The sequence below is a fragment of the Nyctibius grandis genome, chromosome 4 (assembly GCF_013368605.1).
Source record: "Nyctibius grandis isolate bNycGra1 chromosome 4, bNycGra1.pri, whole genome shotgun sequence".
In the NCBI taxonomy this organism is placed as follows: Eukaryota; Metazoa; Chordata; class Aves; order Nyctibiiformes; family Nyctibiidae; genus Nyctibius; species Nyctibius grandis.
In genome coordinates, this window is record NC_090661.1 from 101,416,629 (window position 1) to 101,704,986 (window position 288,358).

General features: G+C 45.8%; 2 protein-coding genes across 3 annotated transcripts; one reads left to right on the plus strand and one right to left on the minus strand.

The window, feature by feature from the left end:
- Window positions 1–2,839: 2,839 nt before the first annotated feature.
- ZRANB1 (zinc finger RANBP2-type containing 1) lies at window positions 2,840–49,717 on the plus strand. The gene is made up of 11 exons (XM_068400169.1): window positions 2,840–2,940; window positions 15,760–15,857; window positions 16,611–17,461; window positions 29,729–29,916; window positions 31,551–31,704; window positions 34,099–34,170; window positions 34,743–34,941; window positions 38,290–38,410; window positions 39,252–39,381; window positions 45,391–45,620; window positions 46,544–49,717. Exons 3-11 carry the CDS (start codon window positions 16,648–16,650, stop codon window positions 46,760–46,762), a joined length of 2,127 nt encoding a protein of 708 aa, XP_068256270.1. The 5' UTR covers window positions 2,840–2,940; window positions 15,760–15,857; window positions 16,611–16,647; the 3' UTR covers window positions 46,763–49,717.
- A 1,546-nt stretch (window positions 49,718–51,263) lies between these two features.
- On the minus strand, window positions 51,264–193,043 carry CTBP2 (C-terminal binding protein 2). 2 transcript variants are annotated; one of them, XM_068400168.1, is made up of 10 exons: window positions 192,894–193,043; window positions 113,469–113,628; window positions 62,995–63,149; window positions 61,526–61,670; window positions 57,820–58,026; window positions 56,821–57,035; window positions 56,258–56,388; window positions 55,323–55,450; window positions 54,488–54,605; window positions 51,264–52,785 (listed from the first exon to the last, which is right to left on the minus strand). In XM_068400168.1, exons 2-10 carry the CDS (start codon window positions 113,524–113,526, stop codon window positions 52,605–52,607), a joined length of 1,338 nt encoding a protein of 445 aa, XP_068256269.1. In that variant the 5' UTR covers window positions 113,527–113,628; window positions 192,894–193,043; the 3' UTR covers window positions 51,264–52,604. The 2 variants fall into 2 exon arrangements, with proteins under 2 accessions (XP_068256269.1, XP_068256268.1); XM_068400167.1 differs by lacking the exons at window positions 113,469–113,628; window positions 192,894–193,043 and adding an exon at window positions 95,388–97,074.
- Between the last annotated feature and the right edge of the window lie 95,315 nt (window positions 193,044–288,358).

A 288,358-nucleotide genomic window follows, 5' to 3' on the forward strand; every position in this document is an offset into this window, starting at 1 on the left:
AGATAAAGCCAAAGACACGGCCTTAGGAATAATGTTGCCAACATCAAAAACGTCCGGTAATTCGGCGATGCAGCCAGGATTCGCTTTTGAAACTAACAGCTCTAGTAACTACGTTCAAATCCGATTCTATATTTGCCTTTATATACTACACAGGTACCTGTTTTGTTACTTGCAATGCTCCTGTTCTGTGGAACCACTATGCAGATATGAAAACCACTTGCCTCTAGAATTGTTTGAAAATCTTTTTTTTCAGTTGGTCATAATTTTTTCTTACCTGTGCAACAAAAGTCTTTGACATGATACGAGTCTAGCTTCATTAAAGCTCTTTTCTGTGTTGTGAAAGTACATTACATGCTCCTGATGCGCTGCAGTGCACGGTGTTTTGTTTAAAATACGTTTCCATGATCACCAAATGGTTTTCTAACAGGTTTAGGAAATATTCTAGAAGAATTTGAAGTGATGTTTTCCCCAAAATTATATATTCCTTTGATTTCCATATCTTTTTACACAGTCTAATCTATAACAATTATTTCTGGAAATTTCCCATTGTTGTACATTTGTGGCAGGTTTTACCCTGCTACTTCTTGTTCCCTCGCCAAGAGCAAGGGATACATTTTCTGAATTATTTCTAGGCACAGAGATGGCACGATTCCTTAAGATAAGGAATATTTCTTTTACATGACTTATCCAAGTTCATCTGGATCTTATATGTGGGTGTGGGAAAGAAAATACAGTTGTTCCCATCTTTTCTATAGCTAAATATACGTAACTGTTGGTATGTTTCCCAAAATGCAGACTGGGGCCCAGCTTGTTCAGTGGAGTCAGAAAGACAGTTTAGTAAATAACGAGTCTGGGAGAGACAAATCACATTACTCTCCCCCCCAACAGTTTTTGATGTTTATAGGGAACTAATTTAATTGCAAATGGAGACAAATTTCTATTTCAGTCTCCACAAGTAATTACATTTTACTTGTCCTGACTCCAGTTCTAGTTGTTTGTCTGCTGAACAAAGGGATTTTCTCTAGCGCAAGGCACCGCTGCTCTGCTCGAACATCTTTTATGCTGATTGAGCAAGAAGGGATGGATCCAGCTGGTCAGGAGAGGACGAGTTTCCCAATGCAACACCCATCCCGAGGCATTAGCCGACGGAGTCCCCTCTATCGCCTCAGCTGGGAACAGGGAATGAAACCACGGGAATAAAAAGTGCTGGAACATCTGAGAAAGCCTGAAATAAAAAGAAGGAACTGCGGTGGTGTCTTCGTTTAGACCGCACCCAGGGCTAAACAATAAGCAGTTGTTCTCTCACCACTTGCCCCTTGACTGACTAAGAAAGGGAATCGGGAAAAGGAGGGAGACTCGTGGGTTGAAATTTAAACAGATTTAATAAAATAAGGAAACCAATATCAATGCTAATACAAAAGACACAGAATTATACTCAGCCCACAGAGTGGTGGCAAGTCACTCCAGGGATAGCAATTGTTGAGAAGGGGGGAGGAGGAGGATGAGAAAAGGGAGGGGAGAAGAGAGCAGAGCAAAGAGCCCCCCATCCCCAGCTGCTTTTCCATTTACAGTGACCCTGAGGTTAATGTTACAGGACACACCTGTGGGCCAGCCTGGGGCAGCTGCCCTGGATTTCACTGCTCATGGCCTTGATCACCAGCCCACAGCTGGCCACAGACTGAAACAACATGGAACAGAAAAGTGATTCTATAAATTTTATCCCTGCAAAACCAGGACAGGTGGAAAAAAAAAGTCAGGTATCAAATGATGTCAGACCCGTGACGGAAGAGCGAAGATGTGGCCAAATACGCTTCTGTCAGTGAGCCTACGAGAGCAGCTTAAGGAAGATGCAGACTCGCCATTTTTGAGTAGAAAGCAAAAAAAACGATTGCGTAGCCAGCGCGAGGACTGACCCCACAGGCTGGTGACGGCTGTTACCAGCCTTTTCCCCCCAGCAGAGGAACGGGCTTTGCACTGCACGACCTGCTTGGCTGCGGAGTCCTCCGGGCCAGGGGGAACGTCCCCAGCGCTGAGATGGGAATGGCTGGAATCTGTATGTGGAGGGGACATGGAGAGTTTATTTCTTAGGAGCGCTCAGGGAAATGTTTTGCTGTGGAAGAACCGACAGAATTAACGCCGATCTACCCGAGGTCAGGGGCTTGGGCACGAGACCCTCCCTCGCCATTTCCCCTGTATCTATTGCACACGGATGTTCCCCATCGGGACCCTGCGGGGATCAGCGGCCACAGAAGCGATTTTCGACGGCTGCCGCCCGGCCACGTGCCTTCGCAGGGGGTGTTGTGAGGGGTGATTTCCACAGGACAAGGCCTTGTCCCCCACCACCGCCGCTGACCACGGCGGGCCCCGCGCACAGATGTGCGGGGAGGGCCCTGGGTGCCCCGGGCGGTGCGTGAGGGAGGACACCCGGGGGGGGCCCGGGGGCCGCGGGGACCGGGGCTGAGGGGCCGCGGTGCCGCCAGGGGGCGGGGCTCCCCGGCGGGGCGGGGCCAACCGCAGCACCCCCGCAGTGAGGCGCCCCCGCGGCACGGATGACATCACCCGTTCTTCCCAAAGAGGCGCGCGACGATTGGCGGAGGGGAAGGCGCAGGCTCCGCCAATGGGCGCCGGGCAGGGCGGCAGGCCGGGCTGACGTGCGGGCCCCTGGCCGTATGGGGGTTTATTTTGCTTTGGGCCGCTCCAGCCGCCGCCATTAGAGGAACCCGGGGAGCGGGGCGACAGGTTCCCCCCCGCTACGCCGAGTGGGAGCGTCCGCGGTCGCGGCAGCCCGCCGCGCTGGGAGAGACCATGTCCTGAGCGGGGAGGGGACGCCGCAGCCAGTGGGCCGGGGAGGGGAGGGGGGGGGGGGGGTGGCGGTGCGGGGCGCAGGCGGCTTCCAGCGCCCAAGCGTGTGCCTGAGGGACGGCTCCGGGCGGCGGCGAGGTAAAACCCCTCTCCCCTCCCCAGGCAGCGCGGGGGGGAGCGGCCGGCGGCGGGGGCGAGCCGGGCTGGGCCGCGGCGGTTCCCTCGCCGGTGACCCACCGGAGCGGGGCCGGGGGCGGCCCGAGCGAGGGGCGGTATGGGGAGTCGGCTCCTCCGTGGCCCGGTGACCGGCTCGGGCCGCGGTGGGGTCACCGTCCGGCGTGGAAAGGGAGGGGTTTGCCTCGGCGGTGAGCGCTGGCCGGAGGGCAGCCGGCTGGGCAGCCGCGGGATGCGGCGCTTCTCCCTCGGTCGTAGCCCCGCCGTGTGTAACGCGGCTGCTGGGAAGCTGTTACAGCGCCGGGAGCCTGGGTACAAAGGCAGGAAACTCCGATTTGTGTCTGTTGGGGCTGGTTCTCCGGGTGCTGGGCTGAGATCACGCCGCTGCTGCCCCCGGTTCTTCCCCCCCTCCTTATTTTCCTTCTCGGAGGTGCCCGTCGTGAGCCGTGGCCGCGGTGGGGTCGGGGGTGGGAGCTGCGCGCTTGTGTCCGTGTGTTTTGGGTAGCAGAACTTCCGTGGTGTTGCCTATAGTACAGTATCGCGTCGATGGTTTATCAGAAATAAAGTACAGCGTGGGGAGGATTTCAAAATCGAGCTTGTTTTTTGTGAAGTGTAAAAAAAATAATGAGAAAAGTTTAATTAGTGAGCGAGGCGAGCCTTGGTAACCCACGCCTCCAGCGCCTTTCTGGCTCTACCTTCCCAGTCCCACACTGGGGCAGCTCCTGCCAGGAGAGGGTAAAACTTCTCTGCGGAGGTCACGGAGGTGCCTGCGAGTCCTTCCCTGGGGGTGACAGCGGGCATTCCCTCCAGCCCTCACCCCACGGCTCCAGCCCTCCGTCCCCAGAGCACCCACCGCTCTCTGAGGAGCAGCCGGTGGGAGAAAGGATGGGAGCAAATTAATCCTGGTCCCCTGCGTGGCAGGCACAGCACGGCTGCTGAGAACTTTTTTGCTGCCATGGTGACTTTCAGGGATGCCAATAATGACAACTTTTTCTAGAATTCTTGGGGAGTCGATGTAGTCAACAAATGTTGTTTGACGGGCTTTGTGCTGTGCTTGAACAGTCTCTGTTCACTGGCTACCTACTGTGTCGTAGGTGGTGGAACTGGCATGTGAGTTTAACGTGTTGATACGTTTGTTGATGCAAAAACAGGTGAGATGTCTTCTGTGTAATACCTTAACTTCTTCCCTTCTCTAACCCATACTGTGTTAAAGCTCATTCTGGTGTGAGAAGGACCTCGTAACAGTAGATCAGAAGAGATTTGTTGTACTTAGTTTTGCTTTTCCTTCTGCTCACAGAATGGTTTGGGTTGGAGGGGACCTTAAAGATCATCTAGTTCCAACCCCCTGCCACAGACAGGGACACCTTTTCACTAGACCAGGTTGCTCCAAGCCTCATCCAGCCTGGCCTTAAACACTGCCAGGGAGGGGGCTGCCACAGCTTCATCTAGCGTTTTATATTTGGTGACTGCAGAAGAGATTTGTGAAACTGCTTTCTTTTTTTTTATTTATTTTTTTTCCCCTCCTTTTTCAGTGGTTACTCAGAGAGGGGGAAACAGGTAAGCAGCAGGAAGTGCTCTGGAACTCTTTTATTGCCTCCTTCCAAAGGCCAAGTTGAATTGGTGTCTCAGCATGCAGAGTCTAGCATTTCATATGTAGAAGATCACCTCTGATTTAAGTCTGTCAAAGCAGAAAAGGCTTTTGGATGTGTTGCATTTGTAGGATTTGTGAAACACTAATTATGTGATTAGTTCTCCTGAAGAAAAAAGAAATTATTACCTTTGCTTTTCTTACGCCGCTTAAGTAAGGACAGGCAGATGGGGATGACTGATGAGGCCATAATCTGTTATTGTGGAATTGTATCCATTAGCATTTTCTCAGAAGTATAATTAAAAATATTAATTTAATTGGAATGCTGAGTGGCATAAAAGCATCAACGGGATTCATCACAGAAGCATGACTTAAATTGGAGACTAGTTGAAACGCAGAATTGGTCAAGGTAACATTTTCAGTCTTAGCCTGTGTGTGGCCATTCTAATGGTCCTTCATTTGATATGTAAATTCCTTGGGGAACCATCCATCTTTGGTGTTCTTTTGCAAGATGTATCTGTAAATAAGTCAGAAGTGTAAGTAGAAAATACTTCACTGATTGTATGGGAGGTTATTTTTAATACAGACAATCAAATAGTCAAATGTACTCTTAGGCACTTTAATGTGAGATTTACTGGCTCCTTCATATGGTATTAACTTAGGTGTTAACGATTTGCTTTCCAGCTTCTCTTTGCCATATCAGTTTTGCACCAAGTTGAGATTGTGCAGCACTTTAGATCAATACATTCTTTATTGTGATACACCATCTATTAATTGCAGCAAAGCATTTAAACTGTTGCTGCTGGTTCTGTTGGTAATCTCATGCCCCTTCCTTCCCCCAAAAATTTGAAGACTGGGTTATTTTGAGTCATTCAAAATTTATGTCAACAAGTAATCCTCATTTTAACTGCATGAATTATGCTCCACAGTTTCCTGGTACTAAAATGGAACTAAACTTTAGTTTGGCAGCTGAAAGTGGCTGGCTTAGCTGTAAGAGAGTTCTTAATTTTTAAAGAATTGAGGTAAAGTTGAAATGAGAATTTTTTTTCAGCACAGCTGATGAAGAGCTTACCACTTCACTTATCACATTACCACTACACTTATCAATGTAAAAATGAGTTAAATAACAGATAATTATAACTTCATAATGTCAGTTGAATGGAATTTGTTATACGTTAAAAAGAAAGCTTCTGTCTTCTAATGAAGATTGCAAATATCAGGAATTCAGACACTTTCCTGGTACTTACTCTTTTTTGTAGCACTTCTTGCATAGCTGACACTGCTTTAACTTGCACAGAATCGGATCGATTTTGTGACCGTTCATTTTTGCATCATCGTTGCTGAACCACACCTTCTCATATGTTTGTAGTTAATTCTTTTGGACCTTTCTTGAAATACAAGATTAATAATAGGACTATTACCTCTTTAGTGTCTAACAGTTGACGTTGAAAAGAAGAACTTTAGTACTTCAACATCAATTCTGAGAACACGTTAGTCTATAAAAATACAGATGATTTAGTATTCCCTTCTTTTGTGGCATGGGCAGGTTTTCAGCAGCTCTGTAGTCAGACTGGAGTGCTATCCACCTGGCATTCTTCAAAAGAACTTTTTTCCCCCCCCGTGCTGCTGTCCCATTTATACAAAAACTCATTTTGGTGAAGACTGGAGAGAGGAGAGGTGTGGAGGGGCTGGAGTTGGGAATGAGTGCAGTGACGTTTGAAGAAGGAACAGTCTTCAAGGGGGAGCTGATGTGGAGACCTTGGTTCAAGAAAACAGACGGAATGGTAGATTTTTTAATGAGGAACACGGTAGGGTAATACACTGGGAAGAGTGGTGGTTGCTGGTGTGTGCAGAGCATCTTGCCTACAAAGCAGCCAAGTTTGCAGCCCTTTTGCATCTTCTGCTGTACAGCAGATATAATTAAGTTGGCATTTTTCCCTTTGGTTATTTGCATTTATCCTGATATAATCTGTTCTGCTCGTTCTTAAAACAAGGACACCATTGCATCATTTAGTAAGGTGGAAATTTTTTTTTTTTTGCTGAGAATGGCTGCTAATTTTGCTTGTATCCACATGTGCATTACAAATTAACGACAGTTTGTACTTCTAAGACAAATGCAGGAGAAGGCATAGAATTTACATCTGTCTTCTAAGCTTGAGCTCAGAATTGAGCTGAAAATACCAGTGAGAGCTAGGTACAAAAGGAATACCAGGCGTGCAGTCTGCTGTCCAGGGCATGGCGGGGCTGGAAGGACGGACCTGTGTCTATTTAGGTAGGTGTAAATAGGACTTCTTTCTGAAGCTCTTACTTGTGAGCAAGGAGGTTGCAGTCTGTCTTCTTTTTTTTTTTCCTTCTCCTTCTTCCCACTGTGCCAGAAACCAATACATGGTGATGTTTTATTTGGGTTATGTTTGCTGTATTTTTTGTAAACAAATGTTAAGGTTTAAAAATCCTCCGTGTGATTCTTTGACTTCAATTTGGTTTAGCATGTAGTCTCGAGTAGCTGTTTTTAATGAAACAGAAAAAGTCTGAGTTACTGGGGAGTGCACAGACATTAAGAAACTTTTGTAAGTTATGTTGGTGTTCTGCCGTCTTCCACGTACTCAGGAGTTAGCTTTCCTGAGCTGAAGAAAATTGTCAGAACCATGGTTTATGTGACTCTGGAAAGAAAAACAAACTCGAGTGGTCTGTTTTGTTTTCGGTAGATAGAACTATTATGATCAGGTAATCTTTTAGCGGCTTTGAAGTTGCACACGCTTTTGTAGGTCCATTCATTTGAAAACCATGTGTCTGATGGTGCAAAGTCAGTTGATTACCTGGGAAGGAAAATGGCTATCATAAATATAATAAATGTGGATAATTCTAGGAAAAAATAGGAAATTTGCCTTGTGAAGGTGATTGTCAGTTTATGAGAGAATCCTATTTCTTGTGGTTGTAAAGTTGCATTGTGTCGTGTTGGCTTGTACTTCTTTCAGGCTGATGGGCTTGTAAGTATTTCTTCTGTCTCCATTCATCTTCCCAGTATCTAAGCAGGGATTCAGTAGAGACAGCTGGCATATTTATTAGTTGCTGCTATCTGAATACTCCCCTGAAACAGCTTCAGTCTGCAGGTCCGAGTCTGAAGTCTGCAGTTTCAAGACGTGTTGAGTATATACTTGTTTTCACGCTAGGCCTGTGGGTTTAGGTTTTGGCTACAAAGGCTTCCCCTTACTGTGTGCTTGTTGAGAGGCTAATTTTTATCTTGCTGAAGGGTTGGGATGGTCTGCTCGAGTATTTATGTTATTTGACCTCCACATTACTGTTTAGCTTGGCAGGAAGAAAAGTAATTGTCACCTCATGGCTTTTAGATGGTTTATTTAAAGAAGGTTGTTCAGTGTTGTCTCTAGGAGATAGTTAATTCCCACTCCCCAAAAGCAGAAGGTTTACTGTTTTAGAGCTGTTACTCTGAAACTTTCTAGCAGCTCAGGGTACCTTGCAGTGATTAATCTCGAGTTGTTGGATATGTGTTACGAGCAAAATACAGATTACTAATCATAAGGTTAAAAAAAACCCCAAAAAAGTGATTTTTCTAAAAAAAAAAAGAACGGATATCAGTCCTTCTCTAGAAGGAGTTTGAATTTTTCCCTGTGATATTTGGTACTAGTTCTTTGCACTGTTAAGCAGTGACATACACAGTAGTGGTTTTTGTGTGTGCTGTGATAATAACATTTTTGCTTCTATATTTTTTTTTCCCATTTTTTTGATACTTTGCTGTCTAGCCGGTATCTTAAGAAGAGCTGGATAAAATGAGCGTAGCTTGTATGGCTTACTCGAACTAGAACTAGTCTTAAATGTAGCCCCATTGCAAATGTGCATACCAAAGACGGTCCTTACCTGTATCTGAAAGTGGCTTGCCATTAATGAGGAGGAAACTACACGATAGTTGACGTTGAGTGTGTGTTTCCTTGTTTCATTTGGAGGCAGGTGGTTTTTCTCCACCGAATGGTGACTATGTCTGCATGGGGCCATGGTCTAATTTATGGTCAGCCAGTATTGAGGAGGTCTGGAGGATAATGACTAGAACTGCATGTCAAACATACAAGTCTTACTATAATGTTCCCTGGTTGTTGGACAGGTTTAAGTGTTTTGAAGTTTTGATGTCTGACTCCACAGTGTGTTTTTGTTCAGAGCGTGACATCTGGTTTTCCTCATCTTGTGTGAGGACGGCTGAGATCTAAACAAAAATGAGTCTCATGTTTTAGGCGTATAGTCTAAACACAGATAAACTATGGTTTTGTATTTGACCTCACTTTTTATAAAGAATCCTCTTGTTCAACTTCTGTACTTTGTCCAGTGTAAATGTCTTAAAAATGAAGTTTTAACAATTCTGTTGTGTTTTATTACGTTTGTTACTGTATTGTACGTCTTCTCTTGAGTCAGTATTCATCTGTTGCTGACTGTTCACGATGATCAGATTAATTACATGTTTCTGGGTGTATTTATGCGAATATTCTATCATAGCTCATTATTTTGAGTCACTTTGCTTGGTTTTTGATTAGTATTGTGTGGGAGATGCTGTGTGTTATGTAACTGATGATCTGCTTACTCTCACTTTCCCAAATGGTATTGGTTTCTAAGTACACAGTCGTATTTAGTCCATCCTAATGTGTAGTGACATCTCATCTAAATAGTTGTTCACTTCTAATTGAGTTTAAAACAAAACCAAAAAAAACCCTGAAAAATGTAACTCTCTTGTGAAATAAGAAAGAGGGACTGAACTGCAAGCCGCTGCGATTGTTTTTTATAGGTTGTTTTCAACAGTTAAGGTTTTCCTAGCTTTTAGTCAGAAATTTAACGGAGCTGTATGTAGTTTGACCCTTTTGAGATGAGTAACAAATAAAATGGAAACTTGCATTTTGCAAGTTACATGCCACGATTAACCATCGTGGTTAAGAGCACAAAAATGCTTCAAGGGTTAAACATCAAAATAAAAAAAGACAGCAGAAAGAGTGAATGTTTAGTATTGTCAAATACCTGTTAATTCTGTGATGAGTTTTAAGCTTTTGCAGAAGAGTTTATTATAGTTAGTTCTACATCCTCACCTGAAGTTCATTGCCAATCCTTGTATTTCACGTCTCCAAAGATCTGTAACCTCCCGAATGTTTGACTTCTTACTGCGTAGAACGTTCGCAAAATTAGGCATCATCTCGCATTGAAACTGCGTATAAATTATCTTGCTTATGCAAAGTCAGGCTTTAAGGTTTATTTGAAATGATAGCAGTTGGATTAGAAGTGTGAATAGAATATTGAAAAGAAAGCTGAAGCAAAATCAGCGTAATTTTTCCTGAATACCATCAGTACCTAATGAAGTGGACATGAGATGCTTTGAAATGATATGAATCCATAAATCAAAATGAAAGCAATTTTTTATTAATTGTATGTAAATAAAGCCTGTCAGAATTCACCCAATGAACAGACTTCCAAATGTTTTAAAAATTTACTATTTCCTTCTCAATTTTTTTTTCTTTTGGCTAAGAGAACTGCATTTCTTGCAGCATGTTTCTTAGTGAAAGATCGAGTCTGCTGGATTTTTAACTAATTGCCTGCTTATAAGAGTAGATGAAAAGTTGTACTTAATGAAGGTCATACCTAAAAATCTGCAGTACAGAGTATTTGTGGACAGCCTAGACTATCAAAACCGAAGAAAAATGTTAAAACTTATTTAACGTACTAGATTGTAAATAGTTACTCAGTTACAACTAAAATATTTTCAATTTTTCATATGCACCATTAATGTTGTTTGTAGATTGTGTTGTGATTTACATCGCAATGATTTTCTTTAATAGAGCTGAGATTTGTGATGATGTTAACTTGATGATGCCTCTCAAGACAGCAACATTCTTCCCATTATCCATGTTTTTGGGAGCCAAGGAAGAGCTCTGCTCCTCAGGAGAGGTGGTCCTTGTGTGTTTCGAGAGCAGTGCTCTTACTGGCGTGAGGATGGGAAGGATAATGCTGTTTGATAAAAGCTTCTGTCTTCCAACACAGTTCTTGCTTTATATCTGTATTGTATAATAAAGGGATTTCTGTGTTCTGGAACCATCTGAGACCAGTTCCCACCGTCTGTACTGCAGGTAGCCAGGTAGTGTTCTTTAAAGAAATAAAAAGTTCGTAAGCAGAAAACCCCACCTCACAGAGCAGCTTGCAGAACGTGATTTCAGTGCTCTTCTCCTGAGATGACAGAATATTTTCTTCTTTTTGCTGATCTGTTTGGGACAGTATCCTTTCATTTTTGAAGAACTGTCCTAACAACCAAAGCAAAGTGCTTGCTTTGGTGTATTCAGGCTAATACAGAAAATGCTTCTACATTTGTGACTTTGCAGTAATCTTTCCATTCTTTATTATACTACGTAGTTATTGCCCTTACTGCAAAGCATCCAGATTCAGTGCTGATCTGATTTGGTTGTCCCATTGACAAGGTCAATGTTCTTTTTTTTTTTTTTTTTTTTTTTAAACTACACTGCAGAGATGACAATGGAACTTACTGTTAGTTCCCTTCAAACTACAGCAGCCTGGGTTTTAATATAGTGACCTGTTGAGGCTTATGCTGAACTCTTGAGAAAGCAGTCGTGCAAGAATAGCAAACTGTTGAAGGTGGAGTAAGTAAGTTTAGTTTAGAGAAGAAAGTGTCAGTAAAATTCCACCTTAGAAAACCAGGCAAATTTCTTATGAAAATCTATTCTTAGTACTTGGCAATAAATTTCAAATAGGTTATTTAAAAATGTAAGTTGTTTTTGTTGAAGTGTATGGACAGCGTGATACTTCACAAGGATTCTTGGGCACAGATACCAAAAGTGAGTTTGAGCCAGTTAAATAGCAATGTCTTTTATGTAGGAAATCATTGAGGAGATTTTCAGAGAGCTTACAAGTTTGTAAGAAGCAAATTGGCCTTTTTTTCATTTAAGCTTGTGTACAGCTGTGTTATCCATTAGACCTTCCTACTGGCTGTATTTAAAAATTGGCAAAATTCTTGTTTGAAGAAATGTGTTTGTTGAAGCCTTGGTACAGCTTATATGAGCTTTAAAAAGATGCCGTGGTTAGGGTCAGCAGCAAAGTGTTCATGTTTATAAATGTATTTGTTTGGAAACAGTGAAATCAAACTATGGCTTTGTTTCCTACTGTGAACAGTTGACTGGGATTTATCTTACGCATCTTTTAAAAACGTTTTGCAGTTTTACAGAACAAAAGCAGCTACAACTACCTGAATTCAGACTAGTGCATATTTTATCATAACCGTTTAAGGTGGTAACCCAGATGTGTGATTTTAACAGGTTTTCCTTTTACAGCTTTAATTAGAAAGCTTATTTATGTATAAATGAACTTCAGTTTTCTATGAAGTACACTAATTTTTTCATGGGTAATTGGAAGAGAACTTGAGGTAGTGACGTACAAGTGGGGATGCTTCTGAAAATGTGTCAAATTATGCGGGGTTAATCACAGGCGGTTTTTCTTAAAAAGCTGTTTGTCCATCGTGTGTGTATATAAACTTCACAGCAACATTATCCAGCTGTTAGTGAGCAATTACAGCTGTCGGATTGAGACCCTTTCGTGGTGATGTACATCTAAATACACTGTGTTTCATAATACATAAAGAACACAGTCAGTGAAAGTGCTGCTGTTTGATTTTTTGCTTTGACTCGCAGTCCTGTTCCTCTCTGCTCCTTTTTGTGGTTGGATGTGTGAAAGGTGTTACTTCTACACTCAGGAACTGTTGAGTTAATAGGTTCTGCGTTTGGTTAAGAGACACCTCTCTCTCTTTCAGAACAAGGCGCTTCTGCTTATTTTGTTCCTCTGACAAGTCGCTTCAGTGTTTTAAAATAAAAATAAACAAACCAGCCTGCCTTACTTCTTGGAGCAGCCTAAGAGAGGCAGCTACATCAGGGGGAAGGAGGGTGGATCTCTTCTGCCTCGCAAGCCTTGCTGAAGGCTTAAGTTGATCCCTAAGCTCCCTTTTCCCTGTAAGTACAGAAGCAGTTGGCTTTGTTCGAAACTCCGCATACGTGAGCAAAACGAGTTAAGGTGGGAACACTGATTTGATCAGTATGGTTACGTAAGGCTTCTGCTAGCACAGATGCCAGCACCATCCCAGCAAAAAATCTGTAGTGTAGATGGTCTAAATCAGCCTCTGGCCTGTTTACCGGGAAGGGCTTGATCATTTAATGAAATGGAGCTCCATATTGTTCCTTGTTTGAGCCAAAGGGAAAACAACTTCTGGACACAGTGACTAATTAAATCGAGGAGAGTATAATATATCCTGTCATAAAAATGTTATTTGAGGACTTCATTGTTTCTTCCCAATTTCTGTGTGCCATTGTGTGTTTTCCCATGCACCTAAAAAGCAGAATATTCTTAAAAGTTGAAGCAAAGCAAAAGAAAAATTTGTGACTGTTCTAGGTGACCTTTTCTGACTGACTTTATTTCGTAAAAAGGTAATCTGGTAATGTTTTGATTTATCAGAATTTAATATATTCCTTTAATGTACTGAGTTACTCTACTAGTCTGTGCAGAAGGCATTTAGCACACTGTATAAACTGATCAATTGGAACTTGATTGGAGTTCTGTGGGTTTTAATTTGTCTGCTCATGCTTTTTGGATGTTAAGGCATGCACCTGCACTTCATAGTCATTGTTGTGCTATTTCTCTGTGAGAGAGGAGGTACTACGTGATTCAGCGTCTCCTCTGTGAAGAGTCTAAAATAACAAGGTCACTTGAAGACAGAGCAGCAAAGAAGTAATTCTGAAAAAATGTAACAAGCTTCAGACTGCTCAGTGGCTGGATGATGGTCCTGTATCACCTGTGAATCGGGTGGTTCTGGTGTCTCTGGGGTGGGGTGCAGCTGGGGTCAGACCAAGACCTGAAAGTAAAAAAAACCCTGATATGTGAAAATGCTAAATTTCCTCCTCTAGCTGTGCCGTAGTGGGTGTTGGCAGAGCTATCAAAGAAGAGAAATTGCATTGCTCCACTGAGCCTTTCTGTATTCTTTACTTCATAGTAACCTGAGGCCTCTTGTTTGGAGGCAGCGAGCTCGTATCTCAGAGGCTTTTGAAGCTGCAGATACTCAGCCTCTCTAAGAATGACATCTGAGAGCATCTAGCTTTTTCAGGGGCGCAGAGAATAACTGCAGCTAAAAACCTGATCTCATGATGTATATGAAAGCTCTTCTGTAACACAGTATGTACTGTGCTAGTTTCATAAATAGTATCTCAGCATTTGTTTAGATCATAGTTGTAACCAGCTGCTTTTTCGAGCTGCAGCAATCTCCTTTCCCAGACTTAATGTCAGTAAAACAGATGATGCTTTGTTTTCTTGCCCCATCCCAAATGGGGGTTGGGGTTTGTTTGCAATGGGAACTGCTGGGTTTAAGGCTTTAGAAAGTAGGGCAGGTAAGAGACCGTTTACAGTTACAGATCCCTCCTGGGCTTCATCTCGCAATGTATGCAGATCTGGCTCTTGTTTGGAAGCGTTACCTACTCAAAACATACCAGCTTTTGCTCAGGTGGAAATTATTCTCAAGCTTGTATTGGGCACTGAAGTACTGGGACAGCCGCTTTCTGGTTGTCCTTGGTAGCAGAACTGAAACTGCTCTTGGCGGTTCTGTTGGTGGCAGTTGGCAGGTGCACGGGCAGCGTGTTGCTTCCTTCTCTTTTCTGAAAACCATGTTCAACTGTGTGACAGTCCTAACTAGAGAACATTAATATCTCAGAAAACTACTGCTGTAGAGAGAATAAGCTTATTAAGAAATGTTAGAGACGTTAAAAAAACTTATTTTGGGAATTGGGGGGAAAAAGCCTTGACCAAGTGGAATAGATCAATCTAGCACGTAGTGTACTCACATAGGAGGTGTTTTGCCAAACCTTTAGTTTGTTTATGGAGTAGAGAAACTGTTTTGCCTCCAAGCTTCTGAAAAGTCTTCTTTGTGAAGTCAACTTTAGTAAAAGCAAGTTGACTTTGTATTCTTGTGTGTATGTATGTATTTTTCACTTATTTTATTACAGATATGGGGACCGTAGTATGATCTCCCTCCTTTTTTTCCCCACTGTACATGGACATTTATGAGGAACGGTGGAGGGGAAGCTGTAGGAAGTCTTAATTGCCTTCTCAGCACATTCCTTAGTCTGATACAGTTTTATAACGTATAGGTGGGAGTGAAGTGCTCTGCAGGCTGTTCAAACAAATCATATTAGAACCCGAGCTTTATGAGAAAGCTTTATGTGTTCCTGATTGCTCATCGGCTTTCACGCAGCATAAATACAGATCGCTGCTGAAAAGGATAGTCCTGCCCTCTCCTCTGTCCTGGCCATGCGATAGCCCCTCATTCATGCAGCCACCTGATCTGGTGAATAGATCAGAGTCGAGCTGTTGGAAAAAACCTGTGCTGCCTGCTGGAGTCTACAGAAGGGAGATAGTAGCAGTGAGGGTGACAAATTTAAGTGGATATTTAGCTATGCCTTGGTAGGGCAAGGTGTGTATGTGAAGGTATTTCAGTGAAGAATGTACTAACTCATAAAACATTTCCTAATCGGAGAACAGGTATAAACTGATTTTTAGTTTGATGTATCTAGTTTTGAATTTAATCCTGTTGTGTAACTTCTCTTTTGAGCTTTTTGTTTACGAGACTCTGGGTGTTTTTGTTAGCCAAGAGAGTTGCAGTATGATGAATGAGAATTGTCAGTCAACTGATACGAGGACTTTGTATTTTAAATAGTTCTGCATGCTTAAAAATAGCACATAGTCAAGTCTTATATGTTGGGTAACTATTCTGTGGTAAGGGAGGAAATACTGTACAGATTTTTCTGTTTGTCCTTTATCTACCTGCCTCACCCTTTCCCTCTGTTATGCCCTCTACACAAAGCTTTTTTTCCTTCCCCATCCTAAGTTTCACATTGCAATAAGAGTGTTTATAGATGTTTTGATGTGAATTTGACGTTGTTTGGATCTAGTTCTTTTACTTCAGCAGATTGATCACTTGTGTGGGGACTGGTTCTTTATAGATACTGGTTTATTTTAACCAGTCTATATGTTAGTCTCAGCAGGTCACGACTGAGTTTAAACAAGTAAATTGGGATCAGAATAGGTGTGGCGTTTAATAATTAACTTTCTGGTTACTCAGGTCCAGTAGGAAACCTATAATGAGTCTGTTTTCATTTTGTTTACAGGAATAGTTATCTGCTTAGTCTCATCCTTCATATTTGGCAATCTGAGGAAAAGGTCTGAGCCAGCATGAAGACAGAATCCCCTCTTCATTAGAGAAAAAGTGAGTTGGAATTGGATTGAAATCTGGATTTGTAGAATGAAAATACTATGTTAGCTTGTCAACAAAAACACAGCTTGTGCTTGCCTTCAAGTGGTATTTTAACTTTGTTATGAGTGATGTCCAATCAAGCCCTAGTTTTGGTTGAGCACATGTATAAAACTTTCAAATATATGCATTTTGTGTAAACTCCTACACCCTACTTTTCCAAAAGAATTGCTTACTCACCGTATAACTGCCCACCTGATGCACTCCCTCCTTCCAAATCCTGCGAGGTCTTGTAATAGACCTTGCAGGATCTAGACTTTGTGTTCCTTTTCTTGTACTGCTGTATTCATATTGAGTTTTATTTTAATAATTTAGTATTTGTGTCTTGTTTCTGTAGCCGTATGGTCTCTTCTCCAGTATTCTCAGTGCTTAATGTGTATCTGTTTTCTGAATTGTTTGGGAAGCTTCTGTGCAAATTTTAAGAAATTCCAGAAATGCAGGACTGAGTTTTCTTGTCATTTCTGCATTTAAAATCCCGAATTCTGCATTTAAAATGCTGTTAGCTCAAGCCTTATCCTTTTCATAGTGTTTTTTCTCCCCTAAATGTTCTAACAGTATCAAGAAAAAAAGATAGCGCATTTGCCCAGCCTGATTTTCGTATTTGGTGCAGTATACATCAACTGGGTTAAATCTCATTTACTTTTTCTCTTTTTGAAACAGAGCTCCTGTGCAACTATTGTGTACTAATGATGTATTCTGATTACTTAGCTTTCTGCCTGACGCAGTTCATTTCAAGAAGTGCACGATGACAGAGCGTGGAATTAAATGGGCTTGTGAGTATTGTACATATGAAAATTGGCCGTCTGCAATCAAATGTACCATGTGTCGTGCTCAGAGACCTAGTGGAACAATTATCACAGAAGATCCATTTAAAAGTGGTTCAAGCGATATTGGTAGAGACTGGGATCCTACAAGCACTGAAGGAGGGAGTAGTCCTTTGATATGTCCAGACTCTAGTGCAAGACCAAGGGTTAAATCATCTTACAGTATGGAAAGTGCAAATAAATGGTCGTGCCACATGTGCACATACTTGAACTGGCCACGAGCGATAAGGTGTACTCAGTGCTTGTCTCAACGTAGGACCAGGAGTCCCACAGAGTCTCCTCAGTCGTCAGGTTCTGGTTCAAGACCAGCCCCTCTTTCTGTTGATCCGTGTGAGGAATATAATGACAGAAATAAACTAAACACAAGGGCTCAGCACTGGACTTGTTCTGTTTGTACATATGAAAACTGGGCGAAGGCCAGGAAATGTGTTGTATGTGATCATCCCAGACCTAACAACATAGAAGCAATAGAACTGGCAGAGACGGAAGAGGCTTCGTCAATCATAAACGAGCAAGACAGAGCTCGATGGAGAGGAAGCTGTAGTAGTGGTAATAGCCAAAGAAGATCTCCACCTACAACCAAACGTGAATCCGATGTGAAAATGGACTTCCAAAGAATTGAATTGGCTGGAGCTGTTGGCAGCAAGGAAGAACTTGAAGTTGACTTCAAAAAACTAAAGCAGATAAAAAATAGAATGAAAAAGACTGACTGGCTGTTTCTAAATGCTTGTGTTGGTAAGTTGTTTGCTGCTACCTTATACTATTATGCCTGTGGTTACGTATTCTGGGAGAATGAAGAATTAAAACATAAACTGGACGTTTGATTTCGAAACAACTTTTTTTCAATCTCTGTGTTTTAATTTTAAAAAGTGAACCAAATGTAGAAGTTCCTGAAATAGCACCTGCTAAGAGAGGGTGCAGAGTTCATCCATAACCTGAACAGGGTTAGACATGTTTCCCATCTATGCTTGGACTGTTTTGACCTTTTGTAGAAATGGATATCCTTGTAACCAAATCCTGTTGTTCTATGTAGTCATTGAAAGGTGGAAAAATTACAAAACCAGTCTACAGAACAATGTGATGCCTATAATACTGTAAAAAAAATGCCATTACTGGATAATTAAAATCACTTTTCTTTTTGCTGTGGCAAGATATGCCAGTAGAATCAGCAGCTGCAGCTTGGGAGTATTTGTAAACAGTGTAGAGCTCGCAACAGTACAAGATGCTCTGTCAGATGTTAAAAATAACACCAGAATATGTAGCTCCAAGAAACTGCATGTGTAATACTGACCTTGAAAGTAATAATGTTGTATTAATACAGATGCTGTGTTGTAAATGTTTACAGGCTTTCTGAAAGTATTTCTGTAGTCAGCTGCTTCGAAGAATTCAAATACCAATTTTGTTTTGTGTTTTAGTGCTTTCCTAACAAAATTCTGGATAATGCTCCCAATGCTGTTAAGGAACAGAGACATGTGAGAGCAGGGTTTTCTTCAGTAATTGACCTTGTGAGTTAACTTTTGTGCTGTAACTTCCCAGAAGCAGATATCTTGTGCCCTAGCATACCAGCAGGTTAAACGCTTGAAATACGCAACTATTTTTAGAGTAAAACACTTCATTTGAAACTTCGGTGCTACTAGTATGTCTCGTACTGTTCCTTCATGTTTCATGAAGTCACTTTGTGGTTGTTATAATTGAGAAACTAATTTGTGGAGCTGCTTTATCTGATATATTTGATCAGGTGTAAATGTTTTTATGGGTATCATGGGTTTGGTTTCTCTGAGCTAATAAATATTCCAGCTTGGTTTTGTGTTGCGTAAATAGTTGGACAAGCACATTTCCTTTTGAAAATAGCTAGATGCCTTCAGCTCCTTACGTGCTAGCAGACGCGCAGTGCTTTTTCCTTGTGAAATGAAGCAATTTAAATTTGGTGTGGTATTTTGTAAGTTACCGAATACCCAAGGTCAATTATTGGAGGTTGTTCACGTGCCTTATAAGAGTCTATTTTGCATTCTGATAGCAATTGTATTAAATATTAGGGTTTTTTTTTCCCTCTGCTTTTTGAAAAGTGAATTTTTTTGGACTATTCCAGTGTTACTTGAAATATTTCACACTTTCATATTTCATCTGTGTGGGAATGGTTGTGTTTATATTTAAGAACATGAGTTTTGCAAGTATTTAGTGTTGCTTGTGACTATGCAATTGTATGTGAAACTCAAAATTATGTTCACAGAGATTTTGTAAGGCAATAATGATTTGGTTCTTTTAAAATGAAAATAGTTTGCAGGTATCTTGAACACATCTTGCTGAGAAAGCCAGAATGCGGATGGAGTTGTGTGCTGATTTTTCCTGCTGTTCTGCTGAAAGATTTCATGGTTTCCTTTTTGTAACTTAAACAACTTACTCTACTTCTGCTCTTTAACTGAGAGGAAAAAGCAGTAACCAAAGCTGTTAATTCTGAAATGAAGGATTGATAATTTTGAATTTCATTTTGCATATCACAGATGTGATTTTTTTTTTTCCAAATACTCCTTGTAGCAGGAATAACCTTAGGAAGTTTGAGGAAAGCCTCACAGATTCTTTTGTGGTTGTCTCTGGATGTTTTGCAGAGCGTATCTATATTGGAAAGGTATACCAGTTTAACCAGTAGTTTTAAAAGCAATAAGCCACATTTGTGCTGGTTGTTTTGTCTTAGCGTGACATACTTAAAACAATTTAACTGTCAGTTGAACAATTTTGTCTGAAGCATATGTTCTTACCATGGGAATCAACTGAGTTAGAGTGACTTAGCGAGTTACTGTTTGTTAGCCAGCTGGAGCTCGTGTGAATTTTCAGCTGAGCTGAACACTGTCAGTCCTTAGCCAAAAACAATTATAAAACAGGACAAGTTCATGTTGAATGTCAAGTGAGTTTGTGAAAATGGATGGAGTAAGAGTTGGTACACAACCTGTTGCCGTAGTCCAGGTGACAAGTGGTGGCTTGGTAGGATTCAGTCACTTCAGACTGTGCACCTCCACGTTTAAACTCAGTCATTTGTGGAGGGTCCATTTGCTTTGAGTCTGTCTTACGTGGGAGAGATGTATCAGTTTAAAGTTTTTGGATGCACAAAGTGTAGCTTTCCCTGAAGTTAAAAATAAAGATTAGAGGAGCAGGAGTAGGAGTAGTTCTTGACAGACTGGTTATTTTCTTTTTCTCTTAGAAGATACTGTCTTTCTGAAGGTACCAAGGAAAATGTTTGATACTTCAGAACAGCTGTTTAGTTGAACTCCCTCTTTGCATCTCAACTCTAGTACAAAATTCTTTTTACTAGATTTTAAATTTAATGTCAAGTTTCGTTAAAAACATATATCAGGCTACTTTTTTTCCACATCTGTTCTTTTTTAGCTGAAACATCAAGATAGATGTGTATCTTGTGTGGATTTATAAAGTACCTCTGTGTGCATTTGTGTTTTTTCTTGTTTTGTTGGAGACATTCATTAATGCTCTGCCCAGCTCGGTACATAAACATGCCATCAAGGCTTCCATTCCTTGCAAATCTAGGCTATACAAAATGTGATGAGTGCAACTCTCGTTTCAGCATGAATAGTTTCCTTGATGAAGGGTATTCTTTCCGAATCAGAAGGATTAGTGGCATTCCGCCTTTCAAACTCTGCAAGTAAATGTACTTGAATGTTATTTTTGTTATTGACTGGGTTTTTGCAGCAGTGGATGTATCCGTCAAATGATTCTTTCTCAAAAGGATGAGATCTTTAGAACTGATTCATTTGGTTAAAATTTATTAAAGTCAAAGCAGAACATCTAGTAAGCGTGGCTGTTGAATAACGTGACTTGCTACAAATGCCAGTTTGAATTACAATGAGAAATTACAAATGGCTTCGGCAAGGACGCCAGTGCTTTCTGCTGTACTGACCGAGTACAAGGTTGGTGTGAAGTACAAGGTGGCTGTCCGTTCTTGGGGGGGTTGGGAAGGGAAGCTAATGTGTATTTGTAATTAAGCTCCATTGTCTTTTGTATAACTCATGGTGTCTATGCCAAAGAGACTGTAAGAGAGGTTTGGTGGCCTGTGGGGCTTAGGGAATGTGATGTATAAGAGGAGCAGTATTGCCATGGGGCCTGGTGAAGCTGGTCACAGCTGGCTGTGGATTTAAGTAGTACAAATGGATGAAGATGGGGATGACTGTAGAACCTTTCTAGCGTTCAGAGTTTGCTTGGGGCTTACACTTCAGTACTTGCTGGAGCTTCCCCTCTCCAGGCACTTCAGGGCTGGGTTTTACAGTGGTGCTAGCAGAGTGTGGGTGCTGCAGGGCGCTGCTGGGGATTCTTGGGTTCTGTGTTTAACCCCTGAGCTTGAACTGTAGCCCGCAGTTTAAAAGTAAGCTGCATTTCTTCTCCTTTTCCTTTCTCCTCCAATCCTGCTTATTAACTGTTGCAAGAGAGTATGCTCTTCCCTTTTGGTTCAGGTCAGTAAAGTAGCTGGTACCATCATGGGCCGGCCTTCCCCTTGCTGGGGATGGTGGCTCCGAAACCAAGCAGACATGCATTCCTCTTAGCTGTGTGAAAGAAACAACTGAGAGTGTGTTTCTTAAACAAATCCAAAATATTTAGAGCACTCTGTAAGGAGTCTTGTTTTGCAGTACAGCCTTAAAAGGACTGTTAGTTCATTCCTAGTATTCCTACATATGTGTCTGCTTAGTTTTTCCTTTGTTGATTATGTTCTCTCTCTTACAGGTTTTTTTTCCTCTGTCCTTTTCTCCCTTCAGTTTTCTGAAATAGAGCCCAATGCGTTACCCAAGCATCCACAAACCCTGTGGGAAAGGAGAGTCGTTCTGTCCAGGTGTAGGGATGAAGCTGGCGGGGCAGTGCCCCAGGAGAGACAGAGGCCACCTCCTGATCTGTGTCTTGCAGAGCAAAGGCAGTCTGCAGGAACTGGCTTACCAAGGTGCTTTCAGCTGGCCCTGCCACCCAAAGTAGCCCTCCTAGCCGCTTGTTCCTGCCCTCCTCCTGGCACATTTGCATGCCAGCGTACAACGAAGTGCATCTGGAAACTAATCGTGCTAAAAATGAAGCTTCGTGAGCTTGATTAGGGGATATTTTTGTGGGGGGTGTGGTGGTTGTTTTGTTTGTTTGTTTTGGTAAACCCAGACTGGTTTCCTCATCCCATCTGTGGTACGGCTAAACCTCGCTGGGGTTGTTTATGCTGTGTTAAGGGAGTGGGAAGGGTACGGGTGGGAACAAGGCGCTGGAGGCGGGGAAGGGTGTATTTAATGCAACAAGGGGTGTGGATACCTCTTACAGATAGGAGAGGGGGCTAAGGACATCTTTCAACAGTTCTTCTTACATATGTGCTGCTTTGCCTTGTAAGGATATGTTAGAAACATACTACGTGGACTGTATGTAGGGGTAAGAGCTGTTTGCGTGCAAAAAAGAATAGGCTATAGTCCTTCTCTCATGCATAGGATGGCTTCAGGTTCAAGGTACATGTCTTCTTGGAAGTTATTTACTTATTTTTAAGCTGATGCAAGTTGCTGAGCTTGAGGAATTAAAAAAAATTAGTATACAGAAGGTTCTGTCTCAAGCTGTTATTACCTAGAGAGTGATCTGCTGTTGATTGCTTGCTAATACTAAGAAGGGAGGTCCTGGAAATGAAGAAAGAGGAGAATGAATTGAAGGTCCATAAAGGTTTTTCAGATGATCACTCTTTTGTATTAATTGATGTGTCATATTTGCTTGCCAACGAGTTCTTCCTATAAGATGATAAATTTTTCTCAGAATGTTTTTGGTGCTCAAAATGTTGAAATGGAGTAGTTATCAATAATAAAACTTTCTTTGTGGCCAGCTGATGTGCCACTGGTCAATAGTTGGAAGAGAGTGAGGGCTGAGCTCCAGAGAACACTACAGCTTGTGTGGTCAAACCTCTGCTCCTCCGCACTCTCAGTGCTAGAGGAGCAGTAAGGTTTGTAACAAGTGTCAGAGTTGGGTTTTAATGTGTCAATTGACCAGCCACTGCTTGCTGGAACGTCACCTTGGCACTTAAACCAGCCTTAGGATTGGTGTGTAGGTGGGTGAATGAGAACACATGTATGATGTAGACCACTTGTAATTGTATCTGTAGCAGAAGAGAAGCAGCACAGGGCTCCATGTTTCTGATCTGGTGGATGTTACTGAGGGATCTGCTTCTACTTTGACTTTTAAAATGTGTAATTTGGTTGTTTGAGAAACTTGTTGTTATTACCACGCAGTTCCAGGAATAGTGAAGTTGATTACAATTGTCCCACATATTCTGTGATACGAGGCACAATGACCTCCTTAAGATGAAGTGTTTCCTTTTGCAGTCCACTCAAATGTGAGAACACGTCGTTTACCGTAGCACTGCTACCTCCTTGAATCAAAGAAATCTTGAGTCTTTGGGTTGTTCTTTAGATATTTTATCTAAACAGAGTAATCGTCACACTCTTCCAGTAATTTAGCAAAAAATGTTGTATTTATTTTAACAGGTATGTTATAGAAATTAATTCTCTTTGGTTTTGCTTGTTTCATGTCAGCTTAATCCTGTTCAGCCTTTTTGAAGACTGAGAATGCCTTCCCTGTAGCATATGCGTGGCTGTGTATGTACCTCCTGAGCAGTGATGAGCCAGCAATGAGCCCTTGTGGCCAGGAAGGCCAATGGTATCCTGGGGTGCATTAGGAAGAGTGTGGCCAACACGTCAAGGGAGATTATCCTGCCCCTATACACGGCCCTGGTGAGGCCACATCTGGAGTAACTGTGTGCAGTTCTGGGCGCCTCAGTTCAAGAAAGATAAGGAATTACTGGAAAGAGTCCAGCGAAGGGCTACAAAGATGGTCAAAGGACTGGAGGACCTCTCTTATGAGGAGAGGCTGAGAGAGCTGGGTCTGTTCAGCTTGGAGAAGAGAAGACTGAGAGGGGATCTTATCTACACTTACAAATACCTTAGGCGTGGGTGTCCAGAGGAGGGGGCCAGACTCTTCTCAGTGGTGCCCCGTGACAGGACAAGGGGCAATGGGCACAAGCTGAAACATGGGAAGCTCCATCTGAATATGAGGAGGAACTTCTTTACTTTGAGGGTGGCAGAGCACTGGAACAGGCTGCCCAGGGAGGCTGTGGAGTCTCCTTCTCTGGAGACATTCAAAACCCGCCTGGACGCGTTCCTGTGTGATATGGTCTAGGCAATCCTGCCCCGGCAGGGGGATTGGACTAGATGATCTTTCGAGGTCCCTTCCAATCCCAAACATTCTGTGATTCTGTGAACCTGCCTGGACGCGACCCTGTGCAACATGCTCTGGGTGACCCTGCTTTGACAGCGGGTTGGACTAGATGATCTCCAGAGGTGCCTTCCAACCCTTAACCATTCTGTGATGCTCATGCAGTTTTTGAGGGTCAGGAGTCTCCTGCGGCATCAGCTGCTGTAGGCTGGCTGACCCACTGCTTTTTGCTGCTCTGCGGTTGCTGTTTGCCTCCCTGGCAGTTCAGCTGAGGTGTCGTTGAGGAACCTTCAACTAAATTAACAGCAAATGTGGTTGAAGTCAGGGTTACTGTTCTCTGTGCTGACTTGCTTTTAGTCTCTCTCACGGCATGTTTAAACCTTTCTGCTGTTGGGAACTTCTTTCTGTTGGTGGGCTCCTTTCCTGACCGGCCAAGGCAGTGCTGCTGCCCAGGTCTGTCTCCCCCAGCCTCTCTGCTGCCCTGTAGATAAATGGCAGAACTGCATCAGTCTGTTTGAAAGAATTCCCCTATTTCATTTGCAAGTTGTGGCAGTCAGTGCGCTCCAAAAGTATCAGATAGTGAAGTAAATAACTTCTGCTATAGCATTTTCTCTGGAAACTTCCACCTGGCTGTTCTGAAGTCATCAGAACTGTGCAGTTAGGGCAAACAGGAGTTAGTTTTCTAGATGTGCTTGTAAGCTCTCGCGTATTTTCCAAGTTCGCTTAACTGTACCAAACCTATGAATGTTCTAATAATAGAACAATAATTAATATTGTTCTAAAGAATAACTTTAATAGCATCTTAGCTGAAGTAGTTTGCTTTTAGTAGGTAGGCTAATTACAGGCTTGTTAAATATGAGCAAAGGTAATGTCTGATACCTGATGAGGAAGATGGTTCTAACGGGTGTAGCAGAAAAAAAGCAGGATCGAGATGGTGCAAGTAGTTATTATTGGGTCATTAATATTTTTAAAATTTAGTCTGTTCAAATAACCTTGTGAATCTCTATCGTGTGTCTTCTCATGTATACTGAGATTGCATATTCCCGATCTGTGCTACCTCTGAGAGTCAGGGCTTTACTAGAAGAAGAAAAAAACTTGGCTCCTGGCTCTGTGAAAGAGCGTTCCGATAAGAGGAAATGCCTGAATTGCAGATGGGAACACAGTTGAACCTCTAAACACAGAATACTGACTTGCACTTGCGTTTTCTCATGGCTTGAGTGCAGCACTTGGCGTTCTGTCTTGTCGCTGAGGACGTTGGGCTATAGCCATGTGCTTGTGCATTAAGCAAAGCACAACTTTGGAGGTGGAGGGGAGCGGGGGGCACAGCCTGGTGTCTTCAGTTGCAGTAATACCAGACTAATGTTTCTGGAGTCCACTTAAAAGCTATTCTTGCTGTGGATCTGAAGTAGACGTTGAGTCACAGGGATCCGTTTGTGTTTTGTGTAGCTCTTGTCACTAATCAGAGCTACGTCCTCACAAGAGGTCTCGCTGCTGGAGCGCTCCCAGGTGCTGTGTGAACAATCTTCGGGCAAATGCCGCTCTTCCTTTTGACATTTTAACAGTCTGAGGAATGCAGTGGGTGTCGGTGGGGAATAATCCAACTGGCACGGCGTTGCATCTGAACACGATTCAGAGGCTGCTTGTGTAAGCAATCAGGCACTTGTGTGTTATGAAATGCAGTGAATTATAACGTCAGTAAATATTTCTGTAATATTTCTTGTAAATAGTGTTTTGTTAAGCTTTATTTAAATAGACTTAATGAATTGGAGGCTCTTATTCATCTGACAGAAATCAAAGCCATTGTAGGAATGTGCCTCCTATTGTCAATAAAAGCATATTAAGACCTCATTTTGGAGGGGTGATACTGAATTTAGGAATTGCAGGCAGTTCTTATGAATGTTGCGTGTAGTTACCCCCATAGTTTTGGGGCAAGATGTGTGTTTTCTGGTTCAGATTTCTGACAATCTGCCTGTTATTACTATATTTTTGCTCAGTGTTCACTGCAGCCTTGGATTGTACTGACTGGCACTGTGAGCAGGGTGACACCTGACGAGCTGCCAGGAATTCTCCCTGTTCTTTTGAAGTGGCTAAAATAGAGTAGGTATTTGGTAGAATGGGTAAAGAAAAACTTGGACTTTTCTTGCTGTGGCTAAGAGGGGCCAAAGAGGTTTGTAATGACCGTAGGATATAGGCCCTGCCGTAGTGATGCTCTGGGTAGTTGGGTCACAGTATTTCAGTGCAGGTTAGTACCAGACAGGAGAGCATGCAGCAGGTTTGCAAGAGGAAGCTTCTTATAAGGGAAAAGACTTGTAATGGGCTTTGTGGCCAAAAATTACGCAGAATGAGCTGTGTATGGTTTGATTTTTCTGTGCCATGTTTATCTGTTGAGGCTCAGTTACAAAATCGTTAGTGCATCCAGAAGTGAGTTTGTCTGGACTTGATCTAAAAATTTCGTGACGCTTTTCTTCCCTTCCCTCCCATAAACAGCCACTTGTCTGTTGGGTTTAAGGATTAGAGGGTGACCAGATACAATACATGCACACGGTCACATCAGCATCCCTCCATGAGCTGTAACTGCACTAGTCGGTGTCATTTAGCACACCATCACTGTTCTTCACTGCTAGATAAATCATTGCCAACCCTATACTCAAAACACATTTACAATCTCTGTGTTTTTTTTAAATAAGGCCTAGAAGGCATATACAGTTTGCCTGGTTTTGATGTGTGCATTGATCTTTAGCTTAAGCTTCATCAGCAAGCTTTAGAAATGTACTTTTGAAATGACAGCGCTTATAACAATTTTAGTAATTAATTCTAGGACATGGGGCTTCTAGGAATGTCAAGTATTGCAAGACGTGGGAATGAACTGCAAGAACTGGCAGTGCTGCACGCAGCACGTGTCACTTGATTTGGATCCTTATTGCAGCAACAACCTCAGTTGTCGCTGAGGTTTGCTGAAGAGTGGGGTGGTAGTGAGTTGCCTGAGCAGCTGAGGGTGGGGAATTAAAAGAATAAAGACAAATATGAGTTGACAAGACACCGACTTCAGGGTGTAGTAGCGTGTACTGCTGTGTAGTGTGTACTTGGCAGGCTGGCCGACTGGAACTGATATGGTGTTTTGGGTCTGATTATCTGTTTGAAAGATCATTTTGGGGATTTTTGATTGTTTGAGTTTTGAAATTAGTCTGGGATATTTGTGTTGGCAGGATTGCTACCTACCAGTCTTGGATGGGCTTTGGTGTGTTTGTCATTGGGTGGTGTTGTGGAAGGTGCAGATATGGTAACTGGAATCTTTCCCCTGTCAATAGAAGTGGTTAAAATGTAAAAGGGTATAAAGTGGCTGTTAGTCTTCAACAAAATGTCTTTCCTAAATTAATATAATAATAAATTAAGGTTGTCATAAGGTAGCAGAGAATCTGCTCCTCCATAAAGATTCTTCTTTCTACTGGATTCTTGGGTGTTTGCTAATAGGTGATCTTGTGCCAGAGCTGTAGTAGAATTTGTTTTAAGGGGGCAGGTCTTGAGAAATTGTCTGACTTTGGTATCTATGTATACATCTATATCTACAAAAAAAAACCCACCAACCAACATGTCAGTTTGCTGCATTCGTTTGGAATCCTATTGTGGGCAGCCTTGGTATTGCCTTATCAGCGGCATAAATGTGATTGCATGGAAATAAAATGCTACACTTGGCATTCTTGTTATGGATACAACATATATTGACAACACCGTACCTTTTGCTCCGCTATGTTTTGGTTTCAGCCAGAATGGAAGTGTTGCAACAGGAGCACGGCTGTGTTGGTCACAGCCCATATTGCATTCTCTTGATGCACGTTTGGGCGAAGGTCTTGAAAGGCTGACTGATGAATTGTCAGTGTTCGTTTCCCTTCGCTGAAGTAGCTTTTCTCCATCAGTAGCAGCTCCTTTCTTTAAAATAAATGTTTTTTTCATCATCAAAATTCTAACTCTTAACTATGGAATAAGAACTAAAATGGACAGACATAACTCTTTTCTAACTAGTTCTTTAACTCATCTGGGGTGAATACATGGGCAGGCAGTTAAGCAGAACGAGACATTAATGCTGGAGTGAAACAGGAATGTCTTCTTGTACAGGTAGAGCAAAAACATGCATCAGAAAACTTAAGAAACTGTTGTCCTGTGTTGTTTTCATTCTGCCCTGGCCTGTTAGGGCTTTGGAGTCCTTGATGAATGGGTAGATGTTGTATGACTGACATTCACGGTTGAGTTTGCATTCTGGAACTTCTCTGCGTTAGACCACAGTTGAAATGGATAATCTAACGTTTATCTGTAGAGGCTTACTAAGCAGAGCTGATAACTTTGTAGAGAAATGTCTTGCAATGATAATCCATTTTCCCTCTGCGTTTCTTCTGAAAGCTTTATAATCTCAGTATTGAAAATGACAGGCTTCCTGGCCGAGCTGGAATGCTTTCCCAAACCCTGGATTAACCAGCAGCCCAGCGGTTCGCATGCTTCTCTGCTAGTAGGCAGTATGGTTTGTTTTGGCATTTTTTGTTTGTTTGTTTGAGGGGTTTTGTTTGGTTGGTTTTGGGTTGTTTGTTTGTTGTTTTTTTTCTGGTCTGGTGTTTGCATCTTGGTCCTGAACAGAAGTGAGAGCCATTGAGACTCTTTCCCTTCTGATCAAGTTTTGAGTCTCAGTGAGCAAATTGAGTCAGGGATGGACTTGAGGCTCCATTTCCAGCATCATGGCGTCTGCTCAACTGTTGATTCTTATAGTTGGCAAGGAGATTTAGCTACAGAAAATAGGGGAGAGAGTTCTTGTGTCTGTGATCTGTGCTGTTACTGTTCTCATTTACTCTCCTATTAAAGATGGCTTTAAGATGACTTTTCTGTTTCCTTGACTCACCATTACACAGTTCTGTTACAAAGCATATATCTCAAATAGGATCTTTTATAATTGAAGGAATTTCTAAATTTAGGAAGTCTTACACTGGAACTCATACTGTTAAAGATAACACCTCCACACCTTGTTGATGGTGTATTCTGATAATTGCAGCTAAAGAATGCATTCAGCGTGAATGGTCTTGGTTTGAAGCATGGTGCAGAATTTAGATATTCCCAGGGACTCTAGAAGACATCAGGGTTGTGTCCCCCACCCCATCTTGCTTTAGGAAGTAAAGCAACACAAAGCTGATGCAGTATGTGTGTGTAATTTCTCTTTAATTAAGTTTTAATAGACTACCCTGAATGATAACTGTGTAAATTCAGTTAGTAACGGAGATGGTGAGCTGAAGAGAAACTTTGTGCTCTGTACCCTCTTCCAACACTATTTTAAATGATATTTGGGGAAACAAAAAGACTTTCATTCAAAAAACCTTTTAATGGATCTATTTCTTAGATCCAGTTTGTTTTTAAGATAAGCTTTAAGGGAAGATATAATCAAACTAATCTCTCTACTATGAGTGAATGTTTTTACTTCAGTACTGCTGATCAAATGAAACGCTAGTGAGTATGCTATGCTAGGTACTTCATCAAGGGTCCTCAGCACCACTTTGTCGTGTGCTTTTGATCTGCCGTATCTTCTAGATAGTTTGGATAGTGGAAATGGTCTAGGAGGTGAGGTAAGTGTAAATATTTTTGTAGTCTTCTGTTTTTAAAAAAAAAAAAGAAATAAAAATTTGCACAAAAATCTTTGTCTGTTACGTCTGTATCAGAATAAATAGAAGGAAACTGTTCAGTAAGGTGGTTTGATCCAGAGTGGCTAATTCGCTAGCTAAAATGAGCTGTGTTTCTTTTTTTCTTCAGGAGTTGTAGAAGGGGATTTAGCTGCTGTTGAAGCTTACAAGTCATCAGGAGGAGATATTGCCCGCCAGCTTACTGCAGATGAAGTACGCCTGCTAAATCGCCCCTCTGCTTTTGACGTTGGGTACACGCTTGTCCATCTGGCGATACGCTTTCAGAGACAAGACATGCTAGCAATTTTGCTTACGGAGGTGAGTTACTTTGGCCCTTGCACAGACTGAATAGGAGCCTTATGTAACTGTGCCATTGTTTGCAGCCAGTGGCATGTAACCTTATTTGCTAGAAGATGGAGACTAATATTGTTAGAATATGTCAGTTGATGCTTTGTGCCTTTGTTGATGTTTCTCCTGAAGAAGCGAGTTTAAGCCTGTGTGTATGTGGTGGTCTTGAGGACGTTCAGTCTTCTCATTAATGAGCAGTCTTGGCCCACGTTCTGACCTTACTGGTGGTGGAAGTGAGCTATTGTGAGGCTTCCTGTGCTGTGGGTGGGGGAGAGGAAATGCCCTGACAGCAAAGCACTGAGATCAAGGACAGCGTAGCTTTTTCTGAGTTTTCTTAATGAATAAGTCTACCTGGTCTTTCTTCCCTGGTTTTCTTGGGAGCTTCTCTTCTAGAGAAAGGCAAATTTCTCGCTTGGCAAAATTGCTGCATTTTTTCTGCTCTTTACCCATTTTATAGAGTGGTTGTTTCCTCTCTGGGGTCTCCTTGCTCTTGCATGTTCCATTTCCTTGTATATTTTTGTACGGTGCACCTCAATTCTTGTCATCTTTGCCCTCCTCCATCTTTGCCCTCTTACTAAGCCCATAACTAATTCTATTATCTCTTTTTGTCTGTTTTCTTCATCTCAGACTTCTGGTTCCTCACCTTATCAGAGCTGAATTTTTATTTTACCTCTGCCCCTCCTTCATTCTGCCTCCTTCACTCTTCTGATGCTTAATGCAATTTTGAAAGTGTGTGTTCCTGAGGAGCACGGCATGCCTGAGAAGTGCATAAGGATGATGGAGTGCATGGAGTTGAGTAATTAAACAGAGCAGATGAAGCAAGACAAATGTAGCTAAAGCCTTGGGAAGAGTATATATTTATGTATGGCTAATATCAGTAGCTGCTTACATAGCTATCTGGCTGGCTGGAGTTACACGTTTAAAAATAAGTTAATTTGCTAAAATACTGTCTTAAAAATGTTTCTGTTTGGTTTTGTTTCAGTTTCTAGGAATACTTAACATATCACTTGTGAAAATGCTTAGTAGTGTTTGAGCCACAGTGATACTTTGCCAGGATATTAACGAGTGAAAATGTGTGTCTTAAAGCTTTTCTTTATATATCCAGTGTCGTCCCTGCATCACTTGCCCTGTATCATTGATTGAGTTCCTTCTGCCAGTGATAATTAGAATCTGGAGGAGTTTTAAGTATCTTAGCTTAATAGTTTTTGATAAGATTCTTTGTAGGAAGCTGTCTGTTGTGCTGTGGTGATGATGTTCTTCGTTAAATGTAGACTGGGCTCATGCATAACTTTTGAGGTATATTTCCTATTGTTATCTGTTATATATATATTTTTGCTTTCTTTTTACTACTGGAAGTGGTCACCTGTTAATTCACTTATTTCATTTAAAGAGGTTTTTAACCAGCTTTATGTTATCAGCTACATGACAAATGAGAGGCATTAATTCATTGAGAGTCACTAAACATTTGACCTTTCAGCGTACTAGTGTTTATACTTCTGTTGCATTACTCGCTAACAAAATACTATCTGCTGTTGGTTATCACTCCCAAGACTTCATATTTGACTAGAAATAATACTGAGTGCAGTATCTCTGTTATGTTACAGGTATCACAACATGCAGCAAAGTGCATTCCTGCCATGGTGTGTCCAGAGGTCACAGAACAAATTCGTCGTGAAATTGCTGCATCTCTTCATCAACGAAAGGGAGACTTTGCTTGCTATTTTCTGACTGACCTCGTAACGTTTACGTTACCTGCAGGTAGTTACAAAAGTCTTTTTGCTAAAGGAAGATTTTTCTCTTGTCACCTAGTTGAGAATTGCTGACTTTCTGGTGGTGGAGTGTGTATAGGTTGTATTTATTTATTAAGTTTTAATAGCTTAGGTAAGATCTAGTAATTGAATTTGCTTATTCATATTCAGTTTTTGCACACTTCAACCCATACATTGTTCCTGTGAAGTGAACATCTGTTGTCCTCTTTAGACATGAGGAAATTGAAGAAAAGTGGTGTATTCTAAGGAAAGGCTGTGTTTAAAGTTAAGATTGGAGTCCAGACATTTCTGGGCTTAATATGACTTTTCACATAGCTGTATGTCAGCTTTCAGGCCGTTCCGTTAAGGCCCAGAGCTATTCTTTGCGTTTGTACCTGGTTACAGCAATAGCATTTCTTGAATACTTCTGAGGTAGTCCGCGATTAAGAGAATGTTTGTCTATTGACAAAAAGTAGTTAGAAGACTTTTAATCTTCAGTAGCTATTTCCTTTAATAGAAATGCTACCAGAGGTAAGAAGATATGTAGATGGAAACTGTACTAATCAGCAGATCAATTAGTCTTTTTTATAAAGCAGTAGCATTGTAAGAATTGTATTGGAACCTCTTTGAGTGTTACTTCACCTCCTTCTCCTCAAAAAGTCTGGATAATATTTACCACTTGTCTGCAACTATCTGCTTGAGGTGCTGTATTCATTCTTATTCTGTGGGTCACGTATGAGAGGCAGATGGTGTGGGTGTACAAAGTGTCTAGAGACTAACACTTCATTGCTGTTTGGGGGAGAGAAGGGAAAGAGGGGGAACAGAACGATTTCATAACACACACGAGAAATGTTACTCTTGCCAGAACTGGGGAAGTTGTTCAGTATTTTCAAGAGACCCGTCTTAAACCACTGTGCAGCTTTTTGACACGTGTAATAGCCATTAAATAATTAAGGAATAAGAATGTTCAAAAGCTTCTGTACGTCAAAACTGCCAGTGTATTTCCACTTCCATCACACTTAGCCAGCTGAACATCTTTTGTAGCCAACAGTTAGCAGCTGGCCTCAAGACAGCATTTCCAAGGACAGTGGTATAAGTCACACAATCCTGTTCAGACACTACTTATATGATGTAGCTTAGGAACCAGTTTCCACTCAATCTTTCAAATAAATGGATAGGATCCTCCCGAAGACCCCATGCACAGACATTAGAGTGCAAAACTTAAGTTGATTGCTGGCCACTGTAAGCCGGTTCTAGCTTAAAAGGAAAAATCATACACAAAAAAGACCACCCCACAACACCCTGCCTGCACCAAACAATAATATGCTTCAGTAACAACTCACGTGCTGAAACGTGGACTACACTTGTAAAGCCGTAGGGTATTGGACATCCGAGCAGGTCTGGCAGATCCGACACTGCAATTAAGAGAGATCTTCGTGCCCTTGAAATACCACTTTGAGCCCAGTCATTATCCCCTGGACTGTCTGAGGGGATACTAGATGTTTCTGATTAACTGTTTGATTTATTCCCTTATTTAAGTTTCACAATTGTGCTGAAGCTAGCAAAGCTTTTCTGGTTGCTGATCTGCCTAGCAACCCTTTACTCCTTATACTGTACTGAAGTGCAGGCCATGAGCAAGTCTTTAGGGTATAGCAAATGGTTGAGTTTTAGAATGTGTGTTTATTTTATGTGATACAGGAATCACAAGAGTTTTGCCCATTACACAATTTTCTGCCCCCTCCCCCCCTTTTTTAAATAACAGTAGGTCCCCAGTTGCAGATCCTGTCTGTAAAGCTCTCGGAACAGTTGTCAGTAGTGGCATTTTCAATGTCATAGCTCAATAGTTTTCCCATTTCTTGTTTTCTGACCTGCAAACTGTGGCCTGCAGACCATTGGGGTTCTCTAAACTATTTTGTTGAAGTCTGCGTGAAATGACTAAGAAAGTGGGTGTTGTGTACAAGAACAAGTCTTTTGGCAAACTGTACTTGTCTGTTGGGGGAGACTGGGGGGGGAATCATTCACATGGGTGGAAAACTACTGCTTAGGATTGAAGCTGACCTAAATATAGTAGGGTTGAAAATACTCTCTTTTTTTCCACACCTCAAAGTGGTTCTCTACTTCACTTTCTCCCTCAGAGAAATCCATTCTTACCCTACGTGTGCTGTGGCGATCCTTTCTGCATAAAAGGTATGACAGTCAGTCTGAGATGCACATCTACTTCAGCGTGCTCTGAGAAGCCTGTGGTCACAAATGACAGATCTGAAAATAATAGCAGCTTTTCAGAGGAGACCTTAGGGTTGATAGGGCGAAAGCTGTTGCTTAAGTTCTCCTGAGCATCAGCTGGTAACGTGTCTCTTTTACAGTAACATTAAGTGACTTTTGTATTTGCTTTTTGTTTTTCCAGATATTGAAGACTTGCCACCCACAGTCCAAGAAAAGTTATTTGATGAAGTACTTGACAGAGATGTTCAAAAAGGTAAATGCTCTGAGAAGGGCTAGAATCTCTCCTTGCTTTTAATTAGAGAATACTTCTGTTTTTAAAAAAGTGTGTGTGTGTGTATATGTGGTTTTGTTGCCTGAATTTGTTTTAAATATTTGATGCTTTCAAGTTAATCTTCATGCTGGAATTACTTCAATTTTAACATTTACATTCTATTTATGAGGCAGAGAGAGAATAGAGTCTGTAGAAATCATGTTTGTAATGTATCTTTGAATTTTAAAGATTTTTAAATCTTTACAGTTTTAAGTCATAAGCTCCTTAAAGAAAACTGAACAGTCTTTCCACTTCAGTAATAATCCTCAAAGAAATGATGTGATTCTTTCTTTAAGGCTATTATTTGTTTTGTTTTTGTTGTTTTTTTCTTCTTGACAGTATTCTTGACAGAATTCTTGACAGTAGTTCGCGTTATTTTTATAGTATGTAGGAAAACTTAGTTTTATTCATGAAAATGGGTAAATTGTTGAGATTATGCATTATAATGTGCTATTTGGATTCTTTGAGACTTCAAATGAAGACAGGTTTTAAAAGAGGTTATTGTCATGTTGCAGAGCTAGAAGAGGAATCTCCCATCATTAATTGGTCACTGGAACTGGGTACGCGCTTGGACAGCAGATTATATGCACTTTGGAATCGGACTGCAGGGGACTGCCTGCTTGATTCAGTACTACAAGCCACTTGGGGCATTTACGACAAGGATTCAGTGCTGCGGAAAGCTCTTCATGACAGTTTACATGACTGCTCGCATTGGTAAGGTAGTTTTTATGTCCACTTTAAAGATAGCTTTCCACGTAGCGTAGCAGCTGATAGCAGCATAGTATTAAAACGAAGCACAACCACCGCTCCCCAGGTTACTGTGGATTGTGTGCCTCAAAGATGTTCATTCACAGCGTGATTCACGTAGTAGTCTAGATCTAGTGTATTTTAAGTGCGAGCACTGGAAACTAGGACATTCTGAACTCAGGGATGGTATGTGATATTCAGCAAATAGCATTTAAAAGAGAGTAAAATATTTTACACTGTGTGCTTGTCAAGAGTGCACTAACCACAGCGAAGGCTGGAATTTACTTGCAATGTAAATCACGCACATGCCATGCCTCGCTGCTGTTGGTGGAAGCTTTGCAGAAGATCGTTGATAGAAGATAGCCTTTTATTCCTGCATAAACTTTTCAGTATTTTCATTCCATCTGCTTAGTTACAGCTTTATTCAGTATTGCTCTTTCTGTGCCTGTTCTGTCTCCTAAAATAATGGCAGTAAAGCAGAGTGTTGACATTTAACTAGCGCTGTCATTTGGCTGTAGAATTAACTTATCACTCTGTAAAACTTTTGTTGTTTTACGCTGGCAGCCTTCTTTAGTCCGATACCGTGGCTTGCCTCTGCTAGAGGAAAAATTCTTACAGTTGGACCCCCAGTGGGGTCCACCAGCTCTGAAGTGTGTAACGGGACTAAGGGAAGATGCTGATACAGACTAATAATATAAGACACAGGTGATTTGGATTTCAACAACAGAGGTTAATTTTAGGGGTACCTATAACTAGCTTTTATGATTACTGTCCCCAGCTGCCTGCTCTTTGGAGAAAACTCCCCAAATGAGCATCCAGAACTGGATTCAGTAAAGTGGTGCTTCAGTAACGATCCTCCCTAGAACCTGTCTCCGAACGGACCTGCGACTACTTTAGAGTTGTTTATAATGGGAGCGTGCATCTCGACCACGCAGGAATGTCCCTGGCATCACAAGCAGTTCCCCTGAGGCCAGAAGAGAAATTTATGATGGATCATAAATAGATAGATTATGATGGTATCCAAAAACATGCTGGAAACTATTGAGGCTTAAACCAGTCTTTCACAATATTAGTGTGAACTGCTGTTGATTTACTGTTGTATCTAACGTAACACTCATTGTTTAGAGCGTATTAAATCTGGTTAAGCTTTTTAGTTCATGTTTTAGACAGAATTTGCATTTTACTCTGAATTTACTTTATCCTTATTGGAAGCACATTTTTTTTTTTTAACTGATTCATGTGTTCCTTTGTAGTTGTTTGAATACAGTTGCCTAACTTCAGTCTGGGTAATCTTATTTGCTAGTTTGTCATTGAAAAAATTAGTAGAAGTCTTAAGTTCTGTTATAAATTGATCACCCTGTACATCCTGTACTTGCTGTATAGATTTTGTGTTGGCCAAGATAACATTTACTTTTAATTTTGTTGACTAAGATGTGTAGCAGATAGGAAGTGACACTGTTGTCACTTGCTTTAATGATAGTTGCTGAAGGAAGAGGCTCTTAAATGCAATCACTAGTCTCAACAACAGTACGCTTAAACTTTTATCTAGTGGAATTGATCTTCAAAGCCTTCACAAAGACACTTAAAACTGGGTATTTTTATAGTCAGACACAGAACACTCATGTCACTCATTTGGCCTCATTTTGTTATCTTTGTTTAGATGCTGAACAAAGAAGAATCTATTTACTAGAGTCAGTCTAGTGTCTGGTACTCAGAAAAAGCTCAATAGTGAAGTTGCCAGAGGCTCTGACCTGTGGAGTCTTCTCCACTAGCCTTTTAAATGACTATTTTTTTAGCTTTCTGATTTGTCCCTTTTTGTAGTCCACCGTTAGCTTTTGATGGAGAACGGGCATATGCCCTAAGTTGGCTTTTGGAATTTTTTTTCCACGGGTGTGTTCAGTTCTCTTGTGTTAAACTGACAAGTTTGTTTTAAAGGAGATCTAAATCCTAGGCCTTGACTTCTGTCTACAAGGCTGCCTCCTGTGAACATCTGCAGGTAACTGGGTCTATGGCTGACTAACTCAAGGAACTTCTTTAGGAACACACTTCCACAGCAGAGCTCTTGTGGGGTAGTTTGTTTTTTATTTTGACCTAGCAATTAATTCATTTAGCACAAGGTGTTTGGTTAGACATTTCTGGGGGGAAAACAGGCACAATATCAGCTGCAAAGATGGAAGCAGTTGATGTATTTGGCTAGGAACTGGAATGTAGATAGATCCAGAAGATTCCCTGGAGATGTATTGCTGTAAGTAAGCACATAGACCGATCAGAATATCTTACTAACGGGCTTTTGAGCCATGCAAAGGTTTTAGCTGTACGTGGGAAAGCCAGCCTGGTTGATGACAGCTGTTAGACACCAAGGTTTTAGGATGAAAGCATAGGAAAGTTTCTTCCACACACACTCACTCTCTGTTAATTTTCTTAGATTTTAATTAAATGAGTTCATTTCAATGATTTTTTTGATAAGCTGAACTTCAGAATGGTTTCTTTGTGTTCACAGTAAAGGCCATTGTTTAAAAGTTGGCTTAGCACTCTTCACGAAACCCGTGTCCCTAATGTGAAGCTGTGGCCTTTCCATAGTGTGGTGATTGGACTGAGTCTAAAATTTTAAAAAGCCAGCACCTGCTTTTTAATGTGTAGGTCACTTTTCTTTGTAATTGATTAAGGAAGATAAAACCTTAGGGCTGAACTATTGTACAAAAATGCTAATTTTAATTTAAACAGAGAAATAGAAATCCTCTGACTTTAAAACTTCCAGTGTAAATCGGATTAATCCCACTTTCTGTGTGAAGTTACCAGACTCTTTGCTCCAAAAAGTGATACAAGCCAAATTCTGCCTCTTAACCACTGTCTATTTGAAGTTGATACACAAGTACTTTGGAGTTAATTGGCTCATGTTATGATCAACAATAGAGAATACCTGTATTGTTTATATGAGAAGAATGAGCAGCTCCCCTGATGTGAAATGGAATGCCTTTGTTTTAAAATAAATAAGCCTAAATAAGGCTTCAAAAAAAACTATTACAACAGGTATCAAACTAGCCAGGAGCCTGCTAGGAATCTGCATCTATTACAGCATGTTTGCTGTAGGCATTGTGATCCCAAGTGATTTCTTAAATGAGATTAGCAAATGGAGTCTCCTGAAGATTAAAAACCCAAAATAAATACAGTTTTTATTGATGTATGCTCTCTTTCTTCCCTCTTCTATACAGAGCTAGGATTAAAGAATTACACGAGTTGAATATTGCTGTCAGGTGTATGGTGGTTGAGTAAATACTTTTATCTTTACCACTCTTTATCTCTCTAACATTTTAGGTTCTATACACGCTGGAAAGAGTGGGAATCGTGGTATTCCCAAAGCTTTGGTTTACATTTCTCTTTGCGAGAGGAACAGTGGCAGGAAGATTGGGCATTCATACTCTCTCTTGCAAGCCAGGTAAGAAAGCTTCTTTGTAAGATGGCTGTTAAAAGGGGTATTTTAATCTTTCTGAAATGAAATTTCAAAAACTCAGTGTTCTGTAGGAATACGAATTTTCATATATAAAGGAAAACATTCCTCTTAAGCCAGCAATCTTGAAGGTTCACTGGCTGGACTCTTCCTGCCAAGATGGAAAAGTTCTTTTAAAATTCTAATTTTTGAGCTTACTGTTAAGCAGTGCAGTACTGGTGTCAGAGTGAAGTCTGTACAATTAACTAAGATGCAATCAGCTAATGTCCTGCCTCCTAGCTCCTGCAACACTTACCTCCTAGAGTACACCTAAGATCTGTAAGCTTACACTACTAAAACTTCACCAAGCTGATATAACTCCCCTCCAAAATGAGATTTACGTTCCTATAAGCTTCCAACTATAGGAATATTTTTTAACTCATCTTTTAAAGTGTAAACATGATTTTGGTACTATTTTCTTGTGATTTGGTTTGGATGCACTCTTTTCCTGTCATCAAAAGGTGCTTACCTTAACCTTTCCTCAGATGGGTGAATTATTTTTAGACTAAACTTTATGCAGAGTTTCAGTTCTAACAGGGGAATGTAATATGTTAGAATGAATATGGGCAATAGGACAAAGACTTATTACTGATGGATTAAGTTCTTGTGCAAGCTGAAATGTTTTTGCTTATTTCCAACTGATATGTAATAGTCTTCCAGTCTTTCATTTTTCCTGTCAAAGCTAGATCACTCTTACAGGATTTTCTGTCTCAATTTGGAGACTCTTTCAAATTTCAAAGTAGAGAATGATAAGTTTTGTTTCAAGTGTTGTCTTTTTTGTTTGATTCAGCCTGGAGCGAGTTTGGAGCAGACACACATTTTTGTACTTGCACATATTCTTAGAAGACCAATTATAGTTTATGGAGTAAAATATTATAAGAGTTTCCGAGGAGAAACATTAGGATATACCCGCTTTCAAGGTAAGCCTTTGGTCTTTCAAATTTAATTTTCGAAAAGGTTCAGCTATAAGTCATAAACATAAAGGAAGTTGAAAGGAGAGTGACATTAAGCTACTAGCTGGAACAGGGTGGAATTATGTTGTAGGTAAATTTTCATTAGCTATTAAAAAGAACAAAAAAATCCCCTCAAAACTTGCGGTTTTTCATTGTATGTGGGCGTGGTGCCTTAGTCACAGTAAAGATGTGTTTTGACCTCCACTCAACACGCCTTTAGTCTATAATTTATACAAATTATTCTGATTGTGAAAATTTATCACAAGTTGTGTGGTTTGTACTGCTGTAAGACACGAGGTTTAATAAACAGGATTTGAAATTCCGTTCGCTCGTGGTACTAATGGCTGTAAATGTTCCTTTTAGGAACTAAGCTGTATTTAGCAATTCCTGAAGGAGGCTCGTAAAGCTGGGGGCGAGGCAGGCAGGTGGTGTTTGCACTGGCCTGGTTTCTCACCAGAGCGACGGCCGTATCTGCTGGGTGCTCTTTGGGGACGAAGGGGCATGTCGCACCGCAGAGGAGGAGGCGATTGGTGAAGCAGCCCTTCAGAGCAGTGAAGAGGAGTCGCCCTTAAAGCAAGAGGCAAGGGTGTACAAAGAAGGGTCGAGAAATTAAAGTAGGGTGGAGAATAATAAACTACAAAAAAAAAAGCTCAACTTTATCAAAGTAAAAGGTGGCAACTTGAATGTATGGCGTGGAGGCTGAAAAGGAAGGAATTATGTTCATAAATGCTCTACTAACAGTTAATACGTGGGGTATTAGTTACGATTACAAAATATTGGTTGACTGATAATGTAAATCTCACTTTCTGTAAAAGCGAATTCCCTTATGTAGTTAAAAAGAAGTTTCTAAAATTCATCTGTGTTTCAGTAATTCACACTTTACAGCAAGTGTGGTGTAAATACTGACCTAGTTCTCAAGTAGTACTAGAACTTTGCATCACTTGATCAGGTTCTTTGTTTCTCCTCCTGGTCTTCTGGGCAAACAACCTGGCTAGCCTTAAGTATGAAGATGTTTAGCTGACTCAGTCCAGTTTTGCTTAGACATATGTTTGTAGATCTCTAAAGATGTGTATTCTATTTTGCAGGCCAAATACGAGTTTTGAGAGGCTTTCCTCTGTATTAGATGCTACCACTTTAATATTTGCCTGTCTACAGGAATAAAAACTTGAGAGGGGATTGGGAGCATCTGTACGTGCTCAGCAGTAAACAAAACTGATGTGGAAAGAACTGTTTGATCGGGTGCTGTGGCTGCGTTACAGGGTGTGAGGGCGTTTGTTTTGCCCATGGTTCATCTTCCTGGCCTCAAGTATATCTGCTTGACTACTACTGTACAGTTGTTTTGACCAGTACATCAGTCTTTAAATATACCTTAGTAGAGGACTTCCTGAAACATCACTTAACGTGATTTTTAGAAGTAGTACCCTAGCTTTGGAAGATGGCAAACCTTAAGTAGAAGAGCTCCAGGCTATGGAGTTAATGTCAAATGTGTAACCTGTCGGAACGATTTAGTGTCTTTAGAAAACCTGGGAAGCTGTTTGGCTTGTGAGTTTGGGGCAGTGCCAAAACTTCTTTATGTGAGGATGTAAAATTCTTTTTTGAAGAGTGTAAAAATTCGGTTCTCTTTGTAGTTACACTTTATTTTTTATTTGAGATGATGAATGGATAGACTGGAAAAGAACAGTTATTCATGTGATACAGATCTGACACTTCAGGTTTGTGTGGCTTTTAACTCAAAGGCTGAGTGGTTTGCAGAATGTTTTTGGATATTGAGGCAGACAAGTGTTACATGGCCTAAATATGCTGAAACTGTTTTCTTGCTCTGTGAACCAGAAGGTAACTGGGTGTCTGGGACAACCTTTTACTAGACACGCGTTTCCAGGGATTTAGTCAGACAAATATTTATGACTTGTGATCTGCTTGCCACAAGCTGCATCCATCCATCCATAGAAACGTGCAACACTGAACAGGTGAACTTAGGAGTCCTGTGTCAGATTATCTGGAGTTACTTCTATCCCTGTCCAGCCACATTTCCGTGGTTAATGTGTGCTAATTAAATGCTAGCAGCACAGCTGAAACCAGACAGCCGTCGGACTCGGAGCAGTGTGGGCTGCCAAGTCTCCTGTGAATGGTATAACTTAGCACGTGCCCCTTCAGTGGAGTTTTGAGGAGTGCTCGGACTGCTCTGACTTGCTGTATAGCACCCTGCCTGTGTTTGAGATCACATCCACCAAAAAAAGAAAGAGGAAAGAAAGATTGCAGGTTATAATAGAGATGGGGAAATATCTTTTTTTAATGCTTAACATCATGGTTCAGTTCATTGCACCTTGGAAGGTACTGTGAACCCCCTGTCTGCCCCTAAAACCTTCTCCCTGATCAGAATTTTTTTCTCCATGGATTCCTTGTTCCAACATGGCATCCTGCTGTGAATCCCATAACTGACAGCCTCCTTGTTTCTTAGACTGTCATGGACTGTTAATGCTGCTTTAAATATTAAGGCTTCGATGTGAAGGATTCATTTACTCAGCCTTAAGTATGCACCTGGTCTAGCTGCAGGTATTTGGTAGCATGAATATAGAGTTTTTGAACTTAAACAGGAAGAAAGGTGACTGAAATTGTCATCAGATCAGGCTGGAGAAACTTAAGTCCTGCATGGATGGCTTCCAGGATGTGTTAGCCCATACTCTTCACTTTCTGTGGCTTGTGTCCATGTCATCAGGATTGTCACACTGCCTTGTCCATTTGTATCAGATGGACTTTATAAATCTTCAGAGCAGTAGATATTCTCTGTGGTAATGCCTGAAATTCTGTTCTTGTGCAGCTCATCACATAATGTTGAGGAGGAAGGGAAAGTGTAACACAGCCTTCTGACTTGGGGAAGTCATTAGTGTGGCATTTTTACTGAGATAAAACAACAGTGAGAAGACTTTCTAAAAAGTTGCAGAATTTCAATGTAGAGATTCTGTTGAAGTACACAGATCAGTTCCACTCCTGAACAGGTCACGTTCAGGACCTGACTCAGGAGTTCCTGAACAGGTCACAGGCCTGACACAGGAGTTCTGTGTTATTAGATGAGACATGAGATGCTCATAGAGATGAGACTCTCTGCTTACCAGTGATTTCTGCAGCCCTGACAACATTGAGTAGTTCTTGGGGCCAAAATCTACCAGTTTGGGACAGCAGGGAATTAACTGTCTGTATTAATTGGCAATAAATTAAATTAATCTTCCCCAAATTGACTGTTTTGCCCGTGATGGTATCTGGTGAGTGATCTCCCTGTCCTTACATCAGCCCACAAGCTTTTCATTGTATTTTCTCCCCTGCTTTGCTGAGGAGGGGGAATGAGAGAGTGGCTGGGTGGGTACCCAGCAGCCAGCCAAGGTCAGCCCACCATCCTGAGGAGCTGACACAGTTTGTGAGCGGAAGGAGGGGACCTTTTGATACAGCTCTATGATCATAACTTGTGGAAGAAAAGAGGGAAATGGTCACCCTGAGGCTGCTTTCAGTTCTGAAAGGCCTCAGTGATGTAACCGACGTGTATATAGATAGCACCATGATATTTAAATGAAGCGTACAATATTAATGAATCAGTTTCCAGCCCTCGATACTTGATTTGCTGATGCTTCAAAGTAAAGCTTGGAAAAAAGTTTATGAAGTTATTTCTCCATGTATACATGAAGAATGAATTTCCAGGAATTGAATCATAGAATCACAGACTGGTTTGGGTTGGAAGGGACCTTAAAGATCATCCAGTTCCAACCCCCCTGCCACAGGCAGGGACACCTTCCACTAGACCAGGTTGCTCCAAGCCCCATCCAGCCTGGCCTTGAACACAGCCAGGGAGGGGGCAGCCACAGCTTCTCTGGGCAACCTGGGCCAGGGTCTCACCATCCTCACAGTAAAGAATTTCTTCCAAATATCTAATCTCAATCTCCCCTCTTTCAGTTTAAAACAATTCCCCCTTGTCCTGTCACTACTTGACTGTCCTCATTACATTTGACTGTTGGTATGTTATTTTCAATGTAACTTTGATTTTTGACCAGATGTTTGGTTCTTTCCCTAAATGTAAAGGCTTGAAACTTTTTAGTTAACACTTAACCCGTGTTCTGCATCTTTTGTGTTTAGGATTGCATTACAGTGAGACTTCATTGTAACAGGGGTGGGAGGAGGGGAGTGCTAAGAAGGTATTAAATGGATTTCTCCTTAGATCTAAATGTAAAAACTTGTGTGAATCTTAATCTAAAAGAAATGGAAAGACTTTTAGGTATTTCTTGGTTGCTAATTCAAGAATGGGGAAAAAGAGACAGAATCACAGAATCAATCAGGTTGGAAGAGCCCTCTGGGATCGAGCCCAACCATTGCCCTGACACCACCATGTCAACTAGACCATGGCACTAAGTGCCATGTCCAGTCTTTTCTTAAACCCCTCCAGAGATGGTGACTCCACCACCTCCCTGGGCAGCCCCTTCCAATGGCTAATGACCCCTGCTGAGAAGAAATGCTTCCTAATGTCCAACCTGAACCTCCCCTGGCAAAGCCTGAGGCTGTGTCCTCTTGTCCTATCGCTAGTTGCCTGGGAGAAGAGGCCGACTCCCACTTCACTACAACCTCCCTTCAGGTAGTTGTAGACTGCACTAAGGTCACCTCTGAGCCTCCTCTTCTCCAGGCTAAACACCCCCAGCTCCCTCAGCCGTTCCTCGTAGGTCAGACCCTCCAGACCCTTCACCAGCTTGGTCGCCCTCCTCTGGACTCGCTCCAACACCTCAACATCTCTCTTGAAGTGCGGGGCCCAGAACTGGACACAGGATTCAAGGTGCCAAGTATAGAGGGACGATCACTTCCCTAGACTGGCTGGCTACACTATTCCTAATAAAATATTTACCTGTAGCCCCCGCTAATTTTGGTTGCAGCAAAGAAAGATGAGTTCTAAACTTGAGTAAAACCTCCAAACCCACCCCCTGCCCCAGATTTCCATGTCGCGTTGCCCTTCCATCTCCACGGCTGTTGGAGGAGAAGTGAAGTGCCTTGTTTTGCTGCAGCCTCTGTTCCTCACTTCCCGGCAGCAGCTGCACTATGAAAGGTTGCTACGCTACGTGTGCACTTAAGTTTTATGCGTGGCTATTTTTAAACTGTCACAAGGTAGGCCTGCTTTTGCTTCAGTTGTCTTGCAGCAGTACACACCAAGAATTATTTATGTTCCTAGAAGAAAGGACTTCTAGTTTTATTTGCACCTCAAGCAAGTTACTGTTGTTATTGCTAAAATGGTGGGGAGAAAAAGTGCAGTTTCTTTCAGAATCTGTGACATCAGTAATTTGTTGTATCTGAGCAAAATAGTATCAGCTTTTTGGTGGGGGTTCGGATTTTTTTTTTTGGACGCTAAATATGCATAGCTGATGTGGGTTAATTTAATCTATTAATACAATGTTTATGAGAAGTCCCATTGTCTCCGGGATGGGCTACATACTTCAGCGCTGAATAACGTTTAGTGCAGTAAGTTCTTTCAATAATAAGTTTTGTAAGCAGATGGTGGAATTTTTGTTCTGGTAAAAATAGACAGCTGACTGTAGCTTTTATTTCTGTGATGCAGAATCTGATTTTTTTTTTTTCCTTTACAATTTTTTTTTTTTTTAAGAAGAGTTACCAAACATAAAAGACTGCTTTTCTAACCTTGTTGGTTTTTTTTTTGTTCATTGCTACACTATAAACCGCAGATTTTAGGGGAATGGTAATGTGGTATTGGTTGTAATTGTGATGGTTTTTATGTCTAAACTCGTACAGTTGCAGAGATACTTGACTAATCTCACATTAACCTCACAATAACCAGCTGCACTGAAAAGTGTGACCTATATTAGCGTAGACCAAACCAAGTACGTTTTCAGTGCTTGCAGTGTGCTGCTGTTACTGTGCTCAGCCAAAAGCAAAAGGCTTGTATCAGAATTCTTCGTTCCGAGTCTCACCCTTTGTTTTAATTTGTCCTAGGTGTGTATTTGCCTTTGTTATGGGAACAGAGTTTTTGTTGGAAAAGTCCTATTGCTCTGGGCTACACAAGGGGCCATTTCTCTGCTCTGGTTGCCATGGAGAACGATGGCTACGGCAATCGAGGTGCTGGTGCTAACTTGAACACTGACGACGACGTTACTGTTACTTTCCTACCGTTGGTGGATAGTGAGAGGAAATTATTGCACATTCACTTCCTTTCTGCTCAAGAGGTAAGAAACGGGTGTGTAGCTGGTAGCCGTGTCACAGCTGTTTATGTAAGCCGTGGCCTCAGCAATCTCTGTAGCCCCGTATGTTTTTGCAGTTCAAAGAATTATAGGGAATATGCTGTTCTGTTTAATTAATACTGCTCCCTTCATTGTCACTTGAGGTGATTCTGAAACATACATTCCCATGAATGTGATGTGTATTGATAGCTCTGTAAATCGAATGTAACTTCACTGTGCATGTAAGGATGCCAACGCTAATGTGAGACTGAAGTATGCCTTCTTTTTTTAAAGGATGCAACATAAATATTGGCCAGTCCTTACAGCATGCTCTACCTCTATTTCTAATGAAACTCAACTCGTTTCTTCTTTAATAACTATGATAAAGATGGGGAACCACTTCAGTGAAGTGTGTACATAGGGGAAGGGAGGGTTGGAAAACCTGAAGTAATTGCCAAAAGTGGGCATCCCATAGATAGAGGAGAAATAGTATGGGCTTTAAGTGTAGAGAGGGATATTTTTTCAGCAAGCCACAACATTTGTTATGTCTTAGAAGAGAAAGTGTTTCATGTCAAGAACTGCCAGCCTCCTAAAAACTGCTTTGTAAAGCCAGAAGGCTTTTTTTTAGGACTTATCCTCCTTACGTACGGTGCGTACCATAAGTAATTGAAATATAGGAAATATACATCTGAAAAACTTAAAAGGGAAGAATATCCAGAGAGTATTTCCAGAGCCTTCAAACTTTGGTTGACAATGCAGTGTGCATCAGTTTGGCTTTCAGAGACTCCCAGTACAGTAACTCTGTCAGCTTTGAAAAGGAACCGTGCTGCTCCCCGAGCCTGGGTCTTTCAGGGTGTCCCAGGTGGCTTGCTTCAAGTGGCTGGTAATGTTTCAAGCCTCCCTCTCTATCTCTTTTCTCTCCCCCAAAGATAGGTAACGAGGAGCAGCAGGAAAAGCTGCTCCGGGAGTGGCTGGACTGCTGTGTGACAGAAGGAGGGGTCCTCGTTGCGATGCAGAAAAGCTCTCGCAGGCGCAACCATCCGCTCGTCACCCAGATGGTGGAGAAGTGGCTCGATCGCTACCGACAGATCCGCCCTTGTACGTCCCTGTCCGATGGTGAGGAAGATGAGGATGATGATGACGAATGATGATGAAGAAATTGAAAAGAAAACGACCCAGCGCAGAGTGTCTGGCGCGGAGTTAGCGTTGTGCTCTAGCAGTTCGTTGTGGAACGACACGATTCTCGGGGAACCACGCTGTAAAGGATTTCACTGGCAGCGTGGAGAGAGTCTAGAAGCTCATCTGCTGCGTGGAGAGAGCGAAATGGGCTGGACTACATGTATAAAAACAAAGAAAAACAAAAAACAGCTAATTTTATTATCAAGACAGAAAAAAACGCCCATTTTTCTTTCTGATTGTAAATCTGTCTATAAACGTACCGCATGTGGTTGTGTAAGAGGTTGTGTAATAGGAAAAGTATACCAGCATCTTAATTATTGCAAAGAATTGTTTCAAATAAGGGCACTTATGAAGGCAAGCATTAGGTGGATCTCTCTTCCCTCCCAGATTCTTTTACAGTAGAACCTGGTATTCTACATCACCTTTTGGATACTCTGACACATTTCCGTGACAGGCCCTTTCCTGTGAAATCTCACTAGTGCCCAGGTCAGATTGTGAGGGTTTTTTTTGTTTGCACAAAATATCCCACAGCAAGTCAGAAGCAAAAATACATTCATTGTTTTACTAGTGTTTTAGTTACTGCTGTGCCCGTACAATAAAATCTAAGCTCTACGGAACAAACTGGAAGAGAAGCTAAATTTTTCATTGAGTGAAATGATTTGTTTCCTGAAAAAGTTGTTTTTTTCTTTTTTTTTCTTCTAATAGTTAATAGATTTGTTTCAGTATACATAAGAATATTTATTCAGAGAAGTGACCTAAAATATAGGGATTTTATTCCAGTGAGCATATACTAAACAAAACTGTGTGAAATTTGAGAACTTGGACATGATTGAGAATTTCATATTGTCCCAACTCCGTCTTGCTGTGATACAAACCATGGATCATTTTATCATTTATCCTTTCCTCAACTGAAATGTTTCTGCAAATGAAAAAACACCTTTTTAAAGGGTTATTCCTCGGTCGTTAAATCTAGTGAGAACACACTTGGCAGTTCTAATTAAAAAGAAGAATCTATGCTAAAGTTGTTTTAAAAGCACTGTGTTATATATTTCTCAGTATGTAAACCTGGGAATTTCTTGCATGTCGATTGATGTGGCCATACTTAAACTTCTGTAAGTTCCTAAGATTGTAAGTTCAGAGTATATTCTCCAGTAGAAATTTTATTATATTTGATAACTTTAGCCATGTAACCTGTAATGGATAAAGTTTATCTAAAAATCACCCTCGAACACTAAAGGTTAATGCCAGTTTTTACATATTCAGTGCAATTCAGGTTGTCTTGAAAAGCACTTTTGGTGGTGTGGTGGTTGAGTAAGGAAATTTGCAGTAGGTGAAATTGTTTTAATTACAATTTGGAAAGAAGCCCCATAGCACCTATTTTTCTGTAGTTCAGAGCTATGGAAACCCTGAGGAACTTGCTGCTTTTTCTTCCAAATGCTGCTTAGATGGTGTTGAAATGTGCACAGCTCCTACGTAAACTTGGTGACGACACCAAAAGTAATAGAGATAATGAAGTACTGTATTAACTTAGCAATTTGCCCGTCGCAGATTCCATTGGGGTTTATGATGAGATGTCTTTTTTTTTGGCCCTTAGATCTCCTCCGATGGGTGCATGTGCAAATTTTCAGGTAGAAGGATGCATGCTGATCTGCCATGTGCGTGTTACCTGAACTGAGCAGGCAAACCGCAGATACTAAAGAGGCTCTTCACAAGCATCTGGTCCTGTTTCAAGTTTGCTTTCTAAATTGGTATTTTTTTTTGTCCTTTTTCTTACCTTGCAGTGACATCCTTTTATACCTTGTCTAGCTGAGGACTTAAAGCTTTTCTGTCAGGGGAAGGGAATGTGGAGTAAGCTGGGATGAGAATTTCCGTGGTCCGAGCTGGTCTGCACCGTGTGCTTGGTGGCATTGTTTTATTTGTCGTGGTGTAACCCAGTACACTGCTGGAGGTCCTTCTAGTTCAGGACTAAGCATGCCAGCACCAGAAGGTCTCGTTCAGTAAGCGGATCGCTGTAAATTCAGATCCTGGCTTACCCAGGGCTAGCTTCCCAGCGCAGACCACCATGTGAATGGACACAAGGAGCAGCTCCTGCCTTCAGTGGGCTACTTCAAGGGGTGTGCAGAATTTTCACCCCCCCCTTGGCTTTCTGCAGTACTGTTCCGTTTAAGGAAGTAAAGCTTCCTTGTAACATGGGGAGAATAACCAGTGTGAAAGTCTACCTTGAGCCAAATCCGACGAGCACGCCTTTCCCTCCGCTCCCGTTGCTGTACGTGGGCAGCGCTGTGGCCTGCCGACCCCCGCCCCAGCCAGCGCGTCACCACAGCCAGCGGCAGTTCCCCGTGCAGTGAGCTCAGCTGTTTCTCAAAAGCATGCACCGTGCTCTCCAGTATTTATCTAGTTCTGGTGTGAGAGGACGGTCCTGGTACTTCAGAGCTCTTGGCTTTCTTGATCATTATTGTTCTGTTCCGATGTGCTGTAAAATGGTATGTTCAGGTTAACGCGCTTCCCAGGTCGTTTCGGAACTGGTGAAGTATCTTTTTTTCCAAATCAAAGTAACCCAAACCTCATGTACCTGTAGATTAAAGAGATGCAAACCCCTGCTTTGTGCTAGCACGGTAGTCAGTGTACGTTAATGGGGACTCTCCTTCAGTGACATCCTTGATGAGATGACTTTGCAAACGCTCCCTTGCAGCTTGTCGGCAAGTTCGGCTCTTTCAGCCAAGTCTATCTATAAAATCGGGTTTCTCAATGTTATTTTCCTCATATTATTGCTCGCAGTAGCACACGCTTTCCTAGCACAGAACTTGGCTTTTCATTGCTACCTCCTTGACATCTGGTCGGGTTTTTTTTCTGGTTTTATTTATGAATTCCTCAGTGAAAAATCCCTGTATTTCTTTTGTTTTTAATATATTAAAATTTAGTAATTCTGGATTCTTCCAAAGTTCTGCTGCATGGCTTATGGCAAATATTACTAGACTGTGTTTACTCCATTAACAGAATCTGTTTGTGTCCATGTAGAGACCCTTATTTAATTGCTGCTTTTCCTTTTTCCCCCCTTTTGCTCAGTAACTTCCCTTAACCCCCCTTTTTTTTAGGTTTTATTTAGCGTCTGTCACCTTCAAGCTGCTTGTTTGACATCCGTCATGGATGGAGAGCCTCCCCGCCTGCCCTCCTGGAGCCTGACCACAGCAGCGTGGCTCTGTCAGCAAAGTAACGGCACGAATCTGCAGCAGCGACTTTATCTCACATTTCTTTGCCCAATAATTTGCCGTTTGAGGGTTGCAGCGTGCCGCTTGCCGGTGCTTTGGCGTATCTTAGTTGTGACGATACTCTTCCCTCTCCGCCTCCACGGCTCTTTGCGTGTGTTGCTGGTGCTGGCGCCGCAGGCACTTGAAGCCCAGCAGCGGAGGGGAACTTCCGAAGCTGCAGTGCGTTACCAAAAGGTGCCCTTCAGCTCGTAACCATGGGGATCTCGTCATTTTTCTTCTTGTGAGCTTCTAGCGCTTCAGTAGAAGCTGTCTGCCTGCGTTTGCGTCTGTCCTTGGGTTTGGTTGAGGGAGGTTGGGTGTTGGATGAAGAACGCAGCGTTTGCTGTTCTCTGGGGGGTTGGAGCTAAGCCTCCTGCTGTCCCGCTGCGGATCCGCTGCTGGCGGCGATGCCCGAGGAGCCACCGGTGCACGAGATCCTGCGACGCCCCCGTTGGGGATGCAACTGCTGCTTTAAAAACACATGGAAGTACCAGAGGTAGTTTATTTTTAAAACAACTCTAAACCTTAATACCAATTAAGTGTTTTCCTCTTGGTTTTTACCATCATTTCAGTATTTCCCAAACACTTTCTCTGTTACGAACCTGTTTTTATCCTCCTGGTTTCTCGTGGTGTTCATGGATGATCACTGGTGTGCTGTGTTAATCACTGACAAGAGTGGTCACTCATCTATGAAAGGTGACCTCTTTTTTTTAATGTGTTTGGAGCTGGTAACTAGTTTTCAGTTTAATTTAAAGCAAACAAAATACAGAGTTTTGTAACCTAGAGACTTCTTGGTTTCAGCTTTTTTTAGTCCCTTTCCAGACCAGGCTCTGAGGCCGCTGTGTGCTGGCACTCTGCAGCGTGCAGGGCAGGGTGGAAAGGACGCGCCTTGGGTCTAGCGAGCCTTGACGCTGCTCCCACCTCTCAGGCATGTTTTAATTTTTGTTCCCTGGCCGTTTCTTAATGCTTGAGCACGTACAACAAACATCGTGTGAGGTGTGAGCCGCCTTCGTAGCGTAATGGAAACCATAGTGATCATTTTCTACCCAGGCTGCATGTACTGTCCTACTTGATTTTAAATATTCACTAATTACTGTCCCAGCTGCTGCTCAAGCGCCAGAGGTACTGAAGTCAGAAGAGGAAAACTTACCTCCTCTCCCTTCTCCGTGTCTTCACCTCGAAGCGTCAGATCGCAGCGAGAGCTCTTACCTTGCAGCAACTGTAGAAATTTTATCACTTTTTATTGAAAACTGCACTGAACGCTAAATGTCCACCTTTACAATAAACAAATACAGTAACGGTAACACACTAAAACAAAACATACTTCTGATAGCCATTGGTTTGTGTTTTTTTTTGTTTGGGACAGCTTAAGATTTTTTTGTCACAGAAACAGGAATGTACCCATACAAAGGCTCAAAACAGGCCATCTTTTTAAAAACAAAAAGGTGATGATTCACAAAAGACTATGAATATAACATGTAACTAGTTGATACAAATCTAATAGGATTTGTTAAAATCAGTCACATCTAATAACACATTTTTGAAGTGTTCTTGTATAAAATAGCACGTGAAGAAAAGACGACTTTTATCCATGTCTAAAAAAGTGGGTTTTGTTCATAGACAGTCTGACAAGTTACCATAAAAAGTGTTTCCTGAGACATAAGGAAATGCAACATTATTCTTGAACCCTTTCCAGCTCAAGACTTTTTTCCACTTGATAAAATAGCTGCAGATTTAAAACTGAGAAAATATATTTGAGTACAAATAGTGTGTGAAACTTAATACTTTCTTCTTTTTTCTTTTTTTTTCTTTTTTTTTTTTTAATTTTTTCTTGCATCATTGCAGGGCAGAGGTGAATGCACAGCTACTTTATTCAGTGTATGGGGCAGAGGCGAGACTGGCGGGTTGTTTTGTCGGTGGCCGGGGAGGGCAGCGGCCGTGGCCAGGAGCCCTTTCCACCCTCCCCGGCTGGAATGGCCAGAACTTAAGCCTGGCAGGAGAACTTCTGTCACACGTCACTGGCCCTGGGAGACTGCAAAAAAAGGATTATTATTTTTTTTTTCTCTTCCACTTCTAAGCCAGTCCTGATGCCTCCCGTGAGAAGAGGTAACCAGATGTAAGAGTAAGGAAAGGGCTGAAGCCACATAATGGTTTCCTCTCACATTTCTACGTTAACTCTGTAAGGATTGCTTAATGCAGTGGTTTGAAAACAGGTGCAGAAGCCCTGTTCTTCCCAAGGAATTGAGGGGGGAAAAAAAAAAAAAAATCTATTTTTATTCATGTGATTGATGCACAGATGAAGGAAACTTAACACACACTAACAGAAGTTGATCATTAATGTATCACAGCCTAGTTTTCAGCGCTTCAGTAAGCAGGTGACTTCTTCAGGGCTTCTCCCCAGTCTTGACTGCTATCACTTTGTCGGTAACACTGGAACATCAATGATGCGTCTGTCCAAAATCAACATTACAAATTTCGTATCAAATTCTTTTTCAGTTCATGTATAACTTCTTTTCCAATGTCTCTTGGTCCCAAGTTTATTGAATGATTTTTAAATTATCTGCTATTGCTCGTTGGGATGTTCCCTGTTGTCCCCGTGTTTTGTGGGCTGGTTGGGAGATGGAGCTTGGGAAGGGTGTGCCACTGTGGGAAGGTTGTGAGTGACAGGGATGCCGCCGGGAATGATGCCCTCCATAGCTGCCGGTATTCCTCCCGGTGCGACACTGACCATGCCAGGTGGATACCTGGGAGAGGGGACAGAGAGAGGCAGGTTTGTCACGTCAGAGCTCGCCACAGAGAGCGCGAATCTCCCAACCATTGCAGAGGCTGTGGGGAAAAGGAGCAGCAAAGAGATGCTGCGTCTCTCTCAGAGCTGAGTTTGGTTTTTCTTTTAAATGACAAGGAAGAACATTAAACATTAATGCTGCTGTGTCTTGAGTGAGCGTCCTCCACTACGATACCGGGGCTGCGTCTCGTCTGTATGTCCTAACAGGTTGTTGGACATAAGGAAGCTTTTCTCTTCTGAAAAATTGGGTAAGGAATCATGAACACTCTGCAACGCCAGATGCTGACTTACATCGCCCCTGCGTGTGAACGCCTTTGAACAGCTCTACCCACTTTGTAAGTTTTCCCTCTGCAGAAGGTGAGCTGCATCTTCCTTGTGTAACCAGAGAGCGCAGCTGCAAAAGGGGGTTGGATCTCGTCCATCTTCCTTTCTAGGAGCAGGGGGGGATAATACGTATTCTCAAGAAATGACACAGAGTTTGAGAAAGGAGAAGAAAGGAGAACTGAGCTGTCCCCAGGGCAGATGGGATGTGGGGGGCAATGAGGCCAAAACCCTCTGGAGGGCTGTTGGACGTGGGAGACTGAGGGCCACAGTCACCAGTGCCTCCCTGCTGCTGCCATCGCCTCAGGGAGAGGTGGAGGGGGAGGATGGGGCAGGGAAGGGAGGTTCTGCCTGCCCAGGATGGTGCTGAGCTGACCCCAGCTGCCCCTCACAGGGACACCAGCTCCCCAGGAGCTCAGCAAGGATGAAGCACCCTGCGGAGGCAGAGGTTAAGCCGGGAGGCCAAGGCTTGTCCCCAGGGCACGGGCATTGCCCATGTGCTTTGGAGCAGGACCCAGGGGATGCTGTCACCAGGCTTCGATGTTTCAGTCCACATGTTCTGCTGGGCAAAGTGAGCAATCCCTGCCCCTGACCTGCAGGCAGTTGGGAGCGTGTGGCGCCATGGCACATGTGTTGCTCGGGGCCCTGCCCTCTTGTGGGTTCTGCTACTGGAATCACTCCTGCCTGCCTCTGCCCTGTGACACGGCCTGATGGGCCCCGCAGGGTTTGTTTTTGTTTTGTTTTTTTTTTTTAAAATCCCAGAGTACTTTTGGTAACGGGGATATGCTGAAGGCTGCCCATGCTCCAGCCGAGTCCTTGTGCCTAAAGTCGCCTATCAGTGTGCTTTGAGCTGTCAGAAGTGGAGCAATAAATAACTCCAGTCTCGGGGATTTACGTGGAAATTAAGCCACCTGACTGTGGACCTTTCTGTGGAGTTTTTACCCTGGCTCATTACCCCACAAGCTGGGCCAGGCTCACAGCCCAAGCGGTCAGTGCAGGACCAGAAGGGCAGAGCAAAGCTGCAATTGAGTCTTCACTTTAGAAGTTATGTCCTGCTTGTTTACAGGGAGGGGAGTGGGGGCTGCCACGTGAGGAGATGCCACACAAGTGATGGCTGGCCCACCAGAAAGCAAGCTTTATAAGTGGGAGGCTTTGTAAACCTGTGGTTAAATCAAGCAGCATTAGTAATCCCAGCGACGTGACTGCTGGTCCCCAAGGAAGGGGATTGCACAGACACAGAAGTTGCTGCTTGGGCCTCCCTGCTCCCTCTGCAGATGGGCCCCTGAGCCCCGGCTCTGCAGGGGCCCCGCTGCCAGGGCGGGCCCTGTTCTCCAGCTCACCTGTACGTGGCACCATTGAGCTCGGGATGAATCGCTTGCTGGTCTATTACTGACCACGGAGCCGTCGTGACAAAGAATTCCTTATTCACGCAGTTTCTTAGGCTTTCTGGGATGCGCCCTGGAGGTGGGAATAGAAGTACATGTCAAGCTAAATAATAATAAGCTCTAATAGTAATCTACAATTTTTCCACTTCACTGTATTTGTTAGTATAAAGGTGGTGGTGGGGGAGGCACGGAAATCCCATATCTCTTGTTTCAGGAGGGCGTTTTGGGTGGCTGGAGGTGCAGGGTGGGAGACCAGTTTCCTACCCTCAGTCCCAACTCCCTGCTTTCAAAGCAGGGGCTACCCAGACATGAAGCTATGCCATCCAGGTTAACGAGGGGGAGGGCAATTTTCAGGACAAGAGAACCCCTCATTTGCTGGAGTATTGTGCTCACCATCTTGGAGCAAGCTCAGTTGCAGCAAGAGCTGGACAGAGGTGCCCTCACTGCTTTGGGATGTGGTTTTGGCATGGAGTCGGCTGTGGTCTGCACCATCTTTTGGGTTAGCACCATTACAAGGGGCAGCAGTTATTGCTTCACTGTCCTTTTCTTCCCAGTCACGGACAGCAGCCTTTGCCACATTGATTTAAAGAAAACCAACAAGCCACCCTCACCCAAACACAAACATACCCAAATAACAGAAAAGTGAAGTTTGGTTTCTCAGCTCTTTTCCTGGGAAGAGTAGCAGGGTTAGTCCCCTTTCCCACACTCCTCCTGACTCCACCCCTGCCCCTCCTGGCTCACACCCTGGGCACACGTGAGCGAACCCCAGCGTCTCTGTGGGGCCGGGTACCTGTGATCGCTCGCCGTATTTCAGTAGCAGCAGCTTCTCTCATCTCTAGCGACGCCTGCTCGCTGTACCAAGCAGTGTGAGGGGTACAGATTAAATTAGGAGCGTCTTTCAACGGGCCTTGAGCAAAACTGGGAGCAGGCAGAAAAGAAAGATTAATCAATGTTTAAAGAGAGAATAAAAGATGTTATGATCAGCAAAACCATCTGGCTTGCCCTCTGTGTATGCAAGCTGCCTTCCTTAGCCCCTCACCTGTGGCATCTGGGCTGGAGGCAGCCTGGCAGGGTCCTGCCAGCCCCAAACAGCCACAGAAACACTGGGAAGGGAGCATGGCTCCTGTGCAGGGCACAAACTGAAAATGCACCAAAAAAAAGAGCCAACAGGGCTGAAAACCCAACCTGCTGGGTGGTTGGTCTTAATGCCTCCCCGGGCATAAATGCCTGAGGGTGTCTGCAGCAGCGTGGGGATGCGGGGACAGGCTGTGGGTCACCCAGCACAGGGTGTGTGGGGGAGATGGAGGTTCTCCCTTTGTTGGAGCACACTTTTTAAAAAAAATTGTCTGAAAACACAGGCAAACCACTAGTACTACCCCCAGCCCCAGCCTGCAGCAAGAGGCGCTGCACTCCCACCTCTAACCGATCCCTTCCCAGCCAGCAGCAGCCTGCAGGCAAAAATCCCCAACATGCCACGCAGTAAACTTGTTCTCATGGACTACTGAGCGCTTGTTTTTTTTAAAACCACGGGCTGATTTGTTGTTTTAAGCTCCCAGTGAACCTTTGAACACCTGTAACCCCCCGGCCAGCCCCTGCCCCATGGATGCTGCAAGGTGCTGCTGCCTCTTCTCACCTCAGGAGGACTGTCCCCGTGTGAGAAGGCACAGGACGCGGGGGGGGGGGGTCGTGTACGGATGGTAACCCAAGAAAAAGCCAGAGCTTTACCTAAATGGTTCAGACTCGTGCACGTCAAGCGCAGCCCCTCGTATCCGTCCCTCCTTCAGGGCTTGAGTTAAGGCCTTTTCGTCCACCAGCCCCCCGCGCGCCGTGTTCACCAGGAACGCGCCCTGCCTCATCTGCCGGGGAGAGAGAGATGAGGATGAGCTTGGTGCAGTGACCCGGTCCTACCCCTGCCCCGATGCAGCAGCGGGTGCCCTGGGGTGCCTCCAGCAGGGACTGGGCCCTGCTTTTCGTGCAAGGCACCTGCCCCAGAGCAATCCCCATCCCGGTGCACGTGGGTTTGCTAAGGGAAGTCCAGCTCTGGCTGATATCAGCAAACAAAACCAGAGCAGAGGGCTGGCTTACCTGGTAGCCCACTACCCCGCAGTAAACACTGTGGGGAGATGGATGGGCTGTTGGGTGCAACCAGCTACTTCAGCGGTAGCCCGTAGGCACTAAGGCACCAGCTTGCTGTGACCATGACCACAGAGGGACCCATGGCCAGCACCAGCGCTTGGGGTTTGCCCACTGAAGGGCAGAGAGCTCTCCTCAGTCGCGAGGTGAATTACCTGTTTAATCGTGAAGTCGTTGATAAGGTGGTGGTTATGTTCGTTAAGGTTACAGTGCAACGAGACACAGTCGCTCTGATAGAGCAGGTCCTGGAGCGTGTAGACCCGCTGGACTCCCAGGGACCTCTCGATCCCGTCCTGCAGGTACGGGTCATAAAATATCACGTTGAAGCCGAACGCCTTGGCTCGGACCGCGACCGCCTGCGCAGTGCGACCTGCATGCGAAGGAAAGAGGGAGTAATGAACTGATTCCCACCGCCATGGCTCTACGCAGCTGAGCTGCCCCATGGCCTGGTCCCCCCCCCAGCTTGGCCTGGGGACTGCCATGGGGGTCCCCTGGGACCTCCTGGGCTCCCCCGACAGCCCCTGAAGGGGTGCTGGCTAGAGCGTAAACCCAGGCCACCTTCCACAGGGAGGGCTGTGCTTGGCTCTAGCAAATACAGAATCACAGAATCAGAATCAATCAGGTTGGAAGAGCCCTCTGGGATCATTGAGTCCAACCATTGCCCTGACGCCACCATGTCAACTAGACCATGGCACTAAGTGCCATGTCCAGGCTTTTCTTAAACACCTCCAGAGATGGTGACTCCACCACCTCCCTGGGCAGCCCCTTCCAATGTCTAATGACCCATTCTGAAAAGAAATGCTTCCTAATGTCCAACCTGAACCTCCCCTGGTGAAGCTTGAGGCTGTGTCCTCTTGTCCTATTGCTAGCTGCCTGGGAGAAGAGGCTGACTCCCACTTCACTACAACCTCCCTTCAGGTAGTTGCAGACTGCAGGTATGGGTGAACTGAAGACAAACTGTTTTACACAGCCCTGCCACCGTGCAGGGCAGAATGGCTCAGAAAGAGTTGGGTTGGTGGAGCTGTGGCTCAGGGATGGGGTTTTTCGGGAGAGGATGGCAGCACTACCAGGTGAGATCCCTCCTGGGGCACTGCTCCTCCAAGGACTCAGCCAAGGCTCACAAACTACTCCACGCCTGCTCCTCACCAACATACCGAAGCCGATGAGGCCGAGCGTCTCCCCCCTGATGCGGGCGGCACCGGAGGCCACCTCCCGGATCTGCTCCACGCTCTGCACCCGCGTGCCTTCCCGCAGCGCCTGGTAGAGCCACGTGTTTCGTCGGTAGAGGTTGAGGACGTGGCAGACGGTGGAGTCGGCCGTCTCCTCCACGGCGGCCGAGGGGATGTTGCAGACGGCGATCCCTGCAGAGGAAACACCACAAAGCTAAGGATGTGCATGGTTTAAGTACAGCAGCCTGAAATCTCTGCAAAAGCCAATGTGGCTGGTAAGGCTCGGGGGCCCCTATGCCTTGGCATCTCTCTGGAGTAAGGACAAGTGCAGATTTCAAGTGTGATAGCTACGCAGGAGTAACTCCAGGAGCAAAGGCTGACTTTGCAACAGAAAGTCTTATTCTTGTTTAGTTTAATCTACCTTCAAAGCGAATTAAATCGCACTGGCACAAGTCACTCCGTCTCCACAATGAGCCTATTCAACCCTTAAATTATTTAGGGACCCGTAATTCGGTGCCTTCGAGCAGGATGGTGCCCCAGGTCGGTGTGGCAGGGCCAGCTTCCCCTCCCACCAACAAGCACCACAACAGTCGACTCAACCAGGTGACTGGAATGGTTAACTCCAACAGTCGAGACCCCCCGCTGGAGCAGCCCTCCCACCATGGCACCACCACACGCCCCTGCCTGCCCCGGCGCGGGGTCTCGATAACAGATCTATTGTTCCTTTGCCACAAAAGGGTCATTTTAAACTCTTGCGTCCCCACTTGGAGCTGCAAGTATTAAAATGCCTCCCCGACCATTGCCCTGTCCGGGCTCTGGCTCGGTGACGTGCGTAAGGGTGTGCTTCATTTCACGGCTGTTCAGCAGAGCAGTGAAGTGCATGTTTACAACCCACCGGATTCAATGCGACTTAAACACACATTTAAAGAGGGATGTGTATTTGAGTGCTTTACTGGACTAGGGCCTTGGAGTAGAAACCATGAAAAAGCAGGAGATAAAGACAAGATAAGATACTCAGAAAATCCTCTGCCGCTGTAAGGGGCACTGATTCAAAACTGAACATCTGTCTCCCACCCCCCTGCCAATGTCCCTGCTCCCAGGAACCTGCTTTGCTGTTTCTAGAACTGTTTTCTGCCCTGTGGCTGTTTGAAAGACCTACAGAAACTGGGAGAAAACTGGGAAAAAATCCCACTGCCAACCAACCCCCAAGGACACTGTCTGCCTCCTCTCCCTTTCGGGTGACAGGGACACGATGCTCTGGTCCCCACGAGCTCTCAAAGCCAACGCTGTCTCATTTTACATTCCCCATCTCTTCCACAGAGGGAACTTCTCATTTACCTCAGGGACTCGGGGGCAGCCCAGACACCACGCTGACCGCCTGCCCGAGTGCCTAACGCAGCAGAAGGGAGGGTTTCCCAAGAAGACCACATGTCTGAGTATCAGGCAACTAACTGCTCCTGCCCATTGGTAGGCAGAGGCCGTGGTTGCTGATTGGGGGGAGAGAAGAGACAAGAAGGCTGGAGGGCGATGGGTGGCCCCGGCAGCATTCCCCATCGGCCTGCAGCTCTGCCGAGGGTCCCCATCACCAAACCTGTCGGCACTCAGCCCCTTTCTGAGGGACCGCTTGCTTATAGAGCTGGAGGACACTGGGCTGCCTTTCCCATGAGCTTCTTACGCCGGTATTTACTCTTGTGCCCCCAGGAGCACTGTGCTGCTGGTGCCGGGGGTTAAATAACCATGGCGGATGGTTCAACACCACCACCTTGTTTTGAGGGTGTCTTCTAGTGGGTCAGAACGAGTCACAGAATCACAGAAACAATCAGGTTGGAAGAGACATCTGGGATCATCGAGTCCAACCATTGCCCTGACACCACCATGGCAACTAGACCAGGGCACTAAGTGCCATGTCCAGGCTTTTTTTAAACACCTCCAGAGATGGTGACTCCACCACCTCCCTGGGCAGCCCCTTCCAATGTCCAATGACCCTTTCTGAGAGGAAATGCTTCCTAATGTCCAACCTGAACCTCCCCTGGCGAAGCCTGAGGCTGTGTCCTCTTGTCCTATCGCTAGTTGCCTGGGAGAAGAGGCCAACTCCCACTCCACTACAACCTCCCTTCAGGTAGTTGTAGACTGCAATAAGGTCACCTCTGAGCCTCCTCTTCTCCAGGCTAAACAACCCCAGCTCCCTCAGCCGTTCCTCGTAGGTCAGACCCTCCAGACCCTTCACCAGCTTGGTTGCCCTCCTCTGGACTCGCTCCAACACCTCAGCATCTTTCTTGAAGTGTGGGGCCCACCAGCCAGGCCAGCAAGGCACAGGCGGTGACCACAGCGCAGCCAGGCACCGTGTTTAGACAGTGGTCATTTATTGACTGCACAGTTTAAAAACTACCTTATGGAAAGCAATACCAATTAAACTTTACGCTACATTTGTGGGTAGTCATTACATTTTCTACTTGAAACCACATCGTTTGGCCACCCAATTTGCCAAGTGTAAAAAGAAGGATTATACTGCAGTATCCCATTACTTTATTCATTCTATTTTTTCCTTTCTTGATGTTCAAAGCCTCAGAACATTGTTATAATGGATAATAACAATAAGAGTTAAAAACATGTAGAAACCATTACATTGAGAAGACACTTCTCTTGAAAAAAAATAATTCACTATATTGAGAATTGCTTTTTTAGGAATGACTATTTGAAACTCTCTTATCGCAATTATCCTTGTAAAACAGCTCACGTGAAATGGCTGTTGTTATTCTTCACTTCCCCAGAGATAACCTTTAACACAAGATATCCTCAACACTGCTGTAGGGCTGCTTGATAGACTGAATCTTGGGATCGGATGATCAAAGTGGTTGTAACTCAGCTGCTAAAATCACAGATACAATTAAGCTCTCGCAGTTGAGGGTGTGCAGACTGCCAAAGGTCTCCGTGACCATCCAAACCACTACAGAAATTGGGTGGCCCCAGCACTGACAGCCATGCAAGGCAGCCTGCACGCACCCCCCCGACCCTGGGTGTGCAGAAAAATCCCACAGCTGGACGTAGGGGCTCCTTTTTGACAACGCAACCCTCTGTATTTTGGCAGCCCATGTAACACGACCCCACAGTAAATGTCTTTTTCAAGTTCCTGAGGCACCTCTGATGAGATGGCAAAGAAGCCAGGTACATCCTAACATGCACTTGCTGCTCCACCGTCCGACACGTTGCCCTCCCAGCGGTGTGGACATGACTCCGAGAACCAGATCAGATCAAGAGACTAATCTTGCTTAACAAAATATAAAAAAACTACCCTCCCTCCAATTTTTCTAAAGCTAGATCAGCTCTCCTGTGCCAGAATAGAACAGCCACACAAATACCAGTTGGTACAAGGGGTACCTGGAATAGGGACAGCGTAGGAACGAGGGACGCAGATGGGGCAGTTTTAACACTGTATGAGCCTAAAAGCTGCCTTCTAAAACTGCCCCACTTTGGTTACTTCATGGTCAAGTTTTCCTGTCATAATAGTCTCTATACGCAAAAAACGTAGCCTGCACCTGTAATTTCAGGGGCTGAATGAAGCCCCTTTGGGAGGTCCTGCCTGCAACTCCACTTGGCCAGCACGCTCCCTGGGGAAGCGGTAGGTACTTGTGCTTATTTTAATCATTCAGAGGGATGTGGGAGGGAATTGGGGTGCAGAGCTGAGACCTACCAAGTTCCCCCGCAGCTTTGATGTCAACGTTGTCGTAGCCACTGCCTATTCGAACAATGACCCGTAAGGCCTTGAACTTCTCTAGATCTTCTCGAGTCAGCGTGATGGTGTGGTACATCATCGCCCCGACAGCTTCGTTTAATACCTGGAACAGAACAGAGATGTCAGGAGCCACCAGGACGCCCGGAGGTATGTCTGCAGCTCCTGAATCAGGAATATTACACAGTCAATTGCTCATTTTTAGCGCTGACCTACTGCCTGACCCAGGCACGGTGCAAGCCAACACCTCCAGGTGTCACCAAAACCTTCAGGGTGTGACCCACCGACACCGAGGCTGTTCCCTTGGGAACAGACTGGATGAATATCTGAAAATTATGCTGTTACGTCTGGTGAGACAAGGCAGAGGAAAACCGAGCCTGTCGCTCACCCAGACTCTTTTCCAGGTGGGTATCTACTAATCCCTCCGCTTCCAACCAGCAGTAATTCTGCTTTTAAAAAGGAATTAGGTTTTATGGCAGTATTTGTTGGTTTTGAACATGACTGTGTGTCACTCATAACTCCTCGACCTTCTTTTGCATGTTGGAAGTTCAAATACCTGTCACACCATTCACATTAAACTTTCCTGTATGTCTTCAAGAGTATCTAGAAAGATCTGCATGAGGCTGCACAGTCACATAAGGCTGTACTTCATCCTCTTCAATGAAGATTCAAACCTCCATTGGTGCTCACCATAAGCTACCTCTGTGCTCTGGAAACCCAAAACCTACCCAAATTCTCCAAGACTGGCTCATCTATCATCTATCAATGATGTCACATGAAACACTCCGTCCTCCTTCGCCCGCATTTAATATTTGAAGCACTGCAAAGATCAGCACTGATGCTATTTGCAGTTCTCTTTCCCAGATCCTGGAAGTGATGTCTGATCCCTTCAAACCTCATTTGAGTTATCTACACGTGCACAAAGAATACTTTTAGAACAAGTACGTACAAGTAGTTGAGCTTCTAAGAAACACCCATCCACACTGGGGGTACCCACCTGCACGCTGCCCAAACCTCACCCACCCCCTGCTGGGGAGAGGTGGGCTGCTGAGGTGCAGCCAGCATCTGAGGAGACCCCTCAGCTGCAGCGTTAGCAAAGCCAGAGTGACTGCGTCGCACCCCAGGGAGGTGCAGAGCGCTCTTACTGCTGCGCCGAGCAAGCAGACTTCAAAAAAAATCCGAAACATTAATAATATTGATGTAAAAACCCTGATGCTAAGAGATAAGGGGACTTTTTTTTTTTTTTCCAAAACAACATCTGGCTTTTAAAACCGCCTCGCTGAATTTTAATCTACAGTGACTTCTGTTGATGTTATCTGCTGCTCGACTCAAAGTGCAGCTTTGGACACTTCTTGCTCAAGAAGAACTGGAAGAGGAAGGCCAAAGCACAGCGTCCCCCGGCCCGCCCGCGCCCTCGCAGCTCCCGTTACCTTCTCGTGAATCTCCTGAGTTGATTGTGCATCACAGAACGCAACCGTCGCCAAGTCCTTCAGAATGGGCATCTCCACCGTGCAGTCCCTCCCGTCCAGCAGTGCCACCAGGGGCCGGGGGTGCATGGGGCCGTTCATGATCTGAGGGCGGATACCTGCAAGCAGAAGGAGCGTGGCTTTTACACCGGTGGCAGCGGGAAGGTCCCCGGGGCAGCAGCGGCACCTGCGCACGGTTCCTGTGTTGGGTGAGGGAGAGCGGCACACGGTTTCACCTTGCACAACAAATTTTGGGGGGGTGAGAGCAATGCAACGCAGAGTTTAGCACAAGGTCCAGATTTCCTTCTGGGAGTATGGCTGCGGTTTTTGCTCAGCTGGAGGGGAAACGCAGCGAGGCTTGCTCCCAGGACAGGGGTGGACAACCCCATTTCAGCCACCCGTAACTTCATGGGGGTATCTCCACTGTGCCGATCCTCACCCACACAGGCCCCGTTTCAACCAAACCACGTAAGCCAGTGCTGCCGGCCTCTTCAACCCTTTTCTTTCACATCTCAGGAGCAAACCCCAAGCCAGCAGTAATTTTTTCCCCCTGCCTGCAGGAGGGCTGGGATTTCGTTCCGCAGACGTATTCTGGCACTTGGTCTGTTTTTTTAAGCAATGACTTTACCCTTTTGACCACCTCTGAAAGACAAGTCCAGACAGACATCCACTAAAGAAAAAGGATTATGGGAAAATCACAGAAAGAGCAGAACCCTGATGACCTCTTTAGCAGACAGGCCTGCATTCTGTCATGTTACCAACGACCTGGGCAGAGAGGAACCTCATGAAGTTCAACAAAGGCAAGTGTAGAGTCCTGCACCTTGGGAGGAATAACCCCATGCACTGGTACAGGTTGGGGGCTGATCTACTGGAGAGCAGCTCTGCAGAGAAGGACCTGGGTGTTCTGGTGGACAACAAGTTCACCATGAGCCAGCAGTGTGCCCTTGTGGCCAGGAAGGCCAATGGTATCCTGGGGTGCATCAGGAAGAGTGTGGCCAACAGGTCAAGGGAGGTTATCCTGCCCCTCTACACGGCCCTGGTGAGGCCACATCTGGAGTAGTGTGTGCAGTTCTGGGCCTCCCAGTTCAAGAAAGATAAGGAATTACTGGAAAGAGTCCAGCGAAGGGCTACAAAGATGATCAGAAGGCTGGAGCATCTCTCTTATGAGGAGAGGCTGAGAGAGCTGGGTCTGTTCAGCTGGAGAAGAGAAGACTGAGAGGGGATCTTATCAACACTTACAAATACCTTAGGGGTGGGTGTCCAGAGGAGGGGACCAGACTCTTCTCAGTGGTGCCCCGTGACAGGACAAGGGGCAATGGGCACAGCTGAAACATGTGAAGTTCCATCTGAATATGAGGAGGAACTTCTTTACTTTGAGGGTGGCAGAGCCCTGGAACAGGCTGCCCAGGGAAGTTGTGGAGTCTCCTTCTCCGGAGATATTCAAAACCCACCTGGACACGACCCTGTGCAACATGCTCTAGGTGAACCTGCTTTGGCAGGGGGTTGGACCAGATGATCTCCAGAGGTCCCTTCCAACCCCAACCATTCTGTGATTCTGTGACCTTCACGGTGGGAACGGTGAAGCCGTTGTAAAACCAAACCCGGTCTATGCCCACATCCCAGAGGATGCTCTGGGATGTGTGGCTGGAGCCAGCGTGAAGGACCTGCGTGTACGGCACGAACTGGCTGCAGACCCCGCTCCGCCGCCGCAGCGAGTGCCCTTGTGCCGGTGCAGGACACCGCTCACCCTGGCACACACGTCACCATGGGCTGCTCCCTCAGAAACGTGTCTTCAGGGCTCTGTTTGGTTGTGCTGCATTTTTCTTGTTTCACATGTTCTCCAGGAGGAGGTGAGGAAAGGAACAATCATCACCACCAAGGGCCGCAGAAGCCCCATTTTTATATCCTATTTATTACTCTGCTGGGGATTAACTGGTTCATTTTTGGACAAGTCACTTAGAAATTTCTACACCTCCATTTACCACTCAGTAAGGGCACTTATTACATTAAGATGGTACAAAATATCTCAGCTATCTTTTTCAGCTACCCAGGCGGTTTCTGGGACAAGCAGAGGTGAGGGGAGCGGGTGCTCAGGGCACGAAGTGGTGTTTGATTTCTGCTGCCGCCCCATGAGACAGCCAGGCCTGGAGGCTTTGGGTCTGAACCTTCAAACCCCTGCACAAGCAGCCCCAGCAAAGCCCCGCTCCTTACCAAAACCTCCTTGCTGCACAAGAACCTTCCAGAGCTACCAGCCAATATCTGCCTCGCCTTAAAGCACAGCGGGTGTGCGAACCTTTTATGGAGGGGCTGCCAGACACCGTAAATGCCTTCACTACACCTGGCTCAGAGGGTTCTCCCCTGCCACGCTGCATCACAGCTGTCACTAGGCACTCGCAGTGAAATTACTGCTGCTGGTGATCTGGACAAGCACAGGGCTTGGCTGAGGGAACTCCATGGAGTTGTTTTTGGGTATTTTGCAGGTCAAACATCTCCCATGGAGTATCACAGAACACATGCTACTGTCTGTGGCACTGAGTACATCAGACTAAAGCTGAGAGCAGAAGGCTCCTGCGCTGGCCCTCGGGCTGGGGGTGATACCCAGGAACAGTGTCACTGCCAGGAATAGTGTCAATACCAGGGACGGTGTCACTGCAGCCCCACGTGCCAGAAAACGACAGTGAGGGAAGGAAGCTGATGAGAAGAGCAACGCACTGATTTTTTGGGTTTTGTTCGTTTTTTTTTTTTTTTCCAGGGAAAATTAAATGTGCCTTCTTGTCCAGACTGCTGTTGGGTAAAGCATTAGCAAGATCTCTACCAGCTGATGCGTATGTGACAGATGCAGGCACTGTGGGCCAGAGTGATGCCTCCCAGACCACGCCGGCGCCAAAAGCATCGCCCTGGGGAGGGACCTACGCTGCTGCCGCTGAAAGGCAGGCTAGCACGCAGTTACGTTTATTTCACGTGGGACAAATTAACCCCAGGGAAGCAGGCAGGTTTAACAGAGGGGGTTTAATGGCTCTGCATTCCTGTTTTATTGAATCCGCTTTAAGAAATAAAGAACCAACTAACCCAGTAGACCCAACTGAAGGTTTTCAGCATTACACATGAACTTTTTTGGGGTAGGCCCTTCTCTGTCTTTCCTATCGAGATCTCCATTAGCACATACTGGAAGTAATACATTATGTTTACATGCATTTCATCCAGATGGAGGTGCAACCGTGTCAGTAGGCAGGGTAGAGTGCCGAGACGATCTGGATAACCGAAAGAAGCTTGCCATAAGCAGATCAGCAAGAATAAAAACATGCACAGATCTCAGAGCGCTTACACAATCCTTACATGAAGCACTATACCGCAGCTAGATTATTTTCTCAGGTTAACAAGAGAGTGAATTATAACACTGACTTAAACACTTACTACGGTGTATGATCTCCAAGGCTTAGAGCATCACCTACCAGCCTCACACCACAACCGTAAATAAAAAGGAATCTGCTGCAGGGGCAAGGTGGCTGTGGTGGTCCCAGCCCCGGTGGCCACCGTCTCCATCCCCACACTGTGCAGCTGTACACCTCTGTCTGGGCAAGCTGAGCTCAGAGCTCGGTGCCCACCGGGGACCAGGACCATCCTTGGGCAGGGCAGTGGGCAAACAGCGGCTGGTGGTGGCTTCCTGCGAGCACAGCACAGGGAAGATGAAACCACGGGTTATCTGAGACCTTGACATTTAATCCGAGCCCCAAAATAACACTTTTATTATGCTGCCATTACATAAGCTTCTTTGAAAGTCAAACGAAACACAGCTTTTTTTTTTTTGAAACAGCATCTGTGTCTTTGCTCGGGATTAGGGATGTAATTGTGCATGATGACACAGGCTTCTTAGGCATGTCACCCTCGCCCGCACACAGAAGTGCAGACCTTGAGGATGAATGCTGGCTGGAAACTGCGAGGTATTCAGACAAACGTCTCTCATTTCTCCTACTTCAATGAGGGAATTTACTTCAGCCTGACAAGGAAAGTTTTGAAGCAAATCGATCCGAGATAAAGTGCATAATGTATGGAAATTACATTTTAATAAAACCCATTGGCAGGTTTGTAACTTAGACCGCAGTATATTTTCCTTGCCTGCCTCTCTCGTTGCCTCTCCACCACCCCGCGCCTATTCTTCACCATCCTGGTTCCTACCTCCTGCACAAACACATTCAAACCAAAACATCTGGGCTGACAAACCCCAGCTAAACTCGGTACGCTTCTCCTTTTACCCGAGCTCATGCAGCACGTTTGTTCTGCGTGTGACTGCTTCATTAAGAACGAGGTATGCCATGGATCAGAAAGTAATTAAACAGCCAGACACTCCCCCCCAAAAAATCCTGATCAAACGTCGCAGCTGTTAACCCTTTCGCTCTGCCACGCGTTGCAAACACCACGGGGCTCGCCCCGCCGAGGCAGCGGAGTAGCTCTCCTTGGGGTGGGGTGGGATCAGCTCTCCTTCCCCAGAGCCGCACAAATTCGGCGCCTTCCCCACCATCTGACGCTGATTTTGCCAATAAAGCCCCGGCCGTTCCTGCAAAGTTGTGGCAAATATTGTTCAATATGTGGGGGTTTTTTTTAGGCATTTTTCATCCGCCTGCAAAGCCTGGCCAGCATTGCAGGGAGAGCTTGGTGAGGAAGAGGGAGAGGAGGAAGGGATTATGGAGAAAAAAAATAGTAAAAAAAAGAAAGGTTTTGCAGTCACAGTGAGAACTCAAACTCCACCCCGGCTCACAGGCTTGTTGCACGCAGCCCCGCGTATAAAGTGCTTTTGTTTCATTTTTAATACACAAAGCCTTCTTGTCCTCTCCTGCCGCTCCTCCCCTTTGCCACCCACTTGTATCCGATCCCAATGGCACCCCTGCCAAGAGAATTAGGGAGTGCTCCCTGCTAAATGGCAGCCTTTGTGTGACCGCAAGACGGCTGGTACTATCTCACAGAAACAAAAGCAGAAGCCATTTGCCTAATTCTTATTAATCTCAGTTGCCTACGCCACGCAGCATTAAAAAAAAAAAAAGAAAAAGGAAAAAGAAAAAAGGCTTTAAACATGTTCACTTGCAGTATATAAAAGTGCATCAAGAAGCGATCCTGCCACTCGCCTGAATTACCCGTTCACAGCAAAGTAGCTACAGTTTTACAGTCAACTACACACTTTATTAAACAAATAGAAAAGAAACAGGAAATTTCCCCTTGCCTGGAAAATGTTGCCTCCACATTCTTCTTCTTATTAAAAACCACACATGGCAGTGGAGGAGGAGGGAGGGAGGAGGAGGGGGGGGAACCCACACACGAGAAAATACTACCACTTTTCAGTGCGTTGCCTCTCCTTTCGTCTACGAGGGGGTATCTTCAAACAAGCAATCCCGCGGCCCACAGCTGCAACATCTCAAGACAAACGTCTCTTTGAACACGGAGGGAAAAGAAAAGGCTTTTGTCCTGAGCCACAGAAGAACAGTCTGAAATAGCGAGAGGAGTTACAGTCACCTCTGCGCGGCTCCCAACTCTTCCGAGCACTCCCTCCAGACTTTGCCGAAGCTTTTAACTAATCGTAGTTCTTTCCCAGCCCTTGAATAAAATCATGTGAGTGCCAGCCAAAAAATCTTATGCTATGCACACTAAAGGGTTTGTATATGTCACAGTTGCTTTTTCCCCCCTTCCACTCCCCTCCTCCTATTGACTCGCACATACGGCGGGGCTTTTTCGAGTTGTCTCAAATGGATTTAATCTGTGCCACGCTGCGTTTTATGTTTGTTTGGGTTTTTTTTTGTGTGTGTGCGCTTTTTTTTTTAAAACATAAAATTAAACATGCCTTTCCATGCAGAGTAGATTGAACGAGGCTCCAGAAACAGGCTGATAGGCTTTAGCAGCAGCAGCAGCACCACGAAAACAAACACAAAGCACTGTGGGGAAAACAAGGCTGTGCTGAGCTCATCCAGCACCCAGAAACGAAGGGCCAAATTCTTTCTTGATGTGTAAATCAACTGGTTTTCAGCATCAGAAATGACACTTGCCTGCTGGCAGGATTCACATCTTCTTGGAGACGCCCATCTCCTGGTCCTGCCCAGTTTGTCCCACCTAGGTAAAAGCGGCCCCGTATCATCGTCGTCCCAATCCCACTGTCCTGCTGCGGGACCTGGTGAAGGAGGGCAGGCTGTACCTGTGCAATGCCCCATCTCCAGAGCACACAGCAGCTCACGGCTTGGAGCAGTTGTTGTTTTCTCTTTCCAGTCACCACCCATCACTGCCAGCAGCAGCAACAACTAGAGACAATCCTCATCCAAGAAATAAGAAAAAAAATCTGCATCTCACTCCCATTTACTACTGTTAGCACTGCATCGTACTGTTTGCCATTCCCTGGCCGGAGGGCGGTGCAAGTTAGTTAACAGAGGGATTTGGATGGCCTTTGTGCAAGCTACCTTGGGTCCATCAAACCAATTTTCAGCCATGGATGCCAAAACCGAACCAGAGCGCTGCTGCTGCACCACTGGTACTGGCTACTCTCACCCGGGAGAAACGCAGTACACGGGGTATCTGCTAGCCACAAGGCCAGCCTGTGCAGACCTGTGTTTCTCCATCACCGGTTTATCACCATCCTGCTGGTTCCAACAGCATGATCCCTCCCCTCCGCAGACTGGGGGGTCTGAACCACCCAGAGCCGGTCCAAGGGCAACACCCAGGAGAAGCGGGCAGCAATTCCTCGGCACAGGCAGCCCTCTAACAGACAAGCGTCCTGCTGACCCTCTTGGATGCTGCTGGATGCCCAGGAGAGTCCTGGAATCAGAGGACGGGGTCAGGGATAAGAAGAACAAAGGTTTATAACCCAAAGCTGGTACCGACTTGTAACATAAGCATCAAAAGACCCATCAGCCTCCCTAAAATCCAGTCTCCTCGTACAAGACAAGGGGATTGAGCACATCTTTCTCTTGAACTTGCACTGTCGTTGCTTGAGCACTTCAAATTTTCCACAGCTTTACTGTCCCAGCCATCACTCCTGCGTTACGAGCCAGAACATTGCGGTCCCACAGTGCCCTTCCGAGGTGGCTCAGGGGTCCCCACTCCCCGGTGGCCCTGGGTCACCCTTTCCATGGGCTGTAAACCAGCACTGATCCTGCCTCAGGGGTGCACGGAGGGGAAGCCTCTGGGAAGGCGCCTCTGTGGGTCACAGATGAGACATGGGGTGGTGGTTTCCAGCTGTAGCAGTATCACTTGCAAGCAGAAAGGTATAAGCCAGCTGGGAAGATGCCATAGAACAAGTGCTGAAGGAAGGTTTCTGTGAGGACGGGGATGTTTTTGGAAAGCACTGCGGGTGCTGCGGGACCGAGAGGACCACCCTCCTCCGCCGCAGCATACTTACAAGTGATGCTCTTCCTTTCACTTAATTTTTCCTGTTAATAAATGCTTCTCATAATAAATGCATAGGCAAAAATGAAATAAGACACAGTCTTTATCTCGCAGTCAGGGGAAAACGGATATTTACTGTTATTTCTAATTTTAAATACTCTGGAGGCACTTGGTAGTGTACAGACAGAAGCCACACAAATACACAGCTGGTTTACGAAGTGACATCAAATCTCTTCTTTGTAAATAATCATGGTGTGTTTTTTTTTAAAGCAAAGCATCTTTGAGACTACCAGCATCCTACCGGGAAGAGACTCTGAAATCTCGTTTGGAGGAGATGTGGGTGTTTGAACCGGTCTGTAACGCAGCTGGAGCTGACGGGCTCCACGCTCGCAGCCAGGGCTGCCACGGGGACGGGGGACGATGGCAAAGCAGAGGTGACTTTCAGCCCACTGGGAAACCCACAGGTCCATGGCAGTTCCCTCTGGGGAGGGAAATCACGCTTCAGAGAAACTCCCAAGCTCCAGACAGATGGGGAAAGAGGCAGCAAGGGGCAGCGTCCCTGAGGGAAAGGAAAAAAGTCGTACCTGCCGTCGGGAAGAGCCTGTGCAAACTCCTGACCTCTCCAGCACATTTCCTCTTGTCAGCACATAAGAGCTGGCTTTTTGCCAGGGCCCTTTTCGGATAACTTTTCAGGGCTTCCTTTAAGAATGCATTTTTAAAAAAATCAGAGGAAATTCCCATATAAAACAATATCCTTATTAGCTGATACGAACGCTGTGATTACAGTCCCCAGCTGAACTGCAGAAGCAGACAGCAACCACAAAGAAATGCTCACTAAAAATACAGGGAGTATATATACATGATATTTTCTTACTCTTATTTGAATTCCTGTAGGTGCACACACCAGAAACAGATTCACCTCTTCGCCTCTTTTTGTGTACCCCCATTAAAGCACCGAGATACGCGTAATCCACTGCCAATGCCATGGGGATGCCGTCTCGGGGCAGGAAAGTAAAGCACAAGCTTTGCAAAACTCTAGAGCACTCTTCTATGAAGTTATCTCTGGACTGAACTAAATCTCATCCAAGAACACTCTAGGTACAGCTGCAAGTATATAAACTGGTGTAATACAATAAAAAGTAATATAAAAGTAGCGTGTAGCCTCTGTTGTATACCTTCCATATCAAATTGTCGGTCTTTTGGTGTTGTGGTTATGATTCAGACACCACACGGGCTCTCAAACTGTCCCACCGCCCAGGGGCTGAGCTTTGCAGCTCCTATTAAAGACAATATGAAGAAGGTAGCAAAAAACCCTATAAATTCTCCTCAAAGGTGCTCCATTACCAAGGCAAGCGCTGAAAGCAGATTGTATTTGTAGCGCTTAGCGGATGGCTTTCTTGATATTACCCAGAAACCTGAGAAAATACTTTCTCTCCAGTGCTGCCACTGCAGCTGCAGGATATATTCTTTACCTTCTGTACATGTGACATTCACCTCTGAGACACACAATCCAGCCATAAAGCATCACACAGGAGGGACGACATCGATGCCAGCTCTCCTTCAGGTCCCTCCCCATCCTCTTTATCCATTTACCGTTTCACAGCAGAATCACAGAATCACAGCATCAATCAGGTTGGAAGAGCCCTCTGGGATCATCAAGTCCAACCATTGCCCTGACACCACCATGTCAACTAGACCATGGCACTAAGTGCCATGTCCAGGCTTTTCTGAAACACCTCCAGAGATGGTGACTCCACCACCTCCCTGGGCAGCCCCTTCCAATGGCTAATGACCCTTGCTGAGAAGAAATGCTTCCTAATGTCCAACCTGAACCTCCCCTGGCGAAGCTTGAGGCTGTGTCCTCTTGTCCTAGCGCTAGTTGCCTGGGAGAAGAGGCCGACTCCCACTCCGCTACAACCTCCCTTCAGGTAGTTGTAGGCTGCAACAAGGTCACCTCTGAGCCTCCTCTTCTCCAGGCTAAACAACCCCAGCTCCCTCAGCCGTTCCTCGTAGCATCCCCGGGGCAGGGGTCCTTACAGGTTTCCCTTCAATCCAAGTGGAAACAAACTACAGCAGTAAAAAACGAATGAGCTGCTTGAGGAAACGGACAGCTTTTGTTGTTTTTTTTTTTTTTTTAAATGAATCAATCCAAGGAGAACGATGGTGATGGTTTACAGGAGGGCGCAGGGGAAAGCTGCTGCTATTAGCCATCTGGGCAGGAGGCTGCTCGGACTTCAAACCACCCCGAGGGATTCAGAGGCTGTAAAGACGTTTTGGAAAATGAGATGTAAAAATCAAGGCTAAAGATGAGCCTGCTGATGCAGTGACAGCCCTGGCATGGGGACAGCCTGAAACACCACTGCCTGAGACCACCATGAGACCAGCAGCGGGGCTGCCGACAATGTACCAGCGTTGCAGGGAGGAAACTTGGTTTTATCGCACAGACGGACAACTGACAGCCCTATGGCTTAGACTGGAAACTTCCTGCAAATGAAAAAATAAAGGTAATCCATCACTTGGACTCAGCTTTCGGGCAGCAAGAGGGGTTCCATCGGACTAGCTGTCTGTGTGCCACCGGCACCTTCTAAACTTGCATTTGCACATTGATAAGGAGCGATTCTGAGCAGAAAACAAAACGTCAAGTTGTGAGATACCTGTAGGAATTAAATTATGCTGGCGTTAACCACTGGCCTTAGTCCTTCCCATTATGCTGGACAGAAAGTGCTATCAATCTTTCAAGCAAGATATACATAGGCCTTTCTATATGCTGCTCTGCTTTGCTGCTGGCATTTCTGAGACCTGCTGGAGGTTTTCTGTAGATCCCAGAGGTGGGTTGAGATGGTGTTGGAAGAGTTTCTGTGCTGGGGAGGACAGCGGTTGCCATTCACTGTTGGCTTACAGCGTTCCCTGTATGGTGATGCTCCTACTGCTCTGATGAGCAAGCTGGGGACACAGGACCGTTTTGCCGTGGTGGGAGCCTGGGCAGCCTTCTGGAAGACAAATCCTCCTCTCTGCGTCCACCTGTAGCTGTTGTCATCTCAAGTCACTCATTTACAGCAAGAAAGGAGAACAACTCATCAAGGACCCAGCCCAGGCTTTACCTAACACTCTTTCCACGAGGGCAGTGTGGGAGCTTTCAGGGAGAGCCCGGCTTAACTTTAAGAGCCTCCCCAAAGCAACCTCTGGCCAAGTGCAAAGTGCCAAAAAGCGCTGGCAGTTGCCTCGGTTCCTCCTGCAAATGCCGCAGATGGGCCGTGGGCTGCGACGGGAGCTGTGACCAACCAAGGAGCACCCGAAGCCCTGGCCTGGGGCGAGGGATGGTTTCAACCCCTGAAGCCTACCTGGGCATCTCCAGTGTCTTCATTCAAAGAGGTAAATGGCACAAAACTTTCAAGCCATGGGCAGTGAGTGATGCCTTTCCCAGTGATGCACGCCAGCAGGAAGAGAAGCACGAGGGTTGTCCCTGTGCCCTGTGAGACACACTGTGTGTGCTCCAGGGGGGCTCTTCCACAGCTTGCTAGCCACTTCTTCCACGCTTGCTAGCTACTAAAGGAGAAAAGATGGTGAGCTCAATCCAAAACCCACAGGTCTTGCCAAGGCCTCATCCCTTGTAAGACCTATTAAAATAGCTCCTGGGCACTTGCCAAGTGCACAAGCCCAGCTGGAACTGTCTGCTCAGAGACCCTGTTGCAAGGTCATGCCTTCTGGAGACCAAAAACAGCCACTCTTCGACCTACGGACATGAAATGTTTCTGCCGAGGGCACTGGGCCTTTGATAACTTTCTCCCTTCCTATTGCTGCTCCCAGCCGTGTCCCTGCTCTCAGATCCCCACCCCTCTTCCACAGCGGAGATCAAACAAAGGAAACCTCGGCGTGGAGAGGAAGCCCAACCACCACCATGTTTCCAGCTTTTCTGCACCACATTCACAGCCCGTACAGGGCTCCTGCTTTTGCCATCCTAGTTTCTTGCTTCATTTTTTTTCCCACTTTTTATCCTGTCCCAGTCTGTACCTGGAGCCTCCCGTACTCTCCCATTGCTCTTTGAGGAATTTGAGACCAATTCTTAGTGCAGAAAGGGTAGCAAAATGGAAATACATGAGTGAGGCAATAACCCTGGAGGTCCTGGGAGGTGCTGAATGCCTGCAAATCCCACTCATTTCCCTAACACAAACACCCTCACTTCCTCGCAGCACTGGATCTTAATTATGCACAAAAAAGCCCTAAATACTAACACTCAAAAACACTTGACTACAACCCTACTTGCTATTAAAGTTGATTTACCTTTACAACTCATGCTTTATAAGTTTATCATACGATTTTATCACAGTTACACTGAAAAAAAAAGGGCACATGTTGAATTCCTGTTGACATTTAAAACAGCCCAGAACCGTAAAAACGCAGCAAACAAAACTCTGGGCTTGGCAGAGACCACCAAAACCCACCTGCTCCCCATGGGTCAGCAAACACAATCGGCACTCCACTACTTCTGCGGCCCCCAAGCGCAGCCCCAGCTTGGGCAGGAGGTTCCCTGAAGGCAGGGGGCCCATCCCCGAGCTCCCCGGCTCCTGGCCCTTCTGCTCTCACCCAAGGAAGTCATTGAGGCCACCAGGAATCCCACCGTGGTGGAGGACAACCCTCAAGCGCATACTTAGCTCAGCACGTACTTCAGCGCGTGCTGTCCTTAACAGAAACGCTTTCTTGGATCAGGCTGATATCCCCTCGAGGCGCATTATCAAATCCTTGCCAGGCGAGAAGGCGCATTGTCACAGGAGATAAAGAACATGATTGCACCACGCAGCACAGGAAAGAGGCACGTGAGAACTGATTTTATCCTTTGAAGGAATGGTTTTCGGAGGGAGGCTGTTCGCCCTGTGGGTCTCCCCAGCTACGGAGGGTGAGCAAAGCAGCTCATCTGGGAGCATCGTCCCCTGGACAGCCCAGCCCAGCAGCTGTGTGGGCATGGCCCTGAGGCAACAGCAGAGCTGGGGGAACAACCAGCTCGCTCTGACCTTCCCCTTGGGTTATACTTCATGAATATTACAGAACCCCCATATTTTCTAATTTTTTTTTACTACATATTGGAAAAAACTGGTTCTACCTCAGGCAGGATTTACTGGTCATGACTGCATTGAGAAGCCAGAGCTCTATATGTAATGTCCTAAGAAAAGTATTGAAAAGAATCTCACTCCTGCTTTGACCCATGTTCCTTGACTAATATATTTTATTATTTTTAATATCGTTGTAAAGCTGTCTGCCCAGATACAGCAGTAAAGTGAAGAAGGATCCCACACTGTGCTTCCCAGAGGAGCACGCTCTGCCAGAGAGGTCAACAGGAATGGGGCGACACGGAGCCCAGCAGCATCTCCCGCCCTGACATCCTCTTCTGAGTCACCTGCAAGGCTGCTCACTCAGCTGGAAAAAAAATAACCCACAAAACTCCCCCAAGAAACCTCAAATCTCTTTAACCGACTTCTCCGAAAAAAAGATTTTAGAGATGCCACACAGTACAGCCCTTTTTAGCTACTTGTGCCCTCGAGCTATGCATTAATACAGCTGAGACTAAACTGATAGAGGGAATTTTAAATTGATGTATTGGATAATGCAGAAGCTATAAAAAAAAAAAATCTAAAAAAAAAAAGGAAAAACTCAAGACAAAACTGGATTATAAGCTGAAGATTTCACAAGGTCAGGGTGAGCGTACAAAACCTCTCACTGGAAATGCCATTAATAATTGCATCTTCTCTCCTGTGACACAGGAAGTACATTGATTAATAACAATACACCGATTAGAAGCAAACTCCCAAATCTTAGAATATTATAATTTAATCACGTGTTTTGTAGACTGATGGAAAGAAGTGGTGGTCAGGGCAGAGAACTCCCTGTATTTTAAACTCACCCTTTTTAAACCTTCCAACTTTGCACCCTTGTAGAGCCTTACTAGCCACTCACTAATAATTGCTGTATGCTGAGAGCATCTTGAAGTTGCAAAAGGGCTTTGTAAGTACTTCAGGAAGAACTAAGAGCGTGTCCATACACTTACGAAGACTTCCCAGGCACACAAAAGAACATGCTTCTGAGGCTCCATGTAGAAGCTTTGACTCCACGTATACAGATGTCAGGTTTCCACTAGTAAACTTCAAGCCAGAAAAAAGTCTTTTGTAATTCAGTGGTATTAAATCTTTCTTTAATGTCCAAATCAAATTAAACTAAATGAGATATTTCTTGTGAGTTGCCTTTACATTCAGTTCTTTCAAATATCCACCAAACCTTCTGAAAATTAAATTAATTTTATTTTTAATGTAACATGCAATTGTGGAGCTCTGAAGAAAAGCATGTGGTCCCAAAAGCACGTGTGTTTTTCTAACCATACAAGTTGGTCTAATAAAGATATTATCTCTCCCTGCAAACCTTGCCTAGCTTCAGTTTTCCTGGCTGAATAAAGATAACAGAAAAAGTTTAATGATTAACTTTCACGTTCTCTATTTTCCCCCTTTATCAGGCTTTTCCCGGCCACTGGCATTCCTGCTGGGGGCTGGGGGCTGCATGCACCCACCTGCGGGCAGCGCCGGGGACCTCAGCCCCTGTCTCCACCCACCTCCTCCTGATACATCACCACCTCGACAGCCTCTGGACCTGAACGTGGCTGGAACAACCCAAAACTCTTCAGAAAGATCTAAAATCGCATCAGAGATGTGATTTCTTTTGCTACAGTGGAAGGAGGCTCTAAGGAAAGACTGGGGCAGAAACCGTGGTGCCTCCAGCCACCCCACCTCACCTCCCCAGCCCTCTCAAGGCTTTCAGAGGCTGAAACAAACTCCTCCAGAGCTTCCCAGCCAGGTTATTCTGGGGCCCTGGATGACCAACACACACTAGAATGGGCGAGAACGTAACCTAAGATTTTTTCTCATCCCTGACCCTAAAACCGTTCTCCTCTGATAAGTGATAACCCAAGGCCACACTCTCTGTCTTAAGTCAAGGCAGTGGACCAAGAATTGCCTGCTAAACACCATCACTAACACTGATACCAAAAGTACCTACTCACCCCGAGACACCGTATCTGTCAATACGAGTGATGATCACCCCTTCGAGGGTTGCCACATGGGGTTTTCCTGTGCACCCAGGGTGGGCTTGAGTCAAGGCTAGGTTAAACTCTCATCATTTTCCAAATCCTACCCTTGTAGCTGTTTCATCTCCATCTCTCCTGCACCAGCTGCAGGGCGCTCAGCCCGGTCAGCCACACGTAAGCGTCTTCTGGTTTATGGAAACCATGTTCAATGTCCAAATATTGCACAGTTACTTGAATAATAGAGCTTACAACCTCCATAATTTATCATCTGTGTTTAAATTAGTATCAAAAACCCTCACAAGCAATGACAGATGAAAAATTTATCTTCAAACAGAGCTATTTAAGATATGATAATCTAGAAAAAATCTTTGCTAATCCGCTACATCTTTGACTAAAAGAAACACACGCTCCCTGGGTTTCATAATAAAACAAAAATGAACGTTGGCAGAGCAAGCAAAATGATCTACAAATACAAATCAACCTTTTCTCCTTGCGAGCCAGAGTAGCCCAAGGGATAACGGCACAGTCGTGCTTCTGATGTATTTATACAGCACATTTCATCTTCATTAATCTAGATAACACACTGGCAGATTCTTATTTTTCGATTCCAAGAATGACGAGCTATTCCTGTGCTATGGTAGTTCAACACCCACCTCTCCCCCAACCATGCGCGGCCCCATGGAGGTCTCCACCCACCACCCCAGAGCACCATGGGTGCCTCCTTCCTACCCTCCCACCGCCTTGGCATGGGGCTGTAGCGCTGCAGCCCCAGCTTGTCCCAGGGCTTGTCCCAGCTCCAGCCTATGTCCCAGCAGCCCCTGAAGTTCACCACACTCATTTGGTCACAGTGTGGGGCATGAAGGACCTCACACAAGCATGGGGCAGCTTCCCCCGGCTCTGACGCATGGCTTTTCTCACAGGGGCAACCTCAGCAACGCAACAAAAACTAAAGGAGGGAGATCAGGCTGTTGGAATAAAGTGCTCCTGCAAGGATCTGTATTTTCTCTCTGTTTTTTAGGAGCTGACATTTTGGCCAATAACCTTCATAGTTAAGGTGTCTTGTTTTCTTCTGCATGCAAAGGATAGCTACACTGCAACTCCTGTGGCCGCTGGGAGGCATTTCCTACAGACATCCTCAGTGCTCTACGCGACAAATAAAATCCAAACTGGAGAGAAACTGACTGCTCTTGAAACCACGTTAAACCCTAATGGGCTGAAAATCTCTTCATTTTTATGTCTCTTCACTATCACAGAGAAGAAAGTCAATGCTGATATAGGTAAGCACAGGCTATAGGTTTATCTAATAATGTATACTGAAGATAGTGACAAATATTTCAAATTTGCCTACAGTTATAAAACTGTAAATCACACTGAATGATATACCTGCAGTAAGCTGTCTTCCTCTAACTGTTTTCTATATTTTGTCAGTTCAATAAAACCCATCACCTATCAACCTAAAAGCTCTAGTTATATACCCTATGGTTATTCTCATTTAATTGACTTTTTAATTTTAAAATTATGTCACAAACCCACCAGACAAGCGAGGTAAGGCCGAACGAACTAATCAGGTTTCACTTCTTTCTTGGGGAGGAGGTAGGGAGGGGGGGTAAAGGGAGAGTCTTGCACTGAAGTTTCAGAAAGTTGACAAAAAGTTTCCTGCCTTGCAGTAGAAAGCAGTTGGCAAAGATGGATGCTGATGTGTCATACCCCTGCCTACAAATTTATACACTTGATTACATCATACAGATTACAAAACATATCAAATGAACCGAGCGGGCTGAGAAAACAACCTGGGATCTTGAAAAAGAAGGTTCCTGCAGCAGCAACGACCTTACGTAGTGCTTGTGTCCTAGGGGATCCCAAAGCCCCTCGCACATTAGCTGCCACTGACATGAAACCACCCCGCTGGCTGTAATCAAGAGGTACAGACCACGTGGCAAAGAGGGGAAGTAAGACATGGTGCTCATCAAGAAACCCAGCTGAACGAGCATTTCACAATTTCACATACAAATATGTCTGAGTTTTCATGGTTCATTCCACAAATACCCAAGAGGTAAACTGTACAGTACCCGGTGTAATCTATTCCTCTAATTAATACCTTTGATAGTACAAGGAAAAACTCAATATTGCAAAAAAACCTATAACACATAGCCAGCTGATTTCTTAAGAATACTTAAGAATACAGAGGTAGCTTCATAATTACCCCCAAATTTCCACTGAGTGGCATTACTTTCAGGAGGAGTTTTCCCAAACCTCTCCCTGGTTCTCAGCCCAACAAAATGGGTCACTTTCCTTGACCTGTTGTCCTCTCTCTGCAAGCAGATAAATTCTGTGCCCATTTGTTTCCCTGATACCCTCTTCCTTCCAAAGGAAAACGGGAGGTGATTCTTCTGCAGAAACTTGTTACAAGTTGGTCACAATGGAGAGATCACCCAAAAGGGGATAACGGATCTCAAGTCCCAAGGTCTGGAAATGACTGTGTTTTTTCTAAAACAAGCTGTTTTGTTGTTCCTTGGAAGAAGTAGACCTTGAGAGAGGTGCATTGAAGCAGATCCCTCTCAATGCCTTGTTCAAGATCTAGCCAACTGACATTGATGGGTTTCAAGATTTTGCCTTGTATGTAATGCAAGGGTCACAATTCTTGAAGGACTCCTCCTCAAGCTCGCATCGAATGAGCATGATGGATCCCCTGTACCAAACGCAGCCATGCTGTTGTGCTCTCCAGGGGCCTCGCAGGAAGCACGGGAGAGGACATTGCACAGACACCCATGACAGAAACACTTCTCACCCTCTTCTTCCTCCTTACTCTGGACTAAGCTGGTGAACCACACTTGCTGCCAGCATGAGGTACAGAGCACCCACCAGAACTCCTCCCTGGCATGTGCCTGGATTCAAACATTCAGTCCATTTGAGACTGCTGTGCTGTTTCTGCCCCTGTCAGGCACATAAACAAAAATACAGTTGCTTCCCTGCGATTCACACGAGGAGTGCCTGGAGTCAATGGGGATCATTCAAACCAGCTGCGGCCAGTGAAAAGAATCCATTCTTCATTCCTGCGACCAGGCTTGCTAGAAAGTAGGGAGCAAATGTTCCACCCAAAATAGTTTTGGTCTGAGCACAAGAGAAGCTATTGGCAACAGCAACATTGAAAGAAAGAATGTCTTAGTATCAGGCTCAGATGCCTTGCAAATGTATTTTGTATCCTCTACCCCAAATCGTATTTCTTCCTGCCTGTGAGAGACTACATGCTTTAACCAGCTCTGGCAGATTGCTGAGTGTCTTTATTTTGGCTAGTAGAGAGCTCCCTTCCATATGGGACCTATCTAGGATGGAAAGCAGACCTACCAGGGTGGAGAGCCCAACCCCAGCTGCGCACTGGGCCACCACGGCCCTCCACAGTGAAGCCAAGTCGTGCAAGAGTCCTGGGAAAGGGTGCACATTGGGCAGCTCCTTGGCTGCTCACCTTTCCCCGGAGCCACACGGCCAGGCAGGGTGTATTCCCCCGCACCGGCCACACAGTGCGGTACCTACACAATGCGTGCATCTGCTGGGTGTGCTCTCCTGCCCCAGCTGCCCAGTCCACCCTGGACTGACGGTGCAGAGCAAGCTCTGGCCAAATCCTCTTCTGCGCAGTACGCTCCCCTCACCACCCCTCCATGCTCCCAGTTTTACCACGAAGATGCTCCGATAGTATTGCAAAAACACTGCTTTCATCGAAGTGCTGTAAACCGCCACAGTGACCAGCTGTGAAGGGGCAGGTCTTTGCGGTTTATTTTTCACCTTCAATGAATTTGAAAAGCAGAAGGCACTGCTGTCGCTAGGGATGCAAAGGTAGAGTAGCAGACACGAGTTCCCTCTGGGTGAGCAACCAGGCCTGATCTGAGTGTTTTCTGCGGGTTGACTGGCACGAGCCATTAATCCTGGCGCGGTGCATATGTTCCGAATTTTGTGTACTTCAGAAACGAAACGAGAAAAAAAGTTATTGTGCTTCGCTGTGAAACATCAAAAGCACTGGACTGTGATGCATTAACATGGCATTGTCTTCAGGGCTCTCGCCCAACTCAAGGCTGACAAGAGGAGCTGGCACACAGACCTTATGAAGTGCACGTATTCTTTCCTCGCACACCCAGGTACTTTTGCACGGCACAACACCACATGCGAATATGTCTCTCTCCTCTTCACACAGTTATCAGTGCAGCATAAAGGACGGATAATGCCCGTTAATGAAGGACACAAGAAAGGATAACAACTAAGATAAAAAATATTTGCATTTATAAATGTCACAATATCAGGGAAATGATAAACCCCTGCAAGCCGAGTTTCTAATTCGGTCTGAGTCTCCCTGGGCGTAGCCACGCCAGCGCTGGCTGCCTCTCCATCTTCTTTCCATTGGTCAGGACAAGCCTTTTCCCAAATCACAACAGCTGGCTGGAACAACCCTCCGCCTCCCTTTTCTCACTGCAACTTTCCCTTAGAGCACGATGACTTTTAAATCCTTTCAGGCTCAAAGCCCAGTAAGCAGTAAAGCCCAGCACAAAGTGGTATTTATTTCTCATAACTCTTTTTTTTATATATAAGAAACCAACAGAAAAATAACCTCAGCAGTATCTGTCATAGCCAGAGGTGGATTTGAAGCTCTGATGAAGTGAATGTGCTGCACATGGCGGTGCTTGGTGCAGCACGCCTGTTTCTTAACAGAGTTAAAGGAAAAGCCTGCCCTAAGCCAAAGCTCCTGTCTCCCTTCAGCTGTGGGAAGGAGTGACTTAAAAACTGTTGGGGAGCTGGAAACTTTGGTATGGACAAAGAACTCAAATGAACAGCCACAATGGCTGCAGAGTGATTTCCTTAATTAGAAAGTTGGCTGCGTTCGTAAGGAGGAAAACAATGCTACAGACAGCCAAGGCAAAGAGCAAGTAAAAACTGTAGCACATGCAGCTCTGGAGGAAACAGAAACCGGCTCTATCAGCCCCCCAGATCATCCAAAACCACTTGTAATTATTAGGCTGAAAATCAAGCGTGGTCCTGCTGCTGAATCAGAGCAGTACAAGCTTGTAAATATGACTTGGCCTTAATTAATACATTTTGACAAGGCTCAAAACACTCCCCAGGCGATTTAAGACACCGTAAAATATCAAGGAACTGACAGTTTTTGACCTCAAGATGTCAAATACAGAACTGCTGTCTAGCTTTGATGAGCTGTCACTCTGTCCCCCAGACATCCCTACTGCAGCTAAGTGTTTCATGTCATGGGCTGCAACCACACAACGTGGTCCACGAGATCACTGGCACATTCTCAGAGCATCAGTCAACCCAGCTTCAACAGCATCCAAGAATCGCTGTCGATACAGCGGTAGCGGTGGTCTTCTCAGCCCTCTGCCCTGCTCTGGCGCTTGGCGATGGGCAATGGGAGAGTACAGAGACATCCAGTGCTGGGCTGGGAGGAAGCCTGAGGAACCCACACCTCACTGCTCGCTTGCTGGCCAGGTTTGCCTGGCTGTCCTCATGGAGACCTGGTGTGCTGTTGCAGAACTAGAGAGGCTGTGATCTGCAGACAGGTGACTGGAGAGCGATGGCAGCAGGAAGGCTGAGTTTTCAGAGCGTAACTCCAAAAAGAAAATCTCAGAGGACACTCTCATGATCCTCTTCCACGCAGGAGATGAAAAGGAATCATCCCAAACTGGGCAGGGAGAGGTGCAGCTCCTCGGAGGGTCTCTGCCCCGAACACCTCTGCAGCAGGAATATGGCCGTCACCCCAGGAGACCTGCAAAATGACCTTACATCTGACACCCAGCAGCTCCACGTGGCCTGATACAAAGCAGCAAAGTACAGGTTACACACTGTGTTTAGGAGAAAATTAATCTTAAATGACGTGGAGTGAAATCTTGGATCTGGGAATCAATTCTTTTAAAAAACAATTTTAACTTGCTATTTTGCCAAATTCTGTTTGAAAATCATTGCTCAGGCCCCAAGGGCTCACGACCCACTTACCAAACACGGCACCGCTGTATTTGGATGGACTCGAGTCAGAGTATTTCTAACACCGTGAACGGCAGAAGCTAAAGGCAAACAAACAAAGCACGTAACTATGCCAACTTGAGAGGAGGAGCGTGCAAAAAATTCGGAACACAAACATTTTGTGAACGTTACCACAGCATTGTTCCCAAGCATGGAATACTTTCCTAGAAGGTGGCTACCTTTAGGGCACCGTCTGTCCTGCTGCAGTATTTTGGTTGGCTTACTGTCGCTGATTCTGGTATTTTCCCCTTTCTTCTCCTCTCCTACTTTCTTTCTTCCTCTCCCACTTCTCCAGATGCGTTTGCACCGAAGGAAAGCCGCTCCCGTGGACTCGGTGGGGCAGTTGCCAGCCTTGCCTGCGCTCAGCGGTGCTTGCAGCCTGGCTGCTGGCTGGGCTTTCTGGCATTTCTTAGTACACACTCCTTGTTCAGTACTGCGGGGCTTTGGCTATGTGCCTTATGAACGGATTAAACAAACTCATAGGTAAGAGGCGTATTAACTCAGCGTGCCTAATAACTTCCCAGAGTGGCAGTAAAGGAAATTGGAGATTCCCCAGGAAAACTGTCCCGGTATGCAGAGTATGGCCAGAGTATGGCCAGATTCTCCCCATTTCAGGGGGCATCACGGAGAGGAGTCATGGACTGTTGGCACCTGGTGCAGGCAATCCACGACCATAAAACCACCAAAAGCAACACAGAAATTGCATTGCAAACTGCTTATCTTCTCGACTCCAGCTGTTGCTCTGCAGCCTGGGGGCTCTGGGAAGAGTACCAGAGGCTTTTCAGAAGGAGTTAAAGCAGCACTCTTCCTTACCCACATCTGACGCCTCTTCCTTCCTGGAGCAGAAGCAGCTCACTGTCCCCCTGGGAGCATGGCAGAGCATCTCCTTTGGCTCTCACTAAGTGCTCTCCAACTTCCCGTACTGTAAACCAGTTGCGTAACACAAATCTGTGCTGTGCAACAACCTCTCAAGCACCAAGTCTTGTAGGAGCCAATGTTGTTTCTCCCAATCCTTCTGTCAGTTGGCTTTCCATATGTCTCTGCCGACGCGCTTGCCTTCTTCACGACTGCGAAAGCCCAGTCTCTCTCTCCGCTGATCCTATCCCTTTCCCTGCCTGCCGGCTGTGCACGAACGCACAGGGGTGGGTAACAAATGGTCAGGTTCGCTTTTCTCAGCACTGCTCTTCTCTCCAATACCAGCACTAAGGACATAACACCGTGGCTACACATTGTCTCTAACCTCTGCTTGAGCAGTCCCACCGCCGTACTGAGAACAGAAGCCACAGTAGGATGGGACTTTCCTTTGCATTTCCCAGGACAAAGCTCAGCTACTACCATGAAGCAACTACCAAGGGAGAAAAATTCCATTTCAGAACTAAGCACAAGTTACAAAAGTTGTATTTACTGCCAACTTCCCAAACTCCCCCTTCTCCATGTGCTACCTTAGAACAAGACAGTCGAAGGGATCTGCTCTGGATTTCTCTTACACACCTCTCACAGCTGCAAATTCTTTACACGGTGCTTTTTACTTAGCAAGGCACCTATTTGTCACCCTGAGCACTACCTTCCCTCTGACAAATATCTCTGTTTACAGTCTGGAACTTTATAATACTGAGCCACGACCAAATTCATTATCTCCACACACTCCTGTCATGTCAATATTGCATGATTGCCATTTCTCTTTCTCCTCCTCAACTGCTACCACGATTCACATTGCCATTAGCTTTCACGAGTGACCTCCTTTGGTTTATTGTAGCCCGTAGTGTCACTAATCTTAAAACTATCCCAAAATATAGACAGACAGATATGCCAGGCTGATGTCTTCTGCCACTTCCGGGGATCTTCTTCAAACCCCTCTGTAAAACAGCCAGCTCTGCCTTTTCCACAGATCACATCCCTCCTTCTCCAGGGAGGTGCCACTGCTCCCTGCCCACTTGTCATGCTTTTGTGGTGGAGCAGGTGAGCAAGGTCCTTCCGTGCCTCCTGCTCCACAGGTCTTGCAAATCCAGCTCTGCTCCGCTGCCATCACAGCACGTCCCACCTCCTGCTGCCACAGCATGTCCCATTCCCTTGCCCGAGATCCTTTTCTTCGGGGCAGCTGGGGACTCTCCCATGACTTTCCACCCACTTCCAGCTAGAAGCCCTCTCCTGCTTCATTCTCAGAGATGCAAAAGCCTCACTTTTTCCCCCTTTCTGCTTTAATCACCTCTAACTCTGAAGCACTTTTCTTATTTCGGGAGACCTGGATGCTCTTTCCAGCCACCTCCCAGCTCTCTGTACACTTTGATTTTCACACTAATGCTCCACACTTGTGAGGTTCAATCAAGTTTAAATTCTCAGGTTTTGCTCTTTGCACAGGTACCACTCAACTGTGCCTAGCGAAGCTTGTATGGCAACTCAGCCATTTACAATGATCAAAGAGCCACAATAGTTTATAAATTATTTTTGTACAGCACCCTGTCTACAGCAGAGCACAGGGGGTCCATATCTACAAATAATTTTATTCTTCTGAGTTATTTTTTCTTCTTGAGGGCATCGCAGTGAGCTAGTTGGACTGGCTTATCTGTTCATCAACAGGAGCAGAGGCCAGCCTGGCACATCACAGTCCTACGCTGAGTAAAACAAAAATGTGGTAAGTCGCCTGATCAGAACGAGAACAGGAATATTATGATTTCATGTAAAACTGAAATATCAGAAATGAAAACAGAAACGTTCAACCATATGCACAACTAAAACACTTTTAAATGGTGAACGCCCAAACCAGGACAATAGTTCTTAACACACAGCCAGTACTGCACCTCAAAGCCACGCAAAAACAACTGAAAACTAAACAGTCAACATCAGTGCTGATCGGTACTATGCTTAACAGCAACTTGAGCTTTAATAATTCAACGGAATTTAATTTGCTGGTAGTAAGAGAGGTGGAGGTTTATTTTCCAAAGCATGACGTGGATGGCTATCCTATCTCGGTAAGGTACACCTCAGTTTGGAGCAAGTGCCGGGCGCGGGGCCAAACACAATGAACACACAAAGCTGCGACGTTCTCTGGATCGAGCCCACAAACTGTAGAAACTGGGATCAAGCAAGAAATCCTCTAGCAGAATCGTTGATTTAACATGTAACATCTGAAACCAAGCAATATTACCCATCTTTATTTTACCCGTAAACCCTCTATTAGAATTTTGTTTCGGAAGTTTTCGATTGCAAACTTGCAAGTGGTCGGTGGAATTCCTTTTTATGTCTTGCTTCAAACTGTTAATAACAGCTCCAGTGCTAATGACCTAACTCCTGAACGTACAGAGGGAAAACAGCCCTTCATGAAATATTGATACACACTTGGAAATTTGACAATTATCTCCAGAGCTCCTTGGTAAAATCTGAAAGCAAATAAATAGCAAACATTTCCCGTACTCATTAAAATACTGAAAAACAGAGAAAGAAACCTACTCATTATCCATTTGACAAATATAACCTATTATTTTTAATAATGCACAGGCATTCAATGCATGAAATTTACAGCTTCTCTTGCTTAAAGAAACCATTGGTTTTGTAGATCTAATTTTAAGAAATGCAATACAATTAAGTTATGTGGAGCTGGTGGCTTTTACAGGAGAGGGTAGAATAATTCTTCTATTGAAATCAACGGCAAAACTGCCACTTTTTAGCTGGAAGCACAACTTCACTCACTGCCCTATTTTGGAAGCTGCTTGTCCAGAAAGAAATTCTCCAAAAATTAGAAATATTAATTTTGTTGGCCTTCCTCATGCAAGCTTGGGAAACAGAAAACTGGAGTAAAGAAGAGCTGGTGAGCCAGAGCGTGGGGCTGCTAGCCCACACAATATATCTCTGTATTCTGCTTATCACATGCCAGCAAGATGATACACGGGCTCACCCTTTGGCCAGAGCATAGCATGGGAGATGCCACACTGCTGCTCAGGGACACGGGCTTTTAGGATGAACGGCTGAATGAATACAAAGCATAAGGGGAAATTTCAACGCAGAGCACGCCAGGTTGCTCGGCATTGCACTACAGTGTTGTCGTTATTACAGTAATTCTGTTGCTGTTATTCGTTGCTGTTATTACAGTAATTCTGCTTTCTGGACCTTTTAGCCCTGACTGCAGATGAAACAGAACCACAACCACTGCAAACAAGAACAAAATGGAAATTTAAGATTCTTAAGCCAAACGTTTCAGCTGGTACGATAACAACTTCCACTCTTATGCAGGTCCACTCAACATGAGCAAGAATTCAAAGACGGGGAAAGCTTGGGATCACTAGGAATGGCAGCTGCTGGCCAGGTGGGATAACTAAAGCTACATTTCGGCTTTCCTGGTTACTTCAGTGTCCCAACAGGACAGTCTAGATACTGATAAGCTCTCTGCTGTCCACGCTGAATACTCTCTTTTGTCTTTCATAATACATACTAATCAAGATTCCTTTCATCGACAGAACAAAACACATGCACTTGCACGGGCTCTTGCACTTTTTGAATATTCATTTAAAACTTTATAACAAAGTGTTCAGAGGAAGGCAGAGAACACAACGAATGACTGTGTGTGACATTTCCATTCCTGAGTTTTTCACTCTGCGGGTAACAGGAAGAGACTCTAATAAGAGACTGGGCCATCATAAGAGAAGACTGATAACCTGCAGTGTCAGTAAAGGAGTGTGTAGGAGGCAGCTTGAAACTGCTCAGGGATTTGCAGTGTTAGAACAAGCATCAGGAAACGTGTTAGTGTTAAGAAGACCAGCAAGGAAGTCAACGGGGCATTGTCAGGTTCTTGCATCCCACCACCTATGACTCCCAACGCGGCTCCTTGGCATGGAGGTAACCCACCCAGAATCACAGAATCACAGAATCAACCAGGTTGGAAGAGACCTCTGGGGTCATCGAGTCCAACCGTTGCCCTGACACCACCCTGTCAACTAGACCATGGCACTAAGTGCCATGTCCAGGCTTTTCTTAAACACCTCCAGAGATGGTGACTCCACCACCTCCCTGGGCAGCCCATTCCAATGTCTAATAACCCTTTCCGAAGGGTACCCAAAGATAATACCTCCACATGTGGAAAACATACACCAGATGTTTCAATGGGACCTCAGCTTTGATCTTTTTCTGACTTTTTTCGTTGAAAGTATATCCTCAATTATTACTTGGCGTTGTGTTTGCTGCCTAAGCAAAGTCCCTTCTGCTTGTTTACTTTCCAAGTCAGTACGACAGCCTAGGAAATAATAAATTGCTTGATATGAAAACAAGTCACTTACGGCAAACAATGAAGACTCTGCAGAAGTACTGATACAAATGGATAATGTCTGATAACTGATTACATTTTTGAGAGTTTTTCTCCCCATTTTCATGTGTGTATGTATCTGCATATATAAATAAAACACGAGAATGCCACCTTGGCTGTTCATATCAGTATTTACCAAGGATCTCCACTGGCTCCAACCTTTCAGGTAAGCCCTGCTGGTTTCCTTCTCACAGCGACAACCTGCTTATCTCTCGGATTACAGAGCCTAAACCACCCTCCTCTTGGGGACTACAATGCTTTCGGGAACCACGGGAAGAGGACTGTACTCTCACTCTTCTGCCAGCCCCTCCTTGGTTGCCTCTACTCCCATGCGCAAGACGTGGTGAGAGGCCATTTCCCTTGGCCACCCTATGTTTGGTGGTTGAGATGCACCCCCAGAGCCCGGGGTGCTCCCAGGACGGAACGCTGCATGAGGGAAGGGACCACAAGGCTCCACCACTGACCTCACTGCTGGCAGCGACGGCACTGGCTGTTCAAACACAGGGCACGCTGCTCATGCATGTGGTAGTGGGGTCTGCAGACACTCCTTGCAAACCAAAAATGAAATTGATGCCTGGCAAATGAGGTTAGGTCAAGGTTTTCCAAACTAACCGAGACCTGGAGGCATCACACTGGGGAACTGAACTGCAGCAGCCTCGCAGGGATGCTGTGTCACACAGACGGGGCACAGGGTGTGCGCAGGCAGGGCTGGGGCCGTGTTACGTCGCACCATGGGACCCACGTTTAAGCCGATTGTTGGCCTTGACACCCTTTGCACTGAGGGAGAGGGCGGAGGAAGGCAAGCCGGGCACTAATCCACTCCATCTGCTCTGAAGCAGCTAATTGGATTGCGAGCGCAGAAGGCAAGGCCCCTGGACAGGGTGCTGGCGGTCACACTGGCCAGGCACAGGCACCCAGAAACCTCCCATTTCGCTAAACAAAGCTGCTCTAATGCAGAGGGTGAGGGTCCCACTGCCAAACACACCTCTGGCCAAAGCCTTCCTAAGGATGCACCTGCTTGCACCAAGGCAGAGCGTGGCTGCTCAGCACCTCTCTAATGGAGAGGTGGAACTGCTATTGCCTAGGAGAAATAACATATGTGACCCCCCCACCAAGTAACATTTCATCTTTAACAAAACAACGGGAACAGCAGACAGAAGAGATTAAACATCAGCTTTCTTTACCAAAAGCCAGTGGAATGTTGTTAATGCCAGGTTTTATTTAGGTGCAAAAGTCAAAAGCTCATCTGCCAGTTGCTGTATATAAACCTTACTAATATATGTCCTGCGTCTGCAACATTTATCCTAAGTCAGTGGCTTCATGATTTTGGTCTTCTGCTTTTTAAGGATTCGCCTCAGCACCCCCTTTGCTTTTAAAAATAACAGACAATTCAGTTGTGCAGCATGTTCCTTAAACTGGTCTGTAGCGTAACGCTACGAGAAAGACAAGGAGAAGAAATATAAAAAATGTTTAATACAACAGTGATCAGAAACCTTTAAAATTTTTCCCCTCTGTGAGCACTAAGTTTGTAGCTATGGAAACTACTTATGAGAGGGCTAAAAAAAATGTCAGCAAATACAGTCAGAGAATGATCTGGATATATGGAAGTCCTAACAATGACAGAGGACTACAGACACGGGGTAAAAGGGAAGTGTAAATTGAAGATGACAGCACTTGTGCATCTGACAACATGTTCTCCTCTGACAGGCCAAATTCATTTTTATTGTCATGGCACTAAAGTCAATGAATTGCATCTGGAATGAGTTTGACACTTTATATTGCTTTTGATAAAACCATTATAAAAAGCGTATTTCAACCTTTAGAAAAGCATTTTAAAAGTGTATTCTCTGCAATCAGTGAATTGTGTGCACATATTGGCCAAGATGGTCAATATTTTATCAGGGTAGTTTTCAGCACCTCTCTCACAGGCTCTGTTCTTCAGCCATTTACCCTACTAATGCGAGCAGTTCTCATGACTTCAGTTTTAAGATCCACACACGATACACGCTCACCTGCCTAACTGAGGTTGGTGAGGGTCCTTGTGAGCCTTTCAAAGGCTTTCCCAAACTCCCTGTGAGTATTTCCAGCTAGTAACCTTATCACTTTGCATATTAATGTCTTGCAAACGCTGCTGTGACCATCAGGATGGCAGACACTTGCAAGACATGTCTACTTATTTCAATCAAGTGTTTTTGTACGGAAGTTACAATCCCAGTTAAAATCATTAGTCCGTGGTTTTGCCAGTGAACGCAGTGCAGGCTGACTTCACCTGGAGTAACGCACTAGCTGGGACTGGCTCCAAGGACTTGCTATGGTCTGTCAGGTCCATGTGCAAATTAAATCAGATTTATTCAGTACACGCAGCCTCCTTTGGTGCTGTTTCAGTTTAGATTATTAATTGAGCTGCCTTACATGTATACACTGTGATTACATGCTACAGTCTGGGCAGAAAACATAGTGAAGGAAACCTGAAGTGGATTTCTGAACTGTCTGCTATACTGTACATTGGGCAAAGAATAAACCAACATCAACAAATGCTCATGAAATTTATATTGTGTATGAAATATCCCTGCTAAACTCCCTCTGCCCATAAACAGCTGTGACAGTTTCAATGCACTACTCTTAAAAGAATGGGCAAATGTCACTCTTATAACCATCCTCGATGGGCTCTTTTAACCATCTTTGAACAACGTCAAGGCTCTTGCTCCTGACTCTGTCCTCTCCTCTTTGGGGGCTGCCCACATGAAGAGCTTCAGCCTGTAAGCGATGTGTGGTTAACACAACTTTTATCTGTCACAGGGTGGAAAATACCAATAAAAAGAATCACAATCAAGTGTTAAACAGTAAAAGCTGGGCTCTAAGCTGATAAAGACAAGTCCCCTTCACACTGGAGAGAACCACTTGTCCAAGGAAGTCTGCTACCCTCGGCCTGGCTTTCCCTGCTCAGGAAACAGTCAGGCTTTTAACAAAATCTTACAGCCAAGTAATTTTGCTCCTCTTTCCTTATGATACCTCCACAACTTGTACAGGGCAGCCCTGTTCCTCATCCCTGTTGGGACCATCTGCCCGTCTGTGGTCATTTGCTTTCGTATCTTTACATGTAAAGAAGCATATTTGCAATGAACCACTGTTCCTCGTTGGAGCTCCCTTAGTCCATCATCAAAAACAGAAATCTGGACAGACCCCTCGTTTGGGAGAAGTCTAGGCTAGCCACAAAAATACAAGCCGCCTTATCAGCCAACTGCTTTAAGACTGAAACATTGGATACAAAAACATAAATCAAGCACTCTAATACAAATACTAGCAAACATAATAATTTGAAGATGCACCATTTTGGAGGTGGAGCTCCAGTAATCTGATCAGTGACTCTTAGACATAGTTTGCCCTCACCAGCTTTGCTGACCCACACGATTTCCTTCCCGGCATTACCACCCACTCCAGCACGAGGCTGCCCACAAACACGCTCCGGCAGTCGACCGCCAGCCGACACGGTTTTGTCACTCAGGCTTTGCATGATTTATTCTTCCTGCTTGCCACTGAGATGACCTGGTGCGTTCACTACCTGTGACGCCACGGATGGTGAGGCTGCAGGAGCAGCTGGCCCTGAGGACGTTTCTCCCTGGGGAAGCCATCCCTGACAGCTTCATGCACAAGGTCTCGATGACGCAGAGCGGCAGCTTTGCCCGAGCCGTGGCTGGGGAGCTCCCAGGACGGGAACCCGTCTTGGCTCCCACACCCTGCTCGCTCTGATGCCACAGCAACGGCTTTAGGGTGCTCACTCACCACCTTCTCTTCACGTAACTCTGCAGCTCCCAGGAATGGCAATTTATCTAACTTCTTCTTAATAATTATTTTATGAAATGCAAAGAAGTTGCAGCAGTAAATCCCATTGCTGGTTTTCCCTTATCTAACCGTACCGAAGCGAGGGGCCCATAAGCATGCGGCGCGTGCCTGTATCCCTGCCCAGGTCACTGTCCCTGCCATCAGAAATACTGGGCAGAAGACACCTTCCTCCTGTGAGCCCTCTGCCCAAACTCCAAAGTAAACAGTAGCTGTGCAGAATCCGCATGGAGCGTCAAAGCTCAGCACAAAATCACAACTGGGTATCTAGAAACAACTCACTGTAGAAAGAACTACAACACATAGTCCACAAGACTTCAAAAATAACTAAAATTATTTATTTTAAACCCCTATCCATGTAACAAGCTTCAAAACATCACTGGACTATAACATACAATTTATAACCCTCCGCTGACTGAGGAGACATTAACCTATACTGACAGAAAATATTTGCAGCCGTTTAGAGACAGAGTTTAATACTGAACTTGCTTTCACCTTGTGACTCAAGTATCCACAGCCAAAGCTACAGCCAGGAGAAGGCTTGTCGCTCCTCAAAACGCATCCTGTCTCTTCCTGCTGGCAGATACGATTTTCCTGGGTTTAGTCAAGTTTCTGTCATCCGCTTAATGTTTTAAAAACACCTTAACATATTTGTAATATTTGCTTATCACCTGGCATGTAAGTGTGAACACTCCTTAGCAATGGTGTTCCTTAAAGAGTAATTCCTCAACACAGCTCAAACACCTACAAACCGCCACACCTTCCATTTTTAATCCATATCCTTCCATTTGCCATGTGTCTTACCTTGGCTTCTACTTTTAAAATATAGTTTAACAGGCAGAAAACCCCTCAGGCTATTTGGAAAATAAAAAGGGGAAATAAATAAAAATGAAGACAATTTTACAGGTCCTACCTCAGCTAAACCTTTCAGGGACTTCAATGAGAAGATAATCTTTCTGTGATTATGGCCAAACCCTCTCGTTGCTTAGCAACACATAATTAAGGAATATGTTTTCAGATCCGCTTTGCAAGCTGGCCATTATCAGATGAAATTACTGGAGCAACAAATGTCATCCTCATGCAAATGAGTTGGTCGTAGGCAAAAAAAAAAAAAGGGGGTTGAGTAGCAAGAAAGAGCTCAGCAGCACAGAAACACTGCTGGCTTCCTCTTGTTGTGCACTGGTAATTCTATTAAAGGGAATGGATAATATCCAAATTTTTAGAGAATAGGGTTTGTGGTTTATATATGAGACCCACGGAGGGGTCTGTTTCTCGTGGCGGAGGAGACCACTCCCAGTGCGTGTGCTCCAGTGGTCCCTCACACCAGGGCTTTCACTGCATCGGTACCAACCGGCTCCATCCAACGTACTGCAAATAAATGAACATATTTGTGCTCCCCACATTATGTCCGTTCGTCTTCTTTTTTCAGGCTTTGGGAAATAATTGTTTATTTAAAAATCCTGCCTGGATGCACTACTTTCACATCTGATCCATGTCAACACAGAACGTGTTGCCTGATAGTTAAATATTTTTTAGACTTCAATACGTTACACCAGCTACATAAAGGACACATAAGCGTGAAAGAAACGGCATCTACTTCCTAGCTGTGTAATTATGGTAAGCCAGGGAAAGGGGTGCGCCAAGTGCCTGCATTTTGACAACTTTATCATTTCCACTCACAAAATCATTCTTTATTTAGATTCCTGTGGAATGGCATCACCAGCTTGGCACCATCTCTATGCCTATAAATGGTATCCTTTTATTAAAGCTTTGCGCCTGTACGCTGGTACGGCACATTGTTTGAGCCTTGTTTGCACGGGAGTTCAGCTGAACTGCGCAGGGAGAAAATTCCCTGCTCGCAGAGTCACTACCGGGAAAAACATTCCAAGGGATTTCTTTCCCCGTTTTTCAAACAAGCCAAGCCACAAATGAATGGATTTGCCAAATTTCCTCGTGCTTTGCAGTGTGGTTTTGGGGGTTAGTTTCTGTCAGGCTCTGAGCGTTATCATCAGCGTACGTCTCCGAAGTGGAGGAGAGGAGCCTGCTCAGCTTACCCAGCTTCACATCCGAGCAGCCAAGGGCCTGGGCACTTCTAGAAGGCGAAGGGAAGACAAGGAGCCACCGTTCATTTTTATTGTTCTAGTGCTTAATGACAGGCTTTTAGTTTTAAGCACAGACCTATTACTTTAGCAGCTATATCACTTCACTTACAGGCATCTCTAGAAGGAAATCAAGGGGTTTATTTTGTACGGCTGATAAAACAGCAAATTAATAATAAGAAGAAAAGACTTAGGTAATGGCCAAAGGTAAGTCGATTCTCGAATAACACCATTAGCTATCTGATGAATTTAGTCAAAACAATGCTAACCATTTCCTCGGAGAAACACATTTGCGCCTGATAACAGCGGTAAAAAGTCAATCTGCAGCAAACCCTGTAGTCCTAATTGCTCAGCCAGCGTGGTATCTAATCTCCTGTTCTCTACAAACAACAGAAATGGCAACATTCACCCTGGAAGCATTATCTGATATACCGCTCACTTTTAACTCAAGTTGGCTAAACAAATAAAATATTTAGAATTTAACCGCAGAGCGAGAACCAGCATCTTTAGCTCCGTGTAGCCAGCATGGCCCTGCAAAGAAATCCCATTCATCTCCTTTTCTGAATGTCTAATATTTAGGCATGAAACCCCAATATATTCGACTATGTTTTTTGGGGGGTAAAGAAAGCAACAACAAAGTGGTTCTAAACTACTGTATGGGCTAAGAACCTTCGGAAATTACTTGGTTCAGGCGATGCCATGGTGGAGACGATGACGGGGGGCCCTGTGCGCCTGCTGAGCTTCGGGTACGGGGAGAGCTGGGCAGGGAAAGTGGGTCCAGTGGGTGCCAGGCTGCCGTCCCCCGGTGCTGCCGGCCGGCGGAGGAGCTGTGGGCTGCCGTGAGGGCTGGGTGCTGGTGACGCTGCCGCTGTCCGCTCCCTCTTCATCAGCTCCATGGGGACAGTGTAGGTGGTGGGGTAGGCCGTTTTGGGGCTGGCGTGCAGGTTGGCTGTGGTCATGCCGGCTGGAGCAGAGTAGGCAGAGGCTGGACGTGGGTGCACGGTGCAAGGCAGGGGGGTGTTGTATCCAGAACTGGGGAAGTGCAGCCCCTGAGGAGCCCCCGCGGAGGCAGGGTAGGTGGTGGTCTCCAGCAGGTGCTGGGTCGGGGCACTGGACGGCCGGCGGTGCAACTCCACCCCTCTTGGGGAGAGTGGCTGCAGCGGAGGTGGGGGGTGCGGGGCGGCAGGGCCATCCGTGGTGGGCCCTGAGACAAGAGGTGCCCCATAGTCGCCCGGCAGCTCGCTGCGGTGGCTGAAGCTGTTGGAGCGGGTCCTGGGGCGCAGCGCCCCGCTCCTCCGCTCCTGCCTCTGCAGCTGCATTTCTGCCTTGTAGTTGTGGGCGATGCGGGAGAGCACGCGGGCCTGCCCCAGGTTTGGAGCCACGGACTTGATGTCGTTCTCCTCCATCATGGCCAGCAGGCTCGGGGAGTCGAAGCCCTGCTGCACCAGGGCGGCGAAGGTGCTCTCCGAGACGCCCTCCGCGCGCAGCAGCGCCACGAACTCGGGGTCGAAGCTCCTCTTCACCTCCGGCCCAGGGAAGGCGGCGGGCACCGGCGGGTGGGACGGGGTCGCCACCGCCGCCTCGTAGCTGTCGTAGGGGCCCTTGGCTCCGGCGCTCTCCCTGCCTGGTCCGTAGCTGGTGCCGGTGCTGCCGGTGGGGTCCACCACCAGGCAGGTGGGGGCCGCCTGCCTGCCCCCCGCCACCTCGGGGGGCCGCTCCACCCCGTCACCGTAGGCCTGCCTGCCGGGGAAGGCGGGCGGCTCCACTGCGTACCGCGGGCCGGGGGGCTCCGTGCCGTACCGTGACAGGGAGACATCTCTGCCGCGCATCCGCTGCCCGTCCAGGGCCAGCTTGGGGTCCCTGTAGAGGCGGGCGGCCTCCGGCGGGGCGGGCGGGCGGCCCGGGGCCTGGTCCCAGGACAGTCGGCTGCCAGGTGCCCCGTAGCTCGCCAGCGGCCGGCTCACCACGTGGTCGCGGTAGCAGCGGGGGTCCTTGGGTGACCTAGCCGCCAGGGACGGGTCACTGTAGTAATCCTGGGGCGGGAGGGAGCCCCGGCCCGCCATGGCCGCCTGCCGGTCACAGTAGGCGAAGTCAGGGACAGAGCCCTTCCTCAGGGGCCCCGGGACGAAGGCGGCATCCTGGTACGGGTACGCCTCTTGCTTCAGCTCCGCGCCGCCCTGCAAGATGATATCGTTCACTCGTGGCGGCTCACACCAGCTGCCTTCACCGCCGTAGGACAGGGAGCTCCTCCGGCCCAGCGGCCTTTGGTACTCAAAGGCGTTCTCGCTCTCCCAGTTGCCTTCATACCAGCCGGCAGCGTCCCAGCTCTGCGAGCGGCCGATGTTGGGGTGCTTGCTGGGGATGGGCATCGCCACAAGGCCGCTTGCTCCTGCTGAAACGCAGAAGAGGAGGCACCTTCCTTCTCAGTGCTTCCCCGGTGTGCATCAAAACCAGACAGTGCTCTGCCTCAGCCCTCCCGGGACTTCAAAAACCACCGACCGGCAGTTTTACCTTTCAAAGTGTTGCCTGAATTATTAATTCTTTGCAATCTTAGTAGGCAAAGCATACAGCGGCCGCTGCCATCTGCTCTTGGTCCAGGCTGGCGGAGGGAGAGACCTTTCCTATGCAGTGCAGCCGCAGAAAAGGGCGGCCGTGCTCAGCCCGGATGCTTTATCCTCTGCCGCTGGGAACGGCGTGCACACATGGACAACTGGCCGGGCAGTGTGTGGGGATTAGGAGCTAAATAAAACCGCTAAAGCCCTCGCTCCATGTGACATCATTTTAGCCCGATGAAATCTCCCGCGCCGACCCAGCCAGCAACCTCAATGCAATTTCTCCCCAGGGAATGATTTTTTTTTTTTTTTGCATGGTGTTTGTTTAACACGCGTTTCATCCGTTTCAGTTGTCTCCTTCCTCGTTAGCTCAGGGCTCCCATCCGCACCAGCAGCCACCAGGAATCGGCAACGCGATAACGGAACGTGCACGTGTCCGCTCGTCCCCACACATACGCATGTGAAAATAAAAAAGCAAGCTTTAGTGTCAGCTCAATCTTAATCCACCCTGATGAAATGCTAATCCACTGCACACAGCTAAGGACAAATTAAATGGGAGCAACCAGGCAGGCCTAAAAAAAGGCCAATGCAAGATACTCGGGAATACAAGAGCGATTAGAAATTAGTTAGGTATCTGTTTAACACTTTATGAATATTGTAATTTGCTTTGGAAATTAGATTTTTTGTTGTAGTTTCAAATTAGCCATACTAACTAGGTTCCAAAAGGATTCTTTACATTATTATCATAATACACAAATCCTTTCATCATCCCAGGACAGAAAATTGTGGAGGTGTAATCTGGAATGTATAATTTTAAGACCCTAGCAGGGGTCACAGAAAAGGAGGAGAGGATCAAAGGATACAAAGCAAGAAGGAATAGTAGACTTTTGCCTATTTTCTTCCACTTCCTTTGGAAAAACTACATGTTTATGAGATGGGAAAACACTCAGAAACATCAGACAAAACTCAATTTGTATCTAGTGGTATTTCAATATTCATATGGATTAAGCTTTTTTTACACTAAGAGTAGGCAAAAGGATTTAGATGGAATCATACCACAGAAAATTGTTATTTGGGACTGTAATAAAAATTTCCATATATAGTCACTGTTTTCAGAGGAGATATTAAAATGGCTCCCCAAAACATGTATCTAAATTATCACATGCTGCTCATGCCTAAATATTCCTTTTCAAAGAAGAATAGGTCAACCGTTACTTATTGTGCTAACCACTGCCAGTGAAGCAACATTTTCCTTTTTTAATTAAAAAAATTCAGACGGAAATGATTCTGCCTTTCTCTGCTGTGATCACAAAATTCTTCACCTCCAACATGCCCCTTCCAGGACGGACCCAGTCAAAGGAATAACAGTCACCTTCGCCGGTCTGTTTGCAAGACAGCTTGTGCACTTTTCCCGGCTAATCCACAATAAATGTTTAGTGCAGTAGCCATCACATGATGGACCATTGTGCTATTATGATAGCTAAATCACTAATACAGTCTAATGCTTATACTTGCCTATCATACTAATACCTCTGGGCTATATTTCTGACCCAAATACTGACAGGATCTTTGAGTAATCCCTACATTTCTTTATTGCAGTAAATATTATAAATCCTCTTCAAACATTCTCTCCTCCAATTCCATCCCCAAGAACCACAGCCTTTAAAATTATGTTGGATATTACACAGACATGCAAAACATGGGCCCCAAAAGATTATTTATGCAATTCTCAGAGAATATCTGATTGGCATCATATTGAATTAACTAACAAACTTCAGGCACATTGGAAAATTTCTTCTTTTGTGAGAGTCAAAATGGGAAGACACATTTGTGGCTTATAAATAAAGCAGAGAACATTTTAACAAACAAAAACATTTTATTACAACAACATTTTGCTAAAGAATAAAATGTATTCCCAACTGGATACAGTAAGATCTGTGCCATTTGTTTGTTCTGAAGCACCAGAAGAAAGCTACCAAAAATGTATATGAAAAAATAAAAAAATCCTGGTCTATAGATCAAGGGCATCTTCCACCATTGTCTTCGGAGAAATCACTAACGGACATAGCCACCATGTTAAGCCCTGCTTGACAATGGAAAAAAACATGCCATAGAGAAATTAAATTTCAAAAATGCTGATCTTGAACAACTGCAAGGGAAGTCAGAAGGAAGCTTTGAGCATTTGCTACCTCTGAAAAAAACAAAAGCTTTAATAAACCCTTGGGTCGCATGATGGACACACAAAAGAAACCTTGCCCAAACCAAGAGATCTGTAACTGGTGGCCGTGCCCTGCCCGACTCCAGCTCACATCCAGGTGACAGCAGGAAGAGAAGACCCACCTCCAAACTCCCTTCAGCCCAAGGGCAGGGGCAGCCGCATGCCTGGGCCCCGAAAACCACCCATGCACCATTGCACCAGCCTGGCAGCTGTTGGGCAGAAGGACATGCTCTTCACCTCCTTCACAGGAGCCAGGAAATTTAACTTCAGACTTGCTGCTGGGAACACTCATGCATATGGATGATTTATCCCATACGCATTGACCTCAATGGAACAAATTACTATTCCTGTGCTCCAAGCTCAGCAGAGGTGAACGCTTGCAGGACCAGGGGCTGTAGGACTTGTACTCTTCCCTGCAGCCATGGGGCAGATGTCCTCTTTGGAGGGCTCTGCTGGTCCCTCTTCTTGCTGATGGAGAGCCGCTGCTGGCCCAGCAGCCAGCGGGGGAGATGTGCCCAGGAGCCGTGGCACTGGGCAGCCTCCCATGCCACCATGGCAGCAAAGGAAATGTTACACCCCGAGTGAATCAAGAAATGAATAAGAAATGACCGGAATAAAATATTTATGGATGGGCAGTAAGAGTCTTTTATTTTTCTTTTTTTGGCACTCTTAAAAGCAGTGCCTATGCAAATTCCTGTAATTCCATAGCTATTTCTGAATTCAGACCCAGGCAACAATGGCCAAGAGAGGATGCGGAGGCACCGGGACAAAACCCGACGTAACGCATCTCATCTGCACTTCTCAGGAGCGGAGGAGGTGCCGGCATTCCCGACATGAGGGGGAGATGAAGGACTGCAGGACAGGCGGAAAATTTATTCTCCCTTTATCTTTTAATTCTGGAGGTATTTGGGGGGGCAAAAACCCACACACAAAGGCAAAAAAAAAAAGCTGATCAAGAGATTAAATGCTCTGGTATTTCAGATCACGTGAAAAATGCACAGTTTTGACTTAATACCCTGAGTTTCAGTTTAGGGTTGATCTAATACATGGTAAATTTTGCTACAATACAACAACTACAGAAGAAGTCTGCTCTGAAAAAAAAGGTAACGATGGAGTAGAAGAAAGGTGGGCCCATCGTTTAAACACCGCATCCAAAACCGGGTGGCAGGAAAGCTGGTTGTGGGAACCACTCACAGTGGATATGAAACAAGTATCTTACACAGTGCTAGAAAGTGCAGTTGTCTTCCCACGAGGAGAAAGCTTCCTTTACACATAAAACCTGTGATAAGAAATCAGGGTGCTAAAGCTGCGACACAACTGTGTAAACAACATTTCTGGGTGTCTGTAGCACTGAGTTGGGGGAGGCTGGATGTGCAGTTTCATTCACATTGATTTAAAACATTTCATTACAAATTTTGAAAGCCAGTTGCTGGAAAAATTACTCTGTGCAACAAAATACTACAGATTGGTTTTAGTTTTGCTTTTTATTATTGTAAAATACTTTCCAATTACAAGTTTAAATCTTGTTTCTATTGGAAAAAATTATTTTTAATGTAGTAACATGTTGATGTTTTCTCCCAAATTATTTCTTTCTGGGAGAGAGCAGAACTGAAACAATGTAGTGAATGTGCCAAATGCCATTTCTGGCAAAAACTGTGGGGCATCAGTACTCGAAAGGCTAATTCCCTTTCAAAGGCAAAGGAATCCTACCCTTGGTAGTGAAAAATCCTCTAGAGAACATTTCATGTTAATGGAGAGAGCAGGTATTAGGACACTCAGCCTTCATACTTTGCTCTGCCACTGTCAGCGAGTAAATTGCTTAATTTCTTACTCGCAGATTCCCCTTCCACCAAGAGGGATATAATAATAAACACCTATCACATTCAGATGGTGTTCAGATTAATCAGCGTTTGTCATATGCTTTCAGGTGACAAGGTACAAAGGCACCAGTAGGATAAATGCCTCTGCCCCCACTGCCTGGGCTTGAGGACCACGCGTGATTGTGCCTAATGACCCCCAAAGCTCGGGAAGCCTTTTCTGAACATCGTCCTCCTACGCTCTGCTTTGCAGGACGCTGGGGAAGCAGAAATGAGCTTGTGCTAAACTATATTGTGGTGTACAGTGGATGCTATGGAGAGGAAAAGGAACAGCATGCTCCGTGAATAACGCACACACACACACACGTGCGTGCACAAATTAAAAAAAAAAGGGGGGAGAAGAAAAGCAGGACGAAAATGTTCCAAATCCTTGGAAATTATTGCATTTGCTACAATTTGGCTCTGCAAAAATCTCTCGCACAGTGGCAATAAGCACTCTGCCTAGATGGGCTTTCTAACAGTCTCCCGAAATTAGAGGAGTACAAAGAGAAAATTAGAAGGATTGTGCCGGAATCATTTTCAATAATCAAAGGAACAGAACAGCATCTGAAAGCACTCAGCGCTTGAAGCCATGCCACATGCTTTTACCAATTTCCAAACCAAATGCATAGATGCTTTGTAACTTCAACAAAACGCTCTCAGATACCAACTTGGTGCGTTCCAACAAAACACTCTTAAGATCAGCCGATTATTAAACAATCACTGCCTCATGTAACGCTGTACTTTGATGACTTTAAAGCAAAAAACAAAAGCTTCCATCCATTTGTAACTCAAGCCCACGGCGCTGCGACAGAAACGTGGTGTAACCGTTGGCTCGCACGCGTTACAAGCTACAGGAATGCACGAGCACACGCTGCCTCTGAATGTTACGCACAAACTGGAATCTGTAACTGGGTTCAGTTGCCGTTCCCACTGGCTACGTACAAATGGTCATATGGAAAATAAAAGGTCAATATCGCACCTAAATAGATGTGGAGGCACAGCAAAGGAGCCCACCTCCCACACCAAATAAAGCAGGGAGTTTACTCCCAAAACTGATAACACAGCCCTGCAGTGATTTCTGAGGGATTTCCCAAGAATCCCCCCAAACCCCACACGTCAACGTGACGAGGCAGGATGCAAAGCCTCTGCCACTCACACCAGCTGGTGAAGACACGCAGACGCATTTCACATAATGAAACTGCAGTGACCCTTTAGCTCATCACTGCGGACCTGACCACTTGCCTCTCCGTGGCTTTCTGGTGCCTACCTCTGCTCGGAAGGAGTTTGGTGTAGGACGCGGGCTCCTTCTCACCCTCCCGGCCAGCCAGCGCCCGGTCTCAAATCACTGCCCTGTGCCAACAGCTCTCTGGCTGGAGGCATTTCACCCGTCTTTCACTGAAGGGTCCCCTGCTTCCAATTACCTTGTATTTATCACAGAACAAGGGTATGCGCAGAAGCACCCCGTCTCGTCACTTGTCACCTCATGTCATCCTGCTCCCCTGGCAAAGCCCTGGTGGTTTGCTGTCTGGGATGAAAATTGAATTGCAGGTAACAAATGCAGGAAGCTAGCAATCATCTGAAATACACCCGCAGTTAAAAACAAGAAGCCCAGCTGTAAAACACACTTTGAGCCATGGGAATGAGCCCTACAAGCTCTTGAAGCTTCAACCAGAAACAATTTTGCTTTCAAGTATAGGGAGACTCCAATAAAAGTTAGCAGAAACAGCGTTGTCACATTCCTGCATCAACAAAGGGATAATAAAAATATCAGATGTATCCCTGCACCACAAAACTACACACTTTGAAGGACTACAAAATAAAAATCAATTTGGATGCTGAACGGCAGTCTAAAAGCCAGCAGACAAGGTTCATTGGGCACATCCCTCAACTATTCGCAAAGATCTAATCTACGAACGCTCTTAAAAATAATCCTCTAGAAATCACATCAAGTACCTTGTCTCCAAAACTGGGTATTAAACCTTGAGGTCAAATCTCATCATTTTTAGTAAGAATTCAGGATCAAGATTTAAATAGCATGTGTAATGAAAAGCATGGGAATTATATCTGTCCCAGAAAGCAGTACAGAAATCCATTGTTAAGTGAATATATACTGTAATTCTGAACTCTGCCATGCATTATCTGGGCTTTGCATAAAAAATAATTAATTACTAGATTGTAACATGATCTTGAGGAGATAAACAGGGTCAGGGTGCCTCTCCGCCTTACTTCCCCTGATGATTCCAAGAGCTTGAAATACATACTTCCCTTGTAGACCCAACGCAGATAAAAACCAAAACCAAGCCCAAAACAACACAGAAGGAAATATTACATTAATTAAAAAATATTTATGCATTGCTTTTTAAGAAGATGGATATATTGTATTATTGCATTGCAATAATCAAATCAAAGGATCAAATGTGGGGGGACCGCATCTCCAGCTATGTCTCACTGTGGTCCCTCACCATCCATGGGGACGGTTATGGGGGACGGCTGCTCCCCAACAGGGACAGCCCTGAGGCCGAAGCTGCCAGCCCTGCGTCCCTTGATTAGGTTCATTTGCTGATTCAGTCGAATACCTGTTGTCATTAGCAGGCAGCGACACTGTTTTCTCTCAAAAAAGACTCCCAGTCTGTAACTACAGGCTATTTTGTGAACTGAAGCTGCTTATTAGTAAGTTTTGAGGTGCTAGATGGCAGCAGAGAGTGGTTTTTTTTTAAAAAAAATACTAAGAAGACAATCTAAAAAAAGACAAAACAAATTAATAGTGTTAAGCTAATGGGCGATATAAAAGTGTCAGTAAGAAATGATCAATGCCTTTTAATTTTAAGGCAACAAAAATGCACAACCAACTCTAGAAAACTTGCTCTTTGAAGAAAGCTCTCAGATATAAAAGACATAATGAAAACCTTCACTGTTTTGGCACTTCGATCCGTTACATCTGTTTGTGGATACCAAAAAATATAAAAGAAAAGTTGTGTAATGTGTTTCTCTGCAGCTTTATTTTAGTACAGCCAGATGTCCTACTCCTGTCAAAATATTTACTAGTAAATATTCAGCAGAATCAGAATCAAACCTAAAAGTCTGGTCCAGATCCAAACGTCACCAGTCCTTGAAAGATTCTATCTTAGGAGTTAGATACGATTTTTTTTCTGGTATTTTGAAGGAAAATCCATCCCGTTCTCATCTGTCCCTGAGGACTGATCATTTCCCATCACATATTTGGAAGCGGTGAAGCAGCCAGCTTCCACCCCCTGGATGCTGGAGGCGGCTTCTGCAGCGCTCCCAAACTCCGGAGCTCGGGAACAGGCAACAGGGCTGCCCCGAGGCCGCCGCTCCAACAACCCCTTAACACAGCTTCTCGTTGCATATTCTGGGGATATTATCATCTTTCTGAGTAATCTTTAAACGTGGGAGAGGATTTAGAGTCGGGAGAAAAAACCCAGATATAATGACAACATGTTAATCCATAAACCAGTTAATTTAAACGGGAAATGTGGTAGGGATGAAAATTAAGTTGATGGTATTGAAGTCATCAGCTGTAATTGTTTCTTAATTAATGACATGAAGCTATAAAGCATGTTACATGGAACCTTGTCTTAAGGCTGGGGAAAATGGAAAAATACAAGGCAGAATTAAGAGTTAGACATGTATTAAGTTACCATAAATGTGGGCTTAAACGCAAGGGAACACAACAGAACTATTTTCTCCTATTTCTGTGCCTACAGCACTCAAGTCTCAGGGAAAGGGGGGCTCCCCTTCTTGCAATAGCTCGAGTCATGTATCTATTACAAAGAAGCTGCATACCAAATTAATGAAATTTTTGTCTGTAACCTTATCTAAATGTGTCTTACTCTTTCCCGGATGCCTGTGGGATTTTGTAAGGCTGGCTTCACGTCTGGCTCAAGTCCTACATCTTGTCATGCGTATCCCCCTATGGCATGTCACAGCAGACAGACTGCACATGAGTCAAAAATCTACCCAGAACTAGAAGACTACTCGAGCAGCCTAGGCCTCCATGCTGTAAGGACAGGCATACCTGTAGGTACGAGCTACACAGTACACAGTACCCCCGCCACAAAGCAGAAATTGTCCACTTACAAATATAGACAGTTCTTGATTCAGCACAGCAAAAGGGTTGAAAATCATGGAATAAGGTCAACAAGCTTGAATAATGCTGAGGTTGCTTGAACTCTCTTCATCCACAGGATTCTGTCCAATTTTTTAAAAAATATTAAAATTTTAACAAAACTTACTAATGACAAGGAATTCCCAAACCTGCTGTGCCTCTATCAGCAAATTAAGATAGTGCCTCTATCAGGGTAATTAACAGCAGTGCTGGATGGCATACTTTACCCACATTGGTAAAACAAGGTGTAACCCAGCTTTCGTGTGAACTTGAAGTGATTTTCTGAAACCTCCATAAAGGCCAAAGAACTTCACATGGACTCTCAGAAGAGCAACACACTAGGAGCAGCCAGACAGATCTTCAGTGAGCATAAATCAGCACAGGGTGCAACGGCAGAGGATCTGACAAGCGAACTCTGCCTTTTCTCTAGGCAAAATGTGGTGAGCAACCCTTCCTTAAAAGCCTGATGGTTTATGTGCTTTGAGGTGGAAACTTACAAAAAAATAAAAAGCTTTATTGTGGGGGGAAGTCCTTGTACTGTGTTTTCTATTCATGGAACAAAGAAACTCAAATCCACTAGAAAAAACAAGAAGGTCTGTATTTATTCTAAATAAGTTATTTCTACTCAGGACAAGCAGTTTCTTCCACAGTTGATATCATCTTTAACTCATTGTTTCTCATCAAATGAGTAGTGGCAATAAGAATTTCCTGAGATAATAGGATTCTATTTCTAAGCAGTAATAGTTAAGTATTATCAGATACTACCTGGCATTCAAATTTGCAAGAATGGAAGAAAATTCCTCCACCCAAATATCAAACGTACTCATTTTGGCCACTGTTATGTTACACAAAGGAGCAAGAATTGGAGGCAGCCCCTTTCCAGAGTTGCCCAGTCAGTCCCGAGACCCTCAGACATGCAACGGTCTGGAAGAGAAATGCTGAGCATTGAAACAATTCATTTTCTGGAGTTACACGTACCACAATGTCTTGTAACTGATTATTTCCTACACAATACCGTGTTAACAAAACTCTAAGGCCTGGAAAACGCGAGAATGATAGAATTCAGGTTGCTTGTACAACTTTCGTTTTGATTGCCTTGTAGTTTTTCAGGACATTTTCCCATCTGCTCCCATGACCAAGGTTCCACTATTTTTTAGCGCGAATGGACTGTAGTTGCTGAATGAGAACCTATTCTGTATTCTGCTGTTAGTGGTGGGTGAGCCCAGACCTCAAGGACACACTGTTCCGAAAAGCCAGAACCATTACAATTCTTCAGGGGCACTTCTATTGAGGGTTGTTGTGGTTTTTTTTTAATGTTAATCTTGTAATTTTTTAACCAAAAGATTTTAACGATAGGAAAGCGCACCACAAGCAGCAACCAACAGTGTAAATATTAAGTCCACTTTTATGGATGAGAAACTGAAATCAACAGCAGGTAAAAAGTACCCCTGCCACAGACCCAGGTTTGTATTTACCAGAGTACCTGGCATTACCTAGTATATTTATTCCAATATCACAGGATATGGTTTGCATTGACTTCCATCACAGGCGGAAATGTGGAATACAGAATTTCTGTCCACCCTTGAAATGACTTAACTAGCCTTATGCAGCCACGGCCAAGATAGTTTTGATGATGAAACCATCCTTTCCTTCCCCAAATTCCCTCCCCCATTTCACGGACCCCTTCCCATTGTAAAAAAATGAGCCAGCTTTAGGCTCCCACCAGTGCTACCACCATTCTCCCACCTCCTCCACTCCCCGCTCCGCTCACATCATGCTCCCCAGCACCTTCCCCACATCCTGCTGGACCTTCAGCAAGAAGGACCACTAACCAGCAGAAAATTCTCCAGATTTTTGGTTGTTGGGTTGTTTGTGGATGGTTCAGCAACTGCAGCTGGGAGAGTTCCCCAGCTCAGTAATTCAGAGCGATGACCACACACGTGCATGGATGTGCAGCACTAGGGCCACGTTGGCTCCCGACTGCTGCAGGACGTGTGGATTTTGCTCCAAGCAGCGGCTGCTGACATCAGCTCCTTTTCAGATCATATGTACTTTGTTTTAACCATCAGGTGCCTTATGCTGTGAACTCTTCAGAGCAGACACTCTCCTTAAAGAGGGCTTGGTCAAAATCCAGCCAACAGCAGACACCACCGCAAACAAATACCGAGCTATCAACCGAACCGGCTGCTGGAGGAACAAAAGCGTTTCCTAGTTCATCTTGATTTTCCTGCTTCAGCCTGAAAACGCAAGTATGTTGCTCAAGGGCTCCTGTTCCTTTTCCTTTGAATGGCCACAAAATCAATGGGGAAACATGAGAACAGAGAGAAAACAACCATCCCAACTGGCTGGTGTATCACGGGAAGAGGCTTATTCAAGTTTTTCAAGAAGAACTATTGCATCAAAGGACAGACCAACCCAAGAGGAATCAGCATCCATGATGGTGTCCCACTCCCACTGATACACACGGTATGTGAAGGGTCAAGGCCACACATAGATACTACAGTGACTGGCAGGTAAATACTCGAGGAATTCCTAAAGGAAATATAAATTATGGGTAACACCTGAGAAGCCTCACCCAGAAAGGACACTAGGGTGCCACTCCGAATGTAAGTCAGCAAGTCAAAAAGCCAAGAAACTCAGGTATTAAGCACTGAAAAGTATTATGTGACTGCACTGGCATTTATCAGCCATTAGACATATCAAAGAACCTGAAAGAAAACAAAGAATCTGAACGGCCTGTTCGGCACGGCAAACCGTTCCGCTGTTTTGCAAAGTAAAAGGCAGCTTTGGTGGCACAAACTGACACGTAAGGACATGATTTCCTACTGGATAATGACAAATCCTGAAGCAAAAGCTCAATCAGAAAATGTCTGGGCTCACTTGGCCCTGCAATTATTTTTTTTTTCTTTGCTTCTTGTTCATCCCAGGGCTGCCACTTTCAGGGCGTGTGTTGAAAGCTTAACCAACTCATAAATGTCAGTGCAAACTTTAACCTACAAAGCCAGGCATTAAAATTTCATGGCACTGGTGTTGAAGACAGCAAGGCAGCGCAGTCACAATGGTATGGAGCAGAGGCAGCACTTGGGATCATCAGGGAGGAATTGAGTGGGGTTGGGAAACCCGTGTTTTACACACTGCCATCCTGTATCCTGGGTGTGCCAGCACTACTGCCTCGTCCCTGTTATGTTTCTACGTTTTATGAGGAAATGACAACGCAGCCTTGTACACTGCCATAGCAGCTTCTCCTCTGGCTCCCCAGCCAGGCTGTTCCTGAAAACACCGCCAGCAACTGTGGAGGGCTGCTCCTCACTCCCTGTCTAGCTCCCAGTATTATTTAAAAATTTTTTAAACATATTCACAGAAGCACAGGATAAAGAACAGCCGAGCAAGCAGCAGGCTGGGCAGCAAAAGTGATGCTTCAAGTTATTTCCTTGCACAGGAACGCGTTGTGCGAGCACCGGAGCCCCACGGGAGCGATGGATGCCACGTGCCAGGAGTGCCACGGTCTTCTGAGCTTGGGGTTTCCCGGAGGCATTGCTGCACACCTTGTTCTGCCACAGGTAGCACAGAAAAAACGACTCCTAATCTCCTTCTGTTGTTGTTTCCTAAATGAAAGGCAGGTGAGCTTCTGCCCTGAAGGTTATTGCTGCTGATGGTCTGAAATTGCTGCTGTGAGTCGCACGCTGCGACAAGCCACGTTGACCAGGGCAAAACAGCGTATCAGCGACACTGCACATCTTGCCCACATTCTGCCATCTTAGCAGGGCCTGCCACGGTTTCTCCTGAGCCTGGCGCTTCGCTCACTTTACGCTGCCCAGAGGGAGGCAGAGGAGGCTGGGAGCACTGAGGAAGAGCAGGAGGAAACTGCCAGGCTCACAAGACAAGAAGAAATAACGCATGTACCTGTAGGATCCTGCAATTGGAGACCATCGTAACAAACTAAAGTCAGGGCAGTCGTGAAGGATAGAAGGGTAACCTTATTTCTCGCAGCACCTAAGTTTGAGGGCCAGTTGTCTGAGCTCCTGCTCTCACCTTCCTCGCGCAGGCTCTGTCCTGCCTCCTTGCTCCGCTTTACTCCGTGCTCATCTTCCCCTAACCCTGCTGCTCGCCCTGTGCTCTGGCAGAGGTCCCGCCTCGCACCCACCGTCCCTGTGCCCGGAGCAGCGTTACAGAGCACACGACACGACCTCCCACTGCATTAGCTGCGCTCCCTTCATTTCTTCTTTCAAAGGATGGGAAATTGCCCCAAATTTGGGAACACTTACAGGCACGCTCCTGAGACCACAGCAACTCTGCTGCAAAATTCAGACCCTTTTTATCCAAAACAGAGCTGGCAGGTACCGTGGCTGCAGGATTGCATCTCTGCTTTGTCTCGGACACAGCAAAAACAACATCCCTCTCCATCTCCCGCTCAGACGCAGCTCCACAATTTTTGCTGGAACTATTTTTTTTTTTTTAAATTCACCTCGAGGTAAAAACTCATCTTGGAATGGAAAATTTCAGCTCAAACAAATTTAAAATGTGGCAAACTTACAAGCTAATGGGAACAGGATCTGAACTAGGGGGTGCTGGTCAAGTCTAACTAAACACAGCACCAGCAGCTCCACCTCTAAAGCATATTTTGACCCACTACTTAATTAGACACAATTCCACAAACAGGAATTATGTAAACCACTCCGCATATATTATTTTCAAAAGCCCCAGCCATTCACTGGATACATCTTTCCACCCACACGGATCTAATTATAGAACTGGCACCCAAACTCTCTGGGACAACCAGAAAAGAAAGAAACGGGTAAGCCAAGATCACTGCGAGCACACCCTGACTTAGCTTCATTCGGACGAGCATCACAAACCCGCTTAATTCTTAACAGACTGCTCTAAATGTCTTTATAAAATTTCTTTATCCCCTCAAGTCTGCATCTTTATCCCACCCAAATTTTTCTATAGCGCAAAATCCATTACCTGGTGCAAAACGCTCGCCTCGTCAAAACAGCCTGCTTAGAGGGAAAAGTAACGCTGTCATACAAAGATGTCATAACTACATATTTTAAAGAAAACAAAGGAACTGGTCAAGCTGAGTAACGCAACGAGGCTGAACTGCTTCTCTTCCTGGAAGACTCATAAACCTGCCTATAAAGGCTAGGAACTGGCATCTTCAAAGATACGCTCCCCCCCTTCTATGCCTTGGATTATTTTTCCATGCCAGATGCACGTTTAACAGAGTAATACAAACACTGCAGCTTCTTAATATACTCTCTTAATACTGTGGCAGGCTGTAAGCAATTTCCCTCAACATGTGACTAGTTATGTTTTAGTAAGCTCATATGAAGAAGAACCCTCGGTGGCAGTTCATACAGTACAGGGAAGACCTGAAGTGTTAAGTATTATCATTTGGCAGTACAGATAGATAGCGATTACAACACGTAGCCTGAGGATATTTCACCTCCAGACCTGCCACCATCCTGCTGTGTGGAATAAAGTCTGTTCCTAGCAAACTCTCCAAGGGTTTGTGTTGTGAACAGTAGAATGGATGGTGCAGTATACGCGACTTCATAGAAAGCACAGAAATCCACCTAGGTACTACGAAACATTTAGCGTTGCATCGGGTAAATACAGCTTTGTATCCCGTCCACTTGTTTAAAGAGAAAAGCTGCACAAGTGCTGCCACAGAACAGGAGCTCATTAAAAGTGACTTCTTTGGACCAAGGTGCACTCAGCTTAATGGAGCAGCAGAGGTTCTTCTCACCGAACACCATTCTGTTAGCAAAGACTCCTCTCATCAGTCTGCTGAAGTAGTTCCCTCATTTCTCCTCATCTTTCACCAAATATTCCATTTGCCTTTCGAGACAAAACCAAGAGAAATTCTCATTTTTTTCAAATTGTGTTTTCACAACAGCTGGAATGGCCCCTCTTCAGTGCTTTACTATGCTATAATCCCAGATTAGGAGCCTATAATAAAAAATCGCCATCAGAGAAGCCAGTGTAGTATACCGCTGTCCTACAAGTCCAGTATTTTGGAAAATCCTAAGCTTTTTGCATTTTTCGAGGTAATTTTTACCATTTTGCTTACACTCAGTCCTAATCTGTTGCTTATAAATACAACACAACAGAGTCTTACAGCGGTGAATCCCATCAGTTCAATCAAATCACAAAACAAGCAGCAAATGACAAAGTATACTTTAAAAAGTTATGTCTTCTGCACATTTACAGATTAGAAAAGAATATCTTTTGACCAAGGAAGAAGAAAAAAGCTCATATATCAGAGGAAAATAATCTAAACTTCAATCACATCTAAAGCTCTGTTAGCAGGTTTGTCGTACGATCCTTTTGAATTTCTTGTACACTCAGCAACTAGATCTGATAGTAAACATCAAACCGGGAAGACGGCTTTTGAAAATCAAGGCTCAGCTGATAGAACTCTTTCAAGTCAAGTTCAAAGTAAATTCTGAAGATGAGATAGCGTACTACACCTGAGTGTTTATGACATTCAGTAGGAGAAACATGCAGCTCCACACTGCAGTGTACCCTGGATACTCCTTCCTAACTCTCATCTTCTCTGCTTTGCCTCCCCCCTCCAAAATTAACAGGGCAAAATTAATAGAGCTGAGTAACTCATGACAAGTTTAAAGCAACAGCACGAGAGTTTTACTTTGACATGCTAGAGTAAGCAAGGTATAACACACCAAAATCAAGGCAAAACCCACCCTGTCCTGCTGATCAGCATTTTATACTCGCTGGAAACTCCACAAAGCTCCACACATTTTGCTCAAACGGATGCAGTACAACTCCCTTGTGAGCTCTGTGCTTTCATCCACAAGCAAAAACTATTTCACCTCGTTGGCACTCAAGTACTACTGCAAATTGTTACTCTGCAGGCCACTATCTGTCTCCTTAAGAGCAGATAAACACTGGAACTCTTTAAGAGATACGACTTAAGATACTCTTCCTAAAATAACGTTCTGTTCTGCTTTTGCTGTTGATGGTAAAACTTTCATGAGTGTCAGTTTGCATGAGAGAATTATCAGAGTGTACACCAAAAAGGTCAGAGCTTGTTTGCCATCGCTTCATTTCTATCATATGCAACTTACCCTATGTGAGCTGCAACAGAAAACTTTACCTATAGCCTTTTTCTGCTGGAAAACTGAATAAAGAGAAGGTAAAAGTCACCTGTGCTGCGACACTGTAACACACCACTAATAAAGAACCATTTTCAGCAAATCTGCCTTATCACCACACACCAAGGAAAGAAAAGCCATTCTAACAATTTTCCCAAACCATCAGAAATACTCCGACTGTGACATTTAAATTTTCCATAGGATGACAGTCAATATTAAGGGAGATTGTCTACTTTCACACCCCCTGAGTGAAGAAGCAACTCTGACACAGCCAAATCTCCACCTTTCTCTGAGAAGCAAGTGAGAGCCTGACCTGGGGAAGGATGAGGGCAGCTGCATGGAAGTGGAGGACGCTGGGTTTTATCTGAACGCCTCGCAAAGCGCTCCCCCAGCCCTGCAGCCAGCCCCAGGAGAGCAGTGGTAGGGGCTTGTGTCCGAAGTCTTGAGCACTGGAACTGGCACCGCTAGGAGAGGGAAGGGAGGAAAGTTACGGCACCAGCCTCTGCGTCCCGGCTCTTTCTCCAGCCAGAGGAGACCTCCAGAAAGCAGCACAGAGTACAACTCTCTTCTAAAGACAGTATAAATTTAAGCTGTGTTTCAAATTGGGACTGACTAGATCATTTCAGTAGGAATTAGGATAAAAGGAGACCTGGTAATTAAACAAAAGTCCTGAGTCCTGTTCACAGGACAACAAATGACTTTCAAATTAGGAACCAGTATATCCCTTGCCAATGTTTCAACATCGGTATGACTATTTGAGCCAACACAGAGGACAGGGCATCTCATCCTGGATCTCTTTATGTCTAAGTGCTGTAAAAAACAAGGCAATATTGGATATTCTACCTTAACCATCTGTCAGCTTTTATAGAAAAACCGGAGCATACTCTTACCTTCACAAATTCTGTCCAGTCGCTGCCGCTTGACTTTGTGTTTATCCACAAGTGCCATTCTTGATGGTATTTTGTAACCTTCTGATTCAAAAAGCAAAGCAGTCCCCCAGGAGCTTAGGAAAATTCACAGGAGTCGGCGTGCATGCCGCCACTGTCGATCCTGCAGAGGAACGGAAGGATTCATCAGGATTTCCAGCACACCAGGTGAGACCTGCCCGTGCCCAACAGCAGAGCAGGTTTCTAGATGGACACAGCTGCCAGTTTAGTGCTTCCAACCCCAGCGTCCCACCGGTCACGCATCTTATGCTGCAAATGAAGTTGACAGCCCCTTCATCGTCCCTGCTACCAGAAAGAACAGCGTTGTACACAAGAGCTGCTGAAGTACTGTACGGCCTTTCCAGTTTTATTTCTGTCTTAAAAATCTATTCCTAGCAGATAAAATCCATCAAGCTATTTTGTAGGCTCACAGACACTGAAAGATTATTAGAGAGTATATAAAAAAGAGAAAGTAGCTTTTTCTCTTCCAGTACTTTCACACACACACACAGACCACTTTCATGTCTTATTTAAGCCTTGCCCTGTAAAACTCATCAATGGACCCTGAATTTGCAACTAGACCTTGGTACATATTCCAGCTGTCACCTTCTGTCCAGCCTGTCCTTACCTTCATACTTGAAGGGCTACCATTAAACTTTGGGTGCCAGAGCTGCCGCTTCTAGGGTACACACTTTTAAATGTCCATGAAATAAAGCAGTATGTGTGACTGATTTATAAGAAATGCTCTGCCAAGGGACAACAGCTACAGGCTGTTCTGCATTTTGGTGCCACAGAGGAAGACCCTAAATGGATCCTCTCAGGTCTGATGCTTTTGCTCCTACAGAGAGCCAAAGGTTTGTTTAATCCCTGAACGCTCCGACCTGAGCTCAGGCTGCAGACCCCGAACGTGCCGTTATGGCACTTGCACCCAACAGCTTCATTGTAAAATCCAGGTATGAGCTTTTCAAAGCAAGTTCCACAACAGTGTTTATGAATCAAGACATACAAGAAGAGACCTCATGCTGACAACTGAATTCAAACAATTCAACACTACACGCACTAATTTTCACTGAGTTATGCTACGCTGCCAGTGATTCAACAATCTCTCTTATATTTTAAGGTGAAGACAGATGACCCTGATACGAGCTACAAACCCTCCAGGGATGCATCCTGCTCAAGAGGCTCCTGCCACCCCCAGCCATCCATCACCCTTTTAAGCCTACTTAAAGGTGCCAAAAGAGCAGAATTAGTGGAAAGCTGCGATTTCCAGAAGCAAAGCAAAACACCACCATGCTTTTAGAGGCCTCACAAGGAGAGAAGGGGAAGAGGGAGGCAGGCACAAGCGCAAGCACAGCAAGAAATCCTTTCCTGAGTGGCCATCTGTATCGTGCTGCAAAGTCTCGACCACTCTGCCTACAAAGTAGCAGAAAGGGTTAAAAAAATAAATACATTCTGAAAAGCCAGCAATAACCACAAGCTTGGTACCACTTGTTCAAGCTGACCCCCAAACAGCACCTCCGTGGCAGGTGAATTTTCACACTGCATTATTTGCAAACACAATTTTCACGACAAACTAAAAACCCGCCGGGTTCACGTCATATAGGACACAGGAGAACAAGACAGCAGGAATCAAAAAAATCCAGGCTGGTGTCCCAAAGTTGACCTTGGGCAACGTCTGTAACCTCGACTTCTGCTTCCCCTTCTGTAGAGCAGCGATAGCAACACTTAACCCATCCTCTCGAAACACTTCGGGTTCTTCATATTCCCATAGTCCGGTCAGGCGTTTCTATCTTGCATTTCATTGCTCTGCAACAGCTTACGGCTCTCCTAAAACCACCGCCAGTGAAGCAATAAATTCCCAGAAAACACAGTTAACAAACGCCATAGGCGAGGCTGAGCATGCAGGAGGCTCTAACAAAGCCGCTGCGTACCGAGATGACAATTTCATGGAGATTATTGTTATTATTATAAATGGTTATCAATTATGCATCACATTGATAGTTAATTTATAAAAGGAAAAGGGTTGTGTTGGTACAACTGAATTCTGACTAAGGGAAGATGGGCGATTTCCTGGTAGTTAATGGCCAATTTCCCAGCAGTGCAACTGCAGCATAATCTCCGAGATTTATAGCAATAATTAATTGATTTTTTTTAAACATAGGGATGCTAAAGAGCACAATTCCCACTCACATTAATAATTAATGTAACATTCTAAAAGAAGCAGAAAACTTCCATTCCAGAGGCAGAAGATTGCTACAGTCAAAGTATTTCTTACAACAAAAATTAAACTGTTAGTGTAGCTAAAGCCAGAGTAGCTAACAGCATTGCCATGACCAACATTTAAAAGTACACACATGGATTTTTACCTCTATTACATTCTACTCCACTTCCAGGGAGAAATACCAGGTTATAAAAAAGACATGTCAGGAGAGAAAAAGTTAGTGTTTTGTTCTGAAAATGCTCAAATGGTTCATTCTGTTGGGGCTGCAACTCTTTCCCCCTTTTTTCTCCAAACAAAACCAATATGCAAAGTGTATTTAATTCTGACAGAGTGCATTTTCTGATGGACGAATGCTTCCATTAAAGTTCTTTTCTCCTGCCATCTCAATTCCCTGCATTACTCCCTGGAGGAAAACTTTCTACAAAAGAAAGTAACAACAATCAGAGAAATTACTGCTCGCGTTATCAGAATCCCGCACAGCTTAATGTAACGCCCATGCATGAACTCCTTCCTAATGATGTTAACGCTTCCATCTTTGCTTGACAGGTGCCCATGATGATATCAACCAGCAATCAAAGCCCAACTCTGAAGACTTATTAAAAATGTGGCAGAAGCTGCCGAGCAGGATTTGGCAGGGATGGAGAAGATGGAGAAAAGCAGATGTGCGGGGCACAGAAACAAGCGGACACCCCCCAGCCTTCGTACGAAGCTGTAATTAAGAAAGCAGTTCTGCCATTTGTGGGATGGAGGACACAATTAGTTGTGCACCCAACTTCAATCTATCTTCAATGATTTCTACATCCAACCCAATCTCAAAACAATCGCAAGGCTAAATGTCCCCCCACAATAAAATAAATACAATCAGGCTAGGCAGAACAAAAACCACGGTCAGCAATTAAAGTAACAGAAAACCTCATTGTATAAGGAAATTTGAGAGAGAGAGGCGCACGCACCAAAATTGTACTTCATCTTCAGCAAGATTAGGAAACAAGTGAAGTGATTTACATACAGTAATTGCATGGCCGTGTTAGCCTCCAACAGCGTCTTTCAAAATGTAAATTTTCTTGAAAACCCTCGGACACGATGCTAGCCCAGCAGTTATTTATTTATTTAAGGAAGGAACGTACTTAAATACAACGTTTTAGGAAAAAAACAATCCTGACGTAACACATTTAAATAGCTTCTTAATACTGCCTGTTAAATACCACAATCCATGAGCCAGAAAATGAGAGCAGAGAAAGCTGTATTAGGGCTTATTTTTCCTGCTTTCGATGGAAGACAAAAAGAAAGAAAAGCTGATTTTCCAAAATAAAATGCATTGTTAGACAAAAATTAGAGAAAGGTGACTTCACGAAGAATGTGTTGTCCTCTAAGCTCTGTTGTATCATCTTTCCACAGCACAAAATCACAGAATCAATCAGGTTGGAAGAGACCTTTGGGATCATCGAGTCCAACCATTACCCTGACACCACCATGTCAACTAGACCAGGGCACTAAGTGCCATGTCCAGTCTTTTCTTAAACACCTCCAGAGATGGTGACTCCACCACCTCCCTGGGCAGCCCCTTCCAATGGCTAATGACCCTTGCTGAGAAGAAATGCTTCCTAATGTCCAACCTGAACCTCCCCTGGCGAAGCCTGAGGCTATGTCCTCTTGTCCTGTCGCTAGTTGCCTGGGAGAAGAGGCCGTAGGTAGCGCAGTGCCACAAACACGGGCAACATCTATTTTAGAGCATCCATCACAGGCATCACCATCAAACCATGGTGGCACCCAGCAGGCCACTGAGCCCCCGTCCCAGTGCTCTGGACCAAACCGTGTCTCACCACGTTCCCCCTCTGTGCACAGCCCCGGGAAAGCGGAATGGTGCTCCCTACACCCCGTTTTGCGACGAGCCGAAGCCGCACAGCCCCGCTGCAGCGCCGCAGGCTTTGGTAAGCATCATGCAACGGCACCTGTGTGTCCTGCCCAAAACGCAGCTCATCGGCTCGGATGCAATAAAACCCCGACTGCTGCTTCTCGAGGTGTGAATGAACAAGTGGTACAAACGCACCACTTCTGCCAGCGAATACACGGCTGTAGGTTAAGTGCGATTCCGCTTTAACTACAAATAAGAGCACCCTTCTAAACAATCAAAAAAAGCGTGAGCACACTTCCAGACCCCGAGTGGAGTCAGCAACCTGTTGCTCACAATTTCCGACTACATTTTCTACCCTCTACAAAACATGGCATCACCAAAACGGAGATTCCCTACTACAGAAAACTCCTAGCTCCATGAACTGCCAAAGCTCCCATTTCCAAACAGCAAGGGAAAATCTCCGCCCTTCCTCACATCTAAACTGGGTTCCCACATGTACAACTCCTTACTTAAACGAGGGAAAATCCACTTCGAATGTTTTGGTGATACCGTCGGACACTTCCTAGGCTCCTGGGAAAGGAGAGGTTCCCGGAGAAGGTTTTGTACTTGTGATTACTGCAGGACATCAGTCCTGGAAGCAGACCAGGATGCCCAAGCGGTCCGTAATGGTGAAGTTGGTGTCTGCTGATGCCAAGGGCAGCTCTCCCTGCCTCCTCCACGTTAAGGTCCAGTTTTCCAAAGCTCGATGGCACTTGAATTGAGATTTCAATGCCAGAACAGCCCTCAGAGCTGTGAGCTGTTTAAGCCCCGCGTTAGCATCACCGGGTGTTAACCATTCCAAACTGGCTGCCCATTTCCATGGCTGATCGCTTCAGATGTCGGCAGCTGCCGCGGGGAGGGCAGGAGGGGCTGAGAAGTGAGTTCGGCGTAAGAAAGGAAACGCAGAGAAAAGAAAGAAGGAGACACACAGAGATAATGACAGGGGAGGGAAGCGGACAAAGGAGACGGTACAATGCAGGAGGAACACTCTGTGAACACTGTGTCATCCTTCCTCCCTACGCCGGCGGCACGTCCTTAAGTGGGATGCCCTGCTCAGCCCCCGTCACCTTCTCCTCTCTCTAAAGCCCTGGCATGATCGCAGGGGAGGAGGGAAGCACATGGAGGAGAAAGGAGTGAGAACACGATCCTTTTTGAGATCCTTTTCTCAGATGTTTTCTTTTAAACAACAACAAAACAACATGGGGAACTCACAGTGTCACCATTAAGCCCGACAGCCCGGCAGGGATCAAAAATGGATGAAACATTTATATGGGTAGTGAGAACAAACACAGATTTTCATTAGCTAAAATAAAAAATAGTTTTGGGTTTTTTTTTAAATGCCTGAGGGAGGTAAACCCTCACACTTGGGAAGAGGAATCACACAGTTTCTGTGTGGCCAGGGTTCAGACTTCTCCTGCTCCATTAAATGCTCTCGGCAATTGCATGGGAAACAGGATGCTGGGGAGAAAAATAAAAAGGCTTTTTCCCAATTTCTGGAAGAACTACCTTGGCTGTACATCAAACCTCAGTGCCAGGCTCCCAACAGCCTGCATTCCCTCCCTATGCACCCTCAGCACCCTCCAGACAGTGAGGGCAGGACTCTTGTTACAAAACCATTGTTAATTAGGTTTAATGCTTTTACTAGTTATTAGTATGATTTTGCTGCCGCAGCGTGTTCAGCGATGTTTTGCATTAAGGCCTCTCCGTGGGAACGACTGGATGACGCCGTGGGTGGCAATAAGCCTTTTTTGTCTAGGTGACTCTCTTTTTCTCTGCCCAGAAACTTAATGACCCAAGTCTTGCCCCCCCACTGCCTACCTGGTGCCTTCCCCCGAAAACCGCTGAGGAAAGTGCACTCCCGGGTGCCGCAGCCTGGCAGAGAAAGCAGTAACGCAGCAGGTTAAACGTGCTTCCCGAGGAGCCGGCACTCCCACGTTAGCACCTGCTGGTGGCAAATAAAGAGCTCTTCTGCTCTTCACCGCACAGAAAAGGAGAATAACATGCTGTAGGAGTCTTGTGCAGAAGAACTGGTAACAATCCTGAGGAACTTGCTATTATATGAGTGAACAAAATGTACCATAACGGCATATGAGCCTGCACATCTGCTGCTAAATTAAACACGCTACATAATGATGCAGACCACATCTTAAAACACTGTGCAACAAGATACAGACTGTGCTAAAATAGTGAGGCTTCAAAGCTGACATGGAGGGCCTGAGCCTGCATTCCTTTCAGCCCTTGAAAGTCACGGTGAGTATCCCTCATCAATTCTGCTCCATCAAAGCTACTTGTTGACTCAGTAAAAGAAGAATCACAATTATATATATATGCCCTTCAAAGTGAAAAAAGACATATGGGTTTGTAGCTTTTTCCTTCCTCTCCATCTTAATGATGCACAAAGCATGAGAGAGGGTTTTTTTTTTGTTTGGATTTGTTTTTTTTTATAAAGTTGCTTTAAGAATCGTATTTCAGGTCACAAACTGTGCTCCAGATTGGGTTCTCGGTAGCCAGAAAGATGTTATGAAGACCTGCTGAAATAACAATATTCAAGTTGCCACAATAGCCATGGTACAAAAGAGAAGGGAGGGAGATGCCTATTTTATTTTTCAACTTTTTTTTTCCAATTTTGTTTTCCAACATTAGTGACTAGTTCTTGGCTTTCAGCAAAGAAGATCCAGGCATGCTCCCTGGACAGGCAGGAACAGCCCTCCGCAGATCCTCCGTGAGTTTCCAAGTAAAACCAGGAAATACCAGAACTGGCACTCCTTTAATTCCTAAAGCTAAAACACAAACAAGCAACCCAACCAGACAGCGAGAAAATTGCTTTAAAGAAAATAACTGTCATCTCTCTTTCTGCCATCCAAAGTGAAGCCGGTCGATGCTCTGCTTACCCTGCACCGACAGCCTTCAGGGGCCTGGTACTGGGCAAAACAATAACCAGGAGCTGAACCCAAATTATCCACTTAGCTTCAAGAGGGCCTAATCCATCTGCTAATTAATCATGGGCCTCCTTCAGCCTCTCTTATCTTGTTTTTCTAAGTATCTGAGGCTGATAGCACACACACACTGATAGTGCTACAGCACATAACTGGCTGGGAAACTACCCTTAACTTTTCAAATAAAACAAGAGGAAATGATACATAAATAATCTTACAGTCTCCAAAGGTCCCTGCCATACTGAAAAATAAAATCTCATTCTACATTTTACCAGAGTTCTTTAAATTACTCGCTATTTATTTTCACTAATCACAAAGCCTAATGCTGGAGCGAGGCGAACTGTTGTTTGCACATCTGGACAACCCAAAGCTCTCCTCTACTCAAGCCGTTATCTGCTCCTGTACCAACATCAGCACGGCCAAATTAGAAACCCCGAGAAAAACGACTATTTGCTGGTTTGTCAGCTGGGCTATGCAGTTACTTGGCCATTAGAGGGCATTTGATACTGCAGAGTGAAGGGCTGGCACACAGCTTGTCAACAGCATCACTAACCCCCACCTGGAGCTGCTGGAGAACAGGTTCTGTCTACTCTCATGTAGTAATTGCCACTTTTCAACCTTTCCATATGCTGTATATAGATGAGCAAGCAAGAGCAACGACAAGAGGAAAAGAAGATGAAATAGCTATGAAAAAAAGCCCTGGTTAAATAAACACTTTGGTGTGTAGCTGTTGTTGCTTCCAAGGTTTGGTTTTGTTCAGTTCACTCCCCCCGCCCAGCAAACTTCATCCTTTTTACTCTCACAAACAGCAGTTTATGTTTTAAGTTTTGAAAATGATTAACTGAGAAAAACTGTAAATTGTGCCATGGCACCACTACCCATCCCCGGAGCTAGAGGGGAGAGCTCATCCGTCTCCGGAGCTGAACAAAGGCAAATCCAGCTTCCTCACTGCCAAGAGGTAGGACATGGCCACTTACCTTCAGACGTCTCCTCTAGTGCCTACTATACTGCTACTTGTGAACTTTAAACCGTTTTCAGCTTCTGCTGGCTAGGAAACCACACAAAGCCACCCACTTCCCTGCTTCGGTGGTTTTCCTCTCTCCATCTAAATACAAATCAAATTAGGAAAGAGACAGATATCTCGCTATACATCTCCAAATACACGTATGTTTGTAATCAGGGCGGCCAAACTTCCTGAGCACGAGCTGCATACCAAAATCTTCATGTGGCTGAGACCCACATCCTCCCAACCTCCGTACCCCGCTCCTGCCACTCACGTACCCCATGCCCTCCTGTAAAGCCTTGCATTTCTCCCGTCCCCACGACTCTGTGCCGCTGATCCTCCAAGCCCACCTTCCTCGCTGGTCCTCGTCTGAAAGTTCAGAGCTGGCAGAGCAGTTGTGGTGTACTACAGCAGCACCCAGCGCTCCTGCCTTGCAGGATTTGATTAAGCATCTGTATGTAGTATACACTGCCACAATACTCACAACTTACTCCTGAATTCCTCCTTAACCAACAGTTCAAAACAGCAAGCACAGCAATAGCAAGACTACCAAAAGGACCCTGGATATCGACGCTTTCCTTCGGGTGCCCATGCTAAAGGACCAACACTAAACCCAAGACCACCTGTCTTTGCAGCTCTTGCAACTCCTTGGCTCTGTAACCCTCCTAAATAAAAGAAATAATAAAAGAAGCAACTATATGGGTGCATCATTACAAGCAAACACATGGGATACTCAGGGAGTACAGTGCTCTGTGCCACCTCCGCCTGGCAGTCTGTCCGCGAAGGCACCCCGCTCCTGAGCGGCGCCCACCTCATACCCTGAGCTGTAAGCAGGCACCACGGCATCAGTGGGCTGACATAAGACAGGAACATGATGGCACCCTCACCCCTGCCAGCACAGCCCACCTACAGACCTACAGGACATACAGCTGCAGTGTGTCCAAGTCTGGAATACTGCCCTTCACTGGTAATGTCTTAATTCTTCCATAATCAGGATCAGACAATTAAATCTTACATGAAGAACCAAGTGGCTCCAGCAATGAGCAGCGACACAGGACGTTCTCCTTGGGCCCTGTCCCACAGTGACCAAACACTACTGCAGGACAGTGGCTACGTATCGCGGAAGGTACCTTGGTGGCCTCAGCCCAGTTCCTTAGGGCACACATGCCCATACTCCAGGAAAGATCACAGCACTGCACACCAGCCCACACCTTCATGCCCCAGGAGAGAGGGCCAGAGAAGGAACTGTAAGCAGTGCCTGGCAGGACACTCTCCACCATTCCTGCTGGATGGACCTAGCCATCCGGAAGAGCGGAGGTGATGCCCCAGCTGCACCACGGTCCAGCAGACCAGGGGACTCAGCCCCCCACCAGCACACCGAATTCCCCTGGATGGAACAAACTCCCTGTGTTTCTCACTATATCACAGACACCTCAAGCTTTTTTTCTGTCAGATCTCCCAGAGCCTGTCCTGGGAGCTCTGCCTGGACTGGGAACAGAGAACAGGAGCAGTGACACTCTTCTATCTCCAGGAAATCTTTGGACTTATAATTTGCCCTTATCTTGGTGCTTATATTTACAAGCCATTCTTACATAAAAAGTCTTCATCTGCATTGACTTATTTAGCAACATGAAACAAAATAGCCTGAAGCTATTCATGTTGCTTAACATATTTTTTTTTAATGTAGATGATGCTCTGTGTAAAGGAATATTCAAAGGGGAAAACTGTGTTTTGTTTGTAACACTTATTACTATCACTGAAGAAAATATGTTCTCACAAGTCTCCGAAGGGGGAAACACATGTAATACCTTTAACAGCTCAGCTAATTCATCTTTTGCTGCCCGGCTGCTGGCAAAATCTCAAATGGAAAGTCTCAGAATGGAAATGTGGAAAACCCTGTTTCTTGTGGTCCGAGATCTGTTCCCGCTATACAATCTCTTTCCATCGGAGTGAGTCCTGTTTGTTTTCAGCACGCAGCAGCTCTACTCAACAACAACAAAAAAAGAGTTCAAGAGTTCAAGGCTACGTCTCCATTCAGGCGTACAGCCGCAATGCAAACCGGTCTCTCCGTCCTGTGCTGAAGGCATTCCTCTCCCCACCACCTACCTACAAAAGGGCCTTGTTTGAGGGAAATGAGAACTGAGGGAAGGAGCTGGATGCTAAGAATGCTGGAGAGGAGGAGAGCCCAGCCAGGTGCTGGGGCACCAAGGAGGGCTTGGATCAAGGAACGGGTCAGGGATGAGGATGGAAGGTGGCTTTTGGAGTAAGCAAGGATTTGGGGAGCCGTGGGGGACCCTCCTGCCCTTGGGGTTCCCCTCATGCAAAACCCACGCTCCAGACAATACTGAGCCCCACGGGGTCAGGCACAAGTGCAGTCACGATGGAAACGTGTGAGTGTTCCCATGAAGTCCTGCGGGAAAGAGCTCGTCGGGACGTGGGACGGCTCCCCTGCAAAACGCTGCCTCCTCCCCGCTCCTCCATCCCCGTCCCTCCCTCCGCATCTCGCCTGTGCTGCTCTTGCAACATCGCTCACACGGTTTAATTTCCAGAGGAGTGAAAGGAGAGAGAAGGAGGGAGCCAAGTGAGCAGAGAGAGGTTTAGATAACAGTAATAAATAAGATGAAATAATTCTCCCACCGCTAACCTTTAGTGGTAAGTCAGAGTATCCTCTGCAACCACCACAGGTTTGCATAATCTACCCATCTTTCTTACAAGCCTTGCCAGTTCGCTGTAGTAAGGCTATTCTGGGATTTAACAAGACTCAGGTTATTGACCTAAATTTCTACAGGCTCATCTGGAGCCATAACGGTCCATTGTGTGCCGAGGCCTGCTCGGGACTCCTTAACACACAGATTATTGATGCAATGAACTGTGACGGCTCCTATAGAGCTGTTATGGTTTATTGTAGCAACACCTACTCGGGGTCCCCCATTGTGTCACCCAGATCAGTGACACAATAGACAGAAACGGCCACGACTTGGGGATGCATTATCCCACGGATCACTGACATGACAGACTGCGATGGCTCCAGCCTCAGGTTCCCAAATCCTGGGGAGCTGCGGGTGGACGGGCGAGAGGTGGGAGGCCCAGCAGTGCAGGGACACTGCCCCACTACCCACCCAAACCCGCTGGCTCCGAGAGGTGACATTTGCAGAAAGCAATTTGCTACTGAAAATAAGGATTTATAACGAAAGCCCCAGCGGGACCAAACTTTTAGCAAGAACAGCCACAGGCCTGCATTATAGATCAAGGCTAAAATCCTGTATGAGAAATAAATGTAAATTAGCCAGAAAAAATCAGAGTCCCATTTTCAGCATAAAAAACATAAAGGAAAACATTTTATGCTCCAAGAGAATGCGAAGAAAGCGAGTGCAACAGGAAAAAGCACAAATATCTACATTTCCCCCTTCTTTTCCTCTTGAAGAACAAAAATAATCTTAAGAGGCTGAAAGCTAAGCACGGTTTAAAGAAAGTCCCTTGTGTAGGGAGACCTCAGGCTGAGAAAAAGGAAAATTAAAACATTAACACTAACCAAGTGTTCGCAGCCTCCTCACAAACAGCAGCAAACAGTTCAAAAAGCTGCAGCTGGCTTTCCACTATCGCATGCATCTTCCCCACTATTTACCAGGAGCTTTTTTTAACATTGGTGACACTTCACATTCAAAACTGCAGTTAAAAATAGACCGTTGGTCCTCCCGGTTTAACCCTGCAAATACCCTCTCCTCCTTTCTGCCTCCTGCATGCCTGCTGGTCTCCGTCCCGTTCCTCCTGCCCCGCCATCAGCCATGGGGTGATGGAGGGGTGAGGGGGGGGCTGCCTGGCCACAAGCCTGGGGTCCCCAATGCTGCCCCAGGACCTCACCCCACCCCGGGACCATCCCTCTCTCATTTCTTCCCAAAGTTGGCAGCAGGCTTTATTAGCAGGAATGAAGGCAATGGGTCAATTCTGTATCTTGATTTCCCTTCCCACCTGCTTTTCCAGATGACATGAGTCTAAGGCTATAAAAAAACGCACCCAACACTAATGTTTTCTCTATGGCCTTAAACTCTGCAATCAGCAGCTCAACCGGGAGCGTAAAGAAATTCCTTTGTTATCCTGTAGCTACTTAAATGCCAAACCTTCAAAACCTCCTCGGGAAATAGGTCTGGTGAACGGCTGCCACTCCTACAAGGAGCCCTGCACAGGAGAGACTCGAAAATCAATATCCTTCACCCAACTTATCAAATTTACTGAGGACATTTATACAGTATAATTAAATAGAAAAGAGATACAAATACAGAAGAGTATTTGCACGGCACTGCATAGCAATTGCATTATCTCTGGAACAGAGGACACTTTGACAAAAAGGAGGGAAGACACCATATATCAACCAAAGGAGCTGCATGGAGGATGGGGAAGGCCTCCGCTCTCATCACTCACAGGGAATGTTTAACACTTAAGACAGCTGCAAAATATACATCAGCATGTACACCTAAGGCATTTCTGCAGGTCCTGTTCAGTCAGCCGAAACGATGCCATCAGAATTACGCCAGTGATAAATATGGTCCAAAACACTCAGTCGCCTCTCAGACTCGTGTAGGGTCTCCAACACGTGTTGGGGCACTCACCCCTCACTGGTGTGGAAGCAAAGCAGACACTATTATGTTGCTTTTCAGCATGTGAATGTACCAAGTAAAATCAATTTTGCCCAGTAATCCACTTGGTAAGTCAGTGATGTTTTCCACAACCAGCAGCCGTCTCTGCAGACTCGCAAGATAAAATCTATGCAAGGTTAAACCTGGGAAAGGCTGACTGCCAGCGCAGGGCAAACTAAAACACCGCGGAAAAGGCAAACTAGATTATCTGCCTATTTGTTAAACAATTCTTCTCACAAGGGTTGTGTTACAGGCGCGCTTTGTGAACGCTCCATGCTTTCAGGTACAGCCAAAGAAACTGGCTCCTCGCTCCAAGTCCCTACAAGCAACACACTGCTGTAGACACAACATCTCTCTTGCCACGTTGACCTCAAAATTCAGAATAGCTCAGTGTGGTGCTGGACACACTCTCAGGTCTGAGTGCTGGTGAGTGAAAGCCAGGTGTGTTTGCAAGAGGTGCCCAACTACAGGCCTTCTCTCAGGTCAGCCTCAAAGGTTTGATCTTCATGGTTGCCTGCAACAACTAGGCACTGCCTAATTACACTGACCAATAAAAATCAATGTATGAGATGGGCAGGATTCCTACCACTCAGGTGGGGATGTTTGGGATGTAATTTTGTCCAGCCAACCTGCTCAAGAAGATGTTAGCAGGTAACTTGCAACACGGACTGAACAGGGGCTGAGAGAGGACACGCACCACCGGAGCAGGGGCAGGTCGCAGCGTGCACTGCTCCCACCACATCTCAACTGCCCCAGAGACAGAGGTGTGACCGTTCAGCAACATCCATTGCTGCTCCTTCCCTGCACGCTTCTCCCCCCGCTGCCAGGCGCCATGGGCAGAGGGGAAATCTCAGCCATCCGCTTCACAAAATACTCATGGGGAAGAGTGAGCATCAGGTTAAAGGCTTTTTTATTGCCTCTCTTGTGTCTTGATTTGTTCATGTGAATCACACTCCACTCTATTTTGAGCAACCCTTTATTAAAAATGCCTGTGAGTAATTTTCTCTAAACGTGAAGCCATAAAAATGGCCATGTTTGGGTAATACTTAGGAATTTTTAAGATTTTGCATACTTCTCTTTCTAATTGAATAGGAAAAGGAGGGTAACCTGACCCACAAAAGGGCTTTTTTCCCTTATTTGTCCTGCACAGACCCACTGCTCTGGATAGAAATCACCACTCATGCAGTAAAACTTCTGAACATCAAAAGGTGGCAGGAATGAGGAAGCTTTACTGCTCATTCCCACCACATTTGCTTCCCAAACTGCTTCAAGTCCTGCACAGATCCCCACCAAGCACCAACCGCAGCAGCAGACCTAGAGATGTGGCAGGGAAGATGGTGTGGCAAAAAAGCACCACCCAGGTGATCTCCAAGCAGAGCAGCCTGGGACAGACCTGAGATCACTTTGACTCCCTTGGGCAGGACCAAGACCCACGGGGCAGCAGAGGAGGAGGCACCAGCAGGTGCCAGGATGGCTCGAGCATCGCAGTGAGCACTGAAGGGAAACCACACTGATGAAAGGGTCAGCTCTAGTACTGCCACCCTTTTACTGTTTGAGCTTAGAGGTGACTCCAAGATCCCTTTCATTCTGCTCAACCACCACAAACAGGAACAAGGGCAATGGACTTACTGCTCCAGCTGTGGGGTTGCAAGTCCAACCTGTGCGAGGACTGCTAGGGAAAATATTATAAAGGGAAACTCATTTCGCCCGGGCTGCCTGATAGAGCCCATCAGAGGAAACATCTGCCATCCTCCGTGGAGGACAAAATGAGGAGGAAGTGGTTGGTCCATCCAGAGAAAAGAAAGTCAGAAACATTAAAGGCACATGGGTCCTGACCAAGGCAGGGGACCCACTTCTGCAGGCGGGTCTCAGCAAAACAGGTTAAAAAAGCAGTTTTATAGACTGCCGAGTATGAAAACGGCAGTAGCCCACTTGATGAGGTCAGGGACTGAAGTGGCCTACGATACTTGTAAGAGAAAACATCTGTTCATGTTAAAAGGTCAGCAGGAAATGAACGCTATTTACTTTGTCCTTATTGGTTAGGCCACCGCTCCTCGAAAGAGAACCACACATGGCTTAGCTTAGCAGCGTTCACGGAACAACGAAAGCCCCGCGGCGGCCATCCCACCTTCAAGCCCCCTCCGGCCCACAGCCCCCTGCCGCACCCCAGAGCCCCGAGGGTGGCCTTCCCCTCGCAGGCCGCTGCCCCCAGGGAGCCTCCCGCCTGCTCCCTCTTCAAGGGCCACCACCCCACACGCTTCGGGAGGGGGAAAAAAAAATCCTTCGTGCCGCCTCAGGAACAAGCCGTTAAAATAAATCCGTCAACATAAAAGCGAAAAAACAAGAAGTTTCTTCTGAAAAACAGGAAGCGTTAGGTACATAGCAGCTTAAAATAGCGCCTGCTTGATTTGTTGACAAAACGTGGGTCCCAAGGGGTCGCGCCTTTTCTGTATTTCTGTATTTTTTTCACGGACAGGCAGGCTCACCTCGGTGGCTGCCCCGCAGAGGCTGGCACGGCTCCCCACGGCCGCCCCGCCAGCCGGGCCCGCAGGAGCAGGCCGATGGCGGCGGGCCCGGCCGTGCTTCCTGTGAGCGGCGCGGGGGCTCCCACAGGAAACCCTGACACAAAACAACCCCCCGTGCGAATCGGGGCCTGCTCGAATAAATAGAGGGAATATCTTAGGTTGGTCCCCCCCTCATCAAAACTCAGTCTGGAGTTTTAAGCGTGTAGGAAACTGGTTTCAAACTTTCCCTCGCTGGCTCCCTCCCCAGCAGGCTCTTCGTGTGTAGGAAGGCACAGTGCTGGCCATGCAGGACGAGCCACCGATGTCTAAGGACAAGCTTAAAATGATCAGGCTCTGATCCCGAGCCCTATGTTGACAAAAAGTTCACAACCAAGAAATTACAGGACGGCGCCTTCTGCAGAGAAGAGGAGGGAGGAAATTTTATGCTCCAGCTTTCTATCGAGGTTGTGTGACATTTTCCTATTGCTCAGCAACTCCCCAGCTTGGGCTCTGCCTCTCCTTCCCCACAATGCACTCTGCCCTCCTGATTCAGTCTGCAGAGGTGGAAAACAGCAGCTTTTTCTGTCTTATTTTTTTAAAAAAAACATTAAAACAAGAACAACACTCTCAGATGATCTATGTAGACTAAAACAACTGTACTGAAAAGCAGGTCGAGATACTATCCCTTTCCACACACCTTGGTCTACAGACCAAGGCTGCCCCTGAGTCCTGCCCGCCTGCCTTCTCCTCACACCACACAACACACCAGACGCGAAGGGGCCCCTATCGTGAACAGCCAATTATTGGACCACATTAAATTATTACTCAAATTAAGATTTGTGGGTTTTCCCCTAGCCTAACAATACGCCTTTGACAGCAGCATTGCAAATACACTAGAGCAGGAGCAGCAGTCTAGCTCCATGTGCAATTAGGCCAGCATGTGGATCTTATTGCTCCTAAGGACTCTTATTTGATTTCCTGCACCACCAACTGGTGAGAAGTTTTCAAGTCTAAATACAGAAGAATTAGATCACTCTTTGGGGTGGTCGCATCTGGGGTTGGAAAACCAGATGGAGCGCGTTTTTCTGAGTCCTTTGTAATTGAACCAGCACACAAAGTTGCTAGGAAGCAGGCAAATACAATCACCGCTTTGGGGCAGCCTGCAGCGGAGTCCGTGCCGTGTCTGCCAACACTCGTAGACACCAGCTCAAGTGCTAGCAGGGAAGAACGGTCTCACGGGCTGGGGTTTATAAAATATTGTTGTGAACGTGGACCTACTGCAAGTATGCAGGAGCTCTGTGACTTCTGAACATAAGCACTTGCACCCATGGTCTTCTCACGGTGCCACCCAAGGAACCCGGGAGATGGATGATTTCTTCAGTTCCCTAAAAATGCAAGGCTCATATGAATAGGCTGTGAAACTGGGGAATGAAGGGGAGAGAGAAGGAGAGGAGGAGGGAGCAATAAGGAAGCTTCAGCATTTCAAAGCACAGAGAGCCAACCAAGTACAGAGATGGCCACCACGAGTGCCATCATGTCATGCAGGCTGAACGGAGCCTGTGATGGGATAAGCCATCTCTGGAATGGCCAGTCATCATCACCACAGCCAGCTACAGCGGCCACTGAAGGGGTTTGCTTCTGGCAAGGCCATATCACAGGGCTTTGGGAGTGCCTCGTACCAGCAAGCGTCCGCCCTGGCTCTGCATTCAGCATCAGATATACCCATGGATCATTCCCTGAGTGGGGACTGAGCTATGAATGCTTTCCTCCCTGGGGACCGAGAAGGTGCATCTGACAGAGCACAGAAGGGTCGTAAGTCTTTCCTATTCAAAACATGCTTTGGAGAGTGAAGAGAGCAAGGGATGAAGAGGTTTTAATCAAAGTTTGGCCAGCAGCACTGCATACGCACACAGAGATATACGGCCTAATAGGACAAGTAAATCCGTATCTCTGCAGCTACCTGGGATGTGTCTGGGAATCCACACCTCCACTACATCTAACAGGAGGAAAAACAACTTCTTGCATCGCTCCACCATTCCCAGCAAGGTGAATGGAGAAAAACAGCAGAAGGAGCCCATCCAGATTTTCTGATGCAGCCTGCATTTCATTTCGACCATCTAATACGTATCAGCATGGCAGTGTCCTGCCCTGCTTGGCTCTCTGGAGTGATGGCTGCAGGACCGTGGAAGCTGACAGCTGTGCTGGAGAGCAGCGTCTGCTGCTTGTGAGTCCTCAGCACTTCTTCACGCCTCTCCCCTGCACACGGGCAGGAGTCTGGTGGTCCAGGGGCTGCTGTGAATACCCACGTCAGCCCTGAGCTGGGGGGTATTCCTTCCCTAGAGCCAAACAGTATTGGCATGGACTGCTCCAAAACGGCACAGACTCTGCCAGGGAACGGCTGCTTTAGAAACAGAAAAGGCATCTCTTTTCCCTGGTGCTTAACCACGTGCCGGGTTTTAAAATCTGTGAGTTTAAAGACCTTCTTATCAGCAGCTAACACGGCGCACGGCTCCCTAAGATGCAGGAACCATACCGAAACCCCACTTTCCTTTCCTGCTATTTTTTTTCTTCCTTAGAACTCAGAACGTGCAATAATAAAGTCGCAAATCAAACCATAAAAACGAGGTGAAGAGAAATTTCTCCACCAAATGCTGAGCTTGCAACTGGAGGAGCACTAGCAGCCGGCAGCTGCCCGTGCGGCATCCCCTGGGCACAGACGGCGAGGGAGGGCTGTGCCTGCTCCTCCGACCGAATATCCCCAAAGCACAGCGATTTGAAAATTAATTAGGAATTCAAGCCTAAGCAGAACAGCTTTAAATATTTGTTCGGGACTTTTTCAGAAGGAAGCAACAAGTAGAAAAACAAATACATGTCCAGAGTCAGCACTTCGTGACTCAAAAGAACACATAAATGACTCATTTGATGAACGTGGCCCGCATATAAACATTCACCTTGAAAATAATCCTACGTGCAATACTGAATCAGAAGAGCAGAGGATGGTGGGGAGATCAGAGAGTTTATCAGTAGAAAGAAGAGGCAATGGGTGGCGAGGAGAGGAGGCCTTATAGAGAAATTCCCCTTGCAAAGCACGCACAAGCACCTGGCTCTGCTGTTTGATCAGTTTGTTTTCCAGACAGCCCACAGGTTTTGTACACAAAAACACAGTAATTTTGCCGTAGATTTTTCTTTTTGCTAATTGAGAATTATTGGCATTTTGAACTGGTGTTTGAGGAGTACTCGGCTTTTTAAAGGGTGTTATTTTATAGGCATTTTAATCTTAGAAAAATTAAGAGAATATTTTCCTTTGAAGCCACAAAGCTGACACCTTCGACACTGCATTTTTCACAACCAGTTCTACACTGGCTAGGCTTTTTCTTCTCAAGCCAGTTTTAGCCAGGCCAGCCTTCCTTTCCGCATCCGCATTTCTGCTGCCTAAATATCTCTGGGTATAATGCAAGCTCCACAGCTACACCAGACCAACTCTTCCAACTGTGGCTACAATGAACCCCGCCACGGCCCTGGAGCATCTGGAGACACTGGGATTTTTGAAATAACATGATGAAATATCTGGGTGGCCACACAGCCAATTTTAAGCAGGCAATTTGAAATTTCTGGTTGGTAGCGCACCAAGGGAGTGCAAGGTTCAAGAGCTAGCCATCACACAACGTGTTTCACAATGAATTCGGATTGTTTTTCTAACCCAGCTGTCTTGTTTAAAAACCAATGCAACCCTCCAAGGTATACAAATAATTAATTTCAACCCAAGCTCTAAAGCAGCAGCTCCCAAACTTTCTTTCCCGGCTGCGACCTCATTTTACAGACCAGTAACTCCATGCAACCCCAAACAGCAGAATAAATATTGGACAAAATGAAATTTCTGTCAGGCGCACGACCTCACTCATAACTTCCCTGAACCTCATTTCAGGGCCATCACCCCACTTCGGGAACTGACACAGTTGTAACACAAATGATGTTCAAAACGCAGACCCACCTACAGACACGACTTGGCGGCGCTCATGGAGCCACCAATGGCTCCAAGGTCACAGATGGGAGACCAACACCTGAAATACAAGGCTCAGGAGCTACGTGCACCATCCCCGCTTATCCTTGGTGGTCCTGGGCTTACCTTACAGACCTCTGTGCTGCCGCAGCACTGGCGAGGAGGATGCCTCAAAACAAAACCCTCATTTACCCCATGGGTTCAATGATGTCCGTGAGGTTTTGCCCGGCAATGCCCAAACTCATCCTGCAGCTCAGCTCTCTTCAGCTGGTTTCACAAACAGCAAAAACCAAAATGTGGATGTTACTTAACAGCATCATAAATAAATCCCCTTCAAATTACCTCCCTCAGTATTTTTTATTGCTACAGGACACATTTTAGCTCTAGGGGAACTACGCTGCTCTTTGTACACTGCTGAGGACGCAGTCAGTGTTACAGGCATAAACTATGAAGTAAAGTGACCTGCTACCACTATGTAAATCTGGCACAGGAGCTAAGATGAGAATTAAGGCATTTTTTGTTCCCAGATCAGATCCTACACAATGACAGGCTTGCAGCCAACTGTACAAATGGGACCTTTCTAGGCTGGGTATCAGAGACCAGAAAGGGTCAAACAAACAACCAGAATCACTTCAGAAACACTTATCTCCTCGTCTCTGGCCCCAAGTTCATGATTTTGGTCCCTGATGGTGGTGATTTACATGATAAAAAAGGGAACCAGCAAGTTCACGCAGAAGAGAAGGGGGTAAAGCAAGAGAGATCCTGGGGACAGATGTGTTTTGCCATCTGCCATCTTCCTGACATATATTTTAAAAGATGAGTAACCCCCAAAAGGTTTAACTGGCAGGTTGGATCACGGGCTGGAGCAACACGGCCGTAACACCTGCAAAGCGATGTTCCCTCTGCGCACACACTGCTTCCCAGGTCTGCAACCTGGACGTTAAACATCAGGATATTCCCACACACGTGCAGAAAGCCAAGGGTAAAAATGTAGTGTTTGGCTCCTTATTGCCGTTAAAATTAATTGCCGCATAAAATTGCTGATTCCCACCAAATGAAGCTACACGATTTATCAACTCAAGGATAAAGCAAACTCACTAGTGGCTTCAATACGTTACCTGAGTTATTACTAAATTTTGCACCAGTGACAGTTTTATGGATAATGTAGGTTTTATAAATTCATTAGTATGGGACTAACTTTCAAAGTAAACAAAGACATTAAACAAACATCGCAATACTGTGTTTACATGCAAAATAGATTTCCCTTTGCTCTCCAAAGCCACGCTGGAATACCCGGAGGAAAAATATGAAAGCTGCTCTGCTGTAACACTTTGTGAAGGGAAAACGTGGCTGTTCATTAGCACCCGAGTCGGCGACGGCTGAGCTCAAACCTCTATTTCTTCCCTGCCGCTGACCCAATACACGAGCAGGTCACTCGTCGTGCTTCTGATTCAGCCTCCCCAGGCTCTTAAATTGTTGAAGCATCATTTCTATATCACAAAAGGAGACTGGATCTGCTCCAGAGCCCTTTGCAGTCCGTGGCATCTTTCCATTGGTTTCAGCAGGCTTTAAATCAACAGCATTATATTGCTTAATTAAAGGGATGCTGTCATCTGGAATCTACCCCATTTCAACCCAAGTTAAAACCACTTTTGGGACCTACACTTGGTGAATCCCCCTGCCCTTTTCCTGTTGATTAAATGTTTTCCCTCCCAACTGATATAGGAAATACCTGCCAAGCTGACACTGGACCTGAACACATGGGAAAAAGAGAAAAATAGTATCTATATGACTTGCTGTCAAACTAAAGGAGACACTGAAAAACAGAGGAAAAACATTACAACTTACAACAAGAGAGGCTAAAAACAATTTCAGGAGGAAGTACAAATTTTAAGCTGATACTGCTTCTTCTGCGAGAAATCTTATGATGGAAGTTGTTTTAACCTATACTTGCTGGAAGAAATGATTAACATTGCTGTAAAAAAAAAGAGATTGTAGGAAAAAAAGCTGTTTTTCTCTACTTTTCCATTCTGTTTACTCTGTGCATTTATCACCAGCATGGTAGAAGCAGTCTCACTCTTTCCCCTGTGCAGGCAGTGAGTTAGTCACACTTTCCCCTGTTGTGTAGCTCCTTTAGTCAGCAGCAGGGAAGTGATAAAGATGAAAAAAACTAAACAAAAACAGGGAAACGCAATTGTAAAAAACACAGAAATTAGCAGGAGGTCCTTGTAGGGAAATGTAATATTCAAATCTATTTCGCTCGCTTTAATTTAGGAGATTGCAATCTGGAAAGGAGCTCCGTGCCTCTCCAGGCAGCCTTTCCTCCAAAGGAAGTGCACGTAGGGTATAGGAGATGGAGGGCAAGCAGAGAGGAGAGGGAGCATATGGATGTGGGAGTGGAGCTATAGGAACCCCTGGTGCAGAGATCCAGGACTTGCACCCTTGCAAGCAGAGCAGGCTGTGAGTGATGGGGGAAAGGTCTCCAAGCCCTGGCATCTCTTCACTGGCAGGTGAGCCAGGGAAACCCCTCAGTCGCTCCTCATCCAGCCTCCTGCTCCCCTGGCTGGACAACCGGAGTCAAACTTCATACAACGCTCGGTGAAACCTCTCTACACAGCACCTTAACTGGAAGAGAACATTAGGATAATCTGCTTCACCAGACATGTCAAAAATGTTTATTAAGTTTCAGAAACTGAGAGAGAAACTGCTACCAGAGAATAATTTTGTAAAAACCAGAGTAAGTCACAGCTTCCAACCCTAGCAGTGCACTCACTTATGCTCACCAGGTGTTAAATAACCAGCCTGCAGCAGGAACAGCCCAAGTTTTGTGACCAGTGTAATGTAATTATGCACCATTGCTTCGTTCTTGGGGGTCTACTTACCTAAAAAGATTAAAGAAATAAATCACTGCTGATAGTCCCGTCCCCCTTCCCTTTTAAGCTAGACTGGGGCAATAAATCTACAAAAAGAGTGGCTCCTGTTTTAAATAAAACCAAGAAAATCAACAACAATGGGAGGCTCCCAAACTTTATTTATAAAGCCACAGCCTTGCTTATTTTCCATTAAATTATTTGCTACAATAGATACATGAAGGGGCAAGGATACCAAATGACCCTAATATACCTTTACAAAATTATCATCCTAAACCATCTGGAACCATGGTGTTGTGGCAGCCGAATGGTTTTCCAGTCTTGGGACTTACCCTTGACTATAAAAAAATGGACTGGTCACAGGCAGAGCAAGGGGAGGCTGAGACTTCACATTTATTAGTCACGAATCAGCACCGACCTGCTTTCAGGCAACGTAGAAAGGACAAGGTGGGATCTTGCCTCGAAGACTTTGAGGTCCAAGTCCCGCAGACGCTCGCTGTGCATGACCAGAACTGGCTGCATCACTGCAGAGAGGCTGCTCGCGGCAGCCAGGGCGTCCAGGGTCATGCGAGATGGACACCAGCGAGTTCAACTGAAACCCAGGGAAGGACGGACTCATTTCTAGGCGCTGGGAGCTGAGCTTGTTAGCTTTCTTACAGTCAATATGCGCGGGTATGTGTGCATGTACACACACGCTCATGCCTCTAAATGATGGGGTTGATGTTTCAAGGTGTCCAGAAGATGGGGGAAGAAAGAAGGGGTGAGGTTGTTCTGCCTCCACTGCACTGCAGTTTTGGGGAGCAGCACAAGGCACAAGTCCCATCACTCAGATCCAGGGCTGCCTGCACCATCCTCTTGTCCTCCAACTCAAAACACATTACTGGAAAGCGTCCTCCCGGCTCCGCGAGGATCAGGCTTAAATTATCACCAAATGCTATCACACTTCTACATAAAACCAACAAGACCAAACCCGAGATATTCCCAACGCAGACCCCAGCCAGCTGGGGTTTGGAAATGATTCAGCCCACACTCAGATACACCTTCCCACAACAGTCCTGACCTCTTTCTAGGAAAGCCCTAAGTCACCAGCAACATGATCTGGAATAGAACCACACATCCTCGTACAGAAAATTGCTTCTCAGATACTTTTTTCCTGCTCTGGTGTTAGTCATCGACCTCCTGAAGTACACTACACTGGCTGCATTTCACCTGGTCAGGCACTTCCATCAAATATTTAAAGAAAAAATGGCCAGCAAGAGGCTGGGCAATCTCATGTGAGCAGTTCTGTCACTGACACAAATCTTAATTCTCTAAGGATCGTCTCATATGCCAACGGGAAGCTCAGTAAGGGATGAGATTTTTAAATTAATCTGCTTTCAAAATAATTTTGTTGTCATTGATTGTGCTGAATTGTATCTATGGGGAAGAATTTAAAGTAAGAGCAACTACATACATATATGACCCAGACAAGTCAGTGTCTCTTACCATTACTGTTAGCTGATAATAACAAAGAACAACAGCCTCGATATTAACCAGGTAAAATTACCTGGTCTCAGGAGCCAGCACACAGCTGTGTTTTTAAAAATTATTCCAGCATACACAATATTAAGCAAAATCCTCAAAAGCGGCCTGGATATAAAATTCTTTTGCTTGACTCTGCCCTTATTCCCCTAGAAAACAACCCCTAAAATCTCAGCTGTCTGCAAGCCCAGCTGTTTCCTGGCTTTTCTATGCAAATTGTTCTCCCTGGATTTTATTGTGTGCATGTATATGTCTCTTAAAATGCACTGAAGTTTGAATTAGGGGCCCTAGTTCCATCAAAGGGAATTCTTGTAAAATAAGCTTCATTCTCACAGTATCTGACACGGAATTATTATCCCATAACTCATGGGTGTCCTCGCGGTTCTATATTAAACACGGCCCCGAAAAAGTCCCAGAGGGAAAAGCACATGAAGGGACATGAAGAGTCACTCGAATGTCAACCTGCAAAACAAGGAATTTCACATCTCCCTGCCAACCCACAAAGCACTTACCACGTGTCTGTGTCTGGGTGAGGACATGCCTCTTGCCTTGCTCCTGAATTTTCACCTACCAGGATTAACTAAACACCGATTACATTACTGTGTAATTAGGTTAAATTAAAACTTAGCTTAAAGCAGGGAACACTTTTCTTTTCAATTCCAATCAAAACCATTTACTTAATTCTCAGTTTGATATTGGCATCTCCCTCCAGCATGACAAATTGAAAACTATTACTGTATGACAGCAGGAAAACCAGAAAGCAGAAGTTACTGTGGTAGCTGGTCAGAAAGCTCACAAAGGATTACCAGAAAATGATGAGATTGCTGCTGCCGGTTTTCACGCCTGTTCCCTTCCCAGTTTCCCACTGGCTTTCTGGCTTCCTCGCATCACGCTGAACACAAAGAAGAAACTCAAACGGTAAAAAGTTGCCCAAGGTATGTTTTTTTCCACCACTAAATCTGCTATTAAACTGCTCCAGCTGAATGCTGTGCCATTCACACCGGTGTCGGCTCCCGACCGTCCGTCCTCACTGACCTTTTGTTCGAAATTTGCTTGAGTTTTGTTTCCAACAGAAATGCACGCATGTTGCACAGCCAACACCCACAGAAACTCCCCAAACCCAGAAATACCTACGATTCCTGAAGGTTCTTTTAAAAGACCAAAGATTCTTTAACCAGCTGTGCCTATTCAGAACAGCATTCGCTGTCACCCCTCTCATTTGGATAGCCAAGGCTGTATTTCCAAATACATATAATCCTGTATCATCAGCATTGAAATGGTCTAATTCATCTTATCTATCAAATTCTACCCTTAGGCCAAAGTGTTTTTATGGTCAAACAGAGACACCATTAGATCCGTGACAACTGCTGCCCTACCACACACTGCTACGGTGCCAGCCTGAAGAGCCTTCTTACGTGGGGCTTGAATATTTTATGCACAGACTTTGCCGTTTCTGACCCAAATACTGTCCTCGACTGCAGACACGAACTCGCGTGATATTCATGGAGTTGCAGATGTGCGGACGCCATCCGAGAGCAGAGCCTGCCCCGCGCTGTTTAGTAACTAAACGACAGTCTGTGGTAATAAAATATTTATTATGCTCTACACAATACTGCAATTGACTTGATGTACTTCCTCCCCTATCCATCAGAGTACACTGAAAGCCCTCTTTAACTTCTGCTCGAGAAGTCTCAAATTACACATCTTTGTTTTTCTTACAGATTTTCCTATAGGATTGTGTATCTGCAAGGAACCATTCGGCAGTTAAGGCAGTTTACCCAGAAGTGTGGAGTGGTGTTTGGTTTTTTCTCCCTGTTGCCTTAATTTCTCTGGAAAGACGTCCCTGGCAGAGCATCCAGAATCTGTTTCCTAACTACAAATAATAAACCCGCAAAATACACTGAACGGAGCAAAAAGTCACATCGCCCTTAGTTACCCAGCGCTGTACCAGTCTCCAGAAGAACCCATCATGCGACGGGAGAGGAAAATAATAAAAGCCCTGTTTGTTACCATTGCTTAATGCTGCTGCCCAACACAGACCAGTGACACCCTCCTCCCCTCCGCCGTGCCGTGCCGATATTCCTGTTTCAGTGCTCTCGGGAACAGCTCAAAAAACTGGGAACCCCCTTGAAACAGCCGTAATTCCTGCCGCCACTGATAAGGCAAAGCCAAGCAACAGAGAGGTGGGATCCTCTCTTTGGGTCCCCACGAACTGGCAAGGGGAATGCAGAGGGATGCTCAGCGAGCTCGGTGTCCTTCGAGTCGGGGACCTTGCAGAAAACCCGCGCAGCGAAGGGCGGATGGGGCTGCTGGGAGGCGAAGGATCGCACCCTGCCCTCCCTCAGCGGGGATGTTGCCGTTGGCACCGAAACAGAGAGCGCTGCAGGGGACGCAAGGAATTGAAATGGAAAAACCAGGAAATATAATGTAAAAAGTGTATTGTGAGCAAGCGATGGAAGGAAGTAGCAGAGCCCTTAACAAATTGGTTATTTGTCTGGTTAGCTGATGCAGAAGTGGAACAGGAAATTAATTCAATATGCCGCAGACTTACATTCCAGTATTATTTTCTGGGGTTTTTCTTCCTTTTTTTTTTTTCATATATATATATAAAAAGCCGAAAAGCAAAGTATTTCTGGGCAAGGTAGTAATCGAAGCTTACAAGACTCCAATTAAAAAGATCGAATCATTATCAGAGCTAGACTACAGACAGGCTTGGAAACGAAAGAATAAAATAAGACCAGTTGAAGAGAAAAGACCCTCTTCAGAAACCATTTGGCTGCCAGCAGTTCTTGATTTGTTGAAAAATATCCCAAACCAACAGGTAATAGCATTACACTCATATAAACCTTTATGAACAAGTTACCACTCTCTGTGCCTTACAGGATATGGCGGCTTGCCAGTAATTTCACTTTAAATATGAAAATAGATATCAAATCCAACTTTCTAGATGTAATAATGGCACGGGAGATTGATGGCATCACTATGCTGCACAACGACGATTTAAAACGCTTTTGGCTGCACTTACAAAGCTCCAGTGACCTCCAGAACTATAGAAACTGTAGGTAGTGTTAGGAGGAAATAAAATTAGCGATTCGCAGTGAAGGACTAAAGCAATTCAGCGCTTTTCAAAGAGGTGCTCAGTGCAGTTAGCACGTCTGCAATGACACCGGCACACGGCGTTGTGTTTAGAGAAGGAAGGAAGAAGCGCTCTGAATTTCCATAAGTGAAATGCCCGCTGCCAAGACGGCACTAATGGTACCGGGGGTGCCAGGGAATTGAAGCGGAATGGAAATAGATTTCTAGTTACCAGAAAAGTCAAGTGCTCCTCAGCGTCGTGGGGAACATCACTCCCCCACTACGTGGTCACATCACACGAGTGGGCAGTAAAAAGATGGCAAAAGGCAGAAAAGAAAGACAAAAGGGAATGAAGCTGGAGGAAGAAAATAGGAGAAGAAATGAGAAGCTGAGACTAAACCTGAAGGCAGAGTGGATGGAGTAAGAAAAGCCAGAGAAAGACAGACAGAGCAGAGGAGGCACCCCCGTCACACCTACTGCTGACTCACACATTTCGGGTGACTTTCATGATTTCTTTGTATTCCGGCAGCATCTGGCATCTGCCGCTGAGATCAGAGCCATGTTGTGCCAAGCGTGAATCAAGATCTTTCTGCTCATCAGCTGAAAATCCAAATAGACAAAAGGGAAAACAGAGGGACCTCACCAGCCCTGTCCGGTGTGGCCAGAGGCCGCGGCAGCAACACAACCCGTCCGCTTTGCACCCAACCACCGTCCTGGTCATGCGGGGAAGACACAAAGCACATCTGTTTTTCTCTATAGCAAGAGAAGTGTTTTTTTCTTTCAAGTGGTTTTTAAAAGCTCCCAGGATACATCTGCCCCTCAGTAAGGATGGGTCAGGTGTTTGGGTTTGTCAGGCACCGTCTCTGCATTCGCTGCTGTAAGAAACCAGGATGGTTTCCCTGTGGTCCCCGACCCCAAGAGCTCACTTATTACTGCATGGGTCAATGGAACAGGTCTTCTGTGAACCTATAGAAAAGCTGCAAGGAACCTATAGAAAATTGCAAGGAATGGGATTGAAGGGCACAGCCCAACTTTAACAGGCAGCAGCTACAACCCACATGTGCTACCATCAGGAACCAAGCAGGTTCTTCCAAGCACCCACACGTGTTGCAGTGCGGGTCCACGGCTGATGTTTAAGCTCCTTTCACACCCATCAGGTTACACTAACCCTGGGGCTGAGGCCCTGGGGCTCGCCCCTGGCCTGCCTCGCACCCTCCAGGATCTGTAGTTTCAATTAACTTGTGGCTATAAAAAGTCAGGAGAGCATTCCTCTTGTATTGTACCACGGAGCTCTGCAGAACTAATTATTTTGCAAATAGAGCTCTAAATCATTAACAAAAAATGTTGATTATAGCATCTGCAATCATTATTTGGCCCATTACTTAAAAAGCTGGATGCAATAAATTGGATGGGGAATAGCTGGCATTACGCTTCCAGAGCTCAAGAATATGGGATGTCAGAAAACGAGCACTGCCTGCAACGGTTACACTTGGGCTCTGTGAGTACTTTGTAATCAGACCAATACAATAAGTCCTTCATCCCCAAGCACTTAAAAAAAAAGCCAGATATCATTAAAAGAATGAAAATACTGTGGTATTTTCTCCCAGGCCTTTTGTCCTTTCTTCCTATTCTTTGGAACATTCATAAACTTACATTTTTACATTTCCCCGTTAGATTTCTTAGATAAGTATTTTAACTAAGTCAAAATACCACCACTTGAAATGAGGGTGACTTTTCTTTACTGGCTGCCAGCTCTGGGAGTTGCTCTTTCCAACAGCAGCTGCTGCAAAATGCCCCACACGTTCCCCCGTTTTCCCCTCCCACGGGCATCTGCGGGCACACAGATGAGGCCCACCACCACCTCAGTCTCCAGAAGAGGCATTTATAGCAGGACACCATTTGCACGTGGCCTCCTCCATGACATCTTCAGTGACACCAGAGTGCAAAGTCAGGCCTGGAAGGCATCATCCAACAAGGACCTCGTCACATTGCCCTTACAACAGCCAAGCAAAGCACTCTTGCTGCAGTTTTGTGGCTGTCAGAACCGAGTACCCAGATGCTCATCCTCCATCCAGGAAAAACATGTGCATCTCTCAGGCTTTGGCAGGAACTTTGATCTAAAGCCTATCTGGAGTGGCCATGTGCTGAAGCAACTGACCGTCGGGAGCCGCCACCCTCGCTGGCAGATGATGACGTGGGCAGTTTATCCCTGGCTACTCGCTGCATGACTCCAGGCTAGCTGCTGCAGAACACGCAGATGTGCTCCACCAAGTCCAACGGGATAATCCAGAGCTCCAGCATAAAGACACCGAGTTTACACCTAAAATATTACCGAGGTCCCACTTCCCTAACGCAAATGACCAAGAGGAACCCAGGGGTCCACGGCTGTTAGGGACCTCACCGACTGACTCCTCTGGACCGTGAAGTTCAAGAAACTTCACTCCTCAGTTGAATATAAGTTTTCTTTGAAATTCAGCCTAAATTTATCAGTGTGGTGGCGGGCAGGACAGCCAGCGTCCCAGGTAGGGTCTCCCTGCATGCTCTGTGGAGGCATCACTAACACCCCGCTGCCAATTCCCCCGCCTGACACACGCACCTTCTCTTCGTGACTCCCCCCACACCTGTAGCCAACCGACATCCCTTTATCAAACATTTCTCATTTGCCTCCACACCTCAATTATTTCTTCCTCTCAGAGCTTTTCTCCAGCCTCACATCCCCACCATGGCCACATGATCCCTTCCCTTCTTGCCTGGTCAGGGGCTCTGTGCTGGCTCCTCTCCAACTCCGCTCTTCAATCCAATCAATTCACTTAAGAGCCTGGCAAGCTGGTTTATTTTTTTTTTCCCATGTCTGTTCTACACAGTTTCAAAGCAATGAGGGGGAAAAAGAAAAAGACATTTTTTTCCACTATGAGGAATAAAAATCTTATGTTGCAGCAGCTCAGCTTGCCCATAAACAGGGCACTTTTTTGAAATAATGAATACAATAGCTGGTATGGCAACACAGTGCATGATGGAGGTGCGTGGAAAGCAGAGAGAATGGAAGTACAACTTCCTCACCTCCTTCTAAAGAAAGATGCCAAACGACCCAAAATGAAGCAGAAGGAATGAACTTCTCTGACCTCTCTGAATTTTGATACAGAATCACAAATGAATGAAATCTCCTGTTTTTAAACCGTTATCTTCACTATGGAAAAAAAAAGGAGAAAAAAGGCAGGTAAATGGAGTACAACATCCAAATACGAGCGGGCAGCTTGCAATACTGGGTATACTGGTCATCACCAGGGCTGCACACCCAAAACAAAAATAATCTAAAAAGAGACTGCCCTTGTGTTAATTAGACCATTTTATAGAAAACGACTGCACCTCCTTGCCATCACCAAGCTTACAGAGACTCGTCTCTGTTTTATCACTGACACAAGACGGGCCGTGCCCCCGCGTGCCACAAGGTCCCTGCAGCCAGCCTGGCCACCACCACCCCCTGCCCCGTGCCACCGGACCCGAGCTGTGAGGCCGTTCTCCCCGCAGCAGCTTCCTACCGCTGGCGTAGCCATTAAAGGGGTATTTTTTTCCTGCGGTTAGTTTATATGCTCCAGCTCATTAACATCTCCTAATACCAGAACTTGAGGCTAATTAGGCATGGCAATCCTGAGGAACATATTCTCCGTTCATCTTCCCAAAGCAGGATGCTCCTTGGCGGCCCAGCTGTAGCTCCACATGCTACCATGAGGGTATCACCCTGGAAATAAAAATACTACAGGATCCCACACATTACACAGCAGGGATCCCGTACTTGTTAGCTAATGGCACAGTTCACAGGCTGTTTTGCTTAAAAATTGGAAGCATCTCAGTCATCAAGGCAGATTCCTGCTCAGCAGCCTCAGGGAATTTCCCCAATAGTTATCGATGCACCAGGGATTTCATAATAAAAGCTACTGACTTGAGAACGAAGGGGCAAAGTGGTTAGAAAGCTTAGGAGACTTAACTAAAAAGCATTTGACAGAACAATGCTGGTGTGAATTTTCTCATCACGGCTACAAACGCACAGGAGCAGAGGCTGCGGGGTCTGAGGCACGCTTCATGCGCATGGACTGCTCCTAGGAGCAGGCTGTGCATCTACACATCACCTAAGAGTAACACCCACTACAGCAACAGGTACCCAAGGAACACCAAAAGACGAACGATGGGAGCTATGATCAACACCAACCACTCCTTTAAGTGCAGGAGCTCATGAAACCTACATGTCTTCTGGACCACACAAATGCTGACCAAAGCTTGTCCAGAAGCGGGACATTTTAAAGTTACCTTTGCCTATTGGATGCCTATGTTGTAGGTTTTTCTTCAGTGCAAACATTTCTGTGGTTGTTTTCTTCTGCCTCTTTTCAAAGACCATCACCTCCCACACCTTCACCCTGGGTCTGCTTAAAATGGCTCCAAGCGTTACCCAGTTGTGAAGGAAGAAGGCACTGGCTGAATTTCTCTGGTCACCATTTCAAATTCTCGTAGCCTTCATTTCAACATCTGCTTTTTATCACTGAAGGCAGCAATACTTAAAAAGCATCTTTTAAATAACTGCAGCAAAAGGTACATGCAGATACCGTATTTTCACCCTAAAGCTCCCCACGAACGCACACGTAACGCTTCCCTTCGCCAGCCACTGGAAAACAGGGACCTCTGAGGAATCAAAATGCCACTACAGACACCACGAAGGATGACTTCATGCCTTCCCACTCTCGAAAAAACGCAGCATCTTTACGGATGATGAGAAGAACAAAGGGAGGAGCTGTGTCCACGGGCGAGGATGCAGTGTGCCACCGTGGGAGGGGAGCGCCAGAAGTGATGGAACAGCAGCGTCCCCTCTGAATCACCTGCAGCAATTCCTCCGTTGTGTTCTTTTCCTCCTCCTTTTCAAATCCTTCCTCTGAGAACTGAGTGAGCCTCAACACTGGAAATGTGAGCCAAATTCCCTGCCCGAGGCAGCAGAGACCTGCCTTCAGCTGCCCTCTGACTTCCATTTTTGGAACGGATTTGTTTCCAAAAGCTCCTATAAACCTGGCTGTATTGGTCCACAGATTATGAGATGGAAATGTGAAAAAATCCTGGACAGAGATGAAGCATCCACCAAAGCCCCTAATGTGAAGGCAGCATAAATGCAAACTTTCCCTCGCTAGACACCTTGACATCAAAGTGTTTATCCACTCTTCCTCTGGAGCTCTTTCACATCACCAACACGCAGCTCCAGCCAACTACAAAACTCCATGTGCGGAAAATGTGCCCAAAGCTCCAGAAGGAAAAACAAAATTAAGGCGTAACATTTCGGGCCAGCTCAGTCCAAACTGGAATTTGTTTGTTTTGAACTGACCAAGCCGTTGGCGTGTCAGAGCCCAGCGAGGCGTTAACCCACTTTACTAAGCAAGCAACGCATCCAGCTCCTGGGCACAAAAGCATCAGGCTTGGCACTGAAATTAAGGCTGGGGCTCTGAAGCTTGGCTCTATGCGCGTACCAGGAGCTACGGCGTGGGTCCCCACACCTCCGCAGGCTCGCCAGCCCGCTCCCGAGGAGAAGCAGCGCTTCCGAAGGAGCAGAAAACAAAGCGGACTGTCATCTGCAGAGGTGCCAGGGTTTTGTTTACCTCCAAGCGAACCTGGCAGCGCGGGCCAAGCGTCATACTTCTGCGCTCCGCGTTTTGGGGTATGATCCTTGGCAAAGCTGTGTGCTGAGCGTGTAAGCTATGAAAAATATAGCGTGGATTTTGCAGCAATGCGGGGTTAATATTAATTAGATTGTGCTTGAGGAGTAGCTGCGTGAGCGGCACAGTTTTGTCCCCGTGCTCTTGCAGGGGATTAGCTGTTGGCAGAGCGGCGATGCCGGCAGGAGACTCCACCATCCGAGCTGTTTCTTGGCATTGGGCTGGTTTGACTGGAGCCGTTTCTGACTCCTCAGAGAAGCAGGGTTTTTTCAAACATTTCTGAAGTCTTGCAATGGCCTTGGAGCTGCCGTCCATTGGTGAGACCAGCAGCCTTTGCCCCCTGAGAGCCCTCCACCATCTCACTCCCCACGCACAAAGCACAGAGTGGTGTCCCACAGAATCACAGAATCAATGAGGTTGGAAGAGACCTCTGGGATCAAGCCCAACCATTGCCCTGACACCACCATGGCAACTACACCATGGCACTAAGTGCCATGTCCAGGCTTTTCTTAAACCCCTCCAGAGATGGTGACTCCACCACCTCCCTGGGCAGCCCCTTCTAATGTCTAATGACCCTTTCTGAGAAGAAATTCTTCCTAATGTCCAACCTGAACCTCCCCTGGCGAAGCTTGAGACCCTCCTTTGTGTCTGCTGGCCAGATGGGCACCCACTAGATCAGACTGCAGCGAAGAGGTGACACACGTACCCAGGCCACAAGACATGGCCCACCTGGGATAACTCCCACCCTTGCTCCATCACCAGTGTCCCAAACGAAGCCCTCCAGTCCATCGGAGAGCTCTGCTTCTACAGGTTTTATATGGATTAGATGACTTTAATTAATCTTTTACTGATTAAGGCCCAGATGTAATTATATAGCCAGTATATCAACATCTGCCCTCTCTTTGACGACTCCCAGACCATGTCTCCCACTCACGCCGCTGATGTACTGGGGTGATGCCAGAAAACGAGCCCCAGCCGCTCTGTTAGCGGGACACGCTGCTACACGTCTTCAATCTTTGCAACTATTTAAAAAAAAAAAAGGCAGGACTGCTTGCTGCTGCCACCACGCTCGGATTTGGGGCAGCATCACCAGGGCTTCAAACCAAGCAGGCGTTTCTCTCCATCTTCACTTTAAACAGCATCGTGCTGCTCCAGTGTTGTAGCAGTGAACTCGCAGTGACCCTGTCAAATAAATATTTTTCCCGAGGTAACACTGTTTTAAATATATCCATTTAGGAGCCTTATTTGAAAACACCGGACAAATTAAATGACTGTAAAATTTGACTTTCCAGGATTTTGTATTCAGATAAACTCCTACAGCACCCTCTTCCATGGCAGCCAGCCCGTATTTCCAAGTAACTAAAATTTTAAAAAAGCCGACTACGCTTTTCAGCATCTATGCATTAATCATCCCTCTCAGTTCAAGAACTCTTTCTTGAGCGCAAAGCAAAAAGTGTGAGTAAGAGGAATGTGTGTGCAACATACTCCCCTCCAAAAAAGCTGCAGCCTAACCATCCTGTACGGCCTGACACGCTCTTCCCACATACCCCATCCCCAACCGGGGATCCCTGACCGGCTGTACGAGGCCTCCCTATCACTTGCATCAAGACTGGACTGTAAGAAGCATTTCTGCACAACAAAGTGAAGCTGGTGAAAACGCTGCTGGGTGAAGCCCTGTGCTCCAGAAGAAGTCACGTTAATTGAATGTGACTTCAAAATATTTCAGATTCTCAGCAAGGATTTGTAGCGGAGGAGAACGTGCTGTGACGGACCGTATTTCTAACACGGTAAGAGAAGCGGCTTCAGTACACGCTGCCAAAAAGTGTCAAAGGGGGTAAAATATGCTTGTTGGTACATAAGCAGACGATGCTTCGGATGGTGGAGCAGGGAGGAGGGAGCAGGTCGGCCGTGGCCGCAGCCAGGGCGGTGCGGGGGCTGCCCGATGGCCCCGGCGTTTCAGCGAGCGCTGGGGAAGAAGCGTCGCCTTGCAGAGTGCCCCACGCATGCTTCTGCTTTCATGGGATTTCCCTTTGCTCTCCTATCTGGAGAAAGGTTAAACATGTCGAGCGTTAGTTTACAAAACCTCTCTCACGAATCCTTTTACTCACATGATCTCTCTAAACAGTCCCAATCTTTTCAGGTATGCAGAAGTGACGCTATTAGCTTTGAGCATTTCAGCTGCCACCTCCCACAACTCGGGGGTTCCCGTGCCACAGAGGCGAGGGGCCGACCTCCACACAACACCCAGATCAGGACACTACGGCCACCTGCCTAAGAGCATCATCATATTTGCCGTGTTTTCTCACCCATTCTTCCTATGGCCTAACGTCTTGTTTGATCTTTTGTGACCGCGGCTGCACACTGAGCAGATGTCTTCATCAGTGGGAGCTGGCCTCTTCTCCCAGGCAACTAGCGATAAGACAAGAGGACATAGCCTCAAGCTTCACCAGGGGAGGTTCAGGTTGGACATTAGGAAGAATTTTTTCTCAGCAAGGGTCATTAGACATTGGAAGGGGCTGCCCAGGGAGGTGGTGGAGTCACCATCTCTGGAGGTGTTTAAGAAAAGCCTGGACATGGCACTTAGTGCCATGGTCTAGTTGACATGGTGGTGTCAGGGCAATGGTTGGACTCGATGATCCCAGAGGGCTCTTCCAACCTGATTGATTCTGTGACTCTGTGAGCTGGCTGCAGCGACCCTTGGGTCTTCTTCCCCAGCGGGGAAGAAGTGAACTTTCCCACTTCACTTCAAGCACAGCAACGTGTACGAGGAGCTCGGGCCGCTCCTTCCTGGGCACCTAACCTTGCGTTTGGCAGCGGTGAATGCCATTTGGCCCTGGGGTCCTCCTTTGCTTGACTTCAGCTCTGCCACCTTCTTCACGGGGCTGCCTCCCACCCGTGATGCCATGTTGCCTTCTGCTGCCTCTGTGCCGCCAACTCACTGTCCGCCTCTTTTTTACAGGTTATTAATGAAAATATTCAGACATGCAGTCATGATTCTATGATGCAGGTATTTAGAGCAGTCCAGCATCAACATTTTCCATGAAAAAAAGCTGACACTTTACTTGTTTTCTGTTCTAATCCAGAACTTTTTTACCCCTCAATACTTGCTTGAACAGAGGCTCTTTGAAAGTCACAAGCCGTGTATGCTGGTTCTCTGACATCTACCACTACGCTGGTGTACTACTTAAAAAAAGAGATATGTGATTTCTCTACTTTTCTCTTATGACATCCTTGACACATAGGTATCTCTAACTGTGTTTTTTTCAGAAGAGCTGGTACACAGATGAGGCAGTTGACTGTCCTTTTTTTCTGTAAAAAACCCCAAGCAGGTAAACCACGTGGAGCCACACATGTTGTACAGACCCAGGCAGGCAAGACCCTGGTTAGTTGTGTGTACTGGAGGCAGAAAAAAAAAAGAAAAGGAGATGTGAGCACGACCCTGAAAAGCAGCAGAGTAAGGGGGCTTCTCCAATGGAGCTCCTGCACCGGCAGCTGGGGGACATCCAAGCATCCTGCTGTGTCCAGAGGAGGAGAGGCCACACGGGTGGGAAGGACAGAGCCACGCCAGCGGTACCCAGGGAGCACCTCCCACAGCCACAAAACGCTAAAACTAAAGATCTGTTTGTCTTTTAAAGCGTAGTACAGTATTTTAATGATATGGCACATTTTTTGTGGGTTTCTAGAGAAGGTTTATGAACGTGCCATGGTGTCCACAAGCTTCTGCCCCCCGGGAGCAGGACACCAGCACCTCACTGCACTACATGATGAGCCACGGGAGATGCCATCAAGCCCGGAGGCGCAGACCCGCAGGGACATGGGTCACCCTGGCCAAGTGCCTGCGGGAGGAGGTTGCCTGCTGCAGCCTCTCCAGCGCTGCTCCCCCGTACCTGTCACTCCTCATCGGTGCGCGCCCGCCGCCTGTGTCCTGCACCGCCGCCTGAAAGGAGCTGATCTGGTCTAGATATTAACTGGGTCTAGCCTGCGGAAAACGCTGACGCTGAAATCGCACGTCTTCTCTCCTCTGTCTCCAGCCTCATTAACGGCTGCTTTTAACCCCCAGAAGTCCATCCGAGCAGACAGCCTCTCCCTACAGCTTTGCCGCTTGCGGGTTTTCTTTACCCACATCTTCCTACAAACCCTCTCCCACCTCACCCTCAGCCGCCTGATTTTTGTAGCAGGTTTTACCAGCCCACCTCCTGGCTTCACCCAGGTAATTCTCCATTTTCTGGAGACTAAACCACTTGGTTTAACCAATTTTCATCTCCCCTTACCTCCCCTGTGAGCAGCACCAGCCTACTCTCCATGGCACCCCAACCCGTCCCATTTTGGCCAGCAAAGCAACAACAAAGTCGAGAAAGAGCTGGGAACACCCTGGTGTTAAGATCTGCTCAGTAAGTTGTCAGCCAGGTCCGGCGTATCTATTCTTGTGGGCATAAAGATCCCTGTCAGCAGTCACAACACGGATTTACACTCCCGGCACAATTCCTAGCAGCATTTGAAGATTTTTAACGACCATCCCTTTGTCCCAGGGAGTTAAGCGCTGATCGAATGTCACAACGTGACACATGAATGCGCAACACCAGGAAGGTTTGACAGGCAGCAACATTGTAATATGATAATTCCTCTTTGTCCCTTAATCGCCTCTGTTTTTTGCAGACTTGATTCACTTACCAACCTGTGATCAATCACTGCCTTTTTCAGTGAGATAATTTTTTGCCCTCTATCTAAATGGCTCCTGTCAAAGGGAATCCAGTACTAAATTAAAGCTGATATGCTTGTCTCTGCCCTTTTGTTTGTTGACTTCTTCTCGCACACAATTGATTTTAAATAGATTTTTTTTATGGGTTCCATCACCATTTAAGTGTATGTATTTTTAAAAATCTGGCTCCTTGAAATTAACATTGAATACATACACATTTAAAAACGGTCTTGAGCATATAATTTAATGGAGAGGAATAAATACAAGAGTACGCGCTGGCAAGTGTATCAAGTCCCCACTAGACACAGAGCGAGTAAGTTGCCTGTTTCAATCTTCCCACGTGCTCTATTTAAAACTAGAAGATGACAGTCAAGTCTCAAGATTTGTGAATATAACACAAAGAGGACGGTGTAATTTAACACGAAAGGAAGCAAGGCAAAGATCACTTGTTCTGAGACTGTAAGAAATGATGATTTAGCTGAAGACCAACACAGAACTTCTCAGACATATCTCACGGGTATTTGCACACCCTGATGAGCACCTCCTCAACAACAGGTAAGAGGTCTTCTGTGGCACAAGCACTGAGGAAATGAGTATCTACTTTTGTGAATAAAGCAGAGACACATTTCTGCAGCTCTCAGGCGATCACCAGACGTGCCCCAAACAGCTCTGCACAGCCTGGGGCAGGGGCAGAGCGGCTGCGACTGCACCAGCCCAAGCCCGTCCAAGCAGAGCCACACATGTGCAAACCACCCAAAACCTCTGCCTCGCTGCCCGGCTCTTCCCCCCAGCTTCCTCAAGCACATCCACACCGCATTCGAAATCTCAAAATTTCACATTTTGCTCCTTCCCTCCAAGTTGGGTCTTTGCCTCTTCCGAGTTGGGTCTTCCACACCTTGCCCTCACACAAAACCTCAGCCCGGTCCTGCTGAAGCCAACAGCACAGTGCTCGCGGACCCAAACCAAAGTGGGAATCTGCTCTGGTCACGACGACTCCTCTGCCCACATCTGCTTGGCAACTGCTATCGGGCAAGAGGAACTGCAGAAATCCCCCGGTGCACCCTCGTGCCCCCTAGCCCCGGCAGATGATACCCACGCAGCACCTCCCCGGCTGCCAGCGATCCTCACCACCGCACACATCATTTGTGGTAACGAAATGGGGGGATTTCAAAGCTAGGTAGGACGACGCTTATTTAATTCACTGATTGAATGACAGCAGATTTTTGGCTGTGCTGTGCATTATAAATTATTCTATTTCAGCACTTGTCCTGGTGATGTACGTAAGGCACTTACGACTTTGCCAAGATCATCTAACAGACACATCATAATCAGCCCTATAATATAAAGGATCATCTCTTTTTAAACATTTTTTTTTCTTTTTTTGAGGAAAACACCTCAACGAAATGCTGGATTGCCAGCTCTTTCTAAGGCACACAGTTTCTCTGAAGAAAAAAAAAAATAAATTAAGGTTTTCATCTTGTGGTTCTAGCAGTTTTCTCCTTCTGCGCGGAGGGAAAAGGGAAGGAAAACAGCTCTGTGACGGAGGCATCACCCCTGGGCGAGGGCGAGCGGCGTTCCAGATAGACGCGTCCATCCACAAAGGGCAGCGGGAGCCAAGGCATTAAACACGTACCGATGAATGGGAAAGGGGGAGGACTGGCTCGGGAAAAAACCCAAAAAAAGCTCATTTTTCAAAACACATTATTATCGCACCAAACGTATTTTAATGTATTTTCAGCAAGGCATCAAATACCCCCAGGATCTGCTTTGTGTCTCTTGGCAGTTCAAGAATGCCATCGCGCCCCGTCCTCGGGGTGCCAGAGCCAATCTGTTGCCAAGAGACACAAAACTGATATCACGGGCGTATAAAGCCGTCTCTGGAAACGTACGGAACAGCCAACGACCTCATGTTCGGGGTTTGACTTAGTCAGCAAGACGTCAAGGAAGAAAAATTAACCTTTTGTTATGAGGTTTAAAGCTGACCATTTGTATCCTTCTCCAAGGGAGAATCAGCCTTTCTGAAGGAGAAATGCGCCCGCGTCTGGTACTGCATTTCAAGCAAACATCCCCGTGGTTTTTTTGAAGGTTTACTTTTGTTTTTAGAAGAAAAAGAATAAAAATAATGAGTGCCGTGCCTTAGGGAGGCTGGGCAGGTGACATTTCTGACACATGTACCTTCAGAGGGACCCCAAATGCCATGGCTGGACCTTCCCGTTAGCACTCAGGTGGGTACGTGGCGACATTATCAGCCAAGAAGGATATTGAGGCTCCAACTGTAAATATCCGAAAGGTTTTCACCTTTAAAAATATGGTCACCGGCAAGTTCTTCAAATATTTATTCCTCAAATCAGCCAGCAACCTCCTGTAGATGCCACAGGTTCACCCTAGGCAAACAGTTCCCTGCTTTCAGTTCTGGGCGCTTCTCTCCAATCTCCAAACTGGATGCAAACTCTTTCCCCTTGTTGTTAAAGAGAGTATTTTTTCCCCAGCATTTTCCTGCTGCAATTATGGCCAAAGTTTTCTGCCCTTCCCAGTTACCGAAATAAAATTCAACGCGTTCAGGATTCCCTCAAAATACAAAAACAGGAAAACAGCATGACTGCTTCTTTTAGATGGGTTCGCTGTGGACTGCTTCATTTCAGTTTGTTTCACTGACGTTAAATACTTGGAAATCACAGAATCACAGAATCAATCAGGTTGGAAGAGACCTCTGGGATCATCGAGTCCAACCATTGCCCTGACACCACCATGGCAACTAGACCAGGGCACTAAGTGCCATGTCCAGGCTTTTCTTAAACCCCTCCAGAGATGGTGACTCCACCACCTCCCTGGGCAGCCCCTTCCAATGGCTAATGACCCTTGCTGAGAAGAAATGCTTCCGAATGTCCAACCTGAACCTCCCCTGGCGAAGCTTGAGGCTGAATCCTCTTGTCCTATCGCTAGTTGCCTGGGAGAAGAGGCCGACTCCCACTCCACTACAACCTCAGGTGAAGAAATGTAGTCATTAACTGTAATTAACAGTTACAGCACGATTTGGGTCTTTCTTCCCTAAACTGGAGCACAAATTTTTACATGGTAAATTAAAAACTCCATTTAGGAACCAAAGTGTTAGAAGGCTGTGAAGCGACTAGGTATCAGTTCAATATTATCCACGAAAGGTCAAATTTAAGTTACAGGACATGTTTAAAACAGTCAGTTGTGGGTATACCACGCAGTTCTTGCGTTTCCAACTAATATATAGATATATAGGTAGCCACATCACAGGTATCCACTTTGAATTACCTTCAGAGTCAGAAAATACAGCACCTCACAGGAAATAATTAGGATTTGCAGGTGTTTTTTGTAGCAAGGACACACAAGCCCAGTAAGCCTTTGCCAGGACTGAAGAGCAAAGAATCCCGATAGGTGGGAACCATACTACAAATAACCAAAAGTCCATTGATGGAAGCTGGCCCTGGGTTCTTGGGGGGGGGTGGTTTTGGACTACAAATAAAAGGTTGTGACATGACAAAAGAAAAATATCCTTTTGTCTTATGAGCCCCCAGTTGTAGGAAGAAAGCTGAGCGGTGCCATACCAGCACGTGGGCAGAGAGAGACGGAGGGGCTGGGAGGGGGAGAGGAGAGTTAATAAAATTCCTACCAGGAAACAGAAAATGAGATTAAAGGAGACATTTTGGCCACGAGGCCTTCTTTTGGCTGGAGAAGGCCTCAAAGCCAAAGTGTCTCTTCTAATCCTATTTGCTATTTTGAGAGTGCATTTTAATAACCCCTTTGTATATGGTACAATGACTTTCACGAGTCCTATTTTAGACAGATTTTCCACACTAGGAAGCAAAATGGGTTAAAATAATTGTACCGTACACCTCGCACGCGTGACACTTCGTTTAATCCGGTGTCAGACACCGGGACTGCACAATGCAGCACAAGGTCCATGTATAAAAGCGCCTTTCAGGACAAGCCCCAGCATGGGACTGGGGAATCCAGGCTGTGGGGCACAGCTCCCTCCCACCGGTGGCCGGGCCCTTGCTTTCCAACCTGGATGGGGACTTGGCTGATGTCACCGGGCCCCCAAATTCCTCCTCCTATGGAAAAAGGCTGGCACCAGCCACTGCCCACCAGGGTCTGGAGGTGGCTTCCAGGAGGGCGTGGGAGTGGAGAGTCAGTATGAGCGCTCCCGGCCCCCAAGAAGAGCTCACCTGCAGCTCCACCGTGGTGTCCCCACAGCCACCAACTCATCAGCCAAGCTCAGCTTTGCCTTGATAATCTACCTCTTCGCAAGACCCTGTGCCTGGAGAGAAGCTGTGGCTGCCCCCTCCCTGGCAGTGTTCAAGGCCAGACTGGATGAGGCTTTGAGCAACCTGGTCTAGAGGAAGGTGTCCCTGCCTGTGGCGGGGGGGTTGGAACTAGATGATCTTTAAGGTCCCTTCCAACCCAAACCAGTCTGTGATTCTATGTTTTCTTCACATCCACACACACAAAAACCCCATGAAACTGTACGTGTAGAGCTGAAGGTCAAAAGCTTCTCTTGTGTGCACAAAAAGCAGCTTTATTTGAATATAAAAGGTGAAAACCTGTTCTCAAGAAGCACATGTCAACAACCAAAGGGACTGCCACTCGTACTGGGCAGCTCGTGTCTCTCCCTCCCTGCCAAGGTCACCACGTGGGAGTGAAGCCCCTCTGTCAGCAACGCTGGCTCTCCACCTCCCCACACGCTTACAGTGCTGGGTAAGAGCAGCAGCCATGGAGCAGGGGATGCAGGGAACAGGGCTACCAGTGGCAATGGGTCACTCAACCCTGCAGGGAACCTGCGCCCCCGAAGCACCTGCACTCAGCCCAGGTACCCACCATGGGCAGGAGTCCTCCTCCTGACAGTACCTGTGCTCCCAGTGAAGCCAGGGAGGGCACTTTAGCAAAGAAAAGCCAAGATGAAACATCAAAACGATGTCATCCGTTGTACCACACACGCACCTACGGAGTCTACCAAGAAGGCTGCTACGGCACCTGAGGCAACAAGCCCAGCGCAGCCCGGCACTCCTGCAACAGCCCCAGCACCTCCCTCATCCTCATCTTACCAGCCCAAGGGGGAAAGTCCTTCAACAGCCACCCACTGCGCAGGAAGAAAGGCGGAACAGCTTTACAATGAAGTAAACACAAATAAATAAAAAGTAAAAATGAGTGTCTGACCATCACCTCGCTGTACGGAGAGTAAATGTTTGACCTCCAGCCAGGTCAGTGTTTTTGAAGACCCGGGCTTTGGCTCCCAGCAAACCTGAAGCGAGCAATGAAATGAACACAGCCAAGAGTGCCCCAGCGGTGTGCAGTGCGTCAGCTGAGCGCTGCGGGCGAGACCTGGCCACAGCAAGAAACAGAAATGCAGAAAACCCCCAAATAAAAATGCAGGAAACTCCCCAAAGAAGCTGATCTGGAAGCACTGAGATCATCAGCTGTTGAGCTGCCATGGGCAGAGGGGACGGCAGCCCAGCACGGACGGGGCAGGTGGGTAAGTCATGGGCAAGAGGTACCTCAAGCAGGAGCATGAGTCCTACGATCCCGTGTAAAGGGCAAGATCAAGGTGGTTTCTACTAACTGAGGTTGTATGATGAGGTCCCCATGTAAAGATGTTGCAGAATATCACAAATATAAAACCACAGATACAAAACTGCAAATACCAAACAGATGGGAGGTAAACAGACGAGCAGATGTGACAGCGAGTGGTACGGCACCAGCCACCAGGGCAAGGCAGGGCCGCTGCAAGGACTACCTATCTGTGATGATGGAAGCAGAATCAAAACAACAGGAACAAATGCAAGCGAGCCGAGAAACTCCTCAAACAAAGAATATGCAATAGAAAAACCAATTATTTCCTCTCTATGCAGCGTCAGTCAGCGGTACCCAGCCTCTAGGCAGCACGCAGAAGACCACTAGTCAAGACGAATTAAGAAGATGGTCCAAGCACAGCAGCCGGACGTCACCACCCCCAGCAGCTCCCCGTGCCCCCGCAGCAGACACGCTCCTTGGATGAAGCCCACCAGCTACGCCCGGGTGGCAAAGGCAGTGGAGTCCTGAGCAGCTTCACCCCCCGCATCACCCCCAGCTCTACCGATCCCTCAACAGGGTGGTGATCGCGTGAACCTAAAACCAGATGGATCACTAGTGTCAACTGGGAAATACAGGAGAAAACACCACAAGGCCTAAACACCACTGTCTGTGTGGCGGAAAAAACTCCTTTTAATTTTCTAATGGCAGGTTAAGGACAACGGACATTTTTCTGTGCCTCAGTGGCGCTCTGCAGTAGCCAACGCTCATGGCCAACGGAATAAAATAAGGCAGGTGAGAAATACAAAAATCTATGTAGCATGAAATATCTCTAAGAGACTTGTTTAGCGAAATTAACTAGTAGTTTAATAGGAAAAAAGCTTGATGTATGAGAGTGCTCCAATTTCTTCATAGAAATTAACATTTCAATCCTGTTTTTATCTAGAAGTCATTAAACTGTGCAACATGAATTATTGGAACTGTAGCAGAGAATTAACTCTATTCATCAAGTAAGTCCAAACAGTTTAGAGTGCATCTGTAATGAAAAAATAGCTCCACATTTCTATCTCTTCTCATTAAAGTAAACCAGTTTTCCCTCTCTCAGTATATAAAACTGTCTTCTCCTCATGTAATTTATATTACCATAAGCCAGCTCACATTCTAAACTATTACACGCCTCCAATTAATTTTTGCAGCTTTTGCCTGAAAATTTAATGAGATAGTAGTGTATGAACCTGCTGACTCCAGATTACGTGTGTGCTTCCAATATTAATGTTGGCATAATAAAATAATCTGATACATACTTGATGAGAGCTTTTCACTGTTGTGAGAGTAGTTAAGGCAATACGTAAACCAATTCTGCTGATTTTCTTCCTCCCCTCGCCACGTTTGGAATAAGAAATACCCCCAAATCCAGCAAAACTTATCAGTCGGAAATTGAGGAGTCCCGAGTTAAGCGCTCACGAGACAGGTAATATCATCAACACTTTCCCGGATGTTTTAAATCAGCTGGTTGTTACTCACCTATCAACATCTATTTTAAGGCTATAGCCATTTCGAACTGCTTTTATTTTTGAATGCTGAAGAAGGAGAGTGACACGTTGGGATCCACTTCTCCCAGAAAGGAAGGGCGTCTTTTATTTTACAAGGGCAAGTAGTGACAGGACGAGGGGGAATGGTTTTAAACTGAAAGAGGGGAGACTGAGATTAGATATTAGGAAGAAATTCTTTGCTGTGAGGGTGGTGAGACAATGGAACAGGTTGCCCAGAGAAGCTGTGGCTGCCCCCTCGCTGGCAGTGTTCAAGGCCAGGTTGGATGGGGCTTGGAGCAACCTGGTCTAGTGGAAGGTGTCCCTGCCTGTGGCAGGGGGGTTGGAACTAGATGGTCTTTAAGGTCCTTTCCAACCCAAACCAGTCTGTGATTCTATGATTCTACTTTAAATACACCCCGATGGCACCTGGCTGGTGTGAGGAGTGGCTGCGCAGGTCAGAGAATCCTCCACGCCGCCTCCAAGCGCAGGAGCAGCCCCTGCACACCCAAATCACCTCACAGTAAATCCCACCCGCCACCCCAATACTCGCAACGATCGAGAAATTAAGAGTTTCCATTTGTTCTGGGAAACCGAGATGGGTTTAGAGTCCCAAGTGTTTCCGCAGCTTGTTTTCTCTTTGCAGCTCATTTTTGGGGGTAACTCATCTGATTTTGCAAACTGTTCTCCAGCATATTAGACAAATAACCTTTTCCTCAGAAGGACAGATTCTTTGATACTAAAATTAAAGGGAAAAAATTATAATATTGCTTTCCATTGAGACTTCAATTTTACCACGGCATATTGTGCATAATATGATTTTAATATCTATGTGCCTGAGAGAAAAATTGGTAAATGTGATGCTCTCACAGATCAAATAATTTTATACATAGACTTAAAAATACACATTTGGCATTTTTTGGTACAGCCCTGAACTTATATTTACAGGAATCTATAAGCTGCCCGTGGTGAATCATGCGGCCCCTGAAAACACTTATTTTGCACTGAATTCAGAGGAGCGGAGAAGCCGTGCGCAGGGAGCCGGCACAGCCCAGAGAGGAGAGCCCGGTCAAGAGCCCAGCAGCTCTTAAACTCAGACCCCTGCAGCCCGGTACCCTTGCAGGACCACAGGAGCAATCACCATCACCTACCCCAATTAAACCATCCCTCACTCCACTGAACACATGTACTCGGCACTGGTGAGGCCGCACCTTGAATACTGTGACCAGTTCTGGGCTTCGCACTTCAAGAAAGATGTTGAGGTGTTGGAGCGAGTCCAGAGGAGGGTGACCAAGCTGGTGAAGGGTCTGGAGGGTCTGACCTATGAGGAACGGCTGAGGGAGCTGGGGGTGTTTAGCCTGGAGAAGAGGAGGCTCAGAGGTGACCTTATTGCAGTCTACAACTACCTGAAGGGAGGTTGTAGTGGAGTGGGAGTCGGCCTCTTCTCCCAGGCAACTAGCGATATGACAAGAGGACACAGCCTCAAGCTTCGCCAGGGGAGGTTCAGGTTGGACATTAGGAAGCATTTCTTCTCAGCAAGGGTCATTAGACATTGGAAGGGGCTGCCCAGGGAGGTGGTGGAGTCACCATCTCTGGAGGGGTTTAAGAAAAGCCTGGACATGGCACTTAGTGCCATGGTGTAGTTGACATGGTGGTGTCAGGGCAATGGTTGGACTCGATGATCCCAGAGGGCTCTTCCAACCTGATTGATTCTGTGATTATCTACCTGTTACAAACAAGGGAGAGAAATGCGGGTGGGTGCAGGGAGAAATTCAGGCACCGGGAGATTACGGCCACAGCACATCACCGGCAAAGCCAGACTGTTCAAGTGCAAGAAGAGGCATCACACCTTACACATGACGCTGAGATGTGCCGAGTCCCAAAACTCAGCTCTCTTTGAGACGGGAGGAAGAAACTGGTCTGATAAAAGACTGGGAGAAGGGACGGACGGAGGTGGACAGCAGGAGAAATAATACACGGCAAGTGCAGAGGCCAACGACTGCACACTCTGACGGCTCCCAGTGGCTTCAAATCAATTTACATTTAAAATAAATGAATTAAATCTGATAATCTCTGATACCACTCAACCTATTTGCTCCAGGGCACTGAAATTCAAATATTCTTGAGTTCTGAAAATAGGCTTTCACTTGTACGACATACAAATGAAGATAAAGAGTACCAACACCAAACGCAACCTCCCTGGTTTTTACACAATCAAATGGCAAAATCACCCCCATGGTGTTCAAAACATTTTGCTACTACAACTTTCGCCCCTTGCAGCCAATCTCCAGCATTTCTAAGGTAGTTATAAAAAAAAAATTTTGCTTTTCATTCCAGAAACCCACATTGATCTGGATGACACCAAGCGAAGGGAACAAGGGGCACCCACCCCAACACCTCCCGGGCACGGGAGAGCCCCTCAACCCACACCCTGCTGCCACACCAGATGGGTCCACACCAGAAACCAGATTATTGCACCGATCTTGGCTAAAAATACTGTTTCTGGTTTAGCAGGCAGCTCTTTTCAACTGAGACCTGATTTTCATCAGGGCTGTGCTGACACAGTCATGGTGCTGGGAACCAGCCGTCTGGCGTGAGGGATGCGGGAGCCTGTAACACGCGTGGTGATGCACGCACATATATATACACATATATACACCTTTTCATCCCTAAGCTCTCACTGGACTCTCTTTCAAGGGTGAGATTTACTTTTCTTTCACAGATTCTTGAAAATCGACCTTGCACTTCTTTTTTTATACATGCACGCCCTTACACCTAACAACTGCTCATACCTTTGCACGTCAGAAGAAACATGTAATTAAATTAAAGAGATGCACACATTCTTCCTCTTCTCCCATCTCTTCTCCTTAAACGCCATGCCAGATAGCAAATCAAAATCTGCATTTAAATAGAATATTTTTAATGTATGGAAGTGGGCGGCCTGAAGGTAAAGAGGTATTGCACTCACTCACCATATGCACAAAATTGCATTTAAAATGTGACACTACACTTTAAAAATTTATTGAATATTTTTGTCATTCTAGTACCTTTGTTTTATTGTAACGAAATCTTCAGCTCCACGGAGACTTTTGTATCGAAGCACGCTAATAAAAATAACATGATATTACATCATTTTATCAATTTAATCTTGAGAAAAGGATGATATTCAATCACATCTCATAAGTCACTACGTCTGGCAATTCCGGCCAGTACTCAGTGCGAAATCCAAGCAGTCTGAATTCATTAACATAGAGTTGCTACAAATCTGCATTTTTTAGACTTTGTCAGAAAACGCAGCAGCCCAAACTCAGTGACCTGAATCTAACGGCCTTTCAGCCGAAACGGCCTCGCTCCCCGAGCCCGGCTCCCTTCCTGCGCCGGGACAAAGCCACGCTGCCGCCGACCAGGTCACGGCCACAAAGCCCGAGCCGGCTTGGGCTTCGGCAAACGCTCCCCGCCGAGCGCCCGGTGCAGCACCCCAGTGCCAGGGAGGGCACGGTGGGCACACGGGGCTCCCGAGGTGGCACCCGCAGAAGTGGGGAGGTCTCCCGTGAGCAGCCGAGGAGCAAGAACACGCTAGTGCGGAGTGACATATGTTAGGGACGAAGTGTCACATCGCATTGGACAGGCCGCGGCGTGACGGGGACCAAGCGGTTTTGACGCTGCGTTATCAGGTCAGCACCTTCAGGGAAAGGGAAAGAAAAATTTTTTTAAATGGTGGATTTTGAAATAATTGCAATGGGAGGCTGCTAAAACCACGGGGGAGGTTCATGGGCATGGTGGAGACCCAACACTGCGCCGCAGAACCCAACGGCAAGACCCTGCCAAACCCATCGAGGGCAAAATCCAGCCAGAATTTAGCAAAACCCTCTGGCTTAATGATGCTTGGTACATCACTCTGCCGCAGGTTTCCATATCCCGTCCACCTCCCTGTGCCCCTTTCATGGCCAAGAGATGCTCTTCATCCTTCGTTGCCTTTCCAGGAGCAGCCTCCCACCTCAACACTCCCAAGCCAGGACCACGAGATGTCCCAAGCAGGAACGCGCTCTCTTCCGAGTATCTTCCATTGATCTCATCTGCAAAAGCAGGATGAAAATAACAATTTCTTTCTAATTAGAGCATATTTTGCTGACCAATGACCTAACTTCTTCACTGGACAGGCAGTCTGGGAAAAATTAACACCACGGGGCCTGTGCTCATCACTGTACAAGGTGTACAGTCACTATACAGAAACGGCACCCCAGCTAACTTCAGTGGCATTGGTCCTGCTTACCAGGGAAGATCTATTCCACGCCACCACATTTCTCAATATATGTAAAAGTTACAGCACCATAGACTCCATAGCCCTGGTGGGATGATGGGTTTTAAGCAAGCTGAGCACCAGCTGCCCAGAAATTACAGCGCTGTGGTCCAGAGACACCTTGAACAGGCTACAGATACCCTGGCAGGCCCTACCCCACTCGCTGAAGCCTGTAGCATTAAAAAACCACTTCAGTTGGGCAAATTTACACTCGCCTCCCAATAAAACCACGACATTTCAGCAAGACCATACCCACTGTGGGGCTTCTGTGGTGCAGCTGAAGCCCTTAGGGCAGTAAAACCCCATCAACATTCACCACCGACGGACTCCTGGGTTGTTTTTGGGAAAATATTATAGCGCATTTATAGTCACTCAGCCATGAACCTGCAGTAAAACTCTGAGCGTAGGAAGGTGAAAGCTAATATTTGAGATAGCAGATGAGGCTGGGGCAATTCCAGGATAAAATGGTAATGTGCTGTTGGTAGCGAGCGGTACATTGTTTTAACGTGTTATGATATTTATAAATATATGAAGTTTAAATAATCAGATGACAGAGAGTTCCTTTTCATCTCCTGAATGTTTATTATTCTTCACACATTAGCACTTTTTCCCCCAAATGTTATATCTTCTGCCATTTATAATTAATTTTAACAGCTTCTGCAACTTATCCCACAGGTTGTTGCTGTTTCTTTTAAACAGCGTGCTGCTGAGAAATTGATTTGTTTGCTCCGTATGCCTACAGAAATCACATTATGAAATATGCATAAATGTCATTTCTTGGGCTGCTTCTGAGGATTAGCGGAGAAGAAAAGCTCGCTGAGGAAAAGTAAGAGACAAACAACAACAAAGCCTAACTTAACCTGAGCCGCATCCCTGGCCGAACGCAGCTCCCTTGCTGCCCCGGTCCGCTCCGGTACGGGCGTGGGAAGAGCCGGCAGGAGATCCCAGTGCTGCAGGAACTGCCTCCTCTCCCAGTAAACAAGTCCCTGCCAACGCGAAGGGGAGTTAATGAAACTAATTAACGCTCAACAAAGTGCCCGCGCACCCCGAAAGCCCTCTCACAGCTGGAGGCCAGGAGAAGCCTGAGGTGAGCTGTGGTGGGGGCTGCATGTGCTCCACCACCACCTCCAGAAGGTCTCCACGCACCTCTGTGCCGGGCAGCCCAAAAGCCCAGGGGAGGACAATTCCTCAGGCAGTTGCAGTTGGCTGGGACCACCTTGCTGAGATGGACGGAGGACCGTGGCTTGCTGCAACCCCTGCTACAGTGCTATGGGAGGGCAGGGTGAGAATCACTCTCCCTCTGGTCCCAAACCTCAGAAATCAGATCTCTGTGGTTCTGCAAAGGCAGCAGAGAATCACCAGCCGTAGCAATCTGGGCTTAGAATAGAATAGAATTGTTTTGGTTGGAAAGGACCTTGAAGATCAGCAAGCCCAACCGTTAACCCAGCACTGCCAAGCCCACCACTAACCCATGTCCCTCAGCACCACATCTACAGGGCTTTTAAATCCCTCCAGGGATGGGGACTCCATCACTTCTCTGGGCAGCCAATCATCTCTCTCATTAATAATAATCTCTTATTAGCATCGATGCCTTCCTTCTCCTCCAACTGCTCCCACTTCCACTGATATGGGAACCCCAACCGATTACACATTTACTGTTTTGACGGCGTTGTTTTGATATGTCCTCATTATTTACAGATTTTTCCAACAGTCATCATTTCATACACATGTATGGATCGCTTATTTTACCGGAGCAGATTCTATCACCAGCTCTTTCCCATGCACAGCCAGTGAACAAGTCCTGCACCTCTTCCCTTTCCAGCCAAAGGAACCACAGCTTGAAGTCCCCATCATCCACAGGGTTAGCAGAGAGCTCACAGACAGCATCTGAGATGGTCAGGCTTGCAAGAAGAGTTTTATTACCAAAAAAAAAGGCACCACAACCATGCAGTTCAACCTACGCTGTGACCCTGGACCAACAAAACACAGCACTGTCCACGGCGCCAGAAAAAACAGAGTCCTCCTTAAAGGTTGGCCCTTTAATGAAAGCAGGACCCCCCTCCCACTCCCCTCGGCGGAGGCAGCGGCAGCCCCTACATCTGCTGTAGGGTTGCGATGGCAGCCTGAGATGGAAGGCATCTTTCCCATGCTATCTCCTACCACAAAACATATTGAATGACAAGTTCTGAAATGCAAACCAGATATTTTTCTCGGAGACTTCGTTAGACACATCACTCTCCTGTATTATTACAGAGAGCTGTCAAAACAGCCTGGTGGGAAAGCTCTTCCACAGACATGCAGAAGTATAAATTGTCATAGTATAAAGTAAATTCCATTAACAGCTACATAGTCATTATTTTGCATAATAAAAGTAAAGGCTCTTTGCTTGTGATCTATCTATTTACGACCATCGAACCAACAAGCACTTTCTCTTTTCTGATGCCTTTGTTAAAATTACAAGATAATTGGTTGCTGTTGCAGATATTAATGCTTGATAACAAAGTGCCTAAGGCAGGAAAGCTGAAGTGATGGTGAAACAGCACTACTGACAAAGCTCTAACTCCTGTTCTCCAAGGATTAACCAAACCAGCTCAGAGAAAATAATAATTTTTAATTTGTATCAGCATAGACATTATTTGAATGAAGAATATTGGAAATTTTAGCCAACATTTTTTAAAAAAATCTACTTTTTATTCTGGCTTTCAAAAAAAAAACCAAACTGAGAGAATTCAAGCACTTTTCAGTGGAAGGTCCTGAGGGACATCATAAGACCAGTGACAAGTCCTAAGATAACCTGGGTAACTCCTCTGCTAAATGTATTCCTACCCATAAGGTTTAAGGGGAAAAAAGTGGGTTTGAAATAACATGAGCTCCTCAATAATTAGTGCCAATGCATTACAAAAAAGCCTGCACTTATAGAATGTGTCCATTTCAGCTGGAAGCGTGAACGATGATATACACAAATACTCCGCTCTCCCCGAGTTTACACACAGTTGTGTTTATGAAGAAAATTGTAGCTTCAAGCCTCAGCCGTGATGAGCAATTCGGAAACTCGCTGTTCACAAAAATCATGCCTATTGAAGCAAGCTGGTTTGGGGATATTGTATATTATTTATCACAATTCAGTCTGTCGTGGAAGTAAGCGCATTAAGCCAACTTCAATACAAACGTTGGGGGAAGGAGAGATTGCATCCAAATTAATAAAGTTGCTTTTAAAGCAAAACAATGTCATCAGGTAGAGTTTTTTCACGAACTGGCCCACTGATGGAAAAAAAATAATCTGCAGTTACCCTCCCTGCACCTTCTCTGCCCCCTCCTTCCACCTGGTGAGAAATTTGGGGCATTTCTTGTATCTCCTCTGGGAGACTTGATGGCAATCGCTGCAAAGCCGAAGGATGGCAAGTCCCCAAGATGGAAATAAGAAAACAGACACACAAACATCTGTATCTGCCGTTACAAAGGGTTCCTCGCTATGGTCGTTCACTTTTAGTTTTTTTAATTATTCTTCCGTGATGGACACAATATCATTAATTTAATTTCAACTTGCATTTCCTATTAGTATAATCTACTGAGTTATCTCTATAGCAGTGGCAAAATCACTTTACGGTAGAGCTGTATCACTTCAGAGTTAATTACATGTATTTTGGTTTTGATAAATGAAAATAGGGGACATGATTAATTGAAGGACAATCAATATGATCCAGCTATTAGACAGCTTGATGAGGTATCCAAAGTACGCATATAATCTATAGTAATCAGCTAATTGAAGACCACAGACTAAAAAGATTTTAGAAAATCCCAGCTTTAAATTGAAAAATGTCCCAGTAACACGGATGAAGAAAAAAATGTTCACAAAACCCATGGAGGTTTAAGGCCTCTTTCTGTTTTGGCTGGTTTTGAATAAAAATTTTGCTTCACTGGCTTAAAAAACGCGTGTGGTGATAAAATACTGAAAGCAAAGTGAATTTGGTAAGTGAATCCTCAAGTGTGTTTCTTATTTACATCCACCTAAACTCCTTGAATCGTATTTTTCTAATGCCTTACGATTTCTGGGGCTGTTAGAGACTGTTAAATAGTTTCATTAAAGCCACTCTATTTGTCTGGGTTTAGTTGCACACTAGATCAAATTAAACAGTCAAAGAGTTGAACAAATGAACCTTTTCCATCTCTTTTGACACGAAACCAAGTGTGCAAAAAAGCCCTACACCGATGTCGGTTAGGCTTGTGTTTCCAAAGAGCCCAAGAAGGGAGAAAATAATCAGTAAGTGCAAAGCCGGAGTGTTACACTTGTTTAGAAAAATATGGAAGTGGCGAGTGGAACGCGTAAGCCCGCGATACGAACGTACGATTAGCATAAATGCTGACAACTGTTAATCTACTGTAACCCTGATTAATGGTTGCAGTTGTCCATTAATACCAGGCATTTTAACTTACTACTAAAATTGATTAGTCAGTTAAGAATTCAATCCTAATGTTCAATAAAATTGCACTTTCTCTGCAAATGCAATATGAAATGAGGTGATGCATTTAGCAGTGCTCACATCCATCAGCAGGGCGTGAAGAGGAGAAGCGCCGTGTCGTTCCCGCTGGCACGGGCAGCGCGTCCACCTCCATCCTCCCTGCAGCCCTCCTGAATCCGTGCGAGGGGTGGAGATACCCTACGTGTTCAGACGGGTTGGGAAAACCCACCCGGGCAGGGATGGGAACAGCATCTCGGGCTGGGCTGCACACACCAGGAGGGACGGGCACACTGGACCAAGGGGTCTTACTTCAACAGATGGATCTGGTGTAATCTTACCAACTACTCCTCCTCCCCTTAAATGCCAATCTGTGCTTTTCTCCCTTTTCCAATACATAATCTCAATATTATTTTCCTGCCTCGTTTTCTGTGATTCTGTGATCCTTCGCAGCACTAGCCACGGTCCATCAGCGCATACAAAAGGGACTAGCCAAACACCAAGGGAAAGTGTCACAGAATCACAGAATCAATCAGGTTGGAAGAGCCCTCTGGGATCATCGAGTCCAACCATTGCCCTGACACCACCATGGCAACTAGACCACGGCACTAAGGGCCATGTCCAGGCTTTTCTTAAACACCTCCAGAGATGGTGACTCCACCACCTCCCCGGGCAGCCCATTCCAATGTCTAATGACCCTTGCTGAGAAGAAATGCTTCCTAATGTCCAACCTGAACCTCCCCTGGTGAAGCTTGAGGCTGTGCCCTCTTGTCCTATCGCTAGTTGCCTGGGAGAAGAGGCCGACTCCCACTTCACTACAACCTCCCTTCAGGTAGTTGTAGACTGCAATAAGGTCACCTCTGAGCCTCCTCTTCTCCAGGCTAAACAATCCCAGCTACAACACTTTTTTTTTCCTAGAACATAACGCGAGGGTACAGTATTTCACACAACATTACAGCGGCACTGGGCAGTCTGCAACACCATCGCTACGCATCTCTCCCAGCTCCTGCTGCGAACCTTTCTTTCCAGGGGGTGCTTTACCACAGATACTTCAAATACTCAAAGCAAGGATTTTGCACACAAATATCAGGTCTTGGGCTGCACCTTGAGCCTGGCAGCTATTGGGGATGCTGGAGAAGGAAATTGAGGAGGCAGCATCAGTGTGGAAGAGATGAACACTCACTGCCAAAAAAACCATTTGTCATGAGAGAAATACCTTTTAAAAGCTGTATTCAAATTAATCTTAGACGAAGGAGCTATTTTCTGTAAAGGTAAAGCCAGGTAAGTAATTTTGAGGCATCCTTTGCCAAAGGTCAGGTGTTTTGGAACCAAAAGCATCAGACTACCTTTCCTGGAGTACTGGTAACCCTAAAAATGACAGCCAAAAAATAACCCTGGAAGCAATGGAAACAGAACGCTGTTTAATGGAGCTGTATTACCAGAAAGGTTCTCTAAGCACATCCTCCTCCAGCATCCTTGTACAATGAGAAGCCCCAAGAGACAGCAACGGTAATCTGGAGCACCCAGGGAGTGCAGAAGCCAAGCCTGGGATAAGATGCACACAGATGCTGGTTTCAATTAACATTTTTTAAGTGCTGTTGAAAGCAGACCGAAGAGATGTTGAGCTGACCGAGCCATGGTCCTGTTCCAGCAAGATTTAGCCAAAGTCTCCTGAAGCTAACTCTAGGGAGGTGGGAATGGCGACAAGATTGCGTTTAGGTGAATTGAGGACTTCTGTCCATGGGGACTTCCAAAGAAGTTCAAGTCCCTGAAACACCGGTGCCACGAGAGCTCCCAGTAAGAGAAGGATTAAGACCACTGTTATCTCATCTGAGAGCCCCACGGCCAGCCCCGCAGCGGGATCAGCACTGCGCAGGCTGCAGCCCAGCTTTCCCAATGACCTGTTGCCCACCAGTTTGCCAGTGAACCAGCACCCATAAGAGGCCAATACTTTCAGAATTTCCATGTACGGCCTCTATACGTGAGCCCATAACTGTTAGGGGCACTCTGAGCATTTTCAGACCCCGCTGCGCTCTCCTGTACCCAACCACGTGTTGCAGATGACGAGAGTGCCAGCAGCCTCCGGAGAGGGTCCAGTGACTGGACACGCTGTTCACTGCCCGCATCACATTAAACATTTCAAAGGACCAGTAAATCTCATTAACATACTCTTGGGGAAGAAAAAAAAAGATACCAGGAGAAAGAGGAAAATCCAGCACAACAAAATATCTGGAAGCCACCAAGGACTTTGGTATAAATCCACAGCTGATTCATAGGGACAACCCAGGACGCAGTGCAGATTTTGTTATTATTTACCTGACCAGCAGCCTGGAAAACAGCACTTCTGCAACGGCAGCACCCAAGGACATCATCTTATTTTTCAGTGAACTGCAAGGCTGCAGGACCAGGTTCTGTGGCTGGTGTCTTCCCTTCTCTGGTGCGGTGGGTCTCGGCGCAGGAGGGTCTATCAGGGAACATCTCACCACCACGGGAAAAAGCCCAGGATTGGTTTTATTCTCAAGCTGAGATCAATGGCGTCCTGATCTCAATGAGAAGCTGCTTAATGCTACAGAGCCAGAGGGACAATGAAGTCTGAAAATGGGTTGGGATGACGGAGCCTGGGATGGGTGATGAAGGACAAGGATGGACCACAACAGGCAATCAAGGCTGCCTGCACCCACCCCAGCCCAGGGGCTTCCTGGCTCCGGCTTGCACCCTCCAAACCTCATCCCTGTGAAGGGGTAGCGTGAGCCCTTCCCAGCACACCACCCCGTAACGCTGCGAGGGGACAGAAAGCTGCTGGTGTTCACATCCTGCATACCCCACAAGTGCAATAATTCCAGCAGCACCCAGCAATAATGCAAGGCCTTCCCCTGCAAAGCCCTTTAATAACATTAATGTCTGTCAGGCTTTAAGTGTTAACATATGGGGGAAATGCCTAATAGCTGAATATTATTGTGTGTGCGTCTGAAATAACACCCTGCAAGGCCTCTTATATCAAACATTAAACCTGCTTAATAGAAGACACTTGAGCAAAATCAATTATTTCGCAGTAATTTTTCATATTGAACGAGGTATTTTGAAATTGGAAAGTATATGTTGTCACAGCAGAACTATTTACATATTTAAAAGCACGCTTTGCATTAGAGTAAGCTACAGAAACAATAATACGAAGGTAAAATTATCCTTTATTCAGCAAAATGCTTGAGAACTACTTCTTACCATGTTTGTAGATAGCCATACTCATAACATCACACTAAAGGTCCTATCAACGCTTCATTATAAACTTCTCCCCTTATATTCAGGGAATTAGAAACATTTTTGCCTGGAGGGGATTGTTTTCATAAACTCGGTGCACAGGGCTCTCGGTAGAGGCAGGAATGTTTATGGAAAATCTGAGATTAGAACATTTCAGACTGGCTGGTTTCAAGTTGCACACATGTAAAGCTATAAATAGGAAGGCAAATGCACGTAGGAAAAGTGAAGAAATAATGCACTGTGCAAAACCCCCAAGTCTGTCAGTTACGATGGAAAAATGAACATTTTTCTTCTATTTGACTGAAAATCTAATTTACTATCAAACTACTCCATTTCGCTGTTAGATTGCTACAGCTGTTATCTCCAGGATCTTTTAATAGCAGCTCCTACTTACAGCCCTCGGTTGGGCTCTCCAGGCAGGATTTTTTTTGAGCAGGGTGGGTTTTGCCTCCCAGTGACTTCCCCAGGAGAAGAGATGGGTCACCGCTCACCGCTTTGAGACAACACCTTGACCTGCAAGCAGGAATTCAAATGTAACCCAAGAATGTCAAAGCACTTACAAACCAGTGAGAGAGGAAGCTCCGGCTGTGGTGGCTGTAGAAGAAACGCCGACAGAGCTGTGCCAGGAGAGCCTGGGCAAGAACACCACGACTCTGGACTCAGCAGAAATGGGCAGTAAGAGGGGATAATGCCCAGAGGACACGCACATATGAGGAAACACACAGCGGGATGCTTTACTACACAGACCACTGGAAGGAAAGAGCATTAACAGTTGCCAAAACAATTACGCTGGCGCAGCTAAGGGTCATGGCCTGCCACCACCAGAAATGAAAGTCTGCAGAATCAGAAAGACAGCAGTAAGGCAGACAGCACTTCTGTCAGGGCAACGCGCCACTATCTGCCCAGTTACTCCCTGAGCACTAGTTCTGAAATGATCTTTTAAATACACAATCATCTTGGAAATAGTGGTGGCGATCTACAAACTCACTGCTCCCACGGCAGAGTTAGCAGCAAGGGTTTGGTGGGTGCTTCCTGACCTGTCTCCCTGCAAGGTCAGCCAGGTTTGCCCCAGGTACCATCCTCACTACCCCTTCAAGGGCAAACTTTGCACTGGAGTGGATGAGGAATGCTCACAAACTCTCTATGTCAACCGTGGCCATGGTTGACCTCCAGCTGAGCAGGAACATCTGCAACCACAACAGCATGGTCCAGATGAGACCATCACCTACAGCAAAAAGCTCAGCATTTATACAGCATCCTTAGAGCTCTGAAAATGTTCACACATACTAACGAGAGAAACCACAAGCACAGCTTCAGCCAGTACTGCATTTCAAACCAAAAAAAACCTCAGGAAACTGAGATCTCCCTCTTTTCCACATCTCACAAGCCTTTATAGTCCAGGCAATGAGACAAAATAAACCTGGCTGGCAAAAAGGTGAGGAGAGATGGATGCATTAGATCACCAAGTCCACTCCCCCCATCCTGCATGACTCTGCTCTACTGCACATTTCCATTGCTATCTGGTATTACTTTAAACAACCTACACACAACTGGGCCCCCAACTGCTTCTCCTGGTCTGCTGGTTCCAGGAGATGTTCGTGGTTCATTACTGCACCTCCATGAGCTCCACAAAGCTTGCACAGGAAAGGTGTCCACTGTCTGGAGTTGTGTCCCTGGGGAACAACCTCCATCTCCGTTGGGAGATGTATGGGGCGGTTTAGACATTGAGCCTGGAGGAACCGTCGAGCACTGCAACGTGTCAAACCACTGGTAAAACTTGCACTAGCTTTGCTCTGGTTTTACACTCTTTTGCCTTCAGCTATTTCATACCCTACAGGTTGCCTCCAAAATTCCTGCATGGCAGTAGCTGGACTTATTGTTCATACTAAACTTCAGCTATGTCATCAAAGCATGTGTAAAGATGCGTAAAATACTCTGCATTAGCAAAAATATTTATTTCTGCACATCCTTGCTTGTTTTGCATCGAGTCTAGCAACGGTAGGATGTACTCCTGACAGGGGACAAAGACCCCTGATGGTAGGTAGTGGGTCAGCAAGAGCTTAAAGACAGCAATTAGGACTGACAGGTAAAATATACAATGCAACATTTAAAATGATTTTGGCTGACTCAGTTGAGCTGATCCTACACCCTACACCATTATGGCTCTGGCCAGTGCCCGGTGTGCAATCTCCTGCAATCTCGTTAGCTTCGCTCAGAGTTTGCCTCCACTATTTTAGATCCACCATCTAATTTTAGATTTAAACTCTTTACAGCAGAGCACACGCAGGGTGAAAACAAACATCAAACATTATGCCTCGCTGAAACACACTGCAAGGGTATTTTCTTTTGGAAGAGGCAGGGCGGGTTATTTTACTCAGCAAATGAAGTTCTCAGGATGTGAATACTCGAGGGCAAGCTCTGCTCTGGCAGTCAGGAAAGGGTACGGCGAGCGACAGCAGCCGCCTGGATGTCGGTACTACGGGGCTCCGCAGAAACTCCTGCTGACACAGCTTCCTCTTCATCTTTGTCTCCTATCAGGTTAGTAGTCAATATGTTATTTTAACAGCGTGACAACAACTATACAGAATGTCAACTAGTTACCTTTTATCTGGAATTTTATTCCTGCCATATATTTCAATGGAAATATACAACTTAATGTTGCAACATATTTCATACTGAAACGGGTAATAAAAAAACTATAGGCTGTGCATTTCCCCTAAAACATCAAGGAGGAACACACTGAAAATCTCTACAGTTTACTACTCTCTGTCTTCCAAAATCTCCACACCAATCTACTGCGCTTGAACTATAAATATTGCTGGAAATATTTTCAAGGTTTTTCTTCTTTTTTTTTTTGAGAAATAAAATATAAATATAAAATTTCATAGAATCATAGAATGGTTTAGGTTGGAAGGGACCTTAAAGATCATCTAGTTCCAACGCCCCTGCCATGGGCAGGGACACCTTCCACCAGACCAGGTTGCTCCAAGCCCCATCCAGCCTGGCCTTGAACACTGCCAGGGGAGGGGGCAGCCACAGCTTCTCTGGGCAACCTGGGCCAGTGTCTCACCACCCTCACAGTCAAGAATTTCTCCCTAATATCTAATCTAAATCTCCCCTCTTTCAGTTTAAAACCATTCCCCCTTGTCCTGTCACTCCATGCCCTTGTAAAAAGCCCTCTCCTGCTTTCCTGTAGCCCCTTCAGGTACTGGAAGGTGCTAGAAGGTCTCCCCGGAGCCTTCTCTTCTCCAGGCTGAAGAGCCCCAACTCTCTCAGCCTGTCTTCATAGGAGAGGTGCTCCAGCCCTCTGAGCATCTTCGTGGCCCTCCTCTGGACTCGCTCCAACACCTCCATGTCCTTCTTACATCCCGAATCCAGAATGTTCTTATATCCCAAATCCAGAATGTTCTGCCCAGTCCGAGCTTGAGCTCCAGCCTGACATAAGGACGGAGATGGAGGACAAACCCTTTTGACCACACTTTGACCCTCAGCCTGAAGAAAGGTGCTTTCAAATCCCACAGAAGGACCAGGAAATTTTACATTGGCAGGTGCAAAACAAAACCCCTCTGTCTTCCCCTGTGCTATTGTAGTATCAGGCCAACACTGGAGGTACACGGAGGGAGGAGGGATTAGAAAACATTCAGGAGCTCCCTTTGGGGTCTCTAAAAACACATCTCCCCCCGTTTGTCAAATCCAATGTTTTTAGCTACCTGCAAACTGCGAGTTCCTCTGTATCTTCAGTTGGATACATCTTCCCTTCTAAGGAAACCGCAAACCAGGGAAGTAATATTCCCTGTCCTTTTGAATACACATGACAGCTGGCTAATTCCCTAAATTACAGCTTTGTCAATATTACTTCATTCACTAAACCCCTCTTTGCCGTTAGCAAAAAAGAGCTGAAAGACCCAAACTCTTCCAGATCTTTGGCTTTACCCAAGAAAGCCTTCCTCTTCAAGGAGGCCTGACGGTCAGAGCTGCCACAGTCACCACGTCTACACGAAGCGGTCTCCAGGACTGCTCCAGGATGGGGGTCTTTGCATGCAACATCCTCGTTTAAGTTGCTTTGGCTTGGTCATCTCCTACAAGAATAAATTTACACAAATATACCTGTTGGGAACCTGAAGAGGAGTGAGAATTTTTAGAAGATCAAGAGAACATGACTGATCTTAGACGAAGGACTTCTGACCCTTTTTCCTGCTAGGGGATGGATTTACCTGAGGACTGGCAGGTTTCTGAGTTTTGTTCTCCAGCATTCATGCTGAGACTCTGCTTGCTCTGTCCTTGCTGTGCACACCGGTCTTCTCTGAAAGACTAAGGGTACCTCCATCTACCAAATCAATGATCAAACTATGCCTTCTGATGTATCCCAAGCCTTTACAGCCCCAGTAGTTTGGGTCTGCCTTCAAGCAGGATCTGCCTGGCAGTGGTGCATACACTGAGGACTGCAATTAACTCCCAGTGCCATAACTTCTTCCCTATCAGTGAGCACTTAAACCAGAATTACTAATTGTAGTTATCGAGAGATTAAAAAATGGAAAAGGAAGATATCACCAGAGTTGTATAAACCAAGACAGTTCTCCAAGGCCAGTGCCTGAGCAAGATGCTCCACTGTCAGCCCAGGACTCAGCAGAGGAGCCTGCAGGTCCTGCTCTTCTCTCCTTCTGAGGAGGCTTCCAGTGAATGACTATACTTGTTGCTGCTTCTCGGCTTTCAGAACCTGCACAACATCCTCCAGCCTGCCAGAGCTAACCCACAGCCTGCCTGGTCATCCTGAAACACGGATGCAAGACAACAGGGGATGTTCAAAGGTTTGCTGAGTCCTACTATATTCATACCTGGGCAGGTATGACCTAACAGTTGTGACCTTTTCTGGGACAAGCATGAGTTTAGCTTCTGTATTTGCTCAGCAAACCCATGAAGTTTGCAGACATCAAAACAGAAACAAGGCAAAAGAGCTGAATTCCCTAGTTTTGCTTTTTTGACCTTGATTCCTCTTCTGTCACTTCCTCTCTTAGCAAGAAAGCTCAAGCCTCTAAATGTTCATCCATCTTGAGCTGGGTGACACCACCTGATGACACACGTCCGCTTAAAGCAGCCTTTTGCTCTCAGGACTTGCCTGGGATTACTGCTCAATCTTCTTTCTTGAAAAGGAGCCCATCCTCGAAGGCAGCCGGTGCTGGACTGCTGGCTCTGCTGCCTGCGGCTCCAGCCCAGGAGGGTTTGCTGGCGCAGGCAGAGATGAGCAGGTAGCTGCTCCAGCGAGCTCGGGCACGTCAGCATACAAAGGCCAACAGCCCTGCCACGAGCCAAAGCTCCTTATCTTCTGGGGACCTGCTGGGCTGTTTCAGACATCCACCCTTGATGCATATGCCATGAACGCTGGAGTCCAGAGCACCAAATCCAACAGCTTTTCCTCTCCCCTAGGAGAGGTCTCATGGTTTTGGCCCAGCAGCTTCATCACGGTGGCTTTGGCTCACCACGAGATGACAGCCCAAGAGGATACGAGCAGATGGTCAACAGCCCTCACCCTCTGTGATGCTGCAGAGGCCCGGCCTGGTGCACAGCTGTGGCTCCACAAGCCCAGGGTATCCCCAGAGGTCCTCCACCACCCCCCCAACCACCCTGGCTCCTCCATGGGAGCTGCACCCTTCACCCTGGCAAGACCCGGCCAACTCCTCAGCTCTGCTAATGAAAGCAGCACGGCAGCCCGAGGCAAACCACAAATACCTGGAAGTGGGGAGATCCAACAATAAGCCGACGGCTATTTTGGAAGAATCTGAAAAACTGTTGAGCAGTGATTTATTCAAGAGATTCAGCAGTTCCCCAACTTTGCTAAGCTTTGGAGACGGTAAAAATGTAACAAGTGAGTCTCTTGCATGAATAAAAAATTACATTTTACATAAATTAAATATATAATTTGATTAAACATGTTTATGCCTTTGCAGTGACATTTAGAATAGAAGTATTCATTTTCTGTTTTGAAAGGAAAAACTCTTTCAAATGCAATTTGAAGCTGTCAAACCAATCTTCTTTACAGATCTTTTAAATGTCACATACCTTCGGAAGGGGATGGCAGATTCCTTTTAAATATGCAATTGCAAACAGTCCAAGCAAAATCAAGAATTTATTAAAATATGCTACTGACATTTATACTGATGAAGTATAGCCCTTTCCTCACTCCCTTTCCATAGACTCCCCTACAGAAGATGTGTCACTACAGCTCCCGGTAACGCCGCGCTCGCTGTAACTCCCCAACACGCAACCAGCACGAGCCAGCTGCAGGAGAAGAACCCGCCTCTTGTTTTGTACAGGCACTAACATGAATTTGTGGCTGCTCTACATGAAGAATTGTACTTTTTGATCACTCCTTACCGGCATGCCTGAAATTTATAACCAAAAATATTAACTGCACTTACTCTAAATCAAGAGCAGCACTATACCTAATGGCTTTAAATGGAAGGCTGTATGAATCATAAGCATAAAGAAAACCTACTGCAACTCATTTCAGACAACTTTATGTTAGCGACCTGTATGTTTTGTTTTATAATCACAATATCTACCCTTAGATTATCCGTTATTCTCCCCAATTACAATGCATTTCTGGATTTTTTTTTCCCTTTCCTTTATCATTTAAGGAATAGAGAAGAGGGATACAGGAAAACTCTCAGCTACTGGTCAATAGTCAAGTGCAGCAAGAATGGCAGCTCCCTTTCTCACTTCCCATCAACGTACTGGATGTTTTAGGGTCATTTTATTTTTTAGAAGACAAAGAATTTAATTATTATTTCTCCTCCCCCACCACCAGGCCAGTGAAGTGCATGGGCATAGCTCTCGTTAGCATTAATGGAAATCCCCACTGTAAATTCCCCCCCGTGAAGCAACATTAAGAGCAAGGCCATCCTGAGCAAGCACACTCAAATTGGAAAATAAAATATACCTCCTATTTCTTCCTACCACCACAGGGAAAATGTAATGAAATGCAGGAGATTAAGCTACAATTCCTACATCAAATCTTCCTTGTACTCTGTAATTACTCAACACAACGGATACAACAGTTACTCCTTGATGATGAGAATTTGTTGCACGTTATTGAAAGACTTTATCCTAATGCTCTCGACTTTCTGGTGCATAACACAGCAAATTACAGCACATTCATCGTAACATAAATCACCATCACCACCAACTCTGACTTACTTAAAGCTTACACTCAGTATTTAAAAATCAGAAAATTACTAAAGGGACTCTTAGTAGTGCAGACAGCACGTCAGCGCCAGGCAACGGGGACACAACGCAGTGTGCTGGCAGTGCTCTGGGCTGATGACACCGCAGAAGGCGTCCAAAGTAAGCTTGCCTGAAAATAGCCAGGACCACAATCAGCATTTTCTTGGAGGGTTCATGCGTGACATTCACCATCACACCATAAATGAACTTAATGTAGTTACGGACGGAGAGGAACTTTGCATTGGGCTTCCACACCCAACCTCCCACCCTTGCCCGTGACAAGCAATGCTCTCTCCAAGGTGATCATATACGTGCCCATCCACTATGGAAAATACATGCTGGTGGGTTCAGCTTGTGAGGGGCAACCAAGCAACTGCCCCCAGCCCCCTCCCCTTCCCTCCACCACCCATCACAAAGGGCGTCCAAGATTTCTGGGGGTTCCCAAAGACAGCCTTTGGAATGGTAATGTCAATACATAATCCCTCCATGAACCACTACTCTACGTTTTATGGACCTACCAATACCTTCTGCTGATACAACACTGATGATCAGTGTCATAAACGTTGTTTAAATAAAACCAGTGAAAGTTTAATACTGTCCTCAAGGACACCACTTTTGATGGGTTTCTCAAGGACACAAAACAAGTCACCGTTCCACCTCTCCAAGCTCCTCCTGTTGCTCCCCTAAATCACGTCTTCTGTACGACTCACGCGAGCTGGGCCACGGGAGGAGATCCTGCCTGACATCCACCACACTGCTCACACCCAGATAAACTCAACACCATGAGTGGAAGCTCATTTCTTCATACAGCCTCTTGAATGACATGGCAAGCATCATCTCCCAAGGTGAGGGCACTCAGCACCTGACAGCATAGCATCTTCTCTATCCTACCCAAGGCCCAAATCATTTTTCCAGCTCTCATGAAGACAATGAATCTTTTTGCTAGCAGGGGCAGCATTATTCCCACTGCTTGCACCTGGAAAGTGCTCTTGGTGAAGACTCTTCCGCAGTGTGGGGACAGCAAGGAATTTGTGTTTCGCCTCTGCTTCTCCACTTACCCAGTTGCTTTTATACATGGTAGGACACAAATGCAGGAGCAACCAAGCACCTGAGATGTAAATGGGACCATCTCAGCTTCAGTTGTTTCCATCCCCACTGATGCGTGGAGTCCAGTCACACCAATCTCTTTGGTCTGCAGCGCTGGGGAGCGCAAGAGTTAAGCTTTCTTCCTGTTTACATCAACTTCAGTCAGTCCATTGTACTTTCTAAGCCTCTTTAAGGTCCTCTCACAGGTTTTGTGCACAGAAATGAGAGGCCTAGACTTCAGGCAGGGCTCCTTTCCCTTTCTGCCTTTCCAAAGCAAGACTGAAGGAACCCACCACCAAACACTTTACATGCAATATTTGCAAGCTGGCCTGTCCCATGGGGAGAATACCTTCAAACCCTGGAGATTATAGTCATGAAACAAAGCCTTGGCAGATGTCAGTGGGCTGCTTTCTGGTTGGCATTGTTCTTCCAGCCACTGCCAACACCAGGACATGCCACCTGGAAAAGGCAGGAAATCTGCCTGACTAGCTTCCCAAAAGTGCAGCTAGCCTGATCCATGCCCGAGCTACTATGAAACACAGTTTTGGGCCACGTCACCAGCTGGTGTAAATCAGCAGCACTACAGCAGCGCGGCAGAGAGCGGAGCCTGGCCCCCGTCGCCGCTCCGAGGTGCAGGAGCATCCCTGATCTCCTCTGACAGAATCAGCGCACTCGTCACCGACGTTTTCCAGAGCCAGAGCAGGAGGTTTGCCTTTATTTCCACTTTACTGCACCCTGCTGACCCAGGACACGACGTGGAAATGCCGAGTACGGAGTGACAAGATTTAATAGTCAAGTGATAACGTGCGTCTGGTGCTAAGAGCCTGCTCCTGGAAGACAGGTATTCAGTGACTCTGCTCTGTTGTGTGAGCAACCCAAGCACACGGACACATCTCAGGAGGCCAGCCTGCAGAAGGGCCATGCCATCCTCATCTCCTCTACGACAGCAGCAGAAGACAGCCTAACTCCACTCAGACTGGCTTCCAGTTAAGTTTCCACACATGCGCCTTCCAACCATGGCTGCAAAGTCCCCTCCGCAGGAGTCAGTCCTGTCCAAACCTGTCCCCATCTCCAAGCAGCCCCTTCACTCCTTGAGTGTTTCCTAACCCGTGTCCAGCAGACCCAGGTCCTCCTCCATCTCCTTCGTCTCCACCTGCCACAGTGCCACCACATTAAATAGCACCAGCAGCTCCCAGCATTAGATGTCCAGCAGTGACACTATTTCTCCCTCCTGGATCATGCTATTTGATTGATTTGGGGAAGCAGGAATAGGAGAAGCAGCCATGGAACGAATATTACATGAAGACAGTTAGGGAAAAATTATAGAAACATAACACAAACCCCATACAGACCGTGTGAGTACTCAAGCACTTCTTCTGCCATAACATAATTAATGCAAAACACACTGGGATCATGTTCTTCTTCCAATGCAACGTGAGCGTTATTTTTGTTGATCCGTCTGGTTGGGTTTCTGAAAGCCATCGCTTCCTGCATTCCACAACAGAAACTTGACACCCACAAAACCTGGTACCATTTCTTTTTATTCTTCCTGTCTTTATTCTATTTATTTATTCAAGTATCCGATGTGAAAGGCTATAAATCGCACTGCTACTTAAGTCACAGGGGGAATTCCTTTAAACATAAGTATAAACTCATAAATAACTTCCTGCAGTCAACAATGCATTCATTTTCTTCTCTGCTTTCAGACTAATCTTCCAGCTAACAAATCAAATCAAGTACCAAAATGTAATTATTCCATTGTGATAATCATCTCCTTATACTCAGAGCATACCTTAGCTTATTTCTTCTCAAATCAAAATTAGCAGAGAGGCTCGGGCTGGCAGGAGGGAGAGGAGGAAAGGTTACGAGGCACTGATAAAACCAAGGTATGACAAGGGAACTCTTAAACTCGACCAAAGTCCTGCATGTTGAGCAGAAGGCATGCTAGTGCCAGCTTGGTGGGAAAAAATGACGTCAAATCCAACTGAGACTCACTTTATATTAGTGTGAGTCATGGTAGAGTTTTCAAGGCAATGAAGTGCACGATCTCAAAAAAAGATTATTGTTATACCGGGACAATTCCCCCAAACTTGCTGAAGTAAAGCAGCTCCAAGTAAAGGCAGGAATTGATCTGTGACAAAGGCAGTAAAAAAGGCAACAAACACATTGCAAAATGCACCCATTCAGGACATGGGGGGTGAACATTTATTTTATGCTCCACGAAATTCGCTGCTTGTCCCCTGTAATTAGCTCTCCTCACTTCCAAACCCTGCCCGCTCGCTGCGCACAGGGACAGAGCTCAGAGGTTGTACCCACCGACGTGGGCATCTCGGGGACGAGCAAGGTAAATGCCCCGGAGAAACGAACCCGCACACGGACACGGACTCGCAAAGTGGCGGCCAGCATCAACAGCGGGGCCAGAAGCATCAGGCTAAAAATAAACCGACAGAAATAAACTTGTCTCGGCTGCCAGCCTCCCGAAGAACCAAACGCACAGGACTTGAGGGGAAAAAAAACAACGCTGCAGCCATCAATTTGCATTCGGCACTTGGTACCGCGCCACACAGCAAAGGGACGGTGTCAGGAGCAGAGAGGTGAGAGACTCACTGCTGGCAGCGGAGACCGGGCATGGAAATGCAGCGGGCGAGCAGCAGCCTGCCCAAGAGCATCCTCATCCTCATCCTCATCCTCCCCAGAGTGCAGATGGGAAAGGCAGAAGCCCTGTGCCTCACAAATGCAGCCACACCTCAAAAGCAAACACCTGGTTAGCTTGGATTCCTTCTTAATTGGACTTAGGGGACTGGTTTTAATATTAGAGTTCAGGAAAGGACGCCAGAACTACCTGAAAGTTTTAAAATGTACTTTTTCTGCAGCGCTGTCCTCCCAGTGGACCTTATCTCAAGTTTTCTGAGGGTTGTTTTTTTACTTCAGTATATTTGTTTGACGCATTTAAAGTGAGATCTTCCTAATTCTGTACAACAGAAAATTATTTTTAAAGTAGCGCTGTGGGTTACTGAAAAAAACATATATCTAGTGATTTAGAGGGGGAAAAAAAAAGAGGTCCTGTATGAGCAGAGGCTCCCACAGCCGACGGGGAGCAAGAGCCGCAGAGCCCCCCTCTCCCCATTCTGGACACACAGAATGGCCTTGGGCAGCTCATTCAACCCACCTCTGCTCTGCAAAATGTTTTGAAATCTTCAAATCAAGACCTCGTAGTATAATAAAAAAAAATCTTGTATCACTTCTATCAGCAACTTCATCTCCCTAACACTCACCTTGCCCTGAGTTTACATTAGGAAAGAGAAATAACCAGATATTGAACTGATACTGTGCCTGCTCAGCAAATAACAGCGCTTGGGTAACTTCCTTATGACTTTACAGAGTTCCCTGTAACTCCCAGCAAGCCCAGCCTGGCCACGTGCTGGGAACCCCGCGCTTCTGGTTGCACCGCCACGCAACGTATTTCAGGCGAGTGCCTTGGCTTGTGGTACACGAACACAGCGTCACCCACCCGACACAACGCCAGGCACCAGGTGCCTGTCCCACCGCGGCAGGTACGCACACCCAGACCGAGAGGGAAGCAAGACTGTTTTCCCTTCGGTGTAAGGAAACGATCACACAGAATCACAGAATCAATCAGGTTGGAAGAGACCTCAGGGATCATCGAGTCCAACCATTGCCCTGACACCACCATGGCAACTAGACCATGGCACTAAGTGCCATGTCCAGGCTTTTCTTAAACACCTCCAGAGATGGTGACTCCACCACCTCCCTGGGCAGCCCCTTCCAACGTCTAATGACCCTTTCTGAGAAGAAATGCTTCCTAATGTCCAACCTGAACCTCCCCTGGCGAAGCCTGAGGCTGTGTCCTCTTGTCCTATCGCTAGATCGCTTAAGTGACTGCTCTGCACAACTCCTCAGAGCAGGTCTAACTGCTGAAGGTACCCATGACACCAAAGGATGGTCACCCAAATCACGGGCAAGCAAAATCAGCACATTTCATATTCCACCCCTCTAGTCCCATTGCTGTCAATGAAGGCGAAGAAAAGAAAGTCAGGAATTGTAGGGAGAGGGTTAGTTTGTGGGGTTTTTTTTAAGCCTTTTTTCCCTCTCTGCTATTTTCCAGTCCCAAAGAAGCTACAGGACACAGAGCACCGTTACGCGTGCTGCAACCTGAACACAGCAGGAAATTTTAACATTTCAGCTGCATCCACAAAACCCTCTAACAAACACGTGTATATTTTATTTGATTTACTGCAATGCTTTTCTTCCATCTCTTGAAAGTAATTTTTCTCTAAAGCTTAACTGCTTAATTGGCAAGTGTACAAAATATAATTACACTGCGTACAAGTTACAATATTGCTTATGGGAATATCACTGCTGATGCATTCTGCTTTATTTTGTGTTTAATCTCTATTAAGAGATCTGTATGAAAATACCTAGGTACTCTTCATTTCATAAACATGACACGTCATTCAGTCATTTCTCCGCCCAAGCAAACGCAACTGAGAGACAACAGAAAATCCTTGCGCCAGCCTAACACAGCGAAGTGAAAAACACTCTGATGTTTTCCTCTAAAGAAAGTGCAACGTGCAGGACACTAAAAAAAATCTCCAACCTCTCCCAGGCTTAGGTTTGTCACATCCATTACACTACCAGAGTGATGTTAAGGACACGGTACATAGGAACACATCACTTTTAATGACAATTTTAGGGTTTTTTATTACATTTCTAGTGGAAGGATAAAGGGGGAACGCAGAGACACCGATGCCTAGTGCCAACGTGGTGAACGGCGCCCGGTACCCAGCAGCAAATGGGTCTCACTGGTCCGACGACTAACAAATATCAGCATGTTTTAAGTGCCTTAAAGGTTTATTTCATTTGCTTGAGTAATGAGATTAATGCAATGTTTGTTTGTTTAAGCTAAATCATACAAAGCCAAACATCTAAATGTCCTTAATTCACAGCATTAGCCCGAGCTGTGTTACCACATGAGCCCTTCTTACTATCCTGCTTTTAATTACACCAACGAATTCCTGGTTTGCTCCAGTTTCGGTCCCAGAGGTCAGCCAGCACCCGGGGACCTCAAGTGGCCACATAAGCCGTTAACCATTGCCACGCGCTGCCTCGCGCTGTCGTGCGCTCCCTGCTCTCTTTGCAGCTGGGCTTTTAACAGGTTCAGCTTCCACACCCAAAAAGCCAGTGTATACCCAGCAGATATATACCTGTGTATATATACATACACACACACACACAGGGGATCTGTGTTGACACTGGAAGTAACTCATCCTTGAGACAGATACAAGGAATTTTTTAGGGAAATGGTGGGAAATGAAGAACCCATGATCTTCCCTGAGCACTAAAGGTCACAGCCTGCAATCTCCACCTTCAGATCCAGGTCTCTCTGCAAGCCATCCTCTCGAAGAAAATCTGCAATGCTGGTGCTTGGGATCTGCGAACATCTGGACGTTCTCATTTAAACAATGGGCTTTCATGGATTTTGAGGTCAGAAGAGACCACTGTGATTTTCCAGCCGACACACTGCACGCTAACTTATCTAAATTAATCCCTGCTTGAGCATCGTCCACTCCAATGAACAAACATCCCTGAACGCAGCGTTTCCAAACGTGGAGAAACCGCCAGCACCTTCAGCAAGAGGACACAGCCTCAAGCTTCGACAGGGGAGGTTCAGGTTGGACATTAGGAAGCATTTCTTCTCAGAAAGGGTCATTAGACATTGGAAGGGGCTGCCCAGGGAGGTGGCGGAGTCACCATCTCTGGAGGTGTTTAAGAAAAGACTGGACATGGCACTTAGTGCCATGGTCTAGTTGACATGATGGTGTCAGGGCAATGGTTGGACTCGATGATCCCAGAGGGCTCTTCCAACCTGATCGATTGATTGATTGATTGAGCAGCCTCTTCCACCATCAACAGTGCTGAAACTGCAGACCTCAGCTCTACCCTTTACCTGGCTTCATCCTCCAGCTATCAGGTCTTGCTAAAACTCGGCCTGCTGGACCCAAGAGCTCTTTATTGTTCAATTTATTTTCCCCATGACAACAATAATTGCCTTAATCAATTTACCTTCCAACACTCTCCCAAAGCAGCCAAGCGGACGGAGGTCCGGGACCCTTCCCGACTCCCTCGGCGCTCCTGCAGCCCCTCCTCGACAGGCGCCGGGGACACGGCGGCTGCCACCTCCCTCCTCCAGCCTGGCAGCCACCTGCCAGCGCAGGCGAGGAGCACACAAGACCTTTGGCCACAACATCGTATTAGCGGCGCTCGCTCGTGACTCCTCGCTCCTCTATAAAGACATGATTTCTCCAGGCAGCATCCTGGAGGCACGGCCTGTGTTGTTTGCTCTCAGAGAGAGAATTTACAGCGGGCCATCTGAGAAATATTCCCTGCTTGTATCCAAGCAATACAAATTGCTTTTACCGGCGGTCACTCCTTCCCCTTATTTACCACCCTCCGAATCTTAGTGACATTTCAAGCTTTAGCCACGGTGCCTCTCTGCCTTATCACGGGCGGCTCACAGACACATTAAGGATAACGACGAGCGCTCAGAGAGGCTGCTGGAAATAGATGGTTGGAAATTATTTCTGATTTTACAACTGTATTTTGAGAACTGACACTCTGCTGGGTCTCAGCCAGTCACTCTTGCGCATCCCCAGCCAAAGCAGCAGTGCTGTACACAGCTACATTTCTTGCCGAATTTTAAGTGAATAAAAATCCCTGCAGTGACCTTTATCAATCCCACCGACGAGCTCTTTACATAAAAAGTTAGTTCTAAAGGATGTGCTGCCCCTAAACTCACACTGATGGGGATCGAGCGCGTCACCGTCCTTCCCTCCTTCGTTAAACACGTCCCCCACCAGCGACTCGAACCGTCTGCCCGGGGCTCACATTAAGCTCACGGGTCTGTGTGACTCAGCCTGGCCCATTCACTGCTTTTCTACAGTAACACCACCTTGGCATCGCTGCGGCTCGCAGGGAATTCTCCAGTATCTCAAGACTCGGTAAAAAACATGCGTTACTGCCTCAGTTTCCTCTGGCAAACCTCTTCAATGAGAAACACCAGGACTGGTGCACAAAAGTGGGACTGAAGCAGTTGCTGTTTAACATTCACTTCTACCACAACCATAACAAAGTCTAAACATATCACTTTTTCCCCCAAAAAAGTGTAATATTTTTGTCTTTTCTATTAATTTCACCTACTAACCTAGTTTTATTTCTAATATTTTACAGAAAGTGTTGCTTGCTCTCATCAGTACTGGCCACAGCTTCTCTCTGCATCCCTTCACTTCTGATTTCTATCCTCTGCTATCGATTCCCCTCTCAGGCACTTGGACACGTAACGTTGACCGTATCCTAAGGGCTGTGCACCCCATTTCAGCATCCAGCACCTTAAACAGCCCAGAGCACAGGGTGATGGCTGAAGGTGAGCAGGCAAGCAGAGACCCACTTGGCCAGATTCTTCCTTCTGACACATCATTCAACTAAATTTTTTTCAGAAACAACCACGACAAAAATCACTGGCCGCAACCTCACTGCCTGGAGCTAAACAAGAATGAGATTTCACACTCCAAGTAAGGCTGGAACTAGTATTTAGTGAAGCTGGGTCACCTCCAAGAAAGCACAAATTCAAGAAATATGTCAAACTTTTGGCTAGACAAAACTAAAATTGCACTTTGTCTCCCCAAATCTGTTTCTGCTGCTTCTTTCTAATAAAACTTTTGTCCAGATAACAGATAGATGCTTTCTGCAAATATATATTTTTGGGGGGGAAAGTATGCCAGAATAATACAGAATTGCCTGAAAAAGCACCAGGCACTGCCACTTTGGATGCCCTGACACGGCTGCGCTCACAGCACACTACAGCCTTGCCTGACCCTGGCCAGGGGGCTACCAGAGACACGGGCACCCTGGCTCCCACCTGGGAATAATATTAGAGCATCTAAAAAAATCTGGTTCCTCCCAGGAACGGAAAATAGGTAGAATAGGTATTTCATCTGAGAAACACTGTTATCATTAGCAAAGGGTAGAGCTGAAGTCAGCACAGGTACTCCAGTACGAAACCTCTGGATACCCTAATCCCAGGCTCAAACACTGCACTGTACCAAGTGTAACAACATCTAGTATTTAGCTTAATTCCTTTGCTTAAAAGACTGATTCCTTCCAACATCCCCTCTCACGCGGAATCTGGTTTTCAGCATAAAAATAACAACAAAGTCGACGCTTTATGACAGCTCTACAGGTACCATTAACATCTCTGATATTTGGTCTAGCACATTTTTAAAGGGGAATTTACAGGGTTTTCCCTCCAGCTAACACAAATAAAGGACATTCCCACACACATATATTGTCATAAAACTAAAGGGTACGCTGATAAAAGCAAGGAGGAGAGCTGACGAGGAAAGCCAAGGTGGAGCTACTCAAAGGGGCCTGCAGAAGGCCAATTTTTAATTAAAAGTTTTATCTGGAACATAAACTATGAGCTCCTCACGCCCAAAGCGTTCCTAGTGCATCACCGTAGAGGAACACGAAGGCCACGGAGACCTCGCACCCGGGGAAGCCTCAGCCAGGTCCGTCCGTGGATGTAAGCACACGTGCTTGGGATGCCGGAACAGAGAAGATGCCAAAGAGCCAGGGGACCCCCTCGATGACAGCGCTGTCCCCGTGCTCACATCAGCAGGCACAAACGGGGCCAAAAGGGAACTGCTTATTGAGAAGGGAGGGACACGTTAGCAGCTTCCCCTCAATATAAACAGGAATACTCATAAAAGCAGGATGGAGCAGAAGGCTGAGGACCTGCAGAGCTCATCACACCCCACGGCGTGACACCCACCACCTGCGTGTGAGTCAGACGTGTCATTAATTGTCGGGTTTGTTTATTTTTTGCCCTAAAGATGATGCCAACGACTCCGTCAGTGCATGAGCTGCGTGGACACTAATGGGGTTTCCATCTCTTCCTTCTGCCTCTTTCGGGGCCGACCCTGCGCTCCTCTTACACCCATCGCTCTTCCCAAAACCCACCAGCATTTCAAAGGGGCTCAACCAGACTCCCAGCCAGAGCTGCTCATACCTTGCCATACGTTATAGTTATTACAACAATAACCAAAAGCCAGGCTCATTTGGGAATATCCCACAATTTTGTGCCAACCTCCTCAGCACAGAAGCTTTTCCAAAGTGAACGGGTCGCTAAATAAAAAAAAAATGACAGGCAGCATCCATTACATATCTGTTATATTTAGCAACAGAAAATCCATCTGCATTATTCCTGGTCTCATTAAAGACTTGGCTCCTTGTAAATATTATGTCTCTAATCCACACGTTCTCCCTCCGCGCTGTGCTTCAGGGGTCTGTTTAAGTAATAATTGGTATGCCTTGTTGCAAAGAAATAGTGGCTGAGTGTTTGACAACATTACCCAAGTTAACGTACACGGGAGCAACCGCGGCGGTCCTCGTGTGAAAAATCCCTTCAGCGAGGCTCCTACCAGCATCTCCGCAAAAAACTCACAGCCAACGTGCCCTGCAGCGTTCTGCACCTGGGTCTGAAGGAGGGCGTGATCCGGTCAACCTTCATTTGGCCACCGTGGTGGCAAAGGTCCTTCCTAATCTCACGCTGCTCTGACTTGCTGGTGGGGATTAGGGAGAGGACCTGGGGAAGCAGAGCCCAAAATTCAACAAGCCAGCAGGTCGCTTTAACCATGGAAAACCCGCTTCTGGCAAGAGGGATGGGCAGAAGCCCAGAAGGAAGCAGGGCAGTTACTTTCAGCAGGACCACTGGTTCTCATAGGCTTAAAGTATACATGAAATAATTACTGACGGAGAAGGTTGGAGGAGCAAGTCATTAATAATTAACATCTACTACTGATGTATTTGAGTAACGTAGTTTTTATTTGCATTTTACAGTAAAGTCCCAGAACAGATGGTGCTTTATGGATGCCTATCAAGAAGCCTACCTTGATCCACCCAGAAGACCATGTATTTGAAAAACAAGGTAGAATTATCCAAAATAACCGTGCAATGCCAGTGCACACAGCCCCCATCAGCTGCGGAGTGGGGGGTCCCTGAAAGGTGATGGTATCCCGGGGGTTGTCCTCTCCCGGAAAAACTGCCGAGCAGGGATGAGCCTCCAGCATCCCCCCAGAGCGGGCTCTGCTCCTGGCTGGAGTTTCAGGATGGGCTAAAAACCCCAACACGGCTGTGAACCACCCAAAAATGTGACACCAATGGGAACGGAGGCAGGGACATGCACACCACTACAGGTCATCCTCTGCAGCACCACAGACATGGAATGGCAGACCTCAGGTCAGCCACAGCAAACTCCGACCCACCAGCACTGACCTTCAAGACGTGCAGATGCAAACCTCTCCATCAGGTCACTCCGGTTCCGTCCCGTATTTTCCCCCTCTGACTATTCCAGCTGCACTTTTTTCAATAATCCCATGGAAGTTACAATTAATATAACCCAGGCACTAACAAATCATTACAGACCAAAAAAAGCCACCGACTTTGCCAGGAGGACCACCAAGATCTTCCCATGCATCACCACAGTGATCCCCCGTCACCAGACCACGTACAACAAACCCAACTGACCAAAGCAAACCCCAAAGCCTGTGCAGCAGGGATTATCTCGCTGTCTCAACACAGAAAGTTCCAGTAGGGCATCAAATCTAGATGAGATCAGAGCAAATTTGGACTCAGACCCTCTTGCCTTGAAGATAAACACGATGAAATGGGATTTGTTTCTCAACAGTCCCAGTATCACTTTTCCGAACATGAAGTCTTCAGCATTCTCACCACCATCTTTCCCAAACACGACTCCCTGCCAGCATTACCACCTCAGAGAGGAGAAACAAAAAATAACGAAAAAACTCGACGTTTATTGCCGTGAAAAAAATTCCTGGGTCTTAAGAAATCACCAGGGCTCCAGGTGCGAGGAAGGGGAGTGCGCACTCATAAAGCATCATCGGTTGTTGTAGAGCGAAATAAATAACAACTGATTCTTCTGTGCTCTGGTACCAAAAACTCCTGCTGACTTCACAGCAGATCAGATCTGGTGCCTTCCTGGTACTCTGTGAAATGTCGGAGATCCCGGTCTCCCCACCACGACAGGGCAGAGTGGAATGAGAGGACATGCAGGGCAGAACGAGAAGGTTTGGTTTCCATGCCCTCGCTGGGGCAAAGGACGGTCACGGCATTTTTCATCCTTTCACCTAAAGCTTATCTTTATTTTATTTCCTCTGGCAAAGGAGGAGGAACAAAAAAAACGAACCACGGGGACAGGGGAGAAGGAATGGGAGTTGGCCCAGGCATACGTGGGTGGGACAAAGCGCATTTTGGAACCACGTCCTCCAGCATCACGCACAGCGGTGGAGGAAACACCGACTCCCAGCTCAAATGTTTGTGTTATCCCAGGCAAGAGCGAAACCAGCGGGGACTTGCCAAAACCTCCCCTCCAAGTTTCAGTGTCCGCTGCCAGCGGGAGAAGGGGATTAACGTGTCCCCTGGCTTTGCTGCTGTCCTTCCACCCCAACCTCCACCCCGCGCTCCCTCCTGCAGGCCGCACTCGCCTGCGAGCCCTGACGCCATTCCTCCTGTCACAGCCGATAATCTAAATATCCTTAGCGCCAGAATAATTTTCATTTTAAGAGTTAAGTGGGCTGTGCAGAGGAAATAAAAGATATTTCAGGGCTTTATCCTTCTTATGACAAAATTGTAATTCCTATTGGAGCAGGACAATAAGTACAAAAATTACTAAGATCCACATCACATTTCCTTACTCTCTGTTGTGTCCAAAGGCCAGGAGCCAGGAGACTGGCTCTGGGTGCTGTTCCCAAGCTCTGTGGAATAACCAAACGTACAAAAAGGTGTGATTTGGTTTTTCTGAAGGGGGGAGCTGCCAACAGATCTGGGGGGAGGGAAACTGCTGGGGGCGAAGGGTCCCTGTGCTCTGAAAAATCCCAGATTTCTAGGGCACGTGTAACCACACCAGTTTGACGAGGTCCTCACCAGCAGCTCCACTCTTCAGTTCTTTAACTTACTGCAACTAGAATATAAAGCAAAGAAAGGAATACTTGCTAGATGTGATGTGAGGAGTAAATATGACACCTATCAGATTTTATGAGACAGCATCATCCACCAGAGTTTAACAAAACACTTGCAAATTGCCAGTGCCGTGTTTAGAGAAGCTTTTCCATTTCTCCTGCTTAAAGAGGAAGCGAACAATTCCCACGGCCAAGAAACAGAACCAAAAAACCAGTGACAATTAACCCACCTTCTCCAAAAGGCTGGGCAAACCCCGATTCAGGGCTTTTTTCATTAAAGTACATTTTCTTACAAGTCAGCTGAAGTGAAGTTTTATTTGAACTGCAGCCAGCCTGATGGATAAATCAACTTTCCTGGCCAAAGGTTTCGGTACGCTACTTCCAACTCCCACCTGGGACCTCATACTTTGAGGCCGATGTTTTTCCTGACACGAGGAATATCATCACTGGACCCCAGTGACGAGTCTCTGTACTGAAACGACAGCATTAGGGATGACAGTCTGTGCTGTAGTTTTTGCTATGGGGAAATTCCTTTGAACATTTTCCACCTGGGAAAAGCACGAGTGGAAAAGGGCACAACTTTGCCCTCGAAAAGCGGGTCGGGGTAAGAGGGAGCTGCCAGCAAAGAGGGCAGTGGGGCTGCAGCTCTGCAGGGCATCCCGCTCCGGAGCCGCCCCGTCCGGCCGAACCTCAGGGATCCCCACTGGGCTGGGCTAGGAAGAAAACTACCTTAACACTAGAGGAAGTTGACCACAAGAAAACAACACCTACTATTTGTATGCTATAAAGTTGACAACAAAACTCGTGTCCAAGGAAGCGTCTCAGTCTGAAATTCTAGGGGAAAAATGGAAAGTCAAACACCCCTGCAATCCGTGTTTCAAAGGAGTAGTTCACCGTTTTGACTAAACCATCTTAATTTCTACTCAGCGTTAGAAATAACTTAGTTATGACTTTTAAAGGGAAAGATAATTGGATTGCCCAGGACTGGCACAGCTCAGATCAGCCCCCAGATGTGCCCGGGTTTGCTAACGAAGAAAGCGAACCTCTGTCCCCGCTAATGACTAACAGGTGGGTTCCCCAAACGCATCCAAAAATAAAAAGCTCCTGTCTAAAAATACCACCCTGCATTTACAACGCCAGATTTTCCAGAAAACTACTGCACGCCTGCTGACGTTTCCCAAACAATCGCCTTTATGGGAACCTCAGGCTGCCCCTGCAGCAGAAAGTTTTGCGAGGCGAAGAATACAAATCTTTGTTTAAGATTCGAGCCCCGTGGACAAACCCATTCCCTCGGCCAGCTCCGGAGCTCGGCACAAATCAGCTTTATGGTAGTAACAGATTACAGAACGCATCGCCACAAATAATTTTTTTTTACTACAGGACGTGTAATTGAAATGTCTGCAATGCAACAATCACCTTTGAATTCATAAATACCTCATCGTATTCTGAACACACTCTCCTATAATGAGCCCGTCTTCAATTTTCCTTGGTAAAGAGTCCTCTAAAGAATGCTAAAGCAGGTCGGCGCCCTTATGCACTGATGGAAACAGGAACAAAAGCATTTTGTCACCAGGCATCTCGTCTATCATTATTTTCTTCACTCCGCTTAAACAAACCGAAAAGTACGTGCCTTTTTTCCCCCCCCCTCCTAAATATCTGCAATAACTGCAATTTCATTCCCGTCGGTAAGCCACCATCTGTATGAAAACAACGGTCCATTATACCTAACCGTCACCGGCTATCGCTGTTCCTGCTTCACTAATGTTTTTTAAAACACAGGATTAAAATGTCATACCATCCCTCGCCTTCTCGGGAGCCCCGTGGATCCCTCTCCTCTGGTCACGCTATACTTAATCAAGTGTGAATGATTAAAGTACTTCAATTAGAGCTCCGTACATTCAGCGCAAGCAATTCAAAGGCGGCGGCGAAGTGAAAGAAGAAATTACTTCTACTACTTTTGAGATCTCCATCTCCCACTTCTCCTCCTCCCGAGCAGAGCCAGGCAGAGCCAGGGCACCCGGCAAGTCCCCGGCGCTAAGCCCCAGGCAGGATTTACCTTGGGGGCACGTCCCTCGGCAGGACAAAAGGCTATTCTTTCCCCTCTGCAAGTCCAGCAAGTTGGGGGGGGGGGGGGGTGTAGGGGGGTATGGGGGTTTTTTTTGGTGAAAAGAACAACCTCACGCAGCACGCGTAAATCCGCGCACTCCTTCGCTTTTGCTTTCCAGGGATATCGGGGGATTTCAAATTTCTAAGTCGGGGGGGGGTGGGGGATAATAAAATATATAAATATTGAGGAATTGAGCGGCAGGAAGAAGGGAGGTGCGGCCCCGCGTTATCGCCCTGCGGACACCCGGCACCGCGTAACCCCCGCGGGTTTAAAGCCGGAGAATTACTAAGTGACTGACGAGTGAGTGCGGTTATTTAGCCAAAATAAAATTAAAAAAAAATAATTAAAAATTTAAAAATTAAAAAAAATTCAAAATAATAATTAAAAAATTGTTTAAAAAAAAAACAACAGCGCGCCGCGGTCGCCTGCTCCGCGTCCCCCGGCCGCCGCGGACGCGGTGGCCGGGGGACGCGGAGCTGGCGACCGCTCCGCGCAACGGGGCTCCCCCTCGCCCAAACTTTCCTCTCGCCGCCGCCCCGTTAATCCACCGGCAGATGTTGTCGGCGACGCTCGGCACTAAGTAAACAATGCGGGGCCCGGCACAACAAAAGATTTCCCACTTCACCCCGCCGCTCCGCGCCCGCGCAACTTGCGCGGCCGCCTCCCACCACCATCACCCCCCCTACACCACCACAACCCTTTTTCTTCCTCCATCCTCATCGCGGGCTCGCAAGCAAAGATGTCCTCGCTTTTCCTTGTCCTTCATGTCGCGACATCCCCCCCCCCCGCCCCTTACCTGCTCCCGGCCGCCGCGGCTCCGGCTCTCGGCGCGGCCCGGCCGCACCGCGCTCCTTCAGCACCGCATCCCTGCCCGCATCCACCACCGCCGGGCTCTGCCTTGCCGAAGATCCACCTTAAAAACCGCCACCCGCTCGCACACACACACTCACACACACAAAAAAAAAAACTTAATCCTTCCCCCCCACCCCACCCCTCCCCGCTCTCCTGCTCCGCCCGCCGCCGCGCCGGGAGCGGACGGGGCCAGCGGAGCCCCGCCGCGGAGCGCAGCAGCAGCGGGGAGGATGCTAATTGCAACTTGAGGGGGAGGGTCGATGGGTATTTTTTTTTTCCCTTCTTTTTTTTTTTTTTTTCTTCCTCTTTTTTTTTTTTTTTTTTAAGCCAGAAAAGGGGGAAAGTGCCCGGGCGGCGCTGGGCGGAGCGGCCGCTCCCCCTCTCCGCGCTGGGTAAGCGAAGGGAGAGGTAGGGGCTCTCGCTGCCTTTTTTTTTTCCCTTCTTCTTCTTTTTTTTTTTTTCTTTTTTTTTTTTTTTTTGGCAATAGGCGGGGTCTCTCCTTGCAAACCAATGACACAAACCCACATGGACCAGCCTCGCCCCCTATAGATACTCTTCACTACAAATAGGCTCTCTCGGGGGATTAGTGGATCAGCTAAAGTACAAACAGACGAAGCGAGGAAGGGGCGGGGGGGGAGGCGCCGGCGGAGGGGGGGGGGGGTGACCGGGCCGCCCCGGGCGCACCCGCGGGGAAGGGGCTCCGCGGGGCGCGGATGGGGCTCCGCGGGGCGCGGCGCCTGTTGCGCTCAGCGGCGGCCCGGGGCGGGGAGGGGACACACACACACACGGGCAGGGCTGGCGGCCGCCTTTGTTCGGCCACCCGCGGGGCTTCCGCGCCCCCCCCTGGGCCCTGCCCTGGCCGCCCGCCCCCGGCAGCATCCAGCCCGGCAGCGCCAGGCCCGGGGGCCGCTACCGGGCGGGGGGGCGGGTGTACACCCAGCGCAGCCCCCCGGGACCCGGCCCCGGGTCCGGCCTGCGCCCCGCGCCTCTTTGTCTGCCCGTCAGCCCCGGCCGCTCCGCTGCGATCGCTCCCCCCTCGCCCTCACGCCGCGCCGGGGGCTTGAAATCCCCGTCGTGAGGCCGGGGAACGGAGGGCACCGGGCGTGCGGAGGCCGAGGGCATCTCACACCCCGGCACGTCCGTCCCCGCCGAGCGCCCCGTTGGACGCGACTATCGTGTAATCGCGCTGGGGCGTTCGGTGAGTGCGAGATAACGAGAGCGCGCTCCAAGGCGTGTATTTGTATTTATTTGTATTTATTTGTCTGCCGCATTACCCCCTAGATTGGGGAATTAATGTTTTGACAGACGTTCTTCATCTGCTCATCACAAGAACGTGGGCAGGTGGTGATCCCATCTTTTTGTTGTATAATCATCGAGCCTTCCGCGGTACATCTATCCCGTGCTCCTCAATCAGCCTCTGAAAAAGCACATTCCTTTTCCAGTCAAATAAAACCCTTGAACCAGATCAATTGTCCATCAAAATTAATAAGCGAGCTTCAGGTTTTGTGGGTGAAATTACATGGCGAAGAGACTAAAGATCTTGATTCTTATAAACACATTTAGGACCCTCGCTGGATGTTTACACCGTGTCCAGCATTTGTCCTCCAAGCACCTGCTGCCGGGAGCTGCTGCCTCTGTCCCACCAAAGTTGAAGCCTCACGTAGCCTCAGCTCACCGGGGCTCCCCGTGGTGCAGGTGCCACAGCTGTGGCCACCCCATTATACCCCCGCTCTGCATGATGTGGGGTACAGCCAGGTGCCGCCAAGTTGATTTTAATACAATTTAGCAGCATTCAGCTGGAAGACGCATCTAATTCTGCACTCTTCCCTTGGGCAAAAGTCCCTCCGAAGAGAAAACCCTGCCTGCCTGCAGGATACCTCGCCATGAAAGTCACAGCCTCCGTATGATCGGTGTTTCTTGCATGTCCATCATTAGCAACACTTCTAACTCTCAAAATATTACGGGCAGCTCCTTGGGCCGCAACGAATAACAGCGATTTGCACCAACCGAGGACTTGCCCACGTCATTTCAGCAGGGATTTTTTTTAAACCACAACCACCAGCTCTCTTTGCTTTAGCCAATTTCATTTATTAAACCTTATATATGCAAGGTATGGGGGCACGGGACAGGGAAACAGTAATTGCTGCTAATAAATAATGTTGAGTTCATGATATAAACATGATATAAACAAAGTAAGTGACATACATTGAGGCCAAAGACACAAATAATTATTTCATTACCGGAGCAATTAGCTTACGGTTTGTAAAGGACAAAGCTCTGAAGCAAAAGTCTTCGAGTTTAGCAGGGGGCAAGCCTCAGGCATGTGGATTTTTCTTCAAACTATTTGGATTGCGATCGAACATTCATCAAGTGTGAAATAGCCTTTGTAATTAGATGCTCGGAAAGAAGATACACGGTAGGTTCAGTGGGGGGCCTGAAACGATGGGGTTTTAACTTCAAATTGCAGCTTTTAAAACTTCCGTTCAGCTGCTGCCCAACCTTGAAGGAGCTTCAACTCCTCCAGTATCTAAACCAGTACAAAATTCAGCAGGAATGGGAGTGGGGCGTTTCGGCTTCCCAGACTGTGGGAGCAGCAATTCTGGGGCAAGGAAAAGACCTAAGAGCCGAAGGAAGAGCATCGTCCTGCCCAGGCAGGCACGGGGCACACCTCTCTTCTGGCCTCTTTCCTCTGGATTATTTCTGTATTTTATCCACTTTCTGGACAGATGTTTCAGGCACTAGGCTGTTACCTAAAAGGCAGATTCCCCACATCTCCTCTAGCTATATTTTAAAAGACTGAGGCCCCCATCCGTAAGGAATAACTGAGGGTGGTTGTACAGATAATCCCTGCTAGGAGAAGAATAGTCCTGCAGACTGTGGTTATGAGGGATGCCTGCAAAGCAAAGCAAAATCAAGCTGTTCCCCTCCCTCTCTTCTCTGTATTTTAACCTGTCGGTAGCTGTACTGAAAAGTTACCTGCACTGCTCAGGAACAAAGCCCTGCTAGCATAATATTTTTGAGAAATCAAATGAACTTTAAAAAGATGCCCTTCTTCTGAGTCCTCCCAGTATGGGAACGGGGTGTTTGGGGTGCGAGGTTTACGTGGCACCCCTTTTCCCTGTCAGCCAGGGTTCACTTTGCTTGCTGAAATTACGCTCCTCGCCGCTGCTGCTAATTAACTTCAGCCCTCACTGTGCTCGGCCAGTGTTGCAGCTTAACTACTTACTAAAATATAACAGAAAGTGTGTAACCCCTGTGTCTGTAATGGTTATATTTGATGAATTTGTAATTATTTTTAGTAAGGGATTACATGCTTCTCTTGTGAATAACTTGGTTTCCATTAGCAGTGGATTCGGGAGAACGGTGATGTTCAAATCCCCTCTCCTGACCCACATGCTGGCTTCAGGCAGCTGAACGCACGTCACACGAGGCGCTCCATCAACCGCGAGCACAATCACACTTTCCCTCTACACTTCAGCGCCACGTCAGCCCGAGTGCAGCACCTCCTGCTACACTGGTACCTCTCAAGACCTTGCAAGGAACTTAAAAAAAAAAAATAATTAAAATTTACAGTCTGGTTTTCATAAAGAGGTTGATTTGCAGATGCAAATATGGGCCTTGATCCTGCAAAGACGATGCTCCTGCATGGCTTTTATGTAGCGTGAGGAGTCAGAGTGACTTCAGCTGGACGACTCTCAGTGCATAAATTAAAGCGCATGCATCTCTCTCTGCAGATTTAGAGCGAGTGTCTGTTGACTAGAATAGACCAGTTATTTTACTGCTCCAAGTGTCTGTGCAACTTCGGTACTCAGCGCTATGTGGGAACAGGCAGACACGAATCCTGCCTAGATCCTTCTCAGCCAGAGACCGGGTTTGATCATTACAAACTGAATTTATATGTTGAGTAACGCCATATACTCGGCACCGATGTCAACATCCCGTTTATTTTTTACCAGTTTTTAAAATGTAGCTGGTTTTGAACGCATATGTGGGCTAGTTTATAATGGATAGTCATTAAAATAATCAATCATCTGCGTTTGAGAAGGTGCTCATGGTTTTTTACAAATCATCAGCAGCAAACATTTGTTTTCTACCAGTTCTGTTGATCTAGAAACTTAAGCCTAGAGTTTGGCTTAACTGTCTATAATGCAGGTACAATAGGCAGGAATATGAATACATTAAGGAAATTTCCTTAAAGATTTTTGTGTGTGTAAATTTGGAGCCTGGAGAAATTAATTATTGTACTGCATACTCCACTTTTAATATTAGTAGTCTAGTTTAACTTTAAAATGCATCCTTCATTTCACTGCTGTGATTGATGCAAACCAGGGATGAATTTGTTCCAAAACTTATTTAGTAAGCTGTTTGTAACTAAACACATAGAAGACGGGTTGTTTTTCTGATAGTTTTGATCTCACACCAGACTGACACGGGTATACAAGCACCATCGAGCACAATTACTTCTGATTTGATCTAGTGGAAGTCAAAAATCCAACATTTGGTATCAATCCTGTAAAAGTAAGTTCATTAAGAGGGTGGCTGAGATCACTTTTCTTACAACTTACCATAAGGATGTCATCCAGTGTGAAAGTCTGCACTGGTAGAAAAAAAATGCTCCTAAAAGCAGTGTATGATCTCTATTAGATCAGCAACTCCCCTCCCCACCCCTATTTTAGGATTAGTTTTAGTATTTAATTACTGTAACATTATTTTTTACACGTTTAAAAGGTTTGCACTACAGACCTGGAGTTTCACAATGTAACAGTATTTAACTTCATGTAAATGAACAGGACACATTTATGCCACAAGTTCTCTGTGGGAACCCAGAGAAAGGAGGATGAATGGATTTGTCTTTTTTTTGCTGGTTTAAAAGCGTGTGGAATCTTGCTCAGCATAGAAAAAAAAACCCAAAACATCAAGGCAGCTTTGATTTTGGAGGTTGCCAGGAATAATACTTCTCAATATTTTTGCTTCCCCACTTCCATGGGAGCATTTTGAGCGGGTTTCTTACGGGAGATGGCCAGCATTTGTTATCTCATATTGATGCTGCCTTGGTGTTTGAGGTGCTGAGTCCCCCAGGCTCTGATCCCAAACTGACGTGGGGGGTTGTGTGTGCTCTGCAGGGGCTCTGAGACCCCGAATTGTCTTCCCCTGTCCTGCCCACAGAATCACAGAATCACAGAATCACAGAATCACAGAATCAATCAGGTTGGAAGAGCCCTCTGGGATCATCGAGTCCAACCATTGCCCTGACACCACCATGGCAACTAGACCAGGGCACTAAGTGCCATGTCCAGGCTTTTCTTAAACCCCTCCAGAGATGGTGACTCCACCACCTCCCTGGGCAGCCCCTTCCAATGGCTAATGACCCTTGCTGAGAAGAAATGCTTCCTAATGTCCAACCTGACCCTCCCCTGGTGAAGCTTGAGGCTGTGTCCTCTTGTCCTATTGCTAGTTGCCTGGGAGAAGAGGCCTACTCCCACTGCACTACAACCTCCCTTCAGGTAGTTGTAGACTGCAATAAGGTCACCTCTGAGCCTCCTCTTCTCCAGGCTAAACAACCCCAGCTCCCTCAGCCATTCCTTGTAGGTCAGACCCTCCAGTCCTGCCCTGCCTCTGCCGCCGCAGGACTTGCACCTCCCGGGTTATGTCCTGCCACGGGGTCATGGTGTACCTGGAGCTCCTAGTTGGAAAGGTGGGCGTTATTTGCAGTCGGCGCAGAAACTCTCTCAGTTATTTCTAATCTTGAAAGAAAACCCAGGCTATTAAAAAAAGAGCCTCTCTGCAGCCTTGTGCTCAGCTGCTGCTGCGAGTGCCTGGAGAAGCAGTTGGCTCCTCTGGGCCCCGGCCCGCGCTGCCTCCCCCCGCTGCCAGCACCAGCATTTGTGCAGCTGCAGGTGAAGTGGATCAGGGAACGGATCCAGCTGAGCGTTAATCCCAGGGAAAGAAAAAAAAAAAAAACCCACAAAATAAAAACCAGCTTATTTTCATCTGGATCTGTTCCCCAGCCTGGTCCTGCCTTCGGCCGCAGCAGACGCGTGCTCGCGCGGGGAGAGGCTCAGCCGGGTGGGAGCGAGCAGCCGGGGCAGGGAGCGCAGGGCTGGTTTTATGGCAGCGCTGGCTTATGCCGTCTTAAAAGCATTTGTCAGGCTACGACCTCGTGTTAATATATTACTGTTTCGGTGCACCGTGCAGCAGAGGTTACAGCGCTAGATTTTCACTCCCAGAACCATGACGCTGCATTTCTGTGGGAGAAAAGTCTCCAGTGGTGTTAAATATTTCTGTGTTGGACGTGGTTGTGTTGGGGAGACAAGCGTGGGGTCACAGAGGGGCTGCCGCAGGGAATGGGATACCCGCACGTGTTATCAGAATACATTAATCCTCCACTGGCATCGACTGCAGGAACAAGTGCGTTGTAAGACCAGCAAAACACATGGGATACTCTAATACAATATACAAACCAATTTAATTCAATAGTACATTGATTGTAATAGTAACAGTTGTGTTGTGATGTAACTATGGTCTCGGTGTCATACTTCCTTCACATTAAATTAAATATAGATTTTGACTAATTTTCACAAAGTCGCACAAACGTAGGGGCTGGCTGATATTTTTCATAATATGTTGGTGTTATCCCTTCTCGGCAAATTTATTCCCGTTGAGAAAGAAAAGGAGTTACACGCTGAGAACTCTTGAATTGAATCGATGATTAGAAAGAGGCAATACATATTACTTCTGCCCTACTACAGACACTGAATTCAGCATCGGTGGGAAATTCTCAAATCCATTTCCCTTTGCAAACATGAGCAAAGGCATGCAAACATATAAGAAATTTCTCTTTTGATAATCCTGGGTTTTTTTTCCCCCTGCCTGTGTGTGAAATTGTTATGCAGAACTGTTAGGGTATTTTTTTTTTTCATTTTATTCATTTTATATTCTTAAGTAAGGAATTAAAAGTCTGGAGAAAAGCCTCACAGAGCGCATAGGCATTCATACACCCCTTCTATAAAACATCTTAATGCCATCGCCGCGTGAGCAGAATTGTTCTGCTGATACAACACATGGCTGATGTTTAATCTTTCCAGGAAAGTTTAATGAAAGGTTCTTGAATCAATCTGTCTGGTTTAAAGTTTGAAGGGCATTTGGGTGCACTAATTTGATGTATGTGCCAGGTGTTTCTAAACAAATAGTTATTAGATAAAGACACACAGAGCCCTTCCCGCTCCCTCCCTTATCTGCTGTGGGCTTCCTCAATGTTCTCCTTCCATAAACGCCAGCTTGCTTCAATTGCCTGCGCTTTCAGCGTGCTTTAAGGTCTTCACGGGGAATACTACAGCACCCAGGCTCTCGTTCCGCATTTGTTATTGTTTTGTAAGCCAATGATTGGGAGATTTAACATTATAATGTCAATAGAAAAGAGTTTGGTAATGAAACGAAAGGGTGAACTGGGCCTTCCAGGTAATTTGCCATTTGCTGGGACGCTGGTCATCGCCCTGCGTGGCCATCGCTGGTGGTTGAAGTGAAACATGTTTTGCTCGTGTTCCTCAGCGCCGTGTTGTAGGCAGGCTGGACCCGGCTCACGGCTGCCCTGTTCTAGCTGTCACTCGCTGTTTAAATTACAGTTGTGCCTGGGGCATCATCTGAGATCTGGCTGGAAAAGAGCTGGCCAAAGGGGATATGACAGATGTCTATAAAACCCTGAAGGGGATGGGAAAGGGAACGAGTATTCACTAATTCTTGTAACAGAAGAATGTATCGAATCACAATTAGGTATCAGGTTTTAAATGCGAGAATCTTCTCTCAGAGTAGAAAATTAAATTGTGCAACATCCTGCCACCAAAATGCTGTGGAGCCAAATTACATCATGGGTTACATGGGGCTGAAATAAATTCATGGGCTACGGGTCCATCAGTGATTACTGCACGTGGCCATCTAGGCACGGTTCAGGGAATCCCCGTACCACTGGCTGTTGGAAGCTAGAAGGGGTTTGTCCTGAAGCACCCATTGTGACCCCTGTTAGAGACAAGAGATGGGGCAAGGGGGACCAGAGCTGGCCCGGACAGCAGATCTGACCTTGTCCAGCTTATGCTGATGGCCCTTGGGAAGATCATCTCAGTCCCAAAGCACCCACAGGCTGAAGAGTCAAAGGAAATACCGGGGGAAAGAGAGATGAAGCGACTCACACAAATTCCCTTGGTAGGTCAGGGAGAAGCTGGGTTCCAGCAGTCCCCGGTCTTTAGTTTTTATGCTAATTAGGAAGTTACTGGCATAAAGCTGAAGCAGTGCAGCCCTGAACGAGGTCCTCCAAGGATTTAAGTGCCTCGAAGGCAAAAGTTACATTTCCTTGATAGTACAAGTGTGTCTTAAATCTCTCTGGTCACCAGAGATGTAGCAAGCGTGGTGTCAGCTCAAGACCGAGCGAGGTAAATGCAGATAAGGCAGCGCCCGTGGATTGCCAGGCGGTTATATGGTGCCGGTACAGTACAAAGGGGCCTGAGCTGTGTGAGCCTTGTACCTGCCACTGTAATCTAAATAACCCAGAGCGACCAAACACAGGCTCCTGCCATGGACGTGGCCACCAGGAGGGACTGCCACCATCCCTAACTGGGAATTTAAAGAAGGGGCAGCATCGCAGAGGTCGATCGGGCATTTGGGAGTGATTCCACCCATGCACAAGCAGCAAAGCTACCTACGCTCCCCCTCCTCTTCTTCATTTTGAAGGAATGATTGCTTATGGGAAAACAAAGCATCATAGCCCCATCTCAGCCAATCCTCCTAGAAGCTTCTCGTTGCCAGATTGCGTGCATTGAAGCAAAGGACAGTCCACCCGAGAACAGTTCTACTGCTAGAGCAGTGACAGCTAGGGATATGATTTATTTTTTATAACTGCAACAGTTATACACTGGAAGTTCTACTGTGATATAATTATACCGGTGTAAACACGCCCTGTACCATCTTCTTTATTTTACTTTCCAAAGTAGGACAAGCTGCACTGGTGTGTGCATTTCTTCTAGTGATCCAATTGTGTCCCCACAAGGATTTTTACTGCTTTAACAGAAATTGTATTAAAGCAACAGCCCTTTGCAGTAAAGACCGGTCCTTAGTTTCTAAGTAAGAATTTTAACTTTTTTGTTGGCAATAAATCATAGAATCATAGAATGGTTTGGGTTGGAAGGGACCTTAAAGATCATCTAGTTCCAACTCCCCTCCACAGGCAGGGACACCTTCCACTAGAAGCTGTAGGAATCCAGTCCTTTAAAGAGAAAGATAAAAGGCACAGAAAATCTGGTCTCTTATGTTCTTATTTCCTGATTAGACTTCAGAAAAGGGCAGTCAGAGAAATAACTTCAACCTTCGCCGTTAAATCCCCAGGAAATCCCAATGCCCAGGATCTTTGGTGAGGAAAAAATCTCCCAAAAGACAGCGACAGGATGAATGCTCCTGTTTGCTCCAGCATCTTTGTGGAGACACATGATGCAACCAGCCTTCTGCAGGGTCCTGCATTTTTGTACATACGCTCTTCTGCCTTGGTTTTAGGGAGCTTCCAGTAAAAGATGTTTTTGATGCTTTTCGACATCATGTTTTGACAAGCACTATGTATTCAGTGGTGATGGGCAAATGGAGCCACCTTCTGAGCAGAGCTGTTTCCCTAGGTGCATATCTGGAAAAGGTAATCGAGGATGCCCAGAGCATTAGCATGGTCACAGCCTTGGGGGACTTCCAGATTTCAGCACACACATGTTGTCAGGTGAAAAAGAACAAGTTTCTCCCCCTGCTTGTGTCTGGTTCCTCATCCCAGGTGAGCAAAATCAGACCCAGGGAAGGCACCTGATGTAAATCTTTGCCACCTGGAGGGGGTGGGCAAGAAGCAGAGTGGAGGGGCTGGCACAACGGAGACAGCTGCTACAGGACATCTGTTGCCAGGCAGCTACTCCTTCTCTGCTGTTCTCTTTCATACCTGCTCCACCCTCTTGGCCAACAAGTTTTTCATGGATTCAATGTACTAAGAATCGATCTAGGATATTTTGAGTGTCTCACGGGCTTACGTGTTGTCTGACTCATGGGCAATACAAGAAGAAGTCTGAAGTGCCTGGAGTCCAGCTTCCATGCCGTTCAGAGACAGAGAACCTGCTGAGACTCAGAACACCTGTCCTGGTTTTGCAGGGATAAAATTTATAGAATCACTTTTCTGTTCCATGTTTCAGTTTGTGGCCAGCTGTGGGCTGGTGATCAAGGCCATGAGCAGTTAAATCCAGGGCAGCTGCCCCAGGCTGGCCCACAGGTGTGTCCTGTAACATTAACGTCAGGGCGACTATAAATGGGAAAGCTGGTGGGGATGGGGGGTTTTGTTCTGCTCTCTTCTCCTCTTCACATACCCCCATGATTGCTGTCCCTGGAGCAACTTACCACCACTCTGTGGACTGAGTATAATTCTGTGTCTTTTGTATTAGCATTGATATTGGTTTCCTTATTTTATTAAATTGTTTAAATTTCAGCCTATGAGTCTCCCTCCTTTTCCCAGTTCCCTTTCTCAGCTGGGGAGGGGACATCAGGTGATAGAACAGCTGGGTATTGCTTAGCCCTGGGTGTGGGCTAAAGGAGACAACACCTCAAGGTGACTTTTTTTTGTTAATAGCGCTGAGATAATATGTCATAGGTACCAAATGTGTATATAGACTGTGGGCTGGTTTGGGACCCTTCCTTGTCTGGGGTGTGTCCTTCTTTTCATCTTGCATACTTGCATGGCCTCTGCTACCACACCTTTGTATCCCAAAGGTTTTAGTAAGTGCATCCCCAGGACCTACCATGAAGAGCCCTGACAGGTACAGTAGTACTCGGGTGGATATATAGACGGAGCTCCCAACCCAGGATAATGCCCAGCCACCGTGCAACCCTCTCTAAAGCATGTGTCTTGACATGACCATATGCCCAAACGGGCAGCAATACGGAGAGCAGCTGCTCTTCTTGGGAAAGCAGTCTTGAGTTTTTACTAGCCAGGCTCAAAATGATAAAATCTAAAATACTTTGATGTGTGAAGAGGAATCTTCAATTGTCATTCATGCTGTTTTCTAATGAAATTTTAATTCATGTAATGAACAATCTTATCTAAAAGTCAGGTACCTAAAGCTACAAGGGCTAGGTCCAGAGTGATTCTTGTCAAGGAAGCTAGTGAGCATCAGTCCTATCCGATGCCTCACCATTGGCCTCTATGCCGAATTTTCCAGAGAACCTAACACTGCAGGTTTTGGCCCCAGCACTCCTGATCCATCCAGTCCTGATGTTTCATAGCAAATGAGAAAACAGGTAAGACAGACAGTTGCTAGAGGAGCCGTAAAGCAGCCCAGCCATGCCCAGTGCTTTTCAGAACGAGAAGACATCTGTGCCCTTTCACACTCGCGTTGGAAGGTGCCTTGTGCCGAGCATCTCCCTGGTAAGAGCCTGCAGGCGTCCCACCTTGGGGCCACCACAGCTTGTACAGTGGCTTCCAGGGCTGGCAGCAGCCCGGTGACCCACGTACGGTGGTAAAAACTCTCAGCTGTGCTTGCACGTGAGGCTCAAGGACAGTGCCCAAACTGCACGCTGTATTAGCCTGGTGAAAGAGCTTCCCTTCAAAGCATCCCAAGGCCAAACGCAACCCAAACCCATTAATACGAGACTGTATTCATTGGAATTAGTCTCTGCCACATTAGCCTCGTGCTCCAGCAGCGCAAAAGCGGAACTTTTACATTTAAAAAGGTGTGTACGAGTAGTGTAGCTGCCTTTGGTGTTTAGCGTCTCTCCGGGAAATCGATAGGTAACGCGGTTGGCCGGGAGGAAGGTGTGCAGGGAGAGCTGGGGGGAAGAGTCCTTGGCACTTGAGCTGTGATGGCTCTCAGCAGCATAAGCAAACAGGGGTTCAGAAGGCACAAATGCAATGATATATTTCCATATAAACTTTTCTCTCTGCCTCTGAGACGTATATTGGATATTGACACTGAGCCAAGCAGAAAGTAAGTTGCTCGTTACTGGAATTAACCCATCCTCCCTTTATTTCTGTGCATTATCAAGTAGGGGAGTAACTCGTGAATAACTCTGTGGGCTAAACTAAAATCCTGGGAAATTGTTTCAGATAGAGCCTAGGTTTTGTTTAAACAAATAAACAGAAAGTACAAGAAGGAAAGGACTACTCCGAGCCAACTCAGAAGGGTTTGCGTCGTACAAACTGGCATTGGCGTTCATTCTCTGCAGGTTTTATTTAATTTAGATAAATATCTAAATCAAATTTCATTTTCCAAACAAAAAGAGGCACGCACTTAATCTAGAAAATATCAAACTGGAAAACTGTGAAACTCTTTCTTGTACATGAGACTATTTCCTGAAATCATGATGAATTTGCAAATAGTTTCAGCTGTCCCAAAATTACACTTTTCAGCAAACAGCTACTTGTCTGATGAAAATCACTCAGCTGTTACCAAGGTCTTGGCTAGCTCTGGCTGTTACATTTCCAATGGGATTTTTCCACAACCGTTAAGCAGGAGCAGCTTGGGAGTTTAAATATGGATAATTCCCTCCATCCTGTTGCAACTTCTGCAGCTTCAGCTCTTCCCTGGCTCCTGCTGCGCTGCAGGCTGGGGACGCGTCTAGGGCCGACAGCGACTGCTGCAAGCTGCTGGAGCATCCTTTCAGGGGGAAACACAGACAAAATGCAGCGTGTGGGGTAGAGTCTAAAGGAGATGCGAAGTGGAATTGGAGATGGAGGGCTTGATGGAGGGCCAACGGTGGCAGCTGGGGAGGGTTCGGCTGGGTCAGGAGGACAGGCTGGGGAAGCGGCGGAGGACCTATATGGGAAGAGCAGCATCCTGGCAGCTCTTGACTGTGAGCTATCAAATATAAGTGTTATCTAGCAACGGGGGCTGGGGGAAAGAAAAGGCTCTAAAATCCAGTTTTACACACTTTGTGTTTTGAGTAAATATTATTTTAGCTATCTAAAGTATTCAAACTAATCACGGCAGTTTCCTTTAATGTCTGCCGTTCCAGACACAAGGTTTATTTACTGTAATGTAATACATCTTGAGGGAATGTCGTATGCAGATATTAGCAATTAACTCATTAATCTAAAAATCACAATTCTTGCAATTAATAGAGCACTGCGCAGTCACTCTAATTACAAACTCTGCACAAAAGGCCAGTCTCAGAGGGAACATGTAGCCTCCTAATTAGCCAAGATTTCAAAGGCAGACAGAAAATTGAGATGTTGAGGGTCAGGGAGGGAAACATGTGGATACACGGCACTGTGAGCACATCTGACAGCGGGACCGACAAGCAGCACATAGAGTTTACTTCGGCGAGGTCTGGGGGTAGTGCCCACCCACCCAGGGCAGGCGTGCCGCCGGCTGCCGGCAGCGGGGCGGCTTATTTCGGGGGAGGCACCAGCGAGACTCGCTCGCACAGAGGCGATGGGGTCCTGGAGCTCCTCTAACCAGGGAGTTCCCAAACTTTTGCAAGGCGCTGACGCAGCCGTGCTCAAGGGACGCATCGCCGTGGGATGGAGCTTTATCTGCTGAGAGACCCCCGGCCACCCCTGGGGCTCAGGGACGGGGAGCAGCCCCTCGGGATGCCGGTGAGCGGGGCAGCATTTTCTCCCCCAGTCCTGTGAGATGCCAAGCTGCCTGGCTCCAGTCCAGCGAAGCACTTACGTATGCGTTTAACTTTAAGCATCCTGCTGATTTCATTAGGGCTACTCACACACTTAAGGACTTGGCTGATTTGGACAAAGAGTGCTCAGTATGAAGCAGGACCAAGTCCTCTATTGCTGGGCACGACCTGCAAAGTCTTCCAGCATCTCCCCTTTTCCAGCTATAAGTGGAAGCAATAAGACCCATTTCCCTAAGTTCCCCCGTGCCGACCGTTGCGGTGGCAGAGCCCTGCAGCCGACACGAGTGGAGTTACCCACCTGCCTCTGGACGGGCTCCTGTCCTTCATGAGACATGAGACCTGGCCGCTGGCGTGCTCCATGGTCGGGCGTTGCGAATCCCAGCAGGAGCATCGGCCCCCGGGCACCGCAGGCATGCCTATCGGGGCTCCGGACTGCATCCCAGGAGATGCTGTGGGAAGGGTTTCCTTGCCCAGGCCTCCACCCAGATGCTATTGTAATCTTTATCTTCAAGCAAGAGACAGGGAGTCTGCCAGCACGCGGCTGGTGTTTGTGGAAACCGTTGTCATAAGCTGACTTACAGTGGAAAAACGCTGCGTAAGACAATGCCTGTTTGACTTACAAAGGAGAAACACGATCACTGCACTGATTTCTCTTCCCTTATATTGTGTCCCTGTGCTGCAGCCTCCTGAGGAGTTTAGAAGCTGATGGTTTTAGTCCTGAAGAGAATATTTTTTTCATCATAGTTTACTGATCATGTCCCAGAGATTGAGACAAACTCCTGTGTCGGTAGCAATTTTTTTAGGGGGCACCAGGTTTTTTAGTGGGCACATCCCATTATCGTTGCTTGCTGGAAGGACCCTTTCAGCTCAGAGCAAATGATCCCCAGGGGAGCACCTCCTTGTCCTGGAGCTCTGGAGGAAATCACCAGTGGCATGTGCAGGCTCCCGTAACAAAGGTGGAAACCTCTCCATGGGTGGTGGGACAGATTGTAGAAGTGAAGCCACTGAGTGTTTAGATGGTGGTAAAGAGAGAGATCACCTCAGCAAGAGCCAGAGGGACTGCAGTTGAAGCAACTCTAATGGCTCTAGCATTTGACAGGGCATCTGCGCCCATGTGGGGACAGGTCTTCTCAGTGATGGGCCTCTTTGTGCAGACCTTCTTGACTGTAAACTCAACCTGCTGGTGCTAATACCGCTTGTAACATAAATGCTGGCAGCATCTCCCTGAGAACAGACCTGCTCATGACATGCTAACCCCACAACTCGGGCTCAACGCAATTGAGGCTGTAGATAGATAGTCACTGACTTCAACATCACAAGACGAGTGATAACATTCTTGAAGGACACTGAAAGACTCTGAATCAAAAAAAATCTGAGATCTTTTAGAGACTGAGAATACTTAAAATGTGTTTGGGAGAGAACCGAGAGAGGTGAAAATGCTAAAAGAAATCATCCTAAGGAAAAAAAGATGTCTGCCATTGATAGGAAGGAACTCCACGGAGGGGTGGGATCTTGGAGAGTGAAGCTGGTCCACCATCCCACAGAGAGAGGAGGGGTTGGAAGTCATGTGCTGTATCTCCAGGGGAACAGCATGTAAGTGAGCAAGCCATGAGCTCTGTGAGCCTCCTTTGCCAGCCTCATGCAGCCTGGGCAGGGGGACACAGCAGCAGGCGAGAAGAACCACCTTGCATGGGCCATTTGCTGGCTGCTGCCCTTTCAGCAAGGTGTTTGCTCTGATTAGCTGTTTATCTCCTGTTCTGTAGGGTGGGGGATAACTTTAAATTTAATACTGTTGAGTCAATATTGCTAGAACACTCAGTAAGTGATATTAAGAACTATCTAGAATAGACTGAGAATAAAAGTTGAGAAAGAACAACTTCATTGGGGTCCCTGAACTTTGTGGCTTTTTGTCCTTTATTGGACAATGCCAGTAGCTGCTGGTGCTGCTGTGGGATGGGGCTGGGCAGCACAGTCGTCCCTGGAGTGCACTAGAAAAGTGGTTAATGTGAGAAGAAATGTTCATTTCTCTGCAAAGGTGGAGAAAATGCTTAAGAAAAAAAGTTTTGTTAAAATTACTGTCTCTGGATTATTGTTTGCTGGGAACAGAGAATGTGATTCTGATGTATTTTTTAATAACAAAGATTGCCGGATGTGGGAATAAACAAGAGTTATTAATATACTTCTTGTAAGGGTGACCTGACTGTCGTGCCCGGGGTGAAGCAGCACAGCTCTCCGGGGCCCTCAGCTCCTCTCTGCCTTAACCTGCTTGTGCCCGACCTGCCTCTGCCTCAGCCGGGGCACTCAGACCTGACCTACGGACGGGGCTGTTGGGAAACTTTGATTAATTAAGGGTTGTAAAGCATTTCTGGGTCTTTGCATGAAAGGCACAACGGATATATAAAGTACTGGGAAGGAGTCGCAATGATGTGGTGTTTATGTACAGATAAACTAAAAAGTCACGTTTTCTTTCTCAAAATATTCTTTTTTTGCCTCTCGCACATGGAATTGTTATTGTAGAGTGTTTTGGTGCAGCCTAAGGACAGGGAAACCAGTGTAAATCTTAAACCCTCTCCATTGCTGTCACATAATTAACTTCATGTTTTACCAAGATTATCTCCCCAAATGAATTATGAGAATAATACGGTTTCAATACCGTTCATTCAGTAATTAATCTTCCCAGGCAAGAAACTTCATTTCAAGTGCTAGTAAAGTCTACGTAAAATATTAATCAGAGTGTTGAACTAAGAACTGACCACTGGATGCCATCCAGGCCAGATGAAACGCGACCACTTGCATGCACTTCTCAAAAGCAGGAATTTTATCCAGTCATTTCAAAACTCCTAGGAAAGGCAGTGAGTTACAGATGTGCTGAGGGAAATCACGCTCAGATTTAAGAATACAGTATTGCACTGCGCCTTGTAGGAAAGAAATGAAGAAGAATAAAATGTAAAATATTGCTTAAAGTTCAAATGGAGCAGTCTGTCTTGGGAGACAAAAAAGATGATAAAAAAAGAATTGGTAAGTCCAAGTTGGCAGTTATTAGAATAGCAAAAACATAGTGCTTATGTACATAATGGTTTAACTTAGATTAAAACCCATAACTTATCCGAAAACACTCCGTTTAGTACTTCGGAGGTTAAATATGGTTCCTAGCAGCTCTCACAATTAAATTGTTTTTCCCTCGCTTCAATAAAGTATATTAAAAATCATTTCCTGAAAAGTAACAAAAGATCATTATTTTGTTTGCAAAGCGACGCCGTGTTATTCCTTTAAAGGGAAAACACGGGCAGCACCGGGGCTTGCACGCCCCGAGCCGAGCTGCAGAGAGCAAACAGCCCTGCACCTCTCCTGGGAAGAGCAAAGCGTTTCATGAGCAGGACCTGAGCTCCGATACCATTTGCACCAAAGGAATCACACAGAATCACACAGAATCACACAGAATCAATCAGGTTGGAAGAGCCCTCTGGGATCATCGAGTCCAACCATTGCCCTGACACCACCATGTCAACTAGACCATGGCACTAAGTGCCTTGTCCAGGCTTTTCTTAAACACCTCCAGAGATGGTGACTCCACCACGTCCCTGGGCAGCCCCTTCCAATGGCTAATGACCCTTGCTGAGAACAAATGCTTCCTAATGTCCAACCTGACCCTCCCCTGGTGAAGCTTGAGGCTGTGTCCTCTTGTCCTATCACTAGTTGCCTGGGAGAAGAGGCCGACTCCCACTCCACTACAACCTCCCTTCAGGTAGTTGTAGACTGCACTAAGGTCACCTCTGAGCCTCCTCTTTGCCAGGCTAAAGACCCCCAGCTCCCTCAGCTGTTCCTCGTAGGTCAGACCCTCCAGACCCTTCACCAGCTTGGTCGCCCTCCTCTGGACTCGCTCCAACACCTCAACATCTTTCTTGAAGTGCGGGGCCCAGAACTGGACACAGGATTCAAGGTGAGGCCGCACCAGTGCCGAGTACAGAGAGCCGATTCCTCGATGACATCGCTGTGACAGTGCGATGCCACGCAACGCAGACCCCGTCAGCCGCATCCCTTCTCTCCCCGCAGCCCGTCCCTCGTCCCGCGCCCCTGCACGGCACACAGGGAACTGCTCCGGGGAGCTCGGTTGGCCCAACACCACTCGCTGCGGTGGTGACTGGGGCTCGCCGTGTCGGGGATGGTGCAGGGGGGATGCTGGACCTACGCTAACACAGGACCACACCCTCTGCTACAAGAATGCAGGCGGCAGATCTGCCCGTCTCCATTGTTCCACTGAAGTGGCTACACAACATCTGCCGTGGTGTGCTGTAACGGAGGGAAAGCCTCACAGCCCGAACATCTGAGCAGGAGTGGTTGCTCCGAGACACTAATCCCCTGTAAGCGTACGGACCAGAGCGGAGCTTATTCCAATTCTGTATGTTTTGCCAGTGGATGTTTTTGCAGCGTTGCTTTGCTTATACAGCAGATTTTATTTGTTCACGGTTGATGAGAAGGTCTGAGACTTACAGCCACCTCTTCCTTCGGGCTATTTGCATTTGGTATGGGATAGTACTAAAAAAATGTTCCTAGGATATGAGTAACTACAACACGCAATCCCAAAATGACTGGCAGACTCATCTGCTCGCCATGAGAGCAGCTATAAATGTACAATTAGAGAGAAGACCCATGCTCAAAAGTAGGCAATGGGAAGGGCTTGTCTCCAGCAGGAAGGTGGGTTCCTCAGGCCACACTCTGCGCTCCAGCGCGTTGCCCTCCCTGTCTTTGCCACCCACCCTCTCCCACCCAGGATTTCTGTCATTATAGAGCCAGGAATTTCCACTGCACTCTGGGTGTGACACTCTGGCTTTTCTCAGTGTTGGAGGAGAGTTGCTTGGGAAGCACCAGGCTCCCTCACTCCCCTCTGCCATGGCCACTGGTTTCTGACACTGCGTTTGTCCTCCCCTGGAGCGGTGCCTCACCACGAGGACATTGACATCCTTTCATGGGACACAGGCACACACAGGGTGGCCCTAAGGAGAGGTGAAATGGCATTTAACCTGCCCCAGAGCCCCGGTACCACACTTAGAGCAGCACATGCTGTGCTGAATCAGTCTGGCTGGCAACACCCAGTGTGACCCTCTCCTTCGTGCAGGGACCCCCGTGTTGGGTGATGCAGTCCTGGCAGCCAACTTCAGTAGCAGACAAGGTGTCACGGGTGAAGCAAACTCCAAACCAACGGTAGTATAGAAATACAGATTTTGGGAGCCGTGCTGATGGGGAGCCGCAATGGGGAACCAGCAAAACCACCAGCATGTTTCCCAAACACCTGCTCTGGAGATGCCATGAAATACCTCCGTGGGATACGTCAGTGCAAGGTACTGTGAACCACTCGAGTTATTTCCTCCCTGATGGGAGAAAGAGATCAATATTGCAACTCAGCAGCATTAAAAATATACATCACATGGACAAATTCCTTCTGCTGTCATGGGAGGGACCCGCACTGGCTTTTAGCTGCAGGTTGTCCCATGTCACCCAGCACCTGCGGGCTGAGAGAATAGGTCCTTCTGTTCAGCAGCAGCCGTCCATCTCTCTGTGACCCGACCTCTGCTCACAGAATCACAGAACGACAGAATCCACCAGGTTGGAAGAGCCCTCTGGGATCATCAAGTCCAACCATTGCCCTGACACCACCATGTCAACTAGACCATGGCACTAAGTGCCATGTCCAGGCTTTTCTTAAACCCCTCCAGAGATGGTGACTCCACCACCTCCCTGGGCAGCCCCTTCCAATGGCTAATGACCCTTGCTGAGAAGAAATGCTTCCTAATGTCCAACCTAAACCTCCCCTGTCGAAGCTTGAGGCTGTGTCCTCTTGTCCTGTCGCTAGTTGCCTGGGAGAAGAGGCCAACTCCCACTTCACTACAACCTCCCTTCAGGTAGTTGTAGACTGCAATAAGGTCACCTCTGAGCCTCCTCTTCTCCAGGCTAAACAACCCCAGCTCCCTCAGCCATTCCTTGTACGTCCAGACCCTCCAGACCCTTCACCAGCTTGGTCGCCCTCCTCTGGACTCGCTCCAACACCTCAACATCTTTCTTGAAGTGCGGGGCCCAGAACGGAGGAAGGGAGCAAAGAGGCGCTGACGATTCTCGTTCCCCTGCACTGGGAGCTGGGTGGACCAGTCACGGAGGTGGCAAGGTTAAAAAGGATGGAGAGAAATGGGAAAATTCCTCCAGGCTTCGTTGTGGATGTAAAGGGCCCTCGAGGGATTAAAATACGAAGATGGAAACTGTCATCTATTTTTGGAAATGTTTTGCTCTCAGGGACTAACTCCAAGGCTATTAATCAGCATAACAAGAAGAGGAAGAGACTCTCAAAGATCAATTGCTCCTTGCTGGAGAAGTAGTTCAAAATAATTGTGTATGTGTTGGGGCTCTTTTTGGTGTAATTGAATGGTACCAAAAGAGTCAAGTATATTTAAGGGATAATCTCTCCCGTGCTGTAGTGAACAAAGCAATAAACGCCTATTGAGATTGATTAATCACCGAGGAGGTGCCAAGGAGTTCAATTCATCCCAGAAGTCTTTTACAGTAAGGATCCTGCAAAGTGGTAGAGTTTATTATGATGCAAGAAAACTGTTAGAAAATAAAACATTCCCTCTCTTTGAAATACACAATTATTATGTTTCTGCCTTCACCTGCAGGAAACCTCCACCCCAGAGGTTTGGGTAAGGATCTCCTGGTAAAACTGACTGCGGACAGGCAAGGTTCATGCAGCGTAATTCCTAGAAACTGTCTCCTTCCTTGTTTGCCCCTCACTGAGGAGGTGAAGAGGGGAAAAGCATGGAAAAAGATTCTTCTGAAAAAAAAGCTTCAACAGACAGACCTTGCAGTCTGTACCAGAGCCTGTCCCCGTCCCTCCCCAGCAAACAGAGCCTCCCTCGCCACCCCAAGTGAAAGCCTTTATGATGTCCCACTGACCTGGAGCGTGTGGGAGCAGACCTGCACCTTTATCTAAAGCAAAGACAAGCAGAGCACCAAAACGGAGTGAAAGAGAAAGGGACGTATGGCAATACATGTGCCGCAGGAGAAAACCAAATAGTGTCATTGCCTCTAGAGTACTGAGCAAGCCGCAGGGTCTCGCTGGGGACCACGCTCGCACCCGCTTCCCGAGGAGTTTGAGCCAGGTCATCCCGACTTCTTCCCTCTCCTGACATTTTCTAGGGTTTTATTAGGGTCACTGGTATCTTTTGTTTTCCTGGAGTAGCACTGTGTAGGCTTCTCCAGAAGAAGTTGGGATATCCAGAGCTCCTTCCATGGTGCCTGCTCCGAGCTTTGTCCCTTCCTATGGCAAGAGAGGTCTGAGTCCAGCCCTTCGTCCTTGGGATGGGAAAATTACCTTTTTTTTTTTTTTTCCTGAACTGTCTCTGGTATCACTGAATCCGTGGGGAATGAATGGTGGAAAAGCGGCGGGATGAGGTTGCCGTAGGCTCTTGCCCTCGCCTGGAAGGCAGTTCTTCACCTGGCAGCAGTGCTGTGCAAACCTCCCAGGAGACAGCATATAGAGTCAGGCTAGAAAACTGCTCTGAATTTGAATAGTAACCACACCAGGAAAATTAATAAAGGTGGCATGGTCACCAAGGAGACCTTCATCTTATTCTTATGCAAAAAAAGAGTGCAAACATGATAGGTCCACAGAAAGCATGGCTAGTGCTTCACAGGCTGGGCAAGAAACTTCGGAAATCTGTACGTCCAGACTCTGTATGGGAGCATCTCACAGCTGCTTCCACATATTTTTCTCTTTTTGCCTCTAAGCAATGCTGAGCACACAGAAGAAAAATATTTTAAATATCCCAGCTGACAAATCAAATGCAAACATGAGAACATAATTTGCTTCATCTTCCTAACCTAAAGACAGGATTCCTACCATGAAAGCACACGAAACAACAAACACCTGATGTGCTTGCAAGGCCCTTTTGCAAGAAAGAGGACGTGCCCTTTCATCTCGCGCATCTTCGCCTCTGATGTACAAATCCCCCTCGCTCTGTGAGCAATGCAATTTCCAGGGTAAAGCCCACTTTGGCTTGCGATTAAAAAACCCCACGCCTGAACTCTTATCAGGAGTGTCTGCAGGTGTTTCTGTCCCCACACATCCATTGTGTCCGTGGTTTCCAGCTTTTCTGGACCCCACTTGCTCGCCTCTGCAGCATGTGCCTCTGGAATAAGCTGCTGGCTCAGGGTCGTGCAGGCAGGATGGGTGCAGAAAGAAAAGGCCAAAAGGAACCAATTCAACCCATTTGGAGCTATAAATTCCAGTGAAAGGCAAACCTTATGGCCCCGGTCCAGGAAAGTATCAGTCATCAGGAAAGCCCTTTACGAAGTGTGTGTGGGGGGTTTCTTTCCTGATTCAGGGTCTAACGTTGCTCTAAAGGGACAATCAGCTGAGCATTTCCACACTGCGTGTGAGTAAAATCCTGTTCTGTACAGACAGTATGCTAACTGTTTTCAAAAGACTTCCCTCTCAATATTTTCCTATTTTATGCTCTTTCTTAATTTGGACTTCAAAACTAAAAAGTAAATCCTATTAATTTTTTCTGCATGGTCAGACTCTTCTGCAAGTCCTCATTGCTCCAGTGTTTGTGTCTGTCGGACTCCACACTCAAAGGGCCACTTGCTACAATCACTTGCTCACACTGACATTTTTAAAACCATGGGAACAGTCGTATTAAGTCTGCCAAAGCTACTTGTAATAAAATTGTGATTTCTGATGCAAATTTAAGACAAAAGCAAGACCTCGAGTCATTTTTCCCCTTGCTTCCATACATCTCAGGATCCAAGAACCTGGGCTGTGGCTGGTGGTTTTTTTTTTCATTCCATCATTCTCTTGAATGTAAAATCACGAATATAATTACCTACACGCTGCAGCAAAAGCCTTCAGCTTCTGGATCCCGTATATCTGATCGATGGTGACTCCATTCAAAAGTCAGAATGTGTGGTCTACCGCCAAACTAATTACCAACTACAAACTGTAAATGCATTAACTCTAGAGTTTGTGGTTACAATGCAGTGAATGCAAACTTCTCCGCTGTACCTGCATTGAGGCTCAGCAGAGTCTCCCCAGGCTCTCTCTGGCTGCACCTCAATCACATCCCACCCAGTGGCACAGCCAGGAACTGTATTTCCCATTTATTTGGGAATACTTTGTGGATGCAGTAATATATCCTTAAATTGTATTTTGGGAGGGATCTTCTTTTGCCTTCCAAATTCAGCTCAAAATTTCACAGACTTCTACTGTGTTTCATGATAAAACGTAGCTCAAAAGAAGCCTTTATGAACTGCCTTGAAAATCTGCATGTGATAGCATATGTTCCTCCTTACTGAAGTGTAAAGGTACACTAATTAGGTTCAAAGGCAAGGCTATCAACATGGGCTAGGTGTGGCCATCACTAGGTTCAAACCCACGAAGGGCTGTGTGCTAGGAATGCATTTTCACTGACATCATGCAAAATGAAATGAGAGACATAATTAGCACAAAGCACCTCAGGGCTTGACTGTTGGCCATTCAGTTCAGCAGGACTTTCACCACCAGCTTTAAACAGTGCGGAGCAAGACCCCGAAGGAGAGCCAACAGCCTGCTCTTCCCATAGCTCGGGGTCTGCTTTGCAGGGGCTGCTACACGTGCGTAGACTTTGCTTGCACAGGATGTGGCAGGAGTGTTTTCTGGTTAAGGAACTGGACGGAACCCAAGAGATCTGATTTCAGGTTTTATTTCTGCCATAGACTTCCTGTGCAACCCTGGGAAAGTCACTTCACTGTGGGCGTCTGTCCCCAGTCGTACACCACCACCACCACTTCGTTTCTGGTCTCCAACTGGACTTCTAGCAAGGCAGGGCAGAGGATGTCTTGCTCAAAGTGCCCCCATACTTTGCACAATGCGGCCCCAACACCTCTGTGAGGCAAAGGCACTGATATTTTGGAGTAAAAAACATTTTTCACACAGGGTAAAAAGATCTTATTTTGCCTACTTGATCGGATAGCTCTCTGAGCTGCACCTACTCAGGAGCGAACCGTCCCTACCTCTTATGAGAACACTTCCATCCTGATTAATCTAATATGAACAATAAATATTAGTAAGAGAAAAGCCTGAAAAATGCTCTTTTTCATTACTTGTATGTAATAGACGGGTTTAAAACAAAATTCATATTCTCTCCACCTTCTCCTGAACAGAAGCTGGTATTTGATATCAAGAGATTTTTCCTATTAAATTAATCAGAAGTCGTCAAGTTCTAGGTAACGTCTGGGGTTTTTTTTGGGCTAACTTCAGAATTAATACCGGTGAGTTTGAAAAGGGTATACATTTTTCATTATGTCAGATGAAAAGAACATCCTTCCTATTTGTATGATAGTGCAGTAAAAGACATCACCAGTGACTTCAGCTCCTGGGTAATTTTTTACTTGTCTATCTGGTTCATTTTTCTTTGATCAAACAAAGACTAAAAATACTGTGGCATTTTACTACTTCAAAACTCAGACATACATAGACTTTATCTTTCTGAGGGAATATTGGACACTACTGTATATTTGAATTGCCCGAACTCTGCGGTTTTTGGATACGGACCCATTTCACCAATTGCAATCCCACCGTGGTGCTGCCACCAGCCAAGGCACAAGTGGGGTTGAATCAAGCAGTGACAGGCTGGGAGTACTTGCAATGCCCCAGTTTATTGCCCAGCTATTTGAAAATAAACTTAATTTCTTTCTTCCCACCAGAGGAGAAAAATTACAATGTCAGAAGCAGATCAGGCTCCTTGGTTGCTTCACTGTTCCCTCTAGTTGCCCGACCCTAATTAATTCTTCCCCCGTGCTGCCTGCCCGCCTTTGTCTTTTGCATTCTACCTTCTTGTCTTGCTTATCTTCAAGCACTTCCCCTAATCCCACTCACTTCTCTATAATTCTTATTTATTTTCCTCCTTTGTCTGCAAAATCAATGGCAAAGTTCTTAACTCTTGCTGCCTGAACTTCCTTTCCTTTATCTCGCTTCCTCTCCGTTTTGCAGCTTTGCGTTCCTACTTCTCCTCTCTCCACCACACATTCATTCAGCATTTTCTGCAATGACTCCTCATCTTTTCTTCCCTTCTCCATCACTGACTCTCCACCTTTCCCTGAGCTCCCCCTGGTCCAGCACCTTTCCCGGCTCGCAGGGCTCCCCAGCCCTCTGCTCGTCCCCTCCGCTGAGCCTGCAGCTCGATGACAACCCACGTCCTGAAGCTCTTTTGCTCCACAACATCTTTCTTTCCCTCTGCCCCTCCAGACCTCTTGAACCTCTCCACAGCTTTCTCATCAGTCACTCCACCAGCAACACCACCTGAATCTCTGCTCCCAGATGTGTGCCCACATCTGTACCTGCCCCTTCAAAACACTTTTGCCTTAATCTTCAACTTTTTCCATCCTCGCCTTACAACCACCTCGGTTTCCATGATGAAGCTTTCCCTTCTCACGAAGCCTTCCCTGCAACCCATCCTCTTTCTTCTCACCATTAATAATCCCTGCTCTCTCCCTCATCTAAACTGCTCTCTGTCTCTTGCCTTTTTTAGGCTGTAAGTGCTTTGGGACAGGGAACATGGATCATCTATGTTTATAAAGTGACTGGTAAATTTTGTGACACTGTATAAATATTTCCTTTATTAATTACAGTCTCCAGCATGAGGCTTTTCTTCAAAAAAGGTCTGTAGAAAGGAAATACATATTTTGGCAGCATCTCATCGAGTATGTTGACCTCACTTTATAATTTCCCTCCCAGCACAGGAAAGCACATACCACAGTGATTGCTATCGTTGCGGCAGACACGCAGACCTTCTTCCGCATGCAGAAGATAAAGACCTATCTGTTAACCTCCTGTTTGTCTCCACATCATCGCCGACCGATTACGTGATAACATTTTAAGTGAGGGTGACATTTCCTACACCTCAGCTCCTACAATTAGATCTGAGTGTCAGAGAACATCATGTTGGTGCAGGTAAGGAGAAGGGAGGCATTAATCTTCCCCAGCGGCACCGGTGCCGACCGTTTGTCAGGGCTGGTGTTAACATTTCACTTCATTCATTCACTTGACATGAGACTTTCTGTGGTGCTCAAGCCTTCCTTGTCAGTGGGTACCGGCTGAGGAGCTCATCTTGTGGATGTATCCTCATCTGGCCAACAACTTACTTGTGTGCATCTCACTCATATGGTGCATTATGGTGCTACCAAGTTTGAGAAAAAACTCTTTTGGGGTAAAAAGATTTCTCTGGACTTTCAGATAAGCAAAAGACGTCTTCTCCTTTGAGTCTCCAGGAAAAGTGTGCACCCATCAGCGTAAACAGGCAGCGTCCCTTCAACAGACACTGCATGCCAAGGAGGGCTCTTGCAACGCGCCCGGCCTGTACTCCTGCTTTTTCTCTCTCAGCTGGCTCTGCATTTGGTTTTGTATCTACTTTTTGGCAGCTTTCACTGTCTTAAAAGCTGTTGTCATTTTCGTTGTCCTGCCTTGGATGAGCACCGCTGTGGATGGACCCCAGCGCCGCTCCCACTCCAGCCGAGCTGGCAAGTGTGGATCCCACGGCGTGGATTAGTCGTGTGCGATACGGAGAGCAAAGAGATTCAGTACAACAGAAAAGCCGGGCAGGAAATACATGCCCTTGCCAAAAATACTACAAATCCTGCCCCAGGCAGCGCAGCCTGGTCTTGATATTGCCCAGGCTCTTCTTTCAGACTTTTCCACTGTTCTGTCCAGCTCTGTCTATACATCCATGCAGATACAGTAATATCAGTATCTTTACACTTGCATATTTACAACCACATTTTTGTAGGGAGCAAGAATAAATTTTGTCCATAAAAGACACTTTGTCTCATTATGGCTGTTCCTACACTAGGAATTGTACCAGTTATAACTGTATGAAGTATCTAAATATATTCTAAAAAAATCAGCTGCCTTATCCAAATAGGTGCATATGAAACGTGCAGAGACCTCACCATAGTACTTCATCTGCTCTCAGAAATGAGTCTTAATGAAATATTGACTCAGTGCTGGCACTGTTTCAAGAGATTGCTTGCACCTTACCCTAACCAATGTAATATTAAATGCCTAATCAAAGCACGAATCATCACAAAGAAACAAACAAACAAACAAACATGTTTGATTGCTTTGCAATACGAGAGTTTAACAAGGCTTTCCCAACTGGGAGCCTACAGGCGAGGTAAGCCCAAACTGACAGCTGCTCAGCTGGAAAATGTAATGATTGGGACCGAGCACGAAAAAAGTATGCATGAACTGCAAATTTAAAGAGCTGCCGATGCCTCAGTGAAAACTCTTATGTTGGAGTGATTGTTCATTCTGAATAGCTATTGAGCCCATCAATACCTGCGCCATAGTGCAAAAGAAACTCATATACTAATTTGACCCCTGCGTTTTATTAACCTCCTTTTACAAGTTTCCTTCAGAAAGCAGATGAATAATGAAACGGCGATGACACAAAATGATGCAAAAGTCAAATGCAAATGATGCGAAAGTCGAACGCAAAGCCATCTGATTGCTGCGGAGGGTCTCGCGGTGCCAAATGGCTCTGTGGCAAAACAGCAGATGAAATTCAATTCTGATAAGCTCAAAGGGAAAAAACCCCAGCCTTCCCTCTGTACACTCACTGATGAGCTCTTCTTCAGCTATTACCACTTGGAAAAGAGATCTGAGAGCCACTGCTGATAGTTTGAAGAAACATCAATCAAAGCTTATAGGCAGCCAGAAAGGCAACGAGAATATTATGGGCATGTGTGCCTGAAAGCTCATTGAATTTTTCCAGCTATATAAGTTGGTGTAATAAAAGGTGTTACGTCTGCCTATGAACTCTGTTCCATCTGTATCCTTAGACCATTGCAACTGCAGCAAAATACCACTAAACCAGACAACATCATTATGCCCCTGTATAAATTCACGGGTGCTCACCTCTTGAATATTGTGTGCAGCTCTCTCGTATCCCCCTCAGCTCAGAAAAAGAGATGATTGAAGGGGGAATGGGATAAAGATCTGTAATAGCCTGAGTGGCACGGAGGAGGTGTAATGGGAGCGATTACGCGTTACTCAATTTAAGAATAAGCGAACGCCAAATGAAACTTTTGAGCAGTAGGTAAAGCAAATACCACTTTTCACATAAACTCTGCTTAAATTGTGGAACTCATTTGCCTTGGTGCATCAATGCTAAAAAAAAAAAAAGAATGGTTTTTAAAGTGATTGGACAAATTTACATAGGAAAGGTCCAAAGGATGGATTGCGCCTCTTTCTTCCTCTTTTTACTCAGTTTCTTGGTGGTTTTTACCCAGCCGTGGTGCAGCTTCAGTGACTCCCATCTAGTTACACTGCACTGAGCTGTCATGACTCATTCCTCCTCCAGTGTATCACGCCTCCTCCAGTGTCCACATGGGCCGGTTGCTCTGTGCTCTTTAATTACTGTGCAGCTTCTACTTTATGTAGCTTCCTGTTGGTCAGTAGAGGAATGTGATCAAATATGAAGAATAAATCATAATACAGCCTTAGCATGCCTCTGGCTTCTTACAGGGAGCAGGCGTAGGGAATGGAAAGTATAGATGATGACACATCTGGTGTCACAGTGTTTTATTCAAACCATCTCCTGCCAGGTGATCCTGGTGTCACAGGATCATCAGAAGTATGCTTCCTCACTGTCTTTGTCTTCCTTACAAAACCCTACTTTTCCCATAATTATGAAGACTAAGCTACACCTGGAACCATCCCTACCAGGAAAGCAATATTTATCTATTTGTATTTATTAACTACCCCCACAGCAAAGATTTGCCCCATTTGTTAGTCTCATCCATCTGTTAAGCCTTGACTGGAAGCGCTGGAGATGAGGACCTCGCAGTGTTGATGCTCGCTGGTTAGCAACGGCGTTAGTTAAAGCAAATCCCTGCCCGTGCAGCTGTTGTAATTTTAGACGAGAAAGAGCGACCGTAGAACATGGGAAGCACAGTCCTTGTGTTCAGCCTCTCCACAGCTGCTGCCCTTATCAGTACAATTATGTTTAAGGTTTTGCACGGTGTGGGATAAGCAGCTTTAAGTCATCTGCATGCAACCACAAACAGGGAGTGTTAAAATCAGGATTAGGACTGGGGTCTTCTTGGCTTCACTCCTGCGCTTACTTAGTCCATGGTTCATTAGTACAGAGGAATAGAAATGCTGGCTTTGACCTAGGATTTGGTCCAGCGTCCTGGAGCACGAGATTAGAAATCTCTTCCAAAATTATTCCTCATTAGCCTTCAAAGTCATCCTGAATATTTTCATATCCACAGGTCCCTGTTGACACCCAGTTCAGAGGGCACACATGTGCTGACCAGCTCTCCTTCTGTCTCCGGAGAAGATTCGCCTCATTTGGGGCTACCCTGCTCAATTCCTGTTCCTGCCAGTGGGAGTTGTGTATGTGACTAAGAAGAGAATTTGGCTGCAGAACAGTATTTTAACTACTATATTTAACATATTGTATTATGACATTTACAATATTTCCCCCAAAGCTCTTCTCAGATTGAAGAGAAGCGACTATCTGCATTATGCTGGCCCTTTTTCCTTGTTGATTGACAGTGAAATTAAATCAGTTCATTGCTTGTACGTTGTATGCAACTAATTCTGCTCAGCATGGTTGAGCAATAGCTTATTCTACTAGACACCCCATCGACTTCCCCAGAGCCTCTCACTGCAAGGGAGGGCTCATCCTGAATGAGGCTGGGGGATCTGTCTCTGCATTTGAATGAAGATCTTTGTCATCAGAGAAAGTTACGGGGCTGGGGGTTTGTTTCGTTTTGGGGGAGGTTGTCTGGGATCCTCTGGGTGCAGTCATTCATTTGAGTGTAGTTCCGTACTGCTGGATTGCAATGACATTTACAGCGAAATCTGTTTCATTTGATGTTAATTATTTAATACAAATTCAGTTATTATGCCATGCCCCAGTAGCACACAAACTGTTCAGCCATAAACAGATGAAAGACTACTTCAGGGGCAAGCCACTAATGGCTGAAGACATGAGTCAGATAACAGAGTCTTGGAGAGGAGGAGGAGAAATCTATATCCAAGAGTAACTGAACATACCCCTTTTAATCTAGAAATAGGACTATAAATTTCAGGAGACAAATTAGCCTTCTGAAATTTTTGGTTCTGTGGGCCTCAGAAGAATAAAGCAGTGTGCACAGTTTTGTACGGAAGATATAGTTCATTGAGACCAAAAAAAATTAACTTCAAAAGCATAGGAGTGCATTAATTTCCCTGGAGTCCTTTGGAACAGTTTGGATCATTCTAGTGTTATTCCTACAGCCTTTTAAAGCAAACTATTATAACAGGGAACTTCCCCAAATCCAGAGCCCAAGCTGTCTTAAGTGTACAACTAGAGGCAGATCAAAATTTTGCAAATAGCTCTCCAGTGCCTTCAGACAGACACACAGCAGTCAGAAGGACTGCGTTCCCATGCCTGAAAGCTGCTTCTGTTGAAAATTTGGATTCTGAATCTATACTGTTCTTCCTGATCTAGTCGGGATTTGGCTGGATTTAAGGATTGCACCTGCTTCATCTCAGGCATCTTGGCAGTGCTGGGTTAACGGTTGGACTTGATGATCTTAAAGGTCATTTCCAAGCAAAACGATTCTATGATTCTATGATTCTGTGTTGCCTCAGACCTGGAGCATGCAACTTCCCATGTCCCTGCTGCAACGGCCTCTGGCTCGGCAGAAAATTCAGGTTCACTGCAGTGTACAGTGATATGATCTCTTGATATGGTAATAGATATGACACAGTCTCTAGGGTCCATGAGGTACTTTGGGATCTACTTCTGAGGATCCTGAGCATCCCCTGCTGAACCTGAGCGTGAATCTCATCTTACACATCTGCCCCGCGCAAGGCTTTGAGTGCTACAGCCATGTAGGGCTGTGTCAATATACGCTCAAAGTCGATTTTCCAAAAGTAGCTAGGTGATTTAGAAAACTAAGTGCCATTCCAGAAGGTAATTTAAGCACTTCAGAGTGTAAACCTGATTGAAAGTCAGTGACATTGAAGGTGCAATTCATCTTATCTCCCTGAGCTGTCCAAAAGTTGGATGAGGCTTCCTGGGATTCCTCCCCAGGCAGCAGAGAGCAATGCTCCCGAGCCTGGTGACAGATGTAGGTGGCACGGTCTGCCCTTGTGTGGGCATTGAGTTTTCTCCGCTGGCACACAGAGAGCCTAGGCATCCAGCTGAGACCAGATATGTAACTTTTAGATAATTAGAGATGCATAAAGTAGGTTTTTAGTATTCTAAAACGTAGTGTAGGTTACAGATACTAAAAAAAAAAGTTAGATAGAACATAGAATCATAGAATCATTTTGCCTGGAAAGGACCTTTAAGATCTTCAAGTCCAACCGTTAACCCAGCACTGCCAAGTCCACCACTAAATCATGTCCCTCAGCACCACATCTACACGGCTTTTAAATACCTCCAGGGATGGTGACTCAACCGCTTCCCTGGGCAATGGTGCGTAACTCCCTGCTGATGTGACTTCAGAGTTTCCAGGGTCCAAGAAAAACTCTTTTATAGGTCGCCACTATGCCTAAAGCTCAGATTTCCATGATATTTAGATGGCACTGTTACGCTAACAACATGGGGGTAAGCATACTCTGGTACAACCTTTGCAGAATTAGGAATCCAAGTAACTCCAAGAATTTAGCTCCCAAGCCACATTTGAAATGGGACAGAAGTGGCACAGCATCAGATTTTTTTAATAGTTTCCTCTCTGTGCCTTGATTTCCCACATGCCAAATGGCTCATCCTCCAGAGCTGGTTTAAGGACAATATAGCATGTTTTAAGGACCACAGAGCACTTGGCAATGCTGGGACGTGTACCCCGTGGTGATGGAGACCAGCGAGATCTTTGAGGTAGAAGATCCCGCCTTTAACGATGCCCTTTTGGGAATTTCCAACCCCAAAGCCCAGCAGACACCTCAGGCACCCGGGAAGCTGTAGGAACTCTTTTAATGTCTGTCCCTGTAGTTGTAAAGCCTGTCACCACAGTTCACAAGAGACAACTAATCAATAACCGTGGAACCCAATCGGCAAATAAAAATAAAATCCATTAAGATGGCAGAGGTATTTACTTGTTGTATTTACACCATGGAGAGCTGCACTGTCAGTCAGTGCTTCCCCTTTGCAAGATAGAAGCAATTTGTGCAGACTGATCCCAGTTTTCTCATTAATATGTAAATGAGGCATGCCAGTTGTTAGGTTAGAAGAAAGCTGTCATGTTTATTGTGACAGATTTAATGGATGTGTTTGGATTGTGCATTCAATGTGTTTTCAAGAGCATGTCTTATCTTTGTTTAGGCAGTAAATCAAACATGTAAACAACAATTCATTAGCATCTGTCAGAAGCTCAAAGCTACATTGTTAAAGTTGAAAATCTCCCCAGAGGTGAAAAAAAGTATATCTGACTTATTCCAGATTAGTTTGAATATTTTCCTTCTGTTTACCAACTTGTAAGTAATAATTGAGCCGCAGAATCGGTGCGCTGGGATAGCACTAGGGGTCAGACAGAACCCGACCAAACACCAGGAATCCACAGCTGGTCCAGAAACCACTGGCCAGAGAGCGGACTGCTCCCACCCGCCTCTGTCACCGCTGGGGACTCGGCCAGTGCCATGCTGGGGTTTGGAGTGGTGGCTGTAGGACGCTATTTAATGCCTTGGGAGGAGGAGAAATCTCCACCTGGACTGCTGCAGCTGCACTCCTTGGCTCATCACCAGCAGCTCAAGCCCAACATCGCCAAGTGGGAAATTTTGGTGTGGGATGGATAGGACACATGGGAAAAATAACTTGGGCTTAGAGATCTGGCTACAAGTGGTCTCCCAGAGGGCCCAGACGATCTGCTGGAGCAGAGAAGGACCGGAGCTCGAGACTCCCAGGTGGTTCATCCCCCAGTGACACCTCTGTCCCTGTCCTGCTGCACTGCCCATGTCCTTCTCCTTTGAACAGCTTGAAGAAGAACATGCTTCCTAGGATGCCTCCTATCAGGGATCTCGATGTGCTTTACAAACATCAGCTAAACCTTATCACAGACCCATGAAATAGGAATTCTTGTATCTGTTTAAGTGATAGCTCTGAGGAAGGAGAGAGGTTAAATAATTTGCCCAAAGACACAATGATGACACAGCCGGCAGGAGTAAAGGAGAGCGTAAAATCAGCAGGACTCCAGCCCTTATTCTCATGGGCCTGCATTGCTTTTGGTTTTAGCTTCTATTAGTTGATGACTAATGCTATTTTTAAAAGCTCTTTGTGCCTAGATGAGTTTGAATCTCCGGAGACTAGAAATATCAGCCAGAGCTGGGCATTATGCAGGCAGAAGCTGTCTAAATTGTGTGACGTAGCCCACGACTTCTGTCCTGCTAAGTTTGGGATCACCTGAGCACTGATTCCAGTTTTCGCATGTCTGTGATCAGGGTAGGTGGGAAGAAGCAAAAGACAAGTTCAGTTATGACCTTCCACAAACCCAGATCTTCAGTGATGAAGCGTTACTGCATTAACTCACTCTTCCATCCCAAGTTTCTATGCATTTAATAGAAATAATAACAATTTAGAAAATGATACTTAAGAACCAGTAATTACAGTACATCAAATATTTATGATTTGCAATCAACCTGAAAATGTTCCCTTATCTACACAGCAAAGTGTGATTTCTTCCAATGAAGTCACAAAGTATCTTTTTTTAAATTGGCAACGGGCTTCACATATTAGCAGGTTCCTTGAGATGGTCCAGCTCCACCCACAATTTGGGGGTTAACTACTCTGTGGCAGCTGAAACAACTGATGCCATTTAAACATGAGTGTTGAGCCCTACTTGGTCATGGCAGTTGGGCAGCACCGCTGAGTCATAGAATCATAGAATCACAGAATGGTTTGGGTTGGAAGGGACCTTTAAAGGTCATCTAGTCCAACGCCTCTGCAAAGAGCAGGGACATCTTCAACAAAAATATGGAACGCTTCACAAGTCAGGTGCTCTTGCCACTGTTCAGCCAGAGGACCTGGGAAAATCTGGTTGTATTGCAGTCATGGGAAGTTTTAGACGTTCAATAAGGTCAGGATTTGGGGCCAGGTACTTTGGGCAGAAGTGGGGCAGTTTGGTTTGGAAGCAGGGCTGGACCTGCACAGAAAGAGCCGGGTAAGGTCTCTGTAGCTGGCAGTTTTCCCTTCCCTTGTGTACAGAAGGATGAGGCCTCCTGCATGGTAAAGGCAACATGGAGAAAAGGTGGGGAGCAAACTTGTCAGGGCAAAGGACATCTCTGTGGACATAGAGCGCAAGGTGGCCTCACCCATAGGCACGTAGTGCGCTCCAGTGATGGGTGCTCACCAGCCATAAGGTGATCCAGCATCTCTTTAAACCCATTGTTTTAAACTCTATTGGGCTATTAAGCACAAACATCTTCCTGACCTTCTGCCCTCTCCCGTCAGGTTCATGATGGATTTGATCTGCAGAGACCTTGGGTCGAGGGGGCAGAGGCAACCTGTGAGCTGCTGTTGAACCCTTGGCCCCCGCCAGCCCATCGAAGCCCACTGGGCCAATGCCAGACTTTCATTTATTCAACTTCCTTCCTCCAAAGGAACTTACAATTTAATCAGAACTTCTTAATAGGACTTGAATTCTAAATTGCAGCCATTTGTTGCAACTAGCCGCAGGCTTTTCTGTCTGTTAGAAATATCTATGTTATTTCTTTCTTTTAGAGTTTACGTAAATAAAATAAAATAAACTTTTACAAATAATGTTTGCCACTTAATGTTCTCAGCCAAAGTATCTATCTGAGGAAATAGAAATCCTTCCTTACAATTCATCTTAAGGATGTAGTTCCAGTTTCTTATAAAGTAATAATGAATGTACCACAGATAATGTTCCAATAGTGCAAATGAGAGGAACATATAATCAAAATGATAATGGCGGGTATTGTACGGCTGGTATAATAAAATCTATCCCACTATGAAAATCATATCTCAAGGCAACATTCTGTCTGATTTCTGTAATAATTGTACAAGTGAGAACAGGGCACTAGGCAGCCGCGGAAACAAAGGTGCCGCGGTGGTTCATTAACCAGGTGCTGCCCCGACAGCCGCTTCTGCCTGGTCAAGGGTCTCTGCTGGGTTTTAAGAAAGGAATTGGCCACACAAAATACAGTAAAAATCCATACTAGAGCCAGCCCACACCTCAGGCACGGTCAAGATGCAGATGAAGCCAGACAAAGGGTGTGCATTTGTGTGCCTAACAGCTCCTGCCTGCGCAGGCAGCACCATGCGGTGGAGAACGGGGCTCTCCTCTGGCAGAGGCGACCAGTCTTTCAAAGCTTCTGCTTGGTTTTGCTCTTTCATCACGGTCAGATTTCTCCAAGTGACCTTCCTTATGACAGGGGAACCTGTGGCTCTTCCCAATTTTGAAGTTTCTCTTCTAGACGTTTCTCTCCACCCAGGTGGACCTCATGTTCCTCACCTGTTTATTTAATTTTAAGCTTTCCCGCGTTTGCTTGAGGATGGTGGCCCGTGTTGCTGACTGTTTGGGGCCCATTAGAAACATTTGTGTACATACGTAATTACTGAATTTTAAAGCACAAATGACTGCCTTTGGGGCCAACAGGCACAGCAGATACAATCTGTCATGTCAACTCTTATTCACTTCACGGTATTTTTTTCTTAAAGGAAATTTCCATGCCAAAACTATGCTCGGAGTACTAGCAGCATCAAAGCAGCCTCTCCAGCCAGCAAAAACAATTCAACAGGAGAGGCAATGCTCTGGGTTAAATGTCCTGAGCCAGACTTTTTTTCCCCCAGTCTACTTAGCTTTTCGTTATCTGTCATCTTCGGTGCCTTATGCATTTTGCTTGGGCCCTGCCTGGCACCCAGTGTTCCCAGTGAGCTGCTGCACCATCACAGAATCACAGAATCAACCAGGTTGGAAGAGACCTCTGGGATCATCGAGTCCAACCGTTGCCCTGACACCACCATGTCAACTAGACCATGGCACTAAGTGCCATGTCCAGGCTTTTCTTAAACCCCTCCAGAGATGGTGACTCCACCACCTCCCTGGGCAGCCCGTTCCAATGTCTAATAACCCTTTCTGAGAAGAAATGCTTCCTAATGTCCAACCTGAAGCTCCCCTGTCGAAGCTTGAGGCTGTGTCCTCTTGTCCTATCGCTAGTTGCCCGGGAGAAGAGGCCGACTCTTCACTGTCGCTGCCATCCCAGTGGAAACAGGGCACAGGGCAGACATGAGGGCAGAGCTGATCCCCGTGGGTGGAAGACACCACACAGAGAACACCATGTGGCTGTAGGATTGTGGCAGCCTGGAGTTATTCGCAAGATTAGGATCTTAAACTGGAAAGTGGATCCAATCTCATCTGCCATATTACTTCCATTCCATGGCTGCCGTGCCCCAGCAATGGGGTTTGTGTTTGGGTTTAAGTGTCACGGAGTAGTCAAGCGACACGTACAAGTATTTACATGTGTGTGCCCTTAAGTGAAGAATCATTTTCATTCTGTTCTCTCTCTGCTTTTATACCCTGGTAAGCATGTATTCCTGTTTTCATTACACTCCAGTGTTTGATTGCTGAGCTGTGTTAAAGCATCATTACAATACTTCACAGTCCTTGGATGGGAAGTGTCGTTAGCATCTGCTTAACAGCCCCCAATGGCACTCTGCACGTCCACTTTCCCAAGCCCTCAAGGCTGGGGTGGAAGGAATTGCCATGCGAGGGTGAGCTGAGGCTGCACACCACGCACAGGGCTTCCCTGGGCCAGCTCCAGCAAGGCTCTGGCCCCAGCGCTACCTGGGACCACGTCTGGGGAAGGGCTGGAGCAGCAAAACTGAGGTTCCTGCTGCCCTGGGGCTGTGAGCATCAGGAGGCCCCTGAAGACTTTATTTACAACACGTGAACTGGAAACAAAGTGCCATCTTCAAATACGAAGATGCCACTTAACTGAAAATGAAGTGCCACTCGGTAGCAATGGCAGCGATAGGGAGCAATATCTTGACACAAAGAAGAATGGAGTGTGGCACTAAAGGGAGCACGGAAACGTGGTGTTACAGCTCGAACTCCATGCAAACCTCGTTGCATTTGTTATGCACGCAGGGGAAGGGCAACCCATGCACACACAAAGAGTGCACTGGGAAAAATAAAAGCGTCTGGGCTCACCCTTTTGTCTCATAAAAGACAGAAAAGTGTAGGAAAAGCCATTAGAGCTTTTGAAAAGTTCTCACACAGCAAAGTGGCTTATGCTAACCCACTTCAACATTGTATTTGTAGGTTAGGTCCATTAGAAAGACTGGTTTCACAGTCCACAAAACAACTCTGAGCTAAATCTGTTGGGTGTAAGAGTTTTGTCAGAAAAAAATAACTCACTGCTGCGGTGCACAGCTTGTGACCGCTCTATGGGCTCAGTAGAACTCTGTGTATTTATATTAGCATTAGTACTAATATTAGGGGTTTTATTTTATTGAATCTGTTTCCGTTTCAACCCATGGGACTCCTTTCCTTTTCCTGATTCCCCTTCGGGCTAGGGAGGGGTCGGAACAGCTGGTTATAGTTTAGCCCTGGATGTGGGCTAAACAGAGACAAACACGAAGAAACTGGAAACCAAAGTTAGAAGCTAAGTAAAGCAAAAAAGCACAAAAAGAAAATTATGGCCAGCACAGTAAAATATTATAATTGCCTTAAAGTATATTAGCAGTAAACCAGAATGAATTCCTAACAGTGGTATTTACCTTGCTCAAGGCCAACATTCACCTGTCCAAGGTAGGGATTACATTTCAATCTATGTTATTAACCGTCAAATCGTCAGTAACGATGCAGAAAGTACAAAGCTTTGAATGGACGCTTCATGTCTGTACTTACAGAAGCATCCCAACGATGTGCTCCTAGGGACACTCACAGACCCCACAGTGCTTCACCTGGGTTCCTTAGAGCCTCCAAGGGCTGTTAAGGGAATCCCTCTGTTTTCCTACGGGTTTTGATGACGTCCCTCCAAGCGCAGGGATGCCATCGGCACAGCGCAGAGCCATCCTGCCCACCTCCTCCCTGACACTGCGCACTGTTTGCCCTCACACACCTTACAGCTCGTCTGTAACTTCAGACTAATGCAGAAACAAAAGCTGAATTAGACTTGGTAAAAAGATGACAAGCAAATGCTTGCAGTGAAAGCCACAAAATCAGAAATATAAAAAGAGAATTAAGTTGTTAATCAGGTTGAATCATTTCAAAAAGAGTGGAGAGAATTTCTCCCATGAAAAAGATGACTCCAGCATATAAATTAATCTTTTGTATAGGAAGAAATGAAAGTCATTAAATGTCATTGTCTTATTTTAAAAGCAGCAATATCCTGTGTGATTGCAAGTACTTAAAGTGGGATGATTAAACAGAAACCTTATCTTCAGTGTTCCAAGGAGAAAATTGGAGAGAAGTTATCCAATTATGGATAATAAAGAATGGGGGAAAATCTGAGCAGAGAGGAACTTGCTTAGGTGAGTTATGGAGGAACACTTGGCAATTGATCCCACCCAACACACCAGGCACAAACAAAAGGCGATCTGTCCCACGTTACACACAATTTCACAGCTTCCAGAAGCCTTTGAACTTGTGATTTTACATTTTTCTAAGCCCTCTTCAGACCTTTATAAAACAATAGCCTACAGCACTTGTAGATATTAATATTCTGTTAAACATCTGGTTACTGTAAAATGGGATTGTCTTTATTTTCAAACAGGAGTTTACAAGCAGATTATCGGCTGCTGGCTGGTGTTTTATACTCTCCAGCAATCCACTATGCACAGGCGTATTGCTCGGCCTGAATGGCATTTTTCTAGATTGTCAGTGAAATTTTAAGTAGAAACAGTGGCTCCCGTGGCAGAGGGAAGGATATGGTTGGGTTCTTCTCTTTCTGCTGCGAATATCCGAATATCAATGTCTGTGTGAGCTGGCACAGATGACTGTCCCCATTCCCTGCACAGAGGGACTGTGAATGGGGACGATATAAAACAACCTCTCACAATGTAGCACAAACAGTTGAGGTTTAGATCTTTGGCCAAGAATGGAGCTTTGCATACCTAATTCAAGAGAAATGTTTCGTTTGCTCTGCCAAGGGAAAAGGCCCTTTGTCCAGACAGGACCTCCTCTTGCTGTCAGGACGAGAGGGAAGGAAGGACCAAGTCTTGTGGCTCTGGCCACAGCTCCGGCAGGTTTGCAAGCAGAGTGTGGAAAACCATCATGAGCTAAAACTCAAGTTGCTGCGTTTTCAGGTGGTCTTGATGCTCTTGGGAATGTGACCTGGGTGGAAGGATGTACTGATGCTCCCAAAGGGTCTGGTATCAGAGCCTGTTGGGTGAACGGGTATGCCTTGTTACGGACAGCAAGCACGAAACCTTTACCCTTCACACCTTTCTTAATTTAACCTTTAAATGATGCAATTTCCACTCTTACTTTTTTCTTCCCTTTCACTGTACAGGCAGCTTGGGCCTGGAGCACCAGGGGAGCCCCCAGGGGAGGGAGGCCAGCCCCCAGCACGCCCCCGATGGCACGTCCCCTTTTCCATCTACGACCCACGGCTGCACAGCCCGTGCACAAGCACTGGCTGGGAAAAAGAGGAAGGTTAAGTCATGTATTTTTATATCTCTGCAGCTCTTCTCAGGCTCTGTATCTGATGCATTTGGCAAGTAAATAACTAGACCTGAAAGTGGAACAATGTACCTGTCAGGGGGCTTAGCTTCTATGGGAAACTCGCTTTTTAGTTTATAAAAGGAAAATTACTCTTAATGAATTCAAAGACGCTTCAAAACAACCCCCTAAAAAAAGAAATCAGCCTTTAAAGTGCACTTAGTTATGTATAATTGATGCCATTAAAAGGATCTTTTGCAGAATTGTTATTTATGTAAAGAAATTACCAGGTGTAGGACTCTGCGTTTGTATCTTTTGAGTCAGCGATTAGGTGAGAAGTACCTTCAAAATTTAAACTTGCAGTCAGAGGCAACCTGAAGCTTAGCTCTGGAAGCCTGCCTGTCTGGAGATATTCTGGCTGAGTAGAGAGGATAACACTTCATAATCTGGTATGACTTAAATCTCCTCCATGCCAGATAAGATAGCAAAGGGAGAAAAATCAGATCAGGTTTCAGGGAGAGTTATCACACTTCTTTGTACAAATTTGTATCTAAATCTGCAAAACCTCTTAAGAAGGACACACAAGAGGAAAGCTGCCCCTCTGGCTCTGTGCCCCACATCAGCCCGACTGCCTGAAAACCATGATACCACATTACACACCGAGTCCCCTCCCTCGGCTGGCTGCCCACAACCTCTGATTTTACGTGCCGTTCCCTTCCACATCCGCAAGCTCCGTTGGGTGGGATACAGGCTGCCAGAGTCGCAGCAATGGATGAGAGCTTCTCCCACCCTTCTTTTTCCAACAGCCACTTTCATCACCAGAAACTCCTTTTTGTTTTCTAGAGTAAAAGACATCCAGAATGGATACGATACACTCCCAGATCTTGCGACATCTGTTCTCTAGCCTGCCTTTTCGATTAGAAGGATATGATTTTATGATGGAAATGTTTCCAGTTTCATTTGCTGGCTGTCATGCCGCAGTGGTGCTGGGGTATTTGCTGGAATTGCCACTGCCTTGATTTTTACAATCGAGCGGAAATATTCTACAGGAGCATGGATGTATTCCTTCCCCCAACAGCTGAAGTGAAAGCTTTCATCTTGAGCTGTCCTTCTCCTCTTCCAGACCCTCATCCGAGACAGTCGCTGCTCGGCTCAAGAACAAACAGATGTTTCTCTTGCTATGCAGTATGTTGTTTAATCCCACATCAGGGAACAGTCTGGTGCATTCCCATGCAACTGTCAACTTTGGAAGGTATTTGGCCCTGGATATGTAAGGAAATGCAGCTGATAATAATATTAGGTTTCAGAGCAACTCTAACCTAATGGCCTTCAGGGTCAGGTTCTCAAATGTCCTATAGGAAAAGAAATACGAAATATAGTGCCCAAATTTTAGACATACAGCTGGGAAGATGAGGTTCTGCTACCATTAAGATTAAGATTTCAGATGTGTAAATCGCCCCATATATTCCTTACGGTGACCTGTGCATGGAATGACTATGACTTGGCCATTGAAGTATTCAGGATCAACTCCTCTTCAGGATTCCAAGTCCACATGACCTTAATGAAATCTGGGGATAATCGATGGTGCAGAAGAAAATTCCTGGTCCAGACTGGGCTGGAAGTCATGCTCTTCATGTCCTGTGCAGTGCGTTGTTATGGGAAGAGAGAAGCTGTTGTATGGACATATCGGTGCTCTGTCTGAAGATCTTATGCACACAGAGGACACACAGCTGCACCAGGCGAGTCTCTGCTTCACCTGAGGATATCTCTGCTCTTTCCTGCATTGCCTCAGGAGAAGGTGCTGCCCAGGGCTGTCCTCAGGCACAACCAGCCTCGGTGACCGCTATGGCCCTTATTAGGTCAGGGCTTTGCAATCATACGCTGGCGTGGGGAAGGACTGTCGCTTGTTCCACACTTGGACCCAGAGAAGATGTTGAAGGTTTGCCTAAACACCATATCAGCACAATAATTTGCTTTGCCATGATTTTTCCAAAGCAAATTAACAAATGTAACAAATGCAGAGCTATATCTCGATAGGAAATGAAACCAAGCTCCTTTTTGAAAACAAACCATACAATGTGAGGCAGAATGATGATCTTTCCACAGGGTTTGTAACCCTCCTCCAGCAAAACAAACGATGTGTTTCCTGAAAGAATCAGAGGGTCCCTGTGAAGCTCCCAGGGGGCGGTTGAGGACCTGGCCACAGGCTGATGAGGTACCTCATGGCCTCAGCCCACCTGCCGCTGACTTCCCTGCATGGTGCTGGCTACCTTAGCAATGCTTTCTCTAGTCAGTATGCTTCACCTGTGGTCCCTTTCAGTCTGCTCACCGTGACCCTTCCCCTGGCATTGAGCTGGGTCATTTAAAACACCAACTCCTCTCCCTGCTGATGGCTGCCTGTTTGGGACAGGAGTTAGGATTTAGCGACGCAAAGCTGCCTCTCCCTTCTTCCCACCCCTGGATGTTGCTTTGGAAACACCCTCGCTCCCTGCCAACCCACTGAATGGCAGCCCATAACCAAGAGCCTGACTCCTCTCTCCTAGCAGCAGGGCCATTAGCATCACACAAACTATTATCAGTAGCCCTACACACTGGGCCCACTAAAATCAATTTATCACCTGAAGTATTTGGTTCATAAAAGGATAGTTTCCTCTTTTTCTTTTACCTTCATAACCAAGGTTATCTGCTCAAGAATGTACAGAGTAAATGAGGTTGTTTGGCTCATGGATACAAATAGATCTTGCTTTTTTGACTTGCAAAATGAATTCCACTGTGACTTCGATAAAACTTAAGTATGCTAATGTTCAGTCAACCAGTTGTCTATTTATTTCTGTTTATGCCAGCGTGCCCATTAGCAACTTTTTCTTGTTTTCTTTTAGAATATTAAATGGTTCAAACATATTCTAAAAATTAGTTGATTAGCTTGTTAGGGCACATTTCCACTGCCAGTTCCTTCTGTAGCAAAAGAGAAAATGAAGGTAATTTTGTTTGCAAGGAACGTATGATTGGAAGCTGACTGTTGAAAGATGTGCCATGTCAACGTAATGAGGGAGTGTAATATCTTAGTTTGCATCAATATGGAAATAACTGTGCAGTTTGACAGACCTGATGCTAAAGGCAGCACCAGAGCACTCATTATGCATTCAGCCTCTGATTATGAAAAATAGTGTGTTTTCTTTTAAAGAGGAATACACATTATCAATCAAACCCGCGCCAATTATTTCCAAAAGGGATCACAGCTAAACAGGCGTGGGGTCTCTTCAAATATAACTGCACCTGAGAAAACAGACAGATATCAAAGTACATGATAGTTTAATTTCATGACAGTTGAATTAATTAGGCAATATAAACCCTGCATTCTGATTGGCCCAAGCTTTGCTAGGCTGGTGCCGCGAGTTGCAATGACTTTTCTTCACTAAGTAGCATCACTAGTTAGGAGTTTGGTGTCATCTGGGCTGTTGCTCCTTGGATCCTGGTCAGATGGTCCTGCTAACACGGGGGGTGAAATGCAAAAGTTCTCTTATGGCTGCTCATGTCCCCAGGTCTGAGCCACCCCCACCTTCCTGGCGAGGACCAGGGAGCTGCCAAGGAGGAGCTTTGCCCCCTCCAATGGCAGAGAGGGGCTCACAAGGTCCCTTTTTCTGATGGCCCAGCCCCTGCCCCAACATGCCCAGCAGATTCAGCCCAGGCTCACAAAGAACCACTTGTTTTTATTCTGAGGAAGGTATGGGATCACTGCTTTTGTAGGCAGCCTGCAGCCACGGCTGGGAGCAGGTTAAAAAAAAAAAACAACAACCTGTAAGAAATCAAAAATATGGGCAGTGTAGCCATGAAAATGCTTCCTGTATTTTTGATTTGGTCTTCGTTTGCCAGTAGGAATTGAGGTCATGGAGTCACTCTTTGGGGCAAGAGCACACTTTACTGATGCTGGCACATTTTCTTCATAGAATCATAGAATCATAGAAATGTTTGGGTTGGAAGGGACCTTAAAGACCGTCTAGTTCCAACCCCCCTGCCACAGGCAGGGACACCTTCCACTAGACCAGGTTGCTCAAAGCCTCATCCAACCTGGCCTTGAACACTGCCAGGGAGGGGGCAGCCACAGCTTCTCTGGGCAACCTGGGCCAGGGTCTCACCACCCTCACAGCAAAGAATTTCTTCCTAATACCTAATCTCAGTCTCCCCTCTTTCAGTTTAAAACCATTCCCCCTTGTCCTGTCACTCCATGCCCTTGTAAAAAGCCCCTCTCCCGCTTTCCTGTAGCCCCTTCAGGTACTGGAAGGTGCTAGAAGGTCTCCCCGGAGCCTTCTCTTCTCCAGGCTGAACAGCCCCAGCTCTCTCAGCCTGTCTCCATAGCAGAGGGGCTCCAGCCCTCTGAGCATCTTCGTGGCTCTCCTCTGGACTCGCTCCAACAGCTCCGTGTCCTTCTTATGTTGGGGGCCCCCAGAGCTGGACGCAGCACTGCAGGGGGGGTCTCACGAGAGCGGAGTAAAGGGGCAGAATCACCTCCCTCGACCTGCTGGCCACGCTGCTGGGGATGCAGCCCAGGACACCTTTTCTCCTGTGCTGTTTAAAGCAATGTTTGCACAGTCTCTTGATCTGCACAAGATTCAGCTGGGAGAATGTCATGATATCTTCACTTCACAGGCAGTAAAAGCTGTTGCTCCAGTCCTGTTGCCATTCACCCAAATCTCAACAATATCTTGGCCCCATACGCACACAACACCCTGTATTGGTGCTCTTTAATTTGTCTACAGAGCCCAGAGAATCATTTTGACCAATGGCCCACAGTAGTTCCTAGCTGAGCTGTGATCCCTCTTGTCTTATTTTCATCAAATGACTTCTTTAAAATACAGAATCGAGCTGCGTTCAACCATCTTAACAGAATGGTCACCAGGCTGTTGTTATATGTAGAAGAGAGATAAGAGGATAATTGCAAAGCCACCAGACAACATATATGAACACAGGCAATTATCTGAAATAAACAACATGAGCAAGGACTAAGTCTTTTCTTATTTAAACAGTTTGGCTCTCTGTGTTTTATACAGTGGGGGGTCTCAGGGAGCAAGGGCTGAACATTAGAGCTCAAGGATGTGCCGATAAGATTAGGTTAGACATTAGGAAGCATTTCTTCTCAGCAAGGGTCATTAGACATTGGAAGGGGCTGCCCAGGGAGGTGGTGGAGTCACCATCTCTGGAGGGGTTTAAGAAAAGACTGGACATGGCACTTAGTGCCATGGTCTAGTTGACATGGTGGTGTCAGGGCAAGGGTTGGACTCGATGATCCCAGAGGTCTCTTCCAACCTGATTGATTCTGTGATGCTGGGATTTACATGTATATCTTGCAAGGGAGAGTCCCAGCCATATTTCAGAGGTTTCAGCACAGAGCAGGCAGTACCATATGAATCAGAAACTTCCCTGGCTTTCTCCCCATCCCGTTTCCATTCCATCAATTTGTCCTCGAAGAGACGTCGAAATGAAAGCTGTGTTTTTGTAAATAGGGAAAGTCAGTTGATCGTGTAGGATTTCAGTCTGCTTTTGCATTTGAAGGTCTCTAATGTCAAGTTGTCTGTAATTTGTACTGAACCAGAAGCAAAATACTGCTGTGCTGTCACTGGAGTGTCAATGACTTCTCTGCAAAACTGAATCTCTGTGACATTTACACATCCTAAGGACCTGTCTGAGCTTTGCATTCCACTGAGATGATGCAGGAATAACAGTTTCTTCAGGCTTCAAATTGAAGCTCTTCTGGCATTTTGCAGCAATAGCAAGGGGAAAAAAAACCCCGCTAACTTGTAACTGACCTTCTGTTCCGCTTCTTGGGAACGTACATGCTTCAGATAGATGTATGGGACTTAGAGGACTGCAGACTTACTGGAGGTCTCTAAGTTGGTGTAGAATTAAAACCTAACTGGTTTTGGTGAATGTATTTTCACTAGTCATTTGAAGAGAATATGGGTGTATAAATGCTAAAGAGGCAAAGCTCAGCACTAGTTTTCTCAACCACAGGAAACCAAGCAGATGTATTATTTCTTTGTTAGCAAGGTACAAATAAACATAAACTTAAGAAATAAGGAATGTAAACCCCGACTCTCCGTAGGAAATTTCACGAAGAAATCCCAGTAAAACTAGTTCAGAACTGGACTACACAGATTTGTTTAAAGAAAACAAAGAGCCTCCTGGTTTATATGTCTCAGAGGAAAGAATACACCAAATAAACAAAAGGTTCAATAAATACCGTTCTGTGATTTTGTTAGCATAAAAACAACTGTTGTACACGTTGCACTGTTGGGAGACTGAATACTTCTCGCCATCCGTTGTTGTCCGTAGATATACCTGTTTAAAGCGTTCCCCCATCACAGTCCATCTTGATCCCTTGCCATCCAACGAAGTTGCAGTCATTTAGAGTACTTGTGTGTTGCAATAGTTTCTATGACAACAGATGATGATGTTAAGAGTAAAGAATTTTGAGTTGGGTCTGTGAAGAGGGAGATGAAGGCACTGGGTTGCAGAGGGAAAGCTTTTCTTCCGAACATTTAGCTTAAATATCTCTGCTATTAAGATTTACCAGCAAATAATGACATTTGTATGAAAAGCAAATACACTCAGACTTTAAGTTTTACAGAAGCAAATATTTTCCTAAAAATCTTTACTCTGTGGATTTGATTCGTTCCTGCGCTCCCGGTCTGAGCAGACCAGGTTCTTCTGGCGCAAACCTAAATCCGGATTCACAGCGGCAGCGACTGGCGCTTTCCGTTCCGTTGAGAGGAAGGCAGGAATGCTAAAACCCTACAACAGCTCACTCTACATGAGATGGACATCAGCTGAATATTGCTTCCAAACCCTTCAAAACCACAAAAATACTGTGCAACTTAGTGATGATAGTTCCAAACCCTCGAGACTGTAACTCCTTCACTTGCAGAAAAATTGCCTACCCATACCTGGGAAGACAACACTTCTCTTCCAGTCCCTCTCCAGTGCCCCCCCATGCAAAGCCCACTTGCTGTGTGGTTTCAAGACCCACACTCTTGCTATTAATTCAGTTTGACTCCTGCCTGCTTTATCCCCACACAAAGCTACACTGTGCCTTGCCTGGGGTTGAGACAGTCTCTTCGTCTTTGGGCAGTGCTGAACAGAAAGGAGCCTTGCCCTTCAGCTGGTGGCCAACATCTGACCGTACGACACAAAGAACACACGCCAGGAAAAGTCTTCCCCGGTGGTTAGTGAACGTCATGATTGCAATCGGATATCTACTGCACGAGTTTAGGTTGCATAATTAATTTAGTATTATTTGGACATGGATAATAAAACCTGCTTAGCTACAACGGTCCAAAAAGGCCATTAGAAACCCACAGTTAAGAAAGCTTAAAGTTCCTGCCAATCCCAATGGCAGCTGCATGGAGAAAGCAAGGATCACAGCTTCATGGCCAAATTTGCTGTAATCACTAACCAGCAACACCACGTCCTGCCAGACCTAATGGACAGCCCAGGAGGTGCTCAGCTCCCACGGCCCGAATCCTGCTGCAAGCAGAGGTTATGCACAGAAAACGCTGCCCTGGGCCAGGCGGCAGCAGAGCAGCTCAGCTGTGGGGTGACATGGTCTAGTTGACATGGTCTAGTTGGACAACATGGTCTAGTGGACATGGTAGTGTCAGGGCAATGGTTGGACTCGATGATCCCGGAGGGCTCTTCCAACCTGATTGATTCTGTGATTCTGTGATGGGGGTGGAGGACAGCAGGGATAACACCAAGGACGACACTATGTCCTGGAGAGGGGACCATGCTCGGCTCCTTGCCTCAGGTTGCACACCAAACATGTTCCCCTTGGTGCAAAAACATAAAGCCACCCTAGATTTAGCCACTGAGCTTACAACCGTAGCCAGTCCCGACCTGTTTTATCAATTCTGGAGTGGATATGACGGAATAAATCCCAAACCCTTATTTTCTACAGCTGTCGAGAGCTATTGCTGCTCTGGGCTCCTACTCTGCTCACAAGCAGGACAAAATTTACTGACAGAAGGACTTTTTTGAAAGCAAAACTAGACTGTTTCCAGTTCTGTTATGGGCTAATCCGGGCTAAAGCATGTGCCAGCTCTCGTAACCTTCTCATGCCTGCACTTTGTTTTCCACTAAATGTCAGCTCTGATAGACTAGCCTGCTCATCTGAAAGGGCAGGTTTTTGCTTCAATAAAAACAAACCTAGTTAAAAAGATGGACAGTACCTCAATAAAAAAATACCGGGGACGCATGAAATGTTCAGTCTTAATTGGTATGGCTACACTGCACCGTTTCCTTGCTGGCATATGCTAGCGGAGAATATTTGTTGTCAGGGGATTTTCAAGGTTATAAAGCATCGTAAAGGTGTTGGGGAGTGTGTAAATTAAGCCGCTACAGGTAGGTAATGTTCTCATGATGTCAGGACTAAATATGCTGGTGCCTCCAGGTAAGAATTTACCACAGTATGGAGTACAAAAGGGGGGCCTGATCCTCAGCTAATGTAAATCCTGTTGGCTCCATTGCCTCTACTACATCGATTCACACTCGCTGCGGTTTGGATTCAGAGGTCCAGCCTTGCAATTTAACCTCTAGAATACAGCACAAGGAGGTTAGAAATTAAAACCCCATCCGCAGTAGCTGAGACTTTCAGCTGGATGCTTCCCCTCCGGAGGGACGCGGTGCCTCGCCGGGCGCCAGCTCGTTTCCTCGGGGCTGGGGAGGGAGGACTTTTGGCAGGACAGCGAGCACACGCCGCTGCAGCACAGCCCCACCTGGAAGCGATGCAGCCAAATTAACGGTGCTTCTGTTGCAATAAATTGTCATCAAGGGAGATGCGGGTATTTAAGTGGCACATTATTTACTGGGCTGGGGAATGAGGGAGCCGGAGGAAAGAGGAGCCTTATTCACTCATTTTGAAAAGGATGAATGAAATGGCAGGAGCCTTCAATTTTTTTTCACTGGAGATGTAAAGGAAAGCAAAATGCATGCAGCTCAGCACTGCCTGTCCTTCTTCCCAGGAGGGTGTCCCTCGCCCGAGCTCTTTAGCTTGGTGGCAAAATCTCAAGCATCTGCCTCCCCATCTCCTCGTCAAGATGTGTGAGATCCGATGAGCTGATCTGTCACTGTCCCCTTGCACCAGCCTGGCTGCACCACAGCCACAACTATCTCTCCAGCTGCCCTGGATCAGCCCGTGCTGGAGCGTGGGACCCCCGCAGTCCCCACCCCACCTGAGGCGTGCGGGTGAGCAGATCCGACATGGCTGGACCAGCAATGGTGTCACTGGGAAGGATGGGTGCAGGGGTAGCGCGCCCGGCTCCGGCTCACTTATTCCCTCTGGACTCTCTCCATAAGAAGAGGTTAAAAGCTTTTGATAAATATGTTATAAACATAAGTATGTCTATGGGGATTGTTAACTCTTCCTTTGTCAAAGAAATTTCCCTTATTACCGAGCAAGAGAAACTTGCAAAATGAAGTATAGCGATGCCAGTATATTGGTACTTGCTGCACTCTGGATGTTAATTTAAGCCATGGGTGAGGATAGAGGACTTGGTGGTGTATATGCTCCTTCCCTAAGAAGTTGGTGTTACAGCTTGATGTTTACCCGAAGAGCAGCCCTAGTGAGTCCTGGGAAGCAGCAGCACCTTGTTGGTGTGGTGCCAGTGCTTGCCAGGATGCGTCCTGACCACTCCAGACAGCCCCTCCAAACCCTTCTGCTGCCTGGTGCATCATGTATCACACCATACTTGCCATCAATGGCCAGTGAGCCTCCACAGCGGGGGCAGAGGGGCTCCGCCTGGACCAGGGACTGAGCCTCCTCCCATATGGGGAACCTGGGGTCACTTCCCACAGGGCTCTGGGCCAGGGCCAATGAGCCAAACCACGGTTTGGCTTTAAGCAGCACCAGTTCTCACCAAAATAGGGTACAGTGTCACTGCAGACCCACGCTGGGAGCCGCCTGCCTGGTACACACGTGGTCACCTGAAAATACCAGCACAGGGAGGACATCCCTTAGGAAATACAAATACCAAAGAAGTAGAAATGCATCCAAACGCTCCCATGGCCTAAAAGCTCATACCTGGATGCTGCTTGTGCCCATTAGGAGGACTTAGCTTCCCAGCTGATGGGAAGGCTGGCTTTGGATGCAGTGCAGAGCAGATCTTAAGTGTATGTCCATGGCAGATGCAATGCAAGCAGCACTGTCATGCCCAGAGCGCGGGCGTTTGACTGACTTTGGGCAGGAAGGACGCAGCCACCCAGATTTTCTCGAGGACGGGGGCTCCTGCAAGACTGGCTCACCTCTTCCTCTCAGGAGATTTGGAAGGTACCGAGAAGCACGGATGTGAGCACACCCCCTCTGGCACGGCAGCCCAGGCAGCACTTGGGTGAGGGCTGAGGAGCCCGGGGCTGGAGGGAGAGGTCACCAGCATGTGGTGGGGAGAGCAACCCGTGGCCACGGCAGTGGGGACAGCAAGGAGAGCGGCCTTTGGGGGGGATGCAACAGCTCCCGCGCTGCCACTGCATCTTCTTCCTGCTCGGGGGAACAAATTACCCTCATACTTCTAACATTAGCAGCCATTTCCATAAGCAATTAACCTCTGCGTTATACCATCAAGCATCTGAAAAAGGTGCTGTGACACAGTTATTAAAGGATGGAAGGGACTTGTGGGCTGGCATACATAATAAAGGGCGGCCTTGCCTTCCGACTGGAATTTCTGAAGGGGGCAGGCGAAGTGAAATCCTTACAAACCAGAAATATTTCATGCTGTTTTGGGAAAGATTTGTTCTACGTTTGTAAAATGTTCCCAGCAATTTAAATTTTTGGTTTTGTTCATTTGCTTTTAAGGAAAGAGAATTTTCTAGCAAAGCAAATGACTACAGAAATAGTTTTCCACAGTTGTTACTTTCTTTTAAAGGAACTACCTGCTTTTTTTTTGGCTTTTATTTCCCCTTCCATCAAGCTGATGAGTCCTGGACCAGGACCACGCTGCCCTAACCATCAGTCTGGATTTGCTGCCAGGGGCCTCCCTTCTCCTTTCCCTCCCAGGAGCTGTGGTGGACGATGCCCTTCATTTCTCCTGAGGGGCCCCACGGAGCTGCTCTGGCTCCTCGTCCCCGTGCTGGGGCAGGAGCAGCACAGCGAGGGTGCTGCAGTCCCCCTCCTCTGCCGCGGGGTCCCTCCCCACCAGGAATGTATGAACCTCACTAAGACCATCAGCTTTGCTAAGATCTTCCTTGGCCCTTCCGCTGTCATAGGGCCATGCAGCTATGCCATAACGCAGGGGAGGTTTAAGAGAAGACTACAGGTTAATTGCTATCCAGGTAATACAAACAAAATGAGACTATTCATCCAGGAAGAAAAATGGCTATTTCCTTGTAAAGGACCTTGCAGCTTTCCTTTATGTGCCTCCTTTGCCATCCTAGTGGACAGCAGGATGACCATGAGCCAGCAGTGTGCCCTTGTGGCCAAGAAGGCCAATGGCATCCTGGGGTGTATTAGAAGGGGTGTGGTTAGCAGGTCGAGAGAGGTTCTCCTCCCCCTCTACTCTGCCCTGCTGAGGCCGCATCTGGAATATTGTGTCCAGTTCTGGGCCCCTCAGTTCAAGAAGGACAGGGAACTGCTAGAGAGAGTCCAGCACAGAGCCACGAAGATGATTAAGGGAGTGGAACATCTCCCTTATGAGGAGAGGCTGAGGGAGCTGGGTCTCTTTAGCTTGGAGAAGAGGAGACTGAGGGGTGACCTCATTAATGTTTATAAATATGTAAAGGGCAAGTGTCATGAGGATGGAGCCAGGCTCTTCTCAGTGACATCCCTTGACAGGACAAGGGGCAATGGGTGCAAGCTGGAACACAGGAGGTTCCACATAAATATGAGGAAAAACTTCTTTACGGTGATGGCGACCGAACACTGGAACAGGCTGCCCAGAGAGGTTGTGGAGTCTCCTTCTCTGGAGACATTCAAAACCCGCCTGGACGCATTCCTGTGTGATATGATCTAGGTAATCCTGCTCTGGCAGGGGATTGGACTAGATGATCTTTCGAGGTCCCTTCCAATCCCTAACATCCTGTGATTCTGTGATTTTATTCTCAGCCAAGATGCTTGATCCCTGCTGGCCTGGGGAAAGCCAGCGAAATCCCCAACCTGCAACAACTCGTAACATGCAAAAAGTGTCCGTAAATAGGTATTTTTAGCAATGTTTAAACCTGTTACAGATCCCACACGCATTCATATGCCTGATCCATAGTCATCAGGAACATTTATTTTTTTGTGCTATTTGCTCTCTTGAACCTCCTTCGCTTTATCCACGCGTACCTGCACGCGTGACGTGCGCGCGCGCGTCTACCGCAAAGCTTTCTGTTCAAACCCCTGTCAACTAGCAAGCACTGAGGCTGACACCGTCCAGGCTGCCGAGGAGCGTGGAATCGTGATGCACTCACAGCACTTCTGGGAAAGGCTACGTGTGAATCACAATATTTCACCAATATCTGGGTTTATGGCAAAAAAATTAGAAACGTTCAGCTGCAGTGAATGGGAAAAGAGGGAGCATTTTCCAAATAGCTCTAAACTTTTTTTTCTTCTAATTTTCCCTTTTTTAACCCAAATGACAGAGTCTCTATGCTTTTTTATTTTACCATTTTTGCAGCGGGGAGGACTTGACAAGGAAGGGTTGGGCCAACAACAGCCATACCTTTTTTTCTTTAGGAAACTACACTGACACTTTTATTTCAAGATCAAAGCAAGGCAAACACCATGACCCCAAGCCTCTTGTCTTTTTTTTTTCCATAAAAGAATGCTATGGAGTTTACTTGTGGTGCTACTAATGAGGTAACTTCAGCACCAATTTCACATTATTAGCACTCTATCTGGTAGGAGCTGATGATCTTTGGCCACCGTAAAACATGATTCCCAGGCCAGGTGTTGGGCTCTCAGCCAAAATGTTCTGTTTTTCCCAACACTGCACTACAAAGGGCCTCAATGATGATAGGAAAGATATACTTCCTTTAGGGACCAGAGATAATTAACTCTTTATAGTTGCTCTTTTATTATTACTGAACCTATGCCAAACTTTTTGCATTGCTTTACCTAATAAAAGCACCTCCTGCACTGCTGGTAGTATCCAAATTACTTTTTTCATTAACAGTCAGGCCTTTAACTGCATTTTGAACAACTTTGTTGTAAAAAACTCTCAAAATTAGTCATTGCTGAGCATTTACACCGCATGCTTCTCTTTAGTTTCCAAACTTTATAACATAATTGTTCTTACCAAAAGGGAGGAATTTAGAAAATATATGAAGAAGTCAAAATAACATCAGCATATGTTTCATACAGCCACCTAAGAACCATATTTAAGATACTGTGTGCTATTATGCTGCCGCAACATTGAATTAATAGATTTACAGATTCATTAATAATAACAATAATATCACGGTGCACTTGCAAACCTCCAAGAACACTATGAAACAGGGTAGCATCATCATCCCAGCTTTCCAGATGGGAAACGAGAGAGAAAATGACTTGCCCAGCGCTAACAGAGCATCATCAAAGCCAGGGCCAGAGCTCAGCTCTCCTTCACAGCTGACCACGCTCTGTCCACTGGCTTCTTCTGCCCTTGCCCAGATCGGGCACTGGACCTGATCTGGCTGCACGTTTAAACCTGGCAAGAAAATGGCAGACCTCAGCCCTTGATCCTGAGCAGTGCCAAACCGAGATGTTTATCTAGGGGGGATCCACACACCTCCGATACTCCTTTCCTCTCCTCGGGACCTGTTCCTCTCCTCTTCTCCACTCTTCCCAGGGAGAAGCACCACGTGTATGAGGGCATCACTCTGCAAGCTGGAGGTGCCCCTGAGCAGCGCAAAGCCGGGTGGTTGATTCATTTCCCTGAGAGTTCACCTGCCCAGCCCTACCCACAAACACCCTTCTGACAGAGCCACACGCCCCAGCGAGAAGGTACCTGACCTCCGTGGTTACTAGAGGGCCGGCTTCCAGAGCGGGGTCTGCTGTACAGTTGAGTGTGCATTGCCGCTTGTCACCATCTCATACACTCAACCGTTAAATTAACTTGCAGAGGCAAGTACTGTTTTCTCAGAGGCCGTTTTTAACATTTGCCTTTCAAAAGCTAGTGAAAAGCTATACAGCTGCCTACAGGAAATAATGTAAGGAAAAAGCAACACACAAACAAGCCCATGAAATGTTTATTTTCCTCAGCTCTGTGACCCTGATTCTCTCTGAGCAGCACCAAGGGCAGCCCCAGGACCGACGTTGCCTGCCTGGGTGCAGCAGAGGAGCACTGCTGTCCTGTGGCACTGAATTTACATGTCCCAGGAACAGGACTGTGCCTCAAAGCCAAGCCCATGGCCAAGATCTGCCCGCTCCACTTGCACAATATTGCTAGAGACACTTAGACAGCTGCCACCTCTCTCCCCAACCCAGGATGGGGACATTTGGACTTGGGATATGTAAGGAGAAGCGTGCATAAAATGTAAATTTGTCCGTGAAGGTTCCTGGGGTCCCTTGTGCTGAGACACGCTGGAATAACCATCACCTGGACAACCCCATGGCAACTGGCCTGGAGCGCTCGTTTTCCTCCCAGCCTCGCAAAGGCAGCGCACATCCCTCACCCCGTGGAGCACCTGCCATCGGGGCAGCACTCCTGCCCTCGGAAAGACCCGCTTTCCTCCCAAGAGGAAAGTAATGCGTTCTGAGAAACACTGCAGGTTGGATCAATACCCATTCTGCTCCTCAACTTGGCATTTCCAGGGGTTTATTTATCTAGAGCCTCAGAGTTTTCAACCGAAGAGCAGGTTGCTCAGTTGATACCATGCAACCAGGTGGAATAAAGATTTGCAGATTTGCCCCTCAATCCAAATACACAAGGAAATGAAGAGAGGAAAAAAAAGAGATAAGTAATATTCACAGAATTTCGGATTTGCTTTTCGTTTGAAGCTGCATCTGAACACAGACTAAAAACATAATCTTCCCAGATCCAGGCTCCAGGATTTTAATCTGGATTTCTGGCTGATAGCAATTAAAAGGTGACAGCACACAAGTATTTTATTTAAAAGAATGATTGGTCTAATGATATTCAAGTGAAGCATGGCCTCCAGATTGGAGCTGGTCACACGTATAAAGTGCAGGGAATAGCTTAGTTACACAAGATTACAAAGGGAGTTAATAGAACCAGGATCCACATTCAACGCCTTTTTCATTCTCAGCTCTTTGTTCTCCCCATTAGTATATGCTGACTCCCTTTGGTAAGAGCCTTTGTATTTCCAACTTATCAGGGTCTCATAAATGAAAGTCATGTGCTTTTATCTACTCATTCTCTTTAATAAGTGTCACAAACATTCTGTGTGATTGATTAACTGGTAACAAGAAAGAGACAAAGTAGGGATATGCATATTAGCATATTTTTCTTTGCTCAAAGAAATGCATTTTATACGTACGCGGCACTTATAATATATTAAGCTGCCAAAAGTGTTAAACAAAGGAGGAACTGAATTACAGTACAAAACACAGTGACAAGGCCAAATTTATCCCTGGTGTAACTCACTGATGTCAGCAGAGTTAAACCAGAGATGAAATAGGCTCACTACATGTACATGAAACACCCCAGTAAGCACAGAGGGATATTCATAGAGTTTGCAGCCAGAAGGGACCGTTATGATCATATCATCTGACTTCCTGCATAAACACAGGCGAGAAAATTTTACCCATTTCCCCATTACGCACACAGATGATCGACTGAAAGATTTGATTCCTTTCGCGTTGGCAGGGGAGTTGCTTTGATGCCGCTACGGGAAGATGCTGCACGCCACTGTAAGGTGCTGAGCATCCTCCCCTCGCCACCGATGGCAGCGGGAGGTTTTGCTCAATCCTTTTATGCTGGAGGTAGAGGGTGAAAGGGCTCATTGCATCCAGTTTGTGAGCGCTTCCACTTCGAGGGGTTTTGCCTGTAACACAAACATGCTGCTCCTCGCTGTAGTGAGGCTGGAGGTTAACACAGGCTGAGGTGTGAAATACTGAGATTCAGGCTGGGTAGATGTGGAGGATGAATTCACCTGTTCGAGGCAGGAAGGACTCTTTCATGAAAAAGAAAAGGGACCTGGCAGGGGTTAGCCTTGTGATAGGAAAAAACACTTGATCCCAAGGAATAATATATATATATGCATGGTAGTCAAGGCAAAAGCGTGTATTACCTAAGACATCGTTAACTCTACACAACCAAACAGGCAGAGTGTGCAGAACAGCCACAGCACCGAGATCCCTGACAGGTACAATTCACAGCCACTTCTCCCTGGGAAAAAACCTCTCACCTAGCAAAGACACCAACCCTCTCCCCTTCTCCCAGTACCTAGGGAAGGTGATGCTATCTTTTTCCTATAACTATCAGTTTTCCTTTACGCAAAGGTGTACGCAGCCTCGCTGCTGGGAAGGTGCAGAGAAGATGGATAAGATGCAGCTCACAACTCTCACTTCTCTTGACATCACCTGAGAACTGATTAACCATGTTTGCTGTGGCTGCGACACTCAGGTCGGTGTGAGATTCACTGCACCATTGCTGCACGTGCCAGCTCTTTGGGTGGGAAATAAAAATGTGAAATTCATTTGTTTGTTTGTTGTGTGCAAGCAGGAATACGTTCTGTTCAGCTGCATTTACTGGTACGGTACCTCTGCACAGCTTTGTAGGTGCCAGTCTCCAATTGAACCTTAATATTGCTTTAACATTTTACCATTTGTATAACTCACTGAGTGCGTTAAGTGTCTCACCTCGACTGTTAGCAGAGCTCCTTGCTCTCTAACCAACCACATCTCTAACAACCTCTGCCACCACATCAGTGATGTGATTTCTTCCTGTGATTCGCAATGATGCCCAGTTAGTGCATTCCTATATCCCCTTCCATACAAGGACCTCATGTTTCATATTTATTGATGAATTACGTTCTGTAAAAATCCCATGAGGTGAGTATTATGATCCCCGTGTTATGATGGGAAGTTGAGCTATGGAGCAGATTTAGTGATGTTTTTACTCTTTGCAAAGCTAGACTGAGAGCTAGAACCTTATCTTGCACCTCTGAAGCCTTTGCTTGAACCAGAGGATGTGTTTTCCTCGCATACAGTCCTACCCTGGATGATTTCCCACTCTGCTGTTCAAATGCAGCTGAAGAATAAGTCAGTCTTTTCCCTTACACTGCAGTTTATATTTACAAAGTACTTCACAAACACAAATACATTAGCATTCATACAATCTATATATTTCCTAACATATCTTACTCCTTGTATCTCCTGAATCCTGACCCTGAACCCCTGACTGTGCTGTCTGAGGAGGTCTCCAGAATAATTGTGCTATGCACTCCCAGGTCTGATGGCTTCTCTCAAAGCCAGTCTTTCAGAGGGACATGCACATTTGCAGGATTATCTTTTGGCTTCTGGTAGCAGAAATCAGAAACAGATTATTTGAAATGAGGAGCGCCTACCATTTTAGCTCCAGGCCAGGTGGACATGGATGACCTAAAAGGATATATTTAGCACTGAACACTTCAGACCGCAGTGCATATGTGTATCCAGTTACTAACTGTTAATCATGTCTCCTTCCCACAAATTGGCCCACCAAAAGGACACCTGGCAATTCTGGAACATTCCTATTAGATTACTAATATCAATATTAAGTGGAAGAGCTTGAAGAATGTCACATTAGTTTCTGATGGCTCCCTTCCGCCATACTTCTGGCCAGCAAGCTTTGGCAGATGTGACTCCATTCTGTCCAAATGCAATTCAGTGTTTAAGAATGTGCTCACTTTCCTGGGACCATCTGTTTACTTTTCTGCTGAAGGAACTCCAGCCTCTTTGGCAACCTCATTGTATTGTACTCAATAAATCCTGACATGTAGCAAATTCTTTTGGCAGATATTGAATCTGAATGCCATCCAAATTGTTCATTATTGATATTAAAACCGATTTGTGCATCACCAACCATTAAAGGAACGTACTAAATATCTCCATGAATGAGAAACCAAGTAGTCCATCAGCATACATTTATCAACAGCAATGTTAAAATGAACGAACAGTTCTGTGGCTTTTCCTGCTATTGCAAAAGCCCACCTCTAAAAGTAGTTACTTATTTCCTTTTTGCAGGACACAAAATATACAAAGAGCTAATGTACAAATTAAGAAGTCAAAAGAAAGGTATCATCTCTCTGCCCCAAAGGGCTGCCTCATATGGTCCAACACATGCAGTGTGGAGCAGAAAGGTAAGACCTTGCATCTAGTCCTAGCTCAGCCACAAATCCACTGTCTCACCACAGCAAAGTCTCTTCATCCTACATGGGTTTGATTTCCTCTTCAAGTAGTTGTCTAGACTGTACGATCTTCAAGGTATCATTAGGCTTGTAAAATAGTTAATGTGAATTTTCAGTCCGCTAACTGCTGTACTCTGATGTCCAGTATGGATATCCATAGCGTGACAAAGTATAATGAAGCTTTCAAAGTATCAGTGAATAGCTACAAAAAATAATGATGTGTACTTTCTGTATTTGTAGAGTGTATACCCACATCATCTTTAATTAAAATTGAATAATTTTCTAGATACGGAAATTGGTGTAAAATTAAGTTCACCAGACTCATTTTTAAGGACCCATTTCCACTGGAATTTTACATAAGTACGATGGGATTACTGGGCTGCAGTTGTTGCTGGCGTATCAGTTGTCAGCATTCAGAGTCCATCAGATATTTCACATGATCTTTTACATAAACATGCAGAAGCTTTGGAAAAATCCAATCACTCGATCTCCCATAAAGGAATGGACTTTGGTTTTTATTTAAAAAGAAAAACAATAAGTAGCAAATGTAACAATATATCCTGACACACCACATTGAGAGGAAGGTTTTTGTTAAAAATTCTTCATCTTTCCTTATTCCTTTCTGCTCTAATAACTAATAAAAATTCTGACCTGAAGTACTTGCCCTTTGTAGTGCATTGGACATTGACGATGAAAAGCAGAAATTGGACAACTGTTGCAGTAGCAGCTACATCGTACAATCCCATATGAGCAGTTGGATCCAAAAGCAAGGGTTGCCTTGAGAAAGAGCATCATCATTTTGCTTCCTTTTCTTTTTTACTTTTGCAACAGGTGGCACACGCAGGTCTGGTTTCTGAAGAAGCTATTCTCCTTCTCGCTCTGCGGAGCGAGCGTGCGGCCTCGACAGCACGCTAAACTTTTGCACTTTTCCTATATACTCTACAGACACACTCGCAGATTCCTCCCCAGTTAATTTAATGCTGCTGGAAGACGGCAGATTGATCGCTCAGGAGACCGAAGCCTGTTGTTACACGCAGGTAATTATTCAGTAGGATAAATGCTTCCTCTCACCACCCCATCACAGAATCACAGAATCAATCAGGTTGGAAGAGCCCTCTGGGATCATCGAGTCCAACCATTGCCCTGACACCACCCTGTCAACTAGACCACGGCACTAAGTGCCATGTCCAGTCTTTTCTTAAACACATCGCAGCAACTGAGCGCTGGGACGTCAGCACTGCCTCCACGCCAGCTCCAAAACTGGTCTCATCGTCCAGTTTGCTGCCAGCCACAGAACTACCATGGGTTTTAGGATGTAGTTATCTGTCAACTAGAAAATGGAAGGAGTCTGCCAGCATTTATAGATCTCTCTATTAACAAACTGGCTCTGTTACAAGAGGCACACTGCAGTTTCAGCAAGTAGCCGCCCAGTCTCAAGTCAGTGCACGAGGGCTTTAAGGAAACGTGTTAACAATATCACCAGTGTGACAGGGGAGCTGTACTTTTAATCATCTCTGCTCCTTGAGGTGATCGCTCTCTCCTGCTTTGCTCCTCCCGTCACAGGGCAGGCTGTGCAGCACGGCAGGAGAAAGCACTTAGCTGGCTTTGAGCAGCCTCTATTTCCTTATCAAAGACTGGTGTTTTTTATCATTGCTGTTCTTCTGGTTTGTCTCACTTTCATCAAACTGCTGGGCTGGTAAATGAACAGAGGATCACTCTAAATATTTCAGCTGGGATAAAAAAAAATTCTGATATCCTGCTTTTTGCTGTTAAAACCTCTTCTCCTCTCCCCCTGGCCATACCACCCCATAGAGGCTGACACTTAGTCAACAGTTCCCTCTTCCCTCTGTGCGTGAGTGCAAAAGCTGCTTCTTGTGCCTGGTGCACTCATTGCAAGTGTGAATCTATACAAATCTGTGCAGTGGGAACATATGAAAATTGGAATTGAGCAATTACAGAATCACAGAATCAATCAGGTTGGAAGAGACCTCTGGGATCATCGAGTCCAACCATTGCCCTGATACCACCACGTCAACTAGACCATGGCACTAAGTGCCATGTCCAGTCTTTTCTTAAACACCTCCAGAGATGGTGACTCCACCACCTCCCTGGGCAGCCCCTTCCAATGGCTAATGACCCTTTCTGAGAAGAAATGCTTCCTAATGTCCAACCTGAACCTCCCCTGGCGAAGCTTGAGGCTATGTCCTCTTGGAATTAATAACTAACTGGATAAATGTCCGTCCTTAAGGCGAGGTTCTGCTCCTGGTCATTCATTACTGTGTGCAGTCTCCTGGCTTCACTGGGGCAGGCATTGCACAGGGTGGTACATGAGGAGCATGGTACTTCTTTGCATCTTTATGGGAATCTTCTACTATATGAAATGGCAACTTTGCTGTCCATCCTATTCTGTCACTGTCTCCATTAAGTGTTCATATAACCCAGGGCTGTATAATTGGCTAAGAGGACAGCCTTGTGGATGTCAGGAAATCTGTATTTTATTTCCCATACGATGTTGGATAATGGATACTCCACAGCTTTGGATTTCCATATGTAAATCTGGGATACTAATTCCTAACCTATTCCTGGAATTCGTGAAGCTTTAATGGATGGGAAGTTATACCTAATTAAGCAGAAGTTATTTGTATGGAAGAGGATAAGAGGCTGGCTCTGATTTGTGCTCTGGTATTGACATGATCTTTTCCCCAACTATTTCTGCTAAAAGGCCTAAGGTTCCGGCACGGCTGGTAACATCCACAATCCCAGCTCTAATATCTTTGCAAGTCCCTACATAATGGTGTGGCAGATAATTCTGACAGCCAGCTCCCACAGGAAATAACAGCAATCACCAAGCCGAACACCTTCCACTAAAAGTACAAGATGTACTTCTGAACTGGCCTTCTCAGTCATAAAGGCTCAGCAGCATGTACATTAGAAACAGAAAGAAAACCTCTCCAAATAAAACACCGCGCTGCTTACACAGGGGAGGACAGGAGAAATAAAGCATCTGAAAGATGTTAGTCATCTCTTTTAATACACTGCGCTGAAGTACATCAGTACACAGTGGCGTGAATGGTACAAGAAATGACACGGCCTCACAAGCGCAGGCCGGACACGGGGCAAGCGGCGATGGCCAGCTATGCTACACTCCTTCGTAAAACATGGAGTCAATAAACACTTGCTCCCCTGCAAAGACCACAACTCTCGTTTCTTAGGAGCGAAGCTGCAGCTGCAACATGCACCAGACGGTATGAAAAGCATTGCAGTTCAATAGCACCTTCTGTCTGCAAGACACTGTTATTTAGTCGCTCTCCTCTCGCTAGTGAAATGTAATAATGAAATGGAAAACAGATTTTTTTTTGCCTGTGGGACATGAAAATAATTGATTTAGGACTATAATTTCTAATGGAAGGACTGTGCAAGTCCCTAAAACTCCCTAGAAGCTGGGAGTATATTCCAGTGGAAAGATAACTGTGCTTGCTCTAATTCTACTCCCTCTTTTTCACCAAACATCCTCTGCTGGCCACTGTTACAGAGAAGATATGAAGATATTGGGCTATGAGAATCTTTGGTCTGAAGTGACATGACAGTCTTACATCTTTATGGTGTAACTCACATTTGCTTCATTGGGAAACCTGCGTGTTGGAAGCAGAATAGGCAGTGGCCTTGTAGTGTAAATGCTCACTGACAAACACAGGGACTACACGTGAATGACAGCTGGTGGCATTTTCAGGAAGGTCTCTCTTCTCTGCAAGAAATATTTTCAATGTACCAGGTGAAGGCAGTTATAAGGGTAAAAATATCATCATGATCAGGACCAACCACTCCTGTTGTTTTATTTCAAGAGTTTGGATGCTTTTCCTCCAACTCTGCTTAATTTACAAATATTTGTGGTGATTCAGATGTTGAAGTGGAAGAAGATAATCACAGAATCACAGAATCAACCAGGTTGGAAGAGACCTCTGGGATCATTGAGTCCAACCGTTGCCCTGACACCACCATGTCAACTAGACCATGGCACTAAGTGCCATGTCCAGGCTTTTCTTAAACCCCTCCAGAGATGGTGACTCCACCACCTCCCCGGGCAGCCCATTCCAATGTCTAATGACCCTTGCTGAGAAGAAATGCTTCCTAATGTCCAACCTGAACCTCCCCTGGCGAAGCCTGAGGCTGTGTCCTCTTGTCCTATCGCTAGTTGCCTGGGAGAAGAGGCCAGCTCCCACTTCACTACAACCTCCCTTCAGGTAGTTGTAGACTGCACTAAGGTCACCTCGGAGCCTCCTCTTCTCCAGGCTAAACAACCCCAGCTCCCTCAGCCGTTCCTCATAGGTCAGACCCTCCAGACCCTTCACCAGCTTGGTCGCCCTCCTCTGGACTTGCTCCAACACCTCAACATCTTTCTTGAAGTGCGGGGCCCAGAACTGAACACAGTACTCAAGATGCGGCCTCACCAGTGCCGAGTACAGAGGGACGATCACTTCCCTAGACCGGCTGGCTACACTATTCCTAATAGAGGCCAGGATGCCATTGGCCTTCTTGGCCATCTTACTTTAGAAATGTTTACTATTTCCTCACAAAACAATTGTCAGTATATGACAACAACATGTGACCTTTTGATGGCTGCAATAACAATCGTGGTATATGAAAGGGATGTCATGTATGTACTCATCGAAAGCTGGCTGAAGGCACACACCTCCATGTCAACAGCAGTTTTAGGTGAATAAGTCTTATAAGGTTGGATGTTGACCCTAAAGAACCATAAACTATTTTCACTATAGATCTACTGCAACTGGAAGATTATTTGATCAAACATAAAACGGGTTTTAATTCATTCAGCAAATATTGAATTCACTGACTACTGTTGCTTAGAAAGTAAATTTCATGGGGCAGGGATAGATATTATCTATGTGTTAGGTATCACACAGAGCATATTGACTTCATCAATAGCAAACAGGGATCCAGACTGTCAGTTATCGAACACAGATAGAATTCAGCTATTTTTAAATCTGAGGATCTGCTCCAGTTACATAGTGCGAATGTATTGGTAAATATAATTAAGCTTCAATTTTATTGTTATCAAACCACGTAGCAAAATATGTCAAAGGGCATATGGTGCTCCCAGGTCACTGTTTTTATTATTCACCCATCACATTGTACTAGAGTTCACAAGACCTGCTGGCCTTTTAGAAGGGCTTAGCGTGGTGTAGGCACAGCAGCGGTCATTGCCAATACGGGAACGAAAAGCCTGGACTTTGCAGTCAGATGGTTTTGGTTCCCCCCATTGACACGTGGGCTGGTTGGGATGGCCTGTGGCACATGCCCTGAGCAACAGGTTGATTTTTTGTTGGCCACTGTGTGCCTCTTCTTGCTATTATTTGTGCTGCAGTAGCGTGCAAAGGTGCATTCCCATGTCAAAAAGATGGTCAGTGGATAGCAAGGTAGGTGCAGGTTAGGCTCTGAGAGCATACGACGAAACCAAGAGACAGTCAGAGCTGATGGTAACCTCTATGTGGAACCTCCTGGCTGGGCTGATTGTCCCTTTGTCTCTAATCTCTGTGTCACAGAATCACAGAATCAACCAGGTTGGAAGAGTCCTCTGGGATCATCGAGTCCAACCATTGCCCTGACACCACCATGTCAACTAGACCATGGCACTAAGTGCCATGTCCAGGCTTTTTTTAAACACATCCAGAGATGGTGACTCCACCACCTCCCTGGGCAGCCCGTTCCAATGTCCACAGAACAGCTTCTTTTGCCTGCTGGCAGCAGTCACGTCTGGATGCTGCCTTCTCTGGATGCGCCAATCCTGACTTGGGAAGGGTGCTGACCCCTCCTGTTCACAAGCTGGTGTTTCTACATCCCAAAACTTCCATTCCCTCCCCTGCCAGGGCCAGCGTTCAGCTGAGAACATAAACCTGAGCCTAACTTCCACTGTACCAGCTGATTTCAACAGAACCACTTGCCTGCTCAAATCACATGCTGGATCAGGGCTTTTGGAAATATGTTCTGAAAGCGTTAAAAGAGAGGTCTGGGAATTGAGCTGTAGCTGAGTGATCCCACTCATATGGTCCAGATAGGAGAAACTTTGATGTGCGTGACCACTTAATGGTTTATGAGGTGGAGCTCTCGTGATGGCAGGGCAGCGACCCAATTCTATTGAGCTAGGAATGATCCGTGGAGGACCTGGGTATATCCAAAGCACTGTGTAAATTCAAGATACTAATAATATTGCTGTGTGTTAATTTTATCCTAGGAATAGATGCAAACTGAATATAAAGTTACATGGAAATAGGAGTAACTCCTTATGCATGCTTAAAATATGGAGCTAGTCTCCCATGGCTTCTTCCTTTTACTTTTATTAAAACTGAAAACTAATTACTGCAAATTATTTGATTAGTCAAAATACAGGAATCAGATTATAAATAGATTTTTTTTTTTAAAACAAGTTACATGAAATCATGATACAAAAGTTCACAGTAATTAGTCCTCTACTAACAGTTAAATATAAATTCTAGTAAGCACGCTTTGGTTCTTTTCGGTTCTCGTAACTCTCGGGTTTTTATCGTCCTGGAGTAGTGAGCCATATGTATAATGCTATTAAAAAAATCACAAAATATTGACATTTTGGGAGCAAAGATGGAATAGGGATTTCAACATGCATCACATTCTTCACTTCTAAGAAGAAAGTCCAACTCTTATTAATAATTGAAAGGCAGGCTTGCGTAGGAATGCTCTCCCACTGCAAGCACCCTGGCAAAGCACGCTGGGTGCAGAAAGAGACCTGGGGGTGCTGATCGACAGCCGGCTAAACATGAGCCAGCAGTGTGCCCAGGTGTCCAAGAAGGCCAATGGCATCCTGGCCTCTATTAGGAATAGTGTAGCCAGCCAGTCTGGGGAAGTGATCGTCCCTCTGTACTCGGCACCGGTGAGGCCTCACCTTGAGTACTGTGTCCAGTTCTGGGCCCCGCACTTCAAGAAAGATGTTGAGGTGTTGGAGCGAGTCCAGAGGAGGGCGACCAAGTTGGTGGAGGGTCTGGAGGGTCTGACCTACGAGGAACGGCTGAGGGAGCTGGGGGTGTTTAGCCTGGAGAAGAGGAGGCTCAGAGGTGACCTTAGTGCAGTCTACAACTACCTGAAGGGAGGTTGTAGTGGAGTGGGAGTTGGCCTCTTCTCCCAGGCAACTAGCGATAGGACAAGAGGACACAGCCTCAGGCTTCGCCAGGGGACGTTCAGGTTGGACATTAGGAAGCATTTCTTCTCAGAAAGGGTCATTAGACATTGGAAGGGGCTGCCCAGGGAGGTGGTGGAGTCACCATCCCTGTAGGTGTTTAAGAAAAGACTGGACATGGCACTTAGTGCCATGGTCTAGTTGCCATGGTGGTGTCAGGGCAATGGTTGGACTCGATGATCCCAGAGGCCTCTTCCAACCTGATTGATTGATTCTGTGACCAGATGCAGCTACGCCGGAAAGCTTCCTCCTGCCTGGTGCAGCAATGCCACGTCCTGCACGCCAGCGCCAGCTTGGTTCGAGGGATGCAGCCATGCCTGTGGCTTTCATTGGCACTGCTGCGTTGGTCAGGGATAGCACATCTTCACAATCTCTTTAAAAAGGGTAGTGGGACATAATGCTGAGGGCTGGGAGCACTGACAAGAGAATTTCTATTATAAAGTTAGCCGTTTTCTATGTTCCTAAGAGCTTTTACAACAGCACAGGAAAACTACAAGGTTATTTTAAAATCAAACTATCCGTTAGCATTTCACATGTACAGTGTGATGAGGCACTGACACCCAGAGTGAGATGCTGTAAAATCTGGATTAATGGGGGAAGCAGTTTGCAAGACAGAGGAGGTTTTTACACTACACTAAACCCTGATAATGCACCAATTCTGTAGGGTGTCTGAGGAGAAGTACGGGAGGAAGGTGACCGGGCCCTCTCCCTCTCTCCAACAGTGGGGCTGAAGGTGATTAACTGCAGGGTAACTCTGGGGGTAACTCTGGGGTCAACCACCTGCATCCAGATGCTCTGGCAGGGTGCTGTGCACCCCTTTCTCAAGCCCCACATCTGCTACCCTCCCTTCCCACTCTCCTTGCCTTTCACATTGAGCAAAGTGCTATCACAGAGTCAGAGAAAGAGAGAGAGACCTGGACAGGCTGGAGAGTTGGGCGGGGAGAAATTTAATGAAATATAACAAGGGCAAGTGTAGAGTCCTGCATCTGGGCAAGAACAACCCCATGTACCAGTACAAGTTGGGGGCAGACTTGTTGGAGAGCAGCGAAGGGGAAAGGGACCTGGGGGTCGTAGTGGACAACAGGATGACCATGAGCCAGCAGTGTGCCCTTGTGGCCAAGAAGGCCAATGGCATCCTGGGGTGTATTAGAAGGGGTGTGGTTAGCAGGTCGAGAGAGGTTCTCCTGCCCCTCTTCTCTGCCCTGGTGAGGCCGCATCTGGAATATTGTGTCCAGTTCTGGGCCCCTCAGTTCAAGAAGGACAGGGAACTGCTAGAGAGAGTCCAGCGCAGAGCCACGAAGATGATTAAGGGAGTGGAACATCTCCCTTATGAGGAGAGGCTGAGGGAGCTGGGTCTCTTTAGCTTGGAGAAGAGGAGACTGAGGGGTGACCTCATTAATGTTTATAAATATGTAAAGGGCAAGTGTCATGAGGATGGAGCCAGGCTCTTCTCAGTGACATCCCTTGACAGGACAAGGGGCAATGGGTGCAAGCTGGAACACAGGAGGTTCCACTTAAATATGAGGAAAAACTTCTTTACGGTGAGGGTGACTGAACACTGGAACAGGCTGCCCAGAGAGGTTGTGGAGTCTCCTTCTCTGGAGACATTCAAAACCCGCCTGGACACGTTCCTGTGTGACATGATATGGGTAATCCTGCTCCGGCAGGGGATTGGACTAGATGATCTTTCGAGGTCCCTTCCAATCCCGAACATTCTGTGATTCTGTGAAAGCACCTTTCCCTCTCCCGAAAGCTCGATGAGCATCTGAAACCCCACTGCTGTGTCCCTGGGGGCCGCTCGTCAGCTGGGGGACCCAGCCCAGGGTCACACGCTCCACCAGAACTCAATGAAACTAAAAGAAGCTGAAATATGAGGTGACAAACTCCTAGTAGCAACATTTTTTTAACCCCACTCCAGTTGGTAGGTTAGAGAGGGAGCAGCATCCTCCAGGAGCTCTGCTTTATGGTGAAGAACCGCATTATCCCGGAGAAGAGCTCTTGACAGGGCTGCAGCACTATCGCTCGGCGCAGGAAATAGCTTAATCCTGTCATAATCTCCCCGCAATTTTCCTCTGCATTTTCATGTATATTGTTCCAAAGATACAATTTTATTTGAGATAGAGTTTATTTCAGACTCCAATGTGTCAAATTTAATTTCAAGAGTTTTTATTGTAGGGGAAAATCTTTTTTTTAGTGAGAGATTAGAATTGTAGTAAATAACCAGCACTGAGTTCTGCTCTGCAAATTTAACTGTTTCCAAGGCAGATACAGATCAAGAACTGACATTTATTCCCTCACTGTTACCTACACTTCAGATTTTTCAAATGTTTTTATTCACTATTGCCTCTGGACGAGTAACATCAAAACATTATGTTTGGAAAGATCATTCCTGTGGGGACTTCGCACTGCAGGAGTGCAGCTTTGTGGACTGTCTGTATCAGTTTGGGATGGAAATCTCCACACTGTCACTTCAGAGAACTCATTCCAGCAGGTGGTTTACGATGCTGAGAAAGTTGTGCTGGGAAAAAAGTGAAGGATTTTGTTAGCAGAAACAAAGTTTAGCGCGGATCTGTGCCAAGGAAGATGAGGTTTATGAGTACAATACTCCTAGTGCACATGAGACATTATATCAGTGGTGAGAAATTTATTGCAATCATCTTCCTATTTCCATTTCTGCCTCCTTTTCGGTGACATAATAGTGTAAAGAGGAAAGGTCACACCTTGATGCCAAGATGATTCATAACAGGAACAATTGACCTAAACAATCTTTGGCTAAAGTGTATTTCCAGCAGTGCTTTCAGCCTTGGTCTGAAGCTGAACAAATAGAGAAATATCCAGCACAAGGTTATTGTGATATATTCAGAATCACCTGCCTGAGGAAGGAGGCTGATATCCAGTTGAATGTCTCTGAGAAGCCAAGACAGAGCTAAGACCTACACATAATCATCTTTCAGCTACCGCCCATGGAGATGGCTCCATGGCAGTGGCTTCTCTGCAGACAAGCCAGATCATAGCTCTTGTTGCATGCACCAAAACTAGTCTGGAAGTCGACTGAAGATATGATGGTTTTCCTAACCTGCAATATTGACAAAACCATGGATCCACAAAAGGGATGAAACCAAGATCAAGGACAACACAATGGCATTTGCTGCTTTGGAAAAACTGCTGTCCTGCAGCCTCCTTGGTGAGCAAGGTGAACCTCATGAATCCATTGCTTTGCCTGCTCTTCGTTGTCCACAAAGGCAGACTTATAAGATGCAAACGAGAGAGCAGAAACAATGTGGGGATTGAGAAACCTGGGCCACTGTTTCTGCGTCTGAACTGCAGATCAGGCTCTGAGAACAGACCTGACAGTAGGAGCGTGCTACAGACCCACCAATGGTGAGCAGGCTTAGTCCTGACTCGGGTGGGTTGGAAGCATTTGCGACTCAGGAGGAAGGTCTACCTCCAGCAAATTGATATTATCCAGAGGACACCGAGCCAAGCTGTCAGAGAAACTACTGCTTTAAAAAAACCAGTAACTGTGTCACAGCACGATAAACATATGCACAGATTGATTTTGGCTACAAACCAATAAATTCGTATGACCAATGAGCCCAGCTTTTAGTTGTAACGAACAAGACACAATTATGATACAATCCACTACTGCAACACTCAGGCTAGCAACGAAAAGATAATGGCTCTTGAAATGCTTTTGCTTGAAGGAAATTTTGGTACCAAGTATGACAAGAAAAATATGAAAGGAGAGAAAATAGAAGCAAATGGAGATGGGAGCTGTCCTGGTGTATGCTCTGGAAAACAGACATGGGTGGGAATAAATCAAAGTGAGAAATCCAAAAGAAAGACGAGAACCTTGAAATTGGCAGGATTATTAACAAAAGGATAGACCAAGGTTCAGAAGTGTTTACTGTGTCCAGAAGATCACAGTTTAAGAGGCAGATTGTCTCATACTCCTGTGTCACCACTTAAATCCAATTACATCTGGTAGCAATAAAAGCTGACAGACACAGCAGGTGTTATCAATGCAATTTTTGGTAAGCAGCCAACCATACATAGACCATTGCTGGTACCCAAATGGACACCTTTGGCAATCTCAGCAAAGAACCTGCACGCTGCCTGGATATTGAATTGGAAAGTGTTTTTCTAGCCCAGAACGGAGAGGCTTGCTGAAGCCGACAGAGCATGGAGCCAGGTATTACCCAGCTGCTGCTCACCACTCCCTGAGTGATCAGCTCCATCCCCTTAGACCATTTCACATCTTTTCCCTAAGTGCTCCTCTAGTTTGTTTTTACTCCCAAAAAGCCAGAGCCAGTTTCTCTCTTCCTCTCATTTTCTTCTCATACAGGAGCTAAATAAAATCCTGTGCAAGTTTTGAAAAGACATAATAAAGAAAACATCCTGTGTTTAGATTAGAGGGGAAAAAGGGATGGAGGGGATGCATGTTCAACCTTCAGGACATAAACTGCCAAAACAGCCTCGGACTTGGGATGAAAATTGTTTGGATAAAGTTTGCTGTTAATTGACACTTGAGGAGGTTCTTATACGTTCCTTGGAACCATTTGGTAGTAACCTCTAGTCAACATGAAATATTGCACTTTGGGATGCTGGGGCAGGATGTCTATATTGTTTGGGTACGACAAACAACCTTTTCTGTTTTGCACTGCAAATACGAATATCCCTCAATCTGCAGTGACACGTCACCATGTCACCAGTCTCAAACTTCATTCCAGTTTTCCTCTTTCATTTAAAGGTTTTTTAACTCACAGCCCAAATGGTGCCTTGTAACTCCATGTAGACGATAGCAGAACTAATAGACGCAAAAGCTCCCAACCTCTATGTTCATGACTCCAAAATATGGTTGTCACGTTACAAACAAAAAAAATTTCAGGTTATTTTATGCTAGCACCATCCCCTCTATGATTTGCATCAATGGCCACCTGCAGCTCTCCTAACTGTGTCTGGTCTCTTTTAATATTTCCCTTTGTTTCCCTGCCCCGTAGACTGCAGAGCGCCCATTGCACAGTGTGCAGCTCGTGGATGGGGAAATGACGCACACAGAAAATAGCAACTCAGCCCCGGTCCCATGGGAAGCCCGCAGCAGAGCAAGGAAGTGAAGCCTCTAAAACCAAGTCTTAACTACAAAACTGACCTCTTTTCCTCTCAGTAAGTTATTAAGCCCCTGCAAAGTCTTGAACCTCTATCACAATGGCATTTGCAAAAGAGGATTTTAATGTTTAAACAGTGCTTGAGTTAAAAATATATTGAACATTCCATTTACATTTTGGACAAAGTATATTGAATTTACCATGAAAATATTCCTATAGAGGCAAGATAAAATAAATGAAAAGACAGCTCTCCTTGTATTTCATATTTTTTTCTGTAGAACTAATATAGGATTAAAGAGGAAGACCTGGTAGCTGCAGGAACAAGTTTGAGCAATGGCTTGTCACTTGCAGTTAGCACAAAAATGTATTATAACAAGATATTACTTGTAGAATTTCCACTATAAATCTTTTATTCATTCCAAGGAATCCCAGTCCAGGCATTTGCCATACTGCATTGTCAAATATAATGCCCAGCATAAATGGTGTGCGAGAGACCATGAACATCAGAGATAACAAGAGTACTAACACCTTATGGGCCTTAAAAACCCAGTAGTGGTATTTCTGGTCTCTCATTAAAAGTGAAATAAAAATATTGTTTAAGAATGACTTTTATGCTTAACTATTAAATGCAAGCATTGATTCTTTGCTTATGGTTTTTCCCACTTTTCTGCTTAAAAATTGCTGAGTGGATGTAAACAAGAAAGTGAATTTTTACGGCCCCATTCTGTTGTTGGGCAGGAGAATAACCAAAAGCTGAAATGAACTGGCAACCTAAATGAGCATCAGGAGCAGGAGAACATCTGTAAAATACCAACCAGCACGAAGAGAAGGAAGAAGAAAATTGGTTGAGAGGGAACCACGGTGTAAACCAGCATGTTTCCATGGAGGTCAGGAGACTTTTGGCAGTTTCCATGGGTGAAGGGGATGCAGGCTCAGACCTGTACCCCTGATAAATTACAGCTGCATTTAGCAAAATTGCTGGCAGCAAGTGCTGAGCTGCTTTATTGTGTTGGGCCAGCCAAGAGCTGTGGTTTCCCTCGCCACCAGTTCCTCAAACTGGTCTGTAGTTCAAACTTTCCCAGGTGAGAGACTTTGCCCTCAGAGCTACTTCCCTCTGCATCAGGGAACTGGTCTTCGTGGCAGGGCTCAAGCCCTAGCTAAGCAAGGGAGGTCACTGATTTCGGTGAGCGTTGAGTCACGCTTATTATGAACTTTCAGAAGTACAATGCAGATGGGGGAGAGCCTGGGTTTCGTGCCAAAGTAGCAGTCGCTTCAGCTTTAAGCATTCGTGCCGTCTGAATGCCGACATCTCCGCTAACGCCTTGCACTGCCTTGTCTTTTTCTGAAGATTGCTCAGAAAATGTGACTTGACAGCTACTACTTGGAGCTGAGGACACTTTGCTGAGTCTTTGCTTTTTCAAATTTCCATATTCAAATCCTGATTTGTTTTTATATCAGGGTTTCCTCTGCTTTAGTTCTCTCTCTGCATCATCTTTCTAGTGTGTCTGTCCTTCTGCTGAACTCTTTCCCTTCACTTTTTCCATTGCCTTGGACTCTCTTCGCTGCATTTTCTTCCAGATCCAGCTAATTTGGGAGTGTGAAGGGCAGAAGGTATGGGATAACAGTGGGAAATGTGAGGCAGTGTAGCTGTGTCAGTAGGGAGACGTGCCCATACTGCAGCTAGGTCAAGAGAGCGCCTAACCAAAGCAAGTTTAGAAAGCGACTTCTGCTAAAACTCCTATCATGTTTATATCTCAAGCAGGTAAGCAAGCCATGAGGGTAAGAAAGAGATTTTCTCTCAGATCACTTACCAGAAGCAGATGGAAAAAAAAAAGAAGATAGATTTCCCAAATGAGGGAAGATAGGTTTCTAGTTTCTTTAACACATCCTTGCTTTCATAGCAGAAGCACAGTTTCCTTCAGCTGTAGAAAATCGAGAGCAATTTAGGGGAGGGGACACACAAAATGGAAGATGACCTCCATGCTTTGGTCTCTGCTGGTGCTAGAAGGTGCAGACTGAACCAGACTCTTTCCACTAACATCAAACCTCATGGAGGCCTAAAGTAGGATATCCAAGAATAATAACATGCCCTTGATTTTCATCAGACCTGGAGGTGGCACCAGCATTTTCTCAGCATGAAATTTGGAACTGCTGCAGTAACTTATGCAAGATCAAATGCCTGTGAGCCACATAACATCACCATATGTCATGTGTATAACAAAAAAAAAATCAAAAATTAATATGCAAATGTTTGAAAGAATATGTTTAATTAGGAGTATTTTTCATACCCCCTCACTTAGAAAGGGTGCTGCCATGTTTCCAAGGGTTACTGTATTAGCTATAGAGCTCATACGAAAGGGAAAATTATAACCATAAAGGGAAAATTATAACTGATCAAATTTTAAAGAAATCCCTAAAAATAGCTTGTCTAAACCCCATAATGTCACAATGATAAAGTCTAAGATCTCAGGTCCTCCAAGAGCTTAGAGCAAGATCCATCCCATTAGGAAGTCTGGCCTTTTCCATTAATTTCCCCGCCGGACACAGACATTGGTTCTGACTACAAAGGCTTGAAAGGCAACAGAGCTGAAGCATCTCTCCAGTCCAAACTGAAATATTCCTACACTCCCATGCATCAGTGTCTGGGAAACAAGATTTAGCACTAAGAAGATATTTGTCTACCACAAGATGTGGGTGCGTGCTTGCTTCTGGTTATAGAAGATGAGGAATTTGGAGCTGCTGGGAACAGTGGGTGGGCTAGAGATAGTCCTGGCAAAGATGGATTTGCAGACAACACGGAGGATTTGGTTGGAAGTGCAAGATAATTAAGGTTTGTTATACTGCACTTCAGTTTATCACTACGGCACTATACCATCCATTCAGGGGTCAATTTTGGATGTAAGATGACCTCTAATGTTAAGCAGACATTACTAATAACCACTTTCTTTGCTGTTAGTATAATAAACCACTGGTGATAAACAGTGACCTCATCTTTTGGAGTTAAGTCCTACAGTGTTCACTAAAACAGCAACAAAAAAATACCTCTTGATAGCCAGCACAAGTTTTGCCTGAGCACAGTTTCTTCCAGTTACAAGGTGTTTATCAGCAGCAGGAACACAATTTGTATTATACAGCCTGTGCTCACTGTTAAAATTTATACCAATCAGCAGAGTCATTAAGTCCTACATTTGCCTTCCCCTAATCCACTGTTAGATTAAATGGTTCAATTAACAATAAATATTAGCAGTTTATTAGATTAATAGTTACACCACTACATTAGTGTATGTGGTTGCAGAGAGACAGAAATGAAGCAATAGTTTCCCACTAAATCATCCTTAGCCCAGCAGTGTACCATATGTTCTTCTGCTGCTCTCATCTTTTCTCTACAAAAAACAAAGCCAAACCCTTCGGCTTCACCTGCCACATCTAGTTATTCAGCCACGGCCCAAGGATCTAGATGGAAACGAGGAACCAGTCTGTGCTCTGAGCAAAGCCACTGAACCCAGCAGGGCTGCAGGAGGGGAGCCAGCACACGCTTTGACCCATTTATTTTGAGAAAATTACCCCTGGACAACGAGCTAATCCCCCCCAATAAACCTGGCTATGGGCAGGAGGAAGAACCAGATTAGTGACTTTGGTTCTGCTGAAGGGACTGATACTTAGCAGCTGGAGAGGCTCTGCTATCCCACGCTGAAAACACTGGTGTGATAACACGCCAAATTGTTGCATCTGTACACGATCTGTTTTCAGCTACAAAATGGATTGCAAAATGTTCTTATTTTATAAAGCAGGGGAAGAATCGGCTAAGGGGAAAGTTGGTTACATTGTCCAGGAAACTACTATTAATGTTAATCTGCTATTTGTCAAATATCCATATGCGTCATAAATATGCGTACCATTTTGTGAGCACACGGCCTAACCGGTAGGAGAGTGGAGAAATGACCGTCAGGAGACTGGACCCTGTTCCCAGCCTCATCCCTAGCTGGATGCCTTTTATTTCTTCCAGCTCTCTCAGCCACGTCTAGTGAAGTGACTTCTCATCATTGCAGATTCATTCTTTCCAGACCTGACCTTTCCTTATAGTTCTCTACTTCTTTTGTCTCATCCCTGGTAAATCCCATCCTGCTTTGTGCCTCAGTTTCCCTCATCCATAAAAATAGGATAATGACACCATTCATAAAGTGTCTTTGGATGCAAAGCACTCTCAGAGTTTGTTAAACCTGATGTGATGACTACATTGGATAGTATTCATCTCAGGGACATTTGTGGAGGGGCCAAGAACGTGTTTTCATGGTCTTCTCTGCTCGTAGTTGATGGATAATAGCAAATTTGCAAGAAAATAGCATGAAAACCCCATTCCAGTCGAGCAGCTCTACTTAAACTGGCATTTCCCATGGGGAGAAGTTTCCACCCTCTCCTGAAGTTTGAAACATGTTTGATTTACAAGAAGGAGTAAGGCAGAAGGCCTCACCATCTTGACACAACAGTGGTTGAAAAGATCATGATTTCTCTGCTTTTCTGAGTTCAAAGAGACGGTAAAAATGATTTAACTTTGGAAATGTACACTGATGGGTATATTCTTAACTCCCATGGATGTGAATAGCTGGGGGTGCATGACTACAGTCCCACGCACTGAGAGGAGATAATTACAGTTGTACAGTAGTGGAGGCATTGCCAATATCCCATAATTAATTTACAGACAGAGTATTTCCTCCTCCTTTCCCCCCATTAAGTGTAGAGAAAATAAATGTTCTTAGGAGTTGGCAGTTTCCCTTTAGTTTGCATATTCCTCCTAAATATGAACATTATGTTGTTTACTCATCTGTTAATGACAGCTGATTATCAAACCATAAATATACATGCATCTAATGGTTTGTGAACATTAAACATCAGAACGTAATAGATGTGGGTGTGCGCAGGAACCCAGGACTGAACAATTGCCGTTCAGCTCGTCAGCCTCTCTAGCAGTGTCTGTCTGGGCACTGTCACTTCCCATGTGTAAGAAGAAGAGAACTGTTTTTCCCAGCTCTCTTAAGATATTTTTTGTTGCCACATGTAAACAGATTATTTTTTATTTTGCTTGAGCCACCCCTCCTGCACAATCCAGTGGTGTTAAGGCTTTTTGCTGGCTTCTGGGTGTCTGAGAAGGAAACTTGATGAGCTGAACAGGTTTCCTTTTGGTTTTAAGCCTGATCTCTCTTTCTGTCTTTGCTCTTGATCACCAAATAAAATAAAAGGATGCACTCACTACTTCAGTGCGAACGCTCCCAAGAAGTCAGGGTTTTCACGCTAACGAGCCCAAAGCCTCTTTCTGTATTGCCCAATTTATTCCTTCTTTCCTCTGTCATCTCCAGCTCACTCCCTCAGCTCTCTTTTCCTCCTAAATGTCTTGCTGTTATCTCAGATTTGGTTTCTCTGGAACAAAGCTGTTTTTCCTCCCTCGTAACACTTCTTTGTCAGAGCTTTACTATAACCTTTCCACTTCACAGACTTGTAACTTCAGTGTTGCCTTAGCCCCAACTCTTCTGCTCCCCCTGCACTTAGGCTCTCCCACTTGGTTCTTTTATTTCTTTTTTCTAGTGCTAAATCCATCCTTTTCCCTTTCTCTGTGAAGCCAAAGCCCATGAACTCTTTCTCCTCTTTGTTTTCCATCCACCCCTCCTCTGAAATCTTGCTTAAACTCCCTGCTGAACTTGACTTCTCCTGTTATTCTGACCATGTGAACTTCCACTTCCTTGAAGTCCTTCCTGATTTCTTTTCTCTTGTTGCAGGGTTAACTTAATTTCCTTTTGTCTCACCTCTCTTCCAGCTCCATATTTACTCTTCTTTCTTATTGTCCTCCTAATCCTTTCTCTTTTTCTGTGTGCCACAACTTAACTCTCCACTCTCTACTTGTAGTGCTCTTAAAAACTAGAGCTGGGTTAGATACTAAGTTTTGAGTCTGGATTCTTGACAAAGGCAAAGGGAACTGTGTGGAGCTCCTATGTTTTTGAGCTTGGAGAAAAACCTAAAGAAACAGGCAATTAATCCCTTGGAGCCAATCTGCAAAATGCTCTGCACTCCCCGTCAGTACCAACTACCCTCAGCTTCACCAGACTTTTGTTAGAGGTAGGACTGGTGGCATCTTCCCATGCCCAAGCCCCTGGGAACAGCAGTATTTATGATACAGAATCACAGAATTAACCAGGTTGGAAGAGACCTCTGGGATCATCGAGTCCAACCATTGCCCTGACACCACCCTGTCAACTAGATCATGGCACTAAGTGCCATGTCCAGTCTTTTCTGTGGATCTAACAATACACAGATAAAACTGATAGGTCCATGCTCAGTCTTATTAGTGCACTTTTTGCAAGTGTTCAGATCTGGAAGTCTCAGCTTAGGAGAATTTTGCATCGCAACAGTATGTTCCCAAGCGCACTGAGCACTTTGTCATTGCTTTTGATGGAATCCGAATAGGTTGGTCAACCATTTCTGGACAACTTGCAAGGAATATGGTGAGCATGACTTGTCTCACAAGTAGCTTTTGGAATTCCTCGAGTTAGGATGAGGCATACGTGTAATTTTCAAGACTGTAATTGTTATGCTGTTCTAAGGTACCGAAAACATTTAGCAATTTTGATCAAAGCAAAGCACTGCTGTGATATAATTCCAGAATCAACGTATGAAAAATTTCACTTGTCTTTTTAGCAATTATTGATGAAGGGAATAAAGCTGCAGGTGAACACAAAGGGCTGGCTGGTTGCATTCCCGCACTGCCAGCACGCCGGATTGGACAGCAAGCAAGTCATTTTGCCTGGAACTAAACCAGTCGAATGCTGACAGATAGGTGTTTGTGCAGTGCAGGCTCTGCAATGAAAATAAGCTGTCAGTGCTTACACTGACCTGGGCTATTTGATTACGGTCTGACTCCTTTCTTCTTGAAATGAATCGGGAGGGCTTATTCAGGTGATGCTGGTTCAATGCTCAGTGATGCTGAGCACCACAGTGCCCTGAAAGATACGTATTCATGGGGCTGACTCCTGGGGAAGTCTTTGACATCCTCTCCCATGTCGTTTTTCTTGTACAAGTCAAGAGAATTAAATAACTGGAGCTGGATGTTTTAAGAGGGCCGTATAGTTTTATGAACAGTTAATGACACAGGTGTATATAGACGTTCAGAATAGCTGTATCTCATGATTCACCCTGATTGCTGCCAGAGTTGGGAGGGTGATTGCTCCCGAGTGGTTGCAGCATTGCCCCACTCCTCCCAGCTCGGGAGAGTTTTTGCACAGCACACTAGCCTAATAGCAAAGGATACATCTGGTTTAATTTTTGAGGAGTTCATCTTCTCATCTACCATCAAAAGCTGCACCTAAATATGATACTGTGAAGGTTTTCACTACCCCAGGCCAGGGGAATTAATGCTACTGTTTTGCTGGGAAATGGCTTTCTTTTGGCTGGTTTATTAACATAAACCAAAGACCCAACAAGTTTTGACAACCCTGAAATAAACCTGGAAGTTTTCTGATTTTGTACAGAAATGAGCAAAGACAAATGTCAAAATCTTTCAGACATGGAATTTCCACCTTGCATGCAGGTCGACAGGAGATTACATTTCATTTGGCTTCAGGTAGAGGCCAATCTGCTAATTAAATGGCAGACCTGCTTTACTGGAGATAAAAATAAAGCAAGCGCTAGTGAGAAAAGGGGAATGGGGACCAAACAAAAGGGAAGGATAGGAAAGGGATGAAGTCAATAACAGATAAATCCCAGTCCCAACACAAGTGCTAGAAAGACAATACTCTGTTGTGCACCGAGAAGCTGAGGTTTATTAGCTGTTGATTAAGTCTTGTGAGGAGCAGAAGGATTGTTGAGGAGAATGAAGCAAAATACAAACACTCTCTTCTATTTTCTTGGCAAATTTGATCTTCTCTATTAGGATTATCAGAGAGCTTATTCCCTGGACGTGGGCAGCGAGGCAGATTTCCAATGCCTTTCAATTGCTTTTCTGGCTGAGGCTGGCTACTCTAATGCAACGTGACGGGTAGCCACAAACATAATCCGTAAGACCCAGTGGTGCTCGAATGCAGATGCTACTCACAGAGTCAAAAGAGAAGAGCAATGCTCCAAGTTTGCTCAAACCAGGACGCTCACAGCACTGGTTTTTGTGCTACACGGTAGCTCAAAGCTCAGTGTTGCTGCATTTTCAGCTTTGGTTACAGGTGGGATATTCAGGCATTTGAAAAACAATCTGTTTCCAAATTGTGACAGATTACAGATTCTTTTTCCTCAGCTGCTTTTACTTTCCAGTATGGGGATTTAGGAATGCCCACATTGCATCAGACTGTCGGTTAATCTAATCTGATATACCTGTTCCGGCTACGGCTAATAGATGATGCTTCAAGAGGAAGAAAACAGAAGGAAAACAAAAGCACCACAATAGATCTAGTTAATTGAACAGATCTGTACATGGGGAGAAAAATTCCTTCCTGACGTCCACAGGTGATGAGCGTATGCCCTGAAGCATGAGATACGATTACTCTTATCATTATTTTAGCTTGCATAGCAACAAATGTAATTAGTGGTCATAAAATTATCCTGCTGTTTGGGATTATCTATTTTTTGAAAGCAACAGAGCCAAGCGTGTCTCTGAGGTAACTTCATTTGAATAGGATGAATTTGGCCTGTGAAGTCTAAAATGTATCCTTAAGTACAAAGAATAGAAAATAGAAAAGGCAAGAACTGAAAGTACTTGGTTGTGGCCTCCTACAGCTGCTATTTATCACATATTTGGGCTGTTTCTTAAGAGGCTTTATTCAAACTTCACGTTAGCAAGATAAGAGGTGAAACAAACTGCTGGCAGTAATGACAATAAGCAAGAGAAGAATAAGATCTCAAGCTGAAACTAAGTAAATACCATTAAGCAACACGTTGCGGCAATTGAAAGGCAAGCTCCTTCCCACCTCTTGCCACATCTCAGGAGCTCCTCAGTGGATGATCAGTCACAGAAAGGGCATTAGCAAGACAGGTGTGTGGCTAGAGAAGCATCAGGACTGCTGTGTCTAGCCAGAATGTAAACAATTAGACAAAAACTAAGCTAACAACGTTAGTCCACCCGCTGTGTCCATTCAACACACGGAGATCCCCCTGCAGCAGCCAGAGTGAGAGGACCTGCGAGGCAAGAAGGGTTTGTTCAGCTCTGGAAGAATTCACGTGTTAACCAGGTTGGCTACCTGCAACCTGCAGTACACAGCTGGGGTGTGCGAGTAAATCAGAAACGTCTCCTAAGTGCGCTAAATAAACCTGCCATGAGAGAAGACACTCCGCTGCTTAGCAGTCCTGGGAAGGACAGAGAGGATATTTCAGGGACACTTTGCAACTTTAGCTTTGATGAGTTCAACCACAGCTTGAAAGGGCATGGTTACACGGGTTCTGCTGGCTGCCTCCTCAGGAGGCTGGTGGCCACGGGGACTCTCAAGGTCAAGCCTGGTTTGGCCAAAAGCTTTTAGCACACTTTGAACTGCATTTCTTTTGTAAATGCAAAGAAGTAAGGGCATCAGGAAGCAAACCTGCAGGCTTGCTAGACCTTTGAAAGAGCTGTGACAGCAGGAGCTGAAAACTCAGTCTGCACAGGCCATCCCCTGCACACTGATGGATGGCAGCGCTCCACGCAGGGACTCATCGCTTGGTCTTTCCTCGTACCCTAACTGCCCCCAGCCCTGTCTCTCAATGCAATCTGAATTTCCATTGTTACTGCCACTTACATTGCTCATTCCTAGTCCCACTTAGATGTGCTGTGTTAGTCCAAGCAGACGGCAAAGATTTCAGGCTTCTTAGCAGGTATTTGCCCGTAGCCTGCAAGAGACCGTGTATGATGTTTAGTGGCGTGTTTTGTGAAGCAGCATTGAGAGACCTGTCAAAGTGGTGTCAGTTCCACCATGGATATTTACAGCTGGGTATTTTCCATATTCCTAAATGAAACAAGAGCTGGTAAGGACTTGCTGTGGGGAAAAAGCACAGGACTAAAGAGAAAACATTACAAATTGTCTTCACAATGTGTATGTCTTCAGTGCAGAGCAAACTCAGGTTTGAACGTTGCCTTCATGGTGTCCCCAAAATACCACATTTAATTGTTTATTCAACAAAGGGTGTCTGAATCATCAGGGTTCATAGGCCAGGGGCCATATGCACAATGAGACCATAACCCAACTTAAGTGCTGGTGGTCCTCGATTGCTCTCCCCCGGTGCATCTCTACAACTACCTGAAGGGAGGTTGTAGTGGAGTGGGAGTCGGCCTCTTCTCCCAGGCAACTAGCGCTAGGACAAGAGGACACAGCCTCAAGCTTCACCAGGGGAGGTTCAGGTTGGACATTAGGAAGCATTTCTTCGCAGCAAGGGTCATTAGACATTGGAAGGGGCTGCCCAGGGAGGTGGTGGAGTCACCATCTCTGGAGGTGTTGAAGAAAAGACTGGACATGGCACTTAGTGCCATGGTCTAGTTGACATGGTGGTGTCAGGACAATGGTTGGACTCGATGATCCCAGAGGTCTCTTCCAACCTGACTGATTCTGTGATTCTGTGATTCTGTGATCTCCGCTCGGTAGGACAGACAGAGCAGCTCAGGTAACGGCAGTGTCGTGGAGTCAGGGGCGTTCCCCACCACTGCAGGATAAGAGGAGAGAGGAACTTCTGCAGTTAATCACTGAATTAACATGGTAAGGAAGACTAGCCTCACGGAGAGTGGCTTTTTCCAGGGGTGTTAATTTTTATCACTGTGCGTGCCAGGGCTGCTGTCTTCTCAGTTGCAGTTGTCCCTCTGGGTGGGACAAGGAGTTCAGCATTATTAAACTGTGGGTAGATATCCAGAAGGTGTTCCCCAACGGGGAACAAGCAGAGGAGGCTCCTGGAAGCAGCTGCTAAACCTTGTTTTAGAGCAATGCCAAACCTTGTTTTAGAGCAATGCCACTCCTGCTTCGGGCTCTCCTGCTGCTGATGACAGGCAGTGCCTGCTGCCCGCCTGCCCGCTCCGGGCAGCCTGGTTCCAGTGCGGGTCCCTGTGCCTGCCTCGCACAAACCACGCCTCACCAGCAGCCATTGGGAGCTTCTCACTTGCTCCTACAGACGTGCCACGGCTGGTATTCTATCAGCACACAGACATCACGTAAAACTTTATAAACTGCTTGGCATCGCCACTGGAAATACTGTGAGAATTGATAGAGCGTGTACCAGCGCCAGCATCCAAACGACAGACCGGGAGACATAAAATAGGTGAGCACTTTTATTGCTCCTGAAAGGACTCACACATATTTGTCAAGGTTAACTGCATCTTTGAGGCAAGACATTTTTTGTTGTCATTAAATATCTTTCACTGCTGTGTCCTTCTCTTAACGAAGATGCCCTCAAAGATTGAAGGTAATACACGCTGCAAGGTGCTTGCTCTCATCATTTTACCGTGAGCCCCTTGGTGTGCTCTTTAAAAGCCCCAACTCCCAGCCAAGTGAGTATGTGAGAACCTCAGCGTTTGTTTTAACAACAACGATAAAGTGACTAGTCGTCACAGCGATGGATAAACACATGAAGATGTGACCCAGGTGCATACTAAATGGCTTGAAAACCAGAAGGCGAAGAAACCCAAGTGCATGTATTTACTCACATCTCATTATTTTTAGACCAGGTTTGGGAGCTGTGACTTAAGATTTGGGAGCATGTGTGATATGCAAATCACTGCTTTTTGGATATTAGGTGCTTGGCTGCCCGTGCTGGACTGAATTTGCTGGTGCAAAGAAGCACTTTGCACCCAAGGGAGCCCTCCAACATGTCCAGGGTGCCAAAGCCACAACTGCTCAGATCGGCCCTTCTGCCCAGTGTGGGTAAGAGCCAGTCTCTCGGCCTGCCTGTCCCCTCTGTCCCTTCCTCGCAGGGAGGACAGTCATCCTGGCACTTGGCCTGCCTCTCCGCGTCTTGCCCAGAGGTAATGTGTGATGACTTGGACTCCTACACCCTCCCACTCCTTGTGCACCCAAGCAGGCATCATCGCCGTTGGCCACCACCAGGGAACAAAAGATGCATTTTAATGCCACCTGCTTCACATGTGACAAGGGCCCTATGTACCTCGATGGAGAATGCCACGTTTCAAAGTCAGAGCCTTCTAATTGAGCAACAACTGCTTGTCGCACAAACTATACCGAGAATTTTTGATGGATAGAAAATACAATATTTAGTCAGACTGCTGTAAGTTAAAACACAGCAGACAGCAAAAGGATGAAATTATACCCCAACAGACTTTTAAATGAGAAAATAGTCTGTGTTAGGGAACATTATTCATTTAAATAGCAGAAAGCTTATAATTTCAACGAGGCTACAATTTCCATAAAAAGCCTACATTTGGGATTTTTTTCCCCTTTTCCCTCTTGCAGATTGCAGTTAAAATGAATGAACCTTCCTGCTTACAGAGAAATTCATTTTTATTTTACTTTGCCTTTTTCACGTCAATTACAGAACACTTTGTTAAAATGATTACATAATTTTCGCAGAAGCTTGGTATTGCAGGCTGGAGGAGATAAACCCACTTAAATGTGACTAATGTACTCTCAAATTCCTGCCCAGAGCAGTTTCTCATCTAGACATCACTCACACCATCTTCCCAAACCCCTGCACAGAATCAGCGCAAATGTCAGAGACAAAAAAGCATCTTTGCTGAGGGAGGTACCACGTGAACTCTGTTTTTAGGCAGCGAGTCAGAGGTCGCTTGCTGCTAAAAACTCTGTATCCTCAGTCCTCATCACTTGGTTCCTGTCTCGTGATAAGGTTACACTGAATGGTGCTGGCATCATTCAAGGTTACTGTTCCAGAAAATATTTGCAAATAATTTGACGTGCTGTCAGCTAGCAGGCAGCAGTGAACTCATATAATTCAACATACTAATGTGGGTTTTCACGCCTAAAGCTATAAATAAGCTTGATATTCGAAAGTTTCTGTAATGTTTATTTAATAGCAATATTTTATAAATAAATCTTGATTATTCCACTGCACTCCAGTGGAGATCTTCTTCCAATATAACAGTTGTTTCTAACCCCAGGCCTCTTTTTCTGACCCCTCCCTGCCCCCCACAACTCTGTTAAAGACATAAACCACTTCCTTCTCCAAACCTTTTTCAGACACAAGGGAATTTATGGCCACGGCAGCTCCTCCTTTACCTCCCCCTCCTCCCTTCCCCTTTACTTTGCCCAGATTGCTGTTCACTGCCCTGCAGATTTTGCCTGACGTATGGTTGTACAAGAATACCTGCAGGAACTCTTGGAAGTCCAGCTAGGGAAAACTCCGTCTGTTGGGCATCTCCCATTTAGAATCGCAGACTGAGGGTGTGTGAAGTCTAACGGAAATGTTGCATCAGCTCCAGGTGGAGCATGGGCTTTGGGTCCTACCAGGAGACCTCAGGTGTGCTTCATGCTCTACAGCTGCGCCCTCTTCTTGTGCACCCCAAAGCAGATGACGCTGGAGTTCAGCTGCTTTTCACAAGCTCTGTTCCTGCCTGGTTCTGCACAGTATCAGTTCACTGTCGTCCACCTTTATGGCTAAGAAGCAAGGCAAAGGCCACTGAAACCCATTTGAGAGGTGTTCAAGATACAGCACTAAGCATCGATCGAGCCTTTTAGGAACTTGGAAAAGCTGACCCTTTTCCGTACAGCAGCTGCTGGCAATTTTTTCCTCTTCTTTCCATCAGCAAACAATTCATCAGAAGCTTTCCGATTCAAATGAAGCCTTTAATTGGAAAAGTGCTCCCATGGAGCTGCACACGGTTTGGACCATCGCACTACTGTGACGTTTTGTTTTTTTAAATGACCGTGATATTCAGCACACCGTCCACAACTCAGTAAAATAATCCTCCACTTGGAAGAACAGCAATGTTTGATAACAAATCATCATGGGCCCTGCACTTCAAGAAAGATGTTGAGGTGTTGGAGTGAGTCCAGAAGAGGGTGACCAAGCTGTTGAAGGGTCTGGAAGGTCTGACCTATGAGGAACAGCTGAGGGAGCTGGGGGTGTTAAGCCTGGAGAAGAGAAGGCTCAGAGGTGACCTTATTGCAGTCTACAACTACCTGAAGGGAGGTTGTAGTGGAGTGGGAGTTGGCCTCTTCTCCCAGGCAACTAGCGATAGGACAAGAGGACACAGCCTCAAGCTTCACCAGGGGACGTTCAGGTTGGACATTAGGAAGAATTTCTTCTCAGAAGGGGTCATGAGACATTGGAAGGGGCTGCCCAGGGAGGTGGTGGAGTCACCATCTCTGGAGGTGTTTAAGAAAAGCCTGGACATGGCACTTAGTGCCCTGGTCTAGTTGCCATGGTGGTGTCAGGGCAATGGTTGGACTCGATGATCCCAGAGGTCTCTTCCAACCTGATTGATTCTGTGATTCTGTGATCATAATCATGCATGACCCAATACATACATGCATTTTATGTACTCTACATGTGTATGTTTGGAAGGCTATAGCTTCTCAAACAGCTGGTTCCTTATACAGATGGTACATTGCCGTGGTGAGTGATGTGGGAAGAATTTCTCTGCTCCATGTTGCTAAATGGAAACTCAAGTCCAAGAATGCAATATCTAACTCACAAGGATCTAAGCATGGCTCCACATCTGGGCTAGGATTTTGGAAAGAAAGCAGAAATTTCTGTAGCTAATGGCTGTTCCATGGCCCTGCACAGGATCATCGACCTACTGACAAGATTCTGCTTGCCAGCCTGGAGTTTAGAGAGAAGTTCATTGTAATTCAAGTGCCAAGGAAATCAATGACCAAAAATTCTGCATGACATCAATATTTAATAGCAATACTACCTCTAGTATTCAGACCCTTCTGTACCATGAAGGACTGGACACAAAATGAGCAAACTTCATTTGCTTCCCACAGGGGAAAGGGAAGTGAGAACTCTCATCAATGAAACAACGTCTTTGTGCTGCACTCTCTGCAAATATTTGGATTACTAAAACGAATTTATGAAGCAATTACTTTTAATGCTATATGAGGAAATTAAGTACTCATTGATTCGTGATTTATAATCTAAAGCTAAAAGATCATGAAAAAGCAAATATAACTTAATTAAATGTCCTTTGGCTTTGCTACTATTGCAGACCTAACTCATAAAGTAAGTAAAACAAACCATTTTTAGAACATAAATGAGTATTGGTTCTTCTAGTTCAGAAGGCAAATAATTTACGGGTTAAATATATTCAGCAAAGTTTAGCCATGTGAAAGATTTTTCCAGTGGCCTCTGGGTCTTGAATGAAGGATAAAAACTGACTGGTAGAGATTCAAGGAATTCATTGTGCTGCGAATGACAGGAGCATTTGCTATGAAAAGAGGAAAACAAAAGGCTATTTCCGTTCTTTTTATACTGGGAAAAAGATTTTAATATATTCACGGAGTAGAATATATTGTGAAAGGAACGTGCCTTTATGGTTTCTCCATTGGCAACGCACTTGTGATTATTCACTCCTGACACCAAGCCCATTAACCTGAGGAAATTTAATCTAATACTGTAGTAATGTTGCTATTTTTCCACTCTGAAGTGTAAATAATTTGAAAAAAAACCCACCCAGGTTTTTAGAATGAAACATCCCAAGTGACGTATTCAATCAGTCAAGCAGTCAGTTTGACTCTTCCTTTGTACTGCAGAAGCGAGAGGGCTGAGTTTAAAAAAGAGTGAAAAGCAAAACACTACTAAATAAATCACAGAAGACCATCCATTGTAACCACAGATTTCACCAAGATAAACTGTTTCTAAATATACTGGGTTGGATGTCTCTCCCTTTCAGTCTGTGAAGGGGCGTTGCACATGCATACTGAAGGAGGACATTTAAGACAACTTTGAGGCCTCTTGAACTTCATGTGTTTCGAGGGAAGGATGAAGATGAGGTATTTGGATATGTCTGTCCTCCCCGAAGAGTCTTTCTGTGTCCTCTGACCCCAGGTACACTGCAACAGATTTAGAGGGTGTGACTGCTCCCAAGAAGTGGTGGCAGCAGTGGTAAACCCATTTCTTGAAATGCACATGGGAAAGAAGAGCAGTATAAAACCTACACCATCCCTGCCTCAGGTCTCTCAAGCTCAGCTGCATTGAAGACACCTGCAGAACCTCATTCTCTCCATCCGTGTTAGGGGGTCCTGCAGAGTTAGGCCATCATCTTCATCATCTTCATCGATGAAGAGTGAGGCCATCACCTTCCATCTGCCCAGGTGGTGAGCAATCTGCAGAAGGGCTATCCCCTGCATGAGGGAGGGCTGTGTGTATGTGGCTATCTCCAAACACTTCTGATCAAGCTAATGGCAAATTGACCTGGACGTGTCAACAAGAGATTCTCCCAAGCAAATTAGCCTGGTGGGTGGATTGCTGCCAAGGTTCAAGTCAGTCACTTGGCATCTCACGTATCTCTGTGTGAAGCTGCACTGGCTCCTTCGTGGAGGAAGGGAGTTGAGGTAGCTCCAGCCTCAGACCCCCAAACCCGAAGGATGTGCTGCTTCTAAACCCTGGGGTAGGGAAGTTGCTGAGTACTGTGACACACATACAATATGCAAACCCAAGGCTGATGGTTGGTGTCACAACGGTCCAGAGAACAAACCATACATGACAGAGGTAAAGGTGCTCAGGCCTGTCATGCCGTGAGGACAGCCAACACCTCTCTGTCTCTAAACACGCAAAAGCCAGCAGATATAAAAGCATTATAATGCTCAGATTCCTCAGAAATGGATTTCTCCCCCAAAATGCATCAGAGAAATCATTCATAAATAAAAGAGTGACTGCTACACATGGGCCAAACACAGTCAAGTGTATCTGAGACCTGGAGAGCAGTGATAATAACTCGTTGGCAAACATTGGCTCCGCTGTGAAAAGAGACATCAGAAATACACAACATTTCCAAGAGACCTTGGAGCTGAGGAAGCATCTGTCTTTTTAAAACCTCATTACTGTAGACTACAAGGGCTCCAGCACACAAACCACAAATTACATCAGGTGAGTAAGTTACCATACATCAGCTGGTCTGTGTGCATGCTCTGAGCATACAGAAAATACACCGTACTGTGAGTTAACTCAGCCCTCTCTGGTTTTACACTAACCTACAGCAACATGCTGCCTTGCAAAGGACGTAGACCGAGAGTGCCTACACAGATGGTTACCCCAGGCTAGCTGACGTGCAGTGACGTGCTAGGGAAAAGTCACTTTTCTGTTATTCTGAGCCATCCTCTGGCTGGGGACTACAGACTGCGAGTACTTTATTGAGGTACCTTAGCTAAGGAGCCTACATGACCACAGGTTTTCTCTGTCTTTGATGAAGAAAGATTGGGGCCTCCAGAGAATTCCAAATTTCAGCAACTCCAGAAGAAATATTAAGGGTATTCCACTGTGTTACAAAAAATATAGCAATTAGTCTCTTCTCCTACTTTAGAGGGAACATAAAGAGCTAAATTTTTCAAGCAATGCCATTTTTAAACATCTATGGTTTTAAAACAGTAAATTTGTTTCCAACTTAAAAAGCAAAATTACAGTGTACCCTGGAAAGCATTTTGCATCTTTGCTTAATATATAAAACATCTAACAGAGGAAATAATCTAGCTGCAACAATAACTGTAAAGTCAATGTGACATGGCTCCACTATCAGTGACTGTATTTACCTGGCATATAACACAAGTCTGAACAGCTCTTTTGCTCTTCTTCTAGAGCAACAAATTAACTGACATCTCATTCTAAGGGCACAGACCCCAAAAGTGGAAGGACATGAATACTGATACTAGAGCTTCAGAAAGAGAAAAGATGCTGGTGCTTGATTTTCTTATGTCTTCTACAAACTGCAACTAGTTGTACGAGGTCAGACTTGTTACTGAGATCTGGGAGGGTGACAAGCAAGATGGACAAGTATCATCTTCCTCATATCAGTGTGGTGTGGTGAAGGTGAGTTCACTGGTGCGTCCAAAGCACTCAGATACTACCATCAAGACTACAGTAGGTCATTATTTCTATATTTAGGGTACATTGTGAGCAAAGTCTGGATGGTGTACACAAAATAAGGCAGGAAAGTCACCAACTGAATGAAAACCAAGATGGAATTTGCCCTTGCAATTAGTTTTGTGAGTTCTGTGCACTGAATGAGTTCTTTGGAGAAAATAGCATATGAACACGTAACTAAAGACAAGACCATATTCCATATGCACAAAGGGGCTATATTATGCTTGCAGGTCTGACACTACCCGTCTCCTTGTGCAAACTTTCCCACTGAGGCCTTCTTTTAACATAGATTCTTTACACCTGGGTCTATTGGGTGTCTGACGTGGTTTGCTCCAGGGCTCGTAGCTCTTGTGTTTTCTCTGTGAGAACACTCACCATGGGTATTAATAACCTGTAGCAATTCTCCAAGAGTTAGATCAAAAGGTAATGGAAGGTGATAGGAGCCCTCTCATGGGCTTTTGTGTCTATAAGTACCCACAGTAGCAATCTTAAAATGGATTCCTTTCCTTCTCCTGTCTGGAAGGAAATCTTGGTTGCCATATAAGTCTACACTGTACATGCAATATTTTAATCTACCTTCCTTGGCCTCAGTGAGTTCATATTTTCTTTTAAAAAAAATTTCTAAGAGAATGGCACCATGTCTGGCACAGGGGAAAGGGACTCAAAACTGCATTTGCGTTAAATTTGGAAAATATATAACCTCTTCCTCATATCTTGACCAAAACATTTCGTTAGTCTGAACTATTTGTTTCTGTTTGTTCTCAGTTTGACGAAAACCTAATATTAAATTATTTGGTAATTACTTAAACTAATATAGTGTTTCCTGTACCTTGGTCACCAAACCAGAAAAATCCAATATTCAAAGGCTTTGTTCACCGCTTGTTTTCCACGTTGCCATCTTACATCAGTCATTCTTCTACCTCAACATACAATACCTCTCACCTATCAAATCCTGGCAGCTTCTCCTTTTCTATTGTCTCTACCTCACACTTTCTTATTGCAACATTTCCATTATAGCAACTACTTAACTTTGCGAGAGTGGTACGGGGATGATGCAGTACCACATTCATTTGCATTATGTTGTATGAAAAGTGGTTGCTATGAAAATTATCATGTCATAAACGGGAAGAGCATGGCTCAAGGTGAACAATATACAGCAGAAGTGGATGTGTTCTTGAAACCTCTCTCTTTATTACTGTTGAAAGGTCACACACAAAAGCATGTAATGTACAGAACATAAAGGTGAAGTGCACTGTATCTTAGAATGACCCTAAACAAGAAGATAATGCTATATGTATAATAAAACAATAATAATATCTTAAGGCCTCCAGAGAGAAATGTTAGCTATTTTCCTTTATCTGACAGTTACACAAAAAAAGGAGTAATAACAAAGATGTATGATAAAACACATTGACAACCTATTGTTATGTGTATTGAGAGATAACCACACGTGGGACTGAACAAAGGCATCGAAGACAAAGAAATAAATTACACCAAATTAGAAGAAAGACAGAGGGGGAAAGAGTTGCAATAGGGGGATATCCCAATATGCCACTGATTTCCACGGACGTGCGAGCACCAAACACGGCTGTCCAGACTCACGCTCCATGCGTGAGGTCTGCTTGAGCAGACCTGCTACCTACAATGCTACAATGGACCACACAAAAAGTTCAACTTCAGTATGTTACTTCATCCTTATGTAGTTCATTGACAAACCTGCACCAGGCTTTGATGTTTTAATCTACTCCAGGATGTGTAAGAAGTTTAAATGCTTCCTATTTTTAAAATTCTATATGTTTCTCCAAAGAAAGATAGATTCTCTAAAAGTGGATAAATTCATCCAATGACCATTCACACGCTATGAACAAAAGGAGTACAGCATTAATTTACAGCCATATAATGACTGCCTTATAGGATGCGTGTGTGGAGCCACATGCATGAAGAGTTCAGGTGAGCCTGGGCTGGAGGAGGGAAGCCAGACTGCCTGTCTACAGTCCAGGATCACCGACTCCAAAATACTATCTTGGGACACGTTAGGGCCCAAAGGCTATATTAATATCTGCATCTTAGGTGGACAGATGAGTTGGTAGAAGAAATGTTTACTTATATGTTGAATTGATAACACTTTAACAACTGAATTTGTTGATTTTTAGAAGATTGAGATGGGTGCCTGACTTCAGAAGTTTCCCTGATGCCAGAGCCTACTCCCTGTAGGGAAGCACCAGAGCTCCAGAGAAACCCACAGGTAAGTCCCTTATGAGCGACAGTCTGTTTTGGACAACACCTTTCACCAGTGCTGAAGCTGAGCGGGCTTTAATTCTACAGCAAGATCAGGTTCAAAGTGAATTTGTGACAGAGTATGCAGCCATCCTAAGAAAGCTATTAGGACCTGTGACCTTGAGCTCAATCCAGAGGGCTCTTTGTGGGACCACTTTGCCTGCAGGCAGTACAATGAAAGTGTTCAGCAAACTTGCCTTGCCTACAGAGGGAATCTGACACACCAATCAGTGCGGGAGAGATTGATTTCAAGTGAAATAGCAGTGAAGGACACTTGTGCTAATAAAGCAGGCCTGGAAGGGTAGGAAGACATCATGTGCAGCAAAGGATGGTCTGTTTCCCTCTGAAACTTTCAGGCGGTCTTTCATCTATGTCCAAAACAGGCAATTGGGTATAGCTACGGATAGAGCTATATATAAACCCAACTTCATGACTAGGAGCAAGGGAGGGGAGCCAATGGAGCTGGTGCTGCTTGGAATAATGGGGAAGTACACTACTGCAAGCCAGTTATCCATGAGCAGGAAACCTCAGAGCATCACCCGAGTCACCGTGGAGCTGGGAATTGCTCTCTGGGGCCAGTAATTTCACTGCAGCACAGCTGAGGGAAAAGGACTGGAGCACTAACTGCTACGTACAAGAGACCATTGCACCACGCTCCGGAGAGCTGAAACTCTGCCACTGAACCAGGCTACTGACGAGCGGCGTGAGCGCAGGTCCAGCAGCAAATCCCCTGAGGGACCAGCTGCAGACTGTAGAAATAACTAAGGGAAGACTGGCCAGTGAGAAAGGCCGATCACCTGAACCATTTCACCTACAGCCCACCTGATACCAGCTGCATCACAGGGGGCTATACAAGAACAGCTGCTCCATGGATAAGTTATCTCTGACATTGGATATGGCACATCAAATACCTCCACCCCCTTTTTTCTCTGTGATATAAAGGGTTTCATTTCAGGCGGAGGTTCTGCTGCCGATAACACCCAGCCTGCGCGGTCCTGGGCTTCCCAGCACACACGTTTGATCTGCGAGAGGAGTGGGCACATGATCAAATTTCTGTTGAAGGAGCAAAGCAGATGAGATGAAGTTCATGCTGGTTTTATGCCAACTTTATTGCAGCAGTGGGAGTACAGACAACACCTGATTCAGCAGAAAACCTTATGCTATAATCTATCAAAAACTTTTCAAATAAATTTGAACGATGAGAAACAGTTTGTATTGAATCAGCACTTTGCATCACTTGCCTGTGGCATTTTGGATCCAATACCAAGAGTCTCAGTGCCAGATTTACTGTATCGATGAACCACAACCTCAGCTTCTGTCAAACAGGGAAAAAGCAGGAGGGAAAGGTTTTATTTCAAGCATGTATGGAATATTTAGAGACAAAAAAAGAAAATTTGGATGGGAGAGAAGAAAGAAGCAAGAAGGCTGATGGCATCTTCTAAAACATCTGAGTATTAGCAAAGATGTGATTTCTGAATAATTCAGTGTTGTAGTGATCAGCAGCAGTGCCATAGCTCCGAAGCCAAAACAACAAGATTTCATTACACCCTAATAACATATAGTCTTTAGGCTGCAATATTCATCAGATCAATACTTTTATTTCTATCAGGACATCGTACATTTGTTTTGTTACCCCTCTAGTATCTCCAGAGTCTGTTGTTCTACACAAATAGAGTCAGCCCGGTTACTCTGTTATTATAATGAATTTTTCTGAGAGAGACATAAAGCACTCAGAGAATTGCAAACTCCACTTCTAGCCAGCATGGTTTCTAGCAGTTTTAATAAATGTTTTAAAAAAACAAACCACCCTGACAGCAAACAACTGTGTTTATCCCCTGCCTGCAAGGATCTGCCTGCTCTTCAGATAATCAATTTCTTTGAATTACTAATAACAATTTTAAGAACGAGCAAGGCTCCCAGTACCTGCAATTCAACAGTTGGAAATAAGCTGTAATTTGCATTAAGAATAAAGGCAGTCATGCCCTATAACTTGGACATTGCAAGCTGCAGAATAAGATACACTAACTACCTAGGCTTATGACACAGTGCTCCCGTGGCATCCAGCACTCCAATTAAAAGTGTGTCAGCACTTCTTTTAGAAAACTCTCTTTCTGAGGGCTTTATACCAGCTGCTTAACTTCATGTAGCAGAAATGTTCACAGTCCAGCAACAAAGACATTATGTGCAAATTGCCCCCGCTGTGTAGAAAATAAGCCTGGAGAAGCAAAACTGCGAAATACAGTACAATGTGAAATCCCTCTGTTATTTATACACCCCCAGTCTCATCTATACACCCTGCAGGAAGTTTTCGGTGATGTGGAGCATGTAGGGGCTGCAGAGACCAACGTGGATCCCATGCAAAAGCTACCTGTGGACTGAGCTGATGCTGGACGTAGTACCAATGCCTCCGCACCCTTCAGCAATGGGACACCAGCAGCAGCTGGGGCCCCCCAACCCTCAGAGAGGTTTTAGGGAGGGCTGAAGTTCCTGCTCATTCTTTCCCTGCAGTACCACGCAGAGGAGAACTCCAGGTGAGGAGCCAGGTAAACTCTTCAGACCAAGACATGGCTCCTATAGCTTTTGCTGTATGGCACATCGGTCCATTTAGGAGGGAGCTGAAGAACATTTTTGTCTTTGTGCTCTTCTATCTAATCAGAAAAATTTGACTCTACATATAAAATCAGTAAAAATAGTTTACAACACTACAAAAGAAAAATAATTACATTTTAAAGCAAAACAGACTCAAACAAACAATTTAGGTCCAAAATGTAACCTACTGTGTAAGTCTTTATACTTAATACGATGGTCAGTGCGCTCATTATTCAAATAGCTTTCATTTTTAATTTAACTATTCTCTTTGTATCTGATGAAATTTTATTGAAAGCACAACATTGCCTACTGGTTCCAACAGAAGATGTGATTTAAACACTTTTTCTTTGCTCTGTCACAGCAGTGATTCAACCAACAAAACACTGGTGGGATCACATATGGTGCAGAAGCTCTGCAAAGTTAAAACACTATCAAGATCATTAATCTGAGCAGCTCCAACAAGCTGAGTTACATTTCATTTGGTAATCAACAGCAAGATGGGAAAACTCTTCTCCCTCTCATGCCACATGCTGCTGGCCACCCATCAGCTGATGGGTGACCGAGCTGAGCCAAAGCGCATCCCTACGTGTCAGCTGAACACATGCAGGAGAGACGTACAATATGCACCAAGATAAGTGTGTGGACAGCAGTACCCCTTCTAATAGCTGAAAGTGGAAGATAATTCTTACCAGGAGCAGGAGAGAATCTAGTATTTTAACTGTCTTTTCCCACTCAAGGCAATGAAATGTAATCTCCAAGGCAAACTATAAGTTATCGGTGAATGTGTGGCAGTAGCATCTATTCCCCCCACTGCCTAAATCTCTGCTCCTAAAGTAGCTTCAGATATGTCGAGGAATAACACTCTTATCCTTTCCTACAAAATTATTATTCATACTATGCAATAACTGCAGTCCATGGCTGTCCCTCAGAATACTGGAAGTATCAAATTATTCATAAAGACAGATTTAACATGGTTATCACTGCACTATGGCAGACTAGCTCATGGGAGAAGGTACTAGCTGCTACCTGCATGGAGGTGACCCCTCTGATGCTCTTTACAGTCTTATTATTTTAAGCCATTATGTCTGACAGCTGCCATGTCTGATTTTTCCCCAAACTTACCAAATTCTACTAAAATGAGAGTCAGCATGACTCTCCCAGCACAGGGCTGGGAATGGGAAGACCTGGTTTCTAGGGCTGTACCTGTCACTGCCATGCATGTCACTGGGATGGTCCCTTCCCTCCACCCGTTATCTCACCCACTGGAAGATTTGGGAGGAAACAGTCCTCGTGCAAAGGACCTAGGAAGATGAACGCACAGGCTGCTTTAGGGACGTCATTAATGTTATTCTGCCAATCAACTGCAATTAGGAGTGATTAGTGCTGCCTAGTGCAAACGACTCTGGAACAGGAGAGTACTGATGTAAATCAGACACCCCAGTTCAGCACCTTTATTATCAACAAGAATCTTGTCACGGACGTCAAAGGGCTCGGGGCATGCCCGGTCACATCCAGACTCCTCATCTTTGTGCAGATGTACATATTTTATTATTTAAAGCTAGGAACAGCTAAATGTTTATTTAAGGCACAAAAGAGATATCATTATCACTCTATTTTATAACACAGTATCTATAATGCTTCTCTTTATGGCTCATTCCCTAGAATGAACTGGTTTTCAAATGAGAAACAGGCATTCAGGGTTTTGTGGCATAAATGACAATCCTGAATGATTTATTCCTAACAGGGCCCAAGCCTTTTCCGTGGGTTTTGTGGAGCTGTACAGAATTGGACTAAAATGTTTTTACTAGAAGAAGTGCTGCTGACCGTCACTCTGACTTTAGCTGTCAAAGGGTCACTGTGGCATTTGGGTATTTAAGAATACTCCGAGTCCCACTACGTGTAAACCCAGACCCCTTTCATAGGCGCAGTACAGCACAGAAGTGCAGTCCTTGTTATACAGTCAGAGGACACTGCTCCCCATTTTTAATTTTGCATTTGAAATTACAAGCCTTTCGCAAAGCTGTTGACATTGTTATTTATTAAATCTGATGCTTTCATGCTACCAAAACCTACTGTTTTCAGTTTAAGTATAAAATCTCCTACATTTTCTGTATGCTAATTTATTTATACGAGATGTGTATGCATTCGATCTGCGATGAGACTATTAGTAACAGACGAACTAGGCTATCTCTGTTTTGAATGTTTAAATATTCAACTCCAAATGATGCTCCGAGATTTAAAGCTTAAAACATATTCAGTCCTTTTCATCATAAAACTGTTTTGCACTGATGATTTTACAGAGCTTTGCTTGTATGCAGGCACTTAGTGGAAGACCAACTGCATAACCTTTCTCCCCTTACAAGCATTCCTGAGGCTAAATAAGACTTTACCAGCAACAACAACACCCATCAGTTATCTATGCTGTAGTGTAAACAATGAAATTCTTATTATGTACTCAGAATTCACAGAGCCATTTCCATGGTAACTCTGTTTTCATGTCATATCTTTAATGAATAGGTAATGAAAGAAATGCTGCATTTACAACTTCATTACTAGTAAAAAAAATACAGCAGTAAATTTGAATTATAGTAGCTGTCATTTTTAGAACACGCTGAAGATCATGCAGGAATTTCAAGGCTGTCATTCTGAAGTGACAAAGTAAAT

Bases quoted from the DNA above. Each gene is read 5' to 3' on its own strand.
- ZRANB1 (XM_068400169.1), top strand. From the start codon at position 16,648: ATGACAGAGCGTGGAATTAAATGGGCTTGTGAGTATTGTACATATGAA. The intron at 34,942-38,289 runs GTAAGGTAGTTT...CTAACATTTTAG, and splicing joins TTACATGACTGCTCGCATTG to GTTCTATACACGCTGGAAAG. The intron at 38,411-39,251 runs GTAAGAAAGCTT...TGTTTGATTCAG, and splicing joins TACTCTCTCTTGCAAGCCAG to CCTGGAGCGAGTTTGGAGCA.
- CTBP2 (XM_068400167.1), bottom strand. From the start codon at position 97,074: ATGCCCATCCCCAGCAAGCACCCCAACATCGGCCGCTCGCAGAGCTGG. The intron at 54,606-55,322 runs GTACCCGGCCCC...TCCCACCTCCAG, and splicing joins AATACGGCGAGCGATCACAG to GGCGCATCCCAGAAAGCCTA. The intron at 52,786-54,487 runs GTGAGCTGGAGA...CCCCTCTCCCAG, and splicing joins CTCAATGGTGCCACGTACAG to GTATCCACCTGGCATGGTCA.